This window comes from Drosophila grimshawi, unplaced genomic scaffold, assembly GCF_018153295.1.
Source record: "Drosophila grimshawi isolate 15287-2541.00 unplaced genomic scaffold, ASM1815329v1 contig_1377, whole genome shotgun sequence".
Taxonomy (NCBI): domain Eukaryota; kingdom Metazoa; phylum Arthropoda; class Insecta; order Diptera; family Drosophilidae; genus Drosophila; species Drosophila grimshawi.
Genome location: NW_025062900.1, coordinates 24,708,820 through 24,997,177, shown reverse-complemented (window position 1 = coordinate 24,997,177; position 288,358 = coordinate 24,708,820). Strand labels below are relative to the sequence as shown.

General features: G+C 38.3%; 24 protein-coding genes and 2 long non-coding RNA genes across 30 annotated transcripts in view; 14 read left to right on the top strand and 12 right to left on the bottom strand.

The window, feature by feature from the left end:
- The window catches only part of LOC6566919 (tyrosine-protein phosphatase Lar), a 99,754-nt gene extending 94,031 nt beyond the window's left edge, over window positions 1-5,723 (bottom strand). Inside the window, exon 1 of the mRNA XM_043214650.1 lies at window positions 5,621-5,723. Coding sequence (XP_043070585.1) covers window positions 5,621-5,711 — 91 coding nt within the window. The 5' untranslated portion in view covers window positions 5,712-5,723. The remainder of the gene's footprint in view (window positions 1-5,620) is intronic.
- Window positions 5,724-15,215: 9,492 nt separating this feature from the next.
- LOC116805737 lies at window positions 15,216-21,244 on the top strand. The gene is made up of 3 exons (XR_004365366.2): window positions 15,216-15,588; window positions 17,017-17,125; window positions 21,142-21,244. It is a non-coding gene; the product is annotated as an uncharacterized LOC116805737 (long non-coding RNA).
- Window positions 21,245-39,498: 18,254 nt separating this feature from the next.
- LOC6566899 (zinc finger protein weckle) lies at window positions 39,499-43,090 on the bottom strand. Its single transcript, XM_032739609.2, has 3 exons — window positions 42,713-43,090; window positions 41,308-42,647; window positions 39,499-40,670 (listed from the first exon to the last, which is right to left on the bottom strand). Exons 1-3 carry the CDS (start codon window positions 42,977-42,979, stop codon window positions 40,361-40,363), a joined length of 1,917 nt encoding a protein of 638 aa, XP_032595500.1. The 5' UTR covers window positions 42,980-43,090; the 3' UTR covers window positions 39,499-40,360.
- A 107-nt stretch (window positions 43,091-43,197) lies between these two features.
- Window positions 43,198-44,469, top strand: LOC6566898 (proliferating cell nuclear antigen 2). The gene is made up of 2 exons (XM_001993431.3): window positions 43,198-43,514; window positions 43,571-44,469. The coding sequence occupies exons 1-2, from the start codon at window positions 43,407-43,409 to the stop codon at window positions 44,225-44,227; spliced, it is 765 nt and encodes a 254-aa protein (XP_001993467.2). The 5' UTR covers window positions 43,198-43,406; the 3' UTR covers window positions 44,228-44,469.
- A 166-nt stretch (window positions 44,470-44,635) lies between these two features.
- LOC6566897 (MTRF1L release factor glutamine methyltransferase) lies at window positions 44,636-46,659 on the top strand. The gene is made up of 3 exons (XM_001993430.3): window positions 44,636-44,972; window positions 45,029-45,549; window positions 45,773-46,659. Exons 1-3 carry the CDS (start codon window positions 44,748-44,750, stop codon window positions 46,011-46,013), a joined length of 987 nt encoding a protein of 328 aa, XP_001993466.1. The 5' UTR covers window positions 44,636-44,747; the 3' UTR covers window positions 46,014-46,659.
- A 19,724-nt stretch (window positions 46,660-66,383) lies between these two features.
- On the top strand, window positions 66,384-149,021 carry LOC6566896 (neuronal acetylcholine receptor subunit alpha-7). 2 transcript variants are annotated; one of them, XM_043214558.1, is made up of 13 exons: window positions 66,384-66,778; window positions 116,009-116,148; window positions 116,705-116,749; window positions 126,372-126,481; window positions 134,565-134,745; window positions 136,001-136,076; window positions 136,450-136,644; window positions 137,379-137,465; window positions 145,175-145,261; window positions 147,462-147,571; window positions 147,741-147,955; window positions 148,027-148,200; window positions 148,869-149,021. In XM_043214558.1, the coding sequence occupies exons 1-13, from the start codon at window positions 66,718-66,720 to the stop codon at window positions 148,951-148,953; spliced, it is 1,566 nt and encodes a 521-aa protein (XP_043070493.1). In that variant the 5' UTR covers window positions 66,384-66,717; the 3' UTR covers window positions 148,954-149,021. The 2 variants fall into 2 exon arrangements, with proteins under 2 accessions (XP_043070493.1, XP_032595320.1); XM_032739429.1 differs by lacking the exons at window positions 116,705-116,749; window positions 136,001-136,076; window positions 137,379-137,465; ... (3 more) ...; window positions 148,027-148,200; window positions 148,869-149,021 and adding an exon at window positions 123,180-123,224 and having other exon boundaries at window positions 136,450-136,531.
- Window positions 149,022-153,048: 4,027 nt separating this feature from the next.
- Window positions 153,049-154,214, top strand: LOC6566895 (zinc finger protein 236). Its single transcript, XM_001993428.2, has 2 exons — window positions 153,049-153,293; window positions 153,359-154,214. Exons 1-2 carry the CDS (start codon window positions 153,057-153,059, stop codon window positions 154,190-154,192), a joined length of 1,071 nt encoding a protein of 356 aa, XP_001993464.2. The 5' UTR covers window positions 153,049-153,056; the 3' UTR covers window positions 154,193-154,214.
- LOC6566894 (alpha-ketoglutarate-dependent dioxygenase alkB homolog 4) lies at window positions 154,190-155,324 on the bottom strand. The gene is made up of 2 exons (XM_001993427.2): window positions 154,503-155,324; window positions 154,190-154,412 (listed from the first exon to the last, which is right to left on the bottom strand). Exons 1-2 carry the CDS (start codon window positions 155,228-155,230, stop codon window positions 154,217-154,219), a joined length of 924 nt encoding a protein of 307 aa, XP_001993463.1. The 5' UTR covers window positions 155,231-155,324; the 3' UTR covers window positions 154,190-154,216.
- A 264-nt stretch (window positions 155,325-155,588) lies between these two features.
- LOC6566893 (replication protein A 32 kDa subunit) lies at window positions 155,589-156,681 on the top strand. The gene is made up of 4 exons (XM_001993426.2): window positions 155,589-155,696; window positions 155,759-155,820; window positions 155,889-156,457; window positions 156,526-156,681. Exons 1-4 carry the CDS (start codon window positions 155,684-155,686, stop codon window positions 156,602-156,604), a joined length of 723 nt encoding a protein of 240 aa, XP_001993462.1. The 5' UTR covers window positions 155,589-155,683; the 3' UTR covers window positions 156,605-156,681.
- Window positions 156,682-158,331: 1,650 nt separating this feature from the next.
- On the bottom strand, window positions 158,332-166,156 carry LOC6566892 (inositol-trisphosphate 3-kinase homolog). 2 transcript variants are annotated; one of them, XM_001993425.3, is made up of 4 exons: window positions 165,488-166,156; window positions 160,430-160,567; window positions 159,582-159,691; window positions 158,332-159,511 (listed from the first exon to the last, which is right to left on the bottom strand). In XM_001993425.3, the coding sequence occupies exons 1-4, from the start codon at window positions 165,794-165,796 to the stop codon at window positions 158,692-158,694; spliced, it is 1,377 nt and encodes a 458-aa protein (XP_001993461.2). In that variant the 5' UTR covers window positions 165,797-166,156; the 3' UTR covers window positions 158,332-158,691. The 2 variants fall into 2 exon arrangements, with proteins under 2 accessions (XP_001993461.2, XP_032595381.1); XM_032739490.2 differs by lacking the exon at window positions 160,430-160,567 and having other exon boundaries at window positions 158,333-159,511.
- Window positions 166,157-175,336: 9,180 nt separating this feature from the next.
- LOC6566713 (lactosylceramide 4-alpha-galactosyltransferase) lies at window positions 175,337-178,151 on the top strand. The gene is made up of 3 exons (XM_001993424.3): window positions 175,337-175,459; window positions 175,552-176,164; window positions 176,238-178,151. Exons 2-3 carry the CDS (start codon window positions 175,563-175,565, stop codon window positions 176,818-176,820), a joined length of 1,185 nt encoding a protein of 394 aa, XP_001993460.1. The 5' UTR covers window positions 175,337-175,459; window positions 175,552-175,562; the 3' UTR covers window positions 176,821-178,151.
- Window positions 178,152-179,127: 976 nt separating this feature from the next.
- On the top strand, window positions 179,128-180,639 carry LOC6566712 (lactosylceramide 4-alpha-galactosyltransferase). 3 transcript variants are annotated; one of them, XM_032739336.2, is made up of 4 exons: window positions 179,132-179,198; window positions 179,279-179,725; window positions 179,807-179,943; window positions 180,005-180,639. In XM_032739336.2, exons 2-4 carry the CDS (start codon window positions 179,411-179,413, stop codon window positions 180,585-180,587), a joined length of 1,035 nt encoding a protein of 344 aa, XP_032595227.1. In that variant the 5' UTR covers window positions 179,132-179,198; window positions 179,279-179,410; the 3' UTR covers window positions 180,588-180,639. The 3 variants fall into 3 exon arrangements, with proteins under 3 accessions (XP_001993459.1, XP_032595227.1, XP_032595226.1); XM_001993423.3 differs by having other exon boundaries at window positions 179,128-179,198; window positions 179,279-179,943; XM_032739335.2 differs by having other exon boundaries at window positions 179,134-179,202; window positions 179,279-179,943.
- Window positions 180,640-180,659: 20 nt separating this feature from the next.
- Window positions 180,660-183,807, bottom strand: LOC6566711. The gene is made up of 3 exons (XM_001993422.2): window positions 183,330-183,807; window positions 182,437-182,856; window positions 180,660-181,973 (listed from the first exon to the last, which is right to left on the bottom strand). Exons 1-3 carry the CDS (start codon window positions 183,805-183,807, stop codon window positions 180,712-180,714), a joined length of 2,160 nt encoding a protein of 719 aa, XP_001993458.1. The 3' UTR covers window positions 180,660-180,711.
- A 1,907-nt stretch (window positions 183,808-185,714) lies between these two features.
- On the bottom strand, window positions 185,715-188,202 carry LOC6570914 (putative uncharacterized protein DDB_G0271606; the record flags this gene model as incomplete). Its single annotated transcript, XM_001997088.2, has 4 exons — window positions 185,715-186,407; window positions 186,478-186,720; window positions 186,785-186,973; window positions 187,291-188,202. Coding segments are annotated over 4 exons (1,851 nt in total), but the record flags the coding sequence as incomplete, so codon positions are not given.
- A 14,975-nt stretch (window positions 188,203-203,177) lies between these two features.
- Window positions 203,178-204,502, top strand: LOC6566709 (nucleoporin AMO1). Its single transcript, XM_001993420.2, has 2 exons — window positions 203,178-203,323; window positions 203,375-204,502. The coding sequence occupies exons 1-2, from the start codon at window positions 203,247-203,249 to the stop codon at window positions 204,408-204,410; spliced, it is 1,113 nt and encodes a 370-aa protein (XP_001993456.1). The 5' UTR covers window positions 203,178-203,246; the 3' UTR covers window positions 204,411-204,502.
- Window positions 204,431-205,624, bottom strand: LOC6566708 (transcriptional adapter 1). The gene is made up of 2 exons (XM_001993419.3): window positions 204,698-205,624; window positions 204,431-204,640 (listed from the first exon to the last, which is right to left on the bottom strand). Exons 1-2 carry the CDS (start codon window positions 205,534-205,536, stop codon window positions 204,514-204,516), a joined length of 966 nt encoding a protein of 321 aa, XP_001993455.1. The 5' UTR covers window positions 205,537-205,624; the 3' UTR covers window positions 204,431-204,513.
- Window positions 205,625-205,741: 117 nt separating this feature from the next.
- LOC116805699 lies at window positions 205,742-206,216 on the top strand. Its single transcript, XM_032739380.2, has 2 exons — window positions 205,742-205,818; window positions 205,881-206,216. Exons 1-2 carry the CDS (start codon window positions 205,813-205,815, stop codon window positions 206,121-206,123), a joined length of 249 nt encoding a protein of 82 aa, XP_032595271.1. The 5' UTR covers window positions 205,742-205,812; the 3' UTR covers window positions 206,124-206,216.
- On the bottom strand, window positions 206,142-207,033 carry LOC6566707 (mitochondrial cardiolipin hydrolase). The gene is made up of 2 exons (XM_001993418.2): window positions 206,960-207,033; window positions 206,142-206,909 (listed from the first exon to the last, which is right to left on the bottom strand). Exons 1-2 carry the CDS (start codon window positions 206,997-206,999, stop codon window positions 206,185-206,187), a joined length of 765 nt encoding a protein of 254 aa, XP_001993454.2. The 5' UTR covers window positions 207,000-207,033; the 3' UTR covers window positions 206,142-206,184.
- LOC6566706 (augmin complex subunit dgt2) lies at window positions 206,885-207,974 on the top strand. The gene is made up of 2 exons (XM_001993417.3): window positions 206,885-207,405; window positions 207,470-207,974. The coding sequence occupies exons 1-2, from the start codon at window positions 207,183-207,185 to the stop codon at window positions 207,943-207,945; spliced, it is 699 nt and encodes a 232-aa protein (XP_001993453.2). The 5' UTR covers window positions 206,885-207,182; the 3' UTR covers window positions 207,946-207,974.
- A 131-nt stretch (window positions 207,975-208,105) lies between these two features.
- LOC6566705 (polycomb protein esc) lies at window positions 208,106-209,804 on the top strand. Its single transcript, XM_001993416.2, has 3 exons — window positions 208,106-208,410; window positions 208,520-208,721; window positions 208,787-209,804. Exons 1-3 carry the CDS (start codon window positions 208,121-208,123, stop codon window positions 209,681-209,683), a joined length of 1,389 nt encoding a protein of 462 aa, XP_001993452.1. The 5' UTR covers window positions 208,106-208,120; the 3' UTR covers window positions 209,684-209,804.
- A 115-nt stretch (window positions 209,805-209,919) lies between these two features.
- Window positions 209,920-213,860, top strand: LOC6566704 (U4/U6.U5 tri-snRNP-associated protein 1). The gene is made up of 6 exons (XM_032739179.1): window positions 209,920-210,231; window positions 210,535-211,481; window positions 211,541-212,088; window positions 212,153-212,929; window positions 212,999-213,224; window positions 213,293-213,860. The coding sequence occupies exons 1-6, from the start codon at window positions 209,985-209,987 to the stop codon at window positions 213,446-213,448; spliced, it is 2,901 nt and encodes a 966-aa protein (XP_032595070.1). The 5' UTR covers window positions 209,920-209,984; the 3' UTR covers window positions 213,449-213,860.
- A 75-nt stretch (window positions 213,861-213,935) lies between these two features.
- On the bottom strand, window positions 213,936-217,253 carry LOC6566703 (protein-glucosylgalactosylhydroxylysine glucosidase). Its single transcript, XM_001993414.2, has 6 exons — window positions 217,119-217,253; window positions 216,545-216,903; window positions 215,365-216,055; window positions 214,787-215,308; window positions 214,244-214,734; window positions 213,936-214,181 (listed from the first exon to the last, which is right to left on the bottom strand). The coding sequence occupies exons 1-6, from the start codon at window positions 217,205-217,207 to the stop codon at window positions 214,117-214,119; spliced, it is 2,217 nt and encodes a 738-aa protein (XP_001993450.2). The 5' UTR covers window positions 217,208-217,253; the 3' UTR covers window positions 213,936-214,116.
- Window positions 217,254-228,870: 11,617 nt separating this feature from the next.
- Window positions 228,871-241,185, top strand: LOC116805741. Its single transcript, XR_004365369.1, has 3 exons — window positions 228,871-228,973; window positions 237,173-237,281; window positions 240,702-241,185. It is a non-coding gene; the product is annotated as an uncharacterized LOC116805741 (long non-coding RNA).
- Window positions 241,186-251,375: 10,190 nt separating this feature from the next.
- Window positions 251,376-253,207, bottom strand: LOC6566701 (axoneme-associated protein mst101(2)). The gene is made up of 2 exons (XM_001993413.3): window positions 253,183-253,207; window positions 251,376-252,783 (listed from the first exon to the last, which is right to left on the bottom strand). The coding sequence occupies exons 1-2, from the start codon at window positions 253,205-253,207 to the stop codon at window positions 251,576-251,578; spliced, it is 1,233 nt and encodes a 410-aa protein (XP_001993449.3). The 3' UTR covers window positions 251,376-251,575.
- A 1,499-nt stretch (window positions 253,208-254,706) lies between these two features.
- LOC6566700 (putative uncharacterized protein DDB_G0271606) lies at window positions 254,707-256,767 on the bottom strand. The gene is made up of 2 exons (XM_032739440.2): window positions 256,759-256,767; window positions 254,707-256,071 (listed from the first exon to the last, which is right to left on the bottom strand). Exons 1-2 carry the CDS (start codon window positions 256,765-256,767, stop codon window positions 254,707-254,709), a joined length of 1,374 nt encoding a protein of 457 aa, XP_032595331.2.
- A 5,339-nt stretch (window positions 256,768-262,106) lies between these two features.
- LOC6566699 (odorant receptor 33c) lies at window positions 262,107-263,779 on the bottom strand. The gene is made up of 2 exons (XM_001993411.1): window positions 263,052-263,779; window positions 262,107-262,524 (listed from the first exon to the last, which is right to left on the bottom strand). Exons 1-2 carry the CDS (start codon window positions 263,777-263,779, stop codon window positions 262,107-262,109), a joined length of 1,146 nt encoding a protein of 381 aa, XP_001993447.1.
- Between the last annotated feature and the right edge of the window lie 24,579 nt (window positions 263,780-288,358).

Sequence of the window (288,358 nt, the reverse complement as noted above, 5' to 3'; positions counted from 1 at the left end):
CGAACCAGCGAAGCATTAAATTAACACTTTTTCTAATTAAACTGGCAGCAAGTGGCTTTAACGCAAAATGTGTGCAGCTCACTGCGTTGCCACAATTTGTAGCACTTAAAAGACAAGCAGTCAATATTTGCATAATGTCATTCGGTATTCGGTGACTTTTCACTCAGATTAGTGAATCATTCAACTTAAAGCATCAGTTGAAGTTTTATAAGTGAATCAGTATTAATTTCTGTAGAGCATATTTAAGGAAGGATTTAATATATTCTTCACTTCACTTCACATATTGAAACATACATATTGATATTTTACCAGAATGGCCTGCGTATGTATGACAGGAGCTATGCGCACCTGCCCTACAATGGCCCTTGAAGCCTTAATGGAGCTCACACCACTCCACCATATCATAAGGCTCAAGCAGAAAGCTACGCTTCTCAGGATATCAGCAGAAGGAGTTGGGGGCAACCATATCCTAAGCCACAAGGATGCCCAACTCCTTTTAAACGAACTACCCCTACTGACGCAACCTAGGGACGAAATGGCAGCCGAATACATATTCGAGCGAAATTTCACAGTTCGTATGAGTAGTAAAAGGGAATGGACAACTCTGGATGAAGTCCATCCCATGAAACCGCACACCATAAAATGGTACACCGATGGATCACTCACGAATCAGGGCACCGGCCTTGGAGTGGTGGGTCCTCGGGTATTTTACCATGAATCCCTGGGAACGCACACCAGCATATTTCAGGCTGAGGTGTGTGCGATAGGGAGATGTGCGGACATCAACATAGAACGTAACTATCGGAATACGGATATATCCATCCTATCCGATAGTCAAGCAGCATTGAAAGCTATAATGGGGACTAAGATAACATCGAAGGTAGTCCATGAAGTTCGTTCAAAGCTAGACCTGCTCGGGACTCACAACAGGCTCACCCTACGATGGGTCCCGGGTCACAGGGACATAGCGGGAAACGAGGCGGCTGACAAGCAAGCAAGAATGGGGGCAGAAAGGCCCCTAACAGGACCAGAACCGTATTGTGGCATAGGGAGACACACTATACGACTGGAACTTAGAAACGAGGAGAGACAGAGACGGCATCAGAGCTGGTCAGAGGCAGTAGGACTCCGACAAGCCAGATGCCTCCTTGGTGGTTATAATCTTGTACGTTTTAAACAGATTATAACCATGGGAAAGAACAACCTTAGGATACTTACCGGTCTATTGACAGGACACTGTAGACTAAGGAGTCACCTGACAAAATTGGGTATATATAGTAGCGATCTCTGCAGGTTTTGTGAAAGAGAGGAGGAATCCTCGATACACATCCTGGTAGAATGTGTCGCCTTAATTAGAAGAAGAAGCAGCATCCTAGGGGCGCATGTTTTGAATTACAAAGACATAGTAGACCTCAACCCAACAAAGATCCTCACGTTCGTAAGGGAGTTGGGGCTGATGGAAGAGCTATAGGCTCAAAAGGGGGGCACAATAGATCAAATAGGTCGCGGTGCAGCTTCCCCCCTAATAATAATAATAATAATTTTACCAAGTGTTTGTTCTTTTAAACACAACGAACAATTATTTATTGTGAACAGATATTAACTTATTGATGTTTCCACTTATGTATTCAAAAGATATATATTTCTTAAAATGAATATAAAAAAAATAAAATGAGAATCTTTGCATTGTTTTAGACAGTATTTAATACAGTTCACTTTGACAATGCTTAAACGATTGAGAAACTTACAGTATGCCCCATAGTCTCACTTGCTGCCACAAAAATATATTTTAATATGGTTTTATAAGTGTGTTGTCATTAAATCTTTAGCTATATGACGCATATATAAGTTAATAATATCTGCTATGAATATAAATTCGAAATAATCAGTGAGTTGCCGGCGACAGAGCAGTTGCCAATCCGATTTACATATTCAAAGTCAAGGTTTCCAAGTCCCTAGCAAAATGTACAAATAGACATCAGTTTGATTTATAAAGAACTTATATAAGTGGTTGTGAATGATGACTGCTCAACTTTAGAGCAAGATTCAAGGCGACGCCCATCTATATTGGCCCATTCGGGCGTACTGACAGTTAAGCAAATGAGGAGCCCAAATGCGAATGCGTTTTTATTAATGCCGCATATCATTAGATTAGTAAACATGCTCATATAAGAAGTACTTGAACGCACTCTTAACTGCCCCGAATGCTTAACAATAATAATGTTTCGGCATTTATCACACTTTTTTTGTTTGTTTCTTTTTTGTTCTTTTTTTTTTTGTTGCCATGCCAAAGTGACCAAGCAAAGTGGCTCTAAAATTTCAGTGGCATCAACAACAGCAACAACAATAACAGGAGGAGAAAAAACGCAGATAAATAAATGTGGCAACAACAAAGAGCAAAGCGCCATAAATCTAAATAACAAATTTTTACGAGAAACGAGACCATAAATAAGATGTTACTGCGACCGGCCTAGCCTGAGAGCAAATAATAGTGGAAACAGGCCGCATTCCCAGGACCATTTGCAGGGAGCAAAACACCGCAGCCCCTTCCCCGCCACTATCTGGACCAAACTGGATACAATTCCTGAGAGTTCTGTTAATTTAATATTATTACTTTTCATTACAACTGCTCCAGTCTGTCTACTGATGGCTACAGCAAAAAGCTGTTAGTTTTTCGGCGCTCATTCCCTCCGAAATGTCAACACATTAATGTCCCAGGACCTCCGGGGCCGGGGTCATATAAATCAACATTTATCTGCGCGCATCGCTGACAATTGAAAATGACAGCAGTAGCAACCAAAATGACCGCATAAATAAATACTTTCGCCTTCTCATTCGCTTATTACGCAACGCCCTGAACACTGAAAGATGTGAATTCTGAAAAGTGTACGCAATTTATGTTGAAATTGGGGAAATAACACTCCATCTTATAAACATTGCGCTTATCATCGCGAAACAAGCCAAGTGAAGTGCGGTCCAAATGCACATCATTTTTGAAAAGCATTATAGTATTTCTAAATTTCTATATCCATATATATATATATATATCTAATTCTATATCCTTCCAAAAATTTCGACAATAGAAAAGTGAGCGAGAATATTTTTGCTATTTTAATTATCGTTAATGTTAATTAATTAAGTCTAATTAAAAAGAAAATGAATTTTGTAAAAATAGTTATTTATTATAAAGCCAAAGCTTTACGAAAAAGTTGACACTATTTTTTTTAACATATCAATATTTTGAACATAAATAAAAAATGTTAGATTATATTTTTAGCTTAAGAGCAATTATTTTAAAACAGAACCAAGCTTTGAAAGTGGAGTCAATCTAGCGATATTTTGCATATCGGAAGCTTTTGCTGTTATCGTTGCTGTTGGTGGAGTTGTTGAAGTTGTTGCTGCTGCTGGTCGCACCTTTTAGACGGCTGCTTCATTGCATTGGGCTAATAAACAAGCGGCTGGACATTGGACACAAAAACGAAACAGCAGCAACGGCAAAAAGCAAACATTGCACATCCTGTCGGACGGCAGCGAAGTGTTTTTCTTTATTCTTTTTTGTTTATTTTTTTTTGTTCAGTTTTGTCGTACCTCTTTTTGTACTCTACATGTACATTCATGCATGAGTGTCTGCATTTGTGTGTGTGTGTGTGTGTGTGTGTGCTCGGACTTGTATGAACCATTAAATTGAAATTTATGCGGCACTTTGCCGCGTGAAATGTTTGTACAACTCGTTGCGGGCTGCGGCTTTCAAGCCCCACCCCCCTCCTCAGCCAACCCTTCTTCGATTGGCTCTCGGCGTTGACAGAGCGACAAACCGTTAGACAACATCATTTGGAGGGGTTTGGAGTTACAGCTGCAAAACATATGCAAAACTGCCGTGTGCATTCCATGTAAATGCTTTTTTGACACCGCCCTCCCACCACCCCAACCACCCTCGTCGGAAACATTTGCCGCCTAATTTGTCGTTTGTTGAAATTATGACACAAAAGCAGCTCAACGCCTGGCAATTGGCCCGCTTAAAATGAAGCCTTAACCACTTCGCACCCCCCCTTAATATCACCGCAACTATTGTTTTATTGCGAAACGCAACTCAAATATCAGCAACTCATTTTGGTTTTACTTCTATTACCTTCTTTTGGCATTTTTTTTTTTTTTTGCAACAAGTTTTAATTAATTTGCCGCAACTCCAGCCAAATCTCAAACAGCATGTATCCCACCAAATATTTCATCGCTCTCTTTCTCTCTCTATCCCTCTCTCTCTGTCTCACTTTCTCGATGACGAGAAGGGCGCAGAAAAAGTTGATGCTACGATAATTTGAAAAGTTTTCGCTTAGACAGCGACAGTAAAGTAGGTACCTATTGCTACATCCAAACCAAAAACGCTCCTTACTACCAGCTCCGCACTCCGCACCCCGCACAGCGGACAAATCGCTGGCAAGCTAAAAACCTCAGCCCCAAACCAGAACTGGTAACTGGCAACTGGCAAACTATACGAATACGACATGCTATATTAAGCCTCAAATAAATGCAGCGCCATAATTAACATATAGCAAAAGTTTTGCGCCCCTTTAAGCCATAAGCTGACGAAAAACTAGTACACCCCAACCACCACCCACCCTGCAACAGCCAGCAGACACCCACCAAACACATACATTCGCTGACTGATGAAATATGACTCCAAAAAGTTGTTTCAATCTCACTTACTCTCCACACACACACACACACACAAACACACGCATACACACACTATTACAAATGTGTTTTTGCTAGTAGGGGGAGGCTTTGGAAAAGCAATTTGAATTTACAACTTTCGGTTGATTGAGCCAAAAAGTCAGGTATTTGAATGGCTGATAAAGCTGCCTCAATTGCCAATTAATTGGTCGAACATAAGTTTCACATTAATTGCCGACATGTGCCGGCGGTGCATACAAGCCTACATCATTTTAAGATAAGTCTCCGCCTCCTTTTAAACACACACTCACAGACTCACACACACATGCAAGTACGGCAAGTAATTATAGAATTAAATATGTTACAACAACGATGATTGTCGCTTGTGTAATTGGCAAATATTAAATTTCGAATATTGCGAACTGGAATGTGGATTATTACTTTGAGCTTGGCAACAACTTAAAGTTCCTGGAATGTTGCATGTTGACTTAAGCCACACATTTTCTGCCACGTAATGCTTTCAAATTATTATACTTAAGATCTGGAAGCGGTGTGGCATCAATAATTTGGCTTCACTTGATTAAGTTTGCGATAGTTTGGGTCTTTACTAATTGAATTCGTGTCTCAAGATAAACTATAGTTTTAATTAAAACGTCCACAGTTTAAGGTGTCCTGATTTAAGTTGTCCTAACTAATTGGAATGGCCACAAACTGTTTCAACTCAACTTAACTGAAAGTCTCGACAAGTTAATCAACTCAAGTGTCATGACTTAATCGAAACTTAATTAAACTTAACTTAGTAACACCCAGTGGACTTCAAACTTAGCATAAGTTGCCAAGTGCAACGCGTCGCAAGTTGCACACAATAAAAAATGCGCATATTTATCAGATGGAAATTACATAATGGTATTATATTTTGTAATCTAGTTTCATGTTTCTTGGTACTCACGGACTGCATCGACGGGCGCTGGTGTCCAGATAAGCAACAACGTTACAAGGAAGTTGGCTGCAACAAAAGTGGCTGCCATCTGCAAACCCATTATTTTTTTAATATGTATGTATATAGAGCGAGGAGAGAGTCGTGGGTCGTGATTGGTGTTCGAGTTTTGGTGTTGGGGGAGAAATGATGATGTTTTTAGCTGGATGCCAATTGAGAGACAACAATCCAATCTAATATGCAATTGCGTGCGCGCTCTCTCTCTCTCTTTCTCTGTCTCCCTCTGCGCTGGATCAGACTTACTCTCTTTGCTGATGCTCTCGAGCGCTCTCTCGCTCTCTCTCTCTCTCTGTCGCTCTGTCTATCTTAAGAGTGGCGATCGACGTATACGCAACGCTGCACGCGCTGTGTATGTGTGTTAGAGGAGAGGCAAAGAGTTTCGTTTGGGTAAAGTGTTGTAGCAGAAAGTGGTCGTGTGTGTATGTGTGTGTGTGTTTGTGTGTGTGTGTTTGTGTGTGTGTGTGTGTGTGAGTGTGTAAGTGAGTGTATTGTATGTTTGTTTGTTTGTATATATTTTTATAGCATTTAGTTTTATGAACGTTTTCGTTGATAACGCGTTGAAAATGGTTGATTCAATCGTTTGTTAAATACATTTTCGCAAGCCGAAAATCATCGGATATAACAAGATGTGTTAGCAAATGCGATGTCATCATCATTATTATTGGCATGATATGGCGTCAATTGATTAGTAAGTAATACAACATATTTGATGCGTTCAGTGCATGTGTCACGCCCATCGTTTCATTTGTTGTTCGCGTTGTTTACGCATTGTTGGCGTTGTCGTTGTTGTTTTTGTTGTTATAGCATTTGTTGACATTGTGGTTCCAGTTGATGTTGTTGGTGTTGTTGTTGTTGTTTCGGATATGACATCAGGATCATCGTTAACGTTGTTGCCATGTGGAGGGAATCTGTTGTTACTATACGACAGAATTTACCTGCTTACAAGTTGAACTTAATACTTAAAAATGAGCTCTTAACCAATATAAATATATGTATATATAAAGATATGCAGTTTTATATTCTTTGTTTTTTTTTTCTATTTGTTTATTTTTATTGATTTATATTTGATATATTTTTCTTTTTGCTTCTGTTGTCATTTAATACGTTTGCCTGTCGCCTGCAAAAAGAGAGAGTGAAATGTTGTGTGGCAAATATATCCGTTATCCTTTCACAGTCAAAGGACATGCAGTCAATACAAAAGAACAGACCTTTGTGTGTTTATTTTATTTATTTTTTATTTTTTTCTTTATTTTTTCTGCGGTTTGGTGCAAATTCAAATCTATGAAACATTTTAATCCGAAAACCAAAAGATGTTCGAGGCCAAACTATAAATATTATTATGCTTAAAGCATTTGAAAAAGTTGTACAAAAAATAATTGTGCTCTGGGGAGAGAGTTAAAATATACAGAAATTTGACGGCTAAAACGACTTGTTAAAATGCAAGAACTAGCAAAGGTAAGCTAGATTGGCTAAAACTTAGCATATTTTATGCTTAAAGCATTTGAAAAAGTTATAAAACACTAATTGTTGTTGTGCCTTGTGGGTGAGAGAGTTAAAAGTTACCGCAATTTCGTTTAATGGCGGCGAAAATAAACATTTAAATATAGTTAGTGTCTAGAAGTGTAAAAGAACTGGAACTCGTACTGCATATATAAGCCAGATATGTGAATGTGAGCAGACCAATTTGCTGCACTCAATTTAGTTAATCACACGAAAATCACGCAAAACTAGCAAAGAGCACCATGAAAGCAATGTGAAAGGTAAGTCAAAAGCCAATCATTAAATCACCTCAGCCGGGGTGGCCTGAACTATGGGAAGAGGAAGAAGAGGCACAGCCAACAAACGAGAAGAACAAGAACAAGTCTTTTTAACAACTGCTGGCAATTAAATTCAGCTAAAAATGCCTCCAAGTTGGCAACTCGAAACTGCAACTTCTCCAACTGCTTGGAAATCTTTTTTTTTGGTTTTTTTTTGTTTTCCATTTGCTCCTCTTTTTAACTCACACAAATTGAACGGACGTAGGGACGGGGGGTGGGGGACAGACAGACAGGTTGGCAGCCCTGCCAAAAGGTAAATACAAAGTCACTGCGCAATTGCATGAGCTTTGTTACTTTTGATTTCGCTTTTTACGGTTACTTCTTTTTTTCTTAATTTTTTACTGTTGTTTTTAGCTCGGCACCCGCTTTGTTTACATCGGCTTGTAGGCAGCGCCAGAGACGGAGAACGGGAGGGAGAGCGAGAGAGAGAGAGAGAGAGAGAGAGAGAAGGGGCTATAGGGATTGGAGCTGCCCACTTAGCGGCATAAAAACAAGTTAGCTGCAGTCGGAAAACAGGCCGTAGCCGCAGGTGGGCGTGTCCAAGTCCACATATAACAATACATATACACATACACATGTATGTAAGCTTTATGCTCTATATGCACTTGTAAAAATCAATTAAACTTTTCAAGTGAAGTTATAATGGTTGGCAACTCGTTTTTTGTATTTTTGCTTTTTGTTTTTTGCTTTTCTTATTGTTTTCATAGCGTTTGCTTTGTTGCCCGCTTGAGTTCTTGCTGTTGTTGCTGCTCTTGTTGTTGTTGCAGTTGTCAAAAGTTTTAAAATAATTGGATTTTTTTTTATTTGTTGCCTTGGCACTTTTGATGTAAGCACAGGCACGAACAAGCTATGCAGCAAGAACGAGCCCCAAAAAAGAGGGGGAGAGAGAGAGCGAGAGTGAGAAAGAAAGAGAGAGGAAAACATTTAATGCTTACTGCAGTCGTCGTCAATGTTGAGCGTATTACCCAATTTTCACTGAAGTTTTCAACACCAATTGCAAAACGTCAACAAAAACAACATCAGAGAAGAAGCAGAAAAAACCGCTACTATGGGGGCGTGGCCGATCAGCCGCCCACAATGACTCGTGCAAAAGAGCCGGCAGCAGCTTGAAGTGCCTCTGGTTGAGCCGGCTGGTCGCGTTCCCCGTTGATTTAATGGCTTTTATGCCACACAGCTTGTCATTATCGAGCGCAGATAAAAATAAAGGCCACAAATTGCAAATGCAGCACATAAATATACACATACATATATATATATATATATATATACATACTTATATATAAACAAAGGCGCTTGCATAATAGGTGCTTTCAACACAAGTCAAAGCGGTAGATCAACGATTGCCTTGAGGCAAAACACAAAGCTGCTAATCATTGGCAGTCGATAATTGACAGCGTTTGATGAGAGATATGCACAATTTATGGAGTGTCTACTGTACCATTTCGATATCGACAGCCAGACAGAGTAGTAAATTGCAAATTGAATCAAATTTTGCTAGTGAAATACTACCTTATGAGTAAAACTTATCTCAGCGAAGAATGTGCTGTTCGCAAGAGAACGACTACGAAATACCCTGTGCCCAAGTCTTGATTTTGTTCTATATTTTGATATATAAATAGAGTGAGGAAAATTAATTTATTGTGCAACAAAAAAAGTGGCTTTCTGCATCGCTGATATATGCACTGATCGATCAATAAGAACATTGCATGACAAATGCACCATTTAATAATTAAAAATCGATATTTGCACGATTTGAATTGTTTGCCAGATAATAAATCATAAATCCGGAAATGCAGAAATTTCACATTTGACTTGAAATTTGTTTCATAGGTGTGCGGATTACTCAATTCTGTAAGTTTCTCAATCGCATCAGCGAAGTGAGCAGTGCATTTAAGCAATGTGGCAACGCTGCTTAAATACACTGCCTCAAATCAGTCAAAGGAATTAATGGTCCAAAGTCTTGAAGCAAAAATAAGAATTCTAGAAAACCAAATTGAACTAATCAATGAAGACAGATAGAGTCGTAATTGTGATAATTGCAGAAAAGTACCCATGCCAATCAGGAAGATGTTAACACAAAACAGACACAAATATCGCGCTTAAATTCTCTAGCTAAAATCAATACTAAAGATTTGTATAATCAGAAAAAAAAAAGACTAAGACAGAAAAGCTTTTAATCGAATCCCAGGAAATCTTATATTAAGAGCAACTTGATTTGTATATTAGTTAAAAAGCGTTAGTTAATATTTGTTTTGAATCTTTAGAAATGGATATGATATGGGAAACAAAGCTGCCTCGATACCTTTAAGAGAACACTTATTATTTTAGTATGTCTGATTGGAGGCGACCATCTTTTCCCTGCGACCTCAAAATGCTTAACAGCTTTAATGAATTCAAAGAAGATCGTAAGCATATATTAAGTAAACTGCATTAATTTAAGAACATAACAAGATATTTCTTAACTTTTCTCATTGCTCTTATTTTAGTTTGCCCACTGACATTTGTACAATTGGTCAAAAGAGAACTGTTTGGTAAAACTTGCTAACGTTTTCTATCTTTTGTTTCTGTCAATTAGGCTAATGACATCTGATAAAGCAACCGCTCGCTATATATGTATAATAAATAGCATTAACAGGACAATAAAACAAATGTCACCAATGGTTAAGGTTGACAAGCAGTAAAGCTTAAGCTGCCACACAGGGCGTATGCGTGTTATGAGTGTCTCTAGAAGAAAATATGGCATCAAAGGTTCATTTAAATTTTGTTTTCATAGAGCGAACCAAAGAAGCAAAAGCAACAGCTTTTATGAAAGAAAGCACACACACAAATACATATATATGTATATATATAGTCAAAATAGGCGAGCGTTTCTAGGAGGGGAGAGGGAGGAGTGTTGGTTAAGGAGTTTGAGCCAGCAGTCGTTGATGCTGCTTTTCCCAGCTGTCGACTCAATGGCTGCAATTTTTTCACTTTATTTTTTCGCCGTTTTTTCTATATTTTCTTTGGTATTTTTGCGTTATTTTTTTTTTGTGTTGCTCTTTGGGTCTAATAAAAACACTTGACACCGAAACGAGGAAAGTTCCTTAAACAAAGTGTTTGGGCGAGACTGGGAGAATGCCCGAAATGAGACGAAGAATGTTGAAAATGAATGTAGTGAAGCAGAGAATGGCACAATAAGTGAGATTCAGGCAACGTTGTGAGTGTGTCACACTCTGTGTGTGTGTGTGTGTAAGTGTCTTCAATTTTTTAAAGCCAGCAGCAGCAAATAAGCTGAAAAATGTTAGACATGTCAAAAGAGTCGGCTGTCGACAACTGTAAGAACTACTACTTCATCAGTTGCTTACAGTTGAGATGCAGTAAGATGGAAGGAAGAAAGGAAGGAATAAAGTCCTTTGGGTCTTTAATCTGGTTGCTAATACGACAAACTGAAACTGAAACTGAAACGACATAACTGAGCTGCTTTTGCTTGGCTTAACTGCAAATTATCTCTATTGCAAACAATCAATGCTGCAAAAAGTAGTAGTAGCTACAGCTACAAAAATAAGGGGCAGTCGTTGGCCAAAGGATGTGAAAGGATGCCACTGGATGCCTAACAATAAAAAACGCCAGCACAAAATAATAGCAGCAACGGCAGCTGTCAAAGAACATGAAAAAGGACAAAGACAAAAGTATTTGCAGTTTTAATGCGGCAACTAAAGGTTTTTACCTACCCACGCCCGCATCCCCCCATCCTCCATCCCTAATCCTGGCCCCTTCTTAACCCAGATTTGTAATCAAAAATCCATTGCATACTTTTTTTGTGTTGCGTGCGAGTTTTGCTGGCTTTGAAGCGTTTCACGGAGATCGAATACAAAGTGAAAGCAAACTTTTGGGCGGTTTTTGTGAGAACTTTGATGAATAATTGAAATGAGTCAACTAAAATGACTATTGCGTAACAAAAATAATGCAAATTCGATGGGAAAACACAGAAAAGTGTCATTTATGCAGGTTTCAATTTAAGCCTAAGTAACACACAGCATTAAATCGACAACAAATGAATCCATTAACAAATGACAGCAATAAAATTATATTCATTTACTGTTGAGACAAAAATAATTGAATAATCATATCTAAACATATTTATATATTATTTACGCTCAGCTAATGTGCTCTGCCAACTCTTTTATAGATAATCAGAACTGTTAAAATCTAACGAGTTTATTTTATGTCCAATTAAAACAGCATTTTTTTGTTGAATGACAAAAACGGAAAAAACAACTTTGGCTGCGATAAGGAGTATATCTGTATCTATATATATATATTCTATGTATGTATATGAATTGAACCATTTGAAATGCACTCAGCGAAGAAATTTAAGTTACATCAATCATCGCAAGTTTGATTTTGCACTTGGTTTTTGTTTGCCAAGTTCTCGTTTCGAGTTACACACACAAACACAATTCACAGCCGGGAAATTCACGTTTTGGCATTTTCACAGCATCTTGTGCTGTCTGCACATCCAAACTGTGTCAATCTATAGCGCATCCCTTTGGCCGAGCACAAAACTTAAGCCCAATGTCCAGCGCAAACAATTCAAGGACCAGCAAAAAAAAAAAAAATATCTATATAAAAAAGAGGCAAGAATTTGGAATCAACAGAAAAAGGCAGCCCAAAAAATCACAGCTCATAGCGCAGCGCCAAAAGCGATTTGGGCCGCAACACAGAAACACACACACACACACACACAGAGAGAGGCAGGCAGGCACACGTATAAAGTGGACAGTTGAAGTTTGCCGCAAACGTGCTGCTAGATTCGCTGTCCACAAAACAAAAGCAGGAAATTTCGGGCGTCAATCGCTGCGACACGCCTCCTCCCGCCTCCCTCTCCCTCTCCTCGTCACTCAACTCTCTACCACTTGCCTAACTACAAACTGCCAAAGCTGTTAACCGTCGCTTTAAGCCAAAAGCCCGGCGAACAGCTCAAAATTGTTGTGCCGCTCGTAAAAGCCAAAATGAAAATAGATAAAAAAAAAAGGAATAAACACTCACACACACACAAAATACGCACACACACACGCACATTCACGCATAGAAAAGCAACTTCATTTTGTAAATCAATTGAATTTTCAATTGTGTGCGTCGAGAGCAACAGCAACAGCAACAACAATATAGCAAAAGAAAAAAAAAGGAGAAGGTAACATAAAAGTCAATGGGGGCACAAATAAAGGAAACGACACTATTACCCAGGACCAACAGCAGCAGGACAATGACACAGGACAACAGGACAACAGGACACAAGCAACACCAGCAACAACAACAAAAAATACAGAAGCGATTTTGATTTTGGGTTAGTTTCCCTCCCCCTCCACCCCCCTCCTTTGCACCCTTTGCCAATTGCTGTGAAAATCGCTTCGTTTTGTTGAGCCACTTTTTTGTCGAGGGGATTTGCCACAAGAAATACTCTCAGTTTGAGCATTGCATAAGCAAATGAAGCGGAAACTCTAAGAAATTATGTCCCATTTAATTGCATATATACATATATATACATAATAATATATATATCTATATATCTAAATGAACCACACACAAAAATCTGTTCTTGTTTTAATTAATCAATCAATTTTTTTACCAGTTTTTTGTTTGTTTTTAGGCCTTTACTTAAATTAGTTGTTGCGGCATTTTGGGCCAAAATAAAAGTGTAACCAAATTAAACCCGTTAACCGGCACGCGGTAAACAACGAGGCGACGCGTGGCATGCGTTGCCGGATGGGGCGGGGCGGGGCGCGGCGGTTGCGCGATTTGTGTGGCAAGTTTGTACCGAACAATAACCGAGGCAAGCCGAAGATGTTTTGACGGCTTCAGAATTCAACTATTAAGCGAAAAAAGAACAACTAAATTTTACTACACTTGACATGGATTTCCCGTTATTATATTTGGTATATAATTTTTTAGCTATATTTATTTTTTTTAATTTTTTGTAACTTATATTTTCTTGCTGTATTTTGTTGTTGTTGTTGTTGTTGATTTTGTCACACACAGCGCGCTCAGTTTCTTACAGGCTCGTTACATCCTGCCAAATCCCGAAATTGTACTAAATACGTACAAAACTTTTACGATTGGCCAAGGCTCAATGCCAGCCGCTGCGAACAGCTCGCGCTTGTGTGTGTGTCTGTGTGTCAGCGTGTGTGGCGGCCGAACAGAAACGACGAGCGTCATTTGGCGCTCGTGAGCGCTTAACGACGAGTGGCTGAGTGGTGAGTTTCGTGCGAACAACGAAGTCCAAATGGCACGAAGCCAAATCAGCTCAATAAAGCTAACTAACAGCAAAGAGCGAGCGACAGTAAGACAAGAGTTCAAATAAAGCTACTCAGTGAATGCAGAGATAGCACTCAACTGATGCAAAGAGCAGCATTTAATGGAGCCAACTAAGCAGCTCAAAGCAGCAGGACAGTAAGCACTGAAGAGAGCGGACAGCACAGCGGTTGAGTGGAAAATGAGTTGAGTTCAAGATTAAGTGTAACTCAATGCCTGAGTGACTCAAGGAAACTCAAAAATCAGATTCCTCAGACACTCAAATGTGAGAGTAATACGAAATTAGAATAATTTTATGAATATGATAAAATACAACAATATGTAACAAAATTATTTATAAAGGACAATTTTATATTATCAAAAAAATATATATTTATATATACATAAATAATTATAATATTCAAAGTATACTCAAAGAGCATAACTTGCAGCTAAAGTAAGCCCAAAAATGTTGCTCCAAATTAAGTTATTTGACATAACTTAGTTCATATATAAACTCACTGCATCAAAAGAGCAATTCAAACTAAACTCAAGAACAGCTAACTACACCAAACTCAACTCAATTGCAAGCAGAGTAAATTGCATGCTCAACATCTCTTTGAGCGGACTGTGTAAGAGTGAAAGAGTAGCGCTCAAGTTATTGCAGATGGCAAATAACTCAAAGCTGAACTCAAATGCGGCTAAGAGCACTAAACTGCACCTGACAGACAATGGCTCCAAACTCAACTCACTGGTAAGCAGCGTAAATATAAAGCACAATTTCTCTTTGAGCTGACTGTGCAAGAGTGGCAGAGTGTAGAACTCAGTTGGCAGGCAGCTCAAACCTGAGCTCAACTTGGTATCTCTTTTTGGACAGGCGAGTGAAAGTAAATGCTAACTCAACACACAATAGAAAGCAAATCAAAACTCAACTTGAGCCAACGCCGCGTAAAAGCTTTCGGCAAACGAAGTGCGCACATTCGGCTCGTCGTTCATTTGCTGACGTTCGTGCGTGGGTGAATTTGCGAATCGTTTCAATTCACACGGTGCCGTAGCCAAGCGTCGTCAGTCTTCAGTGGAGCACCGTGCTGTGTGCTAAAAGCGGCAGGTGCAAAATACAGGCGAGCCACGCTGCCCACGCTGTTGTTGCCATTGCTGCTGCTGCGCCAGCTAATTGTGTTGCATACTTTTTGGCGCGCGCGTTGAGCTGAATGTGAATGTGAAATGTGACAGAAACAGTGACAGTTGAACAGTTGCAAACAACAGCAGCAGCAAGAGGAAAGCCAAAACAGACGCTACAATTCAGTGTTGTAGTTGCGGTCCTTGGCAGTGTGTGTGTGTGTGTGTGTGTGTGTTCGTCCTGCTCGCTTGGCCCCAGGAGACATTTAACATAATAAAAACGAACGTGTGCGGCATTCTGTTGCTGTTTTTGCCAAGTTTTTGTAGCTTTGTTGGTTTTGTTTAATGCTAATAACACACAGATACAACAAAACATATACAGATATATGGGATAGGACGCACAGTTAGTAGAAACAATATTGCAAATGTGTGTGCGGCACAAGGCGAAAGCAGTTGGCAAAAGTGTCGTAAATCGTTTAGACGGCAAACGTGGCAAGCGCCCAGGACACGGACACAGGACACACTCACAGATCCCTTGCCAGGACGATATGTAAACGACAATGCCAGCGTGGGAAAAAAACACACAAACACACACACACACACTCACACGCATACATACAAACAAATACATATATAAATGAAAGAAACTGCGAACGGAGCAACGCCACAGGATGCTGCTTTCTGATAGCGAATGCTCCTTTGCACACAGTTCATGTGAGTATAAATATCCTGTGACCCCAACCCAAGCCCATTCTCCCCATGAATGAACTTCATAACGATTTCTGGTTTTCTTTTTTTTTTTTTGCGCGCATTTTTATGAGGTTTTAACGTAAATTCGAATGTTTGAATTAGGCAGTCAGAGAGTGCTGAGACCTGAGTCCCTCAGTTCTTGCCACAGTTGGAGGCGTGATAAATTTTTATGTGTATGTGCGCACCCAAATAAACACACACAGACACACAGAGTGAGATTGTCGGGGTGTGCCGACCTATAAAGCCAACGGCCATAAGGCCAATTAAAGTGCGAGTGCAGAAATCAAACTGATTAATTCGCCAGTTTGAATGTTATACATGAACTATACATGTACATATATATATATATATATATATAATGGCATTTTTAGTGTCCTTCGCTGTTGGACAAATGATTTGGTGGCTTTTATTTTTGATTTATCGCTGACATTAAAGTGACAGAAAATGCATGTTAAATCAGCCAGTAAAAACAAGTAAGAGTTCAAGTCCAGCACATTCCCAGCACATTTTTTTCTTAACATTTTGTAATGTGTTTCACAAATATTTCATGGGAAAAATTTAATGTTTTTAACAGAATAGTTTTGTTTGGTTAATTTCAAGTGCAGCAAACTGAATTTAATTAATGTTGTCACTAGTCACTAAGCTAATAAATTGTGAATTGTTTTTTGACCTCTTTTCCATAATTAAAATATTTTAATTGTAAACTTAATAAATATAAATTAATTTTATGATATAATTATGTCAGTTTAAGATGTAGAAATTTAGCAAATAATTAAAAAATAGGCATTCAGATTGATCAGCATTTCTATTCAAGTTTTAATAAAGCTACAACTTCAAGTCATTTTTATACCAATTACTTTACTTTACGATTGTGTTTCCAGAAAAATATTAAATTAAACAAAACAGTCAACAAAAGGGATTGTCAGTTTCTAAATCATATTTTTTTTCTGCTTTTGGCAACGCTTTTGCATTCCCATTTATGGTTGTTCATTACTACAGGGTAAATTGAGTTTCCATTCGATTTGCAAAAAATAAATATAATTTTTTATTTTGCATGTATATATAAATGTAGATTCCCATGCATTTCTAGCCGTTCACAGGCAGAGAAACGAAACAGATACGTTTTCATATTTTCGGCTCTATTTAGAAGTCAAAAATGCAAATTTGCGGATTTGCCACATGAATTCCGCTGGAATTTGCAGAAATAACTCTAATATTGTGTGAAAAAAGGAAATATAATTGGATAATATGTTTATATTCATAATGCAATTGAAAAGGCAGCAAAATCTGCATGATGAAAACTAAATTTCCGCACTGAAAACCAGTTTGCAGCGAATATTCATCGCAGACAAATCTAATAAATGTTTATATTTTATTTTATTTGTCTTTTAGATGCACAAAGTGCAGAAGATGCAGTTAAGAAAATCAACAATGAAAATTTAATATAAATGCTGAAAGGCCGATAGGATCCTGGCAATATTAATTTACATCAAATATAAAGGTAAGTTTCTCCAAGCTTTAAGATATGCATAAGTTTGATATACATTTTGCAGAGCATTCCAATTTTGTTTGTGTGTTGAAATTGGAATAGGAAAATTTATTAAACGATTTCTTTCATTTTCTTTTTTTTTTATTTTATTGTTATATTTTTGCTTTTATCACGATATGAGAAAATGATTTAGATATTATAAGAAATTTATCTTAATGTAATTATTTTTTCTGAACAGGTGACAAGGGTTTTTCTTTTAGGTTTCTATTGTATTATATCATTTATTTTATATATTTACTTTTCTTTCACTTTCATTTTAAGTTTTTAATTTATATTTTTCAAAATTTTCATTTTTATTTATTGCTGTCAGTCAAATAAATAATTCAATAAAATTCATTATATTCATTAATGAGGTTGTACAAAACCAAGCCAAATTTTTGTTTCGAAAAACTCTTTTTTTTTTCGTTTGCATATACATAATGTGTTCAAGCGAAGCACTTTTAAGAATTTGAGTACATCATAAAGACAACTGCTAACCATATCTATCCATCATGGTTAGTACTCATAAAATGCCCAAGCTAAGCACCTTTTAAACCAAACCAGCAGGTTCTTACAGTTGGCCAAACTGCTTCCGGTATACGCAAAAACAAAAAGCAAAAAGCTAAGAAGGGAGAGATGGAAATAGCTTTTTACGATTTTGTTGTTCCATTAAATATGGCCGCATTATGTCTGCATTTTTATGCGCTTAATCCTTTTTAACTGGCCCGCTATAACGCTCTTTGTTTCTGTAACTGAACAAACTGTCACTTTGTGACAATAATGAAAACTTTAGCACAACAACAAAAAAGCCACCAGAAGGGAAACAAATATAAATTCGCCGAGTTAAGTCGTAAAAATCTGTAAACTGCGTAGTCAACGCAACAAGCAAATGCACTCAAAATACAAAAAACAAAAAAAAAAAAAAAACAAGATCGTTGCAAGCAAACAAATCTATAAAAGAAATGAGACAGCTAAACGTGTCAAAAAAGATAAGCAGCAAAAAGAAAAAAAGAAATAACAGGAACAACAAATGCTGCCACCAAATGTGTCCCTTGCATTTTGCAGCTGCAACTTTACGAGCTGAATGGAGTTTACAAGAGGGCGGCTGGGCGTAGTTGCAGTGTCATAAAAGCATGTGGCACGTTGCTTTGGCCATTTGATGTTAGTATTAATTTGCTGAGGTAACTTGCCCGCATGCCAACAGAATAAAGACAGAGCCAAAGAAAAGGGGGCCAGGGGCGAGGGGCGAGGGGCGAGTGGCGAGAGGCAGGGAAACAGCAGCTCCTGCAGGCTCATTATGCATGCTCGTCCGCACGTTGTGCTTTGAGGCACACACACACACACACACGAACAAGGACCTGCTCGGCAAGTTCTAGCAATTTCATTTTCAATTGACTGCCGACCAGAACACGCAGCCAGTGTTGGCTAACCATCGGCAATTGAGCGCATGAATCGCCTCAAGAAAGCAGCCAACACAAAAACCGCTCAAACATGCAGTTCCGAGCTCAACTAGTCAATCGAATGTGAGAACTACCAGTAGTAGTTTAAACTAAGCAAAACTCACGTTCAATACTAAGTATATCAAATCTGTACAAATACACTTTTTTCTTCTACGCTTATAAAATTGGAGCTTAGAAATCAATTTTATATTATGCAAAACAAAAAACAAAATATATATTACCCATAAATATATTTATACTTTTTATGGTTATAAAGTTAGTTTAAGTCTAGCAAAAATTACAATCATAACACTAATATAAAATATTAATATTGATAAACCTTATTTCTTCAATGGTTTTAAAATTGGAGCCGTTTGTTGTAAGACATTGCATGATATTATATTATGTGACACTAATTTTTAGTTTTTTTTTGTACTTGCTTACAATTCCAAAATGGTAATTGTAATTTTGAATTAATATATATATATATATATATATATATACTATACGCATATTAGAATTAGCTCATTTGCTAGAGTACACTGTAGTTCAAGACACGAATCCTTTACTTTCATTGCGTTTCCTTTTTGCTGAAGCTACTTATTCGATTTCAAGTGTGTGTGAATGTGTGTGCCTTGCGTATATATTGGGTTATCCCCAACATTTTGCAACATATCAGGGAGATAAAGAGATGGTTAGGTGGAGGTTGTGGTGAATGGGGGGCCGATTGCAAAGTTTTCTGCGAAATTACGCAGCACAGACACGCACAATTCATTTGCAAATAGAACAGTTTAATTTGTTGCCTTTTGTGCTCAGCTGATATCCTTCTTTGGCACATGTCCGGGTCCCAAAGAAAAGTTACAAATGAAAAAGGAAAAGGAGCGGCTAGTAGGGGTCTGCCCGCATATAACTAACATACTCGCACAAAGGCAACGACGAGATTATTTTATGAACGAGCAGAGAGGATTGCATTACAGCTGCCGAAATAAAGGCACTGCCCATAAAACAGAAAACCATTCAGTAGTCACACACACACACACACACTCACTCAGTAATTACGAGTTGCAGGCCCTCCCTGTCCAACGGTGCCCAAGAACTGTTTGCTAAGCAATTCCAATTCCATCCAAGTCTAGACACTTGAAAGCCTGCCTCAATTCTGCATTGGCAAGTAAACTTCCTCCGTTCGCATAATGGCCAAATCATACTTTCAGCAGAGCTTAGATTTGTGGCCAAAAGAACTGGCAGCACTTGACAAATGAGCCAAAGAGATCGGAATCGGAAACTGGAAAGGGAACGGGAACGGGAACGGGAACGGGAAAGGGTTGACCCACAATGGCGGAATGGCGGAAATGCGATATACGATATGCGAAATGTGCTTAACGCCATTTTGCTGTGGCTTATTGCCCACAACTTTCGAAAGCATTTTGATTTATCGAGGAATCGAAGAGCATAGGGAACATATTTTTGAGTGTATATATAAACATAATAGCATATGACATATGTCGATGACTTAAGTTCAACTTAAAAAGTTTAAATGATTGAGCTCTCAACTTGGCTTTGGCATTTTAGCCCAGCGCTTACTTTAAGAACCGTGAAATTCTCTTGACTAAAAATATCTGTCACGCAACTTTTGAATAGCTTTAAGCAAAGGTTTAAAGACTAGTCATATTTGAATAAAAAGGAATAAAGGAAAGAGGACACCTTGTAAAACTAGGTAGCTAAAACAGCAACGGAATCTACCGATTTTGTGACAACGAGGAGGAATCCACAAAACACATCACAGCAGATGGCGTCGTCTTGGCCAAAAAAAGATGCAAACACGGCTTAAGCTCGACAAGCATAGAAAAAGTTAAATTCTTGAATTGTCTGAAGTCCTACAATAATAATAATAAGTGTACAGAGAATAGAAGAAGATGCTTTATTTAATATATTTGTCAGAAACGACCTTTTAGCTTCTCAGTTGTATAGGAGTTTTTTATTATTCAATTTGATGTCATAATTAATTCGATTTGGGTCCAAAACCTTTTTAACACACAATCAAACACAGGCAACTCAACATGTACCTGAATATATAGATTTTATTTTATGATATTATTTAGCTAAACAAAAAGAAGCAGAAGACTACAGCAGAGCCTTTCTTATTGTTCTTTTTGCATCGGGTTATCATCATTTTCATCGCATAAACGTTTTTATGGTTATAGCCCGCATATTATTTATATACCTGCAACTTTATTGTTTTAAGCATTCAGCTTGATTTATAAAGCCACTGCATATCTTTATATACTACATTATCAAGTTAAGACTTTTTTAAGTAATAAGTCAAGCGATAAGTGCACACTACTCACGTTATTAAATGTCGCCATAATTGCCCAGCTCTGTAGTTGTTCTTGTTGTCATCAAAGTCTGCTGCAGATTATGCGATTCGAACGGCGCTCGTGAAGCTGTAAGAGAAACACAAAAATAAATATATTTGATTAGACTTAAGCCTTGCTCAATAAAAATATAAACATTTGGCTAACAATAAATTTCGTTTTTATTCTTATTTTGCAGAAAATGACTGTGGACCTTGGAATCTCTCTCTGACGTTGCAAAAGCCTCCCAAACATATTGTAATTTATTTCGTTTAAAAATAATAAATAAATTTTGTATGAGCCGCAACAATAAATATAAAAATATTGCTATAAATAAACCAATTTTCGATCAAAACTGTCAGTCAATAAAAAAAAAAGAGGGCGGGCAGTTTAGAGAACAGAGTATGCCTGTGGTCGGGGCATGCTGCGGCATTTATGGGCACAAAATGATTGTTATTATACCTTCTTATTATTATTATTGTTATCAAAGCCAATGTCAAGAACCGCCGGAGTCGAAAGGCCCACAGCGGGCAACGGCAAAAGCCAGCAGCCGGAAACGGCGACAGCCAAGAAACGTGCCAAGCATAAGGACACCCAATCACCCAAACGCCCACCCCCTCATTGCCACCCCCGCTAAGTTGCCTACACCTACACTCGACTTTGTCTGTGCCGTTGTGCTGTGTGTCGTGTACAAAAATTTATGTTTTGTTTGCTTATGCAGTGCTTTGTGAACTGTTCTTTCCCCTGCCACATGCCACATTGCTTTCTTTTCGTCGTATTTCTGCACCACCTGCACATACGTAGCGCAGTAGCTCATGCAAATTTATACACCTGCCCGGACGCCATAATAAATATTCACCAAAAATATCTCATTTCAGCGCCTTTTGCCTACCCGCTTTTCGCTGGCTTGTCACGTGTCGGCATCATTACCGCACGTAGCGACGTTATTTATACAAAATGTATACCGTTTATAGCGAAAACCAACCCCCCCAAAACTCTTCGCATCTCCATTGCCAATTCAACAGCCCCGCAATAAGAAAACAACAAAATACATAAATAAAGAATAAATGTATGTTTATTGCATGCACTACAATTATTTATGTAGCAGCGAACATTATATACACTTCTAAACATAATTCCTAAATTCATTAGAAGACAGCATCAAAATCAAATCAACATAGACATTTTTAAATAAAATAAAAATCGAATTGAAAGGACATGAATAAAAATAAGAAACATAAGAAATAAATAATAACTAAAGCAGAAGGAATCACCAGTTCATGATTAATCAAACTCAGCTCTATCAATAATAGACGAATAAATGCTTAAATACCTATCTCTATCAAAGCGTTACGCATTTTGCGACAAAGTTAGAGTACCCATTGTAAGGGTATTAAAATAAAAAAGGAAATAAGAAAATGTAAATCATTTGGCTGTTTATTATACTTCCTTCTTCTTTTTTTTTTGTTTTTTTTTTTTTGGTCAGAGCAATTTTGCTAATTGTTCAATACCATATGCGGAGCTGTTGTCGCTTGAAAGCTTTGTCGCTTTCCGAGCAACTCCTTTGGGGCATGCAATTTACGACACATGTGCACGGCCGAGTAAACCCAGAAACTAGGCAACCAAACATGGCTAAAATGTCGGAGTAGAAGCAGCAGTTCAGAGCGTTCCAGTTAATTTGTTGACAACTTAGTTACCCAACACTGAATGAAACACACAACCGTACCAAACTCCTGAGGGGCTACAAGACAGAGTCCATACACAGCAGCATCCAGCAGAGGAGAAGCAATTGACCAATGTGGACAACTTAAGGCCCAGACAGCGCGCAATTGTAATTAGTGACTATGGTAATAGTTTCAGGGGAGGGTAGAGCATAGAGGGATTCGGTAGCAGACTCGTTCCACAGTTGTTGCGCAATTGGTATGGTATTTAATACGTATTCTATGAATTTCCAAAGACAATTGGGAGAAGTTGAAAGATTCTAAAGATAGAAAATAAGCAAATAATGTTTGAAGTTTGTGTTTAAAGTTCTAATGAATTCAAGTGAATTGATTTATTTAAAAATAGTTCTAAATTAGACCTCAGCTAAGTGACATGTGATAAACAAGTATAAATGATTTGGTGGACTGGGACTGACTCGACTGGGAGAATCCAGTTGTTATTTCTTCTCCTGATGAAGAATATATATACCTTATGCGGTCGGAGATGCTTCCTTTTGCTTGGGTATATAAGTATATAATTTTTGTGCATATATATATATATATATATATATATATAAATACATATGTATACATCAACCTCAAGCTCCTGACTATAACACTACCTACATTTTATCTATATCCATTCAATCGCTCAATATTTCTTTATGTCATATCTGTATCTTCTGCGGCAGCATCCATTTACGCAACTTCCGGTTTGTAACAAGCACCTCATTATGTTGACAACAAATCTGACGTCAAGCTGCCATCTTGCAACTCATCATTTGGCAGAAATTTCGTGGCATGTCCTCAGGCCTCCGCAATCTGAAACACACACATAACTTAAGATCCCGACAACCGCATTTCCCAGTGATTTGATTATCAATTGTCCAGCACGAGCAAACCCCCCAGATAAAGAAAATAATATTGATGTTCACCATTTCGTTTGTTATAAATACAATTTAGTCTTCAATTTTCAGTTGGTTTCGCTGCTGCTTCTGCTGCTGCTGCTGCCACTTTCGCTGCCGAGATGTCAAATTTCAGCGTCAACTAATTGGGTTTCGACGCTCGTCAAAGGAAGCAAACAACCAACAGAAAAAAAAGAAGAAATACAGAAAAACGAATATTGCCAGCAGGTGGGGATAAATATGGAAGAGAAAAAGATTAAATTTCCTTGTTACGGCTTATAGCTGAGAAGAAAATGAGGAAAGCGACAAAAATGAAAATAAATATTGAATTATTGAAATACAATACATATTTAATACATAAGAATATCTGTGTCTGTGTCTGTGGATGTGTGTGTGTGTGCACATTATATATACATGCGCTAAGAATATATCTCTGTATAGAGATGACAGAATGGAATTCCATATGTATATTTGTATTTACTTATCAAAGGGTTTCTTTTGCTTTTTTGGTAAAAGCCTCATTTAAAATGCAGCTGACAATTTGCGTTCGGCAGCTCAAATCATAAATTTTTCATAAAAGCCGCTCAAAATGCGTTGATGTATTGAAAAAACAGACAGCAGCAGCCGCTTTGTGCCTTTCTACGCGCTCCACAGCGTCTTGGCTTGTTGCAGAGCGCTCTGCGTTTGAATATCGCCTTTGTTTTGACAACTTTTGAGAGTTGCAATATTCAGGATACAAATACAAATATTATTTATTTTATTTAACATTCATATTACTAAATTATGTCCTTGTGAATTTTCATTTATTAAAGTATTTGATTTATTATCAAAAACATAATTTTTTTTCAATTTATTACTGCAATTTTTCTTAGCTGTCAAATTGCAAGCGAAATCGTTTTCGAGAACAACCGTGTACTGTATTTAATTCCCTTATTTTCGCGCTCCGCTCAGCGTATTGTCAGCGCAAATATTTGTTTGTTTGTCTTTTGACGTAAGACGCAGGCACCCCAACCACACAAGATACACAGTAACAGGCCCCGCCCCAACTCCCCACAAGTCACTGTTACCAGGGCCGGCTCAGCGGGGGGCGGGCGGCTTAGGACTAGGGCTTATTTCGTTTTACGAGAACGCGCTCTGGACCCGGTCTGAGCGCAGGCAATATTTTGCATGTTTGCATACAAAATATCATATTTGCTGAGATTGTTTCATTAAAAAAAAAAATACACGCAGTCAGGCAGGTGGTGCAGGTGGTGTTGCCTAGACCCAGCAACAACTACCTTTGGCTATGCTAGTACGTGTTTAGCTTTAGCACCTACACACACACACACACACACACACACATAAGCACACACGCATACCACATATTACCAAACAGAACGGTAAGTGGCGCACTGAGAAAATTGGTTTTGCCACGCACCATGCCAACCGAAAATATAATATCTGTAAGCGCAGAAAGAGAATCCCCTCCCCTCATGAGGAGGAAACTGTTTTCGGCTAGTTGTGTATGCCAAACAGGTGGACCGCTGTTGTGCCCATAAAAGTGTACTCACTTCCCACATTCCGTATTGAAAAGACATAAAGCCTAAAAGCAGCCAAAAGAGTTTTTTCATAACAAAAAAAGGCAATCTCAACAGCAAGCAAAGCTATAAAACTTTGGGCTATATATAATATAATATAAATTCTACACAACCACATCTCTATATATATATATAAATATGTAAGTTTTCGTCATTTCTTCTGTATGTTATTTATTTGTCAAGTCCTTTTGATTTTTTACTATTTAAAAATAAATATATATTTCATTCATACATTCTACCAAAGAATATATTTTCACATGTCGACTCCAGTCTAAAAATAAATACAAACAAAAAAATGCTCCACTCTAGTATTAATATTATCTGTTAAGAAGTTGATTCAATTTGTTTATTTTACATTTTGTTCTGCTCGCTGTTGAATTCAAATCAAAAGCATCTGCTTGCAACTTGTTAGCTTTTATCCAAAACTTATGCCATCAAAATATAGATAGCGATTTACAACTTTTACCTTACGTCCGCCCACACTGGCACATAAAACACGGAATAAACATTAACTTTCCATTTCAGTCAAGCTGTCAACAGTCCAGTTGCTGGCCAAAAACCATTCCCTCCAAACACCCCTACCTATCCCTAATTCACTATTCATGGACTTCGACTGCACTTTGTTTCCTTTCCCCTTTCCAACTCACACACACCACAGAGTTACTCAATTATTTCGTTGACATTAAGCACATAAAAATACAAATAGATGACACCCAGCTATGGCTACAGCAGCAACACAAACAACAACGAAAAAAGGGACCACAACGAGTTCTTATAATGGTCCCCACTCTACCCCCATTGCCAACGAACAGGCAGCGATTTGTCTGCAGATACCTTTTTTGCCTAGGCCAAAAGGACACTCGTTTTTATCGCAGATTAAGTGCGACATCGTCATCTAACGTCTACCTTCTACCCTTTACCTTCTGCTTCTGCCGCCCATCGTCCAGTGGTCCCATAGTATGCCTTAGTTAGACCGAGTATTGTGCTGAAATGTGCTTACAGCACATTAATTTCTTGCACCTGGCATTAAGATAATTGTCGGCCTTTGTTTAGGATACAAGATACAAGATAATCGACTCAGTTCCTCTGCCACCCCAAAACACTAGAAGGGGAATGACAACACAACCTATCGAAATTAAATGAATGCTACGTGCTGCTCTTTAAGACTTCTAAGTTAGTTAGTTGCACAGGAATTCAACCTTTTCTAAATTTTTACTTGAGATGCCCGAAATACTTAGAAATAGACCAGCTCAGATTGTGTCTTCGAAATAATTGCATTATATCTATACCATACATTTAGTATAGATTGTATACTTTTAAATTTAATGAATATTCCATTACGATTAAAAGGATAATATTGTGTTTTATAAATTTAGCATTTAAACGATTAACAAACATTTGCTAGCTTCACTTCTTCAAATCAAAAACCACTTGTAAATACGCTTTAAGCAAGCAGAACTACGTGCTCCAAGTGAAAATTAATCTTTCTAAGAACGATAAGGCCACAAAGCACTTGGCGAAGTAACTTTGCAGCACTTAATCTCGTTGTAAGCCAACCTTAAACGGCTTCCAAGTATTATAAATCAAAACACAAAAATTACACACGCTGTCAACAGCTTAAATGCATTGCGTAGAAATTAATCAAAAAATCAGAAGAGCACAGAAAAAAATGAAGAGAAAAAACGCGCAAATTCCATAAAATTAAATCAACTTTTAATGGCATTGAGTTGGCTGGTGGAGGAGCCCAAGGGGCGGGGGGTGTAGCTAAAGGGCAGGCAGTCACTTTGAACTCGACTAAAGTCATAAAAATCATCCCCACACACACACACACTCGCACATACACATACTCACAAGTCAAAGGCAATTGCGTGTAATTTAATAACAAAATAATAGGAAGCAATGACTTAAAAAAGAGGAGCGTAAAAAAAGCAAACAGGAAAAGCAAGGTAGAAAACAAAGGCAGAGGACAGGCAACGAGTGTAGTCATAAAATGTAATCATAAATTATATGCCCGGCCATTTGGCATTTGTGCTCAAGTGCAGTTCACTTTCCTCCAGCTAGAGCAAAGTGCGTTCGGCGCAAACGTCTTTCTTTTTTGTGGGCGTGGCTGCGTTGTCAACACACTGCCAATTTTTCTTCTTCTAGTACTGGTTGAAAAATACTCAACGCCTAAAAGCCGCTTAGTAATTGCTTATGAAATATGCAAAGGCGTAACCGCCGCCTTGGACCAACCTACACTCTCCTGTTCAGTTAAACAACCTCCGCTTCGCAAAACCCCGCAACTCTGCCTTTAGCTTAGAAGCACGCACCCTTTTAGCCGGAAATCTTCATTGGCTTTTGCGGTTGGCCTGCACAGTGGGCCTAGCCTAGCATGACATTGCCACTTAGCGGCTACATTAATGGCAGCGCCAAATGGCTCTGACTCTCTCTCTCTCTCTCTCTCCTCTCTTCCTCCAGTTGTTCCCTCCTCCCCAGCCCACTCCACCTACCATCCAATTCCATGCCACCCACTCCCACGCATACTTGCTTGCAAACTGAGCGTGTAACGGCAAATAAACTAATACAAACGAAGCGGCATAAAAAGCGTAGCATACTTTTCTGCTGCGCTTGAAGATGTAGCATTATGTCTGCATATGTACACTCCACCTCCACCTCCGACCACCTCCATCCAATCCTCTAACTGTAACATGAATATTTAATGCTGACATGTACAAAGTATACAATATATGAAGATGTGTGTACAGTTAGACATGTGCATGTCTGTATATTTGTTCATGCATATATACATATATATTATACAAGTTCCGAAAAAACATCTGAGTTAGACAAATGACAAGAAATATTGCATATGTAACCTGAAAGTTGCCCGTTTCATATATAATTTGTTGCCTTGGCCTTGGCTGGCAAAGAAACTGAAGTTCAACACCATTTTTCTAAGTATCTATTGTGGCTACATTTTCATTTGGATACGTTCAAAGTATATTTGCAGGCAATATGCATGTATAAATTATATTTAGAGTAAAGTTATTTTTTTTCTTTTTGCCATAGCAATGTAATTTTCTCCCAAGAGAATTCTAAATCAATTTACTTGTTTTGCATGTGAATGTATAATAAAAATAAAAATAAAAACGATTGTTTGAACATAATAAATATTTAATTGCACAAATAATAAAAATAAACTATGTTTGTATGCAAGTAAAAAACAAAATTGATCCAGAGCAAAATTAATTGTTTTCATACAGTTCAATTCGCTCTTACAATATTCAAAATTGTTTAAAGTGAAAAGCTAAGACAAGGCTAATTTTAGTTTATTTATAAACTTTTTGACATGGAAAAAGCAAAAAAAAAAAAAAATGGACCAATTTTATTTTCATAGTAAATTATTTGAATATAATACTATTTTATATTTAACCAAGTTATTATTGCTTAGAAAATCCAATAGTATTTTTGGGCAAAAAGCTGTGTAGTCTTAAAAGACTAACCAGTTTTGGACATCTTCAATATTAGTTAATGGCAGAGCAATCAAATAATGACTAAAACCATTTCAATCGAAAACTTCAACCAGCTAATCAACTTCAAATACACTTGTCATTACCAGTAAACACCTCTGATATTTCATAATACTCCCAAAAGAATGAAAAAATGGAGGAAATACAAATACTACTACAGCGAGCTACCAACATTAAGCTCTGTGTGAAATCCCTTGACACTCGATTATGAGTCCAAAGCCAACCGAAAACTGCAATACCTTAATGTTCAAATCATTTAAACGTGTAACCCACCCACTGAGCCACCCACACAATCACCCACCCGCGCAGCAGGAAGCAGGTGCCCTCATCTTTTCGACTCACACACACACACACACACACACACACACACAAATATACATGTACAGAGCGAAAATAACAAAACAATTTAACGCTTTAATGATAATGATGTATGAACAACTAAAGACAACAAACAAAAGTTGTTGCACGTGTGTTGTTGTAGCGGCTGTTAGGCAGAAGTTTTGCTGTTGTTGTAGTTGTTCCTGCTTCTGTTATTGTTGTTGATGGTAGCTTACAGACTGGGGGGGTGGAGCGGGGGGCACGTCGCGGCCCATCAACAATGGCAAACGCTTAACAAGCTAATGTGCTTTTAATGGTCCCTGTGTCCAGCTGATTATATCGTATAGCACAAGGGTAGACCGGGTGTACAGGCGGAGTAGGTAAAAGGCAAGCCGAAGTAAAATACACAAATAATTAAAATTAATTATCTTGCAATTAGTTTACGATTTACTCATTAGGCAAGGCAGCGCGCCCAAAAGTATGCAATACACATGTGCCAGAGCCCATGGCCCAAACCCAATGATCAGCTTAATCATCATCAGGAAGTTTGGAGGTGGTTCTATGACAATATAATTATGATATTATTGCGTCTAGCATTTCAATTGAGTTGTTTGTTTGATTTATGTGCAATTTTACAAGGCAAATACGGACACACAACCACACACAAACACACACACACGCACACGCACACGCACACTCACACCAATGAAACAAACACTGTCCCCCCGACAATAACACACATGCGGGATAATTTGTCATTTATTACGCATACGCCGTGTGGACTTTGACATTTAAACAGCGTGAAGTTTTTGGGTCAGCGTTCGTTTTATTGACATTTAACACAGTCGTGAATATTTTCAGACCCACAATGATTTATGCGGCCCCTCTCGATAAGGAGCCGCCCCAGCATTGGTTTCACAACGTTCAGCATTTCATTGCTTAATTGCCAAAGTTTCAACTTGCTCAGTTTTTAATTTGCATGGCAAATTCCGAACAGTATTAAGAAAATCCTCAAAGTGTGAATATTAAACTGGCAAATACTCTGTAAAGTTAATTAATATTTGATACAAATGGGGGTAACTACAACAAATCAAAGCCGTTTTAGCTATACAAGAGTTTGTATACCCAACTCTGGAAGCTTCTGAGAATTAGTAACGTTTTTTTTTAAATGCGTATCTATTATTTAGTCAGATACCCTTTTTTAAGCACTTGCCTGCCTACAGGGTGCTAAATATTATAAAATTGTGAAAATTATATGAAAACTGCTTCCCCACAAGCCACTCCACTCCCCTCGCAGTGCGCCCTGCGCCTGTGCGAATGTTGCCAGGCAAAGTACTTAACTGTCTGCTTATTATTAAAAGCCAGCTTAAGTGGCAGAGTCAAGCTAATTGAATTAACTTTTCAACCCCGTTGCGTGGTGCGTGAAAAAGGCTAAAATAACATACAAACAACAACGGCAAGCAAAATGCGAAACAAGTTGCGCTAATGTTGATAAAGTGCCGCCTCAACTCAAAGAGATTTTAAAATACTTTTTTTCTTTTATTTTTTTGCTTTACAGTTTTGGGGCATAAAGCTTAAATACAAAAAAGAATTGAGCAAAATTTTAATAAGTTTCAGTTTGCAAAGACTTGGCAAATTACCTTCAAAAAGGTAATTAAGTAATTAACCGCCTTTAGACCAGCCCAAGTTGATTTCGTGCTTATTCGATTGCAAAGTGAATAAATTATTGGTTAATCAAGAACTTGCTGCACCATTTTAATTACTGCCGCATTTGTAATACAATAATTGCAATTCTTTGTACTTAAATTCATTTAATTACCAGAAGTATTTCGGACATTTTACTAACTCCCTCAGAATTAAAACTTTTTGAGCCTACGAAAACATTATTTTAATTACTACAGTACTTCCAGGCAAGGCAATAATTACCACAGTAACTGCAATTTAATGCATTTAATTTACAAAAATGTTGAAGACATTAGAGATAAACAACCAATGCATCTAAATTTTTATAGCTCCATCTGTTTGAAAACTTGTAATCCTAGAAAGCTTGCTAAATGACCTGTGCATAGCTAAATAAGGACCTTTTCTCTAATCCTACCCACCAATATTGTTTCATCAAAGGTGGTTTTTTAGTGGTTTAACATTCGCTAACCAAGTGGCTAATAATATCCACAATGCTCAGAGTCGTGTAGCGCTGAAAGGGTTTCCGTTGCTGGCCTGTTCCTGTTTCGTGTGCTGGCCAACAGAATGCTGGCTATCGGTTTACGCGCTATGCTTCGTTAAGTGCATTTTGAATATTTAATGTTGTGCGCTCTTCACAACTTGCACAAAGCGTTGGGCGTTTGGCGTTTGGCGTGGGGAGGGTGTCGATCTAAAAGGGGTATCAGCCAGTGTGGCAAGGTGACTCCCGAGCACTCGACTTAGCGCGAAACGCTGCCAGATTAATTCGCTATATTAAAAAACCATACAGTTACAAAATGAGCACAAGTTTGCTTTTTTCTTTTTTATTTTTGACTGGCACAGCTGCTGCTGCAAACAGAAATAATCAACACAAATTACGCGCAACGCATAAATATGGCAGGTTACGAGTTCCTTTCCTGAAACCTTTTTCCCAAGCCAGATTCGCAGGGCAATTAATTTTTAATCTTCGCTAAGCATTGCAACAAATTGTAAACTAACCAAGCAAAAGCGAGCAAAGCGTTTTGCGTATGTTTCACACCCACATATTTATCTTAATTTTATGTATGTTTTATTTTTTTCTACATACCCTGTAAGTTGTAAAAAGAGCTAAAAATGTGTGTAGCATTACGTTATGGCAATTTATGAGCCAACAAGCCATCAACAATTTGTTAATCAACTTGTCAGTTCCTCCAAATGTATTTCTAAATTATCCGAAAGATATCACAAACTTAAATAGTGAGTTTAACGCATTACAATCCTTGGCTTGTATCTTTAAAATTTAACAGCGATCGCATAACAAACACAACTAAAAACTGCATTGCAGTTCAATAGTTTTACAGGGTATGCTCTTAGTTGAGCTTTCTGGAGAAGTTATGATTCTTTTTTCTCAGCTTCAGCTTGTTGTGTTTCTTTTTCATGATTTGCAAAAGTGCCAACAGCAGTGTAAAGGATCTTAGCCCAAGCCAAGGGGATTAATAAAAGGATTACGCAGCGGAAAATGCCAGCTGCGATGTTGTCGGCTTCAACTTGGCAGTGGAGCTGCCAATGCGGATGCGGATGCGAATGCTGCTGAGGATGTAGATGTAGATGCTGCTAATGGCAATTTGTAGCACCAGCCAGATGGAGAGAGAGAGGCAGAGAGACAGAGAGAGAGAGAGAGAGTGATAGGGGGCGAGGGGCATACACGAGACTGCTGCGTGGGCGGGGGCACTTGCAGCAAAGGGCTAATTGCGTTTCGACTTGGCAGGCATCGGCTCCACGCCCGCAATCTGCCAGGCTGCAGTTTTTTGGTGGGGATAAGAGAGAGGGGGAGGGGGGCAGCACTGGCAGCACTTTGTACGTATGGTCATATATTAAAAATAATCCATTCGATATCTGTTTTAATACTTCAAATTTATTGCAGACGTTTACAGCAGCAACAACTGAAACAAAACCAGCAACAGAAACAACAACAACTCACTGTCATTTTGAAGGGCTTTTAGCTTGATATTTTATTGCTTAAAGGACAACAACAGCGAGGGTGTTCCGAAAAGTAAATCAAATGTGGCTAACACTTGTATTTACAGAATCACTTAAATCAATTTGATTTTCAAACGTATCGACCATTTAAATTGCATTGGTAAATATGCTTTAATAATCTGCACAAATGTTCAATATTGAGTTCACAGCCAATTGCGAAACAGAAAACCAATATTTGTTTATTGTTTGGTGATTTGCTTTTCGCCGGATCAAGTATCTTTAATTTATTTTTTATACTCCAATATTTTATTTTCAATAAAAAAAACATTTGACCAGCCAGCGAAAGATAAATAAAAATATTTCAAACTGCTGGAGCCAGCGTAAAAATAATTAAGAAAATAAAAAGAATCAAAATAAAAATAATTGAAAAAAGCAACGCTACTAGAATATAATATATATATATATATTTATGTAGTTCAATTTCGACCCTCGCATAACTCGTTTCTGCCATTGCTTTTTATATACATTGGCCATTTTAATAATAACATTTGTCTTCGGCTCCGGTTTTTTTTATGGGTTACCGCGCTGATTTGCTTACAATTGAGACAACGTTGGGGATCATATGAGTTATGTTATAACTCTGAGTGGGCTTTGCGAGCGGATTGGCCCAGTGGAATGTTCTCTGGCAGAGATAAGCCGCACTCAATCAGCATAAAAGTGCGCTATGCAAAGCAAGGGGGACGAGCCAAAGGATGGTGGCAGGGCAGATAAAGCCAAAGGCAAAGCTAAAGCAGCTGCCGTTAATCAGAAACTGCAACAGCAGTAAAAATAAAAATAGAAACAGCAGCAACAAGAACAATAACAACAACTAGCGAGAACATCAGAGAACTCTTAATTTGGACTTTCTTTCACACGCACGCATTTAATTAAAGTAAAAGCTTTGCTTCCTCTTTCTATTTAGCAGCTCATTTTTTACCTACCAGCTTGATACAAAAAAAAAAGAAACTTGGTTGAAAAATGTGGTCATCAAGGGATGCGTCCGTCCGTCTGTTGCAATGATAACAACGTGCAATTTATATGCGTAAAATTTGTATATGCCACAGGCAAAGCTTCAACTTTCAGCGGTTGCATGCGGTGGCATGTGGTATGTGGTTTGTGGGCATGTGGCATGGCCAAGATGCATTTAACTCATTAGTTTATGCTGTAAGGCAAAACCTAAACATGCACACAACATCTGAGGATATATTAAAATTATTGCTGTGAGTTTTTTCCACAAAATAGGGGTGGATATTATGTCAATGTGAGTGGAAATTGTATTTGCCAGGGGTTGTGTAATTCTAGGGGTAGTTGTTATGGCAATTTGAGTGGAAATAGTATTTTCTAAAGGGTGCTAGTCTCATACAAGGGGCACAGGCTGTGCGATTTTATAACAAAAGTGGAGAGTCCATAAATAGTTATAAACAAGAAGCGTAGAACAAACAAGCTAAGGATTGAAATTATGGATAGGCTGTTATATAAGAGGGTAGCATGCAGGGTCGTCATATGCCAGTATACTTTATATTAGATGCTGTAGTATATTGTTGCATACCAGGGCACTTCATATACCAGTATACTTTATAATAATAATAGACCAACAGATATAACAATTATAACTCAATACACTTCATATAAGACCCGCTTGTATAACAGTGTAATACGGTCTGCGCGTAAATTGAATATAACAAAAAATGGTTTTAAAATTTGGAAAATCTATAAGCACTAAACGAAGTTCTTATAAGCAATCAAGGTAGAACATAAAAGCTAAGGATTGAAACTATACTTCAAGAGGATAACATACAAAATCGTTATAACAGTAATATAACACTGTAAATCGTTATATTAGACACAGCAATACATCGTTATAAAAGTTATATACCAGTACATTTCATATAACAACACACTTAATATAACAGTACTCTGCAAAAACCAGTACACTTTATAACATAAAATACCAGAGAATATTGATATAACTGATATATTCCAAGTACACTGCGAAATAGTATACCCGATAGTATAACACTGTAATATCGTCTACGCACAACTTAAATAGGACAACAAATGGTTTTGGGATTTGGAAAGCATAGGCAAAAAATTATGAGAGTCTATAAGCTGGTAGAACAAAAAGCTAAAGGTTGAAACTATCCATTCAACTGTTATATTAAGCGGCTAGTATACGGAATCGTTATGACAGTAATAGACCAGTACGCTCCATAATATAAGACACTATAGTATATCACCTTAATATGGTCTACGCGCAACTTTAAAAAAAAAATAAATGGGTTTAGGCTTGGAAAAATATAAACACAAAAACAAAGATTGGAATAAATTGTTATACAACAAGTAAAATGTGTCATATGAGAGTCAGAGCAAACATCCATCGCTTTTAGGCAGTTGTATAACAATATTAAACTGATATAAGCTTTTTTAATATAACACAAAATAGCCAAGATACAACTCGAATATAACCAACTGTTTACTGACTGAAAAGTTTGAGCACCAAATTTCAGCAGTAGAGATACTTGAGTACCAATGTGCTGTGGATATTAACTTTTACTTAAATTATAACAGATAAGTTTATTATACATATGTGAAACTTTTGCTAGTACTCTTACATTCTTGCCTAAGGGTTGCGATATCACAGAATTCTCAAAGCTTTTGTATAAGGAAAGGCTTTGGTATAATAAATACAGCTTTTCGGCTACAAAAAAAACTCTACAGAGCTCTTACAAGCTTTTATAAATTTATTCAAATCGAAGAAGCTATAAAAAGAAGGTTTAGTGTCGCATTCAGTTATGGTAGCTGTAAAAACATAGAATTGCCTTGCTATAAATATAAGTAGAATTTCTAGCTGATAAGACAGCGCTGAAAGTAGGCCGTAAATGTGATAATAAAATACAGTAAATAAAAACTAAAACAAATATTATCTAAACAAATCTATGTTACGCAAAAATGACTGGACCTTGTAGACTAAGAAGTCACCTATCTAAACTAGGTATTTTTAGTAGCGAACTGTGCCGCTTCTGTGAAAACGAGGAAGGGTCCTCAACGCACATCCTAGCAGATTGTGTCGCAATAGCTACGAAAATAAATTATATGGTTGGAATGAATGTTCTGATCTTGGAAGACATAGAAACCCTCAACTCGACAAAGATTTTTGCATTCGTGCAGGAGCTGGAATTGATGGAAGAGCTATATGCTCTCTCTCTGTAGGGGACACAATAGATCTGGTGCATGAATCATGAATAATAATAATAATAATGTTACACAATATTAATTATCGATTAGATGCCTCGCAAATGTATTCCTTGATAGGCACAATATTAATTTGCATTTTATTTCTGCAATTTATGTCAACTAAACCATGTAAATATAATTTATTTACCAATTCTCTTTGAAGATTAGTGGACAATTAGAGTCAACCTGAACTGATAGAAAAAATGAGTAGCCAAACAAGTGAAGAAGAGGGCCAGGGCCGATTGCCAAGAGGAAAAGCCAGCAAAAACTTGGCCAAAGCTTATCAATATGATGTGCCATAAGTATGCGTATGTCGAATGGGCTTATATTTGGGCTTAGTCGTAGGCGCTGGTAAAAGGCCAAGTAAGCCAAACGATTAAAGCGCATTGATAACAAATTAACTAGTCTTGGCCAAGTTAAGTTAAGAGTGTGTGTCATGCTTACGCAGCGTGGGATTTGCATGGCATTTTGAATTATAACAGAAATGATAGGCAGCCACACAGTGACTATGACAATAAAAGCAGTGTTGGACGCGGAGCTAAGTTTTTTGTACATAAACTAAACAAACTAAGCCAAACCAAAGTGATAAGCATTCAAAATAACTGTGAGTTAGTTGTGGGTGTTAGAGAAGTTCGCTGATGAAGTGATAAAGATTAAGGCCATTTAAAGTTGAAAGAACTTGTAAGAGATAAGCTTGAGCAAAGAGAAAGCTGAAATGTCTTTGAAAAAACGAGTCAATCAAAGATTCTGTATATGCTCAAACTTGAGGCATAAAATACATGATTTACATAAAACATTATCATAAGCCGATCTGTTTACACTTTCAACACTTATAATATTTAATTAAAAAAATATATAAATAATTACTTAGCGTCTAAAACATAAGCATATCATACAAATGTTCAATATTGACGCATTTAGCCTATAATATTTCATATTTGGTTGCAATCGAAGATATGGTTAGGGATATCTCAAGGGAAGCCATATTTAAATACAAATATTTAACAAAAATCCATAGCCTGACACAATAAATACTAAGAATGAATAGACAAGCCAAGGGAGAATGCCAGCAAATATTTTCAAAGGAGAATATTCACTTTGACGTTAAAATCAAAAGGTTTCTCGTTATTTCAAACGCTCCATCCCATGAAAACATTTCGATTAATTTCCCAACTGCTTTGACACACTTATTTATAAATGGAAACTCCCATTCCTTGGGCATTTTAAATATAGACTGAGGATTCGATGAAGGCAACACCCACGCACGACATGACAATAAAAATGGGAGCGTAGCTGACCCTAGTCAAGGGCTGACTGAGTGACTGACTGCAACCCTTATTATATGGACTAAATGCATCCATATGTGACTCAAAGGAGCTGTTCAAAACCTCGAAAATTGTCTCCAAAATTGCTAGACCACCCGAGCAACGAGGCAAATAATTAAAAGCCACCCCCTCCTGCACCCTGCTCCACACCCTCTCTCACTCTGAGACTTTGACATTGTGGAAAAGCGAATAGTCATTTTTGGAAGGAAATGAGGAAATAAGGAACGCTGGCAACAACCTTATTATTGATTTCGGCTCCGACTTGAGGCAATTTCCATAAGGAAATATCTGACTTTTGACAGGCCCATTTTGCACTGACAGTCTCCTCCATTATAATTGCCAACTAATGAGACAGCCGGAGGGTGGTGTTTCTTGAACGAATTTTAATTTTCACCAGCAGCGGTGGTAGGGCTAACAAAACGCTTTTAAAAACTTTCAACTGATAAAATAGTTTAAGGCGACAGTTTTCTAAAGTTTTGCTCCTTATTCTTCTTGTTCTATTCTACTTTCGGGATGGAGGCAATTAACTGGCCGCACATAAAAATGATAACAACAAAGGGAAGAATGAGAGGCATGAGCCGGGGGGAAGTTTAGGTGTTAGTTGGACACCCAATAAAGTTCAGACAAAAGAAAGCAACAGCAGCAAAAACAAAAGAAAGTACACTGGTCGCTCGATAAGTAGAACACTTTGGTCTTAGATGTGGCTTCAATTCTCGAATAATTAAATATATTTTTTCTAAGGATGCTCAATACAACAAAAAAGAAATTAAAATTTGTGATTTTAAAAACATTTTTATAGACTTTCTACGAATCATATATGGGAAGGATATTTTTAAGTTTCATGATTTAACGTAAACAATTTTCAAATGATCTAAATTAAACTATAATCAATAAATAGTAAGTTTAATGATTTAAGGTAAACAATTTTCAAATGATCTAAATTAAACTATACTCAATAAAAAGCTGCTTAATAAGAATTCTAGATATAGTAAAGTACACACTTTAATAACTAATTTCAATTGAATTATTTGTCAAAGGTTTTCAATAAATCCATATTCAATTGTTTTAAAATGTAAGAGAATAAAAGAATTATAAATTCAAAATGTTGTTTAGTTTAAACAAATAGAGAGAGAGAGAGAGAGAGAGCAAACTACAAATGATTTCAGTTGAAATATAATTAATGATTCAAATTTGTGGAAAAGTCTCTTCTCTGAACATTTAAATTACAATTTTAAATTTCATACGTTTTCAATAAATACAAATTCAATTCGAAGAGAATATGTAAAAATCAGCTAAATATGAATTTCAGCTGCATTCAAGTAACTAATTAATATTTGTGGACAGGTCTAATATCTGGGAATCTTAATTACCAAACGACGACTGTAGAACTAAGCTTTTAAGGGCATTGCAATTTGGGTCAAGCCAAGAGGATAATGCGGTTCGCGGCTTACACAAAGATGAAAACACAAACACAAATGCAAAACACACACACACACACATAGAGAGATAGCAAGTACCGCTAAGTTATAAAACTTTTGTTTGCAGCGTTGTTTGTGCTTCTTCTTCTTCGTCAGCTGCCGCTGCCGTTGCTGCTGATGCTGCTGCACTTTTCGGTTATTGTGGTTATTGTGGCGGTAGAGTAGGGGCGGGGCGGGGAGAGGTAATCGCGTTGAGAGGACAGAGTCCAATTAGAATGCACTGTTGCTTCAACTTTCGACTAGCGCGCGCTGTTAACATTTTGTTGTTGTTGTCGGCGTTGTTGTTTTTGTTGCTGTAAAACATAAACTGGCTGCCTTCAGGCCCGCCTACGCAGCCGCTGGACCCGTTCAACGACAGCAGCAACAACAACAACAACAACAGAAATGGCAATTGGTCGGCCACACATGTTAAACTGCGCTGCTGGCGCTGACGCTGACGTTACCAGAGCGACGCTGCCTAATTGTTAAAGTGCACAATTGGAGTCGAAAATAATTACGAGCAAATCGATTTTTTTTAATTCACATCACATCACATTACACACACACGCACACACCAACGCACACACAGAGCGTAAAATAAAACAAGTGAAAAATGCCGACTGCTGTAGTCGCAACACAACACATATCAATGGACAGCACATTTGCTGATTTTCTTTATGATTGTGCAAATATTTAAAGTTAACTTACTTGCACATAAAATTGACGCAGAAATCTCGCACTTTTTACTATTTTCGCAGCAGCGCGAACACGACGCGTTGTTGTTGCCGTTTTGTCTTTGGCGATATATGTTATGTTAGTTTATTATCAGCACATCGACTCAAGATGGCACTGTTAAGCGCTGTGTATCACTCGAAATGGTACTGTTAAGTGCTAGAACCAGGGCTGGCGCATCAGCCAGCTGCTGCTAAATATTGTTTAAAATAAAATTTAAATTGCTTTAGTTCGGTTTCTTTAAGTTAAAGAGTGCTTCACTCCAGTTTTTATTGGATTAGCTGCTTTAAATTGTTGCGCAGCTGCTTGTCCGCTTTGGTTGCTGTATGTGCGGCTTTTTGATTGACTTGCTTGCTACTCGCTTGAGTTTTGATTTTGGCTATTTGATTCAGTTGCCAATTTGTTTGTTTTTATTTTGTTTATAACTTTTGAGCACTTGAGCACTTGTAGCCCGGCTTTATTTTGTAAAGCCACTCGACATTTGTACTCACTGCATGTGCGTTAATTACGCTCTCTTCAATGCACTTTGTTTTCATTGGCAAGAAATCGATTTTTTTTTTTACTTTTTTTTTTGGCTTTTTGATTTGCTGCTCGCAATTAAAGAGATTTAAATTTGTTTCGGTTTTTTTATGTTTAATGTTTTAAACACTTTATTGAATGCACAATGGCGCACGAAGCACATCGCAATTTGCATAGTTTTTAGCCATGCATCGTTTTGCCGTTTTTAGTTAGTGTTTTAATGCATTTACTCAGAAATCTAGGCAAACAAATTCTTCCCCACTCGGAGCAGACACGAGGAGAAGCGCACGCTGTCAACTGAACTAAATTCCTCCATAAAGGATATATTGGCCATTTACGCGCAACCCCCAACAAACAACCACACACAATACACAAGAGGGTGACTCCAACCAGCCCGCACATGCGCCCTGCTCAAGCTCCCCCAAATATTCGAAAAATATGCACGCCCAACAAAAAAACGGCATTTAGTACGAAAAGATCTGTGGAGCACTCGCAGTTTCCGCCTGCTCCTCCGGCTGTCGGGTTGCGAGAATTGTTGCACTGCCATCGGTGGCAAGCAGCTGCTGCTGTGCTGCCATCGGCGGCTTCATAATGTGATTGTAGATGTTGTCGATGGTGGGAATAATGCCAACTGCTGCTGCTGCGCTGGGCACCGACGACGATTGCAACGAGCTGCTGGCATCGGATTTGATTATCGCTTTGGGCTTCTTGCCAAAGGCGAAGCAGCCACTCTGCTTGGTGGCCACCGGCGACAAGTTGTCCTTGTTCTTTGTGCTGCAAAAGGGAAATCAATAAAATATATATATTGAGGTGTCCAACAGAGAAAAGGCAGATTTGCTTTAAATACCCTTGCAGAGATACAAATTTAAAAAAATATATAAAAGAAATTAAATTAAATTAACCTTTACGATAAAATGTTTCAGCTTAAAAACTCCCACAAATGAAAATCTCAATTTTCCAGTTAAAGATTCAAAAACAATCATTGAACATAGAATTCTTAAAATATATTGATATAACATATTGCTTCAATGAAACCAATGTAAAGGAATTTTGAATATCTAAACAAGTTTCTGATGATTTTATTTTTCGAAAGTACTGATTCCCATTTCTTAATACTGTTCAGAATTAACGGTTTTGAAAAAGATATCTCTATTTGAAATATAATGCTAAAGTGTTGAAGTACTCTATTTGAAATCTAATACTTTAATTAAAGCAATTTGCAATAACTTTTCAAATATTAAAAAGTAAAACGGAAATGTCTGAAATATCTAAATTGAAAAAGTGCTGATGCCAATTTCTATATACTATTTGGTATTCAAAGGATTAAGAGAAGACTACTCCACTACTCGTGACCAACTTATAAAGATCTCTGCAAGGCAGTAAATTTAAATGTCTCATAATAAATACGCACAATGCTTTTAACGCCTCCAGTTTGGGTATATTGCGATTGTAGGTTTTGGCGCCACCGGCTGCTTCCTGGGCGGCTAGCTCCTCGGGATGCGACTTCTTTTTGTGTGTGCGACAATTGGAGCCGTTGGCAAAGGTGCGATCACAAAAGTCGCAGGAGTACGGCTTCAGTCCGGTGTGCAGGATGAGATGATTCTTGAGGGCTTTCGCCCGCTTGAATTCCCTGCCGCAATAGTCGCACTTGTGCTGCATCTGGTCCGTGTGCACCAGCCGATGGCGATTCAGAGTGGGTCGCGAGTTCAGTTGCATGCCGCACTCGGGACAGATGTACTTGTGCGGATCGTGCGTCTCCTTGTGATGCTTGAGACGGCTCAAGCTCTTGAAGCACTTCTTGCACACATCGCACTCGTACGGCGCGTAATCCGTGTGGCTCAACAGGTGCTCCTTGAGTGCATTCAGCGAATGCACCCCGACGCCGCACTGCTCACAGATGACCGGACGCGGTCGCTCCTCCTGGTGCATATACTGGGCATGCGACTGCGCTGAGGCATTCGTTGTGAACTTCTTGCTGCAACTGGTGCAGGGATACATCTTCCGCTTGGGCATAGGCAGATGCTGTTGCATGTGCCGCTGCAGCTGGTAGCGGGAGCGAAACTGTTTCTCGCACTGCTCGCAGCACAGTAGCTTCATGTCCGCTGTGCTCTTCTTGTCATGGTACTGACGCATGTGCCGCTGCAGCGTCTGGGGCAGAGCGTAGGCACGTGGACACTCGTTGCACTGATGCGCTTTGCCACGCTCCTTGGATTTGGGCTTCGGGCTGGAGGAGTTGCTGTCCTCATTGCTGTCCGCGTTGCTGTATGCATCGCATAGATTCAGAAGCAGCTCAGTGCCCGCATCTTCGTATTCCAGCTGCTCATCTGCAGCTTCTGCTGCTGCTTCCTCCTCCTCCTCCTCATCCTCCTGCACTTGTTCCTCCTCAACTTCTGCTTCAGCTGTCACCGATTCAGTTGTAGGCTTCTCTTCGATTTTGCTAGCCGGCGTGAGCGGATTTTCCAGCTCCAACACCGTCTCGTCCAATTCATTCAGCTTGGGCTTCTCTTCCACATAATGCACCTCGGTAAGCGTCTCGGGCTCTGACTGCTCCGGCAGCTGCTGCTCCTCCTCGATCAGCCCAAATCTGCCGCGCAACTCCTGCACGCTAATCGCATCCTGCTTGGGTGTGCTTTGCAATATGCAATAGAGTTTCTGCACCCGCGTTATTCGCTCTGAGAAGTTCACCAGCGAGGTGACGAGTGTCAGGCATTCGCTGCATATCATCTCGGGCAGCTCCTCGCCGCGTGTTATCTGCAAAACAAGGCATATAATGGACGCACAACGGATGCAATTAATTCACATCAGCATCCACTTACATTCACCCAAAAATATTTGCCAATGGCTGTGGCCAGAGCCATGTCGGCAATTGGTGCAATTGCAGCAACTTCCTGAGCATCGCCATCCCGCTCGCCGCCTGGCGCTGAGTGTTCGTTTTTCAGGAACACATTGATGTTGCCCTGAAGATCATCCTTGGCGCAGAGGCGACACCAAAGATGCCAATCGCTGGCGCATTCATTCTCGTTCTCATTCTCAATTGGCGCAGCCATTGCAGTTTGTGGCAAGTTATGTGAGTGCAGCACCATTTACATATTTAATTGAGGTCTTAAGCATTATACACTGATATTTAAACAATTTTCTAGTTGGGAAAATGCCAACAATAATAACTTTGTGATTATTTTAACAGCTGTTGGCCTGCAATGTGCATATCGATAGCATGCTCAAATCGATAAGCGGATGTAGAGTTAGATATCGATAGTAGTTGTAACGATACAACTCACGATGTGAACTCATTTAGATATACAGTGTCTCACAGCTCATCTATAACAGTGTAAAACCAAATAAATACATTTGGTATTCTGATAAAATAGTACACATTTTTAACTATTTTTTCCCACTAACTGTCAATGTTGAACACCAAACTGACAATCATTCTCTTTCCATACAGGGTATATTATTCTCCAATTGTGAAATTGTGTTTAGTTGCGTTTAGTTGATAAGGCTGTTGCAATCATGTTGGAGGCACGCTTGGGCAGCACAACGCTGCTAAAGAAGATTGTGGATGCCTTAAAGGAGATACTCAGCCAGAGCACCCTCGATTGCAGTGCTTCCGGAATACAGGCAAGCAGCAGAATCCATTTCCCATTCGAGATAATCCCAAAGCGATTTAATTGCAGCTGCAAGCGATGGACAATTCACATGTGTCCCTGGTGGCAATGTCGCTGAGTAGGGAGTGCTTTGAGCGGTATCGCTGTGACCGGAACGTGGCGCTGGGACTGGATCTGAAGTCGCTTATGAAGGTGCTGAAGTGCGCCAGTGGCGATGATGCGGTCACAATCAGTGCCGCCGACAAGGCGGACAAGCTGCAGCTGAGATTCGAGTCGGCGGGCAATGAGCGTACCGCCGACTACGAGCTGCGTCTGCTCAATCTGGAGCAGGATCATCTTGCCATCCCCGAGACAGATTACGCCTGCGTCGTCCACATGCCGTCCACGGAATTCGCGCGCATCTGTCGCGATTTGGCCACGTTCAGTGAGTCCGTTGTCATCGCCTGCAGCAAGGATGGCATCAAGTTCTCCGCCAGCGGAGAACTGGGCTCCGCCAACATTACGCTGAGCGAAACTAGCAAAGGAGATGTCAGCCTGCAGGTGGAGGAGCCCGTCACGCTCTGCTTTGCCGGGCGCTACTTGAACAGTTTTACCCGGGCAACGTCCCTCGCGGATAAGGTAAAGATTGGCCTAGCGGCCGATGTTCCGCTCCTGGTGGAATACCCCATCGAGGATCACGGCTATATTCGCTACTATCTCGCGCCCAAAGTAGATGACCCGGATTGAGTACAATTTGTAACGATATGTGCAATATTTGTTTTATTTATCTATATTCTTAACCCTCAATTATTTTAAAAGGAAATATGAGATTTAAAAAAAAATTGTGACGGATAGCTGTTAGCGAGCACTAGGCCGAAACACTGTGGTGGTCGTCGATAGGTCGATCAAGTCAGCTGTGCCACAACAAAATTGTAATAAATAATTATTACGCAATAAGTTTAATTAAACAATGATGAAATATCTCAGACGACCGTTACTGATTTATTTATTTATAATAATATCGTAAGTTAATGGAAAATGAGCATTACTCTAATTTATTACAAAATAAATTATGACTATTTTATAATTTCAAAACTTGTGAATGATTGCGCACATCACTAACTGTTATCGAGTGCCAGTTGCCATGCCTATAAACTGTGGCGGTCGTCGATAGGACGGTCAAGTCAGCTGTTCGCCACAACTTTTGGCCCGCAAATCAGTACAAAATTGTAATCAATAATTGTTAGGTAATAAGTTGAATTAAACAATGCTGAAATATCTGAAACGACCACTGCTAACGCTGCGCCAGAGTGCCACACGTGCGCTCAGCAACAGCACTAAAACAACCGCAACAACCACTGCTACTGGCGGCAGATTGATTGAGGTCAACAAAGCGCTAAATGGCTGGGAGGCCAAGCTGAAGGACGCCGGAGTCCAGGATACGGATTTCAATCTCAAGTGCATTGTGTCGCATGTGCTGAAGCGCAAATTCGTGAGTAATAAAAATAAGCTACATTTAGTAAATTTAATTAAATGGGATTTCTTTAGAACACTGTGCCGGATGATTTTTCCCAGCTGAAATTTAACTCAGCCCAGTTGGCTGACTTTGAGAGGTTTCTGGAGGCACGCTGCGCCCGCATGCCGCTACAGCATATCATTGGCGAATGGGACTTCATGGATATAACGCTGAAGACGGCGCCTACAGTGTTCATACCGCGCCCCGAAACCGAGGAATTTGTGCGCCTCGTCATCGACAATTACAAGCGGGCGGAGCACGTGAATATGCTGGAGGTTGGCTGCGGCTCGGGCGCCATGTCGCTGTCAATGCTGCACGCCTTGCCCCAAGTGCAGGCGACGGCCATTGAGCGCAGCAAGGCGGCCACCGCTTTGGCCTGGGAGAACGCCAAGCTGCTGGGACTGCAGCAGCGCTTCGAGGTCCACAATCACACCATGGAGACGGACAAATATATGCCGGAATCGCTGCACGACAAGCGGTACGATTTAATCATCTCAAATCCGCCCTATGTGAAGACGGATGAGTTTCAGTATCTGCATCCCGAAGTCGTCGTGTAAGTATAGTCATAATACAGTAGTCATTCGCTAACTAGAACGGTTCGAGAATAAGAATCTTAATTTATAATTTATTTACGTCTCGAATCAGAATGGAAAACTTGGTAAATTAAAATCAGTAAATAGAAATAGAAATGAAAACAAAACCGTTCCAGTTTCTGAGCGATTACTGTACCAGGAATATTGTATATCTTCCATATTCATAACTCTCTCCCTTTATAGCTATGAGAACCTTAATGCTCTGGATGGGGGATCGGATGGTTTGCGTGTGGCTCGATTGGTCTTCGATTTGGCCTGCGTCCATTTGCGACCTGGTGGCAAACTGTGGCTTGAACTGGGCAATGAGCATCCGCCGCTGGTAAAGACCATAATGCATCTGCAGTACGAAGGACGACTCAAGTTTGTCCAGAGCTATCAGGATCAGTATAAACGTGAACGTTTTGTTCAATTGGAGAAGGTATAAGCTGAAAGGGAGTTGACCCATTTCATCAATCGACTCATGACATGATTGAGGCAATTATAATTAGTCGCAAAATGCATTTATCTGTGATTTGACCTGCCCCACACACTCCCACTTATAACTGCCACAGAAGCTTATATCCACAGGCATCGTAAACTATCCCAATATATATATATGAATCATTTACTTATTGCAATCGAGTATTTCGCTCCCGGCGAATGCAAATGCTAATTCCACAGCCACAAAAGGAATTCCGAATTAATGCACTTAATTTCATTGGCTGCCATAAATCATGTTAATAGCTACGAAATAAATCCGTAATAGTCACTATAATAACAATAACTAATATTAAATCCGTGGTTTACGCTCTGTGCACAGTGGGTCGAGAGCGCTTCAAAATGTAATAGCAAGATGTATGAATTATAATTTCAAAATTTAATTGGAAGATCCTTTGAACGTAAAGTTAAGGAGCTAAAGAGTGTTATAAATTGATTTATAATTAATAGTTTGAATCGGACCAAAATCTTAACAAGTGCTTTATTTATACATGATTAATTCTTTGGCAACTAGATAAATGGTTATTTTATTCTGTTGAAAACTTCAGAGGCATTAACAATAATGCAAAATAGTTTAAATATTAAATATATCAAGAATAATTTTTTTAACAGCTTGAATTTTAAATTAAGCTTTATTGAAAGTGCTAAAAAAAATTGTGTGATTATTGCTAATAAGCATTGATAGTAAACAAAATAAATGGCATATATAAAATATCTTATTAAATATGAAAAATATAATTAAATGCTATCCAGAACTTGTTTATTAATAGTAAACCATATATTACTTGCAAAAATAAAATCAACTTGACTCTCATTATTTATACAGTTTCATTAGCATGAACAGTTGTATACAACTCGTTCCACTGTGCAATACTCTTGGGTATCGCATTGGTTAGTTATTTTTTTCTTTCGTTATTTTACCGTTATCAATCGGGACAGCTGTTGGTCTGCTCTAAAATATTCGACAATCATTAACAAGCGACGCATTTAACACGAGAGCAATGTCACAACTGACAGTGGGTGGTACCGGGTGGCGGGGCGAAATGTGGCCAAACACTTTTTGTTCATTTTAGTAGAGCGAGAGAGTGAGAGAGAGAAAGATAGAGAGAGAGAGGTGTGCGAGTGTGGGTGGGAGGGGGAACGTGCGCACATGTTGAGCGTGCTGCTGCAGTAGTCTGGGCACACTTGTCGCTCATTAATAAAAGTTTGCCAAGCAGCCAAGCAACATTATATTTGCAGGTATAGAGACATTGACCAGCAGCAGCAGCAGCAGCCAAAGCTGAAGCTGAAGCCGAAGCTCAAGCAGCAGCCGTGGCATCCCACGCTGCTGGCAACGCTGCTCTGCTCAACTGTAAACATTCCAGTGAGCATAGCTTTCACTCAAATCAATCTTGAGCCACAGCATACACATGAGATGAGACTAAATGGGAAAGAGAGAGAGAACGAGAGTGAGAGCGAGATTGAGAGACTGAGAGAGATGCGATGCGAAGCGCTGTGCGCCGAGTGAGTTTTGTTTTCGGGATTGGAAGCTTCGCCTCTGTGGCTGGCTGGCTGCATGGCTTTTCCTGCCTCTGCTCCGGTCCATGGTCGTGTGAAAAGCTGCGTTGAGCGCATTAAGTCGTTAGGGTACAACCAGACAGGACGCACTTTCTCGCAGCTGACGCGTTTGCCTTGGCGTTCGTCAAGCGTCCCAACTGCGCCCAACAGTTTGTGCAAAAACTAACACAATAAAAATAAATAAATAAATTTTGTTTAATACAAATCTATTTATTCATTTCAAATATAATCACAATTTAAGAGACGCGCGAGACAAAAGGTGTTCAGATTTTACAAAAGAAAAATACGTGCGTGCTCCGCGACCAACAACAGCAAAAGTAACAGCAACAGCAAAAGTAACAGCAACAGCAAAAGTAACAGCAACAGCAACAACAGAGCAACAACAATAAACTTCTCTATTGCCTTTTTGGCGTCTCCCGCGCGAGTGTGTGTCCATGTGTGTGTGTGTGTGTGCATGTGTATGCGTATTTCTGTCTGCGAGTGCCTGCGTCTGCATGTCAATGTATGTGTAGCAAAACTTCATCTCAAGTGTGTTCACACCAACAACAACAACAACCACAACAGCAACAACAAATGCAAGCATTCTTTTTAATTGCTGCTAAAAGCATGCGATCAATAAATTTAAACAATTTGCTTGCGTGCGTGCATCCAATCAACGTTTAAGTCTTTACTTAACAATTTCAAGGTAAACAACAACTGCAAATTACTGTTAGCAATTTTCACAAACATTCCCGCCCCCCTCTCCCAATCCACATTCACTCTATTTGCCATGCTGCACTTTTCATTTTGGTGCAACAGCTGAAAAGTATGCTATGATTTTCTCTCTCTCACAGAAATACATAATTGTTGCGCCTTGCTTAAACTGAGTGTGGAGTGAAAATGGTACACATTTTGTATTATTCACAAAGTGAGCAAGCAAAATAATAATCGGAATTTCACAAGAAAGAAAAAAATACACAACGAAAATATCTCATGAATATAATAAATAATATAAATACTTATTTATTTGCAATTTAAACAGTCAAGTATATTTTGTACAATTTTATTGACAAACAGCTCCAAATTCTATTTGGTCTTTTATTAACTTTTGTTTGCAGCACAACACGAATAATTTTCGCTGTGGTTTTAATTTCAAGAATTTTGACATTTGTGGCAAAACAAAATCTGTGTCGTTGTTTTAGAAATGAGAATTAAATTAAAATCTTGTTTGTAGCTAGGCTGGACCACATTTAATAACTTTCAATTGGGACGAATTTATAGCGGGAGAGAGAGAGAGAGAAAGAGAGAGAGGGAGAGAGAGAGACGGTTTGTGTTTATATGGTTTACAATTTATGAGGCATACTAAGTTTTGTCAACAATTTTATGTTATTTTATTATTGCTTATTTGGATTGCCATATTGATTTTAATTAAAACTTCGCTTATAGTTCGTCAAATAAATATATTTGAACTCTGTTTTTGCCTGTAGTATTAATATATAATTACAAATATGTTCTGGCTCCAGGTCAAATTTTGTACTTAATTTTATTCAATATTATTTTCAGTCTTTTGGATATCTGTTATTTCCAACTTAAATTGATCTATAAATTTGTTATTTAATTTTTATTCAATATTCTTTTCAGTCTTTTGGATATCTGTTATCACCAAGTTAATTCGATATATATCGATATAAATTAATATATTATGTCAGTTATTTGTGTTATAACTGTTGCGTCTGTCAGTTGGCACAGTTGGCACAGTTGTCACTGACTCAAACGAACTGGCAAAGTGACAAAAAAAGTGCTTGGCATTTTCTAGCTGTTGCTGTTCACACAATATTTTATTTATGGTCAGCTATAAAAGCAGCCAAGTGCAGCCAATTATTTAATTTATATAATATTTCGGACACAATTAACTTAGTTTATTGTGATAAATTAAATGTTAAATTTCAATTCATTTTGTGTAGAAATAAATATTGCGAACCGATTTCTATTTAAATATTGCGTTTTTCGTTGCTTGCCAGTTGCAGCAGAAACTGCTGCGATAATTAAAGTTTAATTATAAATTGCAGTTTCATTGTGTCGAGATTTCGATGTTCACACATAAAATGCACTTCCGTAAAGTCTTTTTTGGCAAACCGATTGGGTTTGAGTGTGTTAAATTGGTTTGGGTTTTGTTTCGTTGCGGGTCCACATGCAATTAACTTTTGAACTGCTATCAATCAGTTCGAGATTCATGTGAGAAACTTTCACACTGGCACCGAAAACACCCTTCCCCACCCACACCTGCCACCTTCCCATTCGATTTGTCCAAGAATGGCAAGGAAAACTTTTGCGCCAACTAACAAATGGCTAAATCGTTGCCAAGTGGGCGTAATGTGTAAGTGTGTGTGTGTGAGTGTGTTCATATTTTCTATAGTATGTTGAGTGCCAAATTGTGTACACAACCAAGCACACATGCACACACACACACACACACTTGATGAATTTCCATCAATCATTTAGCCTGACTTTGGCCCAGTTTAAAGACCGCCCATCGGCACCTCGAACTGAGCTGAGAATTTGTTGAAGCTGTCATTTAATTGGATTTATTGGCATCGAACACTATAAATAAACTATTTAAAAAAAAAAACCCTCTCAAGACGTAATAATTCATTTTTGAAGCTGTCAATTAACATGGACATTAATTAAATTTTTTTTATTTTGAGTGTTGCAAAAAAGCACAACTAAGTTCGCTATTGTGTAAGCAATTGAAATTAATTAAATAATTTAACTTCCAAATATATTTTCTTTATTGTTACAGTAGCTTAAATTGATTGTACATATTTTTGAGCAGTTTTATAGTATTTAAATTTAACACTCAATAACAATATCAAGAAAATACTTTTATAAATAAATATTTAAATTGAAATTAAATTGTAAATCCATTTGACAATTAATGTTTAATTCATTTATGTATATATCAAATCAAGAGTAGTTTAGTTTCAAAAAATGCACAATCATTGTTCAATTCTTTGTATTCGCACTGAAAAGCAGCCAGTTTCCATGGCCAAAAAGAGAGCTTATAACAATTTCTTGGAAACGACTCGAAGGATTTGTTTTACTTAACTGGCTCTTGCTGAAGTAGTTATGTATCATTGGATTATATAAGAAAAGGAGCTCAATGCATGTTTTTGCTGTGAGTCTCATTCGAATCGTTTAAATAAATGTGTCTTTAGTTTAGCAGAACAATTTTTATTACGTAATTTTTTCTTGTATGACAAATTAACCATTGTAAGAAATTGTGCCATTCTTAGAAGAAAGGATATAAATTATAACTAAACAAGTAAGATTATAGAAGTCGAATTAGACCGACTACGAGGTACCCTGAACCCAGCTGTTAAATATATTATTTTATTCTAGTTTTATTGCCAATTTGCCATTTGCACACTCAAATGATATTATATATATTATATACAATATTGATATTAGCGAAACTGGCTCAGATATCGATAAAAAGAAATAGACTCGATCTGCACGGGATATACAACAATATATATTCCAATATGTATATTTAATATCTGAGATCCGCGTGTAAATACAGATATACAGACAGGCGGACATTTCTATTTCTATTTCGACTCGGCTGTTGATCATGATCAAGAATATATATACTTATATTCTTTTCTTCTTTTGCCTGTTTCATACATTTACACAAAACAATTCTACCTTTTTTTTCTCCCATTTTTAATGGGATTCGAAATATACAGGAGTATACGGAAAATACTTGAACTGGAGCCAACGAAAAACATATTTAAAGTAGAATATTTAGCTAGCTGCTCAGTGCTTCTTAATACAGACAATTCTGGAACTAATAAGATAGTAGTTTTTATTTTATCATTCTCTATTTTTATAATTGATTATGTCACCTAATCTAGTTTTGTACAACTGATTGCCTTCAGCAGATTGCAGCTGCTGTGTAGGGTTGCCATTGGACTCCATCTAAGTTTGCTGATGCTGCTGCTGATGATGATTCTTCAACATCTTGTTCAACTATTCCTTGTCACTGTCATCTATCAGTGTCCAGTGTTTAGTGTTCAGCCCGGTGGCATTCACCTGCTGCCTAACAAACATGTATATATATATATATATATATATATATATATATATGGATAGACCTAAGAGAAGTCCGTAGACCTGCCCCAGTCGTCATTCTGCTTAACCTATCTGCATTGAAATCAGCCCGGTACGAAGTTATTACCAACATTGCTCACTGTTTGGGGCTAGAGCATTGTTGTTGGTCTTATTGTTGTTGTTGTCTGCCTGGCTGATAAGCGACAGTGTAGACATCATAAAAACTTTTATACACATACATGCACATCTATGTCTGTGTATGTGTGCGTGTGCGTGTGTGTGGGTGTGTGTGTGGGTGTGTGTCTGTAGCTAAATGCTAAAACACAAATTGAAAGCACAAAACACCAATACACATGAAGTCGTCTAAATTGCTCCCCTTTATATATACACACACACACTCACATGTATATGTATTTATTTTTGTGTGTGTGTGTGTGGGTGGGTGTGTGTCTGGGAGAGAGTTGTGCGACTGCCATCACAACCTTCAAAAGCCGCCCTCATATTGAACGCGCGTTCTGCGTTCTGTGTATCCAAAACACTTAAACATAAACACGTTGTCTGTGCGACTGACTGAGCGTGCGTGTGTTTCATTGTGTATGTATATATATGTGTGTGTGTGTGTGTGTGTGTGTGCGTTCTGTCTTGTTCGTCCTTTTTCTTGCGTCTACGCACAATATGTTTCGTCTTTAACCCAGCCAAAAGCTTTGCCACCCAACCCACTAAAAACCAAAAAAAAAAAATAAAATAAAACACACAAACAAAAATACAAAAAAAAAAAAAAACAGAAAACAGAAAACAGCAAAAAAAAAAAGAATAAAATTCGTTGAGGACTCGGCAAAGTCTCGGGCTGTTTCTGATTCTGCTGCTGCTCCGGGTGGAAGTTTTAATGTGATTTCTCGTATTAATTTCGACATCGTCATCGTTCCTTTTTGTGGAGCTGTGCTCAGCTCTGCTCAGAGCTCTGCTTCGTCTCGCTCTTAGCCTTTTCTATTTTCCTTACGCACTTTTATTGCGCTCCTCTTCTATTTGATTTTAACAACGTCGCCGGCATCGAATTTTTGTTGAGCTCGGCGTTTTCCTTTTATGCCACCCACCCAGCCTTAACCTTTTTCTCTGCTCTGTCTTTGCCCACCTCGTTTGCCCTTTCTCACCCAACCTTCAACTCTCTCTCCCCCTCTCTCTCTCTCTCTCTCTCTCTCTCACTCTCAGTTTGTGTTTCTGTTTCTCTCCCACTTTAGTGCTCAAGTTTGTGCTTACTCGTTTATGTTCATCATATGAAACGCGACTTTGTTGCACTAAACGTAAGTTGACGATTTACAACTTTTTGGTTACCCACAACATCAGTAGGACTAAAAGCGGGGTTAAGCGGGGGGGAGCCTGCTAGATTCAAGACTTGATAGCAGTCACGCACACACACACACACACACACACATCATTGAGCTATATAGATAGTTACAACCTTTACTTCACATAGCTTGTCTCGAAGGTGTAACAAAAAAGTATTTCAACAGAGAAACTGATGGGATTTTAAGCCAAACAGCAAAAAGGATTTGCTCACACTGTGCACCTGTTACTGGCGGGCTCCTCGAAGGACTCACTTTGTGCTGCACTTTCTCTCGTTGGCCAAAAATTTCGAACTTCTAAGATTGAGTAACTTTCGCCAATATTTATTTATGACCCAGCCAGTGTTCTCTGACAGAGATTCTGCGTGCAATACAAAATATCAAAGGAATCACGTTTCGTTGGCATAAAAATAAAGAAAGAGAAAATAAAATATTGCAAAATAAATCATTTTCGTTCTCTTGCAGGCTTCAATTAATTTGAACTGTCACATTTTAATTTCTTTAAAAAATAATTCATATATTTATATTTATTTCAATTGTCATACTTTAATTCTCAATGTTTTTTTTAAGGTCTCAAATTCATACAAATGATTAAAGTTTAAAATTTATTTTTGTTAATTTCGTTTTCAACTCCCCAACTTTATTTTTTAAATCATATTTTTTTATGAAATGAACGAAAACTAAACATTTCTGAGAGCGGCTTAAGCTACTTTTTATAACTTTCATAAGTGTTTTTATTTCATTTAATATTCCTTATTCAAAAACTTGGCAATGGTAAAAGTTCTGCACCAAATGTGCCATCATCAATGGTTGCTGCATGCTCATGTCGAAAAGCAGCAGGCGAAGCAGCAACAGCAACAGCTGCAGTGGCTGTGGAAGTGGTTGCTGCAACATGTGGCAATATACAGCCAAAGAAACCATACAGCTCGGGCAGCTCAAGCTCGCCTCATTGTTGTTGCCAATGTTGCCCCAGTCGACGCCTGCCACAGAACAGTTGTTGTTGTTGTTGTTGTTGCTGCTGCTGTTTATTTATTATGGCCAAAATGGCCAACGAGGAGGCTGTTTGCTCGTTACATGTCACACGATTGTAATTTTGAAGAAAAACTTTTTAATTGCTCATTATGTTTGATTAGCATGCCGCAAAGCGATGCACGCTTGGTTAACTGATTTTCATCATAGATCAAAAGCGTTTTCTAATCAGCATCCAAGGAAAAAACAAGCAAACAAGTTGCAAATATTGTTTTTTCTTTTCAATTGTTTTTTTTTCCCTATTAGTGTGTGTGTGTGTGTGTGTAAGTGAGTGCTGGAATTGGAGCACACAACATACACACATACACACAGCTACAAGAACAACAAGAAAATAAGGTTGCCTCACTCATTTTTCGATATCATGCGCCAGCCATAAAACACTTAAAGGACAATTTTTGCAGGCGTGCGCAGATTTATGACAATTGCCAGCCAAGGGTTAATTAAATAGAATTCCTAAACTGAGGCTGAATGAATGTTTTTGAAGCGAATGCTGCTCAAAATTGCTTATACTTAAATATTTCTAGTAGGTGTCGCAGACAAATTTTGTTTAAGCTTTTTGTGGCATGGGACTAGCCCCCCGCCCCCCACACTCCTCCACAACTCGCCTTCTCTTCGTTCCTCAGAAAAAGGCACACAGGACTTAGATGACTGGTTGGTTGTTATCCTGACTGGCTACCGTTTGCAACAATTGGCAGTCTCAGTTCTCGTTGTTGCCGTCGCGCTGTCGTTCGCTTCCAAGTGTAAACAGTTCGGTTCGTCGGCTGAGAGCGGGGCACTGACTACTGAGAGCTGCGAGAGCTGCTGAGCTTGCCGTTCCAAGCGCTCCAAATAAATTTTTCACTCAAACTCAAGCTGCAAAAAATGATAAAAACAACTCAGCTCTCGCCATAGCACTCAAATTTTCCATCAATGGACGCTGAGTTTTCTGAACTGATAACAGACAGAAAAACTCACACACATAACCCACGCAACACACATAAATACTGAGTCATACACAGATTGAGCTGTTTAAAAAACTGTTCAAATCAGGATGAGTAAACACGAAGGAAAAAACACCAGACACAAGTGATAACATGAATTGAGTTTAAGGCAAGAGTCTTGAGACACCCTCTTAGCACTTCTTAAGTTGCAATCTAGTCCAAGACTTATAAAAGGAAAACGAAGGCATACAAAAATCTTTCTTAAAATGTAATTTACGTAGGACTAAAAAAGACATAGAATACTTCAAAATTTCCTCACATACCTATCAATATAATAAGTTAAATATTTTTTTAATTGCTAAGAAGAGTGATAAAATATGCTATTTTAACACAATCTTCATCACAAAGGTGGCTAGCTAAGTGTTCTAAAAGATTGAAGGTATTTTACAATACATTTTTTGCAACGAAATATAAATAAAACAAAACTTCATTCGAATATAATCAGGCTAAAGTAAATTGCTTTGAAAATTTCGGCAATGATCCTCGGCAGCATTCAATACCATAGAAACTGGGCAGATCATGGGTTTGTTGGGAGGAACGAAACTTGGAACAATGCCTAAGCATATCGAATTTCTTGTTCGATATACCCTTTCCACTGGCAGTGAAGGGTATCAATAAGCGTAACAGCGCGGAAAACGTTTGATAACGCCGCTCACATAAAAGTATACTAGACAAAAGCAAAGCCAGAACTGGCAATGCGCCCTGAGTGTATTTTTGTGTGCTGCGTGTCCTGTGTCCTGTGTGTCCTGCGTGTCCTGTGTGGCCTGTGTCGCGTTGTTGAACCATAAGCAAAGCATAAGCAAAAGGCAAAGGCAAAGACGGAAACAGAAAAGGCAGTCGAGTAGACAAGACAATGAAATTGTCATAAATAACAACGCTCTTTATCAACACCAACAACACCAACAACACCAACAAAACCAACAACAACAATAATAATAATAGCAACCACAACGAGCACAAAAATGACCAACCAGCCGCATAATTCTTTTCTTTTCTTTTCGTCTTTTATTTTTTTTCTTTTCTGTTACCTCTTTTTATGTTTTTGGTCAGTGGCTCAACTCTTGTATTTTGTGCGTCATTTTTATGTCTTAAGGGGTATAAGAAGTTTTTCTGCCGAGGTATAGGGAACATTGTTCATTGGGCACTTGTTCTAGTTCTAGAGTAAGCCCATTAATTTGCTTCTCGATTATCCTTAGAGCTCTTTCAATTTTATTTATCAGCTTTCAATACTAAACATAAAATTTCTCTGTTGTCTTGGCAGATATATAAAATCAGTATTGTATATCTCAAAGAGACTAAACTTATGCATCATCGTAAATCGGATCTAATACTAAAAAATCCGTCATACAGAGTTGCCAAAAGATTCGTATTTTTTACAGGGTATTCCCTGGTCAGCTACTAAATTCCCCTCTCAGTTACGACTTTTGTTATCCTTTTTTGTTCTTTTTTTCTCTTGGTTTGTGGCTTGTTCTTATAACGGAAATTTCAAATGGCTGCTGCTTAAAATGACTTTTGTTCAACTTTCTGTTCAACTATCAAAACGGGCGTGTACTTTTAGTACTTATAGTTATCAATGTGGGGGGAGGCGAGGGGTCGAACATTAAACTAATGTTTAGTTGCTTTCGTTACAGTTTTTGAGTGTCAACCCTCGAAAACTTAGCCAGTAAATCGTGGCACGTGGTGGCCAAGAGTTTTGGGCGTGACAATCCAAATTGCTTTTTTTGTATTGAATTGAATTTAATGGGCTGTGACAGTTTGTGACCGCCACAACTGCAAATGTTTCTAGATGTATCCAGTTTTCTTGTCTGTCTTGTCTGAACTTGAATTTCCTATGGGAAAAGTTGAGTGCCATGATGAATTAGAGTGCATTTTTATCAAAGCTGCAACCTGTGCGCTAATTAGTTTTTCAACGCCCATAATATTAAAGTTTAGGTGTTTTTTTTTTAATTGACATATATATGGTTCCCAAGTAGCCTGTGCTTACTGTAATGTCTGCAATTAACCCCATTGTCTGCTCAATTTAAATTGACTTTGTATCGTAGACAATGCAGCTGGACTCAACCAAAGATGTTTAGTTGCAGTGCCGCAAATTGCGTGCTGTGTTGCACAGCAACAGTAGTTTTATTTGCGGTCAGCTCCTTTGTTCATCAGCAAATTGGCAAGCAATCAATTTCCACAGCTATTATGTTGAGGAAACAAATATTATCGCATTAGTCGGAAAAGAGCTGTTAATGGAGATGTTTGATTTCATATCAGCAATATAGGAATGGGATACCCAAAAACTATGACATATCATATTGTTATTATCGCGAATAGTATAATAATATGTTAAAGCAACAATGTTTACATAGTTCTGTATGCACAATGTACATAGAGTTACCATAACATCCTGTATGCGAGTCTCTTAACAGATCACTGTAAAGACGAGCAGAACATCGATTAGCGTAATTTAGTCGTTCCATTCCATTAAGCAGAAAAGGTCGCGCAGCGCTCGACGAAAAGTTATTAAAACGTTTATATGAACATAACCTCTATAGAAAACTCCTCGTGTTATTAATGGTCATGGGCCCGGTGTTTCGATCAGTAAGCCTGCACCCATAACCCCAAATTTCCAACATATCAATAGCTCTTAAACTTAATTCCAAATCTAGAGGGACTTTAAGCATTCGTTGAACATCAAACTGTAAAATGATCTCGCAGCAAATACAAATGTATATAAAAAAATGTCAAACCGTGAGAAAATAGCTGTAACATTATAGCATACTTTGAGCACATTAATGCCATGCATATTTATTTATACATATATGCTTTAAAATTGCTGGCAGTATTATATATATATATATATATAAACATGCATATAAATACATGTAGCACTTGACATTTCATTACGAATCACGATTTCACTTTTAATTCATGATATTTGAATAAATTTGCCTGCTTTACGATTAATAATTATAAAATACTATACATAAAATACGTCAATACTCATGCGAATTTCTCTTTAAATCTCTTCTTTTAATCGCACAGCTGAAATGCAATTATGCGTACAGATTAAATAAGGGTTTTTTTATATATATAAAAATTCACACATATAAATGCAATATGCAAATATTTAAATACATAGCTCTATATAAAAAAGAATCAATAATAAATTAACATAAAGTAAATCGCAAAAAAAAATACAAACAATAAAAACAAAAATATAAAAAAAAGGCCCAAACCATAACAAAGTGTTCATAACTATTAAAGCAAATGTAGTTAAATCGCAAAACGAAAAATTAGAATGTTAAATACAGCTTAAATTGCATCTGAATCTTTGCATCTTTATCTCTCTGTATCTACACACTAAACTTCGCTAATAAGCAAAAATGCAAGATAAATTTCGCCCCAGCTTAAAATCAAAAATACTAAATCAATCCAATCAATCAGCCAACCAACCAGCCAGTCAAGCGCCCAATCATCAATTGCAACTGCCATTCAATCATCCAGCATTAACAACAACTAAAACTACAACATGAGCAACTACAACTACAACAACTACAACAACAACAGCAACAAAAACAGCACACACAATAAACGCAACCAAAAATGGCAACAATAAATCAATTTTTAAATGCTTAACGCTAAAAGCACGCCATTAAATTTGCAAATAAAACGAGTTTAAAAAAAAACTTAAAACAAAATATATATATAAAAAAAAAAAAACAAATAAAATACACACAAGCTATATAAACTAAATAAACTTTAAATAAATTCTTAATTAATTATGGAACATTCCTCAACATTTTTGTTGTGTTTGTTCCATTGTCAAAACGATAAGGCCGCCGCTTGCTTGCAGCTGCAGCCACAACAACAACGACGACGACCACTTGGCAAGTCAAAATTGCAACAACAACAGAAGCAGCATCTGCAACGACAACAGCAACAGCAACAACACAAAGCACTGCAGCAACAACCGTCACCAACTAAACACATTTGCTGGGTAAGTAAAAAGCATTTCCCGAAAATGCTTATAACTTAATTTGAACTAAATTTAAAATTAAATTCCCACACACTCTTCATTGAAGTTAACTTCAAATTTCAAATCAAAAGCCACAACGAAAAGCTAAAGTTCTTGCCACAGCGTACTTTGAATACTCTTTTTATTTATTTTTTGATTAAAAATAATAAATGCTGTTGCTGCGATGCATAGATTATACGATTGCAACTACAAGTCAACTCAGCTTTTCTTTTTCTTTGTATTAAGTTCATTTTCTGCAAATCTGCTTGCATAGACTTGATGACAAATGCTGAATGCCCAATTTGTGTCGGGTAGAGTGGTGTGTGTAGAAAACAACTTGTCAGACCCACTGTCGACCACCAATCAAAAAACCAAAAACGTTGAAACGGCAGCCAGCAGTCGGCACTGAAAATAAACTTTAAATGTTGTTAAAGCAACTGCAAAACTGTGCAAAGCTAGCAGTCGACAGCAGCCGTCGCAATTGCAGTTTTGGCTGTTATGAATTTCATATTAGGTACATACGAAAATCTAATAAAAATCACCGAAAGCAATTTTCGTTAGCAGGACACAAAAAAAGAAGAAAAAAAATAGCAAAAAAAAAACATGAGATTGGTTTGATGGCGGCCGTTGAGTTTTCACACTTGTCAAACGCAATGCATAACCTTTTCCACAAAATGCTCGGCCAGTCCATATTTTCACTTACGAAGCCATATGCTGGATTTGTTGGATTTGTTCGTAATGGTTTTGAATGGGGCAAACGCGTGCATCGAAATGTATTTTTTTGTTGCAGTCTGCAAATTCAAATTCAAATTTCCCGAGAGTTGCTTAATTTGCTTTTAATTCACTGTGTTCGCCAAAAAAACGCGACAATCATTTGGATCCGTAGCCGCTTTTTGCACTTCTTTGGAGAGTTTGCGTTTTATTGCTAAAATTAATTGCTTCACTTTTTTGCTTGCCCACAGTTAAGGTTCTATTTTACTAGGGGCAATCGAATAAAAAATTACTTTTTTTTTACTCAATAACTTATATTTGCATAAGCTCATAACCCTTAAACCTTATACAAATATTATTTTCGAAATTAATGAATTAAACTTGATTATTATTACAAGGTTTTCTCTTTGGACTTTCATGTTATTTGTATTTATTTGCATACGCATACGGTTAAGCTATTTCCGTTACTCAGATTTCAAAAAAAGAAATAATCTAGCTTAAAAGCTGGTCGTTTTTTGTATTAGTCAGTCTGTCAAGTCGGCATTTCGGACGTTTGTCATTTTGGCTGAAAAGTTCATTTCCCCAGTTGTCAACAGTTTATAATAGTTTTTGCCTTTGTGCGCTTGGTCCGACCGAGTGAACCGAAACCGAACCGCTCAAAACTAACCCGAACTGCAGCTTCAGTTCAGTTAGTGGGGATTGTCATTTGTTTGATGTTGCTCGCTTGTCAGACCGTTTGTGTGTGTGTGTCTGTGTGTGTGTGCTTAGTTAACTATTTCTCCATGTCTGGGCCTGTCTCGGGGTCTATCTTTCAATTCCAGCTGGTTTATTTCATTGCAGCACAGCAACTGTCCCATGCAAATCTGCTTTGCTGATTAAACCTAAATAATGTTCCTTTGCTGTGGCTGCTGACCCTCCCAGCTAGCCCGCCAGCCCCTGTTCATCTACATCTCCGGCTTCTTTTGTTTGTCTGGCGCTTTAAGAGTCCGGCAGCCGGTGTTTTATAGCCAAATACCACAGTGTATAATGGCTATGTGATTAGGCTTGCACAGGGCTTATCCCACGAGGGAAATCACTGTAGGTCACTGCAAAGTTAATACTTTACCCGTTCAGCATGCCGAATTTGCTTGTATTAAAAATGCACTTTAATAAATTATTGAAATAAACCAAGGCTTTTTGTTTTTAATAGTTTTTATTCATTCATGTCCCCAGACGCATTAATTTTAGATAAAGATTTTATTTCGAATATTAACTTTATTTAATTTGGATGTATTGTAATATTATGTAATTACTTCATATGTCTTTTTTATGGACAATTTTTACTTATATATTATATAATTTATTATTAATTATATATTATACATTTTTTTAATAAATTTGATTTGGATCCAATATAGTTAAGTTAAAGAAAGTATCAAGTGACTGATTACATACAACATTTTAATCTTCACATGCTTCACATGCCACAAACTCAAACAAAATACTAATCAACATGTTGTCTTTAGTCTTAGTCTTTGTGGCAAGCGCATTCAATGTTCGTCAATGCACCTTTGTTGCTTCTTTCATTTTTGCCTTATGCGAAATCTGAGACAATTTTCAACTTATAAGAGGACCGCCTGCATTTGTGTAATAACATAGTTGAGCTGCCGGTTGCAACCGGCAGCTTCCGTTGCCGTTGCCGTTGCCATTGCCAGTGTACTGTGTACTGTGTACTGTGCTTTGCCATCCTGCCCCCGCCTGCCACTGGCCACTTGTTGTTGGACATTTTTTTTATAGCCCTGGCGTGTGCTTTATTTCCTTTTAGCCCGCCCTGATGCTGCACGTAGCACATTTTCAATTTAATTTCTGTCTGCGTGACTCTCTCTCTGTCTCTGTCGCTCTCTCTCTCTCTTCTTTCATGCCTGCCCCGCAGGCAATGCAGACGCGCGTTTCCAGCCTGGCCATTGTCTTTGGCTTTGTTTGCAGTGTTATTTCCGGTGCGCCTACGTGAAATTAACTTGTGCATTCGCAAATGCATATATGATACTGGTTGCAACAGTTGTCGCAGCTACATGAAATAGGGTGCACAGGCTGCATATAATCTATAAAGAAATTCCTTTGCTTTTTGGTCGCCACTTTAATTAAAGTGTGCCAGAAGTGGTTAATAGATAGACAGCATTCAAACCACCAATGACTGACCCAGTTAAGAGGGCGTGCAACAGGAAAGTGGTGGCATGGGGCATGAGTAGTCGAAGCTCAAAAATAAAAGCATTGCCAGTCAATGCACAGTGGTACCAAACGAATTATCAAATAATTATGAAATATTCGTATGGAAATGTTCTGATCAGATTTTGACTGGGACCTGCTTAATAGAAGCGCAATAATTGTCGCGATTGCTTAGTCAAGATGTTCTAAAAAACATACTGGTTTTCGTATGCAAACTCAATTTTTAACCAAGATGGGCTATAACATGTTCCACCTGTCAGGATTATCATTGTTATCATTAAGATAACATTAGAACTAGTTTGCATATAAACAGACACTAGGCTATTCATATCAATCACTGATATAAATGTATATATATATTATTGAATCTGATTTGATCTTCGAATTCCTATCGCTTTCCGATGTTATGTGTACAAACCTAAGTTGGAATTTTCGAAATTGCCTGCAGTGGATTTTTGGCTTGTTGTTGCTGCGGCTGTTGTAATTACAAAGCACTTGTTGTTTAGGCGTTAAGCTAACAAAATGCAGAACTGCCGACAGTCGGATACCCACAGCCCATATGACAGTCCCCCCCCACTCCACCTCTTTTGACAGCACAGAATTTTGAGAGCGCAGCAATAACCGAACTTGAAAGCGAGTGCACAAAAGTACGCAGCACTATTAGGCCAAATGACTTTTGACGCTCGACGCCCGACGCTGGGGTGTATTGCAATATTTGCATGCGGTCTGCCAATGTGCCATTTGCATGTGTGTGTAAGTGTGTGCGCTTATGAGTGTGTGTGTGTGTGTGTGTGTGTGTAAGGGGGAGTGTTTATCGGCATGTTGACTGCATTGCCAGCTGCAGCCAATTGATGCCAAAGGCCAGCATCGAGGGCATTTCAAATGAATACTGCTGCAATAGAGAGAAAGAAAGAACGCATTTTTCCCATCGAAAATTTACTATAAGTTTTTTCAAGTGCATTTTTGTTCGCTTTTCCCGCACTTTTCCCGCAAATGCGAACAATTTTTTTTGATTAGTTCTGCGAGTGTGTTTTAGAGCTTTGTTTGAGCTTGCGATTTACAAAAATTTCCGTGATGCACCATATGGATTGTCTATATCCTGTATTTGTATTGGTTTAAAGCCCACTAAAGCATTTTTTAGCTTAAAAAATGCAACTTAGTTCCTCCAACTTAGGTATGCTTTCTATAAATAATGCAAATATTTGCAATAGTATTAATATTAAGGAAATTTGAAAATCAATTTAATAGTAATTGCTGAAAATAATCATTGATTTTCATATACTAAATTTATAATCAGCAAATTTTGTGCATAACTGCCACCAAATATTATGCAAATATATTTATGCTGCTTAATATTTACCGACCTGAAAGTCTTTTATTATGTAAACTAACTTTTCACACACAAAATGCATCAGAAAATGCAATTCAGGCAAACAAAATGGCCGAAAAACTCTTCGGTTTGCGACTTTTGTGCTCTCTAAAGCAGAAATTCAAACAAATTTGTGAGTGTTTGTGTGTGCCAAAGGGTTCAATTACGAACAGAGCCCTTCAGGTGACAGAAAATAACGAGCATGCAAGGAGGAAGAGGAAGTCAACTAAAAGCCGATCCCCTGGCTGGGACGAGCTATGCAACAAAGCTAAACTGCTTGACAACTGTGCAACATGGTGGCACTGAAACTCTAATAGATGAAACATATAGCCTCCGTCGCATAAAGCCTGTCAACGGGGAGCAAAATTGCACTTAACTTTTGGTCCACCTGGGCTTCTCTGTGTGTGTTTTTTGTCGCGCCTAAGCGGCTGCCACTTTTGTTGGCCAAAGTGGTTTGCGGTCAGGTGGTCGCAGGTGACAAGACGAGTGGCTAGCATGAGCCGGTCTTTCAATTTCAAGGCTCATTGTGTTTGACTCAGGTATTGGCGAAGCATTAAATTAACCTTAAAACTTTCCACAAGCCGACAAAAAAAAACAACGAAAACTAAATGTTTGGTCAAACTAATTCAAACACAGCTGATCACTCAATATCAGCTGTCAATTTATCGCGGCTTTGCATAACACTGGTGGAACTTATTCACTCATGTTAACAATACTTGTAATTATAGTAAATATCGATAGTTCACAATCGAATTAGTCCAAGTTGTAATAAGAACAAGATCAAGTAATATGCGCACCTTTGTGTCAAAAAATAAAGCTGTTAATTAAAATAGTTTAAATACCGCCCAGACTTGAAGTCTCTTGTTTGCATAAAAAACGCTTTGTGCAACGAACACTAAACTTGAAATTAATTAACCACGACAAGGTTTAGGCAAAACAATAAAAACCAAATATATGCAGCAAAAATCAGGAGAAAGTACTCGAAAACACCAGAGAGTCGCGGTAATTTAAACTTTCCACCCATTCTGTTTCATTTCCTGCTAGATAACTCGTAAAGCCCCTAATTACGGAAACAGCTGACGCAGCCATAGACAAAAAAAAAATAAAATAAAATAAAAAACAACCAAACAGCTGCTAAAAAAGGAAGGGAAAGGTGCGGAAAAGTGTGGGGAGTAGAGCCGAATAACACACCTACACCATATTTTATGTGAAATAAGTAATTTTATGTACGACTGAAATTAAATAAAATGTACAGCTTTAAATGAATTACAAATAGTCAAGCCGAAAGTGAAATACGCTGATTTTAATGAAACCGAATAACAAACGAAGCACAAAACTTATAATATTTATTTCAAATTATTATTATATATTAATATAATATTTGCGTCTGTCGACCAATCATGATACCCTTAACGTGTTTGTCGGAAAATAAAAAGCGATTTCGCTGTGCGACGCACGTGTAAATTATTGTGGCCTGGCTTGGATGGGCGACGCCTGAAAGCATGCGGCGGTATTTTCCATCCTTCTCGGCCTTCTCGGCACAGGCAACGTTACACGCAGCCTCGCCGCATGTATTTCAATTACTGCATTTCTCAGTTAACCGCCACATCTCCGCCTCGCCCCGCCACGCCACGCCCCTCCACCGAACACAAGCGCTGTTGAAGCGTCAGTAACGCGTTCGGTCGCCGCTCCCTCCCCTCGGTACACGCCCTCGACAGCATTTTTTTATGGATTTTTAATTTGCACCCGGCACACATTTTTTGTTATTTTTTTATTCTTATTTCTGTTATTTTGTTACTCGAGCACTTTTACGCAAATTCATTGTTTTAATTTACTCAAGTTTGTTGACCGAAAACAAAAACTAATCAATGCGGAGCAGCATCGGAGCAGTGGATGATGGGAGAGATTAGGGATGGGTGTGTGGGAGTTCACCCAAGGTGACAATGCTGGGGCGTTGGTCAGTAATGAGGTCAAAGCCTAAAATAGGGTTAAACAGTATACACTTTTTTAATTAAACATTAAGTCTGGCAAACTTTTTTGTTGTGGTTTTCTATCTGGCATGGCTCAAAGAACTTCGCCCTCTTTTTTGGCGCTTGCTTTTTGGGAGTTTTTTCTGTAAGCAACCGCAGTCCGCTAAGTTGTGGCCAGAAATATGAACTTCAAAAGGCAAAGCTTCAACTTGTGGATACAGCGAAAAATAAATAAGAAAAAAAGCGCAAAGCCAAAGGGATAATAGTTAATGAGATACAGTTAAAAGAAGAGTTCATCTTTTTTTGAGGTATTTTGAGCCTATTCCTCAAGTACGAATATGAAATATGTGTGCAGTAGTGTACTACAAAAAAAAGTATAGAAAATATAAATGTGGCAATAAATTATAATTATACAGAATCATTTTTGATCAAAAACTTACAAATAGTTATACTAAATATACAACGAAATATTGACCGTTTACAACAAAATATTGACCGTTTCTATTCTTTTCTCTTTTCAGGCAACATTTCACAACTGAACAAAACAACGATATAAAACTGAACAAGCAAAACCAAATTAATAAATTTAACAACAACTGCTACTTACGGTTTCTCAAGCTCTTTTACACAAAAAAAAAAGTAGTATTCAAGTGCGAATTATGTAAATTTAAAAGAAAAAACAAAAACTCTGCCAACAAACAAAGAGCGTGCTAAAAATGCGTGACCAGAAAACCGGAAATTAAATTTGCAACAGCCATAACCTCAAAATAAAATATAAAAAAGTAGTGCAAAAGCGAAAATCTGAGAGCAAGCTAAAAAAAAAATTAACGAAATGCTTGTCAGCAAATCCAGTTAAAAGGAAAAGAAAAATAAAAAATATCACAGAAAGAATATTAAGAAATTCCGCTGGCAAATAGATGTACAGATTAACAAAGGTCACTGCGCAGGATCTAAATCAAAAACAAGATAAATAAAAGCTGAAAACTTAAGCGATAATTACACTAAATTAGGAAGTACGCTGCAGTAAGATAAATATAGAGGCAGAGAGAGAGAAACAGAAGGAGAAGGAGAGAGAGAGAGAGAGAAAAGAAAAGATCACAGAGCTGACCTTCAGTGCATAAGCCATTGTGTGAGCTGCAGCTGCGCTGAACTTTGACCCACACGACGCGTTCGTCTTTTGGCTCAAGTGTTAGTCACGGCAACGTGCCAGGACGGGCGCAGCCTACTTAAAAGCAGGCGACAGGCAACTGGCAGGCACCCAATTGTTGCAGCCACAGGCACAGACAGTTGCCCTCTCACAACACCAACAACAACAAGTGGACAACAATAGCAACAGCAACAGCAACGACGGTCCAAGCAATTCAACCTAAAAACAACGCAAACAACAAAACCAAGGACATGGACTCGTCGTCGTCGTGCACGCTGTTTGCCGTGTTTATCTTCCTTGTGATAATTAAAGGTGAGTGCTCCCCTTTTGACCCTCTTCCCTCTAGCCATTTTATCACACTCTTACTCAACACATATTTCCATTTTCCATTTTGCCTCATTCTGCAAATGTGTGCGCTAAATGAAAAGCCACGCAAACGTTTCAGCCACCACCTTAAGTAAATAATTGTAACCATTAATTAATTAATGGAATTAGCTTTCCATAAATTTAAAATTGAATTTCAAATGCAGCTCTTTAACTTAAAGTCCAAGTACACATTATGACAAATCTCTGTGAATTAGAAATTCCTTTGATGTCCAGTGTAGTAATAATAATGAACTAAAACTAGAAAATTATTGTAATTCATTTTGAATTTGAATGTGGAGATTAAAATGACAATTCGGCTAAACGATATTAAATTAAATTTGAGCAAGAATAATTTATAACTCGCCTTATTTCATTGTGGTTTAACCTTATATTATTATATAGTAATAAAAACGACTACGCCAGTGTTGACAGCAGCAGCAAAGAACTTTAATTGATTATGAATTGTTAACATGTTTGAATTTGCGTGGCTTAACATAGCTCATTGCTTAGCTTATTGTTAGTCTTAATTACATATCCACACTATGTTAAGTGCAGTTTGAGCTCCAGCAGCCATCGTTAACAGCGCTCTCATTGTGCAGCGCTCTCCCTCTCTCTCTCTCTCTCTTGATAAAGGGCGTTCGCTGATCGGCGGAGGCTTCCCGCCTTCACTTCGGTAATCGATCGTTAGTTACTCTTGTTGTGAAGAGGTTTAGCAATTGGATTCAAGCCTTTAATAAACATAAAGTGTTGATAGAAAAGACTAAGCGTTTGGCTTCTAGTCTAAGTATATTTGAACAAAATTTACAACGAGGAAATAACTTCGTGTTATTAATTGGAAAATAAAGCTATCAAAAAGCTGATAGCGCAAACAGCCAGTTTCTACCAATATTTAAGTGCTCAATTTAAGTATGTGCATAAGATATATATTTAAGTACTGGAAAGCACACGCAATAATCTCAATTTAAGTATTATCTTGGGTTAGGTTAGACACAAATAGGCCATGTTTGGTTCGTTCTCCGGCACTCGTGCGAATTTGGCAGTATTGTCTTAAAACTAACTAAACTTTATAAAATTCTTTGTCTTTTGTTGAGCTAACTTTTTGCTGCATAAACTTGTCTGCAGAGCAACTGTTGTACAAATCCTCCTCGTGTCACTATCAATTCGAGATGCACAACTCTCAGAACTGTGCATAAATCTTCATGTCACTTTACTAACATGCTACAAAACGCGACTCGAACTGCTGCTCTCGCACTCCCAAGCGCCCTCACTCCCTTTCGCGGACCACGATGTTATTCAATTTCGCATTTCACATTGAGTTTTTCAATTTTCTTTGCCCACATTTTCACGGCGCTTTAAGCAGTCCAAACAGAAAACCCACCGACTAAACGAAGCGCAAAATCTAAAAAGCCACACATGTATGTATCATGTGAAATACGTATACGTATCTATTACATATATACTGAGCTATCCATTATGTGTATATGGTAGTTATATGGCTGTATTCCCACGTAACTCGCCATAAATTCACATTGTGGCACAAGAGATCGCCCAGAGCCAAAACTTGGCCATATTTTTTAGTTTGCTCAGCTCAGCTCAGCTCGGCAATTGCCAAAGTAGAAAAAATAATGCGCGGCAATGAGACAATATTCAAGTTGAAAAAAAAAAATAGCGAAAACGAGAATAAACTCGTACAATTGTCAGAGTGAGCCCCAGGAGGGCCTACTTCAAATCTACAGCTGCTCCCCAGTGTGAAAGCATCGCACACGCAAAAACAAACACACAGAGACACACACACACACACACACACACACACACACACGCGCGTTCGTTAAAGTATTTTTTCGAACTTGCATTCAGTCGAGATGTTTGTTTTTTCTGGTTCGTTGAGTTGGGCTGAAGGGAGTAGGGTGTGGTATGGCTGCGTTCTAACCGAAATCTCATGTTAGCGACTGTTGTCAAAAATAACAAGCAGCGAAGCACGGTTCTCAATTCTCAATACTGTGTGCTCCACTTTTATTGATTCCACCAGTCTGCAACGAAATGCATTTCCAGTAAGTGGCGTCTAAATGAAACTGTGAAAACATCTTACAGATCAAATCGGAATTGAATCAGAATTGCTGGAACTTGTGACAATTACTTACATGCTTACATTAAAACCTAACAACTAACTTCGATTTTAGGTACAAGTAAGTCAGGTCATTTCAATGTTTGATTTCAAGAAAGTATAACAGATCTATTATATCTGTTAAATCTGTCAGACATTGCATATATATTGCATGTCATTTCGAACTTTTTATAATAATAGAATATATATATTGTGTATTACTTGAAGATCTTATATAAATGTGGCAGGGATTTAGCTTATTAACCCCTTCGCACACATTTTCGAAACGCTTTCGCTAATCTTATTGACTGCGTTCAAAGTTTTCTTTACTGTCTTGACGACTTTGAATCACTGTCCAACCGTAACAGTTTTTACACAGTTGGAGAGGGTATAGTAAATTTATCGTGAGGTTTGTATCGCATTGACACGACTTAATAATTTATATATATTCTTAAAAAGTATCACTAGTCGAGTCGATGTAGCCATGTATGTCTGTGCTTTCGACCATCTGATTCTATGCAAATTAGTTCCTCAGTCTTAAAGCTATCCCAAAGGAATCCCGATCGCAAAATAAGTTCTAGAAGGAGCAACTTTTTTGTTTAGCAAGTTGTCCAGACAAAACTGACTATTTAGGACTATTGAAGCATATAGGACAAATCAATTGATTTTTTTTCAAATTTCTTATGAAATTATCATATGAGAAGATTGACTATGTTCTGCAAGGGTATGTAATCTTCGAGATGCATGAGGTAGCCATTCGCTTTTGCTTCAGTTACTTTCGCATTTCGATCTTCTTTTAGTTGCAAGAGCAATGACTTGCAACAAGTTACTGGTAACCAACACAGCTGCTGTGCAGTGTAAGCGCTCACTCAAAAGCTCCTCTTTTTATATGGCTCTTATTGTTTATTACAGTTGCGTGTTTTCTTTTTCACCCTAGACAAGTTTTAGCTTAAGCATCACTGTGGGAGCTAACTGGTAAATCTTTGAGAGTCCTCCATCGTTTTACCCTGACTCTGTCTTTGTCTCTCTATCTCTCTCCATTTCTCTGTATACATGTTTTTGCCCTCTGCCTCTGACAAAGACAAAGACTAATGAAGATGGCGTCGCATTCGAATTCACATTCTCATTCAAGTTCGTGGCAGGACAAATATTTTCAATAAGCTTGGCGTAGCTGTAACAAACTGCGCACTGATTGGAAAATCAGCAGTTGAAAATTGCCAAAAGTGAAGAAGCAGAGGGCAGCAGGGTACGATAAAGGAGAGTTCGCCGCAGGGCAACAGCAGAGGAAAATACAATATTTCAGAGATTCAGCCGAATGTTGTCAACTTGTTGTTGCCAGCCAGTTGGCAAGCGCATAAATTTCATGGCAATTCGAGCGGCTCTGCGCACCTTGAAGTTGTCCCTCCACCAACTGTCAGCTACCCCATCCCTTTTGGGGCTTTTGGACTATATATTGCTGGCCATATATTTTGTTTTTAAGGCATTTTATGTATTGCGAAAAATTTAAATGACATAAATTTCTATTGGATTTTCGGTACTGACGCCAAAGCCAGGACATTCAAAATGTCCTCAACATATTTTGGGCTTTCACTTAAGTATGAAATGCTTTTAAGCTACGGCCTTCACTTATTCAGAGGCGTCCTCTGGGCTTGGTCAACTGATAAGCACACGTAGTTGGCTGAACTGTTAACGGCAAAGTTTGCCAATTCATTGTAATGAGTTTGGCAACAATTAAATTCGATTAAAGTTAAAATAAATTTAAATGAATTATAGAAGAAAAAATAATTTAAATGAAACACAAATTGTAGTGTATATAATTGTTCTCATTATTTTGTAACTCAAAACTCGCTTGTCAAATTTTATTTTCATTCAGTTTTTATTAATATAAATATAAAGCCAAAATGAAAATTAGTCATATTATTCTGCCACAATGGCAGTCAAAATTAAAATATCTTTCTCTTTCTCAAACACTTCTACTCACTTTTTTTATTCGCCACGACTCTTTCTTCTTCTTCAATTTGGCGATCACATCGTTGAATCGATCGATATCGATATCAATGTTAAGTACTAATTGCATTTTAGGTTACAGTCTTAGAACTATAACATTAGTAGCCTGTTACCTACATTAAAAGAGGCGTGTTACATTACATATCTAAATTGAATTTGAAATTTGAAATGTAGGTGACAAACTACTAGTGACGTAGTTAAAAGACTGTAAAATAACATCTGTACATAACATTAAAATCGACATCGATCGATATCAATTGTGTGATACCCACTTTAAGAAGAAGAAGAGTGCAATCGTTGTGAATAAAGTAAAATGGGCATACATGTTGGTAAATTATTATAATATATAACAATATCATGGAATTACATGCTTTTGGTGTATAAAAATAATAACTATCTATCTAAATTTATGTTCAGAAAATTAAAACTTCATATAAATAAAAAGTACATAAAAGAAATATTCTTGAATATATTGTTACTTTGTTTGCCTTAGCTTGCAATTGATTTCTAGAACTCAACCATTTGTCTGTACATAATAATTCTGTACATTTCAAACCACACAGAAACTTTCTTATCTGGTTGTCTTTGGGGTAGCGTTAGTTGTTTTTGGCCGAACATTTTGGAAGGCACTGTGCCTGTCAGTGCTAAGTATTCCGCTGCGGCAACTCGAGCAACTTGCCACCCACTTCCAGCGAAAAGTTTTACCCCCACGTGGGAGACGCCTCTGACGCCTGCAGGTAAAGCGGATAATCCTCGCTGGTGGGACGAACGAGAGCAACAACGACTTCAGCTTCCGCTCGGCGACGCCATCATGTTGCTGTTGCCATAGTCTAAGCGGCAACTGCACGCACAACTTTCAAGGCCGTCAGCGGGCAACCACCCAACTAAACCAAACCCCCATCAGTGTCAGTCGTAAAGCAAGCTGCACTGTAAGAAAAACAAGTTTTAGTTACATGCTCTGCACTTCCGTGGCGCCAACTCAATTTTGGCGAGGAGCTTTTTCGTTTTGGATTTCGAGTTAGTCGTAACCTTGCTCCAGTCTCTCTAAAGCCGCCGTCTGCCTTTTAAATCGATGGGGAAACGGGAACGGGGGCACCTGTAGGGCGTCGTATGAGTCAGCGCTGCCGCCACTAAACTTTACAAATAAGCATTTTTTTATACGGCCAATTCCCGACTTCGGCATGCAACCCACACCCCCACGTTTATCGCTCTCTGCGCTTGTCGCTAGATCGTAAAAAAAAAACTTAGTGCCTGCGCCTAAATAACCGTAAACGGCACTCGTGGGTCGCCCCATATCAACAACAGCATGAAAGCCAAACTTGATAGGCATAAATTTGCTGTAATTTAACGCATTCAATTACAAAACACAACAAAAAGAAATGAGAACTCGCGAGCGTCTTGCGACTTACTTAAAAATGTCATAAAATGAGAACAAGTAAGAGGCCCATAAATGCCAGTACTCGACAATGAGATCCTGCCCACCAGTTATCAATCCCCACTGAGTGTGGAGCATAGTCGACTAGTCGACCACCTTCCAAACATATTTATTAAAACGAACTAGTTAAAAAATGTTGTATTATTTTGACACACTGTTGAGTTTGCGTTAATAGCATGCACTTCAAATTTGCGCTGTTATCTTACGTCTCAATTTTTAGTTCATTTATGTTTCGGTTAAGTCACGGCGCCAATGTCGCTTTAGAGAGAAATTCAAAGATTACATTGCTAAGACTGTAAAATAACATCTGTAACATAAAATGCAACTATGTACATAACATATAATATCGATATCATTACTGTGATCACCAGCCTGAAGAGGAAGGATTCAATCCCTGTGTATAAAGTAAAATAGATATAATTTAGTTTTGAGTACAGTATATATGTATATAATCTTAAATGCTCGAATACACTAAGGAAAATAGTCTACTGAGGAGTCTACTGCAAATAGAGGTCGCATAAAAGCGGCATACATTAAATACTAAATTGCGAAGCAGACACAATTCGCAGCTGTTTGCCAGCCACTCGATGGATGCGCTAAAAGCTCTGCAAAGCGTTTAAAAATGAAGAGTTGCCGCTGAGGTAAAAAAAACACATACAGACACAAAAAGGAGGAGTGAAAAAAGCAAATAATTGCGCCCAAGGTGACTACAAAGCGAATTACAAACAGAGCCCAGCGGCGCGCTCGAACTCGCTTCCCGCTCTCTTCCTCTCCCTCTTTCGCTCCCTCTCTCGCTCGCGCTGACAGCCAGGCGGCGCCAGGGCGCCTTAATGTATGCAATGCCAGCCTAAATGAATGTAAATGTGTATGTGTGTTTGTGTGCTTGTGTGTGTGTGTGTGTGTATGTATGTATGTGTGTGTGTGGGTGTGTGTAGACAACCCAATTGACTTACAAGCTTCGTTTTCCACCTGCCCGACAAAAAAAAACCAAAAAATAAAAAAAAACAGAAAAAAATGTAAAAAAAACATGCAAATTTCAAGGCACAGTGCGAGTTTATGCCTTTGTGTTGTTTTTGTTGTGCGGCGATTTGCATAGGCTCGACGTGGGGGACAAGAGATGCGGGTGGGTGTGTTACAGCGCCCAGGCAACAACTCGGCAACTGATATACAGCTATTCAGTCCCTATGGCGACATTAACAGCGTGGCGGGTAGATTTTTAGTCGGTCAGGTGAGCGTCGACGAGCCGGCTCGACCCAATGACTGAGTTTGGCATTGAGTTATATTTTCAAAAAAAAAAAAAAAAAAATAACTGGAATGGAATGAGTTAAATGTGAGCGCGCTCCAGACGCATCCAGGCATTAAGGTACACCATTTTCAAGGATATGCGGGGATGCGCATGTTTATTCCCGTTTTTCTGGCCACACACATTTTTACGCTCATTTCCAGTGAGTACCTTACAGAGAGCAACAGCAGCCAGCAGTCTCTTTCACTCAAAGCTGCGTGGGTTCATTCAATAGATTTTCGTATTTACATGCATATATATATATATATGTATATATATACAACAAATATATATATTTATCTCTCCCTCTATATATATATATATATATATATATATATAACTGTAGTATATAGATATGGCTGTGCGTATATGTGCAGCATCAAGTGTGTATTTTGCAGCTGTGTTGAGCTTCTAATTGACAGACAGCTGAATTTTTTATGTGCTTGCTGTCTGCGTAGGCTACTCGAACTCTCCCTTTGATTTGAATTTAGATTCGAATTCGGGCCTTGGCCACAACATCAGTTTTGGACAGTCTGAAAAGTGAAGTGACCAAGTGCGTTCGAGCTTTTTGGCCAGTCTGACCACTTTAATTGGGGCTGCGATTTAATTACGAAATATGCAGAGAGCCAGAGAAGATGCAGCCAAGCCACACAGTGGCAGACAGCTCCAACAGTCCATCTGTCCATCAGTCTAAATCCAAGCACAGGCACAATTGTCACGGCGCTCCACAAGCATGTCAAGGATGCTGTCGCCAGCACGCAAGGAGTGCTGCAGAGGGTCACACATATATGTGTGCTGGGAGGGGAGGTGTAAAGGGGTCGTTCATGGCATGCACCGGCCTCATGTGAGTGTGTGTGTGCCCCACTAACTAAAAGCCAAATGGCGTTTTCTCATATCAGCTGCTCGTTAGCCATGTGAAGAGCCAGGCAACACCTGTGCGGTTGTCTAGTAGATGAACGGCCACAAGGGGGAAAAGGGGTTACGGCCAGTACAGGTGACTGTTCGTCTAATCGACATAACTGCGGCGACGCTGTCGTCGTCGTCTGACTAAGTGCCAAACAATGATGAGCACAAAATGTTGTCGGCTTCAATCCTCTCGAGTGCAATATGTTAAGACGAGATGCAGATAACTAAAAGGCACAAAATGATGATCTGTGCTGTGTGCTGTTTATTATACTTTCCTTATATTCAAATTAAATCATGGCTGAAACACTACAAAAATGCTACATTAAATGCTATAGCCTATCCACAACTTCATACATAACTATGATATAAATTCAACAATTAAGATATTTCAATCGGAATCAATTGCATAAATGTATAAATTACTGCTGCAACTGTCATACTGTCAAAAGTATATTTTATTAAAAAATAATATTTATGTGTATATTTGATTAATAATATGAATATTTTTTTTTTATGTAAAGCTATGCCTGAATATCTTGCAACTGTACGGATAATATTGAAAAAAATAAACGTTTACGAGTATTGTATATATGTGTATATTTAAGCGTGTTTGCTTAACGGCATATATCAGGCTTTGTTTCATTATTTATGGTGATATTTCTCACTTTCGCTAGCTTATTTTTCAGCTTTGCTCGCCTTTCCCTCTTGCTCTGTCTGCTCTGCTAGCTAAAGCGAAAATGTCCATTATCCAAATAGACACACCACACACACATTCCCTTAGGTGTTGTTTCAAGTGGTTATCTGTGTGAGTGTGTGTGTGTGTGAGAGAGAGAGAGAGAGTGCGTGTACGATACTTTGCGGCACACCTCGGCCCCTTAATGTATGCAATAAAGCTCAAGTGTAGCGCTGAGCTTGTGCTGCCACCAGCATACAGCAGACAACAGACAACAGGCAGCAGGCAGCAGGCAGCAGTAGTTACCTGGTTAACACAACGCAGTTTGGTAGCTAACCTTCACTTTCACTGCCTGCTACACACATGCATCTGTACGTGCACCAGCAACATTGTAGCAGAACAATCGCATTGGTGCTGTTGCTGACTCCACGTCCCCGTTGAAGAGTCCTTGTTGTAATTACATTTTGCTTTACGCGTGTGTTGAAGTTGTTTTTGCTGGCCTCACTTGTTCATACACTGGCAGAGACTGTATCTACATTTTGTCACAAAACGTGCAACGCATTTAAATAGACATCCACCGATTACTTTGACTATATACGTATATAATCTTGTCTAAGAATGGGAGATGAGCCGATATAGCCATGGCCACACATCAACCACAGCTCTTAAGCAAGGGTATGCAATAGTCGACGTGCCGCAATATAGCTGTTGTTTCTTTTTCCCCACTTTTTTGTTGTACAGAGAGTCCACGATTTTCCCCAGCATCTAGTCGTAGTTGTTTATGCAAGTGGCACTGTGTGGCATGTTGCTGCGCTTGTGAAATGAAATTCATGCGTGATTTTTATTGTCGTGTTGTGTGTGCACATAAAATAATGCTTATGCATCTCTCTCTCTCTCTCATTTGCTTTTTGTGGCAGCAACAAGTTATACATATTGCAAGTGTTATTCAGTATAACACGCCCAGCCACCTCCCCCTGTCCACCACACACACACACACACACACACACACATACACACGCCCATCATCTCCGCCTATTAAAATTGTATACTTTATTGAATTCCTAGCGCTTTATTGTGTGGAAAATTTATCGTTTCAATTATTCAGCTACAGCAGCAAAAACAATATGTGTATATGTACTTTTTTTTTTCAACACGCATGCGATTTTCATCTGATATTCTCTGCGTCGTATTTTATGTGGCACCCACACCCAATGCAGGACCTTGACTCGAGCTCCAGCCCGAGCTGGCTGAGATCTATACTAACTGCATTGACTTTGACATTTATGGACAAAAGTTGAAGCTCCCACACACAGTCACAGACAGACACGCACACACACTCACACACACACACTCACACACACACGTACATACAAATGCCCAGCGGCGGCCCTGGAATACTCAATGCGAATCCAAATCCGAATCCGAATGCGAATTTGTATGTCCCCAGGGCTGACTGGGCGTTTGCTGTTGGCACGTTGCGTATACGAAATTTGCGTGCAACAAATAGCAAGCAGGTGAATGATTTAAGCAGATGCCAAGTATCGGCAAACGTAATGCCAATATGCATATGAGATAACCAACAGCAACTAAAGGTTGCGCCATAAACTATCAAACTACTTATAGCGATTGCCCATAATCGGACCAAGTTAAGCTGAGTAGTAAATTAATTGAAATGCCAAACTATTGCCATAAAGATAAAGATCAATGTTTATATACAGAATATGAGTGCAAATTGCGAAACGTATATTTACGGCATAGTTTAGTCTTCTGGACCGAAGCCGATAGGGCTTAAGGTGTTATTTTTGCAGAAAGAGGTTAAACAAATGTATTTTGTGCAGATACTAAAGTATTTAAATTATTTATTATACGTAAAAGCTAAGCAGGCTTGTCTTTAAAATATTATTATTGTATAATCTGATAAATTTCATGAAAGTCAAATCAAAGTTAGTTCAATCACGTGAAATTCTTTAAGATTTCAAAGCATTTTTAGATTTACATTAAAATATTACTTTCTTGCAAAGAATTTCTGTTATTTCTTGGCTCTAATTTCAATTGTATTAATTAGTCGCTTGATTTAATATACAATCCTTGGGCAAAGCATTAATTGGAATTCCACGATTCAACATAGCAGAAATGTTTAGCTTGGAAATGGGTCAAGGTTAAATTAGGTCAACTAGCGAGCAACTTGTCGAGTTGAATGCCGTGTTTCCGAGTTGCCTTCTCGACTCTGTCAGCTCAACTCACCTCTCCCTCTTTAACCTTCAGCGGGAGCACTGACACCTACATTGTTGCTTACTCTGGCCCTGTAATAAGTAAATTCATTCTTAAAATAATAAAACAACGCGCTCAGCGAGTGCAAAGCATAAGCGAAAAAGGGCAAAACATTTTTACAAGCGAATAAAAGTTGGGCAAATGCTTACAAGCAAATGTCAGTTAATTTTAAACAATGTTCTTGGCTTATCGATTCAGGCATTGCTTTAAGGGATTTTTGTAACCTTTTAACGTCTAGAAACGACATGTGAAAGTACATATTTTAATTTTTAATAGAAAAAGCCATGCTTTCAACGATTTCAATTTTTAATTTCATGCTCCATCGATTTTTATTTAAGTATCTCTTGGGTATCGAATACAATCTGCATTTTAAATAGGTACTAATTGCATGGGCTAACTTCATCTTTTAAAATGCTTTCAATTAAACGATATCTGCACGGCTCATTGACAACCATTTAATCCCCGCCGTGTACCACGAGAGAAACATACACCATAATAAAGGTGGTATACAACCCCACATTACTGTACACAATCCCCCTTTTCTCGTAACGACAATACAATTCTGATTGAGCCAAGCAATAAGCCAACCCAAAAAAAAATAAAATAAAGAAAAAAATAAAAATAAACAACTGAAGGAAGAAGGATTGTCTGCCGAAAACACTCGTATGCTCATTCGTAGAATTCATCTTCTTTTGGGTGTTGTCATTGTCATTGTTGTTGTTGTTGATGGTCTGACCTGCAGCAATTTGTTGTCTGTGTGGTTGGCGATAACGGATAGCAAAAGGTTTTTCCACCCCATCCACGATTGTTTGTCATATAGTACGAACGAATGTTACACATATATTTATATATATATATATATATAATAAAAACGAACTAAATTATGCTCACCCTGCCTCCACTTCCTCCCTTTCTGTCTCTCTCACTCTCTCTCTCTCTCTCAGTCGACCGCCAACCGAACTGAGGTCAAATGGTTGCAATCAAAAAATACGCTTGATTTTTTACATCCTTGCCAAAAGCGCACTATCAATATTATGAGATTTCGCGCCAGACCACGCAACAACCCAGCCTCTTTTGCCCCAACGCTTGCTGATGACTTACATATGAGAGCTGCGAGTGAGGGAAATATTGTAAATGTAATATGCTTGTTGGAGCAGGAATTGGTGGGAGGTGGGAGGTGGGTGGGTCGATGGGATTGCAACGTGTGCGGTCGCTCCACTTGGACTCGGCGCAGCATTTCAACAATTTTGCCACACTCAAGTAGACTCTCGACGGGTTGCGCCATAAAAAAAAGCAAGTGCGCTTCAGCTCGCCACTGCTTGACTAGAACATCTCCTGTAGTCTATTCAAATCTGAAAAAGTATTGCAAGTAAAAAAAATACTAATTCGTTTGTAGATACATTCTCTTATTTTAATTCGTATTACATTTGAGCGGAATCAATTATTTTAATGACTTCAGAGCAATTATTGACAATTATTAATAACTGCTGTATAATTATTCAAGTAAAATATATTACAAATGTGAAAAGCTAAAAGTGATATATATATACACAACAAGTTGCCAATTATATTAAAATAAAATGTATATTATTTATCCACTGGGTAACTTGGAGCTAGCCATGGATTGCGGGGTATTCGTGGCGCTGCCTGTGGTATCTACAAGCATTTTAAAAATTGATTGTAAATACCAAAGGCAAAGGCGGCGTGTGCGAAAATATTTCGCGCACGTTGAACCGTCAAGCAAGCAGCCAACTGGCTGACTGACACACTGACAAAATGACGGAGTGGCAGAGGAGTGTCTGGGTGCATGTGTGCCAATGTATACTGGTCTCTCTGTGTGTGTGTGTGTGTGTGTGTGTGTGTTTGTTGGCAATTTCCGCTCCTACATATCCGTTCGTTTTGTCACGTAGTTTATGAATGAATTTAACTGCTGTCGGTTGGACGACGACAGCGACTGCGACAGCGACTGCGACGCCGGCGTCGATGTTGATTTTGATGCTGCTATAAAGCTTGTTGATATGTTTTAATGAGCACTTTTACATGCACACATTTGAGTATTTGTATCTGTCTCTGCCTGTGTGTGTGTGAGTGTGTGTGTGTGTGTGTGTGTGGCACATATAAAACTAAAAAGGAAGAGATTGAAAGCTGTCGTCGCAACTGAATGTCACACGGCTCTCACATTTAAAAGGCACCACAAATTGTTCACTTGGTTTTATTATTTTTTTTTTCCTGTTTCGACCCCACCGGAGACTTTTCCATTGAACAAAAGAAACTTTTTTAATTACATTTTTCATTTCCTGCACACATTACACATACAACACTGCCACACTTCCACACTGCCAACCGGCGAGAACTTAGACAGTTCTCTGTATCCAATAAAATTGACCAAAAATTGCTTATTGCCTGCCATAGTCAGTCTATGGGCCTAATGTCCTTTAATATACGTCAGACAGACAATTTGGCTGCGTGCATTTTGTGGCCTGTCAGGCCCGAGAACTTCTTCTTCTGCTCCTCACAGCTATCCTTTGTGGCTGGGTGACTAGCTGTGCGACTGGTCGACAGATTTTCTCGATTCTTAAATCGAACCAATGGCCAATCATATAGAAAAAACTAATCGAAAGCAAAACTCTGAGCAACAATGCTGTCAATAACAAGCCAATATGAAACTGTCCACTCAAAGCGTGGGCTATACAAACGGTGCGACGGTCGCTTCAATAGTTACTGAATTCTGCAATATGGAAAACATATAAAACAAATATAATGTGAGATATACAGAGAAATTCTCGCACATCAGCTTAACATACAAATTATAACAAAAATCGTAATCGTTGTCTATTTGTAATTAATTATACATTTGCATAATTGTGCATTTAATTTCTTTATGCAATATCAGTATCTCAGTTGATGAGCGATTGTGGACAATTTTAAATAAACTTTTTGAACTTCACCATCGATGTCGCAAACCCTTCAGATTCAACTGCTTGTCGTGGATTGTAGTTAGCCAAAAAGAGAAAATAAAGAAAAAGAATCGATGGACAACTTGTTAGATGCATGGCAGGACTTAGGGGATGAGCGGAAGTCAACGTTGCCTGCGGGCCAAGCAGCTTGTTGCCAAGACAGCAGCCACACAGCGATTTATGTGCTGCCAAGTTGTTGCTGTTATTGTCGTTGTCTTGTTAGAGCTGCTGGAGCTGTCCAGCTGTCCAGCTGAAGCTAAACTAAGCTCACAGACGCGTTCAGCTTGATTTTGGGATTGTAGTTGCCGGACAGCACAGCACAGCACAGAGCAAAGCTGGAGGCATTTTACTTATGACTGTCATGCGTTCACAAATCTGTGCACATCTTCGTCAGATAGCGAATACTATTTTTGTTTGCAGCCCACACAATAAACTGGGATATAAATGGAATGCTCAATGCATGTCAATTTGTGGTCTTGCCTCGTCTTCTGCACTCCTCCCACGCGTATATTTGTAGTCTGTTTATGGGCAGCGGTGCTTTAGATTGAGCCTTGTATCGTATTTATGTGATGTAAATGCGGGCGCTGTCTGTCGTTGTTGTCCGCACACTGTAAGCAGTCAGTGTTTTCCATGCGGGCTTTAGCCGCTTTTGTAACATGCACTTTGAACCAAATTTGCGCCCAAGACAAAGTGCAACAGCAGTAAACGACCAAGTTGCCAAATTTATTTGCGTTTATCTTTGTGCCAAAAGTTTTCGGTTAACGTGTTTGGCATTGTCAACAACTTTGTTGTGGGGTGCCACAACTGACACGCCACCATCCACCATCCACCCCTACCCTGCCACAACCCACAATCCGCCCACGCCCATTTCTCTTGTGCTGATGCAATTGCAATTGCTTTTTGTTGAGTTTTGCGTTCGTTGCATCTACAAAATTGTTTGTTTTGTTTGGCGCGTGCTGCTTTTGAGCAACTTGTGCCCTGCACTTCTTCGTACTTTTCCAACTCGTTTTTTTATTTGTCATGCCTTTTTCATTGGTTTTTGTGTCAGACACACAATACCACGCCCACTAGTCAACCTGTCGCCCCGTATGTGTTTGTTTGTATCCGTGTATCAATATTTGACTTGCTGTATTGCAATACTCTTTAGCTTTAAAATTCAAGCCGACGCTTAACCTTAAATACCCTATGAAAAAGTTCTTTAATATTCAAGATTTGATAAACATATTCGCAAATAAAAAGATAATACACTTGCTTGATTGTTATTTGGTACTTATTGTATAAGGGATTTAGAGACTGATTTTTGATTTATAATATTAAATAACGTCCACGTCAAATCCAGAATCTGTATTCATAACTTATAATATTTATTTTAGTAGAGGGTATTTTATAGTCAAGCCTTGATTTGACTGCAGCATTCCAGATTTGTATCTCTGCTTTTCTTTTTTGTTATGTACAGCGTTAACTCACTATTCAAGTCATGCATTAAATGCGTTTCCAATTTCTGTGGGTTCCACGCCCAGCCCTTATCCTTCTGTCCTGCTCAATAAAGTTTTGTATTTATTGTATTGAGTCTTTGTTGCCTTTCATTGAGCAAACAAAATCCAATTGCATTTAAATGGCATATTTTTGGGATATATTTGCATTTTGTCACTGGATAAATATGCCTGATTCGCAAGACATATGTATACATATACATATATATATATACATATATAATATATGTATCACAAGTAATTTAATTGATTGCAATTGGTTTTTAGTATGGAAAGCAAAATGCAAATTAGACTTTTGGGCACTTTGGTAGCTCTGCCAAGAATTGAAAGGCAAACAAACAAAATTAATTCCATTCCAAAAGCAAGCCAGATATTGACTTAACTAATGTGCAAATTTCAAATGGGACTCGGAGCATTCTCCAAGAAATTTAATCAGCTAGATTAGAAAGGTATTTGGCAGTAGAGTAGACAGATTGGGTGGTTGCCAAGCAGCAAGTAGCCATGTCCTTGAGATATGCAGCCCCAGCATATAATTGGTAAATTAATAATGGTAGCAGATTGGGGAAAATCCTGTTAAGAGCCATTTTATTTGATTGCTATCAAACCAATGTTGAATGTAGTTTGAATATATTTCAAAACTCATGAATTATTTTTCAAATTTCTGCAAAGTCAATATTTGCATAATTCTATTTAAATATTCTTAGACAAAAACTCGATAGTCCAGCTCTACTTTAACGTACTTGAAATATCTGATGACTAATAAAGAACTTCTCGAGCGCATGTGCCCATTTCAAAAGAAAAAAATAGACAAAAATGTTTAATAAAAATCTTTAACAAGAGGACCATTGGCGCAATCAGGCAGAGTGGTTGTGTGTGTGTGTGTGTGTGTGTGTGTGTGTGTGTGTGTGTGTGTGTGTGCGAGTGCGAGTGTCACACACATAAATTGGAATTTGGAGGTGACCAAAGCTGACGGCCATTACGAAAGCTTAGAGCTATCAACATTCTGCGATAATAGAGCATTTACCATTAGGTAGTGAGGCATGAGCAATCCAACCTATGCTATTGCCAATAAATGTTCTGAATATTATCCTTGCCACACACACACCTATAAGCTACGCTAGCTCACACTCACACACCCACACGCACATATATACTATAAACATTCACTGTACTCGTTTTTAATCAGCTTTTCTTTGAATTTTGCTTGCTTACAGGTAAGTACGCACATCCGGCTGCCGTCAACTTAAAACTGCTCTTCGTGTCCCATAAAAATTCCAGAGGACAACAAATATAAAGAAACAACAAGCTCGAAATTTCGCAAGTATAAGCTCTACAAGTGCAAGTATAAAAAATATAATAAATATACATGTATACTAAAAAAAAAAAGAGACGAGAAGAAAAAATAACGCAACACTGAATGGCATATCAAAGTAATAAAAACCCTGACATAAACCTTAGAGATATGAGTAAAAAGTATGCGCATATAACGCATAAGAGTCTAACAATAACAGACACAGTGGGGACAAGCTGAAGGGGAATCGAGGGGGCGAGCCAATCTGCCAAAACTTTGGTAACAAGTTTTTGTTATTGTTTTCAGGGTGTGCGTGTGTGTGTGCAAGTGTGTGTGACGTTTGCTGTTGTGCCCGCCTAGGCAGCTGTCAAAAATCAACGCAAACGTCAACGCTCAAAAGCGACAAAAACACACACACGTACACGCCCACACACACACACACACACACACACACACACACAGGCATTGGACACATGTTGAAAATGTCAAAAAGTAGGCAACATGTTGTGTGCCAGGCTCCCTATTTCAATCTCCCCGCCTAAACCCAACTCTGACGCTGCCCCTCGTTGTATATACATAATATATATATATATAAGTTTACGCACACACACACACAAAGATTAGAAGGTCGCTAGGGCCACAAAAAAAAAAAAACAATACAAAATACGAACCTTTAAAAATCTTTGTCTCATTTTCAAGCCTCTTGCCAGCTGCCAACTATTTTGGCCAAGTCGTTCATTGATTTTTATGGCCAACGCCTTTCAAACGACAGCGTCCCACGTTTCAGTTTTCATTAAAGAGTTGCCAGAGCCCAAATAACAATCCTGGAAGTTAACAAATTTTCTCCTTGTATCTTTGAGAGTTGCATTATGTCACACAAAGCAGCTCACAAATAATGGGAGACAAAGTTAAGAACCTTGAGATTAAAAAACTATTGAAAATTGTGTTTCTACATGTAAAACGTCTACAATTTGAACAAAATGAAATTATTTATAATCCAATCATTTTTGACAGCTTGATTAATTCTGCAGATAAATTAAAAAAACAAAAATTAAAGCAGTCGCAACTAGTTAATTTCAAATCACAATCTAAAGAATAGAAATCCATTAAAAAATACTCTGCGTAGAATATAATAAAGATCGAAATGGAATCTTTTCATTTCAAAAATGTATTTAACATTTAGAAATTGAATGGAGAATTACAATTAATTATAATATTTGCAAGGGCATGCAAAATTCGTTACGAAATATTGAAGCGTTCCCTTCTGGTATGGTATTGTGTTGACTTTTAGATTATTTGGCTTTTAGTTGATTATGAAAAGGAAAGCAGACACATACAAGAGTTCACATGTGTGGCTCGGGAGCTGGACTACAATGGACTTCATTCCCATACACATACACACACACACACACACACACACACACACACACAAACAAACAAAAGAGGCAAGGCAAAAGGAACCGATGAGGCCAAAAGGAACTCTGACAAAGGCTCCAGTGAAAAGCAACTCCTTTCAGTAGCCTCCATTCTTTTTAACATTATTTGTTCTTCTCTTTCTCTCTCTCTGTCTTTCTCTCATTCTCTCATTCTCTCTGCTTAAGCTTTAAGTTGCCCCTGGCTTTAGTCCAGTGTTCATTTAAAACTCTAAAAGAAAAACTCATAAAACTTGAGAGCAGTGGGCATCACAACTGTTCAATTTTACGCACGCACGAGTTTTGCCAGTGAAATCATAAAGAAAATTACATTGCAAAACTATCGAGCAACGAGCCATGGCATTCCGGCTGTTTCATCGTGCTCCCTTCTGGGCCCGTTGTGCTTTAAACTTGGCGTAGTCACATGGCCATGGCCAGGGGAAAGTTAATCATAGCACAAAACTTTGATTTCATTTAGGCAACTTGTGAAACAAGAGCAACATCTACAACAGGCGCACTTCAATTGTTTGCTTAGGCGAGAGTTTTCCACGGGTTGCCGAATGAGTTGCCTACGATAAGCATAATCATCATCCTCCTGTTCATGATGATGGTGCAATTGACAGCGGGTGTGCCGGTTGTTGAGTGAATGACGAGTCCTGGATGAGACAGCAAATAATGAGTGTACAAAACTCAAAAGATGCTAATTTGAACGAATGAAACTCACAGAATTGTTTTCAAGAGCTTTCTGGGAATAGAACAAAGGGGAGACCAATAAATTGAAAATAGGCAGAGCGAGAGAGAGAGAGCAGTTCGAACAGAATCTTGGTAATATGTCAGAAATAAAGCTCAAAATATTTATTGCTCATTGAGAATAACTGAGAAGGCAAAAAAAACATTTGTTTTTTTTATTTAGTAAGCCATGGTTAAATTGTATATAAAAGACTGATGTTAACCCTAAAATTGAGTCTTTCTTCAGTTGCTGTGACGTGTTTTAGTTGCACGTCAAGTAAACTTTATTATCATGCCAAAAATGTAAAATTTATTGGCTAATGAGGCTGTTATTACTACACTACACTACATTTTACAGGAAGTAATGAAAAAAATGTAATTTCTTACAAATGCCAGAGTGAGAAATTATGCTGTTAAAACTTAACGAGCAAGGCTAGCATAGTAAGTATATTTTTAACGACAGGTGCCCGTTAATTGCAATTAATTAAAATTCAGCGCACAATTGTTTGCTTTTGAAAACTTCTCACACAACTCTCGCTAAGTTGCCAAAAACAAAATGTTCAAAATCATTTTCCCGCAAATGCTTAGGCAAAAGTGAAAAGCTGCCATTCGCACGCAGGCACCTCTCGCTCGCACTCAATGACACACTCAACGGCTGCTGCTTGCCTGCAGTCGAAAACAAAACAAGCAGCAACAACAACAAAAACAGTAGTATATATAGTAAAAGGGAACGCTGACGTCGACGTTGACATTCTCTGCTGCTTCGCTGTCTGAGACACTTACGTTTTGGGAAGCAGCAGCAGCAGCAGCAGCAGTAGCAACAGCGACAGCAGCAGCGACAGCAGCAGCGACAGCAGCAGCGACAGTAGCAGCGACAGCGAATTGGGTTAAGCAGCGCGCTGCGTGTCTTTGTATGTGTGTGGGTGTCCGTGTGGTGGTGTGTGCTTACCCCGGCTAACTCAAATTCAATTGTAGCATGTAGCTTTGTGCCCTTGCCAAGTTAAACGATGAAATGAGCATTTGTGCCAAAGTATGTACAACAACAACAAGAACAACAACAGCAACAACCACAAGAAGAAGAACAACAGCAACAGCAGCAACAACAACAAGAACAACGGGACATAACAAAATACACATAAATTATACTTTTGCCTTCCACAGCCGTTACGTTGCGCTACGTTACGTTTGGCGTTGTGTTTTACGGAATGCTCAAGCGGCTTTTGTTTCAGCTTTCATCATGCTTCTCTCTCTCTCTCTTCCTTTTTCTTTTTTCTGATTTTTGCCGCTTTTTTTTGCATTTAAATTAAGTCTAAATGCCGACAAGCGGTCGTTGTTGTAACATTGTAGTTGTTATTGTCCTTGTTGCTGTTGTTGCTGTTGTTGCTACTACTACGACATTAAGCAGCAGGGTTGCCAGAGACTAAACAGAAATGTCACTTTAAAATGAGTATTTGTAAATGAATGAATTAATTTAAATGTCATGCTCCATGGATATCATATATATATATACTGGTTCTAAATATTATTACTTTAGCATATTTAAAGTTTTCTAATTACCTGAGTAAAAAGTAGCAATAAAAATTGTGAGCGACTATTGTTATTGTATTGTGAAAACCACTTAAAAATAATTGTAGATTCGAACTTGACTTAATTACTGATAATAGCGGCTGTAACGATAGATAATCCTCACAATCCATTTATTGAATATTTAAAGTGTCATTTAATTGGCAATAAAAATTCACTTTATTTTGTAGGCAATTAATCCAATAACTTTGCTTGCTGGCATTTTTCCTCAATAAGTTTTTTTTATTTATTTATATATTTTTTTTTTGCAATTTTTGTGGACTATTTAATAAAATATGTTGTTTGTAATGACATTTTCACGAGCCACCGGCCACATTGACCATATTTATTTTTAATTTAAGCAAAATTCTCGCAATTCTCATTGTAAAGTCGGAGCCAAGTACGTGGATACGCGATTCGCTACAGTTTTTGTTGCATGCCACGCGCAATATGCCAAATCGTAATTTATGGCCCCAGCAGCGGTAGTATAGTTAATGCGCCCTCCAACAGCACGGTTCTGGCTCACGCTGAGCTGCATGTTGTAAAAAAAAAGTCTTTGGAAACTGACCCTCATCATAATTGAAATGCGCCAAAAACAAAACGATGCAAATATTCTTGTTTCATGAAAACTGACAGAAAAATTGTACAACACAATACACAGAAAGTTGCCGCATCGCCTGGCTGCCATTTGGGGCATGCACTTGGTCAGTATGTATTCCATTCAAATCTGAACTAAGCCAATAGATTTGAATTGTATCTGCACTATTGAAATGTGTTTTAGACAAAATATTTTATGGCGAACAACGGGTCGGAGTTTCAAGCCTTTGTTTTTATCCAACTCTTGCTGATCTTTTAAGTTACATTTCAAAGAGACAAAAGGGACTCCTGAACTAAAAATTATGCAATTTGATAACGATTTTATATTAAATTCTCTATACGATATTCGTATACCAAATTTAAGCATGCTTCCGAGTTATAACTATGAAAAAGTTATGAAAGGACTATTCATCTTGGTCAAACTTAATAAAAATAAATACCATCCCTTTATTTACAAATATGCAGTATAGATTATTTTTCAATTAAGCAAATGTTTAAAATGAATGTGATTTGCTTTCCTCAATAATTTAAAGTCTTTCAGGTAATTTTAAACTAGTTCTAACTTATGACTTGGCGCTATTTTCAAACTATTTAAAATTGTTGTCCTTTTATTACAAACAGAAAATAAAGGGTAAATGTATATATAAAAGACGCTGCAACAGCTGCATAAAATTATTGTAGTTCTCATAGCTTAGACTGAAATTAAGCTCATGAATTTGCTATGTATACAAAATGAGCGTCCCTTGCCAAGAAGTACTTAGGAAGGAGTACGCAACGTGCAAAGTACGTGAAATTAAGCTAATTGCCTGCTGAGCTGAGCTGGCTAAAAGTGGGCAACATAAAAGGCAACGGCAAAGGCAGAAGTAAAAGCAAAAGTGAAATGCAGCAATTTTGTTTGCTTATAATGCCAACAATTATTTAACAGTAAATAATTCATAAATATTTTATGACATCCATGTCACAATTTGTAAGCACGAAACATTTTCGGGCCGCCCCACCAGCCAGTCCGGCAGCCGAAAACTGTTCATTTAAATTTTAATTGCTTTATGAATGCTAAAAAGTCCTTGAACTTTTGCGTAAGAGTGAAAGTGCTAGCCAACCTTCTATATCTCGCTGCATCCTCCCATCTGCCACCCGCCTCTTCTACAAAAAGTGTTCATAAAGCAAATGGTCGAGCTGCCCTTGCAGCAGCTAGTTTAAAGTATTTTCATATAAAAAGACAAGCAACTAAAAAAAATATAATAATAAAATTTTCACGCGCAACTTTTCTGAAAAAAAAAATACAACAAAAAACAACGAAGAGGCAGAAAAGACAAACAGCAACAACAATGAGCTACAGCAGGCTATTTAGTTACAGCTGTAGCCAGCGGCCATTGCACAGAAAGGACGTCGCCCAATCCCCTGTTGCTGCCCTCGGACAAACAATGGATATATTTGTTTCATACAGAACGGCCGAGCCTCTGTGTGTGTGTGTGTGTGTGTGTGTGTGTGTATACACATACAATAGCTTATACGGTATGAAGTCCGGTAGGTATACTTGAGTATACCTTTTTAAGTGTGTGCAACACTTTCACTCCTTCACCTACCAAATGGGCAACGGCAGCCAACATCGAGGGCAACGTTAACGTTGCAAGAAACAATGTATCTCTCGTGCTGTGCCGACGCCATTTCCGCTCCACAGAGTTGTACAGAGTTGTACAGAGTTGCAGAGTTGCCATGCCTATAACGTAAACAGGGCATCTGACTGAAGTCCTTCGGTACGTCGCACTCTCAATATTAATAAAATATTATAATATGAAAAATACAATTGGATCAAGTCAGCCATTCCATCAAATTGCTTAATAGACTTTTACGTGTTTTAATTGTTAAAGTATTTATTGTGGTAATTGAATGATTAACACATTTATCTAACATTGCAAGTCGACCTTATTATTGCCAAATTTGTATTTTAATAATCAACTTCATAGAACTTTCGGGTAGTCAAGCACAAGCTGTCTGTATGGCCTTAACAAACAATGAGCATTTTAACAATTCTGCCATTTGCGTGAGTGTGTGTCGCTTGCGTGTGTGTTTGTTTTTTTTCAGTGTCTTTTTCTGTTGCCAGGCCGTTTGTTTTTATTGTTGCCGTTGGAGGCTGCCCTGGCTGCTCTGGCTGCTCCTTAGCCTGCCGGCAGTTTTCTTTAATGAATGAACAGTCGACACACACACACACACACACGCACACACACGCACACACAGAGACACCCACATACATGTATTAGCATGCTTGAAAAATATGTTAGTTGCTATAGCTAAAGTGGCAATTAGAAAGTTGTTAAAAAACGAAAACAGCTCGGCTACTTAGACAATCCCAGAGCCAAAAACACAGTCTAGCCTTCAAGCTGATTTATGTGGCAAATGCATGCTCCTACACAAAAATTAGCCTTGGCGTTGCATTCCTCAGTTGTGTCAATATTAATTATGTATACCGCACGCTCTAAGCGAACAAACCCAATGCCACAAGCCACAAACACTTCGAAAAAGGTCAGTGCGACCACAAAATGGAGTTGGAAAGTCGCACGGAGAGTGCTTTAAGAAAGTGCTGAACAGTTCTACTTATTGCAAGCGGTTTAGCTCTTCTATCAAAACGCAAAAAAAAAAACACAACGACAACAACAAGAACAACAACAAAAATAAAGCAAAATGTGTGAAACTGAGGGCAACAACAAGACGACTCGATTACTGGCGCCATTTGCTTAAGAATCTTGTGCTGTTTTTATTGTGTGTGCTTCTACTAACTCCCCATCCCCATGCCCATCCCCATCCCCACCTCACCCCACTCCAAGCAGCTGAGCAGCTCTTTTATTATGTGTGCTTTTTATTGTATTACGCTTTTGTTGGTTTGGCATTGGTTTTTCAACTTCGTTTTACGCTTCAACGGCATAAATATATAAATTATTAACTATCCACAACTCGGGTATTGTTATTCATATTGGTATTGGTTTTGGTATTGGTATGCGTGTATATAAGTGGTTGTGTGTGTGTGTGTGTGTGTGTGTTGTGTGTGTGTGTGTGTGTGTGTGTGTGTGTGTGTGTGAGTGCCTGTACAGTAAAGTGTGTGGCATTAGCCCTTTTTACCTTCAACGCATTGTTCTTGCTGGCACGTGCCCCTTTTCCTTTCACACTACCTTCTCTCCCACAGTGTATATATGCACAGAAATTCGAGAATACGGAATACTGTAATTATTTGTAAAATAATTTAATATCTATATTATTAGCAACTAAAATGTACTCTGAATTGAAATGGAGCAAATTTAAGCTATATAAAGCAGAAGTTTGTGGGAAGCAGAAACGGCTAAAGGCAATAAATACTTTTGACAGGGTATCCCTAAGGCGCATTATACTTCGCCAGAATACATCGACTTGTTTTTACCGTTTTTATTGTTTATTGCTTTATATTATTTTTAGTTATTTGTGTGCGTTGCGTCCATGTGTGTATATGATTTATGATCACACATTTATAGAGCTGACAATTGAATGATATTTTGACGCTGGCAGCAAGTGCGTTTCCCCGTCCATCGACCAAAGACCAAAGACTGCCATGATGGATGAGCTGAGGGTGGGCAGCGGTTAGCTGGCATTTTTGACATTGTTTATAGCTGCTGAGTGGAGTCGTTGGCCACAGCACATAGGGTTATAAATGTGCATTTTTGTGCCTGTGTGCAAAATATTTTAATATCAATTTAAATTCTGCACAACGCTATTTTCGATTGTCCACAAATTCATGGACAATTTTTGTGGCATATAATAAAGTTATTTTACATGATAGTTACATAAAGAATCTGCTTAACAGACATTAAAAAAAACCCTTAAATCTGCATTCTTTTAAGTTTGTAAAGTTTTAGATTAGCATAAGAATAGACCAATATTCCTAAATATAACTTCGTTCATTTGCTAAATTTAAGAGTAGCTTTACAGCTCGATATGTGTCTTTTCACGTTTTAAACACATTTTCCGTTTTTTGTAGTACAAATGAATAGAGAGAGAGAGAGGGAGAGAGAAAGAGAGAGAGAGAGAAAGAGGGAGTGTAGAAAACGCACAGACTTATGAAAATATCATTAAAAATTCACTTTGTCTGTCTCTGGCATAGGAGTACTTAAGTGTGGAAATTTTCCACATTAAAGCTCAAAGCAAAGTCACATGAAGACAGAGAGAGAGAGAGAGAGAGAGAGAGAGGGGAGTGAGAAAGAGAGACAATTTCAGTTTCAGATATAAAATGTAACAATTGGGAAACATAAATGTCATTTAAGATAAACATAAAAATTGCCATTTGATGTTGTCTGCTCTAAAATTACAGCCTGGCCAAAAACAAAATAGAAAAGGAAAAATAAAATATTTAGGACAAAAATTACTGCCTAAAAGGTATGAGGCGAAGCAAAGCACTCACCTGACGGCGTTGAAAATTAATTGACTTTACTTGTAAATTGCTTGAAATGAATGACAACAAGAAGCAGGAGCAGCTGAAACATTTATTTCGTGGTTATTTTGAGTAAGTGAATTAGCTGCAAGAGAGTTATGTTTGTGTTAATAATATTTGAGCTTAATTTTTGGCTAACCAAAACCTCAAAGCATTACAATTATGTAAAATAATGTGTGAATTCAAAATGAAGAATCTCATTTCTACGGAAAAGCAAAATATTTAAAGCTTGTAACATTTTTGATTGCTACAAGGAAAGGTAAAAATATTTAAAAACTTAAACGCAAAAACATATTTGGTATTAATAATACTTTAGATTTTAAAATGCATGTTAAAGGACTTAATTTTGTTTAAAAATCGAAATTCTTGAATCAAACAAAGCATGCATGAAATTTAATTTAGAAATGTTAAATTCGTAATCAATCAATCAAACAATTGTAAATGAATAATATATATATATATATGAGAATTCTTAGAGTCATGACTTAGTGAAACTTGAAGTTCTCACGCTGCCAGTTGATTAACACATGTTCCAGAACTGACTGCTGGCTCCACCCACTGGCGCTCAGATTCCGACTCCGCAGTCTGACTTGATGCTTATCCACTACAAAGTCATCATGGGCATCAGCAGGCGTTATCGTTATTATGTTGCGGAACTATATGAAAAATGCTTTATTACTACACGTTGTACATTTACAGCTACAAATGAGACACACTGGAAAGAGGCTGGCCAACAAACAGTCGTGCGTGTCTGTTTGCCGCTATTCACAACTACAAAAACACACACACACACAGATACACACACACACGCACACGCATACATGCAGAGTCACACACACCCATGCTGGGAATGGGGCGCGTTGTGTTGGCCATGCACAAACAGGAAGATTCGTCCGCTGAGCGGACAGACAAATTCACAGCGAGGTGGGGACCAGTCGAGTAGGCATACAAAGTGAGTTATGAAATGTTGACAAGACATTTTATTGTACGCACAGACAGACACACACACACACACACACACACACACATACACACAAGCAAATAAATCACATGAGTGCGCCCAGTAGTAATCTAGTACTGTAGTTGCACGCGCCCCACTCAACGACAGCAGTAAAGTTGTCTTATTATTGCATCAGGGGACCGCAGCAGCCAGGGCAACAACAATGACGCCAGTTGCAAAGGGTTTAATAAATTAATGTGTCTCTGTTGCTGTTTGACGGAGAACTACAGCTGTTGTTGTTCATATTGTGTGTAGCTCATAATGGTCGTGGCCTATGTGACGTATGATTAATGTACATTAGTAATGTACATTGCGTATACGCAACATGAGTTTCTTAAATAATTGGAGATTTGAATTAGGGCCGAACAGGACCCCCCACGACCACACACACAGCTATAAGCACTATCACTTGTTAACTGAGCATATCCCGAAGCGTTCAACTAATTAAATTGTTCCATGAGGATTTGGACAGTAGAATAGAATTTAAATGATAAAAATATATAATTTAGGAATATTACAAAAATATAATTCGCAAAAACAATATTTTCTTGAATCAATTTTGATTTACCACTGTTTGCTTAATAAATTGATATTTTACAAATTAATCAAAATTCACACGAATAGAATTTTTGCTGAAATTTTAACAGAATTTTCCCTTTTCAATAATTAGAATTTCTTACACATGAAAATCTCAAATTAAGTATGTTAGGGATGAATATTTGATTAACAGATTAGTGCTGGAAGCGTTGAGCGCAAATCAATTGAAATTATTTAGCAGCTATTTGAATAAGAAAGTTTTAGATTCGGTGTTTCTGAGTGGCGAAAAGCAATGAATGACACTTGGAACAAATGAACAGCGAAATGGTCGCCTTTCTGGGTCCTACGATTTTTATTTATCTTAAGCGCACTGTGCGCTTTGATCTCGTTAAAAGACTGCAGCAGCTTTCTCGCTCAGTTTAATTTTGTATGGAACTAAATTAATGGGCGTCCGCCCATTGCAGTTCTCGCGAACCGAGACAAGTTCTCATTTGTTGCCTGTCCTTTTTTTATTTTGCTTTCCATGAGTGTCGAACGATGCTTGAGTCAGGCTTCAGTTCGTCAGGGCCAGGGGCGAACTCCGACGCTGAGTTAACCCCTGGATAAGAGCGTTGCGCTTGGCGCTCTTACAAATTCAAATCCTCGCGCTCGTTTCTCCCCAAAACCTTGACATATTTAAAGCATCCGCATTTTTTGCCAGCCATTTTATTTCTCGTTTTGGTTTCGTTTTGCAATGTTTTCTCATCTGCACTTTGTTTTGTGCTGTTTGCGCTGCTTTCAGCGGCTTTGCATAGGCAGCTTCTTTTAATTTTACTTGCTTATAAACAACTTGGGATTGTTGCCTGTCAAAAAGGGCTTTAAACGGATCCCTTTCCTGCAAACTGTAAATGGAAATGACCTTCGGCTCCGGCCAAAAAACACGCGCCAAGTGCCGACACAAAACCTCAGCACGTGCGCGCCTGCAAATATGCAGCAGAAAAGTACGCTCTCTCTCTTTCTCTCTCTCTCTCTCTCTCTCTCTCTCTCTCTCTTCTGTGTGTGTATGTGTGACCCTTGGCTGCCGAGTGCCATCAAAGTGTCGACGTTGACAGTGCCTGTAGGCACTTAAGACATTTGTGGCATCTTGCATGCAACACATACTACACTCTCCAGGGACCACACCACATTCATTCTACACATAATTGAAGGCGAGCAAAATTAGAGAGTGCAAAAAATGTAGTTGAAAAGTGTTACAAATGACAGCAAAATGTCTATGCGCAAGAGTTGAGTTTTTCCTTTTTCTTTTTTCCTTTTTAGGGTTAGTAGGTGTTGTAGCAAGCGTTGCCAGTAGGCATTAAAATCATTGTCAGGTTGAAGGACTCGCAGCTGCCATGTTATATGCATTATGGCCATCAATTAACAGCCAGGCCAAAATTATGTTGACACTAAGGCAACGCTAATGTTAAGTGGCAGCCGGCGGCAGACAAGCAGCCAAGCAGACAAGCAGTCAGGCAATATGGCAATATGGCAGTCAAGCAGCCAAGCAGCCAACTGAATTCAGCTTTAAGAACTGCGCTCGACTGAAAATCGCTTAAACCGTGAACACATCAAAATATTTACGAGCCATAAGAAAGCGAGAAATATGAAAGCAATAAACAGTGGCTGCGAATCGAGGAGCGCCATCTCCTTTCGTCCAGGTGTGTGTCCAAAAATAATCTCGTACATATAGACGACATATCTTTATATATATATATATTCGGCTATAAAAACTAACACAGAGTCTTCCGGGCAAACAACGCAATAAACGCACAGATCAATTTCTAATGCTCAATCAACTAAAAATGAAAGCCATAGCACTCGAGAGCTTTTCCAAGCAAAAAATTGTGATAAAATAAGCTGATTGAAAGCAGCTGCAATGGCGAAACAGTCCACCCCCAATGTATATGAAAGTTGGGAGTGTGATTCATGCGAACAAACTGCCAATGAAAATAATTATTATATATATATATACATATATTTCAAGTAATGCACGTGTGCATTAGCAGGGGACTTGGGATAGGAATAAATATAGCTACTAAAAATAGAAAAATTGTACAGATTCTTATTAAAAATAGATACAAATATTCAGACTGAATAATATTATCTGAATAAACACAAATATATTGACTTTTCAGTGAATATATAAATGTAAATGAGGCCAGTTGCAATTCCGCATATATATTAAGTTTGCTCTTCAGCTGGCATTTCAAACAGTTGCCATGCTGAATGGTCAGGTAGAAGTGAAAACTTTGATTTTATGGCAAAATCAAGGGAAGGGAATGGAGAAAAAGGATGAACATTAAAGACGCATCCGTTCCCTTGCGTACTTATGCCAAACTTCTTCTTGTGCTTGGGAACTCTGTGCACATTTGCGGCAAAAGCAAAACTTTTACCAGGGTCAAAGTTTGTCTAATTATGCGCAAAAATGCTCAGAAGTGACCATAAAGGGGTTCCAGTGGCCAACACATAAAAAAGTAAAAGGTTCTGCGGTGGTTGCGACAGCTTTGAGCCATTAGGCGACGCTGATGCTGACTGGGCAGCATTTGCTAGCTGCCAACCAGAGGTGGCTCGAACAATTTTTGCAACACGTTAACAAATGCGTGTGGAGCTAACTTTTTAATTACGCTTAATTAAGGTCGAAAGACAATAAAAGCAACCTTAAGTAAATATAAGTATATACATATATAGTAAACGCAGCTGCTAATATGCAATAGGCAGAGCGCAGAAATGTATGCGAAAAGTATTGGCTTTTTACTGCTGAAAAGAAGTGAACGGATGTATTGAGAGGCGGTTGATGTGGCAACTGTAGCTGCAGCTGTCGGCTCAATGGTTGCTCTGACACAACACACACACACAACGATCGAGCCTTGACAGTATCATGAAGGCGTCTGCCGCAACATCCTTAAATTGTTTCCCTAGCTGCATGCAACTATAGACACAGACTGGCAACAACAACAACGATACCATCAATTGAAAACTCACAACTCGTCTGTGGTTTTCGCTTCATGCATCCTCTGTTCAACATGAGTGTGTGTCTATATATGCATGTATTCCTCTTTAACTCGCTTAATGTTATTTTGCTCACGAAATTTGTTATTGAATGCAACTTGAAACTGCCACACGCCACATGGTCGATGTCACTCGTGTGTGCCGCTGTGTACATGCGTTTGACATTCTAAGTAGAGCAAATGGCATTCAAAAGCTGTCAAAATGCAGAAAGTTTTTGTGGCTAAGATACAATTGGATCGTACGACTGAATCCATAGTTAATAGAATGAAATAAAGCGGATTGGATTTGGGAAATTTATGTAATTTTAAAGCAGCATACAAATATTTCCATTTTCTTTCAAAGTTTGTGATGAAAATATGAAATAAATTTGTATTCATGAAAATCGAAATTAAAATTGCAAATTTAAACAGCTTTTTCATTGCAAAGGCCGACAGTCAAAAAAGTAAATAAACACATCGTGGTGACCTAATTTTAAATAATAAAGATTTTCTTTGCTTTTCATTTTCTGATCACTGATTTTAAAGACTATCAAACGGAAAAAAAACAATTACAATTTATTGTGGTCAAGCGGACATAAATTTAGCATTCTGAATACATACATTGTTTATATATATTTTAGTTTAATTTATTGTGATTCTTTTATATACTGGAGAAAAACACCAAGATGCAATACGTATATGTGTTCTTCGAGCTATGCGAATGCATCCACTGCCGCCTTGGTTGTGGGCTGTGCGCCTTCCTTCATTCAGCTTCTGTTTCTGCTCCGGCTGTTGCTGCTGTTCCTTTGTTCTTGTTTGTTGTTATTTCCGTTGTTGGATGCTCAATGGAGCGCATAGTCAGGCAATCGCATTTTCATGACTTGTCAAATGCAATAGCTGCATTTTTCAGTGTCTCAGTGCCTCTCAATATCTAAGTAACTCCGTGTCTCAATGCATTATTGTCAATTGTGCAATTAAATCGCTGAGTGGCGCTACAATTGCGGTCAGCGCAGTGAAGGTCGTTGCTTTTTCTTTTATTAGAAAAAGTAATATTGGAGGCTCGCGTGCAGGGTAGTTAATAGTTATAATCGATAAATGCACACGCTCTCCAACCTTTGCGTATTCGTGGGCAGCAGTCGAAAAGGGCACTTCAACAGCGTTCAGTCAATGGCGACTGCCATTGAAAAATATATAATAAAAATTCCGTTGCATAGAACGATCCCTTCTGTGTGTCGCTATGCCAATCGATAAGCCACCTTTGCATAGATGAGCAACCGAATGAGGCAAGGGAAATATCCCACCTTTCAAAACTTTAAATGAAAAACTTTAATTGCTGTGTTGAGGCATTCGCGTGTGTGTCTGTGTGTGTGCGAGTTTGCTTGCTATAAACGTTGCACATTGGTTGAAATTAATTTGAGATTCCTATGTTTTACATGCGTGAACTCAACCTAAAATAGTATGTTAAAAATTCGTGTGATTTTAATTAGAAATTTGGCATATAAAGTTAATGTATTATAACTTGGGGTTTATATTTATTCAGAGCTTTGTATTTAATACAGAATATATGTCCGCTTCATGCGAACTACGCGATTCAAGCGACCAAAAGCGACTGACTCTTACTTCATGAAAATAGCTTAAACATAGCATCGAAGAAGGTCTTGATCATAAGGAACTTACAATTACCGTTGCTCGCAGGCAACAACAGACTAAGACTACAAAACGGGAATGCAAGACAAGCTGCGGTGTACATAGGCAAATACAGTTATTTCCAACATAATGTAGCTGAAAACTAGTCCAACACAGTCTTAGTAAGGATTTGGTGTATGAGATCCATGCGGAGGTGATGATTTAATAAGCATTCTTTTCTTGCTATTTTTTCTTAGAAGTGAAACCATTTTTAAGCTATTCAAAATAACGAGAAAATGAATATCGTTAAACTGCCAGCTTTTCGCGTACAGAGCTATTGACATCTTCCAAAAGAAGTTCAGTTAATAGTATATGCAAATTTGGATTGCGTTAAGTGGCCACTGTACAATGCCCGAAGGCCTCACACACACACACACACACACACATGCACATGCACACACGCAGACATATACACTTCACTAGTCACAGCAGAATACGTGTTGTAGACGTTGCTGTGGCAAGTGACATGCTGCGAGCTGTTTATCAATGCAAATATTTTGCATACGCCACGTTGCACGCAAATTCCAAATGCACAACCTGTCGACATCGTCTTCTGTGTGGTCTTTCTGAGTCACCTGGTGTTCAGAAACTAAATACACACGCGGCTGCCGCTAAAAGGCCTAAAACACTGTATGTACTATGAGTGGTGTGTGTGTGTGTGTGTGTGTGTGTGTGTGTGTGTAGCGTATCACATGCATAATGAAAAACCTGGCATGCAGACAGGCTCTGGCAAAGTTTCACACTCTACCAAGCGCTCAGCGCTCCCCTCGTGCACTACCCTCACACGTAGTTAACCTTGTTTGCGTTGGGCATTTTAAATGAAAAGCAAAAGTTTAAAAGGTAAAGACAAACCCTGAATCGGGCCTTCTGCGTCTGAGTGTTCTCTCTGGCATCAAGAAAATATGCTTAAGTAAAATGAGCAATTAAGGATTATTGCTCGGTTTGCCCATTTAAATTATGAGGCAATAACGGAAAGGTGAAAGCCAACCCAAAAGTAAACACAGCAAAAACTTCAAATCGCGCCCGACAGCTGCTAAGCCACTGGATATATGTAGTTAGGGGCCATGTGTTAAAATAACTATGAAGTGGAAATGACTGAGCATGAAGAGCGCCAACTTTCAAGTGTGTCTATGTTATTATTTTACTGTAAAGTGGCTTTGAATAAAGACTGAGTTAAGATTGATGGACTTTCAAGACTTAATACAATAAGTTATGTTAAGAGCAGAGTTTAGCAAAGTTCAATCAAATTATTCACGGAATTTAGGCAACAAAACAAATAGGATTCAAGTTTTGAATTGAATGAGTTTTCAAACTTAATAACCATATCAAAGAGTAAATGTAAACTGTACAGTTAACACATCTTCCAAACATTTTTATTGACATAGTAAGCATTGATTTTGTACACTCTTTGTAACCCCATTCACTTCGAACTCGATGTAGGACTCGTGCTTGGCTTCCACCCATCTCCGAATGCATTTAACGCCTCATATTATTTTTTGAGTAGCTCTCCTTTGCCGCACTTAACTCTTAATCGTGCCTCTTACCAGCTACTCGGCTCATTACCATGGCTTTGGCAATGGGTTTGTGATTGCGATTGGAATTGGGATTGAGCGGCGTAATGGATATGGCAGTCCTAATTACAAGTAGTGCGATTCTTGGCCGCTGTGCACTTGAAATTATATGAATACGTATTTCGCATAACGTTTTCCCAGTTATATTTCTTAATTAAGTTAAGTGCACTCGGGTCGTTTTGCTGCGATTCACGCACTTTTACACATTTTAATTAAAGTTTATTATTGTGAAGTACTCGCAACCAACACAACTATCAAAAATCGAATTGACAAAAAACCGGAGAAAGTTTGTGTCGGAAATGCATCTGATTTATTGTTCTTATGCAGCCAAGGAAAGGCGTGACACAAAGTTGAACTTGTGTTAATGAAATAAAATGCAATTGCAATGAAAGCAACAAAAATGCAGCGACAAGCAGAGCAGCAACAATGACAGCAACTGTGAATGCAGCTCATGTGTGAACGTGTTTGCGGTTTACCGGAACTGAACTGAACTGCAACTCAGTCAGCAAGGAGAAAAGTCCAAAAACTTTTGCGGCTTCCCGCAAACTTATCCCGCTTTGGCGCCGCTGTCAGTCTCCTCGTGAGACTCCTCGACGTTTGTTAAATGCAATTAAGCGAGGCGGAAGTAATTTTGCCAGCAGCAGCCGGTTTGACTGGCTGACTGGCTGGCTGACTGGCTGGCTGACTGGCTGGCTGACAGAATGCTTGAATGGATGGATTCGTGGATGCTGAATGGTGAGCAACTTGCTCGCATCCAACTCAGTTATTCGCTGAACCACCTCCTGTGCCGTCTGAAAAGCCGGCGAATGAATCATTGCACTTGCCGCGACGCGTTAGTCAAAGCCGACAATGGGCAACAGATAAACAAAGGAAACAGCTAAGCAAAAGTTGCAAAATAAAATCGTTTTTAAGATACCCTGTAACAAGCAGCAGATATAAAAAGAATTACTAAAGTTTTTCATTTCACGTGTATTGTTAAGCCATACACAGAAGCTACTCACGCAAATATAATATAATTAAATAGATTATTCTAATTTTGTAGTATAACGAATGCGATTCCCTGTAGTCTATTCAATGTGTCTGATAACCTCTGTTTATATTTTCATAAGATTAATACACTTTTTGAGCACCTTTAGATTACGAGGTATTGAAAAAGTTTTGCCTTTTGCGGCTGGGTATATTTTTTATTTAACATCGCCCAAGTTTTAATTTCTTTTTCTTGTCCTGTGCATTGTTTCCGCCTCTTGGTAGCGAATAAGGTAACCAAGTTGCAAACTGCATCCCGGCTAAGGCCCAGACTGGGACTGAGAACGGGGAACGGAGAGCTGAGGCCCACTTGCCCACTTGGCTCAAGTTGTTGTAGCGGTTTTGTTGCCATTTTCCTTTGTTTGGCTTTGGTTTTTTTGCGGTTCATGTTAAAGTGGCTTCAGTCAGCTGCAGCTTTTCAATTCGCAGCTGGCACTTCTTCGCTCTCAGTGATTTGTTATGCAGACGCCGCAGCTGTGAATTTGATTACCGAGTAGCTGTTATAATAGTGCAAACCATAATTATTGTCAGACCGTGGCACTTTTTACGTGGCCCACACAAGATTGCACTTTGTTGCGAGTACATAAAGTAGCTGGCAACAAGAAACAAACAAACAAACAAAGAAAACAAAGAGCAACAAACTGCAACGGCAACTTGGCAAGCAGCAGCTGACAAGCAGCGCGTCAACTGTGGCCATATGTTAGCCAAGTTTATGCCACTTTGCGATGTTACGGGCCAAACCTATATAAAAGCAGGGCAGCTGCATATGAGATGAAACTGAAGTTTATGCCACCTCAGACTGCAAATGGCATCCTGCCACGCCCCCTCTGTACAGCTTCTGTTTAAGCTGGAGCTAGTGCGACAGGCAAGCAGGTGAAACCGTTGTAAGCTATGGCAGTGAAACGCTATCCGGAGTGCCACTAAAGTAAAGCCAATGACAAGCTCCAAAATGGGCGCATGCCTCAAGAATCGATAGATACATAAACTGAAAGCTTAACAGGCTAACAACGAGATAAGCCACATGCATATGGAAAGGGGTCAGAGTTGTGACAGAAACTGGTTAAGGAATTATCGGAAGATAAAAACCCAATCTGGGCGGAGTAAAAAAATATTCAGGTAAATGTACAGACTTAAAAGTGAATACACTTTTTACTTCGCTTGCTCTTAGCTCCAATTTGCATTATTATATGTTTTAGAATGAGTTTTAGAAACTTATGATTATCAACGTTTTATCTCGAGCTTATTTCAACACTTATTGTTCAGACAAACCTCATTTCATATATATATATTTGCAAAATAAACATTCTGAGTGACGTTAATTTAATTATTATTTAATTCAAAATATCATTATATAGCTGCAGATGAATGGAAGATTTAATTGCCACTGCCGACAATTGCTTCGTCGCTTTAAGGGTACAACTTTTGCTGAAAGTGAAAAACTAAATCCGGGTTCGAATTTCCCTTGGGAAACAAAAGTTTATCTGACAAATACGTTTCAATTGTTATGCGAGCATTAAAACAATGCGTCAGCTACCACGTCGTCCTTTGCCCCTTGTCGCCCAGATTCGCGTCCCATGCTGCATGACAAATGAAACTCGAAAGTTTAATGAACCGCAGCAACAGTCGCAAAACGAAATTTAGCTAAACATAATGAGCCGGACGAGAGAAGTTTGGCGATGGCTGTAACGGATTTTTGGGGCGTGATGGCGTCAATTAAATGTTACCCACAAAATGTACAGCTCAATGCGCTGCCTGCACAGCAATAACGCTCATAGTCCGCGTAGCAGTTGTCAAAATTAAGTAAATGCGGCACTTCTCATTAATCTCTGTCTCCCTGCAGCAGCAGGACCAGCAGCAGCAGCAGAAACAACAGCGAGGACAGCTTCCATTGCCAGAGGCAGCTGAATGAATGACCAGCCAGCCAGCCAGCCAGCCAGCTAGCCAACCAGCAAGCAAACCAACCAGTCAAGAACACAATGAGAATTTTCGTAATAATAACTGCCAATGTTCTACGACTGAGAGTCGTTGACTAAGCAATACCCTGTACTTCTTTCATCTATTTGCACAAAAATAATTAGAAGGTGATTGGAAAATAAATTTTAAGATGAGATATCAATATTCAGCTGAATGCGCTAAATATTCGACTTATATATTCGATTTTGGCCTTAGACTATTTTTCTTCTGAATTCTATGAAAATTGGCTTTCATTTTGCATACCCCATTGAGTACTTTTAAGGGCTGCATGCATAAGAATGAAAAATATACTCAAAATGACAGCAAAAAGTTGCTCTTATTTTTGTTAATTCCAAAGCTACTTCTGATTCTGTTTCATATCTTGGTGAAAATAAAAAAAAAACTGGAAGCCTTAGAACCAAGTGCCATTAGACTGGATGCATCATGTGCTAATGCGTGTGGCGAGCAGCTCCTGAGAGTTAATCATGTTGTTTTAGTAATTTGTGTGATATATGTTTTCTGCTTACTATATAAATGCCATTGCGCCCAATTTAATTAACACAGAAATATACAAGTCATCTGTATGGCATACACAGATGAAGATCAATACATTTAAATTTGCAGTATAACTTAAATTTCTATAACACTTTTTCTAGACAAAATGTAATATTAAAACGTGTTTTCGAATGGGATAATATTACAGCTTAAGATTCCAATATCAGTATCATGTGAGCTTATATACATAAAATGCAATTTATAGTAGAAAAGTGTATTTTTAAAAATTAAAAATGCAGTACATGTTTTGAGTAGAACAATGTCTCTCGAAATGTGTCTACTATCCGAATACATATAGGTATGTGTAACCATTGTGTATTTCTAATAAATTGAAGATTATGTTGTCAGCAAATTGCGTATTCAGTTCATTTCTCAATTATGTAATGCGTTTTACAGAAGATAATTCGTGTATTACAAATCGTAAATAGCTTTTGGTCCCCTTTGCATTTAATTATTGTCGTGTTGCGCAAAAGCAAAGATTAGCATAACATGAAGCTTATCAAATGTCAATCGGTTGCATATCAATTTGTTAAATGCAAAGCAATGCAAAGTTTATTTTGATGTTATGCGGCACGTTTGCTATTTTTGTCCGGACTCCCGAAAATAAACGGAAATTTAAGCTCAATTATTTAGACAGCTGTTGAATAAAAAAAGTGCTTAGATGCAGCATCTCAAATAAATAAATAATGCGCCAGAAGCCCAAAAGGCGTCAAAAACAATCGAGTATTCCCACACGTGGCGGCAATTGAAACTCAATTTACTCAACAGGGCACAAAACAGCAGCAGGCGACACAGAAACACAACAAAGCCGGATACAAACATATATATATATATATATATATATATATATAGTGAGTACACTCAACTAAGGCCGACAAAAATGCATTTGCAATTTTCACGCCAATTGCCGTAAGTGAAATACATACTCAAGTGCAACGAAACAAGACTCCAACAACAACTCAGATGCTGAGGGTGACTGTGAATCCTTTGCCTGTGTCCTTTGGCATTTGGCACTGATTCAGTGCATGTTTTTGGTCCTTACATTCGACTCACGTTTAGCCAATGTGTCGCCAGAGCGTTACAACGACAATCAACCAGCCGCGACGTTGTTATTACATTTGTTGTTGTTGGGGCTGCTGTTGTTTTGGCCTGGCCAACAGCAGCTTGCCCACATTCATAGGCCCCATGTGCGGTTGGCGGGTGGCTGTGTAAATCGCCTGAATGCGCAATTAAATGTGAGTGGCGGGCTTTGGCTAAAACTTTAAAACAAATGGCCCAAACAACAACAATTAATGTGAATTTATTTTCAAACTCATTTCGCTGTAATTGCTGTGGATAGGCAAAAAAAAAAAAAAAACATGCGAACGCTTTAAGGCTTTCGCAAAACGAGGGGCAATCAAAATAAAATGTTTAGCATTCAAATCGATCTTTAGGTATGTATAAACAGAGAAAGTATTATAAAATAAAATTGTAAATTTGTAAACCTAAAGCCTAAATTTGTAAACCTTCTCTGGTCATTTATTGACATAGCTTGTGAGCTTTGTTTTTTAATATTTTCATATTAAGAAAGTTCGCTTGCGTCAACTTTTACGGCCAACTTTGAAGTCAACCCATTTGTAGCCTGCAATTTTCATGGCATTTTCGGGTAGCTCATTTACAATAAATTTTTGGACTGCCTACACAGTGAAAGGCTTAACACGCCAGTGACCCCGCCCCACCTCTCCCACCCACCCTCCACATTGCTCTTATTGTAGGAACATTTCAGCTGCTTTATGAGCGACAATTGTGGCCTGTTGTTTCCCCTTTTCCCCTTGTTGCGTTGCGTCGCGTCCTGTTGCCGACAGGCAACTGCCAACTGTAAATAACTTTGCTTATTTGAACATTTATTGGTGACGTAAACGGCTTGTAGCATTGTTACCAGCCATTTGGCAGGGGCTATAAGAGATGTGGTATAGAAGAAGGATATGCAGTAGGCTCGTTGCCGATTTTTACTCGCGTTAATTTCCTGTAACTTGGCATTTGTGAAATAACAACCAGGACCAGACTGAAGATGAAACTGAAGCTGAAGCTCAAAGGCTTCGCTTCGAAACTCGGAGGCTCAAGGCCCAGTCACGAGGTTCAAGTTGAATTTACGAGTACTCGTATTTGGTACTCAAACGAGTATGTGTCAGGTTAATGCCACCGGCTGTGAATTGGTATTCTAAAGCTCGTAAAACTCAGTTCGGGGCCGCCTCATGCCATGTTGCATGCTACATAAAATATGATGAAGGGCACTTTAGCAGGCCGCTGCCGTCACCTCGTCTCGTCTCGCCTCGCCTCGCCTCGCCTCGTGTGTTGACAGCTATCAAATGTGTGCACAACATGCATACATGAATGAAACACTCTCACACTCATCCACTGAGTGGGTGGTGCTGATGGTGCTAGGTGGTGCTTGGCGGTTCTTTGTTTTCATAAATATTAAAGCAACCCCAAACCTTTGGCCAGCAAAATCAACGCGATTCAAGTTGCCAATTTATGAGCAGTCAAAAAAAAAACTTTGCTGCATTTGTTTACCTAGTTGAGGCCAAACCTTGATCTATGTATATTTCAATTTAATAAAATGATGAATAGAATTTATATAATTGCAGTTGCTGCCATGTGGTAACATACCCTGGCAATAGCTCAGGTCAACTTTGGTAGTTTGGAAGGCGTTAAATAAATTAAAAGGACAAACTTAACTGAGAGCAAATAAATATGATTTTACATTTTTTTTTTAAATTAATCCATTCGTGAAGTGAAGCATGTAAATGTTAAATGTTAAATGTTAAAGTTAAATGTTAAATTTATATATATATATATATATATATAAGTGCAATATGCATTTTCATTGCTCGTAAGGCGATAATAATATTTGATTAAAATAAGATGATTTAGCTTTTGTTCTCTGTAACAACTAAAAGTTGCAACACGGCATCTTGTCTTGAATGTCGTATAAAATTAATAAAGAAACAATTTTGAAATAAATCTGCTTGACCAAAAACCGTATTGACTATTTTTTACATTGATAAATGTTGTGGCAAATGAGAAGACTGTGCAACAGTTCTGGTTTGTACTATAACAAATTGAAAACAACGACAGAGGAATGCATCGCTCAATCTTACTCTGTCTCTCTCTCTCTCTCTCTCTCACTCCTTATCGATTTCTCTGTCACTCTTTTGCAGTGTGACCAGTTGAAAGCATATAAAATCGTATTGCAACCGTCATTAATCAAGCTGCAACTTTGCAACAAAACCGCACTGAGAGCTGCATTGAATTGTGGCGATCAACTCGGTCGAAGCAAAGAAATCGAGAAGAAATATGATTCGCCCGGTGTTAAGCTGTCAATATCTAGAGGCAATTCCCCAACAGGCTCAAGCTGCAGTCAGCATTTGTTGAAGTACGCCAAGCAACAACAGCTTAAAGAATAGGCGAGTTATGTGCACAATTTGTGCGGCTTAGATCAGTGTATAAAAATGTCAAATTAATTTCAAGTGCTTAGATGCACACACAGCAGAGAGGAATAGAGAATTTAGTGCGAGCATTTTCCCGTTGGGAGCACATAAGCTTGGGCGGCAACTAAACTGGCAACATGTGGCATGCTCGAGTGACCCCCAAAAATATGGTACATAATTGTTAACAAGCCCAAGGCTCGACAGCAAGTGTATATATCTGTGTGTGTGTGTGTATGTATGTGTGTGTGTGTGTGTGTGTGTGCGACGGAAACGATTTCATTCATGAAAATTTTTACACAAAATTACATTTGCCAGCTTTGCCCATTTACAACCTCTCTCTTCTTGGGCTAACTACAGAACACTGTGCGGCAGCCATTTTCTCTAAATTACTCACACACACATACACAACCCTGTTGAAATGTAGATGTGTGTGTCTGTGTATAATTTGCGTTGCCTTTTCATAAATAATGAAATGCTCTAGTCGCAGTAGCCTAGTCGCTGTACCTCCGTGCATCTGCGTGTGCGACTCTTATTTTTCACATCTGGAAAGCTTTATGAGCAAGTCACACCAATGCAAACAAACTCACTCAACATGCAAACATACATACATATGTACATATATGTGCCTCTGGGAGGCAAAGCCAAACTCACTTTACAGACATGCCACACGTCCGTTTATATAAGTGGAATACAAATTTAATCTGTCGGTTTTCTGGGATTTCCTCATTTGTAGCAGATTTGAATCTACCCAACGCCGCTCCAGACACATTCCCTACAACGGCATAGGGTCACTTCGCTATCAATGGGCGCACATTTGGTTTCTTTGACCAAAAGCCTGACACAAAAGTTAATGAGTTGCTAAGTGTTGGTCGTGGTGGCTCAATGGGTGAAGGGTTTGTGGGGTCAGTTCGGCAAAGGAGTGAGATGCATTTGAGCTGCGTATGTTTGCTGAAATAGCATACGAGCTGGGGCTTAATTGATTGTCCCAGCACAAATTTTCGCTTAGTATTTCTCAGCATCTACAATTTCCAAAACAAACTTATCCTTTCTTTTGGTTAACAAATTTGATGGACTTATATACATTTTGTCTTAAAAAAAATGTTGAATGAAATATTAATATATATAGATTTTGAATCCTTCAGATAATGTACATTTTTAAAAATCTCGTTTGGTTTTATTGAGCTGTTAATACACTAAATACATGAATTTTAAACCTCACATACCAATTATACAGAACAATTTGAGTTTTTTAAGTGTAGTACTACTCCTTTGATGTTTTATATATATTTGTATTCTTCTATCTAGTCAATTCCCCAGTTATAAATACCAGCTTCATCAACTAATCAATCAAGATTACAATTGTAATAATTACTTTTGCTCTTTTTGCAGGCATTATTTTCTTAAATTCGCTTGACTCCGACTCCGACAGAAGAGCAAAAGCAATTCTCGACATTGTTCGCATTCCTTGTCGGCAAGTTTCAGGACAATCCACTTAGAGTGGAGCTCTGCTACAATTTATAGACCTGCCCGTTGACTTCTAACATATGCATAATTTTTCAAGAGTTTCTGTGGCATAGAAATCATATCATAAAATAAAATCACAAGTGCTTTTAATTTGTCGTAGTAAATGCACAGCCCACAACGTGGAACTTATTCCTCCCGCCCTCTGTGTTCCCCTCTCTACCTATCCAGCCACATTCCTGCACACACATACACACACACTCAAAGAGGCACCCACATGCCGCTCGTTACTTAGCGCACATTTAATTTTGTTGCCAATACTCAAGCACACTCTTGGTTCAAACACACACTCACATATACACATGATTAGAGGTGGTGGCTGGGTGAATTTCCTGATGTTTTTCCGTTGAGTTTTCCGAGACTTCGGCACAAGTTTTTGGCGCGCCATAAAACTATGCGGCAATTTATATGTTGCCATGCTTCAGCGCTTGCCGTTCTCACGCTCATGAATAAGGGGGCACGACAGAAAGAGTGAGACGGACAGAGAATGAGAAAGAGCGAGGCAGAGAAGGGGCAACAGCATTGTAGTTATTCACAATGTTAATGATAATCAGCCTCCTTTAACCCCATTTACGAGTGTTTTAGCCACATTCGAATCAGAAGGATTCAAAGAGCAGTACGTGCAAAAATTAAATCCAGCGCACTTTATAGGATTAGTCAAAATTTGTTGTCTGCTTGTTTTTCGAATTTGATGGCCTCGCTTAAAATAACTAATTTTATACGAACTTCTTAAGCAATGAGCATAAAGTGATAGATAAATGAGGAAAATTGTAACATTTTTATGCCATGCTGGAAACAACTAATAACTAATTTTTTCTAGTTTCTAATTCATTGCTAGTTTTATTTTGTATCCACTCAAAGCCTTACACGTTCTTAGACAATTTAAATATTGCTTTTATGAAGGTAAACTAATTTTAGTTGGAAATTTGTATATCGGCGAGACGGCTTCCCCACCAACACCACGTGTGCGCTTTAAAAGCATTTTGAGCATTTATTTTGTGGCTAGAGCGCAGGGAAAAATAATCGCTTTCATTGGTGCTGGAAATTGAATTTGCGAATGTTGTGCCACAAGCGCAATAACCGCGAACAAAATCTATGCACGCACACACAGCAAACACACAAGCCAACACGTCTTGCTTTCGCACACACACAGCACACTAGTTCAAAAACGTGTGTAAGCCACAACACATTTGAAATGCGTAAAGCGTTTGCGCCAAGGGCATGGAGTCAGTGGAGATGGGGTAGTTCGAGGGGCAGACAGACGCCGCCACCGACGCGAATGCCTAGCTAGTTGTCAGGGTCCTAGTTTGGTTTTAAGCCATATAAATTAGCGGTTAGATTGAGCGTCATAAATCGTGCGATTAATTTTAAAGTGCGCGTGCGTCTGCATGTTTATCTAGGACAACGATTTTTACCCACTTTAAAATCTGGCAAAATTAAAAAAAAAAAAGGTTTTGTGTGTGTCGCCTGCTTAGAACCAGCGCTGTGACAAGGGAACAAAATATGATGTAGGTTCTGCAGGTGGGTACTTGCCAGAAAAAAGGCAAACAGCTGCGGTCGATATTCTGGATTGTGCATGACAGAAACACGACTTGAAATAATAAAGTTCGAAAATAACATTAAAGGGACATCCCAAATATAAGTGGGATTAGTTAGTCGAATAATCCCTTTGTGTTCTTCCCAATGCAACAGAAAAAAAGGCTACAAGAAAATTTAAATAATACCACTAGATAACATATTAAAATAAATTCAACAAATTATTCGTCTCGTTATTTATTTCTAAAAAAAATCTAAACCATAGCTTATGAATATATAAATGTAGTCGGACTAAATAAAATACTTGACAAGGGCAACTAAAATATTATAGTAGCATAATAAATCATATTTTTGGCACATAATTAAATACCGTGTACTGGCATGCAGGCTGTGCTTGCTGCATTCTCCGAGGCAGTGACAATAATTTGTCTAAGCGATGTCCCCCAAATTTATGTATCTAATTAAAATGGAGAGGCATAAAAAATGAGCTCATGAATGCGCTACGCTGCCGAGCAGCTGTGTGTTTAGCACTTCGCCAAACTTCATGTCACATAAATTTTACCGACTACTATTCGTACTCCATAGTCCCTGCACTCATGTGTCTGTTGCGTTCGGGGGCGTCTGTTGGCATGGCATGGGAATAGGGATTTTTCTCTCCGGGGCAGGCACAAGCTGTTTGTTTATGCGCCAGAGCTGCATTTTTATGTGTTACTCCTGCCAGTGTGCCGACAACGGCAGCCCACTCCATCAATCGCGCTCTGCACTGCAGAACACAACAGTGGCAAAGCACTGCCCGAGAGTCAACAAGACATATAGATGCGTTGCCCAGATCCACACCTAAGCAAATACACGCCACGCAGTGGCTACAAAAGGATTTAATATATCCGACTCTCGTCGACTTTGTATCTTTTCATTCTTGAAATTGTACAAAAATAAAATATTACAAATGAAAACATGACCAAAGAACAGTTATTCAGGATTGAATTATTTTTAATTATGTTTAATTATGTGGAAAAATTTAACATTAAGTGAACGTATTATTTATGCATCAAACTTCTATATGCTTCGAATAAATACAAATATATAAATTAAAGTTAAAATTGAATCAAATAAAACCAGCTTGCAAAAACAAAGCAAAAAACAGCGATTCAGTTGAAATAATACAACAGATTAGTGGAAACTGAACCAACTAACTAAAAATCATACCATTCAACAAGTTCATTAAAGTTTATCGAGTGCATTTACAGGCACTTTGTTGATTTGCAGATATGCTAATATAATGATTGTATTAATCAGGAAATCTTTGCAACATTTTGGTATATTGAATTTAACAATTCTGATTTACAACTTGGTGTACACTGTACATTGTACGGGATAGCGGGCTGAGACTAAGGAGCGTGCCAGCATTCGCTATTTGGCGTTGGCGTTGCTTTTTAATAAAATTAGCTCTAACATTGGGTGCTTGTTTATGCAGGCAACAGTCGAGCGACCCCCAAGAGCAGCTCTCATGTTGCACAGACCTTTTGGTTGATGTACGCCTGACTGTGTGTGTGTGTCGATGTGTGTATATCTCTTAGTTTGTGTGTGTTGTGTGTGCGTGTGTACTTGGCTGCTTATTATGCATGAATTTCAAATGAAGTCGCGAACGTGACACAAACTCATGACCGCCCCCAAGCCCCCACTTCAACGGCCTGAACCGACCGCACCCCCTCCTCCCGGTCGAGTAAGAGTTTTTGTATAAAGTATGAGTAGAGCGTACGCTGCCTTTTCGCTGTCTGCTAAAACAAAATTTACACATTCGCATTACGATATGCATTTAATATGACCGGAATTGTGTAAGCTGGCAGGTCGCAGGACTCTACTTGAATATCTGCCAAACGAAATTCTTACCAAAAAATTGAAAAACACATAAAACTCTTTGCACGAAATGAGAATTGAGAATAGTAATGGGACTGAAAGTCGTCACATTATGCGTATGTGTAGTTAAAGTCATAATGAAATTTGTGCGAATGGGCGTTGATTGTTTATAGCTCTTAAGTGGCTTTACTTAGTGTATGAGTAAGGTCAGATCTGACTTGAGAGAGGATAAAACGCGAACTGACCTACGAAACTGGCAGTTGAGTTGGCTGTGAATATTATGCAAATGACTGCGGTAAGAATAGCATATTGGATTACTTTCCTTTCTGTTGTGGCTCCCATAGAAGTTATGAAATTATCATATGAGATTGCTAGATTTCAAACTGGCGTGAAAATACCAAAATTCCCATCTGAATTATAAAATAAATAAATTGTTTCTTGGTACCAAAGAAAAAGTTCGAAGCTAAAATAATTCAGCATTAGTATTAATTTAATATACCAATTTAAGCATTAGTAAAAATTTAAGAACTTAAAAAATATATATCAAAACTTATTGTCATATTGAACAAACTAATATCAGCAAACCTCCTATGTTATAGGCACCAAAACAAACTACTCACAAAATATACCTATACTATTTTAATTTTCTAATTATGAATACAAAAATCAGTTGAGTTTTGATAGTCAGTTGTGAAGTTTAGACTACATAGGCAATGCAAATTATTAAACTAATAACTTAAGCATGTGAAAATGAGGCGCAAGAAAAACACACAAACACAAATAAAAATAATCTAACACACTCTCAAGGCGGGAAGCACTTAAGCTCAAGCAGCGCATAAGGCAGCTCGAGGAGAAGGAACTTCGAGGAGAAGCAGGAGCTTAGACGGGGGAGGGGGAACGCGAGAAGCTTGAAAACCGGGCGTACTCAAGTAGCGGCGCACACTTCAAGGAGATATTTTCAACACGCTCTCGGTTCGACAGCAGCGGCGGCGACAGCGACAACAAAATAGCAACAAGGACAATGGGCGCTAAGCATTTGCAACTTAATTGCAATGTGTGTGTGAGTGTGTGTGCGTGTGTGTGTGGGGGCGTGGCATGTCCTTTGCATTATGCATGAGTCGACGACACACGGGCTCGTCATAATCATTTTGTGAGCTGACTGCTTCGCGCTAATTGCAATTAAACAATAATAAGAGACAGCAACAGACTATATGTGTGTGTGTGTGTGTGTGTGTGTGAGTGAGAGAGATAGAAAGTTAGATACTCTTGTAGAAATTCGTGAAAAATTTGCTTAGAAAAGTGAAAGCGGCGCGCAATTACGAGGACTATAAGCAAGGCGATGTGCATGTCGCGCTTCACGCAGCAAAAGGCGTTTAATTAAATGTTAACAGCAACAAGCAACAACAACAACAACAACAGCAACAACAACAGTAACAACTACAAAGGCTACAAGACAATCTACAACGCCTTATTGTTATTGTTAATTCGAGTCGCGTTTGTTGTCTTTGCCATTGTCTGCATGTATTTGCATATCATTAAGCAAAGCAATAATAAAAATTGCGCTCTTTCTCTCCATCTCATTCACTTTGAGTGCATTATCAACACTCGTGGCAAATGAGCGAAAGGCTGAGGCAAGAGGATATATTTAATTGCCAACTGGAATCTCCCTTAAATAGCACTCACAGCTCACACGAGAGCAAAAGCCAATTTTCAGTGATAAATACTATAGATAGGCTTGTGACAATGCACGGGAGTATATATGTATATGTTTATATTTTTCTTTGCTGCAATAATATGTGTATCTATAATATATATCTATAATCCGATTGCCTTGACTCGATTGCGTAAATATTTTGCTATGGCACAACTTTGTCGGAAATAAACGCATATTATATAAACTTAATTTATAAATCGAAACGAGGATCAAATTGTAAAAAAAAATCTTAATCGCATTTTACATCACAGTCCCAATAGAATTATGTAATCAATTTAATTTTAAAACGTTACAAAAGTATTCAAATTCTTTTACTAATCATTCTCATAGCATAAAGTTGCTTTAATACACGGCTAACAATGGTTTAGATCGCTCAACAGTTTCAGGAAGCGGCCCTTAGCCACAGGACGCAAATGTGTCTCTGGTTTGGGATTCTATTGACGTTGGTCGTTGTCATTTAAAAAGCAGTGTCGTATAACAGCCAGTAAAACGGCCACGCCAAATATTTGTGCTGAACACAAAAAAAGCAGTAAAACCCAGTAGAAAATATACGATCTGGGGTAAGGTGAGAATGAGAATAAGAAAGGATAGCGTGCCACATTCACCTAGACACAGGACAGGTCGGAAAATTGACAACTCAATTGCGAAAACTATTTACACGCAATTAGGCAAAATGACAGCACAGAGGTGACAGCTCCCGGCAAAATTGTGAAACTGAAATGGGTCTGGGCATAAAAAGTGAGGTATAACAAAGGACAGTCAACGGTTGCCCGCTCCGCTGCGTCTACAGTGTAAATATTGACCAGACCTGAACAAACTGTGGCACCAACCGGGGCAGCAGTTTGGGTAGCAGACGCTCAGAAAACAGCATCTCATTCATAAATGCATTAGGTTGCTGTCAGGTAGTGCAATCGAAGTCATGTTGGTATTAACTGTAAATTATGCAGGCCATGAATTTGACATGGCTGAGCAAACCACTTGAAACGGACCAACAAACCACATACGTACAACGTACGAGTACTTGTCAAGGTGATTGTAAACGGATTCTGTGTTTATTACATGAGCCGCATTTCAGCATTCGAAGGACTCGACAACTTTGAAGTTGCCTTCATTGTTAGTGACACTAATAAGCATATACACTAATAAATCTTAGTACAGTAGGAGATTGAAAACAGAAACATTTCGCAAAAGAGAGTAGATTTGAATTTAAGTAGTTCACATTTTACAGGGCTTTCAATACGACAAAAAGCTTAAGGCTCGTGACGTTCACTAAAACCTTAAAAATATCGACTAATTGGTTTATGTTTTAATTGGGAAACGACTATTGTAAGTGATGCATCCTTATATAAATATATATATACATATATATGTATATAAATATATATATATCACATTACACTCGACTTATTTGTATTGTGTGGCTTGTGACCCAGTTACTCTGCTCTGCTCAATTTGGCCTTGGGCGACGATTGTACAACTTCTCTAGTCTTGCAGTTGTCCTCGCTTTGCAGTTGACATCTGTTCACAAGCACACATTCTCGTGCACCCACTCACTGTTTGTGTGTGTCACTTGGGTCGCCCTTTTGCATGATTTAAAACTATTTAACTTCTTTTGGTGTTTTGATCTTTCCCTCATGCTGTTTTTTTGTTTTCTTTTCGTTTGTTTTGTTGCGCTTTGTAGCAATTGGCGCTGTGATTTCCCATTTTTTCACCTTTGATTGTGAGTGGGTTTACAAGTACGAATGCTTTCAGCTTACACCCAAGCCCCCTTTTCCCTGTTAAGTCTCCTTCCATTTTCATTTGTTGTTAAAAAATGTATGAGTTTTAACCTTCCTGCAAATGGCAGTTGGTGCATGAACAAAAGGAAAAATTGGCAGACAATCCCAAACGTTCGACGGGCTGTTTCCAGCCCAAATTTGATGAAACTGATGTATGTGTGTGTGTGTGTGTGTGTGTGGCGGTATGTCATGGGTTCTCTGTAAATTGTTAATAATTATTGCGATGCACATTGCATATTTGTGTGCCTACTCACTCGACTGCAGCCGCAATGCGCAAAAGACATGCCGACATGACCTGAGACATGAGGCGTATGAGTAATTTTATTGCTAATTTTGGAACATTTAAAAATGTTTTAAAGTCTTAAAACTAGCAAATACGAATTGTATAAAAAGAAAATGTAAAGAAAATAATATTTTTAATGTACTCACGAATAATGGCACCTTTAATTCATTGGAATGGAAATATGATTTGTTGTAATTTTGTTTGGCCCTCCCCAACTTTGTCCATCGGCAATTCAAAGCATGGAGCTGTACTCATATTTTATGCACAAGTCAGACATTTCGCATACGCCTCGTTTCCTTTATTGGTAGCAACACTTTTGCGCAATTAAGTAACTGCCAAAAATTCAGCACGCCAGCGCGCCGAAAGACTTTTAATAGCTTTCTAATGAGGGCTGTCAATATGTGAGTGTTGGGTATTAGCTGAATTTTTGGTTGGATATGCCATAAACATAAATCAGAGTTGAGCCGCAACTAATTAGCACAAAACCACTGGTTGGCTGTCATTGCAGAAAGCTGTCAGGGACCACACGAGAAGCGCTTACTCAATCACCTGCTTTCCACCTACAACACACTGGAGCGACCCGTTGCCAATGAATCGGAGCCACTGGAGGTGAAATTCGGACTGACGCTACAGCAAATCATCGATGTGGTAAGTTCGATCTATATAGATATAGAATAAAAAGACCACACCCGTCAAAATTATGAAGCAGCTACGGCTGCAGCAATAATCAACTAAAGCAGTCATAAGCACAAATTAATGAGAAGGATTCCAAGGCTGTATGGAGTTTTTTTTTTATGTGTAGCCGTCGCGACGGCTTGGAGATTAACCATATCTCTCAAGAGAAAAAATCAATTGCTGACCACAGAAATTTATGGTTAGCCTTGGTAAGTGACATGTACTCGTCGCTGAGTATAATGCCAGCTATGAGTTTTAATAATATACAAGAAATCAATTAGCAAACAAAATTATTTCTTAAATACCTTTATAATTAACAGTAAACATGAGATTTGACAGTAGCAAAATTCGTTATGAAATGCAAACTCAAAAATATGAAATAAAAACAGAAAGTAAAGTATGGACATGGTTAAGGGAGATTATATATATGCTCATATAGCCGTCGCGACGGTTCCGAGATCTGTGTTATCTCCCTAAACATAAAACTCTCAATAACAGTTAAATTTACGAGTTCTTGCGTTTTTTATAGGACGAAAAGAATCAGATTCTGACCACAAATGCGTGGTTAAATTTGGTAAGTGACATGTACCAGCCGTCAAATTTGTCTAGCACCTGTTTGTCTGTCTTACTTATCCAATGCTAGGGTCTTATTTTCTATTTGCTCTATTCATTTTATATTCCTTTCCATTTCCTATGATTTTTTGCTTACTTTGGCAAATGACAAGTGACCAAATTTTAGATAACAGTAACCACATGCATTTTTTTCCAATTATTATGCTATTCATTTCGAAAACGCCTTTATCAAATATGTGTTGTCTCGATATGTGTGTGAATAAAATTACAAATATTATATTTAAAGTCAATTGAAATTCATTTGCTGTGAAACACTATTACCTATATACAATATCGTTGTCAGTACAAAACTGCAGATGGCAGTCACTTTTATTAAAAGAAATTGCTAAAAAAAAAAACAACACACACACACACTTAAATAGAAAACTAACTAAATAAATAAATTTGATATTAAAAGCTTCTAGACTCAGACATGGTAGTAAATTTCCTGTTAGTCCTCAAATTGGCCTTCATTCTTGTATCTCAGCCCCAAAATTTTTGATTTACGCATTTTCATTTAACCTTAAATTGGACTCTAGCTCGTTAGAGCTGCCTTGCCATCGCTAAATTGGCATAGAGCACTTCAACCATAAGCACAAACAAATAAATCAAAAAAAGTCATTTGGAAAGTAAAGGTGGACTTGCAGATACTCTGTATTCGATGATTACCTCAAACTATAGATTTTTTAATAAGAAACTAGCGGGAACATAATGACTTAAATATTGCTAACGTATTATGTATTAAATTAGCAGTCTCTCACTGATACAGAAATTGTCATAAGACATGATAGATATTTTATACCCTACTTGTGAAGAGGATGAAAACGAAGAGATAAATAAAATTTATGTACAGCAGCAATTTTTACGCTTTGCTTGTGGCACACCTGAAGCTGGTGCGAGTGATCAAAACTCCTTTTCAATAAATTTAATAGCACCTTTCTGACTCGCATTTTCGAGATTTATGACTGCAACAAATAATTTTCAATTTGGCAAACTGTTTTTGGACGTTCAGCACCTAAAACTGAAAGCTAAATAATTGTTGTGAAATGGCCAAACAACAAGATGATCGGACAGCAAAAACTAAAGCTAAAAACATAAATTTAAAATGACACCTGCATCATTGTTGCATAAAGCCCTACAAAAAACTCTAACAATTTTATTAATAAACAATTTTGCGTGCATAGGCGTTTTCGTCGTTGTCTTTGTGTGATTAACATATATAAATTTAAAAAATGTCTACAAAATGTATGATTTAAATAAATGTTTTTTCTCTTCCAACAATGTTTGCCTTTGTTTTTTGTGCCACATGTTTTGTCACACAAATTAAGTAAACACATTAAAAAAAAACTAATTATAATAAATGACAGCTTGAAATAACCACGTGCTACGAAATGCGGTTAAACTGTTGTCAGTTTCTGACATAATGCTAATGCTGACTAAATGCAAAAAATAGATTATGACATATTTAGAATTATATTTTTCGTCTGCTAATTTTCTTTTAAACTTAAATGAAATTTAATTTTAATCAACTTTTGCTAAACATAATTAGAAAGGCTTTTTAAACAGTTCGAACAATAAATTAAATATTTAACCATAAATCGGATAAAAATAATAAACTCGATCAACTAATGATATTTTAATAAAAATTAAATAAAGTCATACATATGAATAGCTTAAAAAATTAATTTTGAGTTATAGCGACTTTAATTTGCCTTAGGAACTCTTAGAATCACAGCAATTCACATTATTTAGTTGATTGCGCACAATTATACAAATGAATAATTAAATGATTGCTAAATATCCTGCCGAGTGCTTACGGTTAGACAAACATCTTGAGTTGAGCGCATTAAACACTGATTAAAGCGAACATTAATAAGCATTTAATAAAAACTAACCTTCATAAATATTATTGCAAACTATGTGTTTATTTACCTCTTGAATTCTAGAAGATTTTTGTGTTTCAACTGCAACCCCTATGTATGTATGTATGTGTGTGTGTGTGTGTGTGTGTGTGTGTGTGTGTGTGTGTGTGCGTATCTCTAATAATACACATACAAGTATCTCTTATCGATAATGTTTTACTTTTGCTGGGTACATGTCATTAAATGTTTCTGAACAATTGAATAATAGCCAAACCAAAACCAAAAACAAAAAAAAACTTAATAATCAAAACCAACCAACTAGAAAAAAACAACAATAAGAAAAGATGGCATGCATGTTGTTTAAAATGAAGCAAATTTAACTAAACAACTGAACTAGGTGTTCTCGTTGTATCTAAACATATACAAACGTCAACACAAATTTTAAAGAATAAGCTTATAAACAGATACTTAAAATTGAACATCATATTTCATCGATTTGGCTTTAATGTGCACGCGGAAATTAAAATGTATTAACTCCTAATGATTCATAAATGGGCGCAGTTCTATGCAACTCATTTGGATAGTCGCAAATTTGATTTATGCTCTGCTCAGGATTGATGCTTGACAGGAAGACCGCAGAGTTTATTGATGTATAAACTACATTAATTATGCAACCCTAGTGCAACATTATGGATTTTTGCCGTGACATTTTCAAATTTGACCGGGCACGTTGTCAATTACACTAATTAGCTTATAAATAATTAATAGATCCCACACATGCTTCTGCTAATATACATGTGCACATGAAATATGTGTATCTCAATTTTCACACCATGAGGATTCTCTAAAATGTTGCGTTCGTCGTATATTTCACCCACATTGATTGCAGATAGCAACATGAGTTTTACATTTTTTGCACAAATTCATAGTATAATTGTTACTAAATGAAAGCTATTTTTGCATTACCCATAATACCCTGCCACTACCATGTATTAAATTGTTCACAGTTGAACAAAAAGAGCTATAGGAAGCAAGCATAACAATTGTCCAAACTGTTGCAACGCTTTCAGTAGCTGTCAACGATTTTCTCTTTAATTTTTTGCTGTTGAATTTTTTGTTTATCGTGTTGTTGTTGATGATGATGATGGTGGTCTCTTTAGCATTGATGGCGTCGTCATGTCAGTCAGTCAGCTGTGGAAATGCAACCAGACCCCAGCACATGCCAAAGTGTCATTGGCAAAATTACCAGGCGTACGTTCAGAGGTGTACGTGAGGCGGTCGTCAACTTAGAGGCAACCAACCAACCAACCAACCTCCTTAGCACACCATTAAAATGCACATTGTGTGGCCCAGAACCAGGCAGCAGCTGCAGTTTAAGAAATAAAGTCATTAGCATTTTTCGGCTAACACCAGGATTTGATCCTACACCCGCTCCCCACTCCCTACTGCTCTATGTGTCGTAATGACTTCACAGGTTGCAGCTGCCTCTCAGCCGTACACAAAGCCAGCCAAATGACTGGCTATAGAAAATTGTCAAAAGGAAACGGCTAAAGGTTTTTGGGCATGAAGAACAATGCGACATGCACTTTGAGTGTGCTTATGCTGCTAATAGCAGATGGTCAGATTTCAGCCAAATAGTAAGGCCAGAACAATAAGCTACATCAGTTAATTGAACTCATCAGAAACATACAAAGCTACTTTTAATGAATATTCTGACATTTTTACAGATTTAATTTGGTTTTGCTTGTCCTTATCGAAACTCAATTAATTTTCTGCAGATTATTAATAAAATAAATAAAATTTTAGACTTGTTCATTTTTATTGTATTACGTTAGGTTACTACAAATATATTTCTTACAATTTTATTACAATTATATTATTGTTCATTGTGGTATTTAATTCAAACATAATCTTAGGGATATTTCTTTTAAATTTTTTACATTTATAAAATATGTATGCTTAGGTGATTGTTATGAAAAAATGTTTGATGCATTAAAAATAATCAGGACGATTAACGTATACCACTTATTACACAAAGCTTTTAGCCTAATTCCAATTTCATTACTGCTGCCAAAAGCACGTGCAACAATTTTGGCACACAACCAAACTGTGCGTACTTATCACACACTTATTTGTCGCGACATTAACAACAGATGGGGTTAGGGGGCCAAAAGGGACACAGATGACAAGGCTAACAAACTTTGTCCTTGAACAAAGCGTATAACCAGACAAGTTTACTAAAACATTTATCATAAAAGTCGGCGGCTTATATATATATATATTTCTGTATACATGTTTGGCGGGATCTGGATTCTGACTACAGACGACAACAAAAACAACAACAGCAATTGTTGGCTCATTAGAAACTCATTTAAAAACAATTTGGCACGTTAATGCAAAATAAATCTATAAGCTTATGCAGGCAATGACAACGTGCTCGACGACTCCACGACAACTTTCACTATAGCTTTGCGTAATGTCAGATATGCACATACTACATATGTATTATGTACATAAAAGTATGTACACGTATATAAGTACACGATTAAGCGTAGCAGTTACAAAGTGCGGGCATTTAATGCAAATGTCATTTGGTACAAATGACGGATTTAACTTTATAAAATTGTTGGCCAGAAGTAAGAAAAAACAAAAGCTATAAGTAAATGGCTGAAAATTAAGTAAGCTGGAAAATATTTCGATTAAATTTCAGTCAGCTCCGCTAAGTAAATATACTTAAGTTACAGTTTTTCAATGCTCTTTGATGAAATTTATTTTACAAAAATCATTCAAAAGATAAATAGAATTTTAATTTAAATAAATACATACTAACATAAAATCCTATCTAAATAGATTCTGTATTTCATACTGATCAAGTCATAAATTATCCACTGCAAAATGCCAAATGCAATGTTTTGCATATTTTCTGACAAAATACATATACTTTTTGTAAAAGTAGTCAACAAGAAGGGCACCCCCGAAAAAAAATTGGAAAGAATATCATTAGTATGCGTCGTTGGCATCGTTGACATTTCGAAGACGCTTTAGGACGTTGGCTCCTCTAGCTACTTCTGACTGTGTGTATGTTGATGTGGATGTGATGGGTGGATAGGGTGGCATTCCGTTACACTCTTGCGGAAGTGCGCTTAGCAAACTGCCTGTCATAAACATGAAATTTGCACAAAACCGCCATTTTTATAAGGTGTCAACAGCAAATATCACATATCACAAACTCGTGCATATATAGACGTTATGGCATTTGATGTCGAAAGAAAGTGTTCCGCATATTGGCTTACCCAAAACGTTAAGTGGCCCACTTCCAACCCCCTGCATATCATTACAGAAGCCAGTGCTGAAATATCCTGAATGGAACGGCTGCTTCTTACCCACCTTCCATGTATATTTTAATGGCTCAAGTCGTTACTGCAGCTGCTGTCAGGCACTAACTGGGCCAAAATGTTGTTGTTTTGGTTACTGTTTTGGGCCACAACGATTTTCCAAATTTTTTTTTTCGTTTTGTTTTTGTTTTTGTTTCACTGCCAAGTTATTAATGACAGGAGTCAACTGAAGGCTTCAGCTTTCATATGCTGATGTCAGTTCGAGAGAGATAGAGAGGCAGAGTAGGGAGTACATGAAAATGGCAGGGAAAAAGGTGGGGCATTTAACTTCATCTGCATTACAAACGACAATTGCCGTTACCACCTTGAACTACATATTAAATTTCCATTTCAATTTGTTAGGTCCGGCGGTCTGTCAGTTTGGCTAACAATAGGCCAGCATGAAATATCTTTAATTAAAATTTGTATAAAGATAAATGGGTTTTGATATCTACAACGACTAGTTCAAAAGTTTTTATTGCAAAGACATTGCCCACATCTGATAAAGTGCTAAACAAATTGGCACAATGGAGACACACTCAAAGTACATCCGCATTGCATGTCCTTTTGAGCCATTCTTTTACCTACCAGCAGCTTAAAATTGAGTATTGGATTTTGTTGGACGGCCAATGCCAAGCTTTGTGTGAGCGAACTAAGTTTTGATAGCATTCCTATTCATTTTGGTTTATTTGATTAAGTCTTTTGCCAGCGACAAGCTTATTACAACAGCAGCTACTCAATTTATATAGGAACACCATAAAATGCAACTCAAAACTTGTAACTTGAACTAACCTGTCATGTCAAATCTAACCCCATACGCAGAAGACAACAATAAAAAATGCTTAGCACCAAGTCCATTAAAGCCAAATCGAGCCAAGAGAAGAGCAAAGGCTTTTTAAAAATGCAAAAACAAAGTCTTACAAAAAACGCCATTAATACAGACGCTATAAATATAAAAGAAAAATACAAACAAAAAAAATCTCTTGTAAACTCATAAAACAAATATATATAAAAACTTTCTATTATCACGCTCTGCTCTTTTTAACTTTTGCCCTTAATTCACTTTTATTTTTTGTTGTATATTACTTTGTTTTTTTGTTTCATAAATAATTTTTTTTTGTTGGATGTAAACAAATTTTTTAAAATGCGTTTGTAGGACGAGAAAAATCAACTACTTATAACGAATCTTTGGCTTTCGTTGGTAAGTTTCAACTTAAACTAAACAGTCATCTAAATATAAAAACATTAAATATAGAAATATTATATTAAATAAATCCTAAGCTTTAAATTCCATATCATAAATAGTACAAACAAACTTTTTGTTAGCTATGCTGAGCAGTTGTTAAGATACATCTATTTTTACCACGTATAGTTCTGTAGTTAGTCGGACTGCTGGGCATAGCTAATGAAAGGTTTTGCCTGCTCATAATTTATACACATACACACGGCCAAAACCTATGCTAAGAGTTGTACAAAGCACTCAATGTTTATAGACCCAACTTCTGTATACCCAGCTAACTACTGTAATGTACTGTGAACTATGGGTTACGCTAATATTCAACTTTCCTATGAAGCCAACTCTCTAATATACAATTACTATACTCTCCATACTTACTGTTAAGTACGCTTCAATTTATCTCTTTCAACTCTGCCTCTCTGTCTATCTCTGGCTCTTGCTCTCTAAAATATTTCAAATGATACCGAGACAACTTATTAGCTTGATTGTGTGGCTCAGTACGTGTGTGATAAATTATTTAAAACTCATGCCTTAAATACAAAATAAATTAAATATACATATTTAAATCATTGCGCTTTATTAAATATCTACATTTTTACACATAACATAACTGAAACAAAAAAGAACATATTTTAAACTCTTTAGCTAGCTAAAGCATAATGCAGTTTGATTTCCTATTTTATTCTTCTACTATTTAGTTTTAAAATACATTTTTAAGTAGCAACTGCTTTCAAATACTTTATTACATTTATCAGTTTTAGCTTAATTGGGAGAAATACGATATTTATTTATAGTTTCTACTATATTTTTTGGCATTTATTAAGAGCAACTAAATACCAACACCTAAACAATGTTCGAAACAACAAACAAATCTCTTAACAGCAAAAAAAAATAAGTGAACAACATATTTGCATGATATAAACATGTATTTTGGAAATTGCATCGTGAAATAGTCTCAAAAACGTAAAGTGTAGTGCATGTCTCGAACATCATTTCATATTATTTTATTTTGAATATATACTATACATGTGAGGTGTGTGTGTGTGAGAATTGAACGTAAACGATGGAAAAAAAAATGTCCATGATTTTTTCATGTGATCATCAATGCTTATATCCGGCATTGGACTTTGGTCATCGGACTGGTTGAAACTCTCGTCAAGCTCTGTCAATTTGCGAAATTAATTAAATTATTTATTTAACAAATCGATTGGAATATGCAAACATCCCCCGTACACCCTTTATAATTTGCCGGCACAGCAGCGATTAAGGTAAAAGCGCCGTGGAATACGGCAGCCATTACGGCCTGTAATTCGTAATTTTCGGTTCTGGCCATGGCCAAAAACCTCAACACAGTATAAAAACATTTGGTTGCTGTTGCAAGCATTCCAAATGCCAATTTGATTGATGGCTTATGAGCCATTTATTAACTGACAGTTCGAAATATAAAATGTTTGTCAATTCGCCGCAACACTTGTAATTTGAATGTTACACAATGAAGAACAGCCAGCTAATTTACATGCCGATTGCAATTGCTGTGATGGTTCTAGGAATGGAATACTAGTAATAAACTTTGGATTTTGACAGAATGCATTGTGAGTTAACACAACCTAGAATCAGGTCAAGAGAAGAGTGATTTAGCAGTGGAGAATGTTTTCATAGCGGCGACATAAGCGAAATAGAAACAATATTACATGGATGACACATAGAAATAATAATAATGGAAAACAAATAACCATTTGAGTTAATAATGTAGTCCAACCGATATAAAGGAAATGATGAAAGCTGAAGCCAAGATAAAAGATGTAAAAGCAAGTCCAAGTCGAAAAACCGATGCCTGTGTTTTAGAAATTCAAATATTTTGTCGACGGAATTTATCAGTGTATTTTTTTTGTAATATAATTGTTTTATTATACAAACTTTACTGTTTCGCTTTAATTGTAAATGTCAAAAATAAATTTGTCCGTGACTAGACTGCCTGCAACCAAAGTCTATGGGCCCGAGCGTTACATTATTTCTGAAACTAATTGCCAATGCGAATGCCATGAAAATCTCGCCCGGCTACGCCACAGAATTGCTTAATGTTGGTCCATTTGGCATTTGAGAAGATCGAGGTGGGAAGTTTCGGTCATATTTCTGTAGTAGTATCGCCATCTGTTTTTACAGCTCTCATAAAACCGCACACAAAAACAGTACTAAAGTAGAAAGTTTTGAAAACCAAGCGCCGCCACCGTTGTCCGTATGAGTACAAATATAATTTAATGCAATGTCATGGCATGTAATTAAATTTTTTATTTATTTTTTCTTGTGATTTAAAAAGGGATTTGTTGCACAGACGCAGGAAAACAATTGCTTGGTCTAAAAATGCCACAAATGTGTGTGTGTAAATTATAAAGCACAGTAGTTGTAGAAGCAGCAGCAGCAGCGACAATAAGGGGACAACTAGAGGGAAACTTGCCGCTTTTATGACACGAACTTCTTGGAGGCGAGGACGCAAAGCGCAAGCTGCGAGCTGTGTCTGTGTCGCAGCAACAGAGAATAGCAAACAGTCAACCGCAAAATGACACAAAAGTACTGTGCCGCAGCCTGCTGTTATAGTCCTCGTCCTGGGGCAAAAGATAGAGCGACACAAGACAGGACAGTAGAGCAAGGCCCAGGATCAAGCATTCACATGACAATAGCAAAAACAGCCAGCAAAATGTTGATAAAACTTGTCAAGTGTCTGTGTATGCGAGTGTCCGTGTGTATATGTGTGTCTTTTGGGGGAGCAACTGCAAGAACGTAGGTTCAATTTTGCCGTCAACTTGATGTATATTATGTATATTACGACTGTATTCTGTATACTGTTATGTTAATGTAATCGCAACAGCCTGCCGTTTGACTATTAACAGAGCCTTAACATAGCTCTGTTGTGTACAGTGTGCATGATTTTTGTGCATGTTTAATTTTCATATGCTTAGTTCCTGTATTGCATCCAAAAAAACACACTTATATTTATCACATCACGTCGCTCTATTATTTATATTATAGTCATTTGATTTTTTATTTTTAACTAGACTGTAACTAACTACAAGTATTTTATTGTTACTAAAACCTATTATGTATGCAATACAGGAATGGAACGATTACAATTTGCGCTGGAACGAAACAGAATATGGCGGCGTTAAAGATTTACGCATCACTCCCAATAAACTGTGGAAACCCGATGTGCTTATGTACAATAGGTAAGTGATCCAAGTATCCAGTTGAGGGCCCATGGGTACATGGGCTTCTTCTACAAACTAATTAAACAAATAACGCCCGATAAACCGATAACCGATCAGAAAAACAAAATTATCGATTATGCGCTACATAGAGCTATAACATCTCGCAGTCATCGAAAACTGCTATTTAGGTACTAAAAAAAAAGTCAAACAAATCAGATTTTTTTTACTATATTATAAACTCAATGGTAAGTGTGTATTTAGTATTCTTATCACAATAGCCAAGTCATATGATACTTGAAACTTATGAATCTTGTGATAACCGATTAAATATTTTGAATCTAGCGTTAAAGTTTTTGTTATAAATTATTTAATGCAAATGAAATATATATTATGTAGCGGATTTGTGCACTTTAGTTGTTAGAAAAACATTTTTGCGTTCTTTTTAGTCTTATTAGTCAATAGTCTATAGATTGCTAAGCTATAGACTATATAAGTATTTGTGTTTCTGTAGATTTTACTCACAGGAGCAATGGAGTTGCAAAAATATGTACTAAATTAATCGATTGCTACTTACATTTTGAAACTTTTATTTTAACTTTTTACTTAACAACTATAATATTATTGCTTATTTGAAATTTTGTAATTTATGAAAATAATTTTGTCTCTGTCTCTGGACAGTTAATTTAAATTTCAATTTAAATGTAATTTATTATTATTCAGACAGATTAAAATATGTATTATTATATGTAAAGTATATATAAATCAAAGGTGACTGAATTTCCATTGCTCCTGCACATCGCAAAATTTTGAATGTAATATTTAATTTGTTGTAATTATAGCTAAACAAATAATTTTAATTTATTTTCATTTATTAAATATACCATATAATATATACATAAATATTTCTTCTTATATTATATAAACATATCATTATCCACTCGCTATTGTTTGTGTGAGTGTCTATTATTAAAGGCAAAGCCGAACCCTAACCATAACCGACTATGTTTTCGTATTTGTTTAAGTTAGTTCCTCGAATTTGTATTTCAATGTTACCCACTTTTGATTTGCTTTCAATGTTTATGTTGAAGAAACGACTAAATATTTAACAAAAATACAATATATTTTTTTAAGCTAAACATGTTTAAAAAAAACCAAAAAAAAAAAGAAATTTTGTTTACTTCAAATAAGAGTAGTTTACACGCAGTGGTGTTCTAGTGGGACTGTACATTGTCAGCTTGCCGTTGATGTGGGCCTCACTTTGTAATTGGATTCGTAATGCTAACCGAACGTACATAATCTGTAATATCTAATCTACATATAAAACAATAACAGCTAAACAGCTTATATAAATCTCTAATCGAAAAAGTGAGAAACTAAATAATAACAACTCAGACTAAACTCCATGATCTTAAACACTTTGTTTAACCAGAATATTATGCAAGTAGTTTGTTCGTAACAATCGAAAGATCCTAATTGTCATGCCTCAACAGTTCATAAAACATCATATGGTTTATTCCATATGTACTTTATATATTTCATATATATATACATATATATGTATAGTCTATGCATACGTAGAATATTATTTGCTCTCAGTACTTAGTTCCGAAAAAAAATAGACAATAACCAACATAAGAAATTGTTCAACAATATGCTGGTGTAATATTTCTGGTTAGACGTTCAGTACTTGAATTTATTTGGCCATTAAAACAATACACAAGACTTAAAAGAATCAATAGAACAAACACGAATTGTTATTTGTTATACTCGTATTTGTTGTAGCTTGCAAAAAAAAATATAAAAAACCACACGATATCGATGGCAAAATAGATTTTCAAGTATTGTGCATGAGAAATCAAATCCCTCGTACTAAACAGCAACTAAATAAAAACGCATATATAAATAATACCAATGAAAACAAAAATAATAAGCCTAATACCAAACCATTCCAACTTAATGTTAAATTCCCCAACAAAAATTGGACTTTGTTGGCTTAATAAATACTATTTCCATCATTTCGTTTTTTGCTAACCCACACCCACACAACTACTTACACCACACATAACAAATTAAACTATATATGTATATGTGTACTAACAAAATTATATAAAAATACTTAAACTGATTTCATACATATTTAAGTCATACAACCTCTTAGTTAAACTAAACAAGAATAAACGTATAAGTGTCGCCTAAGCGCATCTTTACATTTCATTTCATTAACTAAAGCGAAAGTGAAACATTGAGCACATTATATCAGTACGATTGCGTGAAAAAATAAAAAAGGGTGAAGCCTTTAAAAAAATCCAAGTACAACTATTTAGCATATCGATGCATTTGTGTGCTTTCCAAAAATTAATAATAAAACTTGTCAAATTTTAACCGCCATTTTCGTCAGTGAATTAAAACTGCACTTATTAGGCTGCACTACCGTAAGACTATTTTTTAAATATAAGGTACATTTAAATGAATGGGTTCTCTTAATTCAATTATCTGTAATTTAATTATCCTATTCGCTTTGCAATTAATTCCTTAGTTTTAATATTCGCTGGGCGTCGAGCCCTGAACTGCATTCTTTTCTCATACTATAATATATATGTAATATATATCATAATACAGTATGAATTTATAATACCGAAAATAATTCTATCCTTTTTTATAAGTGGCGAAAGGGATTTCTAATGCCATCTCCGCCCTACAATATTAAAGTTCGACTCATTTTCTGTTGTTCGTTGCCAAATATTCCTAATTCTGGCCAAAATCCTACATCTACAAATCGAATAATTGAGTAAAACGTGCTCAATTACTCTGCTGCATAGCCTTCTTTCAAACAGTTAGCAATTTCAGCTATTTTTGTTATTTATTTCGATGGTTCCTTTTTCATATATATATTTCGGACAGCTCACCAAAGATTTGTTAGCAAAATGTTTATATTCCAATCACGCTCCAAATGCAGACAAACTTTTGCCTAATTCACGTATCAATCACTCAACAATAAGTACAAATTTTTACGCAAAACTTTATTTCCATTTACTTTCACTTAGTCAATGTGCTAAACATACAAACAGTCCTATATATGTATACCAACTTATAACCAACTGTTCTCATATCTAAATGTATATGTGTGTGTGTATGTGTCTATCGTATGTATGTCTGCGTCTGTGAGTCTAGTTAATATACTTACTTGAAAAATAACCAAAAGCAAAACCGCTAATTACGTATTGCCCATATGCAACAGCATGCATAATATGTCCAACAGTATCCAACTGATTACTGATTTTTATCCGATCGTTGTGAAATTTCAAGAATAGTTTGACTATTTACAATTAATACAGGTTATATCTTTATCAACTTTCTTCAGCAGCTACTGTCAATAATCAGAATTCTTAGAGTCAAGGTTCCCATTTTACCCATTTCAATGCTTACAGGGTATGTTCACAATCATAATCCTTGGCGAGTAGTGTTTAGTTATCAGTATTTCTCATAATTGCCAAAGAGCAATTGAAACACCCAAACAATCCTTACAATTTCATATCATGTTCATTCGCTTCACTGTGTTGACATTAACCCATAAATAGGTTTTTAATGATAATAAAGGAGTTATTCAATGCGAGTGTGTATGTATGAGAGTGTGAGAGTATGTGTGTGTGTGTGTGCTTACCAATTACCCAAGTAATCAATTGTTATGTTGATATATGTGTGCTCTTGTACGTTCTAAATAGCTGTGTTTTACTGTGTCTATTGTTATATATATTTTCATGCTTCTTATGTTAGTCGATATCCAGCTATGTATAGCTAACCCATCTATAACCATACACATATACATATATTTTAATACATATATTTAATATAAATTGCTACTTTATCCATATGTATGTGTCCAAATAACCGTATGTATGTCTATAGACAATTGCACCTAATGATGCAGAAGCACACAGACCACAACTACTATTTACTAGTATAAGCAATCATCCTCAATGGAATTGACAACACAAAAACAACGGTTCCATTAAGGTATAGTAAGTTAGTTTAAGTTTTGTTGTAAGCTCAGCTTAGTTGCATGTCGGATTAATTTAAATTTTCACTTAAACGCAACATAGCCAATACCATATTGGATGTTGGGATATTTACGTGTGTTAAACTAATGAAGTATCTATCACAGCAAAAAAGCTGTGGTTTATGCTCTAAGGCTTATGGCTAGAACAGTTATTTGTTGTTTTTATGTTTGCTGAGAAGTCAATACAGAATTTTTATAAAATATATAATAGCATAAGTATAAATACATAGAATTAAGCTTCTCAAAAGTCTTTCATATGCAGGTACACATTTGTTACGACATAGTAGGTATTACCACAATTTATTTTGTTAGCTTTTTGCACAGTCAGCAAAAAAAAAACTGTTTGGTACAAAGTTTTTAGGCCACACTACTAAAGAAGCCAGATGAACTGAAACATTTTAAGCCATAACTTATATGCAGGCTAAAAGCTACATAAATGTCACAAGTCCCCAGGATCCAGCAAAGTATTAAAAAGCGCGTAGAGCTGCAAGTGAACTTTAGGGGAAATGGACCCAAATGAAGACAAATGTGACAGATGCACAAATTGTGGCTAAAATACTCATGACAGAGTTCTCAAGTTTATAATTTTTTGTTATCTCTAATTGTGCTGCAGTGGAGAGCTTACTTGGTGAAACGCTATTTCACGTCCGATTGACGCCAGGATTACGAAATGCGGCGAACAGCGAGCAGCCAAATGGAATTTAGATGTCCATAGTCAGTCAGGAACAAAAGGGCTTATAAGCGCGAAGCTCAGATTTCGGGCCAGCAGCAAAAACGAAAGTCCACACGTAGTGCCGGGCTTAATTTACACAGCATCCGGTGTTGATTACGCCGATATGGCCATGGAAACCACGAGAACTGCTGCTTGGCAGTTGCGAAGGCCGACGCAAGTTCCGTTCCATTGATAGGCATAAGATTCATATTGATTAGCCAAGTAGTCGGGGTACAGCCATGGGGAAATCAGTGTATAGAGAGAGTACTATAGATAGTGATGCTATCTTGGGGCCGTGGGCGTGGCCCTGCACACGCACACCGAGGCTGTCAACTTTATTTACTAATGAACTGGCACAGGGGCGATGTCAGGGTCGAGGTAGACGGCAGCAGCATAATAAATTTCATAGATATTCTATAAAACAAATTCACGCCAATTTCGCCAAGGCAGTTTTAAGCTTATCAATAGTCAGAGCACGTTTTGGCGTTTTGCTAGAGCAAACGTTTTGTGGAACATATTGCCGAATGACTTTCATTTGGTTTAATTTATTAATTCTCTTTCTTTTCGACTTGCTTCTCTGCTCCTGGCTAGCCTAATTTGTATGCGTCGGCAGCGCTGCTAATGTGCGGCCATCATTTAGATCAATAGCAAGACGACAAGGCTTATATACAGATACAGTTACAGTTGTAAATTCAGATACACACACACACACACACATAGCTACATTAAGTATGCATTGACCTTGTGTGTGTGTGTGTGTGTTGTTATTGTTTGATTTTTTTTCGACCCATCAACGCCTTCTGCACAATAATCTGACCAGCTTTGAATTTTTGTAATTTTATTTATGCTGATTTCAATGCGCCTTGTACGAATCTTAATCTGAAAGATGTTTAATTGAGATACTTCTTTCCTAACTGCTGGAATTAAACCGCTCGATAGCAGCCAGAAAGTCGTCAAGCGAACGTTCAGCTCGCCGAAAATAAAATACCCTTGCAGACATATACCATATCAATATTTATATATTTTCTTTGTTTCCCAAAAGTAAATGTGACAAAAAAAAAAAAAACATTTTTTAAGAATAACAATTCAGATTTAGAATAACAATTTCAGATTTCAGTTCCAAATTTCAGCCTACTCTGGCTACTTAATGAAATCAGAAAGACCTTCTGTGGTGCTTAACGCACTTCGAAATAAATTCATAATAAAGATTTCGAAGGACTTAAGAAGGCAGCGTAAAAAGCTTTCACATTAATTGCAATGTTATCTGGTAACTGCCGTAAACAGATTACAAAGCATGTGCAACTTGATATGTAAGTAAGTAGCAGGGAAAAGCGGCCTTCGCAGGCCTCGCTAAAATGAGATTGACAGCGGTTGTGGTTTAGCCAACCGAAGCGAAGAAATTTCTCTTTTTCTTTCTTTTTTGTCGGGTCAGTTCTGAAACAGACCAACATAAATTTTAATAATGCCTGGCAATGATTTTATTTATTTGTTTCAGGCGCCAAGGCCAAGCGAGAGTCCGTGGCTATAATCCAAAGGCTGCCAAATCTTTCACTTTCAAATATTAAAATGTACGTCGGAATTTAAATGTAAAAAAAAGATTGAGCATGGTGAAGGCTATGCACAAACTGATAACTGAGATCCAATGAAAACTTGCTTTGATTTGATTAGTAAATTGAATATTGATAAATAAAAAAAAGAACCAAAGTCCTTTTCCAAGCGAAATAATTTGTCATTGGTCTTTTGATTGCTGGTATAAATGTTTGGGGTAACGTTTTGAATACAAGCGAACTGAAGTGTTTTTTCCTCAACGCAATTAGAAACTAATTTGGATTCGATTACAATTTCTGGTTTGTGGCTAAGCAGTTACCAATGTCGGGAATGTGGCAACTGTTGCTCCAATTAGTCGAATTGCGGAGGCTTTCATGGTTGTTGCTGTGGCAGCGTTTGCACGTCAGATAGAGCTGGCCACAATCTCTCAAGCCTGAATGCGCACCAGCTGGGCTATGCCCATGGACTTGTCCATGCTTAGCCGACATTACAACGGCCGCTAATCGGAGCACAAATTCCACTTAAATGCCGCAACAATAGCATGTAAGCTGACCACGCCCACACGCTATGAGCACGCCCACGAACAGGTGTAGTGCTCGCCAATTAAATGCACACTTTAACCGCAAAATCACAATCGCCATGATTTAAAGTATGTGTGTTTGTGAGTGTGTGTTTATATATATTCATATATATACATGGATTTGTGTGCTTGTGCCGCACAAATTGCGTATAAGTCACGTTGACCGCAAAAGTACGCCAAATGACTGCAAACAGTTTGTAACTCAAAATATCTATGCAAATAGCGTACAAAATGTTTGTACAACAGTTTTTGAGTACAAAAAATAAAAGTAATTGCATTTTATTGCAATACAAGAGATGGAAATACACAATATATATATATATATATATATATGTATATATATATATATCTGAAGTCCTCTTGTTTCAGGCTTCAAACCACACAATTTTTATGCTGCTGATTTACATATAATGTGTGCGCCAACATGCAAATAGATACAGATATTGTATCCAGCAGATTTCATTTTTGCTGACAGGCAGTGCAGACAGTTGAAATGCCGCTTACACCAAAATATATATGGGGCTAGCCCGTACATTACACAAATATATATGCTATACTTTTTGGTTATTAGTTATTAAAATTAGTCTGACATTTATTGCAAAATCTAAATATGCTATTTTGGCAAACACGAGCAGATAACATATTTCTCATAATTGGGAATTGCTTTGTATAAATCTATATAGCTTGCATATGTAAATAAATAAATATAAGAACATAAAGTCCAATTTAAATATTAAAAGTTAGGATCTGAAATCGAAAAGAAAATTATTATTAGGTTAAGTACCGTGTTGCATAGCTTATAAAAACTTAGAAAATATCCATAAGTAGTAATATATACGTATACATTTACTATTTGAATAACACGGATCCCAACAACACAAACTTAAGACTTGAACCTAGCATATAGAATCCTGAGCTCTTCTATCCTAGCAACACTGAACAAATTACAACTTCCCTAGATCCCAAGTCTTACAGAGCCTGTTCCAAAGAAAAAACCCTTTTTTAACTAGACAACAAAAATCAAAGCGCAAATCAGATGAAACAAAAAAATTATAAAATATTAAATACAAAAAAAAATATTACAAAAAGAAAAACAAAATAATTCGAATAATATAACAAATAAAAGAAACTATACCAATTAAAAAAGTAACAAAAGAAAAAAAAGCGAAGAATAATACATAAACAATATTGTACAATAATTTAGCGCGGATGAGGGATTCGATGGCACGTATCACACCAACATTGTGGTCAAACATAACGGCAGTTGTCTGTACGTGCCCCCTGGTATCTTCAAGAGCACATGCAAGATAGACATCACGTGGTTCCCATTTGATGACCAACATTGCGAAATGAAATTCGGTAGTTGGACTTACGATGGAAATCAGGTAAAGTGTTTAGTACACAGTTACAAGTACAATCAAGTACAGTATACAACCACAAGAGCTAACAGTACTCGGTACAGTGCAGTGCAGCAAACATCACACAGATCACATTCACAGAGGTCACAATCACGCTTATTGCTAACACACACAAAAAAAAACATATACAAACTAACACACGCACAAAACTCGTGCACATGCACAAAAAGCAGTCGGTTATAAATGGGCAGAATATTAAAAGGGAGCTGACTACTAAGGATAGGGATATATAGCGACTGAGGTGCGACCTTAAAAAAAAAGAAAGAAACTCAAGAGTGCGGAAGCTCGTTCTGATTTCGTTTATGCTTTTCCAAAATCTATCTCTATCTCAATCTATCTTCAAGTTTATTTTATATCCCTCACGTCGAACAATTCTTTGCGTTTTTGCGAATTACAAAACCAAACTGTCAAAGAGTGCTCGAGCACTCGAAATGCGGTTCAGTGTGTTGGCTAAAATGTTCAATCAGACATTGAATATTTTAGGCCAAGACTATAGAAACAGTTACTATAACAATATAATATGCCTATTGTGTTCTGCCAGCTGTGCTCGCTTGTAATTGTAAGCGTTAGCCAACACTGGACAGCGCACAATTAAGCTTTTATAGGAACGGAATCATGTGTGAGACCCTTGAAATTTTTCGCCTATATGGCAGCACTGAAAAATTTCAGTTTCAACTATTTTGCATGTTAGCAGGCCAAACCACGCCCAAAAAATATAATATTATCAAATCGAAGAATTTTGGACGTATGTAAAGACTCTTAATGGAAGTCAAACAAAAAAGAAAACAAAAATTTTCAGTAAAGTTTAATTTTATTTCCACGTTTCTTTGCACTAAAAACGCAATTTCAGTACTTAATAACTAAGTATATAACGAAAAAAAAAAAACACAAATCAAAAATACAAAATAAAGATCTTTCTTTTGCTCGCTATCTCTTTCGCTCGTACACCTGAAACACATGCTCTTTATGTACATAAATGTTGTTTCAACGTGGCTTTAAGTAAATTCTCTAACTTATTATTAAATCAAACTAAAACTGTTACATTTCTTTTTCTCCAAATATTGAAAAAAAAACCGAAAATAAAACTCAAAACAATTACCAACCAAACATTCCAAAATTAAACAATAAAATTCGTTTGTCGACAAAAATGGCTAACTAATTTTTTTCCAAAAAAAAAAAAAAAACACATCGAAATACAAAAAATTGTTGAAAAATAAAACAGTTGGATTTGGTTTTGAATTCCGAAGATGGAGGGGATCTTTCCGATTTCATAACAAATGGCGAGTGGTACTTGCTTGGTTAGTAAAAATCATCATAAACCTAATGTTTATTTCACTAACTGTTTTTTTAACGTTGTCACGTGTAAATGTCTATTTAAATCATTAACCAACCTAATTAACTGTAATTCTAATTACTATCATTTACTCTATAATTTTTGTGTAAATATGGAATATTTTGTAGAAAATGTTTAGCTTGTCGCTTTATCAAAATTGCTTCATAGATCTTTTCATTTGCTGCCTCTTCAAATAAATTATAATTTTCGTACAATATATGTAGATTATTTAAATATATGATGAAAAAACCAAATGATTTGTACATATGTGTCTATTGTGTCAGTGTCATTCAACATTGTTCGTTCATATTGTACTAATCGTGAATTTTATCGTTCAGCCATGCCCGGAAAGAAGAATACCATAGTCTACCAGTGCTGCCCAGAACCATATGTCGATATCACCTTTACTATACAAATACGTCGACGTACTTTATATTATTTTTTCAATTTAATTGTGCCATGCGTGCTAATATCATCAATGGCCCTGCTGGGCTTCACATTGCCGCCGGATTCGGGCGAAAAATTAACACTGGGTGAGTATGCAAGTTGCACAAAATCGAGATGTAAAGGAAAAAAAAAACCAAAGAAAAACTTAACAACACTGATTGCCCCCCAATGACCAGATATATTTGATAAAAACCAATTTTTGCAAGTTTTTCAGCGTGCGGTAAATGTGCTACAAATCAAATTCGATATCATTCACTTAGTTAGGGCATAAATATATATTTTTGTGAGGTAAAGCAGCGGTAGCGAAATGAGGCTTAGCTGGATTTAACCATATAATTACCTATATAATAAAACTCTTAAACTAAATTTAAAATATATATATTGTACGCTGCTTTTAAAGATAGTTTAGACTAAAAAAAATGCATGTTTTCTTTCTCCAGTATTTCTAAAAATGAAGTAGACTTAAAATAAAATTGAACGAGTGTTGCTTTTTGCTAAAGTTGATCCTAAATACTATAATCAAATATGCAACTGCCCCAACAGGCAACACTCTTAACATGCTAACTAAAAGTTGTAGACCAACAACAAAAATTGTAAAGCTCCCTTAAAAGTAAAGACCTATAAAAAGAAATACAAAAACCCAACCAATCCAAAAAAAAAGAAAAAGCTTTAAACTAAAGACTTAAATGAGTTAACGAACAATTTGCCACAAATATATATTTTTAATAATATTTCTTACTTTTTATCTTTAAATTTTCAGTCATTTAGTTTTTTATTTAAATATTTTTTATATACGTATTTATTGTATCTCTTGTTCCAGGCGTAACTATACTACTATCATTAACAGTATTTCTAAACCTTGTTGCTGAGTCAATGCCGACAACGTCGGATGCTGTTCCTCTTATAGGTACACACACACGCTATTTATTTAAATAATTGTTTACAAAAAAAAAACGTTACCCAAAAATAACAAAAAATAATACAAGAAAAGAAGCTACCATATCCTAACAAATGCAGTACGAATCGAAAGATGTGCTGTGCCTAAATGCTGTTTTAGTTATCATTAGTTTTACTACAGTAGTGCAATGAAAACAATACGATAACAAGAAAACCAAACCAAAAAAAAAACTAACTTGAAAACAAATCCGAAACAAAAAAAAATACCAATTATTTAGATCTTAAATTCTACTACACTTCAAAACTCACACACACACATTGAATGGTACGGAGAATGAAATCTGCTATATACCATCTTATTCTATACGTATGTTTGCAAATAGATAATACTTTATCTTCCGGACTTTTAACTGTGCCACATAACAAATATTTCAGTTTCAGCCAGCTAAAACTTCTCTTCCTGCCGGAACTTTTGGATAGACCTTTGCAATAGCCAATACCAAAACTGAACACAAGCAACACACCTAAAAAAAACACATCCAAATTAAAAACGAAACCTTCACTGAACTGTCTAACTATCTCGCTCGCTCACTCTCTGTCTATATCTGTCTAACAAATGTAAAGTAACAAAATGCAGCTGCAGCAAGTTTTCTTCATCTTCTTCTCACTCTTTAACTAGCTAGCTGAAAACTTTCCAAATATGTTTACTGTTCTTATCTCGTACTTTGATCTTAACCCTAATTTTATTTCTTATCACAATCCTTTGCTCAGCTGATCGATGTAGTCTAGAAACATATGCGCGGCAAAAGCTCTGACATAATTGGTATTTGACAACACTGAAATACGCACCGAAAACACTCACGAGTCACGAGTCACGAGTCACAAATCACGAACCACGATACACGAACCACAAAACGCCAACCTGAACCAGACATGTACCACATTTCACAATCGAATCGCAACAAGTTTTTTATTTTCCATTTGCTGTTTATACAAAAACAAAAAACGTATGTTAATCCTGTTGCCCACTTAGTTTTATCAGTTCGTGTTGTTTCTGTCGGTTTGTATGTTTTCTAAACGTGTTTGCCGCTTTAGCTGATATTTGTTTTATATACGACATCATTTGTTAAACTCTTCAGTTCCTTCTATGTTTTTTAGCCTGATGAAATTTAATTTGGAAATAAAATAAATACCTTAATTAACTAAATCAAAGCCAAACCGCTCATCATGTATATAAGCTTCTCTAAATGAGTAGTGTATCATACATATTATCATATTGTGCAGATCGCATTTATTGCCTGAACAATTGAATCATCAACTAAATATAAAGCCTAGCAGCCTATAAAAGTAGACGAAACGCAACTAAACGCAATATTCATATATACTCGTTAAATGTTTACTAAATATAAAGCTAAATTGTATATAGACAAACTATGAAAAATCCAACGAACAACCTTTTTTCGCTACCAAATATAAAACTAACCAACAAAACTGCCCACAAATAAGCCAAACAGTCAGATCAAATCAATAACAAAATAATAAATCGAACAAATTTTTGTTTCATTTTGACAAAGTCTACAGCTAAGGTCAAGAAAAAAGAACACTATCCGATGGATTACGGAGAAAAACAAAATAATAAAAAAATATATATATTTTCAAAATTTCAAATATCTATCTTGAATTTTGGATAATTTTTTTAATCTTCACAGCATGTGTAATTTCGATATAAAGAATTAAAAGTAATCCAACAAACTTTTGTGAAACACAAATTTGCTACCCAGAGCATCTAACTACAAATAGAATATAGTGTTCCTATTTTAATGGCCTGCTCTGTGACAGTCGAACCAAAAATTAGAAAATAGAACATAGCACTCGCATTTGCCTGACGGCAATAACTAAATACAACAAAAACAAGTACAAATAGTAGCTCAGTTAATTTGATAAAGTTCACCAGTTCCATTGACAATATGTAAAAATAGTCATATTGATATTTTATGATTTTGTATGCATAAAACAATAACGCATATCAATTATTAAAGCAACAACACGCAAAGTATACATTGGTAAAGGTTTGTATTTGAAGGCAAAATATGAAAAACGAGAAAAATCGTAGCCAAATGTCATTTTGATACTTGGTAAAGTAGAGAGGAACAAAAACAGCTAGGCAAATAACAAAACATATATATGTATCTATGACAAATACAAACATACAAACATCTATATTAATATTTAGCCTAAGAAATAAAAACAACATTTGTATGCATTGTAGATTTTTGGTAGGTATACGAGTATTATATTTAAATTGAAATACTTATAAGCAGTAAACAGCCAGTATACAAATTTGCCGAAACGAAAGAAAAAAAGATACATACACACACACACACACAACAACAACAACTACTGTAAATAAAACACACTCTTTTGAACTGACGTAAGTACAAGCACACACCAACAGCAATCACAGCCACAAGAATATAGCAGAACTATAAACGCCAAAAAACGACAAGAATAAACTGAAAGCGCATGCAAAACAAACCAGAGGTTAAGAGGCCAAAAAATCATTGCTCAACTGAGTCTTAGCCAACAACCACAAGACACTAACTTACTCATTCACTCAATCTCTCACTCTTTCGCTCTCTCTCTCTCTCTCTCTCCCTCTATTTCGCAACCTGTCTCGTTTTGGCAAGAACTCTTCGTACTTGCACCATAAGAAAACAATATTTTCACCACACCCCAAAACTAACCACAAAACACCTCCTAAAAAAAATTAACTAAGTAAAAATATTTCTCTCTTAAAAAACACTATAAAAAAAACAATAGAAAATATATATGCCCTAAAAAAGCTCATACTTATGCATCCGTAAATTCCCGACTTATAAACAGAAGCCCGCAACCCGCTAAATGAACTCAACTAAACTGAAACTAAAAAATTTAAAAAAAAATAGACTCAGCGCAACATTTGAACTTGCATTTATGCAGATCCATTTGACCAGATGGTAGACTTGCAACTCCACATAATATCGTATCGCCAATCATGCGTTCATATTATGTCATGTATACGAAATATAACTATATATACATACATATATAACCCTATCAACCCTCAACTTCCAACAACGACCCAAACAGCGCTAACGAACAAATCCAGATAATTTGCATGCAGTGCGCAACAATTTTTCAAGTATTTCCCACTTGTCCGACATTTAACCGGGTTCGCACGTAGAAAATTAAATGAGCCGCATGTTGGGCACTGCGTGCTTTCGTGAGCGTGGCAAATTGGCACGAAACGCTCAACACATTGCCAAGACTTGCGCCCTAGTTCGAAGTGCAGTTCAATTTACAAATTCTGCTCATTTAAGTAACGACAAAAACTTGCCACTTGTCACTTGGTAACTTCACTTCTTTGCCTCTCTCTCTTGACGCAATTTAATGGGTAAAAGTTGTTAGGATGTGCACCTTACACCACCATTAAGCTTTTGAAAAGTTGAACAAACCACAAAAAAGAATGAAAAATGAAAGCATTAGTTTACTCAGAATGTTGTGAGAATTTGTGCCAAAATGTTTAGTGCTGGTATCAGCGTACAAAAGTCGATGAACTCCTAAGAACGGGGTAACTATAATTGAAAATCTGTAATAAACACTGCTTCTGGGCACACATATTTACAAAGGAAAGAAGTTAAAAAGAATCATAGAAAATACTTTAGTTTTTGATCGAAATATTTGTTAATTAGATTGTGTAATAGTCTCATCCTGTTAAGATTGGCTATTTATTACTAATATACTAAATCCGACTTATGATCGTAAGTTCAGTCTGTATGTCGTCTGATAAAAGTATATTTATATTAATTAATTTTATTAAAAAATTAATTGTCGATCATCTGTAACAACAAACGTCCGGATGAGTTAAGGCTTAGCAAATACAAGCGAAGCTAATCTCTATGAAAGTAGTAATTTCTACTAAATTCTGTACAATTTAGTTGCATTTTGTCTTTCCAAATTTTCACAACATTTAACTTTGAGAAAGCTTACCACCCCAATTTGGCATTATTTATATATTGTGCGTATTGTTATACATATAACCCCAGACAAACATTTCCACAGATTACGAAATGCTTGAGTTCAGACCTAGCTCCTTTAATATACCGACCACGGCCCCACCCTGATTTTGAGTTTCATGTTGACTTCAAAGCATAAACAAAGCATATACTCATTTACTTGCAAGCACACATCGTTGAGATTCAGGTTGAAATCAAAGCAACCCACTAAGAGTACATACAAATAGCGCAAATTTGGTCAGTCAAAATAAAAACAATAGCAACCACAACGAGTACAACACTAAATACTATACAAACGCAGCTGCGCATCGAAAAACATAACTACAATATTCAGAAAACTTTCGCTATCTCAACAACTTGAACACGAATTACTACAACAACCACAAGAGCAACAACAAACACTACAACTACAACTACAACAACTTATGAAATGCCCTTGAATATGTCTGCTTTTAAGTTTCATTTATGTCACAACAACTACACACATACGTTTTCTAATTTATAATTTCTTGTGTCATTATTTCAATTGTATTTTATCAAACGAAATTCTTTTGTTTCAGGAGTTACAATTCTTCTATCGCTCACAGTGTTTCTCAACCTTGTAGCTGAGACATTGCCCCAAGTATCTGATGCAATCCCCTTGTTAGGTAGCGATTGCATTTAAAAAAAAACATAAAAATGCAAATATATATTCAAATTTGTCAAAAAAAAAAAAAAAAAAAAAACCAAAAAAAAAAACATTAATTAACAAATTACTTAATATGATTTATATATACGTACATATATATATATATATCTATATATATTCATAAATATTATTGTTATTGTTGTTATATATATATATCTATTATGATTACTCACACACATTGCTAAATTGTTCGCATATATAATCCTTAATTAAAACCAAAACCAAAAAAAAAAAAATCAAATCTTAACTTAAATAAAGTATTAGCCTAACAAAAAACCAAAGTCAACAGAAAGTGCCAAAAGTTGTTAAATGTTAATTGTGTACTTCGTACTATGTTTACTAATTACAACAAGTTTTAAACTACTAACTAAACTAAACCAACTTAACTATCTCTCTCTCTCTCTCTCTCTCGTTCTAAAATTGAGCTTTAAATACTCTATATATATATGATAATGACGTCGTTTCTTAGTTGATCATATTATTATGTTGCTATCTCTCTCTCTCTCTCTCTCTTTTATAAAACACTCCGTCTCTTTCTCTCTCGCTCTTCTCTTCTTCAATATTATCCATTCGTCAAAATTCTCGGTAGACATACCAAAGATCAGTGCAACGGCACTGCCTTCCCTTTGCAATAACAAAACAATTAGCAACGTCAAACAGAACCAGAAATCTTTTAAATGCTATCGTTATCTACTTACCCACACTTCTGATCTATAAAATCCTAACTCAACTTTCTCTTTAACTTCTTCACTTGTCATTGGTACGCGGCTGACATACTATTAACCAATACTCTTCTATATATAGTAGCTATTAATCAGCACATAACTAATCAAATACATGCGCCAATGATTCCAATTCACTTCAATATACATTATACTCAAATTTCCTGAATCAAGTTGGTGTTGTTTTCACTTTTAATGATGCAATAGAACTATCGCAATAAGAATTAACTTATCTAAAGTTATTCTAGTTATTCTAATCAAAATATTAATTTTCAACCAATTCTGTCCGATTTTTACTAATTTGAATTATGAAAAAGTATATTTCAGTCCGTTTCAGATATTTTTTAAAGTATTATAAATATATATATTTTATCTTACCTTTATCATGACTTATAAAAAAAAATAAAGAATCAGTGAAAAAAAAATAATAATATTATGAATCAAGTTTTTCAGATTTACAAATAATGACATTAAGTATATTTATAAAACGATTCCCTGAAACACGTTTAAAAGAAGTTCCCAACAAATTTTAAAAGTAATCATTTAATTACTCACTTTGAACACTTAATAAAAACCCTGTGCAATTTATAAAATATCTCAAAAAAATGTATTTTCCAATATATCTGAAACCCCCTTTTCAACAGGTTATATTGCATTACAAAAATAAACACACCACATAAAAAAAGCTTCGTATCGTAAATGTTCTACAAATATATATTCCAACTTCTTGATAAACAAACTCTAAATATATTTAATTGAGTACACACTTATGTACTTATTTCCACTTCACAATTATGTAACTCCTCTTAGCCAAAAAAAAAATGTAATTACAAAAGATACTTATGAGACAGATTTCAATGCAAGTTAGTTTGGGAAAATACTTGTGAAATATTGTGAAATGTGTTTTTACAAATAAATGCCGACAATTATCGTCGCTAACGTCGCCGATCGATGAAGATGAAAGAAAGAAAGATATATTATTCCTTATGGTATTATTTAACTATTTTTGCTAATAGCTTTGATTTGTACTTATTTCATATTTGATTTGTCTCACTCGCTCTCACTCACTCATGCCACCTCACCTTGTTTTAATAGCATCACCATATGATATATATATATATGTACACCCACTGCTCCACCGTTCCACCTAATTCCACTCGATTCAAAGAGAATGAGCTACAAAAAGTTTCACCGCAACAAATACACAGAAAACCCAAACTCGAACAAAATCCATTCGCTAATTTTTGAACTAGATTCCATACAAGTTGATTATATTTTTTTTGATGCTATACTTGCTTTATTTGTCCTTACACCTTTTTGACCCATTTCTCGGAATGATATTTTTTGCTCGAGAACCTTTTTGACCAATTTTAAATAATAAGACTTTACACACAAGAACAGGCTGAAAAAAATATCATTTCGTTAAAAAATCAAGAGTTCCGTTTGGTTTGTGCAGAATGGGTCAAAAATTTGTAACTCTGCATTCGCTTGCTGTTCCCTTTTTTTGATTGCTAACCCATAAGATTGACGCAGGCTTAGAGACCTGCTCAAACTGAATGCACTGCCATAACAAAACGCTATAATAACAAATAAACAATAAACAATCAACAAAACTTAACTTAAAAAAAACACTGTATGTAATTATAGTATATATACTATGTACTTACATATTATCACTTGAGCCTAGCAAATGCACCCACAAGGCATTGTTTACAAATACAAAAGCATTCCATTACAGAAGCAAGAAACTAAAAAGGTTCAGCCAAAAAATATCATTTAGTAAATAGAAGTGTTGCCTGACACGAGCTGTAAATAGATCAAAGAGGATCTTTAAAGTTGCTAAAAATTTCTTTCTCTTTGAAAAGAACGAAACCTCGGTTTCACAATATCCAATATATAATTGTAATATCTCAGGTAATTTCCATAGCATTCTGATTATTTTTTATACAAATAGATCTAGAGTTAATGGATGATCTATAAGTGTTATACACAGCTCCTGTCAGCAGACCTCTCAATCTTTTCTCTGTCTCCCCTCTCTGTCTTTCTATCTCTCTCCTACTGCTATACCTATAAAATCGCTTGATAAGTAACCTACACACAACTTTTTGGCAGCTAATCCAACGTATAAACCCATAACTACAAAACATATAGTACCGCATAGATCGGTCTTCAAACTCCCAAATCTGTGGTGTCCTCTGATTTTTCCAATTTTGCTATAAATACCAAAAATTGTTTTCGAACCGAATATTTGCAGGTGTTACAATTCTGCTGTCGCAAACAGTTTTCTCTTTACTGGTCGGCAATGTCATAACAAAGACGAGCGAGGCCGTACCGCTGCTAGGTACTAGTACAAACACACTCTTAATTAATTTAACTGTTATGCTTTATCATTTGAAAAAAAAAACATACAATAAAAAAATACAACTTCGACAAATTCTTAGAGTTCTTTACAAAAAAAAATACAAACTCTCTCTCTCTTTTAGCTGCTAACAAAATATAAAAAAAAAAAAACGAATGTAGCAAACGAAAAGTTATCATATTTAAAAAATCAGCTGGCTAAAATTAAAAATCAAAAATTATTATATCTTGTACAAAATTTAAAAATTAGTACGACTGCAGTCCGCTCTGCAGGGCGTTAAAAGTAGGTAAAAAAAAAACTGAGCATAAGCTCAAATTAATGAGCATGAAGTACAACTCCAAAGGATAACAGATACAAATGCAAAATGTTTCTGGCTGCCGTAGCTTAACCCAAACAAACTACCTCCCCAAAAACATCCATATCAAATGCTTCTTTAGACTTTGGCTGAACCTCTTTTTACTATATATTCTCTTGTTAAGTGGAATGCTCAGCAAAAAATAAGAGTAAACAAAAAAGCAACTACAGCGTTCCCACGGAAAACCGTAACTATCAAACACATATGTAGTTGGATTCGGCACGCCGAATAGTAAATATCCTTGCAGACTAATTTAATCTTAACTTAACCTACGAACAACTAAGCACATGAAAAATATTTAAATTATGAGTTTTTGATTTTTATTTTCAATAGATTAAAAAGAATGTGATGTTATACCTTTAATACAAAATAACTCAAATAACTAATCTGATTAATTCTGACTTACATACTTATGCAAAAATAATTTGTCTAACATCACTTGAATTATTAATAAAAGATCATAAATGTTTTTTTTCGTACTGTTACAAATATTGGGAAACTTTCATAGAACCACTGCAAGGATATTTTCCACTCTATAATATTCTCTTTAATTCCAAACCAGCTAACTACTCCATATAAGACGCTTCTGAGGGTGCTTTGCTTTAGTTGCTTGCCACAACCTACATTTGAAATCTCCTTCTGAAAACTAAATACATATACAGCACACGTATGCAAGCTATGCTTTAAGTAATACTAAATATATATCTACATACAAATATGTTGTATAAATCGAAACGTTCGAAATTCCTCACATCCAAGTATCAAAAGCTGACTAAGTTATTGACTAAATTGTTGTAAATCGTAAGCCGTAAAGCGCCTTAAACCAAATATTACAATTTTTACTTAAAAACCAAATATTAAATAAATACAGTAAGCATACCATAAACAACCTTCCTTCGATAATCCAATGACAAACATACAAATAAAACTTAAAACATTAATACAAAAATAAATATAAAAAAAACTACAACTTGTTTACCAGAGCAATTAAATCAACATAAACTCAGATCTTACTTGTAAAAATAAAAGAATGGCTTCAATTTTATTTGTGCATGAATTTTCTTTTGAAATAACCTTGTAATATATATATATATATTTTTTTTTTAAGGACAGTCAAGCAGTCAAAATTAATAAATGGGTTTGGATTTGTGAATCATAAATCTAATAATAATTTAAACAGCTTATTACACTTGTAAATTTACACTTTCGGATAGCAATGAATTTTCATATTTTTCTAAAAATATATAATCTACAAAAGAATAGTAAAATATAACATAAGAATTTTTGAAAATCATATCTGAAAAATCATTTACATTTTAAAATATTATAAAATCATGTTTCTATAATAAACATACTATTTTTATGCATACGTTATCGTTTTGACTACTTGACTGACTTTTATATCCACAACTTATTCAATTTAATTAAATTATGCATGGTTACCACATAAAATATAAACCGACATAAATGCATGTTAAAGCATGTTGTAAACGTGAAACATTTAAAATAGGAAATCGAGCGCATGTGTGAATACCCAGTAAAATCATGTAGTATCGGGTGCATGCGATAAATCACAGCAATTGATTACCATGAATTAAACACAGTAAACTTGATCACTCTCGAATTCTCAAACCTACTATTTATCATGATTTCAAACTAACTAACGTAATGTTAATGCTATTTTTACTGTACATTATCATTTCTAAAGCTTCTGTTCTTAGTGTTGCGTATACTTGCTTGGGCCAATTGAACTAAAAACTAATATCGAGAACATTTTTCTCTTTTTGTTTGTTATTCGCCGATACAAAAAATATCAACAAATTTTAGGTACATATTTCAATTGTATCATGTTCATGGTTGCATCGTCTGTGGTGCTCACGGTTGTGGTGCTTAACTATCATCATCGCACAGCGGATATACATGAGATGCCACCGTGGGTAAGTGCCAAGAAATCCTACAGAAAATTTTGACGTAACGACTTTGGTTTTGATTTTGTCTCTAATGGTATAATATAATACAATATATGCTGACACATAGTTTTGAATTAATTTTGAATCCCAAAATTAAACACTTAAATACATATCTGGATGTTTTATTATTTTTTAGATTAAATCCGTTTTTCTACAATGGCTGCCCTGGATACTGCGCATGGGTCGACCTGGTCGCAAGATCACGCGCAAATCAATATTATTAAGCAATCGCATGAAAGAGCTGGAATTGAAGGAACGTTCCTCCAAATCCTTATTAGCCAATGTCCTCGATATCGATGACGATTTCCGTCATACAATATCAGGGTCACAAACCGCCATCGGTTCGTCAGCGTAAGTATTCAGCTTATAAGGAAACACTTTATTCTTTTTTAAAATTGAACATTTTCTTATCGATATTGCAGTAGCTTTGGCCGACCCACAACGGTGGAGGAGCATCATACTGCAATCGGCTGCAATCACAAAGATTTACACTTAATTCTTAAAGAATTGCAATTTATTACGGCGCGCATGCGCAAAGCAGACGACGAAGCGGAATTAATAAGTGATTGGAAGTTCGCTGCAATGGTTGTGGATAGGTGAGTTACAGAATAAAACGAATATCTGATTACAAAAACTTGAATATAACCCTAAAATGTATTATTCAAAAAACATTAACTTAGAATAAATTGCATATATATCGACTTTAATTTGACATTAACCAACTTGTAGATAACTTCACTCCCACAAAATCAGATATACGTTTTTCAAATATATCGATACCAATCTTGTTTTGTGCTTAATACCTATTCTAGAAATTAAAGCCAATAATTTGGTGCTTTCATTAAAAAATGTAAAGTGGAATATTTTGAAAAAAAAAAAACACAAATTAATATTTATATGACATATTTACATTAGAAATTATTGCTGCTGGCTCAACGATGGGAATCTTCATGCAACGCGCTGCCACATATTAAACAGACACATATGTCTAGTCACCAACTAACTAGCACAGTGCCTGCAAACAGTGTGGTTACTAAGCGCACCTCACGCTGTACCAAATCAAACAATTAAGCCAACAGTCGCATGGCCACACAACTTCCGGTTGTTTGCATAGCATAATAACACTCGCACACATATGCACTACATGTGGCATTAATATATAAAAATGGCGGCATGTGACGCCATTTTGTCTTATATGTATATGGCGTATAACAATGTTAGTACAACTAATACTATATCGAATTTCTCTATTTCTACTTCACAGATTTTGTTTAATTGTTTTTACCCTCTTTACGATTATTGCAACGGTAACCGTGCTGCTCTCAGCTCCGCACATAATCGTGCAATAAGGCCGCTCAATTTAGACACGTTAAGCTTCACACAAACAAACATCCACACACACACACACATACACACACACATATATATATATATGTATACCTGAGTATATTGTATATGAAGACATGCCTAGTTTAAGTTCTTTTTTCAAAACAAAAACTAGCGAAACTGCTTCAAAGGAAGAAAAAAAATAAAAGGAATGAAATTGTTAATTACATTTTTAAGTCAAAGTATAAGAAGAAAATGAAGCAAATATTAAAATAGACAAAAGAAAAATCGATACACAACAGCATTTCACATGTGAAATGGAAAATTTAAATTACACAATTCGTAAGTGTACCAAAATAAATATTTTATGAAAGTAAAAGTTAAAAAAAAACAAAGCAAAAATTACTGCCGTACAACAAAAAACCGAATAAATAAGAAGTAAAACCAAATTGTCTAAGTCAAAAGATAAGAAACAAAAAAATATTAATAAAAAAACAAAATGAAAGTTACCAAGTAAAGAACAAGACACAAAACAAATATACAACATTTGCATAGTAATAGCAATAAAAATACAGAAAGACGTTTCAAAAAAGGACAAAAAGGATTTTGCAATTATGTACATGCATATATGCAAATTTGTGTGTATATGTATTCGTATGTACAATGACGAAACTTATCAGTTAATCATGCTCTGTTGTTTTAATTTATGTATGTAAGCACACACACACACACAGACACACACATAGAGGGAAGCGAATACATTATATGTATGTATATAAGAGAGATTGTTCCTATGAGACATTAGATATGTATTTAAAAAGCGCACACACGCACACACACACACACACGAAGCCACTCAATTGAGAAATGCAAATAACAAGGGACAGGAACCATTTTATTCATAGGCCAGTATTGCAGATTCTGAAATGGATTTTACCAACCTTTTTTCATACATTTTGTATGAGTTTAAGTTAGTTTTCAACTTGTGTTTACATCACGTGGACCAAAGGAATATTTCTTAAGTACAATTTTTATATTTTCATGGCTTTAACATTTAAAAAGTATTTTATTTATAATTTAATAAAATTTCCTAATTCTGATTTTTATATTTCGTCTCTATTTATAAAGTAGTTTATCTATAATTTAACAATAGTTATTTAAATATAAAACCATACTAAATATAATTGAAAAGAGTTTCATAGTTTTTATTTCAATAATTTTAATTTATTTTAGTATAATGAAATATGTAAGTATTTCCCTTAAATGTCATCTATTCTGTTATTACTTGAAAATGTATCCAAATGTGTTATTAAAATATTACAGTTTGATGTTTAACAACTTATTGTTTAAAACAAATGTAAGTTAGAACGTTTTATATGAATTGTTATATTTAAAAGACTTTACAGCTCATTTTATTTAGTTTATTAAAACAATATTAGTTTTTGCTGAGCGTGTGCAACATTTGGTGTGGTAGGATAGCATTCTAGGTGGGCATAAATGGTAACAAACTGACACATAATAATGGATATAATTATATATACATATTAATATATAGTACCATATAACTAATTTTTAAAACGCGCATACAAACAAATGAAAAAAGAAAACAAACAGAAGAAATACTTTGAGAATACGTTCATTGAACAAGCTGTTTTTAGAAAATTTATTGTTGAAATATTGTAGCAAATTGAGGGAATACTAAAAACCGAAAACCAAATGCAAGTTATAGTCACCAATTAAATGAAATACAAAATTAGTCAAATAAAAAGAAAACCAAACTAGTAATATGAAAAATTGAAAACCAAATAAAAATAAATAAAAAAACAGGTGTATATATATTTTATGACACATATATCACCGCATATACTCGTAAACATACAGATATATTTTTAATAAAACGGGAAACAAGCAACAACTAAGAAAATTAGCAAATTCAGCCAAAAATCACAAAAACAAAGAAAGTCAAAACAACCAACCCAATAACTACAAGAACAACACAATTTTGTTGGAAATTTTCACAACCTACGTATGATTTCAATTCGAATTTTCATTTACACTTCCGATTTGTATCCTATAATGAGCCGACAAAATTTTGAATTCTATTGCAAAAGCGAAACAGTGATATTTACGGTAAAACGCTCCCAGATTGTATAACTTTTCAAAGACCCACCTATGAAACCTTTTAGCGTACATCTTTTCTACACACAAAACCAAACAAAAACAATGAAAAACCTACCTCCTACCTTGTTATAACAAAGCACATAATAAAATTATCTCGTGAACACTGCCGTGTAACTCGCACATACTCGCTAAATCCCACAATACTATCTCCTGTCAGTTTTTCTCTATTTCCCATGTCTGTCTTTGAAATTTCTAACAGAATTGTGCCAGCATCCCATTTGAATGCCAGACACACACCTACCTCTCCTATTAAATAGTGCTTCAAGTATCAGCTAGTTAATATCACACAAAAACCAAAATTCTTTGAAATATCCATAAGAGTGCTAAACTAATTCTCTGAAAAAAAAAATCTAAAGCTTATACGACTATCTCTACAGGGCCCTCATTTTTGGATGTTTAATTGGATTTGATATAATGTAATTTATTGCTTACGCTAATTACGCGTAATCCTACCGATAACTGGTCTGTCCCCCTAAAGGTTGTTTAGAGAACTATTTGAAAACCTATTTTTATTTCTAATTAGACATATTAGTTTTGTTTATGCAATTCGCGCAATTAGCAATGATATTCAATTGGAATCGGAAGCGTATGGCCTAGTTTGTGGCTATTTGAGATCGTATTTGATTTTTTACATAATTAATTTAGTGCTTTTCTTCGAGCAACTAGACGCATAATTAGAACTACTATGTACTTATACGTGTATGAATGTCTTTTTGATAAAAAGAAGCTATTTTAAAAAGCAAAACCATTTTCTACACTCTTTAAAAGAATGAAGTCTACATGTATGTATTATAATACTATAGCATTAAATAGGCGATTTAACAAAAAAAAAAAAAAAAGAAAAGAAAAGAAAAAGCAAAAAGAATCTATATCATAAGCGTCCTACATTAGGAGAGGGCAACTAAAAAAAAACGAATTTAACATTACAGCAAAAGAAAGTAATACGTTTAAACGTTTAAACAACACAAAGAAAAATAAAATCGTCTCACAGTGGCAAATTGTCATAAAACAATATTTTATCATTTGCTAAACAAAAAATAAAAACTCTACTTACTAATCCTTCTGATCAGAGTTACACTAAATGCTAAAGTTAATTAAACAAAATGTTGGCACACACACACATACACAATACAAAAACACACAGATTCGTCTTATTCAATAAAAATCAGCTCGAAAAATTTAAGAAACAGCCATTTCCGTTTTACTTTGGTTTTCTTGCATGTCTATGCAGCTGAAAGCATACAAAATAAAAACTAAAGTCTCAATAGTGCTTAACAAACAATGATCGGTTCACATTTTAAAAGATATATTGAATATTAGCATTTAAATAAATACAAAAACTAGGCTAAAAACTGCAAATGTTGAGCACCAAAACTCACCAAAACCAAACCAAACCAAACGAAAACCGTTAAATAAATCCCAACGCCCATCAAAAGTATCCCTGAAAAAAAAAAAAACCAAAACCAAAAACTACCAATTCAATTTAAATAGCTATTTGCATAATTAATAATAAATCGTTACTGCAAATTGTGTAAACTTCACAATGAAAAGAAACCCAATTTATGCATGTAAAGATTAAAAAAGACGCAAAATTAGAAAAAAAATTAATAAAAAGTCTGTTGTCAATAAGTATTATTGACAGACAAATAACTTTCGTCACATTGACGATAATAATTAATTATAAGCGAAATCGGAATTAAATGATTTAAATAATAAATTAACTTTAAAAATCGAGAGAAATGATTGCGACAAAAATAAAATACAAAAAAAAACTGAATAAAATTTATTTTGAAAAGAGAAAAAAAAAGAGTTTTTAATGTTGTTATTCATATAACTTTGGGATATCTTAAAATGCAATTTGAATTCTGGCAATCTGTTCGATTTTGGTATCGATATTTTTTCTAAGGAAGCTCGACTCATTCTGCGATATCGTAATCAAACATTGATGCAGCCCTGGTACAACAGCTGTTCAATCAAAGCCAAGAACCCAAACAATATTTTTAAATTAGCGACAATTATTGAAAATAAAATGAACATAGATTTGCGGAAATTATGCCGCATTTGTTTCGTGGATAATGCCGAAATAGACATTACCCATCACAAGGTGCTGGCTGCCGGACAAACAAACGACGCCGACATCGAGGAGGAGCACACAATATGCGAAATAATGCAGGCCATGCTTGTAAGTAAAAATATGGCCAATATTTAAATGAATATACTCTCATCTCACACGATTTTGGGCCACAGCACATCTCGATGGATCTGACATCGGAGCTGCCCATGATATGCCATGCCTGTCTGGACGAGTGCCTCACACACTATTCGTACTTCAGCAAGTTGATGATTGCCAATCGCCAACTGCGCCAGTTGTACAACGAGGCTCAATTGGAGAGGGAACAGGTTGTAGAGGAGGAGCAACGAGAGGTAGAGCAAGATGTGGAGGAGGAGGAGATGCTCGACATTCACCTGATAGAAGTAGCTGGTGACGAATTGCAGCAGCCGCAGCAACAGTTTGTGGATCTGTGCACAGAGGAGCAGCCAGCGCGTCCCTCACAGCGATTAGCCAACGAAGATTCACTGATCGTATCTGAATTTCTGCCAGCCACTGAGCTAGACGAGCACGAGCAATCCGAAATGGATCAAAATCTGATGCAATTTCCCAGCTACGAGCTGCGCACTTTGGATTATGCCGCCGTTGAGCTGAAGCACGACAATCTGGACGAGTACAACGAAACGAACCGTTTGCTGAACACCGAGCCCAGCGGCAGTCAGGCCATCTACAAGTGCAAATACTGTCCACTTGCCTATGCCTCCCAGCAGTTCCTCAAGACGCACGTGCGCCGCTCGCACGTGTGCAAGTATTGCACCACGGCCTTTGTCAAGGCGAAGGATCTTAATGCCCACATTCGGGACAAGCATGCGAATAGCCATCAGTGTGTCGTCTGCCAAAACAGCTTCAGCACCAGCAGTAATCTGCGCGCCCATCTCAAACGCATGCATGGTGTCCAGCTGCCCGCTCAAGTAGCCCTCCTCGACTATCGGCCCGCACGGCGAGAGGATTGCGAAAATGCGCCCAAGTAAATTTAGTTTTTAGTAAACTCGACTTTAATGTGTTTTAATTGGCCAGAACAAATGGGATTTGTCTCTTACTAGTTCGCCCTGCTGCCTGTCCACGCCATCAATATACATGGGCGTGAACTCTCTGTATGCAATGCAGACGCGTCTCTCCGACACATCCTCGCGCAGCACAGCATGCTCGAACTGAAAGCGTGCGGGTCCATAAAGCACTATCAGCGAGAGGCTAAAAATAATACATAATAATCTTTAGCTAATTGCTCCAATAACATAACATTGTAGTCATTACATCCCCATTTGGAGGCATTTTACTTACTTTGGCATGGGAATACGCAGCACTTTACCCTCGTAAGTCGCCAGCTGCTGGGGATTTAAGAGCGGCTCCAGCAGTTTCTCTTCGTATTGCGGCACCAGATCTAGATTATATTTGCCCGACTGCTGCTGCTGCTCGTATAGATTCAAGGTGAGCACCGCATCACCCAGACAGTTGACCGTAACAACGCGTTCGCCCCAAATCCAGCAGTCGTCGACATGCGGATCTATGCTGGCACCTTTACTGGGATCGTACTCCAGCGAGCACTGTTCGATTGTCTGGAAATTGTGCAGCAGCGGCACCGATTCAAAGCGCTCCTGCACATACTGTGTGCTAATGGGGAATCCTTCGAAGGCGCCCACTTGCAGGCGGCGCTTCTTAAAGTTCGTCTTGGGGCCGTAGTTTTGTTTGCGGCGACCGCTTTGTGAAATGACCCAGGGCAAATTATCCAGGTCGGACATAAGCTGTACCCCCTCGGTACTTGATAGAAATTTCTCCTGCACCAATATACCAGGCAGGGGCAGACTTTCAGCCCCATTGTGCGCTGGATGCGCCGCTTGCACCGCCTTCGTATCCCATCCGGCGAAGAGTCTTTTGCATTGTGTGCAATATGACCAGGCGTCTAGTTGTTGAAATTGCTGTTGGAGCGATGGTTTCTCAATTTCATAGTCCTTCTCACAGGTCAGGCAAGTACGGACGCCTTTGCAGCCACAAGGCCGCAACGTATTCATTATAAAAACAGCAACTCAAAAAATTTGTATTTTAAGTTAGACTCAGGCAAAATCTTCAGGCGCTGTAATTTGTACACATTGAAAATCAGCTGCTCCTTTACTCAAGTTGGCAGCTCTGTCATGTGTCCCATACACGTTACGACTGCTTGTTGCGGTTCTGTCATATCTGTTAACAACTCAGTTGCACTTGTGACGTCAAACATTGCGTCCTTGTATGGAAAATATATTAGTTTATGTGCAATCACTAAAATTAGATAAAGTTGATTAGCATTTGTTATTATTAGTTTACATACTGATTTGTATGTTGGTATGTCACTCAACGATGCTATCGCTCGCACGTCCAACTGGATTGTATCGTGAGTGTGACCAGCGTTATTGTTTTGGCGCGTTTTGATGCTTGCACATCTTGTGAAATTTGTTTAATAAATATTGAATATTTCCACGCACCGCAAAATGAATGATTCTTGTAAGTTGTTGATATATAGAGCTTTAAGGCTTGTGTAATAATGTGATTTTCTCTCTTCAAAGTTGGTGATTTCAATGCCACACAAACGGCCACAGCCGGCGCCACAAAGGAATCCTCTGGCGAGGTAAACTAAATTTTAAATACGATTTTTTCGGTCCCCAAAGCAATATTTTCATTTGTTTCGTTGTGCAGGGCATTATTTCATTGCTGGTCAAACAGATTCTTGATTCGCCCGAGGGCAATTTCAAGATGTTCGATGTCGCCTACGCTTTGGTCTGCGCCGTTGGAATTGTGCGCAATATTGAGACGTCATCGACGAAGATTACTTATTCTATAGAGGATCACAGTGGTCGCATCGATGCACACTACTGGCTGGAAGAGGGCGATGCCATCAAGTCACCCGATGTTATGCTCAATAACTATGTGAAAATCTATGGTTCCGTGCGTTCGCAGGCGGGTCAAAAAGTTCTGATGGTCTTCAAGCTGTTAAATGTGCTCGATCCCAACGAGGTGTGCACCCACGTGCTGGAAGCGCTCCATTCGCGCTACAAGGCTGAGGAGTACAATCACAAAGGTGACGGAGGTCCGAGCAACCAACTGATGCCCAATGTGACGGCCAGTCAAAGTAATGCCATTGTCGCCGGTCTGGACAGCAAGCAGCTGGCTGTCTTCCAGGCCATCAAGAGCAACTGCTCTGAGGAGGGCATTCATCGGCGCGAACTGAGCGCAAAGTTCTCGCACATCAGCCAGTCCGAGATGACGTGAGTTCTCTTAAGGGATCTATATACAATTTTCTATTGAATTGTGTTTAATGCTTTATATTTTGCAGAAATATTTTGGACTTTATGATATCCGAGGGGCATATTTATTCCAGTATCGATCCGGATCATTTCATATGCACCATGTAGTTATTAAATATTCTATTCTATGTCTTGGATATAAATATACGTAAGAGATAATGAAGTATTTTATTCACGCTGCACTATATTTATTCTATACATTTTGAAATCAAATGGAAAACGATTTGAATTGAATTATTAGATTTATAAAGTATGTATTTTCTTTTTTGCATAACCGTGAAAAAATATAGAACTGCTCAGCTCATAAGGACAACTCAATCTTCCTCCTCCCAGTCTAGCATAAACTATACCTTCTGTAAGTTCAACAAGAGAGAACTTTGCAGTTTGGCGTAACCGACTGCGAAATACTTTGATACCATAAGTCAGCCCAGCACATAACAACTAGCAAAGACAGGGTGGGTGTAGAAATACTGTCCAAGTTTGCATTTCAAATTGCGATCGATATAAGCTAGTAACGTTTCTTCAAAGTTTGATGACTGTAGCTCTTAAACTGCGGGAGATATGCGATTTTGAAAATGTTGGGAGAGGGAGTGGGCGTGGCCGAAAAAATTATAAGAGAAGTTTCCTAGTAATCTTCCTTCCAAGTTTGGTAAATTCAGCTCTTAAATTACTTGGCTTTTGAAAAGTTTGGAGTTCGATCTTAGTAATCTACATTCCAAGTTAAGTAACTGTAGCTCGTAAAGTGCGGAAGATATGGGCTTTTATCGTTTTTAGGGGCGGAAGTGATCCAAAATTGTTTTCCCGTATTTTGGAAGGGTGCTACTACTCAAATTTGGTGACTAGCTTACAAATTGTGTGCGAAATATGGTCTTATCGATTTACACTAACAGGTGTATCGGTTCAGGGAGGCGGAGTGGGCGTGGACATCCAATTTTTTATCGATCCCTTAGGAGAGTTACCAGTAAGATACTTTTAAAATTTGGTGATTACCAGCAAATCACCTTACAAGTTTGGTCACTCTATCTTCAAAATTGTGGGAGATATGCAGATTTATCGAATTACACTTCCCGAAATATCGACTTTGGCGATTATGGGCGCAGCTGTGAGCGGGGCCATGCAAATTTGTTATCGGTTCTTAAAGCCGGTTACCAATAATATAAATACCAAATTTACTCTAACTCAACAACTGCGGAAGATATAACCATTTCAAATTTGTAGGGATGGGAGCCTGGGGACGGTGGAAGTGGGCGTGCCGATCTTTGAAGGACATCACCAACAACCCACCAACCAAATTTGGTGGCGTTGGCCTTAAAATTGTGAGAGATATGTGGCTTTATCGATGAATATCGATTATTTCGATTTCCTAGCCCCCTGGTGAACATAACACTCACATTTGTAGACTTTGTCTGACGCAGGCACAGACCATAGTTTCAGTTTATACTGACGGACAGACAGGGCATTGGACAAAACGAATATAATATGACATCTTCGGTATCAAAGTATAAAAAATGAACTATTCGGCAACAAGGGCATCCTTCAAAATGTACTTCGTTATTTGATTAGATATATGTTTTTTATATTTGCAGTCCAATTGGAAACTATTATATTGAATTCAATGCGCATTTCAAGCTATTTTGAAAATGGAAACACGTAGACAGCCCCAGCAAATAGAGCTTAATTCAAATTCCGGAATCGTTAAACATAAGCGGAACTCAAAAGTGGTTCCGCAATACGTTAAAGTATTATTTTGTATATAATACCTATTTTGGATATAGTAAGTATAAATAGAAAAACTTTAATTTTTTTAAATTTTCAACTTATTTCTCTTGAGATTTTTATTACTTGCGTCCAAAAATGCACAATGTGTAATTTTGTTGATTATTTTTTCTTAAACTTAATACTTATTCAAGTTAAACCTGTTTTCAATCAAACAAATGCTGCTTGGTGCTCAATACTAATCGTTCTTTATATAAATATATATATCTGAATATATATATATATATTTATATATATAAGTGTAGATGTATTATCTACAAGTCCAGGTCTGGCGCTTGGTGGTTGCTTCCAATATGGAATATAGTCAAAGCGCCGCATGGTGTGGATGATGAATTTCAATTCTCAATTAAATGGGACGTGGTGCAAATCAGTCTTATATGCCTATATAGGTGGGCGGGGCAAAAGTTGGAGCGTCCAGCTTAGATCTTGAGGCAGCCGCGATGACTGCCACTGCGGGCGTAGACCTCCTCGAAAGCATGAATTAGCTCATCCATACCATGGAGCAGACCCTCCTCCCGATTGCCGGGTGTCCAGGGACTGCGATGATTGATGCTCAGTTGTGGCGGCAGTTGGCGCGATTTGGCAAAATCTATTAGCCAGGCGCCCACGCGCTGATCATCATAGACAATGAACATGCTCGAGCCGATAATCTCGTGGCGATTGAAGAATGGCGACTGCTCAATCACCAGACGCATCTGCTTGAGCCGCTTGAGCAGCTCCTTCTGCACGGACCGGCGTGCGGCGAGGAACTGTTCGATGGTCTGAGAGATTTGCTCACTGCTGCGGCAAGTCTTAAGATCCTTGAGTGGCGGACGGCCACGCAGACGCAGGGCCTCAATGCGGAATCCTTTGCTCTGCGACGAGGACAACGATTCACGGAAGAGCATATAACGCAACTTGGTAATCGCTTGTGCCTCGTGTTCCGCCTGCGTCGGTGCGCTGGCATCCACGGCAATCATCTTCTGATAGAGATCGGGACGCAGCGTCTGGTTGCTGACCTCGGACTCAAGAAATGTGCGACTGCCGAGTTTGATGTCCATCACACAGGGATCCTTGAAGCCGGACAACAGATCCTGCAACTCAATAAAATGCTGTGAGTGCATCTCGCGCAGTCCATAAAAGGCGGGCACAATCTGCGAGGTCTTTGGCTCCTGCGAGATCTGACGATAGGCAAGCACCTCGCTGTCCTCGATGCCAACAATGCGCTTACGCACAATGCCCGCTGTGGTTGGCACAATACTATAAACAATAGAAGAAAACAGATTAGCAAAGGGTGCACATTGATATTCGTTGAGTGTGAGTTGCTCACCTTTCGGGATGCCCGGAGAGCTGCATCCAGCCGTTTGGCTTAGATTGCGTCTGTTGTTGTTGTTGCTGCAACAGCAACGGTGTGGCAGGTGCACTCAGTTCCAGAGCATTCTGCAAGAGAGGATAGAGAATAGAAGAGATGATTAATAAAATATTATTTGCAAAAAAGAGCAACCCCAAGATGTTTATATTTTATGCCTGCTTAAGTTCACGCCGGATAAGTCCAAGCACAAAGGAGTAAAATGAAGGGAAGTGACCATGTGGCTATGCATTGCTTCTCATTAAATTCAGTGTTAATGGATTAATCGCTATTAGAGATCGCGTCAACTGTGTTGCTAAATATATATTCATGGCTATTTATTATTCTAGTCACAAGCTACAATTAATCCACCGATTGAATTGAAATGAATTTCACAAAGCCATAGCTCAAGTTCATGCGCCGATTGTGTATATCACAAGGGTGCAAAAAAACATGCTGATAAAGAAATTATTATATTTCACACATGCGGCGATATCACGTCCCAAAAAAGATGGTTTGGCGGTGCTGTGGCAACTCGATTTAGCAAACACACATTCAACGACATTTCTTATTGATTTTCTATAGCGAGTGGCGCTTTCTGTTTGGGGGCAGATCGAAATTATTATCGTCTGGTTGCGATTAAAAATAATTGAGTGCAAAACGTTTTAAATGCCCGATCATCGTTTACATGCATGTTCGTAATGTGAAATTAATGCAGGCAGCACGCCAATTGTTCGCTTATTGTCTGAGGCAGCAAGCAGGAAGCGCTTAAGCGTGTTTCGTCTTATGACCACTTAATCCCGACCCGTTCATCGTAAACTGGTACTTACAATGGCTAAGAACTTGAGCAGCGACATTCGCTGCTGTGTCGTCGGCATTGACGGCTCCTGCATTCGCGCCTGCTCGACCCTTTGCAGGTTCAAATAGGCGGCCAAGTTGTCGCAGTTATCGTAGGGTATCGCTAGGCCCTGTAGATTAGAGCATAGTTAGATTGAAGTCAGTGGTCTGCGTGAACCCAAGAAAAACAGGCAAGCAAACAAACGAAGGCAAAATAAAAAACAACCGGATGTCCTCTAATGAAAAGTACTTGACTCGCAAATACCCTTTAGCTTATCTACATATTTAACCAATTCTATGTGCTTGTTAAGGGAGTTGGAGACATGCATGCAAAACTTAAAGATACCTTATCAGTTCTCAGCAAACAGGGCCCAAAATATGCGATCGCTTCTCAATCTTATAATTGAATACCCCCAATTACTAATTTCACTTGGTATTTGAGCACAATAAAAAGCTGTGACTCATTCGAAGTCAAAAAGTAACATATGCAAAAGAAAAAAAAACCCTATTAATTATACAATCAGAATGCAACAGCAAAGTGCAAAAAGTTATATTTTGTTTACGCTGCTGCCATCGGATCGTATATGGCTTGTGAAGCGTCTAGTTGTTTTATGAGGCTCTCTGTCCTATTCCAATTTGATCGATGTGTGTGGCTCTTCAACGTGCTCCCTAATGAGCCACTTAGTATGCAAAGTTGAATGTATTGAACAACCCGATGCCGATGCCGATGCCGCTGTTGCTATTGGCGTTGTTGTTGTTGCTGTTGCTGTCCATAAATTGAGTTATATGCTTATAAGCTGTTTGTAGCGCCTTGGCTATAACAAATTACGAACCCGAACTCAAAAATGTTTTAATTAATTGAACTAACTGTGGAGCCAGTTGTTTATCCTCAGCATCTTTATATACTAGTTGACTGGCCGTAGCTGCTGGGCTTTATTTCTTATCAGTGTTAACTTCCTCTCTTATCTCTTATCAGTTGCGATAGCACTGCGTCTTTTCATTTAAAGTCAAGCGTCAACTTTGGGGCAATAACATGGCAAGAGTTGCGTTTATTTATTGTTGTTTTGCTTGCTTTTTTTTTTTACGTAAGTTGATAAATTTGCATATGTGGCACAATTTCGTCACGCCTGTCCCCCTTAGTAGGCACAGTGTGCCAGCTGTCATTTGTAAATGTTTGAGCTTTATATGATATACAAAAAAGGCATTAACTGGCAACTAGATATCGGTAAATATACATATATATATATATATATATTTATATGGGAGTATAAGTACTTAGATGTTGTCATAAAGATAACGTCTGTGGGATAGCTTTAGATACCGCCGATTATGCCAAGGTTGTTATGTGCACAGAGCACAGTGGTACAACAGTTTCGAATTCGCTGTTTAAATAAACAATACCCATACCCATAGGTTCTCATGACTGACTCATAATTAAATTCGTATTAAAATAAATTAATTGTTTAAGGGATTTGGCACCACTAAATTTGTTAAGTTGGCTGCGGCTAAGCAGACAAATTGGTTCCATTAGTCAGACTGCTTGTTAAGTTACCGCAAGCTGTGGAATGCTCTAGTTAAGTTGGCTGCGGATGCCGGCTTAAGCTGTGGATTGCGCTTGTTAAGTTGGCTGCGCGCGTTTGTGCATAATATTAAATAAAACGAAATTTATTCAAATGCTATGCAAATTTGGACTTGCCCCAGTTTATGCTACATTTGTAATAGTCGCACATAATTAAAAGACTGGTCTGTATACTTAAACCGGCAGTGACTACATAAAATTCCGTTAATGGATGCTTATTCCGAGCCAATAATATTAAATAATGAAGTAATTAAGCGCTAATCAATCAACGCACGATGTGTGTGTGTCCATTGTCAAATCGCATGCATATCGAATGATATTAATATCAAATGATATATTCGTGCGTCAAGAAAAAAAAACAAATGTATTATTTTATTATCGAGTTGAATCTGTATGTCGTCAGCGTTGACCTTTTACAACAAATAGGAGCCACTGTCAATAGAAAGGCTGAGAGATTGAAATAGTGTAAAACATTTAAATTTAGATTTTTATAGACGTCGCAGACGGTTCCGTTTTTTATTGACAACTGAAACAATTAAATATATTTATATAGCTTATGCAAACGGCAATTTAATGATATAGTATCTGACACAACACTGAAGTTTATGCATTTTAGCACGTACTACACTGCAGGGGTTTAAAAAGGTCTATTTATGTTAAGAGAACAATTAACAAATGGACGAAGCAAAATGTCAGACATATGCAAATGCATAGATAATATTTAATTTTGATACCTTTGTTATGTAATTTGTTTGTTTTGCACTTGCGTGCGCTTGAAAATCCTCAACGAAAAACAGCAACAGTTGAAAAACTTAATTCTAATAAAATGAAATTAAAGGCAACCGCAGACGATAATTAGCTCTGACATTTGCTCGAATGCATAATAGTACTGTAACAACAATAATAATAACACAAAATTGTGACCTGAAATTACAGCATTTTTCATAACTCACTTTTTCTCTATTTTTTGTTTTCATTTTTTTTATTATTTTTTTTTTTGTTTTTTGTTATGCTTCAGCGCGCACCGATTCGCACGCGTTTTGAGCGCGCTTTAAAACGCGTCCGTTTTATTTTTAGAATCGAGTCTATTTAACTAAGCTGCAGTTCAGTTGTGTTTATTTATGACTACTTAAGATTTTGTATTGCCCCCAGACGACCGTGTTAACTCAAAAGCAACCCAATAAAAAAAAATACGAAAAAAAACAGTTTCTGTGGATAAATTTATGCAGGTGACGTCAAAGCGTTGAGCTGTTAATTAAACAAATTCAACTCACCGAATTTGGCAAATTTAAACATTCAGCTTATATTTTTTGTCTTTCCCCACCCCGCAGGCGAACCAATACGCACTTGACTTTTGTTTTGCTTCTTTTTTTTGTGGCAAAGAGGAATCAACAGGTCCCAGTGGAAACTAGTTTTTTCGTTGTCTGTGCAATGGCCGTGGGCCTGTAGTTGTAGGTGACTCAGTTACAGCCTCCTTTTTATGTTTTGTAGAACACAACCCTGACATTCAAAAACCGGGATAACAACCGGGTCGAGAAGATTGCCAGCCCTCCAAGACACTGAGTCTGCATAGAGATCAGAGAGAGAAAGGAATAGAGAGAGACAGAGAGAGAGAGAGAGAGAGAGAGAGAGAGAGAGAGAGAGAGAGAGACTGAGACTGGAGGGTGATGAGGCAGAATTTACAAATCACTTGATTTGCATTGACGTCAATGCATTAACCACACCACGAGGGGGCGGAGTCAACAAGGGAAGGGAGTTAGGGTTGAATAGCCCAGACTAAAAAAAAATATGAAATAAGAAACCAGTTATGAGTTAAAAAACATAACGCATTGTAGTTACGATATGTGAAACGAAGCGAAAGAAGATGAGCGCAGGTCCAGCGGGCTCAGTGGCGGAATTGGCCATAATAAACCGCATATATCATTAAGCATCATTATCAACTGCCGGAGAAATGTTAAAAATTTAACAGTTAGAGTGAATAAACTCCAAGCAAATTGCTGTAAGGCATACGAAAGCCAAAAATAACCATATAAATAAATAACAAAAAATTTATTTTCCCCAAATAGTAATCTTAAATTATAGACCCCCTTCCTGTAAATCTATGATTAACTTTTTTCGCTTTAAATAAAAATGATTCACGAATGATTTCCAAAAATTCAAACGATGGGCTGTGACTAAGTTAAGAAAAAAAAACAACAAAAGAGAGGGTATTCACTGTGCTAAGGCACTATGAGCAGTACAATGGAGAATTCCCCAGAGATGCCGCCATGAACTTTACTCCACATTTCGGTTGACAGGCAAGACAGACAGCCTTCGTTGAAAACAAAATCACAATAAATCAAAAGCCCAAGTACACTTATCAAAAGCCTTGATCCAAGCCGAATTATATAACTGAAATGTGAATGAAATGAATGTTCCATAGTCTGGAACTGATAATAGTTTAACAAATGATGACAGCGTGGGCTGCTGCACTTGACAGTTAAACATGAAATTCATATGTTTAAGTACTCAACAGTGCACTGTAAGAAATGATGTGGTAACTTGAAAGACTCGACAGAAAAAAATTACATAGTACTTCGGCACTTGTGTTGACTGAACCAAGGCCAAATGTCAATAAACGGACAGCTGTCATAAATGTTATGAAAGGATGTTAAGATATTGTTCGAAAACAACACAAGTGACAAATTGTTTCATTGTAAATATATAAAGAAAATATAAAGTGTCAAGAAGAATTAAATAAAAGCCTTTCAATTGTTTTCAATAAAATGAATTGATTTGTTTTCACACACGGCATGTGCCTAAATAGAGGAGTCCAACACATAGCCTTCTGCACAGTAGAGGCTCGAAAGCAATATCTATCAAAAATTGAAATTTCTATGTAATTACGAAGTTTATCTTTAATATTTATAAAACCAATTGAATTGGTCTACTTAAATTTAACATTTCCCAATATTCGATAAATATAATTTTCACATATTGAAAAACGAATATTTTGTTGTTGGCAGTCAGTTTCGAATAACCACTGTACAGCACCATGCTTAAGAGCGACTGTTGCTTGTCTTAATTAGCGTTTTTATTTATTTTTTTTGCCATATGCAAATTGACGTTACGTGGGTTACTGGAATTCCAATGCAGATACTTGGAACTTGACGCTTGTTTACATGCCGCATAGCTGTTGGGCGCTGAGAAACCCAAAAAAAAAAAAAAGAAAACAGTTGTTTCAACACACAGACGATTTTTTGCCAGAGATAAAGTTTAAAAATATTTGACTGGATGTGAAGGTTTAGTCATGAGAAGAGCTGGAGGAAATTGTAGGGTGTCTTTGGGTCACTTTCTCTGCTCGCGTTTGCTTTCTACACGGATGTGTCTGCGCTATTGGCTCTCAATTGACGTCAGAGCCGTCTTATTATTATTTTTTTGTTGTTTTGTTTTGCCTCCCCTTGTAAGCTTTCTTTTTGGCCAGGTTACTTACCTCAGTATTGTTGTTATTATTGTTGTTGCTGTTGGTGTTGCTGTCGCTGCTGTTGGTTTTCGGCTGCTCCACATTGGAAGACTTGTTGTTGTTGCTGTTGCTGTTTGCTGAAGTTGCCGTATCCAATGCAATCAGTTTCCATAGCTGCTTCAGGCCAATGTTGTCGATGCATGAGAAACGCAATTTCTCATGCGACCAGGCCATTCTGCTTGTTGTTGTTGTTCTTGTTGCTTTCGTAGCTTGTTTTTCAACTGTTGTCGTTTTTGTTGTTGCTGTTGGACGCTGCAACACGGTTGAAGTCATAGTCATTTGGTTTTTTTTTTTTTTTGCAAGTTAACGTCACTTGGCTGTTGTTGTTTGTGGGAGGGGGGATGTTTGGAGTAGTTCAACTGGCTCTCGTTTATTAATGTTGCCTTATGCTCAACAGATTTGCATATTTTATTATTATATTCTTTTTAGACCTATTTGTGTTTCCTTATCCGTTTAATTAGCACATTGCATTTGCGTTTTATCTTTCTTTCTTTCTGTATGTTTCGCACTGCACTGCTTACAACTTTATTTTGGTCTTGTATTTCTGCGCCTTGTGTTCTTGTGCCCGTTGCGAAGTTTTCACATGGAAAAAATGTTTGATAATTAATTGATTTTTCTAACGCACACGAAACGTCGTTCAACTGATCACGCGTGCTGCTCTGTGAGGCGACTAACTGGTTTGGCCATATGGCGGTCAGTTTTGTGCTGTAGCTAAAGAGCGCTCGTTTGCCCGAAGCAGCGGAACGAGCCGAGCACGAACCGAGCACGATCGCACGCTCAGAGCGCAACGAAATGAAGCTAGTGTGGGAGAGGGCAGCTGCTAGCGGGCGCAGTGGAGAGAACTTTTATTTCACTGGGTGCACAGAGAGTAAAAGAAAGAGAGAGAGAGAGATAAGTAGTGAACGCATGTGTTCCGCAAGCGTCCGTAACGCGAGAGTGGTAATAATGAGCGGACGCAGTGAGGATGGCACCGAACAACTAGTGGAGCGGGCAGAGAGAGAGAGAGAGAAGGAGCGCTATGATAAGCAAGGGCGGGCGTATTGCAGTCGATTGATTGTTTTGATTCCTATTGGGGATTATCGAAAACATGCAAACTATTTCTCACCTCTCCCAACATGTTTATAGATGAGAAAGGTGGGACGCGTTCAGCCAGAAATAAACCAGATATATTATTGCATAAAATTATTCTGGAAAATTATGTATGTATAGAAATATGAATAAACTGCGTTCTAAAGAATTTGTTAAGACATATAATGCAAGAGCTGACACTTAATATTATTATTAAATATGAGGAATAGTTTATTTCGCTTTGAAATTGTACAAAAAAGAAAATGACAACAAAAACAAAACAACAAAAAACTGTTGTAATCACATAATAGTACTATGACTTCAACTGAAAGGGTTGCATAATAAAGATTACTTTTCACTATCTGCGTAGTTGAGTAACGTCGCAATTAGATAAGAGATTTCTTGGATCAGATCCCGCGGCGTCGCATGGCGCCATCTAAGGTCGGAGTCAGGCATTGAACTGTCTGGGAGTTGTTTTTTTCCAAATTGTTGAACTTCTCTTGGGATTCTTGAAACACATCTGGTGATGATTCTCCGCCATCTGCATTGCTAATAGACATATATGTCATTTATATACACAGATATACATATATCATACACATACATATATATATATATATATACATATATATATATATATATATATATACATATATGTCTATGTATATGTATATATGGTATTAGTGCGCTGCTTCTTTGAGGGATTATGCAAACAGAACAGCCAAGATCTGCGCCAGTTTCTTGAGCTCTTTCTCTGCACTCTCCACTTGGTTCATGGCCACAAGCGGCACAAGCGAGAGTGCAAAATGCGCATATTTATGGGCTGGAGTCGGGGCCGCAACGTGCGTCAATCCAGTCCCATGTTGAGTGACATACAAACCCCCAACTTGAGTTTCTCTGCCACCGTCTCTGTCTCCATCAGAACGCCTGCAGTTGCATGCTCCACATGGCAACCACATACGTCAGACGGCGACAGACCCATTGTTATGCGAAGCCAATGGCAATGCTAATTTTTACTTCGGCCCAGACTCAAGAACCCTCTCCGAATGCATTGAACTTCACGAATGGACTGCAACGTGGCGTATGAGTAACGCAATTAAAAACAATCCTCAACAGCTACACGTGACCGAAACTAAGTACGTATAATAATTATTACTCAATGCCCAACACAGCATTAACAAATCTAATTACCGAGCAGCGTGAACTATAAGATATTGATTAGGCTATGCCCAGTAAATGGGCCCTGTAATATGGGCATTTCCACGATCACAAACGTGACGCGCAAAAAAAAATAAAAATAAAACATGTAAAAATTTTTGTCCAGTTTTACATATATACAATTTGAAAAAAAAAACTCTAATTTAAAATACGTAACACGTAGGTATTAGTTTAAAATCTGCCCCTTTGCACAGATTTCAAATTGGAAACCCAACTGCGTAGAACTGTGAAAATTAAAATTAAACATAAGAATTTGAAATAAAATTATTGAAAATTGAAACCAGCAGATTAATATTGTCAACAACATATGAAGCTGTAAAATAGAATATTTCAAAAGATCTTTATGCAAGTCATCCAAAGCTAAATTTACTATATAAAAGCGTGACATACAAATTTGTTAGTTTTAAATCCACAGATTTACGGCTATTTTGGAAATGTACATTTAATTAACTCGTTTAATTAGCCACAAATACGAATGACTGATCGTTAAATATGAAGCTGTTAATCAAGAGAGATGAAACTATGACTAAACAAGAAACTGAAAACTTGTCCAGTTGAAACAACAGCGTAAAATGTACTTAATAAACGACACTGAAATGCCCGCTTCACTTCGAATGAACGATTAAGCAATTAATTGAATAAGTATTCAATGTGCTATTTTGTGAGGTATTCGTCATAGAAAAACGCAGAAAATTCATTCATAACACTCACGGCCAAAGGCCCGCATGCAACTTAGCAAGTGCCTTGTTATGGCTGCATTTTAATATTGTATCACAGCTCTATCAATGGCTCGGATCTCATGATTGAATGGCGTTCCCAGCTGCAGCTCACAAATCATTATCGCGCTTTGTGAGACCTGGTGAGAAAAGCCCAAGCCTCAAGCGCGCTGACGTCAAACGTAAATTTTGTTTGACTTGCGGAGAGGGGCGGGTCGACAATTACTGACATTTCTTTGTCATGATTGTGCTGCAGCAGCTGAGGGTTGGGATGTCACATTTGAAGTGGCTTTCTGTGCGCTTCACTGGCCATCTCCAGACAAAGACACAAACGCACAAGCAGATAAAGACAAAGAAACAGGCCCATACGCAGATAGCTCCAAGCTCCAAGCTCCAGCTTCGGCTCCCACTTTTTGCCTCAAGCTGTGACGTTTGTAAATACTCTAGCGTGGGGTATGATAAGTGAGTCGCCATATATGTGGCATCAAATGGTGGATCCCCTTCTGAATATACGCTTATAGACAAATGTGCATAATGTAAGCACAAATTTGTGAAAGTTAGCAAAAAGTATTATTAATTAACAGACGAGTAGAGGGAATAAATTTTTTTTAGATTATAGCTAAGCAGAAAATATGAAAACAGTATTCAAATATTTTGTTCCTAAAAGAGGTTATCGTCAAATTAGCTTTTGAATCTATAAGCATTTAATGACTTATAAAATTAATATTTTACAACTACAAAAAATGTATATATAAATAGAAATATACTGTGACTCAAATTAATGTTTATAATTAATTGTATACTAATTAGATTTAAGCATTAAGGCATATGCCATGGTAAAATGATATTTAAACAAATTATACTTAATATATAATAACTTATAAGTATTAAACTGGTTGCGCTAGGAAAAACAAATAAATATTAAATTTATAAGAGTATTAATTATTCTTCATGACGACTCTAACAGTTCTTTGTGCTCTTTAATTTTTTTGTTTTATTTTATTTTTTTTAATTTCATATAAATTTGCGATTTCGATTGACGCATTTGCGTGTCACTTGACTTTTTTAATCTCGCGGCTTTATCGTGGCTCACGGACTTGCAATCGCAATCGCAATCGGACTCCGACTCCGAATCCGATTTCGACTCGAAATTTAAATTGGACGACGACGACGACTGAGCTGCTGCAAATACGGGTTCCTCATTTAATTGTAACTTAATAGTTTGCTCAGGTAGCGACTCACCTCGTTGACTCTTCCGCCCCGCAGTCTTAACCGTTTTTTAGTTGGCTTGGCAAAAACTATTTTTCATTTTAGCTGTTGTTGTTGCTGTTGTTGTTGCTGTTGTTGATGTTGGTAATACGCACAGCTCAGCAAAATGTTTGTTATAATTTTGACATGGGCTTGTTATTAATTTATAATTCAATGACTTTACTGACGTCATAGTATTAAGCTTTGCGTATAGCTACAAATACAAAAACAGCAATAACAATAGCGCCACCTCATTAACATGTTTGCTTTGTTGTGCGAGTATGTGTGTGTGTGTGTGTGTGTGTGTACTTGTGGGTGGGTGGGAGTGTATGCATAGCTGATCTCTATCTAGAGGAATATGCAAACAAATATATATGTGGTGTATAACATGCATATACTTTGAGTACTGGCGCCACACACAGTTAGGCATAGGTCTTTGGGAAACACTCGCTCGAAAGCTTTAACAAATATATACACAATATGTGTAAATAATTCATGATGGCAAAACATATCAACCATATGCTTGTCTGTTATACTTACGACATATGTTTAAATTTAATATAAAAAGATTATTTTATCAAATTGAGTTTTTAGGCCACATTTTTTCCTTTATTCTAAATAAACTGAGTAGTTTTTAAATTTGAAAAAAATTTGACTGCACGGTCGCTGTGCATCTCTATCTGAAAACGAATTATGACCAGATACGAAATACATGTAAGTAAACACATTTGACCTGTATTCCGTGAAAGACATGTTTTGAAATCATCGTTAAAAAAAAGATACAGATGGTCTCAAAAGTATATTAACAGATTATATATATATATATTTTTTTTTCTCTTGTTTGCTCATTTTATTTAACTTAATTTAATCTAAACCCAAGCTAGGCATTCCCGTTGATTATAATAATTGTCGCAACATCAATTGACCTAAGCGCGCTCTAGTCTAGTCCTCTATAATTGGCATTCTGTGTTTTTTCCCCTAAATCTGCCACTCAAATTCAAATTTGTGTCCCATGAGTAAGAAACGGGATTGACATATTGGATTGGCTGTTACATACGCATTTTGAACAGCAAAATACGCAAATCGCAGGTCGCTGGAAAGTTTCTCTGAATTGAACATATAAATTTGACGCGATAAGTGACGAAGTATGCTGCGTCATCTTTGACGATCAGGAAAAGTATACCATTAATTTAATAAGAATAAAGATTCCGTTATAAGATTATTGACAAACTTTAAGAAATTTTTTTAAAAATGGGCTGACCCATAACGTCATTGATCAGTGAAGAAAATAAATATTTTATTCCGGTGAAGCATCTGTGGTAAATGAGCTGACCAATTGCGTCAGAATTTGCGGGTTGGTAAAAGCAACTCGCACATTAACAAAACAGGGACTGGTAAAAAGAAAACAAATTATTTGAATGGGTACATTTTACCACAGAAGTTAAGGTTCAAATAATAAAAAACATTATTTTTTGTTGTTCAGGCTATTTAAAATTAAAAGATCAACAAATAGTTTGAACCATCAAATTCTTTATAAGTACATCGTGCCCCTGGTAACAACAATTGCTAATAAAAAATAGATTTGTTTTTTCCTGCTCAGAGGCTATCAGCCTGCTAAATACACTCCGTATTCAGCAAAACGTGAAAAAGAGCATATTACTTGCATAGCTAATATAGAAACATATTCATTCGCATTATTGATCAGCATCAACCACCATCGTTCATCAACGTCAACTTAGTTGCTATAAGAACTGAACCCAAAAATTGTATGTAACACAACCGAAATTCATAGGGAATCTATTAGTACGACCGTTTTTGTGTCACATTTCACCATTCAACATTAATTATACTCCTATAATTATGCGAGTGCTAAGTGTGCATTAAAAATAGCGTAGTAACATGTGAATGGCGCGAGCAATATTGATAAGGCCCATCAACAAAATTGACACTCTATATATAAATCTTTATGTCTCAGTTTATATACATATATATATATACTGAATATATATACTGAATGACGATGTGCTAATCTAGGGGTCACGCCCAAAATGAAATGCTCAATTTTAATGCCAGAGCTAAAAACAGTTGCAAAATAAAAAAACGAAAAAAAACACGCAATTCAAATGTGCAAAAATATGCTCGTAAAATAAAAATAAATAAGAAAGCGAAATGGAAACTTAGAGAACAACAAAATGATTTTATTTAAGTGGATGTAAACATTGTGATGGATCTAAATAGAATGGCCACAAAAACAAAACAAAGTTTGGTTTGCATCGTAACTCACAATTCGTAAAATAAATTTGCAAATTTCGTTGCTTTGTGTTCAGAATCATTTCAACAAATCAAAAATTGTTTTAGCTGCACTTAAACAGCTCTCATACGATTGTTTATATCCAGAAAAAAGATCAGTGTGGGCTGCTTTATATGTTTATCTCCGGAAATTGATAGACCAATCGTAAAAGATTTGAATCGTTTTATTGTCATATTTATCAGACATTTATTTATTTAAAGTGAGGCCTTAAGCGCTGAAAATGTACAAATATTTACCATTATACTTTCTTAAATTAAACAACGAATTTTTATTTTATTGCGTAAGCAAAAAAATATCAAAGAAATTCAAAAATCTGAAGATCTGAAGAAAAGAAACCTTGCAGCGAATATTTTTCATATTTCAATGAGACAGCGAATTTTTATTCCTTTATTAAGCAAATAATTAAAAATTATTCTTTATAGAGAAAGTTGAAAAATTTGTAAACTTTACTTTTACTATCGCTAGTCACACAACAATTTACATTTTTCTTTGAGGGAATAAAATTTAACAAAAAAAAGGCTTTGTCAGAAAAAAGTCTGGGTAATATAAGGTAATTTAAGCATAGGTAAGCTTTGTTCTGTAACAAAATGTGGAAAAAAACTAAAGCTGAAGCTGAAGTAAACAAGCCTTGGATTGAAAACAAACTTCGTTGTAAAAAGTAATCGTATTCTCAAGTTTCAACATCCAAAGTTTTTTGTAGCAAGCGCAGTTGGAAAGTAAAGGGGTAGAAAAGAATACAAAGGAATAGTATTAGAAAAATCAAGGAAAAAACAGACTTTATTATAAATTGATATGTGTGTGTAATTGACGCCAGTCATTAAAAAAAAACTACTTAGCGTGCACATAGCGTACTCATCACCCCATTCACCAAAACAAACCTATCCTCACATGGAGATGTGAATCGACACTCAACAGTGAAATCAATGATTCGAGTGGATGTCACGTTTCCTTACATACTCGTTGACCCGGGGAACAGATGACTTAGCGGGAGTTCACATGCTGTTAGCCGATGTGTCAAAATCAATAACAAGCAGCAAAAAACAGAAATCGACTCATTTTCAATTTACGTCAATTACACGAAAAGATTAGCCTCGCTCTAGTTTTGCTTAATGAGGCGCTACGTCTATATAAATCAGCACCTGATAACACAAACAAAATACGCTGCTGGGGGGAGCAACTGAAAATCGAGAAGGAAAAAAAAAAGAAAGTCGCTGAACACCGACGATGATGGAGACGCAGACGCAGGCGCAGAGAGCTGCCCATGTGAAGCTGATACTGGTGACTTATGATGACTGGCTTATCACACGTTAAATTTACAGAGTCGCGCTTCCAAAAATAGCACCTGAGACATCAGTCGGTCAGTTATGGAATGGCGGTTTTACAGTTGCGTGACGCAATGTGTTCAATCGGGCTTGCACATATTAAGAAAGCTTGGTCAAGGCTTATTTTGGGCTGGCGAACATGTCAGTTTAGTCAAGTGCAAAAGCACTCGGTGTTTCCAGTTCGAACACGCTGAGCTGAGATGAGCTGTCTCGGGGCCTTATCAATACACGACATCGGCCGCATTTTTCTGTAATATACATGTATATAATAATGTATGTCATAGACCTATCTATAAATGTACATATATGTATGTATATATTTTTGTATGTACATATGTATGCATATCAGCTAGATGCCAGTAGACAAACAGTTGCTGTGGCACGTGGCTACCAAATGAATTAATTGAAATGTTCACAGAATATTATAATATCATTAGGGGCACAGCTCGTGTACTTATTTGGACACGGCTTGTGCAAACCAAAAAGCCAAAAATAACAATGATAAAGTGTAGACAGACAAACAAATCCAGTTAATTAAAGCCATGCGAACGTTGATTCGGCGAAAATTTATGGCTTTCAATTTTTCAGAGAACCCAAATATTTGTCCCAGTCGAAAGCAAACTTTTTCGTATGCAAATATTGTGAACTCAAATATTTGCACGCTACTTTGAAACAATTTTCACAGCGCTTAAAAGTATTCAACGATTTTTTTAAACCTAATTTATGAAAATACGAGAATAAAGTAAAAAATTGCAATAATAATAAATTATAAAAATGTAATAGTTTTTCAGAAATCAGATTGTATAAAGGAAACACATAATTCCTAACAAACTATTTAACTTAGGTATATAATAAAGATATTATATTGTAGACCATGACATTATATATTATATATATAATGTTTATATTTTTTTGTAAAAAAAGCGTCAATTGTAATTAATCACAAGTGAGAACTTTGGAATATACCATTGAGCAATACCAGTGTAATATCCTCCATTAAAAGGTGGCAATTAATCTCTTGTGTGGGTGACTGGGAGCAGGAGGGCAGCAGTAATTGGTTGTGCCTCGACCATTGAAGACTTACTAATGTTGCAACTCAATTTGTTAACTAACGCTCCACAAGAATTAGAGGCCTTTCATATAGGCTGATAAAATAAAAATATAAAATGCACCAAGAGATATTTTTAAATAAAAAAATCGCAACATTATTTATTTCATGCTGTTATTCTCGTAATTTTGTAGCATCAATACCATCAGTGGTAAAAAGAAGAATTTAATATTTGATGTTATAAAATGCAAATAAATAATTTGACGGACGAGAACCGTTTTATTCAGCTTTTATTCGTTGGCAAATGCCACTTCATCTTGCTACATTCGCACGAGAGATCCAAAAAACACAAGCTGATCAACTGGTTATTGCTAACTATGCTTTACAGTGTATGTTTATGTAATTTTTAGATTTAATACAATGCTAATTGAATTTATTTTGGGAAGTGCTGTGTACACACTTTATGTTTTTTAAATGCAGTCGATTTGCTTATCCGATAGCCAATAACTGTCATTTCAAAGAGTTATCGATTCATCGTTACTCGTTGGCAGTGTGTCCACAAGATATATTTTCCCAATATTTAATGTTCTGCTTAAAATTCTTTTTCCCGATATGTGAATTTGAATTCTCGCTCAAGGGGCAAATATCGAAATCATGGCGCATTTTGTTCTTTTTTTTCCCATACTAACAACAATAGGTTGTATTGCAAGTAGCTGTTTTTAAATTGTTATTTGAGTAGCTTCCGGTCAATATAATATAGTGACCGGTCATTTAACTACTACTTAGGAGTTTATTAAATAATAAGTTGGTAATGTGTAAATAAAAAAATGTTGCTCGCTGTTAATAACAGCTGTACGAAATGTTAAATTCCTAAAACTGTTCAGCCGTGTTTGTGAGTGGGAGTGTGTGTGCGTGTTTGGACTGTAAATGTTTATTTAAGGCATTTATATATTTTGTTTATACAGCCGTCTTATTTTGATAATCTAATGCAATCGCTACGATAAATACAGAGTGAGCAGCAACAATACACAATTATTACAAATAGTACATTCTCTCTGCATATGTTCAATATGTGCAAATATTTGTGTTTTTTCCACATTCAGACTGCATCGCAATGCTTCTGCGTGTGCCGCTTTTGCTGGCGCGTTTCTTGCACAATAGCAGACTGCGGCTGATCTTTCTGGCACTGATTGTGCTCCTCGTGGGCGGCATACTACTCAGCTACAGATGGCAAACGGATGTGCAGCTCTGTTTCATGGACAGCAACCAAACGGACACCACACTGGCGACAGCATCGGCAATGTCAGTGTTGCAATTACCACGAATACTGGATAATGTTCTATTGACGGATCCCAAGCCAATACCCGGACGAAGCATATTCTTTCACGAGACCAGCTGTCACCGGCCGAAGCGCAGAAGGCAGCGTCCGGGCCAAAGGCCCAACACACAATACAACATGCTGCAGTTGACGGCTCGCCAAGCGTGCGCCATTGAATCCGCCGCCTTGCATAATCCGAATTTTCAAGTGTTCGTTTTGTTCGCTGGACCCACCTATCGTTACCACGGCAACAGCAGTATTGGCCAACGCCATCAGCCGATCATCGATGCCATTCTCAGCTACAAGAATATACAGCTGCGTCAGTTAAATCTTTGGAGCTATGCGGCCGGCACACCCATCGAGGAGTGGCTTAAGGATGGCCAACTGTTTCGCTCAAGGTGAGGCAATAACTCTGGGTAACAACAGTTTGCCATCTGCATCGTCCGCATCTCATATTATTTTGCTTTTCAGCTATCTTTTCTCGCACATATCGGATTTTCTGAGATTCCTAACGCTGTATCGCTATGGCGGCATCTATCTGGACATGGATGTGGTAATGTTGCGCAGCATGGAGGATGTGCCGCCCAACTTTACAGGCGCCGAGTCCAATACACATTTGGCCGCTGGTGTCATGAGTTTGGCGCCCACTGGCTTTGGTCACGAGATTGCCGAGGCCTGTCTGCGTGACTTTCAGCAAAATTTCGATGGCAGCGATTGGGGCAACAATGGACCGGGTGTCATTACGCGTGTCGCACAACATATATGTGGCACCAAGGACATCTCACTGATGCTGGAGGATCGCAAACGTTGCCTCGGCTTCAAGGTGTTCGAACGCAATGCATTCTATGCCGTGCCGTGGAAGCATTGGCGGCACTTCTTTGAGCCACAACTGTTGGAGCAGACGCTGGCCCACACGAAGGACTCGTATTTGGTGCACGTGTGGAACAAGCATTCCAAGCAGTTGGCCATCAAGGTGGGCTCGAGCACCGCCTATGGCAAGTATGCGGAACAGCATTGCCCCAAATCGTATGCGGCTGCTGGTGAATATTTTTAGCAAGTAATTTTTCACTCTTGAACATACCAAAGATTAAGAGCGACCCTAGGGAGAATTTACTCACATCAATTTAATTCGCTATTATTGTTATTATTTGTTTGTAAGTAACATTGCCCTCATTCCGAAATCAATACAATTTATCCGCATTTAACACTAAAAATAAGTGAGTTGTTGGCAGGAGCAGCAACAAAGTTACAATCCCATTATTTAAATATTTATATTTAATTTGTCGCCTCTGTGGCTTAACATAAATGGTTGTTGTTGCATATGCAACATTTTTGCTGTTTAGTTTAGCTGCAGTAGCCAGCGTTTAGCCAGCTCTCTTTGTGCAGCGCTCACTCTCTCGAAAATGGGCGCTCGCTAGGACGCCGGCTTCTGCAGCTTGTTATTATTCCTTGTTTGCTTATCTAGCTTATCGATCGTGAGTTACAATTGTGTTGAAAGTTTAGCTATTCGCTTCGAATAGACAAAAACAAAGTGTTGTTAAAAAAGAGTAAGCTCTGGCTTCTAGTCTTGTGTTATTGGATAACAAAGCTGTCAAAAAGCTGATAGAGCAAACATGAGTAATTATTGCAATATTTTCACATTTCTTCAAACGCTTTCACTGTATTCTCTGTTTATTTTATTTTTATTTGTAACAATTGTCAAGTGTTATAAACATATTCACGTTTGGGCAAACGAACGATCTAACTTTAATTAACTGTGTGTGTGTTACGAATATTTACATATGTAAAAACGAATAATATCGATTAGCATATTTGTATGCGCATAGAAATAAGAAATCTATATCTTCGGCTCACCAAAGATTCAATACCTTTGCAGACAATTCGATCCGATCTGAATCTAGAAAAAATCGATTTTGCCAGGGCAAATTTGAAATCATTTTCTGCCCGCGAGATACAATTTAATCAATTCAGTAAAAATGTAGCTTTTATTTGCTACACAATTTGAAGATTGTATAAAATGTTCCATTCCCACCACTTTGTGTAGCTTTAACATTATATCGTATACTCCATATCACGTGCACTTCGTATCGAAATTATCATAACTTTTTGCAAGGGTATTTAAATTGAAACATGTTTGTGACTGTCCCATTTAATGGTATTTTAATAGCTTATACATATTAAAATAACACGAAATGTGTACACGAATAACCTAAATGTATACAAAATTCAAATCTCGCTACTAAAATGAATGGCCAGCACATGTCTTAGGCCATATATTAATTATTTTTCTGTATCCATGTCTAAAATAGTTTTCTATGGATGTATACAAACATTTATATATGTACAACATTACAAATATATCATTGGAAATCTGTGAAACTGAAATATATTTATCTTATTCCTATCTGTCTCCACTTTGAGAGTAATCAAAAAGAAAAAATTCAGATTCGTTGCGCATAACGAACAGTAAATGCCACCATTACAAGAGTAGTGGGAGTGCATCTGGTGGCATCAACATGGGAGTGCGTCCAATTCCAATTCCAGTTTGGTAAACAGATGCTCAACATTGTTTTTAATAGTTCCAATGAATTAGGAGCGAACTGAGCATAATCAGCTGAGCTGCATAATCGCAGTCTTCAAGGGTTTGCTCTACTAGCAGCTCCACCAATTCAATTTGCGGAGGTTTTCTTATGGCACTCTTAAGGAGGATCGCTTGTTCCAGTCAAGGTGAGTGGCATTTGAGTTCCCACTTAACGTAACCTCCTTAATGTATTTTCTCTGTCTGCTTAGGTTACCTGTTGAATCACATGTCCGACTTACTGCGCCTGTTAAGACTGTATCGCTAGGACAGTATCTGGACTTGGACCTGGACGTGCTGATATTGCGCAGGCTGGGGGATGTGTCCATAAACTATGCGGGAATTTAATCGATTATAAACGTAGCTAATGGTTCCATGAGCATGACACCGACTGGTTTAGACATGCGATTGCCAAGTCTTCTAAGAACTTCAATGTTAAGCACAGAGGCAGCAATGGAGCTGGTATGATAAAACGCGTTGTCTAAGGTTTTGTGGCAGCACGAACATCTCACTGATGCTGGAAGATCGGAAACATTGTCAGGGCCTCAATGGATGAATTCACATTATTTCTTCTTTTTGGAGCAGATGTGGTTTCTAGCTGGAATTCATACTTGGTTCATATGTGGAAAAAGAGTCAGCTGGCATATATTTCTTCGCCAAATGTCGCAGTAGATCCATAAACAATTCATTTCCATCCATAGCATTATCAATTATGTATGTGTAATTACAATTAACAACGGGAGCCATACATTTAAAATCGCTGCACCAAACATTTCTTGCATTCAATATAAGTTGCATTAAGTGCTAAACAGTTCGGGGTTCTTCATTAAGTACAGCTGAAATTCAAAAATGATGTAGGTAATATAAAGCAACGATAAGCTAAGATAAAGTTATAATTCTTAAAGCTATTTGCATCTGTCGATTGCATTAATAGGCGGACAGCCTAAAACGTGGCACTCGCCCATTTCCTGGTTGAGGGGTAATTAGACAAATAAACCACAATTCGACACGCATATCGCAAAGGAGAATAAATTGCCATTCTTTGTACACAACTGGTTTCATCAACATGGCATTTCGTCTAACACTCCTGCCATCCAAGTATCTAATGCTCCTTGCTCTGCTTTTGGGTGGAACAATCATATCCTATAAATGTCACAAGGATATGCAGCAGGCAATCAGATTTGTCATGCAATACAATGTGATGGTGTTGCAGTCCACAGCCTCAACGGACCGTAAGAATGTGCCAAGTCCTCTGGGTGATGTGCTAACAATGGAACCCCTGCCAGTTGCCGGACGCAGTATATTCTTCATCGAGACGAGCGGCGTTCTAAAGCCTAGAAAAGAGGTTGTAAAAAACCTGCTGCAGTTGACAGCTCGACAGGCATGTGCCATTGAATCAGCCGCTAGGCATAATCCCAATCTTATGGTTTTCGTACTATTTGCCACACCCACCTATCGACAGAAAGAAGAGAAGCTGCCCCTAATCGATGCCATACGAAGCTATGGCAACGTTCAGCTGCGTCAATTAAATATTAGACGCTATGCTTTGCGCACACCAATTAATGAATGGGTCAAACATGGTGAGCTCTTTAGCTCGAGGTGAGATGCACTTTAAATCTGACCAATTTAGTATATGAATTTATCTATTTATTCGGATCAGATATCTGGTCAGTCACATATCGGATCTACTACGTTTTGTAACCCTTTATCGCTTTGGCGGCATCTATCTGGACATGGACGTGGTGGTGCTGCGCAGCCTGGAGGATGTGTCGCTTAACTATGCAGGACCGGAATCCGAAACGCATTTAGCTGCTGGAGTAATGGGTATGGCTCCTTTCGGATTTGGTCACGAAATTGCCGAGGCCTGTCTGCGTGACTTTCAGCAGAATTTCGATGGTCAGAAGTGGGGCAACAATGGACCGGGTGTCATCACACGTGTGGCACAAAAGATATGTGCCACCAAGAACATCTCGCTGATGCTGGCGGACCGCAAACGTTGCCTCGGCTTTAGGGTGTTCGAGCGCAATGCATTCTATGCTGTGCCCCGGAAGCATTGGCGGCACTTCTTTGAGCCGAAATATTTGGAAGAGACTCTGGAACTCACAAGGGACTCGTATTTGGTGCATATGTGGAACAAGCATTCCAAGCAGCTGCCCATTAAGGTGGGATCGAGCACAGCCTATGGGAAATATGCGGAGCAGCATTGCCCCAAAACGTATGCGGCAGCTGGTCAATATTTCTAGGGTGCAATTAAATATTTTAAGGGAATTTGATTCACCATCCATCCATAGCTAATTTAAAGTTTAGTATGCATTTATAAATAACAAATGGAAAGAAAAGCTGGGGGCTACATTTAAGTTTCGATGCTTAGATGCACTGCACCTGGTTGTATCGCAGGCAGGCGCCAATGTTATCCTCTGCGCTGCCCTTGCCCGGGGCGGCTCCATCACCGAAATGCACTCCAATGTAGAATGGTGTGACGGTGCTCTCAATGCGGCAGGGCCAGACGCCTGAGGAGCAAAACTGGGCGCCACAATGCACCGGCTCACAGCCCGGCAAGGGGCCCAATCCCGTGCCAATGAAATCTTCAATGATGCAGGGCATCGTAATGCGATCTCTACAGTTGCTAAAGAATTGACGCGCCTGTCGTCGACTTCGCTGCTGCCTCAGGCGCATATCAAAGGCGCTGCGCAAAAATCCAAACAGATCGAAGCCACCGGATGGACGGACGCCGCCGCCACCGCCGCCCACTGGACGCGGACGCCGTGAGACGCCGGGCAGCGCAGTGGTGCCAAAGAAACCTAAGATCTTATTGTCATCTTCCCAGCCAGAGCCCTCTGCATCATCGTTGGCTGGTGGCGATTGTGTAGTCGATGTTGAAGCTTCATCAGCAGCAGGCCAGTTCTCCTCCTCGTCGGCAGGCCAGGTCTCCTCCTCAACAGCAGGTGTTGGTGTTGTTGTCGTCGTTGCCTCCGTACTGCTGCTTCGAGCTGTTGTTGTTGTGGCTCTTGTTGTTGTGGTGGTTGTTGTAGTTGTGGCTGTTGTTGTTGTTGGTGGAGCTGTTGTTGTTGTAATTGTTGTTGCTGCTGTGCTCGCATCAGTGCTGACGAATTGCATGAGTTGTTGTGTCATCGTCGTCATTGTGGAACCACTTGTGGCAGCCGTCAGTGTCGATTGCTGTGCCTGCCCAGCATTCGGTGAGCTGCCGCCATTGCTGCTCATTGTGTTGGAATTCATGAAGCCAGCGCCACCAATTCGAAAGGATTGCTCATCGCAGGGCTGATACATAATGGAGCACATGTCGGTCTCCTGGCGCACACAGATGCGATAATGCTGATTGGCCAAATGCCGTCCATTGTCCGCAAAATTGAACGTCTGCATTATGCCCTCGACTCCAGAATGGTATTGCAAGCAACCCGTTGGCGCGCGCTGACTAAAGGGTATCTGCGACAATCGAATCTCCCACAGTCGTATGGGCAAAAAGCGTGTCGATAGATTTATATTAATATTAATTAGCTGATCAACGAAATTGCCATTCGTGCTGCTCGTATTGCTGGAAATTGGCGGTCGCAAGCTTCCATACAAGACGGATTGACGTGGCAGCGGTCGTACTCCGACATCATAGTACACTAACAAGACAGAAAGAGAGAATATATGCATATATATATAAGATATATTCAAATATTGCATAGATTTTAAAACTTTAATCAACTACACTCAAATTTAAATGGAAATGAAATGGAAAATATAACAACAATTTTGTTAACAACGGTGAGCAAGCGATGAATATATTAGCATTGATTCTTTCAAAAAATATTTGTATTTCTTATGATATTAACTTGCACTGGATCAGCTGCGTCTCATCATTCTATCTACTTTCATTTTCTTTACAAGCTCCACCACTTAATTTCAAACTTGCCGCGCAATCTACAACAGTCTGGCAACTTTTGCGGACCGGGCTGTCAACTTATCGGCAAGGTGTTGCCACTAATAAACAACATTTACTTCCCATTTCCATAAGGATATGTAAATAATTAATGCAATAAGTGGAAATCAAAAACTCATAGATACTCTGTCGTATTGTATACTCACAGTGCTGTCCATTGTTTTGGCCACAGAGCGTAAAGTTGCCACTAGGCCCGCCACTGATATTGAAGATGTCCCCATCGCAAACGCCGGTTCGCCGATTGGGCTGACCAAGGGAAAAGTGATTAAAATCGAGACGCAGCTGACTTATTTCCTCGCTCATTAGCTTCACCCTGAGCTGGCAGCCGGTGAAGTTGCTGGGCATGAAACTGGGAAATGCCGGCGACACAATGTATGTGAGATTGTTGCTTATGGTCCCATTGCAGGTGGCCACAAAGACACAGCATACGCCAAAGCCCATGGCACACTCCCCCTTCGCCTGCCCTCCCTTCTTCCGGCACTCATACGCATTGAAACAGTTGCCCAAGCGGCGGCCATCATCCGATAAACACTCTCCATCCACCGGTACGGGGAATATATGCAGTACTGGAATAAGAGGGAGACATTTTTTGTATTATGAAGTTAAGGGGAGCGTTAGCAGTCTGTGCAATAATAAAATAATATGTGGAATAAACTTTCTTAAGGACAGCTCGAGATCTGCCTATATTTCGTATGTGGAGTTGCTTTGTCCCAGATCGTATGCAGAATCGGGTGATTATTTCTAATAAGGATCAAAAGTCTCACTAGAAGCCGGTCAATAATTAATGTACTTATTTCGTGTACTGAATTAATTTATTAATTGAAAATAATTTGATTAAAAATTTTCTCACAAGTAACTGATTAACTTAAATAACTGTCAATCATTATAAACTGACTTTACTAATTGAAATTAAGATAGCAACTAACTGAATTACATAATTTATGGCACACTTAAGTAATTTTTTTAAAGCACATTTTTGCTAATTAAGTAATTCCTTACATTTTAGTGAAATTGCAGCGATAATGTAATTGGGACTTACCTTTGGAACGACGACGGTTGCTGCTCGTTTGATGGCTATTCCAATCGCTGCTGTTGCTGCTCTGCCCCAGGTTGGTGCTATAGCTGTTGGCATCCTGCAGCAGCAATTGCTCTTGCCCTGGCTTCTCCTCTTCCTCGAATAGCTCGAGCTGTTGCTCGGCCGTTGGCGTTTTCCAATCTGCGCTCCAGATATCATAATGATGCATGGGTGGCCAGGCGGTTTCATTGGCTGCTGCTGCTGCTGTTGTGTTTGCCGTGTCAATTGTTGCTGAAGGCGCTGCCTGGCACAGCTGTGCATTGAGCCACACGGCGCATATGCAAATAGCGGCCAGCAGGTTCCAAAAATAAGCCGCACTGCAACAACCGGCTGAGCCGCCAGCGATAATAACTTTCTTTTTAGTCGCACCTCGCAATAAGATCAAGATTTTATTGTTGCACTTGCTCAGCGAATGCAGCCGCAACACTTTAATGCCAATCATGTCCAGCTCTACAATGTCAATGCTAATTTTCCATGTGCCATGTGCAACTATTGCTCCACTCTCTGCTCTCGTCTCCACTCTGCTCCTTTTACAGCGTTTCGCTTTTGCGCGTGCGATCCGCTGCGTTGTTAAACGTTAAATGTGCGTCCGTCTCCAACTTCGAACACACAACTTCGACTCCAGCTGCGGCCAGCAAACGTTGTTTGGATGCTGTGCGTTGTTGGCCCGATCAGCTTTTCTCTCTCTCTGCGCTGCTTTGGTTCCAGCACACATTGTGGTTTGACATTGATCTGTGTTTATTTATTTGCTATGCTTCGGAATCGTGCTCCATTTCTTTTTCTATTTTAATGTTGTTTGTGCTTCGAAGACATTTGCATCGCATTTGAGAAGCTTAATCAAATGAAAGCACAAAGAGAGCCAAGGATGGAGTGTTATTCTCAATTCAAAGCAAGCCATTAATTATCTGCTCTCTTAAACCCAATCCGAAATTAATCACTTAAACTGGTACAAACAATACTTGGCACTTTTCACCAAAAAGTACAAATTGGATTTCCTTTCAAAGCGTATTAAGTTTCGGGCCTTATAAGCTTCATATATCTATTATTACTATTTCTGTTTGTTTCTAAGCAAGCAAGTGCAAAAACATGAAGTATATAAAAATATTCGCAATCAAAAGCATAAAAAGCGGAGTTATTCTAGCCATGTCCGTCTGTCAGAGGGAGATCATTATAACTTGTTTCAAATAATCTCAATCTCATTCAAGTGATCGAAAGTTATGTTCTCGTATAAAAAGCATTTCTTTGCAAACTAATTAATCATTGTCATCACATCAGTTATGTTCATTTTGAACAAAATATAAGCTCGTACTAGTGTAGCTTCCCCAAGCTGTCCAAAACTAGGTTCTTGATTTAAAAAAGCCTTGCTTGTTCGCCAAATTCCATACGATATAAGCCCAAACTATCTCGTGTTCTCGTTCCTAAAATGAGATGTTCAAGTTCCAACGAACACTGAAAGGAATCTGCCACATGTGGTAATCGTATTTGTAGTGCTGCAAATGTATGTACGTTTGTATGTATGTATGTTTATATGTATATATGTATGTCAGGGCTTCCCTGGTGCTTCTTTGCACTGCTGCTCATTCTTTTCACACGCGACCGTCTCTGATGCTTATCCAATTTCCAGCAGTCGACCGCGCAAAGCTTGCATATATAATGACAGTAAATTAGCTGATATGTTCACACTTTGGAGTCTCGGCAAGAACCTGTGACTGGACAATACGTGAATTAGTTGAAATTGGGTTGGCCTCGGACTGCGTTTGTGCTGCATCATGGCAGCCACAGTTGTTGTTGTTGTGGTTGTTGTTGTTGTTGCCGCTGCCAGTTTTGTGAATGAATGGTATACACGGAGGCTACGAAATTGGCAAAGAAAATCAGGTTAAACAGCTCTGTTGTAATTTACTTTTGTCCCGCAACAACAACTGCAACAGCAGCCGCAGCAGCCGCAGCAGCAGCAGCAAAAAAACAAGTCTGCAAGCAGTGGCCAGCAAAGCGTAGAAAGCTGACAACAACAGCCGACAAAACAGTGTAATTAATTGTATGGCTAGTGACTAAACTAGAACATCTGTAAGCAGACATAGTTGCCAAATTACATTTATATCTTTATCTCTATCATTCAACAGCTAAATTGTTCATCATAATAATATGCAGCATTTAAGAAAAAGAAAAACTCCATTTGTTGTATACATATTTGTTGTTGCATTGTATTTTTGAGGACAGCTCCTGGTGCTCCTTAAGCGGCTCTGTTAATGTTTGCTTATTGAAATATGATAACATTAGCAGTGCACTCCAAATCAAAAATGATAACAGTCAAGGATTAAGGATTAATAAAAAAAAATATATATAGATGTTTTGAGTATTTCTTATTTCTTGCGATTTGTTTTTTTTCATTTTTAAATAAAGCGCTTAAGCTTAAGTCATAGTTTGAACTTTGTACAATGTGTTTTAGTAAATAGTGTGTGTATGTGTGTGTGTTGTGTTAGCCAGGTTCGTTAGTTGTTTGTTGCATAGTTGGTGGTAGGTGGTAAGTTGAAATGCTTAGAGCGGCTCGAGGGCAGTGGGCCCGTGTGGACTGCCTTCCAGCTTGCGCCAGACAACGTTGCACATCTCGCGCACCAGCGCCTTCTCGCCATCGTCCATCTGGTCGAGAGCACTGCCCGCCAGATTGCCGAGGCGATCTCGTTCCAGCTGCTCCCTAACCTCCAGCACTTGTAGTGCACGCACAACGGCCTCGGGACGCCCCGATATTGGTTCGGGCAGTGCAGCAGCTGCCGCTGCAGCAGCGGCCACCGCCTGACTGATGTCCTGCTGTGTGTGTGTGTGTGGCGAGGGCGCTGATTTGGGTGATGCTGCTACAGATGCTGGCTGTTGTGCCTGTGGCTGCGATTGGTGCTGCTGTTGCTGTTGCTGCTGCTGCTGCTGCGACTGCTGTTGCAGATTAGCCGTGGGCGTGGTACGTTCCTCTTCTAGCTGCTGTATGCGCCGCTCCAGCGAGCGCACATATTGCAGCGTCTGATCATTGAGCGTGTGAGCGTTGCGCAAATCCTGCCATCATACAGAAGAATTTGCTGCATTTAGTATTGTGGCATTCAGATTGAGCATATTTGCCACTTACCGGCAATTGTCTCTGTTCCGCATAGTTGCGCAGCGCTGTGATCGTCTCATCCGCGTTGGTGCTCGAACTGGAGCCGTCTCCATCATCGCGCAGTGCGTTGCGCGTGGCCGCACCGCAGCCCGCGCATAGAGCATTTGCCGCCATATGGGCGCGTTCCTCATCCAGATACAGGCACAGCTCCTTCAGCTCCAGATTATCGGTGATTAGCTCCTGCTGCTTATCATCCAGCTGGCGTAGTTTGTTCTGCAAATCAAAATAGAGGTTTCTTTAACATTTTCTCCAGTTTAGTTAGTTGTAGCCCACTCACCTGATACGCTGCCACCTCCTGACGCATTACACTGGCCGTGTATCGTCCAAAACGCTGCCATTCGCGTGCCAGCTTGCGACCCTTTTGGCGATCATCGTCCAGAAAGCAACACAAATCGCGCAGTTCCTGATTGTCATCCAGCAGACGCTGATTTTGTTCCTTCAGCGAGCGGAGCTCATTTACCAAGGACTGTCAAAGAAAGAAATATTGTAAACAGATTGCAGACAATGCTTAAGAGGCATCTAAAGATATGATTATGTATTGTCAATGATTATAGAGACATGTTCTCTTTGATATTTAATAATCGGAAAGGAACAGAGTGTGGGTGAACTACTTATGCATAGCTGAAGATAAGTCCTTGAGGCCAACATAATGATTCAAATCATGGCTCAAGTGGGTTGTTGGGTGAATCTTCTTCCCTATCAATTATAGACATCATTTGTTACCAATACTCAATCTAGGCAAGCTGATTTCTTTGAGCTTACCAAGTTTTTTGTTGAGCTTACCTGCAATTGGCGATTCTGTTCGACTGTTAAACGTCCGCCATTGGCTGTTGGTATGCCGGTGGCCACGCTGGACGTGACCGAAGCATTTGGCGACGGATGTTCCTGTTCCGGTTTGCGCACAAACTTCAGCATATCCTGTTGTGCCTTGCTGGACTGCTGATGCTGTTGCTGCTGCTGGTGCAGATAGCGAGCCTGCTGTTGCTGCTGCTGCTGCCGCTGTTGTTGCTGCTGCTGCTGCTGTTGTTGCTTAACCGAATCGGGTATATAGATGCTTGTTAGCTGCGGTATATCCGGCGGATATTTGAGCGGCAAATGTGGCTTTAGAATGCCGCTGCCTGGCCCCGGCTGCGGCGGTGGCTGATAGCGAGGGGGTATCGAGTGGGCGGGCGCTTTTAAATGTGCGGCCTTGAGCGTTGCCTGCTGCTGTTGCTGCTGTTGCAATTGATAGAAGCTGCGACGCGTGTGCGGCAGATGTGAGTGGGCGGCCAACTCTTTAGGGTTGCCAGCAAGCAATTGTTGCTGTTGTTGTATGGGCAGACGCGATGCTGTTGCTTGCGTTTGTTGCTGTTGTTGCGTTGAGTGTGGCTGATGTATTGTTGCCACTGTTTGCAGCTGATGCGACTGCGCTGCTGCTGCTGCTGCTGCTTGTAATGGCGCTGCTGCTGTTACGCTCTGCTGCGCTGCTGCTGTTGTTGTTACCGTTGCTGGCAGCAATGAGCGCCTTTGCTGAAATTGTTGCTGCTGTTGTTGCTTGCTAATTGCTGTCGTCGTTGCTGTTGCTGTTGCCGTTGCTGTCGTCGTTTTATGTACACTTTTGTCAACGCTATTAATGTGTACTAAATTATTGCCCAAAATGTTCGCTGCTGCTACTGTCGATGTTGTTGTCAATGTTTTTTGTTGCTGCTGTTGTTGTTTTTGTGGTAGTTGTTGCTGTTGTTGTGGTTGTTGGTGCTGCTGCTGCTGCTTTTGATTGCCGGACATTTTTGTGTTGATTCCTTATTATCTGTCTTTGTTGTAGTGTTTTCTTTTCGTCTCTATAACCTCGACGCCATGTTGCCAAACTGATAAATAGACAAAAAAATGCCAGAAACATTAGCAAAATAAAAAACGACACACAAGTAAACAGCAAAAGATAATGGTGTAATGTACACATAATGGCAAGAAATGGTATAACCCAAAGTTTCAATAAATCAGCGCATTGTAAAATGTGGCTTATGCGACAGTTGAGGCCATGACGACAATAATTAAACTGCCATTAGGCGGCGGCGCCTGATAAAAAGTGAAATGCGCATTTATTTATGTTAAAAAAAAAGGAAAAACAAAACAAAAACACAACACAACAGTTGCCCAGACGATTTTGTCTGAGTGCACAACTAAATGCAACGAAGCGTCGTAAACTTACTTGACTTCCAGCAATGCCTATAGATATGTATGTATATATATATATAAATATATATGTATATAGTCTTTGCTTCCAGCTGATGACAACTTCACTGTCATTGTTATGTGACTGCTACGCTTAATGTTGTCTGCTGTCACTAAACGACGAGTCGCTCAATGCATTAACCTCGCTGGGCGTTGAGACTACTTGCTGCATACATACATACACTCAGAAAAAAATATTACCCAGAAGTGCTGAAGTTCGCCCTGAAGAAAATACATTTTTTCTGGTTTCCAATTATATACTAAAAACATATTCAAAATTGGAAAGGCTGGGTTATACCATATTCTGCCTTCCGTAGAATATATATATTTTGTATATTTTGTTGTGTAATTCTAAGTCCCTAAACAAATAAAAGGCTAAGCAACCCCTAGCGATTCCACTAAAATTCAGATCAATCTTTTTTCTCAGTGTATGTATATGACTGTTCGCTTCCGTTTCTAGTTTGAAAACTGAAAGGCGAACAAGCAAACAGCTTGACTTTGTTTGGCATATATTTCGCGTCTGGATGACTATCGCGTCTAACTTACCTTCATCTCTTCATCAACTCCTCGATCTTGAAAGTGAAAAAAATGCTGTATACGGTTTGATGAATAGCTGTTGCAGTTGCCTACAGTCAATTGAAATGTACCCTCTGGGGGGGAAATGCGTGACACGAGCTTGTCAATGCAGATCTGCTGGTCTAACAGATCTTTAACCTAATTTTCACTGTGATCTATTTGTGTGTTTGCCTCATAATTGTTTTTTTTTTTTCTGTAATGCTTTTACACTTGCTCAACTTTTTCGGTTGGATTGGCCTTTATATATTGTTGAACAAGAATCATAAAGTATTGAAAAACAAGTTAAATTCTCCAGTTGAGATAGCTTGAATTGTATATGAAACCCTGAATCCATAATAATTTATTTTATTTGAAAATGCGCTTTCGTTAATAAAATCTGGGTTTCTTATTCGATCTTTTCATAGTCGATAAATAATATTATTTGGCAGATGGAAAAACATATATTTACAATCGATTTGTATCGATATTCGAGAAACATGGGCAGTGATGGATAAACTGATCTGCCTGCGGTATGCGGGAACTTATATTCCAAACTTGAAGTCTTAAGTTCTAATATATTCTCAGATGGGCCTATCCTTACTCAACTCGCCTTTCTTCTGCCAGTATGCATACTTCTCACACAACCTCATTATGCCCTATTTCCCATTTGTAATGAGTTCAGGTTTAATTAGAAGTGATCTAGTTTAGCTAGCAAATTGTTTTTCCCACTTTTAAAGCCTTTTGGTTGCTTTTGACTTTATTAATATGCCTCCCATTAACACTCGCTTGTAATAAGCCAACTCTACTTAGCTTTGACAGCAGCATATCTATAATAAGAACCTAATATTAAGTAATTTCGTGCTTTCCGCATAAAATACGTCAGACTTTTTGCCACTCTTCTTTTATTACCCCATTGTCAGAGATGTTGAGTACAGCATTGTATTATTCCCACAATTTGGACTGTGAAGCCACCCACCAAGCATGGGAAATGAGCTCTGGCCATTTTGCGGCTAAGCACATCCCTAATATTGCATCAAGATTCTAGATAGTTGCCAACCATAGCTTGTTGGCCCTTGTCAGGCTGATGTGTTATTATTACATACTGAACATTGCATTCAACTTGTACCTGATTACATATATTTATGATTTGCAACAAAACTGAGCTAATGATTCACAAGTAGCTAGGAGCAGGTGCCTGCAATCGATCCGCCCCGAACAAGGAGACGCTGGCAATAATTACACAGTTCAAGTGGGGTGGCAGACAGTCGGACATAACCGACTGTTTAATACTGTGCTCTGAAACAGGTAAAGAATGCACTGTAAGAAATATCGTTTTTTTGGTCTTGAGCTGAGATAGAGATCATAACTAAAAATTAAAATGTAGTTTAGCATGACTTCGATCAAGCTTATTTCATATATCGATATTTTTTCCGCTCAAAATTATTAATAAATATTCATATTCGTTTCTTAGCTGTGAGAAATATAATTTTTGACCTTTAATAAAGATCATTCATTGGACGAATTTGAAATTTAGCTTATGACAAGCTAAACTTATATAAATTTTATTCACATTTTTCATTTCAAAATACATTTTTCTCAATCAAAGTTATCAATTAAAATCGATATACCCTCGATATGTGAAGAAAATCGTTTTTGACTTTTAATGAAGATGAGCCGAAAAATTTCAAATTTAGCTTAATGCAAGCCAAATATCAAGATCAAGTTTATTTCACTACATGAATCAATTTTTCTCGAGCGAAAAGATCTAGGAATTCAGGAAATCCCTATTCTTCCAAAGTTTCTATTTATTATTATCATTTAATTTAATTTAAAGCTGGCCAAAACTATTAATATACAGGTTAGTTGATAGATAAAACGCCCGACTATAACATTCATTTTATTCACAAATTTCGTTGCCAGCCATAAAATGATGTGAAAAGTTTTATTTTACATTTACGTAGTCATTCAGTCAGATTTGCCGTTTTATTTTTTTGCGCTGTTTGTTTAAGTTGTTGCTTAACTTTCTGGAGGCGGGCAAGGAGTGCGTAGTTGTGAAACTTGGACGGCTGGCGTACCGCACAATATATATGCGTAGTATATATGGATATTGGCGTTTTCGTCCGTAGATGATCCCAGTGTCGTCTTAATTGAAATCGAACCCAGGTAGGTGCCCAGGTGCCCAGGCAGGCCTAAGCAAAAACTCAGACTCACGGCAAGCCAGCCAGCCACCCGAAAGCAGCAAATCTACAGCAACAATGAGAGCAATATTTGTGCTCATTAAGCGTAACTGACACACACAGTTTTTTCTTCTTTAGTTTTTTTTTTGGAGGGTTTCTTAATTTCGCAAGTCGTCAGAAACTATGTATGTATGTGTGTAGTTTCCTACGTTGCACGTTGCCTGATCGTAGCGGAGTCTGTGTGAGTTAAGCAAGTACATACACATGTACATATATATATATATAAATGTTTGTATGTATGTATGTATATAAATCTGCCGCTGCTGCTGCCGCTGCCGCCCCCTCCTTGTGGCTTCGCGACTGAGAAGTTAAAGTTGTTGGCTTCTCGCATCGTTTTTTTTTTTTTTTTTTGCTCTTTTGCTTGAAGCAATTTTGTAGTTTCGTCTGTCGACTGTAGCAAAAAGACAACAACAACAACAACAATAAAAAGTTTAACTCTCTTTGCAGAGTTGTTGTTTTTGCGATTGCCATTATTTTGAGGTAATTCGATGATTTACAACTGTTGCCTGCCTTTGGGTTTTGTAAGTTTTCCTTCAGAATACACTCGACTCTCGAATCTGGACCCTCTCGAATCGTTGTGTGTGGGGCAACAATACGACAACAGTAATAAAAGGGCTAGTCACTCAGCCTTCCAGGCTGCCTTTACAGGCAGTAGGCCTTGCCTACCGCATTCCATTGTTATTTCGTTGTCGTTTGCTTCTTTACCGTATCTCTTTGCATACCCAGCAATTCAGGGGAAGTGGTTAGCAGTGGGTTACCCCACGCTAGTTGCTCTCCCTCTCTCGTTTACTCCCTCCCGCTCCGCTCTGTCTCTGCCTGTTGTCCGCTGTAAGTTCTGGTATTTTATTTCGCACCTGTTGTTATTTTGTGGCCCAACTTCTCGCGCTCTCACTTATTCGCAGCTGCTGTTGCCGGCTTAAGGAACTTTTTTGTTTTTATTTGCGAACTCTTTTTTTCCAGCTGACAAGTTGACAGCTTAAATAGCGTCGTGTAAGAAAGGGGTAGGGTGTGTTGGAGACAGCCGCCCTACTATATATCTATGATATGCCAGGTGTTGAATTTATTGCTCCACAATTTACAGCATATGTTAAACTATTTTTGGCTTATGTAAAAAGAGGCGGGCAAAAAACTGAACTTGTGCGCAGCACTTTCAATAACATTCTCTCCAACTTGCTGTTTTGCCGTGAAACAATTTGTTTAGCCAAACAACGTGTACAACAGGCGTACAGGCGGACAACAGGCTAAAGCTTTCACCTTTCTAATGCCATCAATCACTGCACAAGAAATATACACACTTCTTTCTACATATGTACAAAATTGAAGAGAACGCTTTGAGCGTTTTCTGCTTTAGCGGATATTCTCAAATAATTAACGGTATAAATTCTTAGCTTTCAATTATCAAGTTAGCTTTTAAACTTACTTAAATTATGAATAATTTATATTCATTTAGAAATTTTAAAGATTTATAATTTTATAATCTAAAAATAGTTTCCATCTTTTGCATGAAGTAAAAGGGTAAATGGCTTCCACTCAGCCGACACATGCGCAGCGCACGCACAGCGCACGCGTATCGCCTTGCATATGCTCAAGGACTCTGTCCTACGATTTCCTGACCCTTTGGCCCTGAGTATAACTATTAAGACGTACATGTTTTATTCTCTTCTTTTTTTTTTGTTGCCAATTTTCGCAATGAATAATTCCATTTTTGTTTAGTTTGGAGATTTTAAACAGCCGGCTTATTTGCTGACGGTTTGTTTTTCTTATAGCATTGCTCAACGAAGCTTGAAACAAGTGTTTAATTAAGGAAATGAATGTAGACCCCAAATAAATAAACACACACACTAAGAAAGCAGCACACGCACATGAACAGGCAAGAATTTTGTTGATAGCGAAGACTAAATACCCTTGCAGAAATTTGATATATATTGGATGCATTTGTATACATATTTTCCTAGGGGATACATAATTAAATAAAATTAATAATGGGATAAGGGATTGACGCTGATGGGATCTTTTTCAGTACATTGCACATGCCTTAAATGACATATTACAGGGTATACACATAATAAGCAAAAAAAAAAATTGATTAACAAATAAAACGAGAAACGAAGAAAAAATGCGTACGTTTTTTTTGTACGCGTGTGTGTGTACGAACATATGCTGAAAAGGTACTCAAGGTTAAGAAATCGTTTTAACAGTACACGCACTGGCCGCAAGATCGACAGCTTTTTGGAAGTGATGACAGGCGGGCCAACAACAGAAATAAAAATAAAAAATAAAAACAACATCAGCAACGACGGCCACGACGACGAGAAAACCACAAGTCATGTGGGTTAAGTACACTTACTTAACAACACAATTCAAAACTGGCCGCGCGCACAGACAATGAAATTTGTAATGAAAGGTAAAGCTCAGCTCACGACAGCAACAGCAACAGCGACAGCGACAGCGACAGTGACAACCAACAGCAAGAAAGGCGATTGACAGAGTATGCGCGCGCGCATGTGTGTGTCAATAGGATCAACCAGGGATTTCAAGTATCACGCACTTTTTTTAAGCGGAGCTATTTATCAAAATTACGTTTTATTCGTCTATTCGACTGAATTAATATAAATATTATTTCTCGCACTTCTCCATTCTCTATAAATAGAATTGCCTAACTTATGCTCCCTTTTCGCAGCAGCCCGGACTTAAGCTGACTAAAAGAAGCCACCCACAACAAGAGGCAAGAAGCAGAAAGTATACAACAAACAACCCGCACAGAAAGCAGACAAGTCAAAGAAAAGACAAAGACGAACGTAACGCCCACATATCCCCCCCCCCCCCCCCCCACACACACACACTCCACACTCCGATATACAGACAGGCCAGACAGACAGACAAGCAGTCACCGATCTACATGCTCCATTGCATTTGCACTGCACGCACCAAAAACGCGTGGTAGATGTTTGCATATGTATGTGTGTGTGTGTGTGTGGTGTGTGTATGCATATATCGTTTTTCAAATGTTGATCAAAAACGCCTTCGTCGTTTGTATCGAATGACAAACGACAAACAACAACGCAGTCGCTGTCGCTGTCGCAGTTTCTGTCGCAGTCGCAGTCGCCAAAGACAGATGACCTGAGAAGACAGCAAAGACAACCAGCGAAATTTTCATGAATGAAGTCAAACAAAAGGAAGCAAGAGAAAGACAGAGTAAAGAAGCTCGCGAGCCAAAAACAGCTCAGCGAGAGGCTCATTTATCAACTGTGCGGAAGGGGAATGGGAAGTGGAATGGAAAGGGGAAGGGGGGAGGGGAGGGCAGACTATTGAATCATAAGACGATTAAATTGCACGTGACACCGTGACTGAGAAAAAGCCGCTAAATTTATCAATCACTGAGCCGTGAGCATTGAGCATTCAGCATTCAACATAATTCAAAGAAGGACGGAACTATAGTGGAAAAACGATAGTCTTGAAATGGATGCCCACGATTGTAACCCAAATCAAATATCTTACCATCCATCCACTTAATTAAACATTAAAAATGTCGCCTTAAACAAGCATCTGTCAAAGGCCCACCCACGTTTGCAGGGCATTCTAATATTCTGTTTCGTTCTTCCATTCTGTTTTTGTTGTTAGTATTTTTCTTTTTTTTAATGTCCATAAATGCCATCATGATAATAAGAGACGTATGTGTATATATGTATGTGTTTGTGTGTGTGTATTACAGTTAGCCATGCACGAAACTTACAACAACCGCGCAAAAAGCGAGCGCCGACAAACAAACGTATTAAAAGCTCTTGTCAGGCCATGGGTTAAGCCGTTAACACGATCAGCATGTGTAGCCGTCCGGGGGCGGCGAGAGAGAGAGAGAGAAATGTAACCGCGTGGAATGGAATAATAAAATGGAATAAAAATGGAGCGAAGCGTAGACAGAAGCTTGAAGTAGATTTCAAGCAAAGCTCTTAAATGGCGAACTGAGCAAAGAGTTGAGCTAAAATAGAAATAGAATTGAAATATTTCTTGACTTTAAACTTATATATGGAATCTAAGAAAGCACTTTAGCCACAAGCAAATTACAAATTTACAGCTTACATAATAGACGAGCAAACAAACATAATGTTGGCATATCCACCTACGATTCCAGCTATGCTCTTATGCCGCATGCGGAGACTTCAAAAATCCCCTATATCACACCACTAAAAAAAAGCAGGCGCTTCAAGCCTTCAAGTGCTGCCCACGTCAGCGCCACAATTAATCACAGATGGTACTGGGCGTTGTGTGTGTGAGTGTGTGTGTGTGTGTATCTAAAGCCATAAACAGAAATCGACAAAATCGAAAGTAGCCGGCAAAGCTAGAAAAGAAATTCAACGGCAGCAAATTAATGAAACGCCTGACCAACCACCAAACAACAAGTTGAAGCCGGCTGGCTTCAGAGCAACAAAGGCAACTTCTACGACAACATTAGCATAATCAAAAATTTTATGTTTTGCCTTTTTTGGAAATTTCTCCAATTCACTTATGAGCAAGATTATTAAAAAATATAGAGAAACCGAAAGAATTCCAATTTACGTCTTATCAAGAAAAAACAGTTAACTGCGGGGTGCCGAGCATTAAATACCCTTGCAGGCAAATAGTCGGCCAGTTTATAATCTGTTTGCCAATTAATTCTGGTAACTGGAAATAGAGTTTGGCAAAGATTGCAGTTGGAGAAACATAGAACTCTTTTGATGAATTGGCCTCGTGATCAAGAAAGTTTCGACTTAATGGATTCGAAAAGACCTTTCTCAATCAATACGCTACAGAAATATAACACCCTCTTCTAATGTAGTGAAAGGGTATCAATTAAGAAGGCCTGCCACATGTTGTAAATATTTGTACTTTAGAGCTTTTCTGGGTTACGAGGCCAGCACTTATATTGGCTTTTATACTCTGCGACCGCATGATAACAATTTTTGTTGACTGTATTAAATATTGAGATAAAAACACAAAAATCTCTAGGCTATAGTCAACAAATTTGAAACTTGGTTTAGTGAGTTCTTTAAAATATTTATAAATATAAAGAAAAGATTAATTTAAAATAAAAATAGATCGAGAATAGATGCAATCGATCTGGATTCTCAACGTATATCTATGGATATATATCTAATCGGAACTAAGAATAATGAGCTCTTTAAAATATCTGTAAATTTTTGATACAGCTTTAGGATTTTGGTTTCTTAAAATTTTTTTTTGTGAATATTGAGAATAGAATATAATAGAATAATATATTCTCAATCTATATCTATGGCAATTCCTTAAAGCTAGTGTCATAATTTTATTTTAACTTGGACTAGTAAACTCTTTAAATAGTTTCTAACTAATTTAATATTTTTTTAAAAATCAAGAACGATCTCAAGAAAATAGATAGGATACATTGCATATAAGGAAATAAGTTCAACTACTCTCTACAACCGAGCAACAGAGTATCACGCAGTCGCTGCAAGGCTTTTACGTGCTGTTGTTTTGTCTGTTGGTTTTGGCAAGACTTAGTTTACAAGTTCTTGATGCTGGCACTAAGATTAATGCTAGGTTGTACTACAGACTCTTTTTTAGCGTCTAGCTAGTTGTATTTGCATATTTAGACAATTTGTACAGCAAAGTGACGGACCCGCCCAGCGTTGAGGGCGTGGTAATGAGTTTGGCCCAACAGATTCTCATTAACCGATTACTTCGAAAGCTACAACAATAATATATATATTTTTTAAAATAAAATTTTTAACATGTCGCTTCGTCTTTTTTTTCTTGTTTGCCTGCATACATAAGTAAATTGATGCCAGTATTTTTTTATTATAGTTTTGTTGTTGTGAATCTCGGTGTGGCAATTTTTCGGCATGAAAACGAGATGTTTATTGGCTAAGACTTCACTTTGTCAGTCGTTAAAAATCAAATGATGCCCATAAACCATGAGGCACAGTTTTGAAATGGAGATTTGTTTATTAGTAATGCGCAGCAGAAATCAGTTTCTCGAGCTGGGGGATTGGTTCTTTGTAATTATATACAGCTTGGAGGGAGCTGAGAACTGAGATTTCGAGATTTGGGGAGTGTCTCCCATAGTCGTTCACATTATGCCAAGCGACAAATCGTTAGCTGTATATAGATATATATGCATATATGTAAATGACATAAAATCGCAGTAATGTTAACTGGACTAGAAACAAGCAAAGGTATGATTGATCTGTGATCAGTGAGCAGAAAATCGATATGAAAAATATGTTCATGTTTGCAATTGCAAATAGTCGTATAATAAATCACAGATAGATAAGTTTATAGAAAATACAGCCAGTTCAAACTGGCTCAAGTAAATAACCAATAGGTACTTGTATAATGTGGTAAACTTATCTTACTGCTATCTTTATTTTGTCTTTATTTTCTCACTAACTCTTTATCTATTTCTCTTTCTATCCGTCTTTAGCAATTTTTGGTCTGATTAGTTTTTGTTTTCAAATCGTAAACCGTATTCTTGCAATTATAGTTGGACCATTATTGATCATATAATTTTTACATTTCATTTATTTTATTTTCACTTAAAATTTGTAATTTAATTACTTCCTTTTAATATTATAAAAATTAAATTTGTAACTTTAATTTCACACCAATTAAAACCCGTAAATGGTTTATAATAAACACACAAATCATTGCGTAAGCATTAACACACTTTGATACCCAGTAGAATGTGTGATCGTTTTCCCCATTCCCCCTCCTTGAACTAATCATAAAAATAACAACAACAACAATAACAACAAACATATAACATGACCGGCTATAAATGCCACAGGCGATGGGCAGTAGTCAATAGCAATGCAGACCTATTATTTTCTCTTATTTCTTTTCTTATTTCCTAATACGTAGTAGGCAATTCCATAAAAGCGGAAACCATTAAAATGGTTTTACAAATTGCGTGTGTGTGAGTGTGTGTGTGATTGAGTGTGTGTGCAGCACGTTATTCTACTTCCTTTCTTGAACAAAAGCCGCTTAGGCGTTTCTTTGATTTAATAATGCGATGCGACAGAAACTTCCGGATCCAATGATCATGTTTAAAATCAAAGGACTTGTGTAGTATATATGAATATATATAAATAGCTATATACTAATATATACATTCGATGTATAAATAATTGATTTTTTATGGGGTGCCTCATGCATTTGTCACAAGTCAAAGAGGGTATTTGACCTTCATCATTGATTTAACTTTGCATACATGAACTAATTAAGCGGCTGTTCGTGTTGCTGGCCAAATAACAAAAAATAAGAGCAATACATAAAATAAAATAAGTGTACGAAATCTGGGGAGCAGGTAACTCAATACGCACGTTGCAACATGGAGCCACAAGCCACTGAACCATGGCAGATTGAAGATGAAAGAGGCAACTGTTGCTGCGTCTTTCAACATGGTAAAATTGCGGGGCAAGATGAAAAGTTGGTTCTTGTTGTTGTTGTCGGATGCTGGTGCTAGTTTATAAATCAAGTCACATTAAGTGTAATAATAAACGCAGATTGTTGCAGCCGTAGCCGGTTTTCAACAGCAACGGTGTGAGAATTGAATAAGTCATAAAAATAAAGGGAGGCAAGCGAATTTATTAAAGCGCTGAAAGCTCGAACGATACGATATATATTTATACTTATGAGGTTGCACGCAATTATGGAGGGCAGTCTAATGGCTCGACCACTTGCACAAATGACCAAAATGTACTACAAACAGCTAACAACGCTTATAGCCAACGCTTCAGAGGCAGAGAGAGAGAGAGAGAGAGAGAGAGAGAAAGAGGGGGAAAAACCGGCAGTATCTCTGACAATTTTGACAGTGACGGTGCAACAGCAGCGACAGTAGCAGCAGCCGTGTGGCAGTGGAAAGTAGGCAAGAAAGTCTTAGTCTGACTCCGAGTCTAAGCCAGTCAGTCGAGCCGAGGCTGTGGAGACCCACAATTTCCGCCATTTATGACAATCACAAATCGAGTTATACTCACACCGTACTTTCTAATTTCTAACGTAATTTTTTTTTGTGATGCTGACGTTTTGGCTTTTTTAATACCCTGTATGAGCAACAGGCAACAGGTAAAACATGTATAGTTGTTAGTTGCATTTAAAAGTATAATTTTGCTACACACATGTGTCCAATTATGTAAATACAACTAATTAAAGACACATTAATTAATTAACATGACTCAGCAAAGTTATTCGTGTTTAGTGCCCTTCTCTTCCCTTTACAGGGCATTTGAAAGTCGTGAATGCTTACATAATTTCTCGACATGATTTCTTGCCTTCTAACAAAACCAAAAAAAAGGGAAAATTTAGTTCTTGCTTGAACCACTTTTGTTTAGATAAATTTAGTTATTCTATGTTGCTTTTGGGAAGAACAGCAAAATATATTGAATATATTTTAGATCTGCAAAGAGTATTGAGTGTGCGGCACAGCGATGTTAACTGTTCTTTCTTGTTTCAAAGGATTTATGGCAGAACAGAATTAACTTGTTTCTAACGGGACAAACAAAGTGTGAATGATCATTTGTGCATGCTTTAATATTCCATTTACCCAAATAGAAAACAGCAAGCAAATGAATATAATTACGTCTTCTTCCAATATTGGTTGGAAATTTCTGCAGCTTTTATCGCGCACATTGTGCGCTAAACAGCAGCAGCAGCAGCAATGACGTTAAAAGCGACATTCCCCCTGCACTCACACACACATACACACAGTGGAAAAAGCTTCGGAGGCGGGAACATCTGGGGTCAGATTGAATGGCTGTGCTGTGTGGAATAACTGTAACGAAAGCATGGCTAAAGTTGCCAACAGGAAATTGATCTTGTTACTGGTCTTGTTGCTCGTTGCTTGTCAGCAGCCAACAAGATTTCCATTATTATGCATAGTCTTATAGGATTTTACATTCTTAATTTGTCACATATAGTTAAAAAAAATATATGTTTATTATTATGCTTCTTCTTCCTCTGCCTCTGCTGGTGATATGCCGTTGTCGTTTCCAAGGCGCGCCAATGCAAAAGCTGCTTTGTGAGAAAATTGTGCCCCAACCAACGGTAATAGGGAAGGCGCAGCAGTTGCAGTTGCCACCGCATCACTAACAGCAGCAGCATAAAGAAAGAAAGAGGTAAGCAAGAAAGTTGCAGTTGCACTTGCTGCATAGCCGACTATTCAATTATCTTTTGTCCATTTAAGTTGACTGATTCTAAAACTATAAAATTGCTTTCCGTTACTGGAAATTCGACATCGAACTAAATTCGAATTCGAGTTCAAGAGAAATGTTGCCAATTCCAGCTGCACAAAAAGCTCGCATACTTCACATACTCTATTTCCAGTTTCCAGTGTATAATAACTGAAAGTCCAAAGGAAAAGTGCGTGTTGCAATGCAACAAAGTAGCAGTGGCAAAGTGGTGTTGGCTGGACAGGAAAGTTTAAACTAGTTCTAGTTGCTGCCAACTGACGCCATAAACTGGGACACTTGTTGCGGCAAGTTGAACGTTCGTTCAATTGGATGGCATCGAAGATGACAGCAACAGCAATGCATACACCAACACGCATATACATTCAGTGGCAAATTCCAAGCTTCCCACGCAGCCACTTGGGAGTGGCAACCTAAATTGTCTTAATGGACCATAAAGCTGATATGCAGCAGCCGCGTTAAACTAAAATGCATTACAATTATAAGACACAACAACAACAACAACAGCAACAACAACAAGAAAAAAGCAACACACCGACGACGCATTCAGCGATGCTGCGTGATAAGCCCAAAAGGAAAAGAAAGTTTTCTTGCCCAGCAAATCGGTTTCATTGACAAACAAAACAAAAAACAGAAAAAAGCTCGTACAACGAACTTTACATAACTGTTGTTGTTGTTATTGCTGTGCTGGTTGCCTGCTGTTTTTAGCATTAGTCACACATTATCGATATACGCAAAGGACACTTAACATATATCTAACAGCAGCAACAACAACAGCAGCTGCAGTCGACACAACAGGTTAACAGGCTCTCTCCCTCTCGCTCCCTCTTTCTCTTTCTGTTTCTGTTTCTCCTTCTGCTTCGCTCGTATTGATTTGCTGCACATTTCGAAATGCTGCACTGATTGTTGTTGTTGTTTTACCTGTTGCAACAGCGTCGGCAGCGACTGCACTTTTTTGTTTGATCTTTTCTCTTATTGTAGTCGTGCATCTTCTTTTTTTCTGATGCTGCTGCTGCTGTTGCTGTTGTTGTAGTCCCTTGTTTCACTGTGAAATTTATTGGCGCATATAAATGCCTCAAAATTGATGTTATTGTCATTTTAAGTTTGACCCTTTTCTGGCTGTTAAAATTCTTGCTCATCTTCTTCTGTTCTGTTTTCAGTTGTTGTCCTGCTTTGCTTGTTTTGAAAATTAATTTTTACTTAGATTTTATTGTTTTGTCAAGTTAAGTGGAAAATGACTTTGATACCATTGACTCTTTATTGTCAAAGAAAATGGGCGAGAACAACAAAAAAAAACAGTGGGCGCAGCCAAGTAGGCGTCACAGAATAGAGCAATTTTGTGATGAGAGTGGGAATAAGGGAGGGGAGGGGGCACTACGCTGTTATTCCAATATATGTTAATTTTGCTTGAAGAGGCGTTTAGTAGAAGGGGGGATTAATGCATGCATGTATGTGTGTGTACTTACCTATATATGTAAGCGTGTGTTTCTTCCTCTTATGTATGAATTGCACAATTTTTGGTGCTGTGCTTATGAAAATGTTGGAAAGGCAGCAATGATCACTGGAAGAATCACTGGAATCACACAGGCACAGACCCACACACACACAGACGGACACAATTCAAATGCAGCCGAGGGAAATTTGCGTGTTAAATTGCGGAATGTTCTACGGTCGCGAGAACAGCAACAGCAACAACAACAACAACAAATATTTGTAGACGCATGCGCGTCGCTGCTGCTGCCGCATTCCGATGCAAGGAAGCAAATTAAAAAAAACAACAAGTAAACACACTGCGCGTATCCGCGACTAATTGTTTAAATAACACAGCATTTTCACACAATTTGATGGCAACAAGTTTTGTTTGTTTATTGCAAGACACTAACACAGACACACAGACACACAGCACAAGCAACAATTTTCGCGCACTTCAGCTTTTTTTGTATGTATCTTTTATTGGCTTGAATTTTCCTGCCTGCCCTTTTCGAGAGACAAACGCAGGCGCAAAACGGGCAGCGACCTGTTGCTTCTTTTTTTTTTATCTTTTTCGCACAAACAACTGGCTTATAGTGCGGTGTCTAAAACTAGTTAAAGGAGCGCGTGTGTTAAAAATCTTTGCAATATTATTCAATCGTCAACATTCCGTTTTATCCGCGAACCGACGCGACCGAACCGCTCAAATTCCAACAACAAATTAACTGTTAATACAATTTAACAGCTGTTAACAACAACATCTTGCAGTTCACAACAGCCTCAACGGCGCATAACATAATGTATCGATCGTGGTGTGAGTATCGATAAGTTCACAGTTTGCAGAGTAAATGCATGTGGAATAGTTTAGGCTTAATTTGCGATACATTAAGTCCTATTGTATTAGAAGCATTAATAATAATATTTTCAATAATAATCAGCAGGCTATCTATAACTTTGGCACAAGTTGGCAGCTTCGCAACGATATCGTAAACATAAACAGCTGTTTACGCAAACGGTCACACTGACCAGAAGCAAATTTAATTTTATTGCCATTTAGAAAGCTAGAATAACAATGGGAGTTTGCCGCTTTTTTCAACAAGGTTCCTGCCGCTTTGGCTCCAAGTGCCACAACGAACACTTCGATGTTAGGTAGGTGGAATAAAGTGTCCCATTGAATTTATATAGACTCTGGTTTTTCAGGCATTACCTAAAAACGGATATTGAATCCGGTCTCAATGGCAAAATGTGGCCATTTTCGGTTTATGGACCTTTTAAGGACAAACCCAATTTACCCAACTTCATTGAGGATCAGTCCTTCGAAGAGGTGCGTTTGCAAGCGTACGAAAGTCGTCGCCAGAACTGCTTCGAACAGTTCCACATGCAGTTCTCCAAGGAGGTGCATGAGGCAACCAACAAAATGAAGCTGCTGCTGCAGACAACGCCACAAACCATCGACGTGATGATCAAGCTCTACGAATTGCCCGAATCCGCCAACCAGCCAGCAGCCAATGTCAATAGCAATCCATTTGGCTACGTTGCCAACGCTTCCGCTCCCGGCTCCGCTGCTGCTGTTCAGACGCCTGTCTCTATTTTCAGCAAGCCCACGTTGAGCGCCAGTGGTGGCAATATTTTTGGTGGCGCTGCTGCAACCAACACCACCAACACCAGTGGCGGTACCAATAGTTTCTTTGGCGGCAACACGGCAACAAATACAAATCTCTTTGGAGGTGCAACAAACACAAATATTTTCGCCCAACAACAGCAGCAACCACAACAAATATTTGGACAGCAGCAGCATGCGCAGCAGGTGCAACCTGGTGGCATCTTTGGACAGCAGTTGCAACAGCAGTCGCAGCAGCAGCAGTCAAATCTGTTTACATCTGCACAACCAGCAACGAATCCATCGCCCTTCGCCTTTGCACCACAACAACAACAGCCACAAGTTGGCAACATTTTTGGCCAAGCTGCTATGGCGCCACCAACAAATACGAGCAGCATATGGCCTAATGGATTCTTTGAGCAGGCAACGTTAGGGTCAGCGCAGCAACAACAGCAAATGCAATCGGAGGCGCCACAACAGATGCAACAGCAACAACAACAAAAACCAGATGCAAGCACTTCCTGTGTATATAGTCGCCTGGAGGATCTAACGCCCGAGGAGATTGCGGCATTTAAAGCCGAACAATTTTCACCTGGTCAGGTGCCATTTAAGCCACCTCCTCGCGAGCTGTGCTGAGCCACATAAATCCTTACAAATTACAGATAAAACGAACTAATATTTTAATTGCAAACTTAAACTACAAATATAAGAAATTAAAGTAAATTAAATTAACTGAATATTAGTGCATCATCATGTTTAGGCGCTCCATATTTATGGAGTAGACGGCATGGGAGCCGATAAGATTGCGATCGCGAAACGTGTGCTGGCAATCCTTGAGCGTAATCACAGTTCGCTCGCAGGAGGCACTGAAATATATATAAGTATAGATGTAGATATAGAGATCGATTGCATGATCAACTTACACTTGTTCGCAGGCGGAGAGGAAGACAATGTCATCGTTTTGTCGCCGCATAAAGTTGGCCGTGTTTAGCTCCTTGTCGTGCTCCAGCGGCGTATCGTCCACCTTCTGGCGGGTGACCGTGTTGCGCAGCGAAGGATCTCGCAGCTGGGCGCCCACATCATAGAAAAAGTTACCCTCACCGCTCGTTTTGTAATGTTTACGTTTCATAATGATCGCTGCGAGCAGATCCTTGAGCAGCACCTGCACAGCCATCGCCACATACTCGGCCACACTGTCATCCACTGAGATTAGACCGATTTCCCAGGCGCCAATGAGAAAACGACCCATAATGAAGCCAGCGTCGGGCAGAAATAATTCCTGAGCGCAATAGCGTTGCATGGGCAGCTGCTGTTGCTGCTGCTGCTGTTGCAGTCCCTGATCCGCACCGGCCAGCGTGGGCGGGCGTATCAGCTGCATATTGTCCTCCTTGACGAACTCGAGCACATCACACAGCTCAAAGTGATTGCGATAGGCAAAGGTGCGCGAGCTGCGCTTCCGCTTGCGGCTGGTGCTGCCGCCACTGCCACTTACATTGCCCGTGGGGCACGTTGACTGCAGACTGACAATGGTTTCGGGAGGCGCAAACGCATCGATTTTGTTGAGCAACGCCAGCAGGAATTGATTGTGCAGATGCAGTTTGTCTGGCGTCATAATTTTTCGAGATTCGCAATCGAATTCCTCTTTGGTCCAGCGGTTGCGGAACCAGTTTTTCATATTCGCCCGGTAGCGCTCCCAGTTATCACCCAGGGCCAACGCTAGCGCCTCCTTGGTCAACAGAACTTTATCGGTGAGCGTATTCATCTTAAAAATCTTTGCTTTTTGGCTGTTTTTATTTTTATTTTTCTGTGTTCATCAAAAGCCGTTATCGATTATTTCGCACTCCCTAAGCTGACTATCGTGTCAATGGTCACCCTTAAACGATTAGCATATTATCCGTTAGTGCGCTCGTAGCTGTTGTTATTTTATGTGACTATCGACTATTTTATGCGGTTGTTGATTATTGCTCACTCGATAAGGGGGCTATTATGGTCACCCAGCACATATGCTCACGATACCAAACAATAACACGCTACAATAATGGAGGTAAATATACACATTATTCTTATTATTTACTCTTTGCATATCAACAAAAATGTCATTTGTAGAAATCAAAGAAGTCAAAGACACCCAAGAAATCAAAGGAGAAGGCACTAGTTGTGAAACTAATTAAAACACAGAGCAAACACAAAGAAGTCAGCCGCGTGCTGAAACTGAAGCATGAAATTCTGCTCAAATCGGAAGTCTCCTATTTAGAATATATTGAAATGCGCTCGGAACTGGAGCGCCTTAATGCACTCAAGGAGACATTTGCGCGCCGCCTGGAAAAATTAAAACAATTGGCTAAATAGTTAATTCAATCAATTCAACAAATTTATATTTTTAAGCTTAACTAGATTTAAAAATAAAATTTTACGCCGTCAGCTTGACGTTAGATAAAGAATCTTCGAAAGCTTTCCACATGCGCTCAAATTCCATTTGGAATTTGCTGCCTAAATAGCTGTCAGATGTAATAACGCAATTCTCCCAATTCCCGCTGAATCCCTGCATCGTCCAGTTAATTGAACCAAAAACTAACACACTTCGGTAGGTAGACTTTCTCTTGCCATCTCGAGTTCGCAGGATTTCCTTCACCCGCGTTGAATTATCGATGACCATGAATTTGTGATGCATCATGGCCGTTGTATCCGGGGCACGGATCTCAATCCCCAATTTGCTTAGTTGCGAAATGCGTGCGCCGGATGAACAATTCATTTCGTGATCGCTGATCAGGCGCACAAGGACACCACGGATCAGTGCCCGATCAATGCTCTCCATCAGATCGTGCAGGGTAAATATGTACATGGCTATATCGATTGAATATTGCGCCCGATCGATTTCATCGACGATAGATTGCAGCTGCCGCTTTGAGCAATAATCGTTTTGACACTTGAAAGACGCATCCTGAAGATGACTCGATTTGCATAATTCACTGGATTCATTGAGAATGAGAACGTTGATTTGATTGATTTGATTTCGCAGTCGATAATTTTCCATCTGGTTGCACAAATATTTTGTGGCGATCATCATTAATTTGGCAAACGCTGCACCGGCAGCCGCTGAGCCGGCACAAATTGCGAAGGCGGACGAACTGTAATCTGAATTTCGTTTCAATTAAATCCATTTTGCAGTTATTTTAATTACTCACTATTTGGCCCAAATATGTCTTTTAAGCTGTCAACTCCCATCTTTTTTTTTGGTATTATGGTTTTGTGACGTACCAATGTGAATCTTACATACTACTGTAAATCACTTTCGGTTCGAAAGCATTATCGATATCGATAATGCTGTAATATCAACGCTTAACAGCGGCTCAAATTGGCATTCTAACAAGCATTCGAAAGAATTTAGAGTAATATTATTTGTTTGCAATGGAAATGGATGATGCGACTAAGCTAATTCAGTGTACTGAGACGAAAAAGTTGCTGGAGGCGCGTGAAGCGGCGTTGACTAATGTCCTGAAGCTAAAAGTGGTACTGAATGAGGTGCGCAGCTTAAAAATTGGAGCAGAGAACCCAGAAATCGAGCGCGCTCTCAAATTTGTGTCCGTCACCGATCACATTCGCCTAGGCGAAAATCAGAATCACTTGCTTGGTAAGCCGCAAGTAGATGCTGCATTTATCAATTATGTATATTTCCTATTTACGTTCACTTCTAGGCTTGCAGGAGTGCAGCAGTGGACCGCCACTCAGTTACACTGACAGAAAAGTTGTGCGTGATAAACTGGTGGCAAATCTGCGTGCTATTCTCCCTCCAATCGCTCAGTTGGGCGACAAGATACGAACGGAGTTGCCAGATGCATTACGAAAGGGAGACGATTTGCAGCTGACAACACAACAGGAGGAAATAATTCGTTTGCAGAAGGAGCAGCGTGCTTGCTTAGAGAAATTGTCGGCGTTACTGCATCAGAAGTGTGTGCTGATGATGAAGGCGGCAGATTTGAAGATGGGTCCACAACTGGCCAGTGAGCTGAAGCTGCGGCAGGCGCAAGCGCAATTAAAACAAACAAAGGCGGAATTGCTGCGCAGCTTTATGATCGATCAAGTATTCTCGCAAACGGATAACAGTCTGAAAGCCCACCAGGAAGTCGACAAATATCTCAATGAATTGATATCACAAAAAATAAGAAAATAAATAATATACACAATTAACTTAATTAAATATACATATAGGCATAATAAACTAATTAAATAAATAGTTTTTGCGACGCGGTATTTTATTCAAACTTGCGATTTTGGTATTAATTGAACGAGGTGGCAACACTGCCTGTCACCACAAACAAAAAATAAGGCAGACGGCGTCTGGCGCCATGGCGGAAAACAGTTCCAGCGATAGCAAAGAGGAGCAGTCGACGCAGCAAGATGCATTCCCGCTGGAGGAGACAACACCGGAAATAGCCAGCACGGCTGCACTACTGGGCAGCAGCATTGATTTCGAGGACACTTTGTCCGTCGACTCGGCGAGCGTTTTTAGCACAACGACTACGACAACAACAACAACAACGCGCAGCAAAAGCAAATCGCCAAACACACGAAAGCTGCGCAAATTGTGCCGGCGGGTGAAGGCGCCCAAAATGGTGCAGCCGCTGTTCAAGTACAGGTAGGAGTAGACTTATATATATATATATATATATATATATATATATATATAATATATATATATATATATATATATATAATAATAATAATTGATTAAATCTCTTGTGCAGCTATCATGTACGTGAGGATCACAATCACCAAATCTTTGGTGTGCAATTTAATCCCTTTCTGGATAGAAGTCAAGCGGTATTTGCAACGGTTGGCAAGGATCGCGTCTCCATCTATGAGTGCCTCAAACGAAATACTTTGGATGCCGAGTCGGAGGAAGGAGAAGTCGGCATACGTCTGCTGCAGGTCTATGCGGATCCGGATGTAAGTTGAATCCATAGAACAGCTAAAGAGTTTCTCTATTTAAGATCAACTCTGATCTTTTGCAGACCGATGAGAGTTTTTATAGTTGTGCCTGGTCCTATGATACGATTACGGGTGATCCAGTGTTGGCGGCAGCTGGATATCGTGGCGTCATTCGTATCTTTAACATAATTAAGCATCAGTGTGCCAAGAACTACATTGGACATGGGCATGCAATCAATGAGCTGAAGTTCCATCCGGTGCTGCCGCAACTGCTGCTCTCCGGCAGCAAGGATCACTCGCTGCGCCTGTGGAACATACAGACGGATGTTTGCGTGGCCGTCTTTGGCGGCGTCGAGGGTCATCGAGATGAGGTGCTGTCGATTGACTTTGATTTGCGCGGAGATCGCATCATGTCCAGCGGCATGGATCATTCGCTTAAGTTGTGGCGCCTCAACAAACCGGACATTAAGGAGGCCATCGAGCTGAGCTCGAGCTTCAATGCCAGCAAAAATACAGCCCCCTTTCCCACCATCAAGGAGCATTTCCCGGACTTCTCCACGCGCGACATTCATCGCAATTATGTGGATTGTGTTCAGTGGTTTGGCGACTTTGTCTTCTCGAAGTCGTGCGAAAACTCAATAGTCTGTTGGAAGCCTGGCAAATTGTCCGCTAAGGTGCATGAGATCAAGCCTCAGGACTCCACGACCGTCCTGCATCATTTTGACTACAAAATGTGCGAAATTTGGTTTGTGCGCTTCGCATTTAATGCGTGGCAAAAGGTGCTGGCACTTGGCAACCAGCTGGGCACAACGTTCGTCTGGGAGCTGGACTCCAATGATCCGAACCTGACCAAGTGCAGCCAACTGATGCATCCCAAGTGCACATCGACAATCCGACAAACTTCCTTCTCCAAGGATGGCTCCATTTTGATTTGCGTCTGCGATGACAGTACCGTTTGGCGTTGGGATCGTATCAATTAAACAGCATTTTCTACAATATTTCATATACATTAACACTGATATTTATACAACTATTTATATTTATCCACCAGTAATGTTCTAAACATGCATTTTATAAATACAATTTCCTTGATTTCCACGATTTTTAAACTTGTTAATATACTCGATATTTTGTGGAGGTTTTCCGATTGGTCACTGATAAATACATGGCATTGCTTCGCAACTCTTCTCGTACAGTGTTGCAAAAACCTTAAAGCATAACAAAAAAGAAGGCGAAAACGTTTATGAATTGTAATTGATAAAAGGTTTTCTTGGCTGCAAAATGGGCTCATCATCGGGTAAAAAACACAAAAAGGATAAGAAACACAGCCATCGCTCGCGCTCCCAGGAGCGACCAAATCGCAGCCTGGACGAAGAGGTCACACTGGATTTGACAGACGACTTGTCGTCAACGCGACAAAAACACCACAAACACAAAAAGCACAAGGAGCATCGCCACAAGCATCACAAGCACAAGGAGCGCGAACGGCCCAGCGAGGTCATCTCCCTCGAGGAATCGGACTCGGACAGTAAGTGCTTAACTTGGTGTAGCCCAATCCTGAAGGGTAAATTGAGTGCCGGGACTGGGAAAGCAAAAAACGATAATTGATTTTCCCAGCTGCAATTTATACCCTGCAATTGCCTTGTCGCTGCACTGATTTGTGTTTGTGAACGCACTAAAGCATTGTTGTTCTCTGCTCTCCATTTCTTGTTATTGCAGGTGGCCAAACTGTGAGTGTGAGAGAAGAGTGTAACAGAGCAATAAATGCAATAATAAAAGTCGATTTTCCGTGTCTGTGTGCGTTTGTACTAAGTTCATAAATCTCTTGCAGGTTCCGACTGTGTCGAGGTGCCCGTGGAGCAAGAAGCCAGAGCAAAGGCACGTGAGCATCCGGTACGAGAAACTGAAACTGCTCGGGAACGAGAGCGCGAGCCATCTATTCGGGAGAGGGAGCGAGAGCGAGAGCCGCCTATTCGAGAGCGGGAGCGAGAGCGGGAGCCATCTATTCGGGAGCGAGAGCCACCTGCTCGGGATCAGGAGCCACCTCCTCGGGAGCGAGATCCACCGGCTCGGGAGCGTGATCTAGAGTTATCAGCTCCGCCACCACCGCAAATCTCAAAGCATGTGGACTACGAGCGCGAGCGACGCCGCGAGCGTGAAACAGATCGCGAACGCGAGGCACGCAAGCGAGCGGCGAGAGACAGGGAGCGCGTGCGAGGACGATCCCGATCACAGTCACCGCCAGCACCAGCTGCGGGCAGTCATCAGCAGCGCTCGCAGCGTGGCAACAGGGAACGGGAACAGCGCGAGCAAGGACGGGAAAGGGAACGGGAGCGAGAACGTGTGCGTTCCCGCAGCCATTCGCCCATACCGGATAATGGAGCTGGGGATGTGCTCTCCATTGCCGAGACTAATAAATTGCGTGCCAAGCTGGGGCTGAAGCCATTGGAAATGGATACGGGTCCCAGTAAGGCAACGTCAACCAGCAGCAGCAGCAATCAGCAAGAAAGCAAAAAATCCGGAATGGAAAAGGATCTCTCGTCGTACAAGGATGAGTGGGGCGAGTTTCTGCACAAGCCAGCGGATAACATCAAGGAGAAGAAGCAGGCCGAGAAGTTGCGCGAGAAGCTCAAGCAGAGCAAGGAGAAACGTTTCCTCGAGGAGCGTTTGGCACGCATTCGGACCCTGGGCGAGTCCGACGAAGAAACGGACAATGTGTCCAAGTGGGTCGATCGCAACAAGCGTGTCGTCAATGAGCGCGAGGAGGCGCTGCGCAAGGTAAGCTCAAGCAACATATCTTGAACTGGGGCAACTAATTCTTGTGTTTCATTTTGCAGGCCAAAGAGCTGGAGGAATTGGATGAGGCGTTTGGTGTCACGGAGCTAATCGAGCAGGAGACGAAAAAGGCTCGCCAATTGGCCTACGCCGATCGGAATTTGAAGGGTCTGCGCGTTGAGCATGATATGGATGATTTTGGTGAGGGTCGCACGGTTATATTAACGCTCAAGGATCAGGATGTGCTCAATGAGGAGGACGGCGACACTCTGGTCAATGTCAACATGCTCGACGACGAGCGCTATAAGAAGAATGTGGCGAACAAGAAGCTCAATCCGCTAAGCTATGGCTACAACGTCTATGAGGAACAATACGATGAGCTTGGCAATCCCATTGAGCGTTCCATACTCGAGAAATACGATGAGGATGTCGAAGGACAGCCCCAGAAGCGCAAGAACTTTGTGATTGGCGAGAATTTGAATGAGGAACGCGAGCACAGACGTAAACTGCTCGAAATCAAGACGAAATTGGCTGGCAAACACTTGGAAACGCTGCAGGATTCGAATGTGAAACTGGCATCAGATGTTTTCAGTGCTGAGGAGCTGGCAACGTAAGCCTTAAATCTAATTAATAATTATTAATAATAATTAATTTCTTGTTTATTTGACACACAGTTTTAAGAAGCCAAAGAAGAAGGTTAAGAAACTGCGCCAGAAGCTAAAGGCCGAGGATCTGGAACCAATTGCTGAATTGCCGAGCTCCTCAAATCTGGGCAGTCGCCATGGACGTTATCGCGAAGCAGACGACGAGGACGTTGACATGAAAGATGATTCAAAGTCGCCTCAAATTAAGCTGGAGGAGGATGATTATGATTTGGAACGTGTGCTCTGCAAGGCACGCAGGCTGAAGCAGAAAGAGAACATCATCAAGAAACCGATGCCCATCGATGTGGCAGCCATCAAGCGTGACATTAAGCCCGAGCCCTCGGACGAAGCTAGGAACTCCGATGGAGTGGAGCTCACCGGCATCGACACTAATATTGTGCTGAATGCGACGGCGGAGTTTTGTCGGACATTGGGCGATATACCTACTTACGGCATGGCTGGCAATCGCAACGAGGACTCCAGTGATATGCTGGACTTTGATAAGAACGAAGCGTTGGATGAGCATATGGATACAAATCTGGAGGAGCCAACATTGAATCACGGCACATGGAATTCGGTTAATCCAGACGAAGTTATGCAGCCAGCCGATTTAGATAATCTGGGTGATGACATCGAGGAACGTGCGATTTTGGATGAGGAGCCCGATGTGGGTGCGGGCGTGGCGAATGCTCTGCGCCTCGCCCTCTCCAAGGGCTATTTGGAGAAGGAGGAAAAGAATCGACCGAGTAACACAAAAATGGCTCATCTGCAGGCCAAGAACTATTCCATCGAAGACAAAGCTGCTGGGTAAGTCAATTAACTCTACTCACATGTGTTGACTCAAATTTCAAATGGACTTTTTTTGCGTTTCCTTAGTGAGGACGACAAAATCGGACGTCGCGATCGTTTTCATGCTGGTCCCATTATGGACTTTAAGGACAAGGAAACGTTTAAGCCCAATGTCAAACTAGATTATATCGATGACAATGGTCGCATCCTCAATCTTAAAGAGGCTTTCCGTTATCTTTCGCACAAGTTTCACGGCAAAGGACCGGGCAAAAACAAGATTGAAAAGCGTCTCAAGAAAATGGAACAGGATGGCGTAAGTTAATACCATATCAAATTGAAGAACCTTAATGTTATATGTTTTCATATCTTTTTGAATGGCAGCTAATGAAAACGATGAGCTCTACGGACACTCCATTGTGCACACTGACCATGTTGCAGCAGAAGCAAAAGGAAACCAAAACGCCATATGTGGTGCTCAGTGGCAGCAACAAGAACAACGCTGGCGTTAGCGGCGCCTCAATTTCAAAGTTTAAGTAGAGCAAAAGCGCTGAACACAACCAAATGCAATAGTTACTTCCAAAATTACAAACTAAATGCTTATCGTAGTTGATATACACATAAGTTTAGAATTCAGAACCATACAAACCGCTAATATTTAAATCGCATATTTATTGCAACTTAACAATATACAATATATACTAATTATCCAATCCAAACAGCAGCCAGATAGTCCTTAGAATACTTTTGTTGAAAATGATGAATATTTTTCTAAAAAAGATTATAATTAAGGTTTTTAAATTTGATTTCGCAAATTCAATTAAAATTTGTGTTTTAAATATTGCTCAGTCGACTAAACTGGTTATCAAGAGTTGTATAAACATTAGAAACTCTCCTAAACGAAATCATGCATTTGCTTTGGATAAATAAACAATAAATATTTTAATTCTTATGCACAATTAATAACTTTCTTATGTATTAAATAAGACATCTTAAAAGAGATGGGAACGAAAGATATAAGCAACAATCTGGAAGTGTCTTCAGAACGTCAGGAAAGAAATAATATAATATAGACAAAAATTGGAACAGCTTTTACGAAAGATCTGTCATCTACATTTGCAGGCAGATTAAAAAAATATCTAAATATTATTGTTATTACAATCAGTAAATTCTATAGCTGGATATTTGGTCATCTTTCCAAGGGAGTGTTAAATTCCTGATCCAGAAATCAGCGTAGTTATGTAGATCGGTGCGTCGCCTCTGTTAAGTGTCACTATAAAGATAAGTTGAGTGTTTTTAAAGCTTTCCCAGCTTGAGCAAAGAACATAGTTTTACCATTAAAGTTGCTGTCCAAGATTGTGTGACGATCTCCCTGGATTAACTCAAAGCGCTGATCCGCCGTACTCGTACAGTTCAAGCTGGAGCTGTTGTACTGAAAACGCCAGCTGCATTCGCTGTGTGCAAATCGCATAAACTGGATCTGCACCTGGTCCACCTGGGGCGGCACATTGGCAACTTTGAGCTGCAACTGGGATGCGTCTCCGACACGGACAAAGTTGAGGCCACCATAGCCAAAGATGAGGGCTTGCAGAAAGCCACCGATGCCAGTCAGAAAATTCGCTGAGCCCTCAAAGCCAATCGTTGCCTCGCTCCACACCTTGAACTCGGGATGCACATAGTTCTGGTAGCCACGCGTAAAGAATTCATGGGCACGTTCATTCTCACTGGTGGCCAAATAATTGGCAGCAAACATCGACCAGGTCATTGCCGGACCAGTTTCCCGCGTTACATTCTCATAATAGTGTAAATCATTCAGATGAGTGGAACTAAACAGATCTCATTGAATAACATTTATTTGAATGCAATAAGGATACACACCTGGTGTCGAACTGCAATGGATAACCAAGTAGGATTGTATCCGCTTGCTTCACCGTCTCATTTACCTTGTAGCCCAAATGCTGTGGATGGTAATCCAGATCTACATCATGTAGAATTACAAGTTGATCCTTAAGCTTGCGCCATTCCTTGATCAGCTCTGTGCTGCTGCTGTTGCCACACTTGCCGCCCAGCCATGCGGCAAAGTCTAAGGCTATCTTGGCCACAGCATTGGTGTACACGTTGTCATCTACATTGGCATGATCCTCATCCGGTCCCATGATGTTGAGGAAGTGACACAATTGCTTCGTTGACTCACAGCTTGACCGGCTGACCAGGAACTCGGCCACCTCGGCAGCAATGGGCCAGGCACGTTCACATGCCCAGGCATGGTCATTGGTCTGAGCAAAGAACTGCTGCAGCGCAAATGATATGTCCGGCGAGATGTGGATCTCCTGTTCAGCGATTTCGGGGCAACAGGGATGGGTTACCTCAGCCCCAGTGTAGGCGCTTTCCCATGGAAATCTATCAGGGAAAATAGTTATGAATGTTTTTGCGACTGGTGGAGAACTGAAACTCACCTGGCACCTTTGTTGCCTCTCACCTGGGCATTGATTCTGGCGCCCTCCAGATGTCTGAAGCGATAGTCAAACAGCTGTTTGCCGTACTCATAACCTAATTGGGTGGCTACTGGCAGCATCCAAATCTCCGTGTCCCAAAAGTTATGTCCCTGGTAGTCCGCCGGCAGATTGCCGCGTGCCAAGCCCGTGGGACTTAGGCCGTAGTAGGGTTCATTCGCCTGATTGCTGCTCAGTGTTGGCAAGGAGCTGGCCAAATAAAAGATGCCTGCGTTCACAATGCGCGACAGTTCCAATGCATCCTTGCCCATCAGTTCAATGGAGAACTGCTTATCCCAGAAATCATTCCAAACCTGTCGATGACTTTGCAGAACTGCCACGTCCTTCAGCTGGAGCACATCCTGCAGTTCCTTGAGTGCCACACCTTGCTGGCGATCCATGCAAATTATGATGCGATGTTGCAACTCTGCTTGCCACGTGGGCCAATTCAAATGACGTGGCTGCTCCAGCGACTCACTGAACAACACGTAAATCTCATGAGGCTTTGGTTGTAGCTGCTCAAATTCCAGTACCTTTGTGCGTCCGTGCAGCACGCGATAATCTCCAGGAGCATCGCTTCCATTGTTGAGCACCACAAAGTCAAAGGCATCGCTGGCGCTGCCCGGCTGCTGTGTTATCTTTAAGTACAAGGGCGCTATAAGTAAGTATAACTTATTAATAAATAATAATTCCTCAAATTGAAAATTTAGTAATGTTACTAAAATAAGTAGAAAACATTTTGTTATTTAAATATTTTTTTAAGACTAATAAATAATATTGCCTAATAATAAAAACAACAAATTGTATTTAACTATGTGCAAATAATTTTGATTAAATTTGTTGTTGTTTTTTAATTTTTAATTTTTTGCAAAAATAGAAAATGAAAATTTATATTTAGTTTTTAAATATGTTTTCTAAATATTATGGTACATTCCTAGCTAAGAAATATATGAATATTTTTCAAAATGCTTCTTACATATTATCGTTTTTAATTTTCGACAACATGCCTTATTAATTATATATTCGTATTTCCTTTTCAAAGAAAAGTGTTAAAAGCTCAACATTTTCTACAATAGATTTACAAACTTCATCAGTGGTGCATAGCACATTTCCTACTTTTTATTTGCATTTTTTTAGCACTCACAGTCAATTCGTAGAACTGTTGTATGCCTGAAGGCCAAAAGTTCATAGACCAGCGCTCGATTGTAATATCGATGTGGATATGTGCGCTGTTCCAGCGTGATTCCCTTGGATGCATAATTTGTTCTATACCGGAAGTAGCCATCGCGCAGATCCATCTCATAGCTGATATCATTGCTGGTCATACAGCCAAAGCGATCACATAGCTCGGCACTTGTATTAATCCAGTTTGGTATTCGTGCTCGTTTGCTATTCCCAGCAGCTCCATTATAGACACCATTCATAAAGATGGCATCCCCAAAAATGGTGTAACCCAGATGACCGTTGGATAGACTCGGCATAAAGTTGAGATCTTTGGGCAGGCTGAAAGGTTAAGAATGGAATGGATATTTTGTTAATTTAATTTCCAAATATGTATAGTCTATGCTAGATTATTACACTTCCAAGAACCACACTCTTTGAAGCTTCGGCGAAAGTTTTTATTTTCCATCATCATAATATACATAACTTTGTCGCTAAAAATGTATTTCTTATTGTGTATAATGTATAATATTTGTACTATTATTTATATATAATACCTGTGTGTCTTTAGAAAGTAACTTTCTGGTGTATCTGCTCCGCAGCTCCAGATGAATCCAATAAACAGAACTAAGTACAGCTTCAACATTTTTTCTGCACATTAATCCAATGCACGAGAATGTCCGAGCAATACTGAATTGTGTTCAGCTGGCTCTTTCAAGTATTGCTGATTAAATTCATTTGATAAGTCTGAGCTCGCACATAGTTTTGTTTTTGTTTCGATTGCTTTCTCTCAGCTCAAGAGCTTTCTTATCAACTATAAGTTGTAATCTCCTTCAATAATAATTATATGTCAATATTAAGAAAAGTTTACAATCTTAATTTGAGAAGTTATTATTATAGCTTTTTCAACTCAAACAATTGAGATAAACTCACGCAATTTAAATGAGTTGAGGCAATGGCTTTGAAACTGTGGACTTTGTAGAGATTTGCGGAATGATTGATTGATGTTTGAAGTTGATCATCAGAAACCCATCAGAAATCTTTTTTCCCTTTGGGAGTAAAGCACAAAAAGAAAAACCCTTTTCGCACATTGTTTGTTATTAGCCATTACCAAAGCCAGTTGCATTCTTGTAATGTCAATAAAAACAACGGTAGTTTGAGTTTTTGTTGCACAGAGGATAGAGAAAGAACGACAGATAGGCAGAAAGAGATAGACTGAGAGAGTGATGGGAAGTTGTAGGATAATTAAAGCAAAAATTAGGCGTGATGCGCAGCGTAAGATGTGCTAATGAATGAAGACAATTATGGGAAAATTCTAATGGCATCAAAAGAAATGTCATTAAACGGTTAACAGACAAGCGCGTTCATTAGATGCTTTTTCCACTGTTACTGTTGCCACTATTGTTTTTGAGCTATGAGGTGGCCCAGGTACCCAGTGAGTACCTGCGTATTTTATTCAATAACACATTTCTTCATCTTTCAAATGCTCCACTTTTGTTTTGGATTTTTTTATACTGTGCATAATTTGTAGCAAAGTATTCTTTTGCAGCTGGGCTAATTATATGGTAGAATTATTGTTGTTGGCGTTAATTACGTGAGAATCTCCACATGCAGCTAAGCTTTGAGACATGCACAAGTGGAAACCATAGAGCCGTAGAGAGGCCGGCCACATACATATACACAGTACGTACGTACTGTGAGTATCTGGAATCAAATTCGACATCGCCCCGATACCATCACCATTACCATTACCATCACCGTACCCATAACCATTCCTTGCTGCGACAGCGAAGCGTAACCAATAGAACAGCTAAGGCAGCACGCCCGTAAGCTGCCCGACTAACTATAACCGATATGGGCTCATGATTTGGCCGCCAGTTGCGTGTGCTCAAGTAGGGGGTCTGCCGGCACCGGGAACCCTTACATCTTAACTTGGCTTACTATCTCAACCTAATTTTAATGACGTTACGCCGCGATAGGTTTTCTGCTCAAGATCCATAAAGAAATGCACAGGTGTTCAGGCTATATGGGCACAGCACCAGGTACAGTCATCATCATCATCATCATCGTTGTTGTTTGTTACTGTTGCTGTTGCTGTTGCTGTTACTGTTGTTGTCGGTTGTCTTCTGCCGCTTTGTGGTTGCTTGGCACGAGATCCGAATCTGGCTCAGATCTATGGGGGTCTGTGATTTACCCTTTGTTTTGCGGCTTTACTTCCTCCCCCCCACAGACGCATTGTCTCTGTCTAGCACGCACCGGTTGTCTCGCTCTACCAATTTGAAATGCTCATGTTGTTCCGACTGTTGTTGCTTTTATTTTTGTTGTTGTTATATGTCAAGAAGTCTATGCAGAGCCTGCCTATCGCGATGTCGTAGCTTACCGAAGCGTAACTGAAATATTAAAACATTTTTTCTTTTTTTTTGTTAATTTTTTTTGCCATTTTGCGCTTGTTGTTGTTGCCGTAGTCGCTGGCCATTTTGTTGGCGGTTTTGGCGTCAGATTTTGTTTTTTTTTTGTGCTCATTTCTGTTTTTTTTTTTTTTTTTGTTAACCTGTTGCCAGAAAAGTCGCGTCGAGAAATTTACGCAACGAAGCGTTGCCAATGAGTTTCCGCTTTTGAGGCATTGGGCATGGGCTTAGTCGTCGTCGCCGCACCACGCAACACTCGCAACACCAACAACCCTGCCACAACAATAACTTTGGCAATGCTTATAACAACAATCATAGTTTCGAGGGGTGCTTGCAATTTTTTTACGGCAGCACAGGAAGAGTTTTGCAGATCAACATACATGTTTTTTTCTTCTTTTATTGCTATTTGTATTCTTTTGGTCAACACTATGAGAATTAATATTTAAAAATAATGCTCTCAGTTTCCTGGTAGCGAAAGCAAGCTTGGATTGGTTGGATGAGTGCGGGATACTCCATGGGAATTTGAAAGCTTGGAGGAAACCCACTCATAAAAAGCTGCACACACTGCTTGGCAAAAATGTTCTCCAGAATAGCTGAGCAGGGATGATGATGTTCCAAAGCATTATTCGAGCTTATCATCTTGCATTATTAATTTTCTTCTCAGCTTACTGATTTTTTTGTAATGATTCTTAAGGATACATCCCGTATACAACATCGAACTCCATTTTTTGAATAACTAAAAGTCAGAACTAATGCAGTTGTTATCCTCATTTTTTATTGTTGAAAATTAATCTAGGATGATGGAGCAAGCATACTTTATTATTAAATCAGAAATTATAGCAACGAACTAAATTTCGACATGTGGGACAGTGTCCTGTAGTAGTGCGAACCGTTTGTAAAACTTATTTTAGAAGAGAAAAGAAATTTAAAACATAATACAATATTTATGACATAATTTTCATATGAAGCATATCTGAAACAGCCCTCGCACAAAAAGAAAAAAAAAATAAATTGAGCGCAAGCATTTGCTCGCTTTTTTTTTTGGCTCTGTGGGTCTCTGAGTGTTTTTCTGCCTAATTTGTGTGTGTGCGCCCCGAAAATGAAACGCGTGTGAAAATTATGTTTATTGTGTAGTAAGATAGTATAATGTACAATGTTAAATTTACAATACATAAATATGTATGGATGTATATACATACATTGTGTGTACTAAAAAGTTGCCAGAAATGATGTACTTTCCCTGGCTTAGGATTGGGTGTTGTCCAACTGCGTTGCGGGCTCCCAACTTTATCTAATTGTTGTAATTTGCTTAGAAATATAATCTTAGTATTTTATTTATTGTGGCAAGATAATTATGATGATTATCTGTGAAAGGGCGTATTTAAATTTGTGTTGTTGCTTTTAAATGGCATTAGGCACTGCAAATGTGCTTCAGCCAGTAGCCTGGGAACCAAGCCCAAGACGACGGCCAGACCACGAGTCCAAGTCCGAGAGCGACAGAGAAACCAAAGCCATCGAGATCGACTTCCAGCAGCGGCGCATTTGCAACTCAATTATGAGCCGAGGCATCTACACAACTACATGCAGCTGACTATTCGTGCAACTCTAGCCGATAATTTGCATTATTTGTGTGCAGCTCACACACAGGTGGCTCTAGTGGAGTGGCCACCTGATCTCACGCGTCGCGTGGTCTCGTAAATTACACTATGCAACAAGTTGTCGACAGGTCGCCAGTTGAGATCAGTATTCAACACAAAATGCATAATAATATTGGTGGTTGGAGACAGTTACAGCGGCTGTAAAGAAAGAAAATTCAAAATATTTAATCTATGTTCAAAATCTAAAAATATTAAATAGATGTCATTTTTAGGAACAAAATTTGGCACAGGAAGATGCATTCTTCATGTGGATCGTAGATTTGACGTATTTAACAAGAAAGAACGGCAATTTATGAAACGTCTTCTTCAAGTTATTACGCATCTTACAACAAAATTATAATACCCTCTAGAAAGGCATAAAAATAATTACTAAGAGGTCGTCAAAACATTAAATACTGCTGACATTTAATTTTTTATATTTAACACTTTAAAAACAGTTAAGAAATAAGCTATTTGCAGTATCTCATAAGCAATATTTAACAATTGGCAAATACAAACAAATAAAAAATAGCTCGCGACTTTATCTTTATCCATATCTGAACTACGTGCAGGACATATATCATATTATATGATGTATAGTAATGCCATTGTAAGTGTCCTTAAAGCTCATATTATATTATTTGTTAGCTCGATTATTAAGCAGACTTGGTTGCATAGTGTTGCAAGCGCACCTTTGCTAGAATTTATATTTGTGCAACATGTGTGCAACGTCTGTGACCTCTGTGGAAGCGCTCTTCAATTCAATTACAAACACAATATGCTCGGCACCGATCTGGGTGGACTTGTCTACTCGGGACGGGCAGACAACACTCACACTCGCCATAGATAATTATCAGGATGAGGCGCGGCTTTTGGTCAATTGATATGTAAATTTCGCTTGCAGCACTTGAAATGCGTAAGTCATTCGGCAAGCAACCACCAAAAAAAGAAAGAAAAAAAAGGAATAGGTGGCAACTGCAGCCAGTACACAGGTGCGACAAGTGGCAATGCTTGACTGCTTGCCAATTAAGGTAGGTCAGCAGCAGGAGCGTGAGAAAGTTGACAAGAGCAGGACTCAGAGAACGAACAAAAAATGAGAAGGCTCTTTTTGGTTTTTTGCTATTGTTGCTGTTGTTGTTTTTTCACACAGTTAGTGCGTACAATGCGGTGTATGAGTTATATATTTGATGATGAGGGCACATGCTACTAGCAGCCATTGCTGTAATTTTACAGCTGCTGCCTCAAGTAATGCTAAAGTGCTGAGCACTGGCCAAGCGTAACCGCATAGACTTTAGAATGTATCTGGATTGTATCATAATTTGCTTGAGAGTGGAGAGAGCTAGCGTGATTAGCATTTTCCATGCGGCGGTTTCAATTATTACACCTGTTGCTTGGCCAAGCAACCATAGCAACTATCTCGGGACCCCTTTGGAAGAATTGCGTTGTTCTTGCTGCTGTTGGTTGATGGTTGTTTACTCTTATTTTAATGCATTTTCATAATATAGTTCTGCAGTTTACAAAGCGTGCTTCCTGCTAAGCAAGTTATCAATCATCAGCAACAGTTGTGGCGTGGCCTATGCCTTTGAAAATATCAATACCCAGTGGCCATAGTTAAGGCCGGGGGACAGCGATAAAATCGCTACAGTTTCCATTCACAGCAACAGCAGCAGCAGCAGCATCCTCGTCAATGATTGCGCGATCAGCCTAGATCAGTTCATAAATATTTCTCGCTTCTTCGTCCAGATAATCACAGGCTCTCCGATTTATCGAGTTTGTCAGCAGCAATAGCAGCAATAGCAGCAGCAGCAACAGCAACATTGGCCAGGCCACCATTTAAGGTGTGAGCCTGCACCGAGAACGGTCCAAGAATCGGTAGCAGCAATAACAACTTCAACCTCAACACGTTCACGCATCATTGCAACGCGCTGCGAGCCTTTGCAAGCGTTGCAAGTTGACGCTGTGGCACTTTGTGGAAAATTGATTTCAGCTTTTATTGTTTTTAAAGCGTTTCATATCTCACGTCATCTTTGGATGCTGCTCATCGCAGCTGGCAACTCGATGACGTTTATTGATACTGGCTTATTGGACAATAATAGAGTTGTTAGTGCATCTTAATTGAAATGACTGCGCTGATGGCCAGCCAGCTTTGGAGCAGCCGCTGTTTGTTCGACTATATTTTACGTACTCCTCCGGTGGAGCAGTTGTCCTAGTGACAAGTTATTGTAGTCAATATTTAAAGGCCGGGCTCGGTTCGTAATTTATTACTATGTAACACACTTCAATGAACTAGTCTTGATATATGCGATATTTAAAGTCTTAACTGTATATGACCGATGGATTTAGTAGAATAATTCTGTAAGCTAACATCCAATATTCAATCAATATTTCAGCTCCTCCTCAATTTTTATATATTTTCGACATTCCGAAGGGGGAAATCTATGAAAAGCGGAAATTGCAGAACGGAAATATTTCATTGTGTTAATTTGTGCTGTAACTGTTTGAGAATTATAAATCAATTTCTACGGTTTTCAATTGATTTGTCCTCCAATACCATATAATATAGAATCTAATCTGAATGCTTGGGATCCCCTCTCTCTCTCTCTCTCTCTCTTTCTCTCTCTCTCGGTAATTTTCTTGTTGCACAGCGCAGCAAAAGTATTAGCCAGCAATGCACTCAAGTCTTTTGCACTAACTGTACCACAGCCGTTGCATGCAGCATGCTTAGCACATAATTTTCCACAATTTTCCATTCGCAGGCAGCGAAAAGTGTTTACACATTCGTAAATGCTGCGGCTGCTCCATCATTGAGGCAGCCACCCGTTCAGCTTATTGCATGTTTGAGAGATAAGCGTCTGAATTATTATCATACTCATATAGGGCCCTGGGTAACCGGTGAACCTCTGTATGAATCGCATGGAGACCTGTTGCTGTTGCTCGTTTTGCCATTGTACCTTTCGATTTTCTGCTCCGTTGAGTTTTTCGAGTTGCATGAATGTGTTAGCCACAAAAAAGTCGACTTTGATGTGCATTTGCACCGTCTAAAAGGTGAAAACCGCGTCGTCCTTACAACTTGCCACACTGCATATAAAATTTAGCGCTTTTCCCAAAACTGTTTTGGGTGATATTTTGTGGATTCGTTGTCGACCAAAGTCGCTGCACATGCGCAGCATTTAAAAAGAAATTTATTTCGCTATCGCAGATCTGTTGAGGCAGCCAGCTGTAACGTTGGCCGCATAACTAGAGTTTGTCATAAAACTAAAACAAAAAACCAAAAACAAGCAAGCCAGAGTGTGCTAGCTGAAAGTGATCGACTGGGAAGTACCCTTCAGGTCTTTAATCAAATATAATCATTGTCGACAGATAAGAGAGTTGAACTGCAAATATAGGTTGGGAATACAAATATATTCATCTCATAGCAACTTATATAGCTTTTCTGAGATTGCTTTTATTGATACACAGAAAGCTATCGATTGAGTAAACAACTATAACTAAAAGGTTATCGATACACTTTAACTTAGACTTTAAATTTTACGTTTTCGAATTATGAAATTAAATTGCTCAGCAAAAAACCTCATTTTGATTGTAACAAACACTGTCCCAACTGCATTACACCCATTTCAAACATTTTCGATGGGTATAGAGTATTAAAAAGGCTAGAACCCATTTTGGGCTCACTGAAATATTTTTGTTGTTGTTCGAATTTTCAGTTAGGTCGTAAAATAATTGTCGGCTCATATAATAGGAGAGAGGAACAGTCGGAGACAGTGAGCTGGCAATAGAGCGGGACATATCACATTGGCCTCCCGGCTTACGGAGCAAGAACTGCCCTGTAATTATGATGAGGCCAATAGTACAACAAGAAACTGACCCTAAACGCAGTTTTTTTTTTTTTGCGGCCCCTAGTAATTAAGAAATCCTCTTTCGGTTTTTTTTAATACATTTATTTTATATGCCGGGTTTTATGTCGGGCAGCGGCAAAAGTTTCACAGAATTCTGTTTTGATGACTTCACTTAAAAGTCAAAATGGTCATACATGTGGATTATTATTATTATTGTTTCTAGTATTTTTTTTTTTTGGTTCTTGTTTTTTTTAAGTACAAATGTCAACTTGTTTTGGTTGTGTTTGCTTTAGCTTGTTCTTGGGATTGCGGCAACTACTGTTGTTGCCGTGCTAACTTCACATTAGGTAGAGGCCCTTTTTTGGGGGGCCTGCTGGGCGGTCAATTGCTTTTGACCCGAGTGCCCGGTGCCCGGTGCCCGGTGCCCAACAATTCGTGTGGCTGTCTGTCTGTTGTTTGGCTGGGCGGACACATCCGTTAGGTTAGCAGAGTTCGGGAAGTTCTGGAAATGATTTTCCTGTTTTGGTGAAAGCTCATTAGTTGTGTAATTGAGCGCTGAGAACACAATCGCTGCAGGATTGAAACAGCAGATGTTGATGTTGTTGCTGTTATTGTTGCTGATGTTGCACCATATGTTGCAACTTTCACCGAAAATAAATGCTTTGAAATACTCGCTGCTTTCCAAAATGCAATTTGCAATGGTTTTGGCCAATAATTGCAACTAATGCAACGAAACAATAGCAAAAGCAAGCAAACAAATTGCACAATTTGGTCGAAAGACATCGTCGCGTCTCTGTGAGCCCCACTCTGAGTCATGGTATAACCAGAAACCTATCATACGTACATATAAACATATATATACATATATATACAACATACAAACACACATATATCATGCATCTGTGTGTTAAATTGGGGCACAAAATGCTGAGATGACAGAAAAATGCTTTTGCAATGAGCGTACAACTGTTTAGAAATATTCTATAGATAGTTTTGTTGCCGCGTCATTTCCTTATCGAGACAACACCAAATGTCACCAGCAGCACCCACGGCATAATTAATTATCCCTAAGCTTCCCCACCGGATCCGGCTTCTGTGCGCCTTTTTCTAGGTTTTCGAATTTTCTTCGTTGTATTTTTTTATTTTTTTTATTTTGTGAGTTTTGTTGGGTATGTCATGCAGGTGCTGATAGCGCATGGCTGTGCACCCCTATAAAGCGAGTAGCAGAGCCATAAAACATTATCGCATGTTCCACACTTAGATCATCAAACGGGGGTTAGACTCTAGGCACAGGTTCATCACATAGTACAGCCCACAATAACAACGCGTCGTCACGGTTCGATGACAATGTAAAAAAAAATAAAAAAATGGATTTATATATATACATATATTACCAGAAAGAACAGTACACGTAGACAAAATACCCTTGCAGTTTAGAGTCCAACTGATCAGTTATCAATTTTTAAACTTGTTTGAAAATATCTTTCAAATAAATAAATTTATGTAACAAGGTTTGCAAATTTAACTGATTACTTAAACTGAAATTTAACATGACTTTCCTCAATAAATGTACAGTATATATGCGTTACACGTTTCTTCAAAAAATCCATATGCTTTTGGGAGAGGGAGTAAAAAATGAGCTCCGAATACTCCATGTATAAAGCCTGTGCTAAATGACTTTGTGTATTATTGTAAACGTATATATGTACATTTATATATTATATATAAAATGCGCACAAATTGCCAGTTGCCTGGCCAAAATGCTAGTTATACAAATTTTGTTTTTGCATATTACACTTAGCTAACTATATTGTTTTTAGCTGTTGCGACAACAATAGATAGATTAGAGTTGTTCAAGTTGAAAATATACAACTAAAATGCTTTGAAGAAGTAAGTTTGATAAAATTGTAAGCTTGCACTTCTGAAGAAGAACTTTTTTAAGTAGGTAAGAGAAAAATGTAAAAAGAAATAAAATGGAGGAAATATGTAGAGCTTGGTAATATAATAACGAATAACTTGACATTTAAAAAAGTGCATTCATATTGGTAGAAAAGTTAATTACCCTAGAAGTTTGAAATTCGGGGAAAAGCCATGATTGCAATTATGACAATGTTATTAATAGATAGCGTTCGGTCGTATGTATTTTGGTAAGATAAATGTTTCTGGTGCAAATAGATAAATATTTTGCCTGGTTAATTTTCAGTTCCTCAGCTGCTGCAGCTGCTCCTAAGCCAAATGGAAAGCCAAGCGATAAAAAAAGCTTAGCATTAGCAGCAGCAGCAGCAGCAGCAGCAGCAGCAGCAGCAGTTGGAGTCGCAGCGGTAACAGCTGCAGTTTGTTGCTGCAACTAATTGCATTTAGTCACCGGTCACCGGGAACAGATCGTCTAACGGTTGCTTCCGTTAAGCAGACGTTGCATAGCTATGAAAAAAAAATAATAAAAACGGCGAATGATTTTCCAACCAAATCAAAGCATAGAGCACCTAGTAACAATCTAAGTAACAGTAGCGAAAACAGTTTCCACATGAATGCACCTGCTGCCAGCACGAGCCTGAGATGTGGCCACGGCGGAAGTAGCGGTCATCGAAAAGGTTCAATCGAGGCCTAGTCCAAGTACTACTATATGATGCTGATGCTGATGCTGCTGAACGACGATTCCAATTGCTGATCATGACTACGATCGAGCCAAGAGCATCGTAATGAACAATTAGAGCCTGAGGTGCCGACACGTGGCTGGCAACAAGCGCAAACATCCGATTGCAATTGTCAATCGCTATGCGTATCTGTAGTATTCATATTATCTTTGCCATATAGGGAGATAGTTCCGGCGGCTCTTTAATAAGGGAGCTGTTAAGAAGATTGCTCTAAACGATCGACGCTTGTATATTAAAATTACAGCTCGCTGTAATGGTTGTAGTAGTTGCTTATAGCGGAAGTGGTGTACCTCGTCAGCAGGTTCACATGGAACGGGTCAAGTCGAGAGGCGACCGAAGTAATACCTACACACACACACACACACACACACACACACACACACACATACCAGCAATGACTTTAAATTCTGGCGAAATGTCGGAAGCGCAGCTCTTAAGCAATATCTGGCTTAATTAGCGGCAGGAGGGGGGCAGTGTGGGATGGGGTTGGGGGTTGGGGAGCTCCACATGGCGATGATTTGGCCAACGAAACTGGAGTCAGAAGCAGAGCGCGCTTCAGCTAATGATCATTGCAATGAGCTGAGCTGAGAGAGCGAGAGAGAGTGCGAGCGCTAAAGAGAAAGACAAAGAGGGAACGTGAACGTGAGAGCGACTGTGTAAGCGAGATGGCATATGCTGCACTATACGAACAGGTAATTACACCTGTGCTAATACGCTTCACTGAGCGCGCCATGTGCGAGCGAGACGAGCATAGTTGCTGCCGACACTGGTCTATTGGAGAGTAGCGCAGCCAGCGCCGCGGCGAGGTTACAAAAACCCTGTGCCATCACCGAACCCAGACAAGTCGCAAATTGGAACGCAAGCGAGCGACGTCGCGTTCTGCTACAAAATCGCTAACAGTGTGACCAGAGAAAAAAGAGTTGCTACAGAGAGAGAGAGAGAGAGAGAGAGAGCGAGCGAGAGAGTTGGCCTTGTGACTCAGTAGTCAGAGAGTTGGCCAGTCTTACCTTGTTGCTGTTATTGCTGCTGCTGCTGCTGCTTCTGGTGTTGGTGGCGCGTTTTTTTTTGTGTACGTCGCTTTTGGGTTACCTGTCGTGTTGGCCACGTTTGTGACGATCCGATCAGTGCACCGTCAGCGAGCGGCGCGCGCAGTTCGGGGCCCCAGCAACAGTCGCACAGCAACAACAAGCAACAACAACAACAGGAGCTATCGCTGAGAGAGCGAAAGATAGCACAGCAAAGTGTTAGATAAACTGATAATACAATAGAAAATAGAAATAGACACAGAAACGTGGCGCAAAAAATATACATGCATATACACAACACACAACCAAATCAAATGAACTACAAAAAAAAAGAAAAAAAAAAGAAAAGAAAAGAAAAACCCCAAAAGAAAAACAAAAACTACAAAGCAACAACAACATCAAAAACAACAGCAACAGCAACAACAACAACGTAAATGCTCAACGTCAACGGCAAACGGCACAGTGTCAATAAAACTCTCGAATTCATTAACACAACACAAAACGTTCTATTAGTAAGCACTTGCAAATTTGTACGAAATGAAATGGAGACTGAGACGGAGACGGAGACGAGTCGAGACAAGCAACAAATTAGCGTGGAGAGACCCTATCGAATGGCAAAGAGGAGCAACGCAACAGTTGAGAAGCGATTCAAAAGTCAAAGCTATCAAATAGAGGAGAGCGGTGCAAACACACATATTTCACAAGCTCAGAACTCAACACACAGAACACAGAACACAGAACTTAGACACCCGACCCGGACACAAACACAGACAGACACAGATCTTAAAGTGTTAAAGTCATAATAATAAAAACAAAGCTGCGATCGTGTCCTTGGCCTCTAAAGGGCAGGTGAGTTCAATATTATATTTCTGTTTCCTCATTCGCATACGGTTTTTATTTTATTTTATTTCATGTTTTTTTTCTGTTTCTGTTCTGCATCATTAATCACTGAACTGTAATAGATCTTTTTGTATGCCTATGTTAGATATAAGAGTCAAATATACATATACATTTTCAGTTTTGGAGATTTTTGTTTAAAATGGTAATGAACAGAAATTATGTTAGCATCATTTAAAATGGGGATTTACTTGTGTTCGATTAGCACCGGTTCATAGAAAAATATCGAAAATGGCATAATCTATTCCATATTTAATTTTGGGATCATTTAAATGGGCACTCAAAAGGGTTAGAGTGGTAAAAATTCATAGAGAAAATATTGAAATTTATTATCTATTTAATTGTAATTTGTATGGAATTAAAACGAAACTTACTTTCATGTCTAGTCAAAAGCAGATCACTTTTTTCGTTTTTTAAGAAATTTTACTATAAAAATTTAAAAAAAAATTGCTGAACTGAATTTTATATCAAAAAACCATCAGATATACCTTAAGTGGAAGCAAATATGTTGAAACTTGAATATTTGTTTAATACTTTATTATGTCATATTATGTGTATATTTTTCATTATTTAAAGGACCTTATGCTCTATTGCAAAAGAACATGTAAAACAGCAGCTCATTATTATTCAAGGACTTTGTGGTCTATTAAAGAACAACTTCTCAAACAGTATCTCAATATTACTCTAAAGCTGTGATTATTACTGAATTCTATACAAGGCTCATTTATAGCCAGCTTACAATTAGAAGCCTCCAGCGAGAAGACTAATAGATACAATCCAAAACTGTCTCTCTTTTCATAGACTTTGTGCTCCATCATTTCACATAATTTGTAACATAATGGCCCAAAAGACTCTGGCATAAGCATTTAGCGGCGCTTTAAACAAGTCAATAAACGATTAAAATAATGATTTTTCAAAAAAAATGTTCAATGCCCACACAAAAGGCAACAGGCCCAAAAAAAAACAGAAAAACAGAAATACTACAGACAAAAGGCAAAACCAAAAAAAAAAATTAAGATGAAGAAAAGGGGTAAAATTGAAATAATAAAAGGCAACTTTGGAGCAGCTCAACAGTGCTCGGCACTGAGCGCGTTTGTGGCTATAATTGCGAGCCAACTTGGCAAGTGACATCATTTTAGGCAACTTTTTGAATTTGGCAAACAAGTTGTTTGTTGCTGTTGCTGCTGCTGTGTAGTCACAGGTTCTTTGGGTTTAATTGCTATAACTTTATTAGGTTATCAGTGCTGCGTGTGTGTCTGCGAGTGTGTGTGTGTGTGCTGATTTGGATGTTTAGGTTGATGTTGAGCTATGTCTCATTAGCAACACGTGTGTGCCTGAAACTTGAACTGAGTTCACAGCTCAGCTTAATACACACATACACACATTAAACCAAATATATGTATATATATGTATATACATATATATATTTATACACATACACACACATACACACATACAGTTGCAATATCAATTACAGCATGCCACAGGAGCAGTCAGTGGAGCCAGTAACTGGTTTTTGTGTAGTCAGTACAGCAACGAGAATAAATAAAAAGAAGGAAGGAAAAAAAACTCATTGCTGTTTGGGACACCTCCTGCACATTGCATACACTCACACACAGAAACACACTCACACACAGAAACACACACACACACACACACACAAATACAGACACAGAGCTCCTGCAGGTTTCAAGTTGCATTTGCCTTGACTCGAGCTCTCCTAAAATGACCCAGAGCTATCGCCACAGTTGTTGCTGCTACAGCTTGCCACAGCCATAAAGTTGCAGCAGGAAACCCGAACAGCAACAGCAACAACAACAACAATTTGCAAACTCATGCCAGGCAGCCTTAAAAGGCCGCCTCATCCGCTCAACTCCGCTCCGGTACGGTCCGTTCTGACTCTGGCAAATAAATGTGCGTGATTTGTGTCTTGAGCGCAAGTGATGTGCCCACCACCAGCACGAGAGACAGGTGAGAGACACGGAGAGCGTCGTCTTCAGGCTCAAGCCTCTGACAATCCATCAGGCAAAAAGATACATAAAACACAACTAAACACTGAACACTGCGTTCTGTTGACCTCTCCAAAGAGTTAAAGAGCTACAGAATCCAACAGCCCATGAGCCTAAGTGCTCAGCTCAGAGTCAGGCTCAGCAATTTGCTGCCTCTGTTGGTGGCAGTTGCGCATGTCTAATTGCAGTCAAAGTCACTACACTTAACCAGGCAACGAGTCGTGTGAATCTGCCACCAGTGCAGCTCCTCTCAACTGTGATAATTGCTTGCGGGTCAAGCAGATGCAGGAGCACCAGCAGCAGCAGCGGCAGCGGCAGCAGCTGCCGCATCAGCCGCATCAGCTAAGTTGCAACTTAAACTTAAAGTTTAAGTAAAAGTTAAAAGTTCCTTTATCAGGCACTCTTGCAGACGTCAACAATTTTGAGAGCGCTTCGTTTCGTGCACGATCGCTACTTGAGAATGTTAACTTGCCACCGACAATGAGCTGAATTACAAGAAAAGAATCCAAGAAATGAAAAAAATATCTTTAAGCGGTAATGAACTAACTACAAAATGATTAGGCGGAAATTACGAGTAGGTAAAGGGTTCTCAGTGAAAAAATATGTTAAAAGCTGCGGCAATTTTTGGTTTAAAAAAAAGGGTTTACAGGGTATATGTAAATACTTCTATATATTTTAGTTGAGGAACTAACAGTAGGGATACGGTTAGATAAAATGACCCTTTTGAAAGTTGGATTTTATATTTTATCAAAATTATGGTTGACATTAATAAGAAATAAGAGCTACAAATTGTACATGCTCTAATAGAGGGAATTAAATTATGCCAGCAATTGGAATGAAATGGACGTCTCCAATCTACACATTCATGTCGCCCATGCTGATATATCTACATGATATGATATAATGATACTACAGAAATGTGGAATATTCAGATCACAAAAACGTAATATTTATATCTCCGAACTAAAATTTAGATGTCAGCAGATACCTCTGGTTTTCCAGGGTGTGTAATCTGTGGCGTGCCTAAAGGAACCATTTTTTCTTAACATTATAAAATTGTTAGAAATATAAAAAAATTGGTAATTTTCAGTCAGTCAAAAATAGTTCAGTTTTTTAGTAATTTGTTGTTTTTCTTTTTGTTTGAGCCAAATGTAGTTGGTGCCAAAGTGACTTGTCAGTTGGATGTGTTCTTTATTTTTATTTTTATTATTTTATTTTATTTCGATTTTTTTTTTTAATGTCGAGCACTTCTGAAAAGTTGCTGCGTTTCCTGGAATGGACCAGGGCAGGGCCTGCCAGGCCACACAATCTCTTTCTCATTCACTTTTTCTGTTGTATTTATTTTAGTTTTTTTCTTATACAAATGTTTGTTTTCACATTTTTTAATGCGTACAGTAGCGCTCACCTTTATGTTTAATGTGTGTTTTGTCTGTGTTGTGTTTGATTACTCTTAGTTTTCGGACAGAAGTTGAGAAATGTGTCCGAAAGTGCCTCTAACTGTTGGCGTTAATGATCGCCGTTGGCAACAAGGCCGGACGAGTTTTGGCGAATTTCTAATAGCCAATCAATTGCGAAAGGGCTGTCCGGCTACTGGTTGCATTCACGCAAATAACAAATGGCATCATTTAAAAACACATTTCGCCTGCTCATCATCATGCATGCAGTCAAAGTCAAAGTCAGAGTCCTAGTTGGAGACGAGGTCTCCATCTCCATCTTAAGTTGCTGTCGCAGTCGCAGTTGCAGTCGCAGTTGCAGTCGCAGTTGCAGTTGTAGTCGCTGCCTTATGCGCAGGTGCACAGCGGGCAGTAGTCACAACATAGCACTGCTCATATATCTTGGGGCAGGTGGGGTGGTGGTGGCGGTGTTGTCGGTGTCGGTGGTGCGACGGGTTGCCGGCTGCTTCAATTGATGCTGACAGCGAATGAAAGGCGCTGGCTGGTGACTGCAGAGGTCGCAGCACTAAAGACCGCTGGCTGGTCATGCTGCTGCTGTTGCTGCTATTGCAGCTCGTACTTCCTCTCCAGATGTGTAAACCAGTTTCGAGCCACGACTACGACGACGACTCCCCAGATCAATTCTAGCAGATTTCACTTTTTTTCCTGCTCGCCAACTCGACTCTCGACTGGGCCCTGTCAGTTTTTTTTTTGTTTTTTTTTTTGTTTTGCTGTTGTTGTTGTACGTTTTAAAGGTGCAGCTCGAACGGTTGCAACTGTTGCCTGTTGGCTGCTTGTCGTCGTTTTGTTCCTGCTACGTTCACCAGCTTCCAGCTACCATCCATTGGCTGAACTGTGGCAGCAACGTCTGCATTGCAATTTTTATCTGAATGAGTCGCGCAAACATGTTGTCGTTGTTTGGCTGTTGCATGCCACAAATGTGCGATTGGCATGTCAAAAGAATTATGTATTGATTTTGATTTTACGGAAGTATTCACGACGATCTTTGAACCAATTCCCTCCTCCCCACGAACAACATCACCAGCAACGCAACCATTGACAGCTACTCAAAAAAAAGAAAAAATAAATAAAGAGCAACCCCACCAAAAAGATCCACTTAAGCGCAACAAATTCAAACTAAATACGTGCAACATGGTGTAAAGGATAAACGAAAAAAAAGAAGAAAAGAAAACAAGTTTCAAGTGGTTGCAAGTGGGCGCCGTTTGGTCGCAAAATGAATGACACTAAATGCTCCTGACAGCGAACATTTGTCGGTGCCTATCGCAGCGGGGCAGTTAATTACATTTGCACGAAATTATGTTAGTTAATTGATTAAGCGTCGAATATTTTGAGCGCTTTTGATTAACCGAAGGCGCCCCTAACCACCTAACCACCTAACCACCAAGTGGGCAGTTCCCACTGCATACTTTTCTTAAAAGCCAAAGCCACACAAATTGCTGTATTTTCCTTTTTGGCTTCGGAGGCTCGCAAGTTGAGGCACCAGCTGAGGCCGTGTCTGTATCTGAAGAGCGTGGGTGGGTGCAGCCTCAGCTTCGGCCTCAGATACAGGCGCACGCTGCACAAGACAGAAATTTCTGTTGTAGAGGCGGCTGCTGTCTAAATATGTACATGGCCGTCGTTTTCGGGGGTAGTAGTAGTAGTAACATCAAATAACCCGAATCGAATCGTAGAGTTCGATTTGATAGCTAAACAGCGTTTGCCGTAGTAGCAATCAACAACGCATCGGCCAACTTTAAGTTAAAACGAAACAGTTTAAACCGATCAAGTCAGGCTTAATATGAACAAAAGTTATGAGCAGTTTTTCAATTTTCTATAATCATGTGATGAAATATTCTATAGGTGTCATTGTTTTTCAAATCCGAGAATTTTGTAAACAAAATTATGACAAGTATTATTTATTAATGAAGTTTTGTTAACTGCAGGCAATGGCTTGTGAAATGAGGAAGTGAATCACGTTTTGGCTTAATTGTCAATAAAAATAACGGACTTTATGAATCAAAGTAAGCAGTTTAAAAGTCAGACTAATCAGGCATTATTTTCGGTTACAACGTACATAATGTGATTTCCGTTTCGAGTACACGCCAGATTTAGATCGACGAGACGTAATAAAGATATAAGGAAAAGCGTTTAGTGGCATGTTAAGGGCTAAAACGAGCTACTTGTGAAATACAAAAAATATAATATTGCTGTCAGCTAAGACAACGAGCGAGATAGAGCAGAGGGAGAGAAAGACAGAGAGAGAAAGAGAGAGAGAGAGAGGCTGTTCATATCGCCATTGTTAATGCTTATTATTATTATTCCCAGTTGGGGATTTGTGTGTGTGTATGCCTGTTTGCCTTTTTATTCGTATAGTTATTAACCAACAGATACTCAGAATTAGTCAAAGGCAAACAATAGAACGAGTCGTTCTCATTGTCATTTAAAGCTTTGCCAACGCATTGTTCTCTTAAACCATTTTAATATTATTTTGTTGTTGTTAAAGCAATTGTTGCTGTTATTGTCGAGCGCCTCTTTTAATACACACACACGCAAATAAAATTATATACACGTCTTTTTTTCGTTTTTTTTTTTTTGTTAGAGTCACGTTTTTATTTTTGGGTTTTTAATGTTTGCCACATTTTATTCTGTTTGCTGACGAGTAAAAAGTCAAATATATATAAGTATATATTGTAACGAAACCAGAAATCATAACAACAAATACCGAAAAAAGGCATGAAAATCTTTCAAATCAGATTAGAAACGAAAGGCAGCCACAAATAAAGAGCAACAGCGACAACAACAGCAACAACAACAAAAGAGTTAGTTTCATCAGCTTTGCTTACGCAGCACAAAATAGCTCACAAGAGCTGTAAGAGCTTCAGATACATACATGGTGTACATCTCTGCAGATACAGAAACATATACAGATGCAGAAACAGAAACAGATACAGATACAGATACAGATACAGATACAGAGATACAATACTCGATGTGTAACAGTGTAAGCTGCTGCTGGCGGGGATTATGATGTTGCCACGTTTGGTCAAGCATTGCATTGGCACTCACACGTCGCCGGGTTGCCAACTTAATGACAGCTTCAAGTTTCTTCGCGCTCCCAAGATACAGATACAGCTACAGCTACAGTTTTAGCCGCTATTGCGGCTTTGACTTTGACTTTGTGGCAATTAGTTAAGGCAGCGCGCCGTACGTGGCGTATACACAATACGACTATATATCATCTCCTGTGAGCTTGTGTGTGTGTGTGAATGATGAGTGTTGAGTGCTGGCTTGGCAAATAATTGCTACTGTTCATCAGCGTCGTGAGCTGCCAACATATAATTAAGATCAGGCATTCTCCAGCACCACATACAGGTCACTCTCTCCCTCTCTTCCTCTCTTCCTCTCTCCCTCTCTCCCTCTCTCTCTCTCTCTCTCTATCTCTCTCTCTCTTTGTGTGTGCGTGCGCTTTGCTTCCGCTGTACCTTCCGTTCTCATTGCAACATTTAAAACGCAATAACTTACTAAATAAGGCAGCCAAAAAAAAGAAAAAGAAACACAAAACAACAACAACAAAGTTGTGCATTTGTGCATAACTTGGCACAATTATTAAATACTTGAAAGGCTTCACGCAAACCGGTTGATAACTCTACAGAAACTTCATAAATAATAATGAAGGATAATGATGATGATGTTGCAAGCAGTCCCCAGGCAGGGACAAGGGGCAGGGCATGCGTACAAGTAACATACCACGCCAAGCTGGCTAGCAGACAGCCATAGCTCTCTCTCCCTCTCTCGCTTATGATCTCTCTCTCTCTCTGTCTATTCCCCCGCAGACATATGCGTAGAACTTGAGCCTGAAAGTGCCGCCAAGATTTATGTATGTAAAAACTGTGCAGGAAGATAAATACAAAGTCTTGTGGCAGGGCATTAAAAGTTAACTCCTTTAAAAAAAAAACACGTCAGACGTAATGAGCAAGGGGATACCGGGTGTGGCAGCGGACAGCGAGTGTTGCGGGAGAGGCAAATGGCACCGCAGGCCGCTTTATTTGTCAAGATTAATTACAAAATTTGCGTTAAATCATAATTTTCAATGTTTTACGACGAGGCCTGGTGCACGGGGATAGGTGTAGAGTCATCCATTGATTTACGGCTGCTTGTTGGTGGTGAGTTGTTATTGTTGTTACTGTAGATTTTGCTGTTGTAGTTGTCCATTGCTGTTGACAAGCCCACGCTGACTGTTGCCAGTAAAACCAGAAAAAGAAAAGAGTGTTGGCCATGTTGCGAGTATATCTTTTGCCATTTGCCATGGGAATGACATTTATGGCCCGTACCGAAACGTATTTTTTGTCGACTATTATTTTGTGGCTTTTATTGATAAGCTGACTCTAATGCTGACCGAATAATTTGATTGGAAAACCCTATTGTACATGATTTATATGAATAAACAGTTTGTTGCCAGACGATGCATAAATAACATTTTTCTCAAGTAGGCTTACGTAATATATATGATATAGATTATATTATTTAATTTCAATAGTTATAGTTTGTTAGTTTTTCGCATTCATATTTTTGTTCTTCACGAACATCTAATTTATTATTATATTGTTTTATTTAAATTCAATGCCATTTTCATATTTACTTCGTTTTGTTGCTCTGGCTTGTGCTTTACACATTGATTAACGAAGAACAATTTGTTATTTCCATTGCAGTTGCGACTATGGCAAGATCATCAGAGAGGCAACTTAGCTTGGAATTGGCATTTCCCAGGAGTGTTTTATTTCGCCATTCAACAAGTGGAGCCATGGCACACCAACTTAGGTAAACGAGAGTTCTGCTTATGGTTGTAATTAAGGAATGCTTACTGAGGGTGGTGGCAGGGGGAGCGGATTGCAACATTGGTGCCTCTCATTAGTAGAAAATTTGTTGCTGCATGCCGTCAAAGCTTAAATCGTTTTTCAACAGAAAGCACACGCGACCAAACCAAAGCACATACATATATGTATATATATATATAAATATATATATAGATCGATCATATTCGAGCCAGCTACTAACTGCTTGCATGCGTGTGCTGTTAACTTACTAATTATGCATGTGGTACGGTTTTTAAAGGCGTTATCAAAGCGAATGGCAATCTAAATCGTAAAATTCAAAGTGACGTGTGGTATCACAATCAGTGAAAGCGTGTGAACTGAACTTGAGACATTGCCACACAAAAGAAATAAGTAAAAAATAAAAAAAAAAACAGACAACAAAAAAACCGCAGGTAAACATGAGGTAAACAGAGTGCCAGTCTCGCAGTTACTTATGCATATGCAAAGGCACTTTGAGCGACAGGGGCAACGGTCGCAGAGGGATGGGGTGGGGTTGGTAAACGGTAAGGTAGCCAACACATAAATCTACACATGTTAAACACATAGGCCAAAGGCACTTTGAATGTTGTATGTTGCTGTTGCTGTTGTTGCTGTTGCTTCTGCTGTTGCCTGTTGTCTGTCTGCCAAGTGCTACCAAGCTACACACAACATTTCCCATATCAGTTAACAATTTGTCAACTGGCTGCGACTTGAATGGCATTTTCTATACAGCAAACAATGGGCAACAACGACAACAACAATTTCTGATTTCAATTCATGAAATGCACAATTGTTGTCGCTGCCTGCCTTCAATTGGCAACAAGAACAGCAACAACAACAACAACCACATTCGCTAAAAGAGAGAACAAAAACAAGTGTAATTACCCAACAGACTACTCCAAATAAGTGATAAGTTGAAGTCAGTTCTGTTACACAAGCGGCCTTATCACACACTGCAACACGTCAATGTTATACGCATATAAATATAAATATACTCGTAAATATATATGTACAAATTTTAGCTTCAGCCAGTCAGTCGGCATAAAACCTTTTGTGTTTCTATGGTGAAGGTTTTAGATTGTTTGAGCTGTGAGTCAAACAAAAGTAGCTGTTAACAATAAATCATTTACTTGGATTAGAATTGACTCATGGCGATTTAATCAATTTAACTAACATTGCGTAGTTTTCATGATTTCGCTTACAATTCTCAAACAGTTATGACGGCCAAATAGTTCTTAATAATGTTCGAGAATAATTTTAAGCCTTGTTGAAAAATAATAAGTATAAATTAGTGTCTTGTTTATGCGGAAAGTAAGCTCAAACTGCTCAACAGAGCTGAGAGCAGTTCTGTCTTTGCCAGCCTTTTCAATGACATATGGGTTAGAAAGGAGTTTGTAATACTTTTAACCTTGGCAAGTTACTCAAGCTCTAAACATTTAAGACACAACATTGGATGCAGCTACAAAAAACCAGTCTGGGTTGTTTTATACATTTTATCAGTCACAGGCAAATGCTAAGTCTGATGAAGTGAAGCATAGCCTCAACAATATTTACGGGTATTTTATGGCCGGAGGAATGGCCATAGGTACTAGTTGGTTCCAGCTGTTACTGGCTTATCTGGGCCTGTACAAGCTTCTATTGCTTTGGCTATAAATCCGCAACTATTACCTATCGACTGTTGGAATCTGCAGCTCCTGTGGCTGTGTTATTGAGCCTACTGCCGCTGGAGATAAATGTGCCCGCGAAAGCTTTGACAAGCGATTAACTTTACAATTTATCGCTCGGTCGCCAAAAAGCGCTCAATTGAAGGCAGCTCCAGAGCACCGGCTGCCAATTGTCGTAAATCTTTTGCAGCCCAGTTGCAACTGAGAGTGCTCAGCTTATGCCACTCGTAGTTGGTTGGCTGTCTTATGTTGCATTATTAATTTAACTAGTTGTGCAACAAGTGCCTGGGTCAGCGCCTTTAAAATCCACGCCCTGATTAAAACATCAGCGCAAGCAACCAAGTTGTCTACAGACGGGCAGGTAGGTTGTAGCAGGTTGCTAGCAGGTTGAAGACAACTTAACTGCCTGCCTCAGTCTGCTTCACATATTTATTTATGCATGTTTAAACATATTTAATGTCAATACGGGGGCAGCCAGGACCAACACGCATTTAATTATGCCCAGCGCATTAAATTAATGAACATTTTTATCAGCGTGCCGCGACCAGTGTCGAGAGGCGACTCCAGCATCGAGAGACTCGACACAGTCCAGTGGTTTTAAAAACAGAATCCGGTAGCTGTTCCAATATATTTATTGCAACGTCTCTTCTTCAGCTGCTGCTGTTGCTGTCGTTGTCTTCGTCGCCAGCGTCAGCGCCGGGTTTTAATCGCATTTAATATATCATTTTATTAAGCCAATCGTTGACTGGGTGCTGGATGCTCTCTCGGTTGCCACTCGATTTGTTGCAAGCCTGCCAGCCTTCATCGTCTGCTTAGCGTCTGGGTTGGTAATTTGCGTAATGCCGTCATAAGCTTGTCAGTTTATCATTCGCAACACTTCTCGCCTTATATTAATTTCTTGAATGACTTTAAGCGGCGCCTGTGGCGACATGTGATGACACCTAACCAAAATGCACCAGCTAATGTACAATTTGCTAGTTTTTGTTGGTTTGTCGGCTTGACAGCTAGTTGAAACTGAGTTATGCATGGCATTTCATTTCCGAGTAAACTGCTGTACGCAAGTGTTGCAGCTGCAAGCACATTGCAAACGGCATTCCGCAACTCAAGTCAAGCAGCCAAGCAACCCAACAACCCAAAGCAACAAGCAAACCAATCCAACTAACCAGGCCAATTGTCAAATGCTTTGGCCAACCAGCCACCCTACGAGTTCTCCTTAATGCCCGTGAATGCGCCTCTGGCTAAAGCTGACTCGGACTCTGACTCCGAGCTCTCGAACTGGCCACATACATAAGAAACTGGCAGGCAGAGCCTCGGCTGAACCTGGCGATTTCTTTGCGGCTTTATACTTATTGTGGCAGCTACCTTTTTTTGTTGCCTTGCCCTGCCTTTAATACTGTGGCCATTATGTAGAGTTGCGCGCTAGTTAGCAGATGTCCAAGGAAACTTGATACAGATTAGATAAACCTAAAGGAAGACTTACTCTCACACAATCCGATGTCTTAGTTTCATTGCAAAACTAATTATATACGAGATATAAATGTTAAATGACTTAAAATTACTTTGGTTTTTTTTTTAAACTTAATGTGTTGTATGCTGAAATATATGTATGTTATATGGCTGCTGTTTGAGGTAGCCTCTCGTAAAGTAGCCCTCGCACAATTGACAATAACATGCATTTTATTAATACGTATGCTCGTATATTATGCTCTGTTATTCTGCAGAAATGCGCCTGGACAGCAATTGACTGCAGCCCGAACTTGTCAATCATGGAGCAGAGCAGAGCTGGATTTGTAGAATGGCTAGCGTACGCTTCCTGTTGGGTAAGCTGATACATGCAATGGCAGGCAAATTGATCTTCACTCACAACAAAAACAATGGCGAGTCTGTGACAAAGACACACACATTCACTGACACACACACACACACACAGACTTAGTTGACCCCGACAACGAAACACAAACTGTATGCCTTGACCTCTACCGCCTGTCGAGACTAATTTATCAAATGGTTCATAAAAGCCAAACTGAGCACATGAGACGACGCATAATTAAGGCAAAAGTAGAGAAAGAACACAAATGCGTTTTTAAACCATTGAGCAACGCCTCTTTCTAACAGTTTTTTTTTGTTACTATTTTGAATTCCATTCGAAATTTTTTTTGTCTATCTGTATTTTGTTTGATTTTCGTTAATTGCCGCTTATTAATCTTTGGGCCATTTGCTGGCCACGAAGAGTCGAGCCAGTTTAATGGTCTTACAAAATACAAATTCTAATTAATGAAATATTTAAAAGTCGAAGATGGAAAGGAAAAACAGTTTGTAAAAACAAAAAACTATTTTGGCTATTGTTTGGACGCCTAAGCAATTAATAATAAAAAAAAGTTAGAAACAGGCTCAGTGATAGAATGTGAAGAATCTCTACACTTCAGCTGTTAACAAAGCCTATTCTTTGTGTTTCTTTTATGGACTGCTCGCAGTGCTGAGTTTTTGAAACAGCTCTCATCACACATGACAAATTCCACATTAATCTGCAGCTGCTTCCATAGAGCGTATAATTTTTGAACAATTTTTGGACAGAGAAATTAAGTAATCAATCATTTGGCTTCGCACAGATATCAAAGATACCGCTTTTAAAAAAATACAAATTAGTTGTAGATAAAACCTAAATGTTAACATGAAACAGGCGACAAAAATAATCTAGTGACTTCAGCTTAATAAAGAGAGAGGCAGAGAGTGAGAGAGTGTGAGAGAGAGAGAGAGAGAGAGCCATATCTGGAGAGAGAGAGAGAGAGAGAGAGAGAGAGAGAGAGAGAGAGACATATCTGGAGAGAGAGAGAGAGAGAGTGAGAGAGAAATATGTCAATATGGTGTACCTACTTTTTGTATAGCTAAAAAGCTTAAAAAAAGACTAGAGTTGAAAGTGGATGGAGCCAGAAATCGCATGTGATTGAAATGAAATATAAAATTACATTAAATGACCGGATGTAATTGCGGTGGTCGTGCCAGTCGCTCAACTCGCTCAGTAGCTGCCGCACAGCTCTTACGCTGGCCCAATGAATCATGGCTAAAACGAAATACGTCGCAATTGTAGTCAGGCAGTGGCAAAACAAAAGACTCAGGCAACGAACTTGAATCACTTGATGTGGGCGCACGCTCACATAACCAAAAACAAAAAGGAATCTCTAAAGCCCACGCTGCACTTAATAAAAAAATTGTTATAGTGGGCCCAAGTCAATGATTCGTTTCGAGTATCTTATCAGAGTCGAACGATTTTGTCAACTGACAATTGCGGCACATTAAATGCGTCTTTTTCACGCCACACGGCATTTTCAATGCGCATTTACTTGTCAATTATTTTTTGATAGCATGATAAGAACACATGCAAGCCGGTTGAAGCTGAGGCTTGAACGCAAAACGGCAGTCGACCAGCAGCATCTCGGGACTTGCTGGCCAACTCTTAGTTGGTTGTTTGCTATGTGGCAGCCATTTGCATATTAAGCGCTTGTTAGTCTTGGCGTTGAGTTTTAGTTATGGCCAAAAACATTTGAGTACTTGTATTAGACCATTTTGGGTAGTGACTTTCTATGGCACACAGACAACAGGCAATTGCCAACTGGCGACTGGCATCACAGATCTTGGTCAATGACACAAATAGTTGACATTTGTTGCTTTCAGTAACTTAATTTATGAGTGAAAGATGTGGTCAATGATATCAGCTGAAACATTCATCACGAATTCACAATAGTTAAACTTTAACAAATAAATATCCAAGTGAACGAAAAAACTATTATGGTCTCTAATTTTTGAGCATAAATCAAAAATCAACTTTACTTGTACTTGTCAGTTAATTGAGAAGCTAAACAACGCAAAGGCTTGCTCTAACAAAAATAAATTAAGTTTAACTTGTAATATCTTGATGAATGAGAGATATTGGAAATGCTTGCTTTTATTAAGAGCCAGCTGACCTACTTACATATAAGATCTGTCTTAGCAGACAGCATGTTCATATTGCCGTGCGTGCAACAATTTTCGTTGAAAACAATTTGCGAAACAAAAATGGAAAAAAGTTGTAGCAGAAAATTAAAAAAAAAGAAAATTGTTGCTGTGCATATGCCACGCACGTAGCAACAACAATAACAATAACAACGACAACAACAACAATCAGACAATCATGCACATAATCATGCTATCAATATATGGCAATTATCAATGAAATTTATAACAATCCACGAAATGTAACGAAAACATAACCGACCAATAAAAATTTCATTTTCATAAGGAATCAGAAATCGGGACAGAGCAGGGGTATACAGGATTGCAGCAGCTGCATTTAATGTGGATGCCGCGTGCTGTGTCCAGCTCGTTATACTCAAGATATTGCTGTTGTTATTATTGCTGTTGGTGATATTGTTGTTTCTGGTTTTGCCTGCCTGTGATCTGCATCATAAAAACGTGCCAGATTGATGCGTGATTGAAATGCCAATTGGCTTCAAGTCTCAGAGTCTCAGAGCCTCAGAGCTGAAACTCAAGCTGCCTCGTTATTGTTGTTGTTGTTTTGTGAATTGTCTTGGAAATACATTTGAGGCACGTTGCTTGGACTCGGACAGCGCGTGTGCTTACCGTTAAGGCTGCGTAAGAGGCCTTCAATCGTATCTTCAATCTTCCCTCCGGTTTTTCTCCATCTCATTCTCATACTCTCCGTTCTGTAGATCTCTGTTTGCATTGTCATTGCAGACAATTAGAACTGGCTCTGATTCCGAGTAGCATTTGACTACAATTTGCTTAAAAAGGCCGCTAGATAAACGATAAACAGTTGTTACGGTTACCTTTGGCCATATACGATCGCAGCATGTTGTAGCAAGCAATTTCCGCCGCTAACCGTTCGGTTCTTGTCCATGACATGGTCAAGACCATGACTAGTTTCTTTTCTCTTCTTTGGTGTACTCTTTGCTGGTGGGTAAGTCCACATTGTTATAAAATCCGAAATGCATACAACTGGTTAGAAATTATTTGATTTCTGTTGTTTAAAATCAATAAAAGTATTAAACTGTAAACGGTATGGATTGATATCATAAGTATCATAAAATCAAATATAACTTTAGTTAAAGCACTAACCATTTAGCTTGAAAATAAAATATAAAAATATTTTGCTAGCTTTCTCTTAAGAAAATATACTATAGGAACATTGATTATATAATTTATTTCAGTGTATATTATCTTCGTTCTTGAATATCGGTTTTCCTTGTAGCATTTCTATTAATATTTATGGGCTTGTCGTTGACGCTTTGCCTGGCCGTGATGAATGAGTGTATTGAGGCAGCTGCAGATCTTCGAGCAGCAACTGGCGCCAGTGAACGGCGACAGGCACTGAAGTGCCTGCCATGTAGGGCAACTGGACAACTTAGACAACTGGACCCACTGTGAGGGAGAGAGAGTGAGATCGAGAGTGAGAGAGACAGAGAACAGCGAGTAAGTTGGTTAACTTAGTCGTAGATATCAATGAGTGGCAGCAGACTGCAAATGACTCTTATCTCTTGCTGGCAACAAATTGACCATTTCAATTAATGAAAAACGCACTTAAACATTAAAGAGATGCTCGGACTGTCGGTGTTGGCGCTAATGATGCGATGAGATGCGCGTGGATGCGAAAACCAAAACAGAGTTTCGAGTTGTAGTAGTTATTGGAGCAGGAGACGGTGGTGGCGGCACAGGTTGAGGCAGAGGCAAAGGTAGATGCAGATGCAAAGATGTAAGGACGGACACCGCTCCCATTTGCATATTTTGTTGTCGGTTTTGCTGACGACGATGATTATTGCCGGGGCCAAGAGATTAAGCGCGTAAATTTGTCGTTAAAAATCATGTTGAGATCGCGCTGTGAGCTGCGAGTGTCTCGAAGAGAGAGCGGGGGCAAAACAGACGTTGTTGACAGAGACACGCGATTAAGTTGCGGGCAGGCCAAAACAGCAGCTGTTGAGATTTAACAGTGTTTATCCACTGCTCTTAAAAAAAGAGATAAAAAAATATATAGCCGTCGGGATATTTGGTTAGAATAGCTAGAGACTTTAAGCTAGAAATATGTACTCGTTAGTATCTGTTTGCTTGCAGTCTTAAATCATAAAAATGTCCTTGGTTGGATAACTGAATTAGATTGTGGCTAAATTCAAACACATATCTGTCCTTTCTCGCTTATATCATACTTTACAGTGCTCAACTTTGAAAATCATTTACATTTGTTGCCACAATACGAGCAGAGTATGGCATAGTCGTTTCTATTACATTTTCCATATTCTTATTTGGTTTTTTTTAAATTTTTTTTATTTGCTTGACTGGTGCTTTGATTACGGCGCTTTTTGATTGATGGCTGTCGCCTCACGGCGCATGCTCTGCATATCTATGAGGCTGACTACCTAACTGAATGACTGAATGAATGACTGACGTACCGATTTACTGTTGCCTGATAAGCAGCGTGCACAAGCTAAAAAAGAAACAAAAAGAAGTGGCAATTACATGAAGTGGAGCAGCAGCATTCGGCATTTCGGCATTTCGGCATTTCGACATTTGCATAAATTGACCGCAACGAAATGAAACGAAACGAGAGACTTAGGCAACAAACTTGATTACAATTTGCACACTCGTCTCGTCTTGCCTCGTTTCGTTTCCCGTTTCGTCTCATTGCTTTCTTCGTGACTAATTTGAGGCGACGTTTTCCCAGTCTCAGAGCCAAAGTCAGAGGCCACAGGTCATTTGTAATTCGGTTTCTGCCAAAGCAATTTTCGATGTTACAATTTCGCTGCAGCAACCCAATTTGCCTCCAACTCAAACGTCGCTCACAGCCACTTGCCCCCAATTTCCGCCCCCTTCAGGCCTGCTTCCTTTCCTCAATTATGTTCTGAATCAGCGCATGAAATACTTTAAATGCGCATCTTAATTAGTTTTGCCAGCATTATAATCTTTTTAATTGGCCGCTTGGCTTCCTTTTCGGATTTCGTCATATATATTTATACCCATTAAAAATGGCTACAATGGGCACAATAAAGTTGTTTAAAATTCAAAGAATTTTCAATCTTTAGATATCCGCAGAGAATTGAAGAATCTAAAATAGATAGGAAAATGCCATAAAAATATGAATAATAAAGAAAGAGCAACTATAAATATCTACGAATATATTTCAGAGCATTCCGGAGCTGAATAGAGGGTATCTACAGGTTGCCAACTAATTTACGTTTACATTTTTACTGACTTCTTTGCTTTTTAACCCAAATTGAATTGTAATTTTATGCAGCACGCAGCAAGCACAGCCACAAAAATATTTTCACAGCGAATTATGCGGCCAACCGCAGCGCCCCAGACGCCTTCAACTCCAGCTCCAGCTCCAGCTCCAGAGATACTTACATGTGAGCATGCCGTGTATATAGTATGCAATGGCTAGGTGGGAACTTGTATTTCCCACGCATGTTGCCGCTCCCCCTCCCTTTCCTGCCTTCAATGGAAATCAACAACTTCCGCGAGCAACGCAAAAGCAACTGGAATAAAAAAAATTTGCGTTTTTGATTAAATCGTGGGATATATCAAAGCGACGTTCACCTTATCAGACGACGGCAGCACAGGTGAACAGTTAGCAGCTATAACGTGGGATAGATGTTTGAATCTAACAAAGAAGATGCAACTTTCAGTCCTGGCTGAGACCATCAACAAGTTCGTTTTTTTTCCTACCGGTAAGTTTTCCAAGATTTCAAGTGTTACCATATCTGGCAAAGACGTGAGCTAGATCTTTCAATTGCCAATAAAAAATGAAGTTGCTACCTGAATTTCTGCTGGGTAAGTTATTTTTTTCAAGTGATTTTTCTTGTTGTTCTGCATCTCGGCACAGTTAATGGCACTGGAAGAATTCACGGGGTTATTTTAACACGCCCGTGATCTCTTAGTGGCATCTATGGTGCGGGATATTACGTGCAGAAACCGAAAGCTTTTCTCGCTCCGTATTCCAAGCATGCTTCTTAATTGTGTTAATTGAGCCGTAAAAAACTTGATAACGGGCTTAGACATATTCAATTTATTTCTATGTGTTGTGCGTGATTTGGACAGAAAATGTAGCCAGTTTTTTGTCAGTTGGCAACAGGCGTAAACTGCAATAAATTGGTTAGCTACTTTGTCGTGATAAGCCCCACAAATAGTATTGTGGGAACTTTATTATTGTTGTCATTGTTCTTTGCGTGCGCTCATTAGCACCCAAGCTCAACAATCTAATTCATAAATACTGGTTGTAAAAAAAATGAAAATAAAACTTTCAAAAAAATAAAATCAAACCTAATACCTTTAAGAACTTTAAAACATTTGCTGGGGTCTGGGGTCTGGGGTCTTGGGAACACCTGAGCGCCGGACGTGGCAGCCTTGAAAAATCACCTTTCACACTGTCCGCAGTTGGACACAGGCATTGCTACAATTAACAGTTCAATGAACTTCAACCATAGCGAGCGGATGGAACGGTGGCTACTACAACAACAATAATAACAACAATAACACCAACAACCACTGAACAAAAAAGTAGCGGCGAACGCTTGGAGTGAGAAAAAACACAAAGTACCACTGCTAGGCCAGAACCATGGATAATAGCCCAGCGGAGCTGTTGGGCATGGTAACACAAAAAAAAAAAAAAAAACACAGACAAAGAGAAAAGACCAACGAAGAGCGGGAGAAAAAAAGATAATTAACTTTTTTTCTATCGTGTTAAGTATGCCAACTGAAAGAGACGCAGTTCGTCAACAAGTTGGAAACCGACCAACAAATTACAGCACATTACTAAAAAGCCCGCATATGTGTGTGAGAGTGCCATGGGAGTACCAGTTGTTCAGTTGGCCAGTTGCAGGGTTGCCCTTGTTCTAACCGCAGAAGTGCCTAGCACAAGGGTGTCTCTAGCGAATTTCTCTGGGGTTTAAGTCTCTTCCGACTTGTCCACTGAACGCTTCAATGATTTCATGCATAAATTGTTGTTGCATCACGAATGCAGGAAAATTCCTGCACGCGCACTTTGATGACGAGAACTCTGCACTTGTCCACCAACAGCACCAGAGACTTCCACGTTCCACTTGGCTGGCCTCGGAAGTGGTACAGGCAGCGATGTTTCCTGTTTGCCAGCAGATTGCAATAATTTATGAGATACCTTCGACAATGAGCCAGCTAACATATCAATTGTCTGCATATGAAACAACCTTCACAAATTATATATAGTAATTCTGTAGCAGTTAAGGTTGAGAGAAATATTTGCATAGTTATTAGCTTAAGTAAAAACAAATACCAAAACCTATGTAAGGTACAGGGCATCTTCTGGTCAGACACTCTCAACAAGAGTTTTCATTACTAATATTAAAAAGCCCAAAATGTATTTTTATTTATTGTTAATTATGTATGTCATAAGGCTCTATTTCATTGATGAAGAGCTCTTGAGTGCCCTAAAAGATATAAAGCTTTTTTTTTTGGAAAACAGAATGTTGCAATAAAGCATTTTAAAATAAATAAATAAAGGAAAAATAGTTCTCATCTTGGTTAAGTTATTGGCTTCGCCAAAAAAAAAAACTCAAGTGAAATCCAAGCAAGAAAACATTTAAACTGAGGCTAGATAAATGCAGTTTAATTCAAAGCACACGCTTTGCAATTCAACAATTTTCCACTTTTCAGGCCAACTGGCAATACAGCTGCTTAGAGGGCCTAAACCAGGGTCATGTTTATGTCTGCCTGCTATCAAATGACGACAGGCCAAATTGCAATTCAAATGCTGTCTGCTGCTCTTGCTCGTTTTGTTGTTGTTAGTGTCACAGAGCGCTGGAAAATTTGGAAAATTACTTTTAATCAGTGCGAAAATTAGTTACATAATTTGAATGGCCAATGGCCTAGCCCCTCGAAAGCCAAATCAAAAACTCGTAGTCGCGTCTAAAAGCTGAGCTCAAGTCTGTGGGAATTGTGGCAGTTTCCAAGCTGTTGGCCGTTTGAAATAGCGCTCCAGATTTGTGCATTTGCTGTCCGTCACTGAATACTTGGTGGATTGAAAGTGTGGGAGGTAATTTTGGTGGAGACGCAGCTGTGCGTTGAGAGTCTTTTTCCTTTGCTGGAATGCGGCGCCATTTGCCATGAGAATTGCGGCAGTTCACACAGTCCCGAGCCGGTCGCATTCTGATTGACTTCCTAGCTAAATTATGCAAATTAAAGCGGGACATAAAAGGGAGAAAGAAATAAAGAGCGAGACAGAGGGAGACAGAGAATAGCACGCTTCGTTTTCGATATATGAGCTGCGATTACGAGGCGGCAAATAACAAATAAAAGCTTAAAAAACAACTCAGCTAAACTGCTGCTTTAGATGTACATGTTGATGATGTTGCATCAATTGCAGTTGAAGCTGTGCTGCCACACTTGGCATCAGCCGCCAGCAGTTCAACTTTTGCAAATGATGATGAGGCTCAATCATAGCAACAACATCATCAACAAAAACATGGCCAAAGGCCTGCATAATCCACGACAAGCGACAAGTTGTCGTTAGTCCAAAAATTAAAGGCACTTACAAGATCAAGAGAGATAAATAGAAAGAGAGAGAGAGAGAGAGAGAGAGAGGGGCCAACGGCTATGTACTGTGTGCAAACATTTTAAGTTTACATTTTTGACGCATCAATGCAGATGGCCAAGATCTGCATTGGCTACGTCTCCGAGACTGAGGCTGTGCAAATATTTTATTAGCAATTTTCAGCTTAAATGCCTCCAAAACGAGGCGCGTCGCATTGACCAACCGGGGGATTGTTGTTGGTTAAGTGCACTTTAGTTAACCCATTGTCTATGAGGTATGCCAACGATAGCATATTTTAGAGCTCAATCTGTAGGTTTAGCCATGCTTAAAAGAGCAATCGTAATTCAAATCATTTAAGAACGACAATCACAGGCAAGCACAAGAAATAATACCCTTGCTGACCGAAGGCATACTGCCCATAACTAAACTCCATTATAAATAAATTAAATGTTAAAAATAGAGAAGTCGAAGGTCTTCAACATTCTCTTGGTAATATGCAAGTATACGATAAATGGTTTCACACGCGGCATAATGTGAAAATTAATAAAAACAAAACATTTTAATTAATTTATTTGGATTAAACGAAATAAACTCCAAACTTTAAGTTGCTTTTTTTTTTTGTTTTTGATCTAACTTAAAATGTTGACTGTTTCACGTTTCCTTCGAGCTCTAAATTTTATTTACTGCTGAATTTTAATAGAATTACCTTCATTAAGAGTATAATTAATATAAAAGTCATTGCTCTTAATCATATTCCTGTGCCATAACATTTGTTGATAATATTTTCAAGTTATGGTGTCATTATATTTTATATATTTAATATACTTAATAAGAACACCATTTTACAAATGCTATGGATTAGATCAGCATTAGAAACCACAACTCGACGAAGGCTACTAATAAATCTAATTAAAAATGACGGAGTGTAAAGAGAAACTAGTAACCTCGTTTCAGTTGGTTGCAGTGTGGCTCCGTTTTAAAAATATTTGTTATTGGTATAATATAACTTAATTAGTAGATTAATAAGAATACCGTGGAAAGAAACATTATATTTAGAAACTTTTGTGTTGTTTCTTTGTCAGTGCCCTTATGTAATTTTGGGGTTTCATCTATGCACGTATTTTATCACATTGCCAATGATTTTGAGAAAAAAAATGTTCGGAAACTCTTAACGGAATAGAAATGCCAGATGGTCAGATTTGGCTGCTGCTACAAGTTCCGGTTAAACCTGACATATCTGGCAATTTTTTAGCATTGTGTTCTATAAGTTCAACTGCTCAATACATCTTACCGGCAAGTCCAAAATAAAATCAACTAAATTACTAACATCAAGTAGTTCCAGACTTTTGGTACGCCAACTAATATATGTACATAAAACATATAAATAAAACAATGCCATCCACACATTAAGCTGAGCAAAATATAAAACTAATGTTAACTGGCTCTCTATATTTCGCTCTCTCTCTGTCTCTTGCTGCTTCGGGGGATTTCCAAATAATTAGCGTGCTAAAAACACGTGATGAGTCTCACTATCGGTTCAGTGGGATCAATGCAGCAACAACGTTCACAAACTTATTGCATGTGAAATGAACGACCTCAAAACGCTGATGCCTATACTTATGTCTATACCTAGATATACCCACATATGCATACAAATATATATGTACCTATGTGTATATGTAGGTATGACTTTCGTTTTGTTTGTTTCATTTGACGACTTGTCCCTGAAATTGTGCAGCAACCCCGTAGCGGGTTTCTTTTGTAGCGTTTCAATTGATTAAATGCGAAACTCTACTATGAATTTATTAACAATTCAAATTGCAATTCAAAGAACACAACAAAAACAAAACAACAAAAGACAAACGGAAATACAATTTGTATGTGAGAGGCAAAGTTTGAGAGCAACTGCTTGTATATGGCGATGGTTTGTGACGCCGCTAAGTAAGCATAGCAAAGACGCCCATCATGTTGTCAAGTTGAGTTCTTCTGTGGTAGGTGAATATCTTGGCTTGGCTGTGGTCTTGGCTAAAAAGTACAATTATATTTTTACTTTTTGTCATCTTTGGGACATTGTTCTGGCTTTTTGTTAGTTTCATCTTTTTTAAGTTCTTCACACATCTGCGACTCTTTGGCAGTTTCAATTTTCTTAGGTTCTTCACATATCTCCGCCTTTTTGTTGGTTTCCTTTTCTTTGGGTTCTTCACATATCTCCGTCTTTTTGTCACATTTCCCCGTATTTTTGTCAGCCTCCTTATCTTTAGGTTTTTTACATTTCTCTATGGATTCTTTTGGCTTAGCGTTTTTCATTGCCGCTTTGTCATCTTTGTTTTCTAGTTTTTCTTTACATGACACTTCCTGAGTCGCCTCGTTTTTTCCTTTGGCTGTGAGCACTTGAGCCATGAGTTCATCTGTGACTTCTTTGACCATTTCCTTACATTCGGCTAATACCTTGTCCTGTTCCGTCTTTTCAGTCTTTAGTCCAGTTGTGCAACCGGCTAAAATTTCCTTGACTTTCTTACCAATTTGTTTTTTCATTTTCTGTTTTTCCTGTCTTTGTTTTTCAATTGCTCGCTTCTTAATTTGCAACAGTTGTGATTTGTCTAGCTTTTTTTTCTCCAAGTCTGCACACAATTCCATTTGCTCATCAGGTGATTTATTAGATATCTGCAGTTTGGCTATCTCCTGCTGCTTCTTCTCTATGGAATCACACCAAGCTTGAAGTTTTTCATTTTCAATATCCTTCGCCTGAGCCGTGAGCTGCTCATCACATTCTGCTTGCCGATCCCTCATGGCCTCCAAGCTGTTATCAGCGAAGTCGTCCTCGTCCGCGTCGACCTCGATTATCACCTGAACACCGCCACTGATGCGCCGTTCGTCACGTAGCTCCAATGATTGATTCTGCAGCTCAACAAAACTGAAGCGATGATACGCAAAGTAGTGGGCATTTTTATAGTCATATTTCTTGCCAGCACCGGGACCGAGGCACTCATCTGGTCCGCTAAATTGTCGATAAGCTTCCGGTCTTACAAAGTCCGCCACCTCGATGCCCTCGTGATTAACACTATCTGGCGCATAGCCCTCATCGGCCGGATCCTTTGGGGGTCGTGGCGTATTTGACAGTTTGCTAGATAACTTGGGCTTAGGCGGCTCCTTCGGTTTCGTCGAGGTCTTAACCTTATTAGTCTTATCGCTCAGGAAACGCATAGAAATAGGTCGTAGGAGTAACTTAAACATCTTGTTTTTCGAGAAAATCTCTAGCTATTACCTTTAAGATGAACAGTAAGGATATGTCAAAGTGATATTTGAAATACAAGCATTTTAAATGTGACGAATTAAAGCATGCTTAGATTAACTGAGAGCCTAACTGATAGAATTTCGGCTTGAAAAGGCATTATTTAGTCTTCCTCTCGGAAATAGGAACGTTTAATCTTTGTACATTTAAATGTTATGCTCGCTCTGTGCGTGTTGCTTTCCATACGATATTTGTTAAAGCAGCCGATTGCTGGCATTTCCTATACGGCTTTTTCTCTCTTTGGAAAGTCAGAAACTGTGCGGGCCATTTGCAACTAAGCAGCTTTCTGAAACAACGCAGCAAGGTCAACATTCACTTGCCGAGAGCACAGGAAATCAAAATGTCACAATGGAATCTTAACCGTTTGCATTGCTCTTGCAATCCATTGGGTTTTGTGTACTTTCGGCTGTGTGTGTGTGTGTATGTGTGTGTGCGTATATATGTTTTGCTCCGCCAGATTTGACAATGCCGTTTGGAGCTCGCTGGCAAAATTGTTTTCTTCATTTTGCCAATAGAGCCTAGTGAACTGATAGCGCCCAAGGGAGATTCGTACAGGCAACTGCAGTTCTGAACTTTCAAGTGATTCCTCTTAAGGCGACTGCCGACTGTCTAACAATCTGATGCCGTGCATCTTAGCTTTGAGCTACTCCTGATTCACACCAAAGAGCGTTTCTCTTTAAAGTGACTTTGTAAATAGTTAAGTGGAATTTTTTGTATTAAATGTTACGCTGCAGCGTTTAACGGAATCTCTCCGGCTTTGTGCTCGACTTTGAACTGCGTCAGAAAAATGGGGCTGTTATAAGTTTCGCGAATGTTAAGTCAAAGTCATAGAATTCAAATGATAGGAAGCTATTTATTTTTTGAATTAGACAACAATGTTCTTTTCTATACAATTTTTTAAATAAAAAAATACTTTCACCAACAAAATAATATAAAGACTGATAAGATAAACAGTACAAGCTCAACTGACTACTTTTAATCTTCTCTCCAAAAATTGCACATTTTTTACAATCAATTGAATCTACCCTCTTGCTACCTGAAGAGAATATCCATTGTTTTTATAGTGTTACCGTTAAAACCATCGTTTCCCCCGCCCCTTGCATGTATTCATGCGAGTGCAAGTTTATTTTTAAGTGTATTGCGTAAAGTTTATGTGTTGGTGTAGGATCAACTTTGCTACCACTTATTCGTATGCTCTGGACTGGCTGGTGTGCTCGTTTATTATTAAAAAAATTTGTTGCCATTTGCTGCCCTAAAGAAAGTTGGTCCAAGGTTTATGGTCAACTTGCGTGCACACATGTGCGTCATCGGCAGGAGAGCTGGGGAGGAGTTCAAGAGTTTGCTCATGTGCAGCAGCCATGACCAAGTGTCAGAGCCCATGAAAAGAGATTAGGGTCAACTGGGTAGTTGGCCATAAGGCGCACACTATAAACCACCTGTTGTTATCCAATCTGAACTAAATTAAGTTTCAAATTCTTTTTGTGCTTGAACTATTCACACGCTGTTCGTTGGCGTTTATTGATGTAGTTGACTCTGTTTTATACTTTTTTTTTGGTAAGTTTAATAATGCAGTTGAGCTAACTAAGAAAGTTATACAAAAAACAATTAAACTTAAGGCTAGAGTTAGGAAGAGCTTGAGCTTGATTGGGTTAGTTCATGATTTAGTTTGCATGTTAAGAGAGGCAAAGCAAATAGTTAAAGTAACCGTATCCCACATAAAATTAAAAAAATAACACATTCGCTTAGATATAAAAATTGAGTGTTGTGTATGTGTGTGTGTGTGTGTGTGTGTGTGTGTGTGTGTACTTAAGTTCTAGACATAATCAGGTTTCCATTGCATATGATCGTTGAGGTCAGTTGAAGTTGAGGCTTTTGCAGTTTCTCTTTACCATTGAGCATGACGATTGTTATTATTGTTGATGGACTGCAGTTCCTCGCTCTCGCGACGCTGCTCCTCGGCACGGCGATTGTCCGCACGACGGCTCCCTTGATCGTCCAGGCGGTCGAGTTGCCAAAGCTCGTTGTCCAACAGCCGCTGACCCTGGGACCAACTAATGGCCGCATTACCATTGAGTCGTGTCGAGATCAAGCCATTCAAATTACCAGAGTTTAGCAGGAGTGGTGAACTAATCAGTTGTGCCTGCACCGAAGCACTCGAGGGTTGTGACAGGATCAGGGGCTGATTTGTGCGCTCAATGCTGAGGCGAGCATTGGGCAGTTGACGCCATGCTTCCAGATCCAAATCACTCAGACGCGATGTCGAGATCAATGTGGGCGGATGTGAGACAACGCTGGCCTGGACACGCTGATTGGAGCTGGGCAACAGCAGCGTTTGGTCGAGGAGACGTTGCTGACTTTGGCTTTGACTCTGGCGACGTTCCTGTTCACGACGCAGCTGCTCTCGATCACGCTGCTCACGATCACGTTGCTCACGGTCCTGCTGCTCCCGATCACGCTGCTCACGCTCGCGTTGCTCACGATCACGCTGTTCACGATCACGCTGGTCACGATCCCGCTGCTCCTGCAGCAGTTGCAGCTCGCGCAGTTGTTGCTCCTGCTCCTGGCGTTGTTGCTCCTGCTGTTGACGCAGTTGGGCAGTTTGCTGCACCTGCTGTTGGAATTGCTCCATCAGCTGTTGAGCCTGTTGACGCGCCTGGTTTTCAGCTTCGCGGCGTGCTTGGGCCTCCAGCTGCAAATGCGACTGCTGCTGTGCATCGACTATGGCTTGGGCCTCGGCCATGGCTTGGGCTGTGAGACGGGACTGCAGCTCCTCAATACTATTGTAACGAGACGAGGAACTGGATGCAGATTGGGATTGAGATTGAGATACACTGCGATGTTCATCCAGACGCTGTTTGGAAACAATGGCATTAAAGCCGCTTGCATCATCCGCCGTGTAGTCCACAATACGCCGTGTGCCATCCGGTTCAACGAGAGAGTATTGACCCTTCACCAAATCACCATCGCGCTTCTCCTCCTGGCGCTTTTCATCGCCAGTCAGCGTGTCGTGCACATCATAGGCAAATGTGTATTGGGGCCGGCTATCGTAATCTTCACTAGAGCTCGGCAAAATGGTAGTATCCTCATCCAAATTGGAGTCATCGTTGTTTAGCTCGCCACGCAGCTGTTGCTGCTGTTTTTGCAGACTGGATGTTTTGCTTAACTGGCTGAGTTCAAGAGATCTCAAATAGGATGCATAAGCCACATTGCTGGTCAGCATGCACAGGCACAGGCACAGCAACAAGCAAGACTATAAATACGTACATATATATATATATATATAAATATATATAAAAGGTATATAAATATATTTAAGGCAAAACAGTTTAATATGGATTAGCAAGTTTTTTTCTTCTTAAATTTAGCCGCATGCTTCAAAATATGCCAGCAAAAACAAATATATCAATTTTGACAATTGCTATTGGCATCATAAATTTTGCCATTGACTTTTTACAGGCCTCATAATTGAATGAGTTTCGTACCCAACTCTTGAATCCCTCACAACTCTAACCAATTTATTTTGACAGCATGTTGCTTGAAACTTTTCTTATACCTTACGTTTTGGCAAAGGCTACATTCAATTTTCGATTAAGCTCCCAGGAAAATCTAAAAATTACTGATTTTCTTATTGTTTGAATTTTTGGAATAGAAGACATAATTGAATGACATTAAGGAGAGTAATTAGAATGAAAACAATATTAATTTGCATATTCAGAAAATATTGAAATCTTGCAACATCTGCACAAAATGAGTGAGTGAGTTTAAGATTCGGTGTGACTCTGTTAGTCTAAGTCAGTCCATATAAATTTTCCTAATACGTTGAAGAGTTTTATCGTTTCAATTTTTGATTATCCTGATTTATTGCATGCCTCGGCTACGATGCCTTTTGCATGACACCGTCGGCAAACATTTATTACCAGAACTGTTTCGGACTTACCCGTTTCATGGCTAGAGATATCAGGTATGCGACTAGTTGGCTTCTTGCTTGTAATTTGTTTTAGCTGCTGCTCTTTGCTTATTGTGGCACGTTGTGCTACTGATGCTTACCCCAACAGCCATCGACTATTTTATACATAGCTGGACAGTTGGTACTTGGCCCAAAAGGGCCATCGCAAGAACCAGCCCACACTTGATATGCGTAGAGCCTTTCAAATTTGTTTAGTTAAAGTTACAAATGACCTTCCATGTCGGTGATATGCTTGCCTGACCAACAAAGCTGCAATACAGCATTCACTTCTCAGCCATTCGCTACTGTTCGAAAATTGTCACCCATTCGCCCACAAAACATGTCCAAGTGGCTTTGGAAATTGGCAACCAAATGTGTACGGAAATTGGTCAAGAATTTTCTTGTTTGCCAAACGAATTTTGCCTACACTCCAATTACAAATAGGCCAAAACTGATGACACAGCAAGAGAGACAGGGACAGACAGACAGCAAAAAGCAAAACTGAAACTTTATATGCCCAAAGCAATGTGAGCTGCAACTGCAACGAAGCAGATATCAAATAGTTTGACAAATATTATCGATTACCAAAGTGAGTTCAATACTTAAACTCAAACAGGAAAGTGTTTCAACTCCCGATTGCCAAAAGGAAAACATTATTATTCGACAAAATCAAAATTTAAATGTTGCATTAATCTACAGGTCAATCCATGATCCAAAAGCATTTAGTTTTAACAAAGTTATTATAATTTCAAGTTTGGACCAATCCCTAAATACCATCTTTTATGGTATTTTGAAGAATTGTTTAAGATGTTCAAATTGTTCGATTGTCTTCAAATCTTACCCGCAAGCATGTAAACAAATGCGTCATTTGATGATTCATTTGATGCGGGGATGCGTCGGAGCACAAATGAACTTGACTCCAACAATTTCGCAGAGATTTCAACCGACATCAACATTGGACTCGTCCAGATTGAAATACAAATGCAATTTTAATCGCTTACACTGGCAGTGAACAGTATGTGACCACAGCAAAGCCAACATGACTAAGATGTGAAACCAAAAGCCTGAAGCTGTCCGGCTTTAAGAATAGAAAGTACAACACACAGACATAAAAACACACACAAACAAACAGGAAACACCAATGTCAACATCTGCAGAAGCAATGCGTAGAAAAAAATAAACGAAAACAGTAAATGAATCTCCAGCAACACCAAAAAGGGAGAAACAAGAAGTAAAGCTTTAGTCGACAGAGCTCGACTAGGAGATACCCTGAACTCAAGTTATCGAAAAAAATAACTTGATGTGGGTGTGTTATGCAAGAAATCACATTCAAAACTAGAAGTTCTATCTCTGCGATCGGCAAGTATGGCTAATATGACTCGGCTGTTGATAAAATAAGCATGAATATAAATACTTTACGTACTTTTGCATACCATCAATATACTCATTGTTGATAGACAATAGAAAACAAGGGAGAGAAAAACAAGCAAGTGGCCGCCAACTGGCTGGAAAGTAAAAAATTTCATGCATGAGTGAAATACAAGAGGCAGACAAACAGGCAATGCGGCCCTGCGCCCTTGTTATTCTAGCTGGTGCATAGTTTTAGGGACCAAGCACACACGACAGAGCAGCAGGAACAGGAACAGTAGCAGTATGTCACCGTAGTTGAGGAGGACACAGTCCGTTGGCCTGAACATTTTGCTCGATGCGCGCTTTTGCCGGTTTAATTTTTTTCGCTGTGGAAATTGAGTTACCCGCCACGAGGTAATTGAGTTCCGTATGGAATGCCGGTTCTGCAACGAATTTCACTGCACTCACAACACACAAATCTCTGCAGCTATTTTCAGCTCAGTGCGAAAGTTCGTTAGTTAATTAATTTTCAACAAATTTGTAATAATTTCACACAATTGCACAATTGTAAGTCAAAAGGTCAATTAAGCTTTTACATGCGCACAGAATTAAAATCCATTAAATAATTAATTACAATTATCTGGTATTCTATAGAAGAATTGTACTTAAATACCCTGTACACAATTTAAAAGCGTTAGAGGGGCACTTGATTATTTTTAAAGTAACTGCGAGGGTATTTTAGGGTAAACCTGCTAGTCGTGCACTCTCGACTCTTGTTTTATTTGTTTTTATTAGCGTCGAACAAATAAAGTAATCAAATATTTCTGACCTGTTAGCGTGCAATTAAAATCGCTTCATGAGTAATTATGCGCAATTGGAATTTTCATTTTAATCTGGTGCGCTTGCTGAGTTTAACAAAACAGTATATTCCCAGAAATAAGAGGGCGAATTGCATAGGGACCTCCGGCGCTCTAATCCACTAGTAATTTGAGCTTGAAGCTTGAAATAATTTATAAGTTATGCTTCAAAGATAATAACAACATACTTCTGGATGTCAATGGTAGTATTTTAAAGTATTAAATTCAACATATATACAATATACCAATTTTCTGAATATAAACATACAGCACTGTTTACCATAGTAAATAATGGCAAACAAGCAAAAGTTTCAAATAATGCTAGAATTCTATGATTTTGATTAGATTTTTGTCTGCTTGCCCATGAGGCCATTAACGTTTTACAATTTCGTAAAGCACTTCAGACCAAAGTGAGAGCAATTGAATCTGTAGCTAGTTGTGTTGGGTGGTGCCACAATTTCTTGCTGCACTGATTGAGTTTGACTGTGTTGTGTTTTGACAGATACAGATATAGGGCCAGAGATAGCGATAGCGGCTATGATAGACAACTTTTAGTCCGGTTGACTGTTTCAATTTCTTTTTCATATTTCATATTTTTGTGTGTTTTGATGTTTTTGTTTTAGTTTGCTATTTTGCTGTGAAATTCCCCCGGCTCGCGCACCAAATGCCAAAAGTTAAAATAAACACACAAACTCATAAGCACACAAACACACAAACCGAGTCAGGACATGCGACAGGAAGCACTTTCAAAGTAGGCCAACAATATTTTTGCCATCTATGTGCTTTGTTCTATTGAAATGGAACTGAATGAAAGGCAGGCAGAAAAGTTAAAACACCTCGAGCGCCGTCGCGTTCATGTTGGGCGCAGCAGCCTCTGAATATTTTGAACGACCCACCGAATCACTGGTCGTATACGCAATATTCTCATTTAATAATGTGAAAGCCAGTTGCTGAGCTCCGTCCTTTGGTTTGGACTCAAAACTCGTGACAATTTCAATTTCAATTATTTGGTTTTGCTATTCATTTCTTCATTTGTTGCTCCCTAAATGCCTATTACAAATGCCAGGAAATTATTGTCAGCCATTTTGAATGGGTCTAAATAAGAAATACCCATTTTATAAAGTTAACATTATATAAATATATATATACATATATATGAATGCATATCTAAGCCCGTTTGAGCATCCCTGTGCTCAACTGTGCTTAACTAAGAGAGTTCAACCAGAAGATAATCGTACAAGTAAAGTTTGACTGCACTTGGATTATTTTTAGACATAATTATAATAATTATTGGGATACAAATAATTTTTTTAAATTTTTGTTAATACAACATTTTTAAGTGCGGCCAGCTGTCTAGAGTCTCCTGCCTATTACCTTCCTACTACTTCCACTCGCCACCTTTTCTGTCGTAAATTATACACATTTTATGCATACAGACAACGCAATCAACATTTTTGCATCTTGTGCAGACAAATTTTAGCACTGTGAAGTTCCAAAAGTGGCACTTTTTACTCAAATTTTTCTTTTTTGCGCTTTCTGTAGTTTGTGATTAATTACAGCTTTAAGCTGCGGACATAACTTTTGGTAAACCATCACATATTTAAAGCAATAATAAATATTTTGGGGGTGATACAAAAAAAATTTATTGAAATATTTTGTTTTTTTTATGGATTTTGTTGATTACAGTTACAGTTTAATCAATTATCTAAATTATTCAATTAGTTCTCTTTGAACATTGACGCATAAGTATATTATTATTATTGATATGTGCTTTTATATTAATTGTGTTCATTTTAAAGTGATCATAGCTTGATTTATGTTTGAAAATTAATTGCATAAGTATATTATTACTATTGATATGTACTTTTATATTAATTGTGTTCATTTTAAAGTGATCATAGCTTGATTTATGTTTGAAAATTAAGTGAAAACCAACAGACGAATTGCCAATCATACTTTAATTAATTTGCAAATGTGTTATCCATAAGCAAAGTAAAAAAGAAACAAAACACATTTTTGAAAAAAAAATGTTTTAAAGATTTTTTAATAAAGTATTATACTGCCTTTTGGCGAGACAGAATATATTAAGTTGGGGAAAAAAAAACAGAAGGAAAAGAAACAGAATTCTGTAGGCAATCGGCGCTGCCAGCAATAACAGTCAAACACGTTTAAGTGGTAGAAAATAAATAAAAAAGAAAACCATTGACGCATATTGTGCAGCAATTGTTGATAAATACGCTGTAAAATTGAAGAGCATCAGGCTATTTCTGATTTGTAGGGCAACGCTTTATAATATTTTCGCTTCTCGTTTTAATTACAATAACAATCGCTTGAGCAAAGTGCATGAGCGTAAAGGAAACACAAGAAATTCAAGTTGAAACACGTAAACATTTAATTTGCTTTAATGTGCCGAGGTAAATTGTAAGAATCGAAAAAGATCGAAATAAAAGAAAACAAAATTAAGCCGAATAAGCAAAACAAATGTTTGCGCACTGAGACGGACAATTAATTAGTTTCATTTGTTATAGCGCCCTGTGCGGGGTTGATTGCCTCACTTTTATTTTTTTTGTGAGGTAAATTAGTGTGAAAACGCGGAAATGAGTAAATGAAAACGTATGAATTTTACTTATTTAAATTTGATTGAACATAGTGAATAAACTTTAAAAAGTTTTTAAATATATACAAATTACAATATTAATATTGAGTAAATTAATATTAACATTACAATTAAATTTACTTAAGAAAAAATTAATAATGAAATTAAAATGGAAAATGTAAATTTAAGCTAGTGCATCGTTTATTGGGGTAGAACAGAAAATATATCAAAAAATGTTAATGATTAGACCAATACAAATTAAGTAAAACATCTTGAAGAGTGATAGAGAGCCAGAGGGGGAGGTATAGAGAAAAGAGAAAATGTATAAAAAAAGAGATGATGATGAAAATCAGAATATTTGGAGTTAGATGAACTGATAGCGGTCAAAGTAATGATAAAAATAAACATTTTATTGAAGGGAGATTGAGTTCTGCAACGAATATGTGACACTAGGCATCACAAGATTAAGATGGAATTAATAAAAACAAATAATATGAAGTTTTCCAAGCAGGTGAGCAGAGCAATTGCCTTAACTCTTAATTCTTAACTTGCGACACCACAGCGAAGAGCGAATATGCCATTTTCAACGTGGTAAAAAATGTATTCAGATTGAGCTCAAGGAATCCGGCCATCATCCTTTGATTTGCCACTCTTAACGTCAATTGAGTAAAGACGAGTATATTGCGTCGTATATGGGCCGATTGTTCATACCAATTGCTCGAGAAGATGGCATAGGGCAGTTGACACGCTTCCTCAGCAACATCACTGGCAAAATAGCAGCTGGGAAAGAGCTGCAGGCAGATGACGATAAATAAAACGGCATTATACATCAGCGACAGCGTGTCCCTCACAAATAATAGCACATAGGAGACGACTATGCAGAGATTTGTGCCACAGAACACCACTTGTATGAACTGTACACTGCTAATCGTCTCTCTCGTCAGCTGATATAGTCTAAAATATTGAAAACAAATATTGGATTTTAAAAGTTGCATCGAAATTCATGTAAAAAATTATTTAAAACTAAGAGTTAATCTTCAAACTAATTAATCTCATTATTTTGGGAGAAATAAGTATTACAATTTAAAATATTTATGGAGAAGCTACACTATTACAATTTTAGATATATGTGGAGAGGTTTTACCAAGCTTAGGAGACAAATTATATTCGGCAAGAAAGTGGGAAATTCTTCTATTTCTTAGCTTAAAAGATTTCATTCAAAAGTTGTGGATGCTTTAAATATTATAAAAGCATTTAATAATTATTTATGTACGACTTTTAAAACAAGATAAACGTCGAACTTATAGTTATTTTACTAATTTGGATTTGTAACTCTTTTAAATGGTCTTCAAATTCAACCAAGTAACAAAACTTTCCATACTTGTGAGGGGAAAATTGTAATTCCACGTATTCCTATAGCAAATAACTATGCAAACAACTTAATAGCTTTTATTTTCTTTTTTTTACCAAGTAGGTCTTACCTCATTAATAGACTGTAATCCTCGAAACAGGCACGCAATTGCTGACGAGTTTGCCTCTCGCTTTTTTGATAAACTCCTAGACGCGACACACGTATGCCAAGCAGATGAATATGACCGCTCACATAGCACAACGTTAGCGGGGAATAAATATCATTAGCTAGAGCCTGCATACATTCGATCATAATGCTGAGAATCTGATAGCTAAAGGCCAAGCTATAATGCAAGCCACTCTGCCGCCAGTCGAAGGGCAACCAGGCCACATACAATAATTCACGGGGCTCTGCCAAAATAGCCAGAAGGATAGTGGGAATGTACGCTATGTAGACGACGGCGAAACTTGTATAAATGCAGCGAGTGATGCGATTAACATGACACTGCAGCGTCTCCTGGCAATAGTGATGTTCCTCGTCACTCTGGACACTCTTATCCAGTTCATGCAGTAGTTTTTCAATCTCCATCATCTGCGGCAGGTGCCACACGTGCATGATGTGCTTCAAACTGCACGCGGTAGATAATATACTTAACGTTAGGTTCTTCAGCCGTTCGGCTGGTGTCCCCTGCAACATCAGACCCAACAGCAGATGCAATGGAAACATAACAGTTATCAGAAAATGCACTATCACCATGAGTACAAAAACCGTACGTGACCGAGCTCCAAAAAACGTCGGAACCAGTACTCGAAAGCAGATCCACAAGGGACGATAGGCCCGTGTACTGTCGATGACCATTTTGCGACACCTTCTGGTGGATGCATCAGTGGCGAATCTGCCTTTTATGGACTGGTCACTAAGTGACATTTAAACGCTACCAATTAATGCAGAAATTTGCTGCAATTAAGCCAAGCGCATACTAAAATATGACTAATCATAATTTCCACAATATGCACAATGCATTCGAGTTGGTGGAAAATAGGTGAATTTATTTGTATAAATTAAAAATAAAAAAAATTCAAATTAATTAAACCTATGGTTATATATAATGATTAATATACCAATTTAATTTGAATGAAAAATATATTCTCAAAATGATTTATTTTTTGTCCAGACCAGTTTTTAAAATAAAATTATGTACAAAATTGGGGACTAAATGATACTAATTGTTGGCTTGAAATTAATGATTAATTGCTTATTATCACAGGTAAAATTCATAGATTAGTACAATAACGAACATTTTTCATCCCATACTCGGAAGAAATTAAATTGTGTACAACTTAAGTAACTGTTACTGTATCAAGTGCTCGATTTTCACCGACCAACGTCAGTTCATATTTAAGGCTCATTAAATAGTCGACAGCTGTCCGCACCATCAGCTCAAGTTGAGGGCACTGAATAATACATAGACTTAGCGCCATTACTCGCGCCATACAATGTAAATCGGCATCCATTTCAACTTTTCAAAGAGATGACCATAAAAACAAAATGTTTGCAACTTTTTTATTCTTTGACATTGTTTAAAGTTTAAACTGTTTATTGCAATTTCGACTAGGCGGATCTAACAAAGTTGCCATCATCGTGACATCAAGATTCATATCCCACAGTTGCAAGCTGGCAACTAATTGAGATAGAAAGTTTTTGTTGAATCGACTAAAATGCTAGAGTATTTTTGTAATTTATAGAGTGTAATTCTCAAGACTTACAAACTTAGTTTCGCCATAATGATGACTCTTTTTCATCTGAATTCTATATTTCCTTTCTCTTCCATTGTTTGCATCAAGGTCTTATTGTATTGTAGACAAGAGAAGACAGGAACAGCAATTTTCAGATAGGTCTCAACTTGGCAGCAACTTGGCAATACCCTCAAGTGAAAACTGAAAGATGCCACCGTTTTTTTACGCTTACTTAACGTTGGCAGCATGCAGTCAAACATTGCCAGCAGCTGAGTTTTCCCTCTGACAAAGGTTCTTGCTGCGTATACACAATGCCAAAAAGCGCAACCGTGACAAAGTCGAAGATAGAATGTTAAGGGCATTAAACAAGTGAGTTGACAGATAACTATTGCTAAAATAATACCCTGTAATCGCTTCAAGTTATAAATAAGAAGTATACTTGCTTATGAAATTCAAGTTCATATTTGGGTTAAGCCCAAACCAGTTGTGTATAATATTTCAGTATATATTATATCGCATTAAGTTCGAAAGCCCCTCTACAAAACTCAATTAAATGGTATTCAAACACAAGAGCAGTAGCTACTACAAAACATTTCTTTTTTGGCAAACTTTTTTTCTGACTTGTTATTTGTTTGTGGTTTCCGGCATAAAAGTTTGGGCCAGAAAGTTATTTGATTTGGAATTTGGAACTTTTTTGTATACATAGCTTGGTGAATGTATTATATTTACACTAAATTAATGAAAATCACAACTGTGTGCAAAATGTAATTTAATTTTTGTCGCTCGGCGGCGCCAAGGGGCAAGCTACGCGTGGCCAACGACATCAACTTGGCACAAAACAAAACGGCCTAAAAATTACGTTTTATCAGTCAACTGACAGTTTTCAAATGAAAATTTATCAAATGGCAGCTGGAACCAGATCGAAGCTGGAGCTAAAGCTGAGCCTGCACTTGGAGTTGGAGTTGGAGTTGGAGCTGAAGCACATCTGTGAGGTGACACGGTTCACAGCACAGTTGCTGCTATCTCCGTCGCCTTCTCTGCTGGGTGTGGTAGCGATAAGCAAGTTGTGAATTTCTTGTTATTTCGTTTGTCATGTTTGAATTGTAATTTATTAGTATTTCATTTTGCTTGATTCTCGTTCTATATCTGCCTCTCACTCACTCTCTCTCTCTCTCTCTCTGTCTAACTGGCTCTCTCTATGTATCTGTGCAACATTTTTTTTATTACACTTCTTGTATTGAAATTGAACTAATTTCGATTGTACAAATCGCAAACATTGCGCCTGAGTAAACAATTAATATTTCAATTGAATTGCGCTGACATTGTGTGAAAATTTGTATTTACTCTCCTCAAATCAGTGTGGTGGTCCACACCCACTCTCCACTGTGCATACGATTATTCATTCTCTGAATTTGCTTCTAATAAAACGCGCCACTTTTATCGCTACCAGTGCACAAAGGCATTCAAATTGGTTTTGCTCGCTGGTCTGCATTGTGGTTAAGCAAAGCGATAAAACATGCTCAAGTCACAAAAAAAATTGCACAGCTATAAAACGGACTGTTTTGACAGCCGTTGATATATGAAAAAATATTTTACATACGTAACAAAATAAGTCGGTTGAGTTACAGTAGGCAGTCTAAAAAACCACTCTTGAGGAGTTCAACATTTTCTGTTAAAAGCTTATGTATTTTTTTCATAAATTAATTATATTTTTTATCATAATTTAGCTAAATAACTCCAATTAATTAAACAAAATTTGTAAACATTTTTATTATTTTTGAATTAAGGCCGTTTAACTATATTTTAAAGTAAAACCACAAAAACCATTTCCGATGCGGAATCCAAGTCCACGACTGTATTTAATATACAAATAATATATAATAATAATATTTAATATACATATAATATAAAATTAATATATAATAGTGTAAGTATTTGTTCAAATCGGGTCTCAACGAAAATTGTTATGCTAATAAAAGTTGATGGAAGATAACCTTTAAAATATTCATTTCTATGATAAACATTTGCTTAAAAAACAATTGTTCAAAGTTTGTATATGCTTCGGTTTAGCACAAGGCGTCAAGTATTTATTGGTTTTTATCTTTATGCATTCGGATATGTTTTGTTCAACTAATTTCAAACGATTTTTCTCTAAGCAAATATTTTCCAGAGCAGCGCACAGAAAAAACGCAATTTGTTTTGAAAATTTCTTTTTGCCACTCCGCTTCGATAACGTTTTGAGGCAAGTGAGTCAAGTGGACAGAGGGCATGGGGGTATGGGGCAAGCTGAAACTCGCATGGCTCGCCAGCTGTGCTGTTTATTTAGTCTAGCCTCGGTCTGCCACCGAGAGTTTGTGTGAGTGTGTCCGATGTGAGGAAGGGTGGGGGAGTGTTGGGCTATATTGGGTGCGTGTGTGTGTGTTGTGGTCGTTACAGTGGCTAATCGTTTAATTTTATCATGTGGTTATCCGCGTTTAAGTGCTGCCAAGTGTTGAGCGATTTGTATAGTGCCTTTACTCGCCTCGCACTTGCGGTTCACGAGTTCCATATAAACATGGATGTATTTCTGTAAATGCAATACCCATTTGCTAAACTCAAATATCCAAATACCACAGCGCGCATGTAATTCCAATTTACAAAAGTTGTCACTTGCCATTAGCCTAATGGCCGGCCCCACCATGGCGCGAAGTGCAGCCCTTTGGCCTTCACACACACTTGAGTCAGCCAGCCACACTCATTAGCAGCAGCAGCAGCAGCAACAGCAACAGCAACAGCAGCAGCAGCAGTGGCGACCCCAAAAACAAAGCCAATGTCGCAAATAGAATGATGAGAATGTCAACCCTTAAAATGCACAAATTACATACAGAAAGTTCTTAAGAATAAATGTGCTTCAGTAACGATTGTACGACTAGTAGATGCCCTGTACCTAGATCGAAACCAAGATAAATACGTTGATCTAATTTAATAAAGCAGATTATAAAGAGATTATGTATTAGATTACTCTTTGATATATTGTGCAATGTGAAAAGGGATTGAAGTTGTTTCAAAACAGCCTACTTGATTACTTGATTACTTGAATCTGACTCTACGATTGGGGATATATATGTCAAGGGTGTAAAGTTAAGAAACCTTTAAATTCCAAAAAATACTATTTCTATTTTTAAGTCACTTACTCAACATTTTACCTAGAAGCACACGGGAACTGCATTTGGCAGTCGGGCAGGTTTGACTGCAAGGATATTCTGTGTTTCTTTTGGTAAAAGAGATTTTTAGCAGATAAACCTTACAAACACAGTAGTTGCTAGATCTCTGGCTGGGACACACACTTTGTGTACAATAGAGACGGAAAGTGTGCAAAAACACAAAGCAATCATCGCCTTGCTGCACCTGAAAGCGATGTGCTGTAAAAGGATGCAAATTAATTGGTTAGCGGCCCTGACCAGAAACGAATGGATGGGATGAGGATGAGCAGTTCGCTGCTGCTTGCCGGAAAGCAATGGTGGTCACGCGCTCAGCATATTTGTTATGGATCACATTACGCATACGTCACGGCTGCTCGTAGAGCATCGTGTAGCCAACTATATGTATCTGCCACTTTGATAGGCTAAAAGGCAATCAATCAAAATGCTATAATATGACGCAGTACGCCTTGTTTCCCACCCCACACATATATACACATCCTGGCTGAGCGCCACGGATGTTGTCTGCTCGCTGCCTGCTCGTTTTCGTATCCATGTAACGGACATAACGCTTTGTTGTGCTTGTCTTTCTGGTCTGCTCCTGCTGTGCTGTGCTGTGCTGAGCTGTGCTGTGTGCTCTGTTTCCGGTTTCAATTTTACATAAATGTTTTGCAGATAAGGTTCCATCACATTATTTTAGTCATGCCTGTAGTCGGATGGTAAGACGACAATATTTTGCTGGGAATTTAACATTTTGTAGAAAGATTTGCGGAATCTTAATAGAGTATGGTTTGCCCTATTGCGTTTAATTTGTCTACTTTACTAAATATAAGCATACAAATCGGATCACTTTTCGCAAAGTATGGAGTCCAAGAAGTGGTAAAAGTCAGATCACGTTAAAAATAAATGTAGAATTAAGCACTTAACTCTGGAAACAAAAGTGAGAAGATTATCAGAAATATTTATTTAAAAATATCAAAGGTTTCCATTTATTTTTGTGAAATGTCGATATTTTTTTTTATTATAATTTCATATATTGAATAATAAAAGATTTTACTTGGATTAATACCCAAAAGTAGGATTGTCCCTCGTAATCATTGTCATTGTTAATTATAGACCAACGAGTGCTGACATCTAATTGTGCTCGAAAATCAATGTAAATTCCCCGCTGCCAAGTGCCAACTGCCAGTTATTGCATTTGCTGGTTAACCATCAAATTGTTATAGGTCAGGCATTGACGTTGAATATAAGTCTATGTTAATTGTATTTTGAGTCTGACTGACAGAAGTACCAGGATCAGCGTCTTCCCCTTAAGAACTGCTAACACTATAAGCTTAACGCCTGGCCACAAATGCGGTCATTAAGCCACAAGCAACGCACTCTATACTTCTGCCCCCACTCCTCCACGCACCACACAGTTCAGCCTATAAAATATGAACCAATTGACGTAAAATTGATTGTTCTCTGCTGCTGCTGCTGCTACTGCTGCTGCTGTTGTTGCTGCTGGTTTTGCTGCTGGTTTTGCTGCTGTTTGTGGCTCCTGTCATAGCGCTCTGCGGTCTTTTTGCGCTTTATTACCTACAAGAACAACAATAGCAACAACAACACATAAAGTGCAGACGTTCTGGTGGCGTACTTCATGCTTCCATTCGATGTGGCAAGTAGGTTAGCTGAATCCGCTCGCTTATCGCTTATTTTACACACAGCCAGCTATGCCAGCAATGTCACATAATTCCATTTAGCTGGCATATTTTAGTGTCAGCCAAGAATGGCGGCTCTCTGGCTAGGAAAGGATTTGGAATTTGCTCATGTCCTGTTCCAGTTAGGTTCAATTGAATGCAGCATTTCTGTTAACCCGCTGCTTTAATTAATGTATTGACTGGGGTCAGACAAAGGTTCGAACATCATCATCAATAGCACTTTGTGAGTCAGCCAGAAACAATCAGTCATTTTATGAAGATGTCTGTAGACTGAGATATGCAGGAGTATGTTCTTAGATAGATAACAATTTTATACACTGCACAAATTTGAAAGAAAACTACTCAAAATCTAAATAAAAACCATATCATATAAAAAATTGCTTTTAGTTGCCTTGTAGCCTATTCATTGACCTGTTGGAGCGTTTGACACTGGAAAACTGGAACGTAATTTGTGCAATATATACAAAAATCCACAATCCAAATTGAAGTTTTTTTAGATCTTATAATATCTGAGGTTCATCATCTATGTTATCTATAGTTTTATATTTAACATATGCATTAGTCTCAGAGAAATACATTTTGCGTTGTAATTTTGGAATAATCACGAACATTTTAAGATACAAGATCTACTGCATCTTTGGTAATAATAAGAAAAGCTGAAGGCTTATTTATTCTTGAATGCATTTATCAATTCTACACCTTCTTCATAAGTAGCATACTTTATTTTCACTTGTAAGCAATTTTTCAATATTTCAAACGTAACACACATTTCTCACCTATCACATACAGACACATATAAAAATACAGCAGGCAAAGGCCTCAGTCAAATGGGCTATTTGTATTCGTTGCAGTCTCAGAGTGAAGGCAATGCTGAGTTATATTACGCATACGCCGCATGGGCCCATCGAACCAAAACACAACAGAATAATCTCTTGCAACATGTTCGAAGCACATGGTCCAACCGAAAGTTGAAAATGCCCCAGAGTCGGCAAAAGTTGCGTTTCAGTTTCAGTTGTATGGATGCCAGCGCAGCTAACGGTACAAACAGCGCATGCAACTGATTTAAGAAGCATAGAAACGTGTTAGGCACAATAACAATATCAACACAAAAGTGTTCTCTCTGTGTGTGTTTGTGTGTGTTAGTGAGTGCGTGTGTGAGTGTGACACAACAGAAGAGTCCTCGTTCAATCTAGTAAAAAAAAAAACAAAAACAAAAAAAGAAACAAAACATGTACTGAAAGTGTAGAGTAAAAAATTACAACAACAACAACAAGGAAATGCAAGAAAGCAAACAAATGACTAGGCTAGTGGAAGTGGCGTTGATTTGAATTTACTTTGGCAAATGAATTTCAATTGAGAACGAAGAGCATTAGCCAATTCAATTACAACAAAATAAAAGTAAAATAAAAAGCGGAAAACACACGAGACTTTTTGTCTTTTGTTTTATTCGACCGTTGTTTGGGCATTTGCCCTGCAGCAATGCTTGGCGTTTATACGGCTTCAAAAATAACCATAACTTGTCCTTGGCAACGCCTGCTATTTTTAAACCAACTGCCAACAACCCCGCCTAAAGGTTATTCTGACACATCGAATAAAAAAAAAATAGAAAGTGAAAGCCAATTGCAATAACTACAGCAAGAACGAATCAAAATAAATACATTAAATTTCGATAATATAAAATACATTTTGAACAGTTGTTACCTGAGCGCCAAAGTTGAGCTCTGCTGATTGACAGGACGCAAGTGTCCTAGACTGTGATGGATTGCATACAGTGTGTACTTAGTGTCCTACTCTGACACCTCCCATAGTTTTTTTTGTTTTACTTTGGAGCATTTTGATATGTCGAACCCAACAAATCAATGCAGCGCACACAGCTAATTTGATGCGTTCGTTTGCTGACTGGCTGTCAAAGCTGTCGACAACGCTGCCAAATGAGGCGTTGACAGATTTGTTTTTCATTAGAGATTGCAGAGTGATAGCAGAGATACGATTTGAGAAATCAATATGAAACAAATACCCGTAGATAGAAAGAAATATTTGGTATCAGTTCATACAAAATTGACGTTAGTTTTGAACATCTTCCTTATGTAACTAATGTAATTTGTTTGGTAATTTCAATAAACTTTACTCAATTGAAATTTATTCATTTTACTATTTCGCATACAGGAACATAATTTTTCAAATACAACTTGGTCTTTAAAATGCTTGCTTTTATTTTATTTTTAAATAAAATAAAAAAATATAAAAAACACAACTTTTAGAGTGCTATTCTAAATGAAACAAAATTAGTTTAAGAAAATCTTGTGAATCACAAATATATCTACATCTATATGGGACAGTTTTATGAACAGTTATAAGAACTTTGTAGCTGCTAGTGCAACTCTTGAAAAAGTCTACCATTTAATCATTAACGTGGAATTCTTCTTTACAGTTGCCAGCTTTGAAAATTAAATTACATGTGACAACAACCCTTACAACAAGCTATCCTATTTATGCTCATGTTATTAATTGCATGCTCTCATATACGTATGAACACACATTTACACAAACACACACACAAATATATATACACACACACGCAGGCCTGTTCAATGTATTAGTTAAATCAAGAAGTAGGAGGTCACATTACGTATACGCAGCGTGTATGGCCTACTGCTGCCTATTGCTGCCTCCTGCTGCCAGTGTTTTGTGGCACGTGCTCAATTATTTGTCGCCGTCATCGTCGTCGTGGCAAGGATATAGACTTTACATCCTGTGAGCCTGTCTGCCTGTTTGCCAGTTTGCCAGTTTGCCTGAATGCCTGACTGCCTAACTGCACGTTCTGGTCCTGTACTCGTAATTAATTTATGCAATAATTTTTCATTGCCGACATAACTTGACAATATTTCGAGCTGGAAATATATTTTCAATTTAGAGTGCGCTTTTTTTACCTTCTGCTCGTAACTAATAAAAAAGACAACTAGCACCACTAGGTGGCTGGCGTGTCCAAGCTCCTCAGTGGCCACGTCCATTTAGCTTTAGCGTTGAACAATTGAAACATTATCTTTGTGGCACCCCAAGTAATGATGAATGACAAAAGGCGCTGTCCATGCAAGGGACATAAAAAGAAAAAGTCGAGATAGTCGTCGAAACCACGAACAGTACATTCCGTTACAGCCGAACTGAGCATAGGAGCTTTGAAGGATATAAACGTGGCCATGAATGCCGGTCATTAGGTTAACTGACTGGACAGGAAGTTCTCGAGCGCGTTTAGTCGCGCTATTGTGCCTGGTTTCTTTTTTTTTCTGGACATTTTACTTCCATTGATTGGCGGCGGCACTTGAGCCAAGCTCTGCGTACCCTATTGGGCCCAGCTGCTGTTTTCGCACGATATCATCCAATTGGCGTGAGCGGTGGGGGAGGAAACGAATCCTGACTCGCACTTGACAATTGCCATCAAGGACAAGGAAATAACATTATAGGCACGCAACGAGAAAATGCACAGTGGGTGCAAAAATCTTCCAGTTCCATATTCAAAGGGAATTTTTTTAAAGTTTGTGAAAGTAGGCCGTTATTCTTGTTTCAAAAGATAAGATTGCCACCATTTTTAAATTTAAACATATGCATTTTATATATTTTATTGAAAGCTCTTAATGTGCATAATTTAGACCACTGTGCTACTGATATGGTTTGCCTGACACCTTGAATTTGAAACCGTTTCTACAACGTCATTGATTGCTAGCTGTTTTGAATTTTTATGAATTTTTCGATGTCCTCTGAATTTGAGTGTGGGATGTGGTTGCTGTTTTTGTTTTCTTATTTTATTTTTTGGCTCTTCAACTTGTCACACTAAATGTCAAGTGAACGTGCTGTGCGCCACCCTGCCCCTTATCCTTAGCGTGTGTGGATATGTGGCATCTGTCGATGAACTGAGCAAATTGGCAACGCGACGTATGAGTAATATATATTATCTTGAGTGAACTCCTTATTAAATATTGCGCATTCGCCGTTGTTGTAAGCGCAAATTACGTTTGCTCTTTTTACGAGCATTGTGCAACGAAAACGTTTTGCAAACGCTAAGAATTAAATCACTGTCGGCAAAACTGAAGTTCACGGATCACAGAGCGTTAATGTTGTTGCAGGCTATAACCCAGAAGCAATACAAGTCACAATAATTTACAAGAAAAAAAAAAACAACCAAGTGCGAAAGTTACAACTCAACAATAAAAACTCAATTCACAGCCAAAACTCCAAAGAACATCTGCAGTCAAATTTGAAAAGTTGGGTAAGTATTAAAGCCTTAAAGGTACTTTAATACCCTGTTGTTAAATGTAAGTAGTGTATATTAGATTTGGAGAACTTGCGGTTGATTGTCTGTCTGCTTGTATTATTATACGGCCGTCAGGGAAAAGTTTTAAAATAAAGAGATTTTGCTCTTAGTAAAATGTGTTTAGATGTCCCCATACTACGAACAGGGTATTGCGCTGTGTTTATGGCTGACTGCAATATGGGCATGCAGCATGCAGGCAGCTCTGCTACCGAAAACTAAGCCAAATTCATGCATAATGCAAACACAAGCCAAGGATACTTTCGGTCAGTATTGTGCAGTGTCCGGGAAATGAAATTCGTAACGGCATTGACTTTAGTTCGAGTAACAAATGTACCTGGCATTTACTGACTTTAAAAGTTACGCTCTTCCTAAATTGAGTAGCTTTCAGATGCTGAAAATCGTTGAATTTAATATAGAAATTAAAAATATATTTTTATTTCTGCCAAAATTATATACTGACAGCAATCTTCTTATTATAATTAGCATTTTTTTATATTTAAACAATATTCTAAATGAGTCAATCAACCAAATTAAGCTACAAAATAAATAAATATTAAATGACCACCGAAATAAAAAGAATATAAGCCTGCAAAATTAAAAGAGTATTTGCAATTCAACCTGTTTGCGGATAAAGCATGCAATTTGTTATTTGATTTGTTGCTGCTGGCAAACTAAAGAATAGGCGGACTGCATAGAGCAAAAGAGTGAAATAATTTTCTCAGGTGTTGTTTGTTTTATTGCGTTTTAGTTGCTGCGGTTTTTGGTTGCGTATTTTTGCGCAATGCTCCAATTAAAATTGTGCGGCTTATTTTTCACAAGAAAAGTACATTTTTGTTTGGCTCATTATTCAATTTCAATGAACGTTGCAGCTAACAAGCAGAATAAGGGCCGTGAAAACTTTTTCAATGGGCTAAGATAATTATCAAAAATTAATTAGTAGTGTTGAACCATATTTCAATGTGGCCCACTCACCGGGCGGTGGTAATTAATGGTAGCTGCCTGGGATGCTGGTCTTTGGCATTTGGCAGATTTGTGTTAATCACCTACAGGTTGAGGACCAGTTCCAGCCACACTCTTAGCCAACTATGTGTGCCATTCGCAGTCCTTCTGCTAGCCTTGGGAGCACTCGAACAATAGTCAGAGAATGTATTGTGTGAGAGTCAAAACGTTCGCTTCAGTTGTGCTTCTTCAATTATGTATATGTGCCAGATCCTTGAGCATCCCGCTGCTGCCGAAAGTTATAGTTTTTCATTGTGCTTATTTTAAAATAGTTTGCTCGCAGTTTTTGGATGTCGTACAAAAGTTTGCACCCACTATGAGTTACGGGTAAATCCCCCATCGAATGCCATTTCTTAGAATCATGAAAGGAAAACTTGACTTGAGTGAAATGTATTTAAGAATTTGTAGCCGTAAAATATACATTTTGATTTCCATTCATTCGAAAAATGTTCAGTTCACTGAATTTCTATATATTTAAAAACACCTGTGTGGACTAGTTAGAAAAGTTATTTTAGTTGTAGGAAGTAGTTAAGCTTAGGTTCAATTCCATGAACGCAAAGCACATCAAAATATATGTAGTTTCTTCGAGCAGCTGTCAGGAAATACATCTTATCAGCATTTCAATAAATCAGCGCAAAATATGATTACATTTCCAACAGGAAATGCTCCATGGCATAATTCCTACGCCGCATAGCCTTTCAAAAATGGCTGTTGACGAGAGCACGTGGCCGCCTGTCGCCATGCCATCCACACCGTAATTACACATTTAAGCCGTGTGTCATGCATATTGAGAGGCTCATTAAAGTGAGTAATGCTTCGGGGAACTATTTGCGCCTGCGCCCAGAGGCATCCATAGCTCCACAGCTACTCACGTAGTCGTTAAGTTATGTGCCACAATATCTATTCGGCACTAAGTAGGGGTTTTGGAATATTACATACTTAATTTGTGGAAAACTTATGTTGGAAACTTTTTCCTTTTATTTTTAAATGATTTTTCCACTTTATTTTGAAAATGACAACACTCAGTCATCGGTTTTCATCTGCTACGCTGATAACTAAAAGGCAATAAGACCTAAAATTTAAACCAAACAATAATTGCGTAACATCCTTGCGTCACACAATTGTGATGAAATTAATTTTCCCTTTCTTCATTGTGGCATGTTTTTATCAATTAGACAGCCAATTAGTGTAGCTGCTGCCAGGCAACAAATCCAAAAATTGTAAAAATATTTATATATATACACACACAGAATGCAGAGTTGTCATTTCCTTCATTTGTATTGGCAGGTGATTAAATTGCAGCCCAGGGATATGTTCCCAGCTGTCTTATGCTGGCCAAGGCCGAGTGGGGTTTTTTTCTTGTGGAAAACGTTCAATTGGCAAAAAAACAAAGCATTCTCTTATGTGGCAGATTTCACGAGTTGTTAATTTCCAGGCCGGGAAAGCTGTCAAAAAACAAAAGCCCTCTGTGTGAATGGGAAAAAGTGTTTTAATTGAAAATTCATGTGGGCGTTGCCAACAGGGTTGAATGGCAGGCATGTTTTGGGGTGTGAGACTCACACTTGTCTGGCAAGCGGAATGCTCAGCTCAAAATATTTTGCTTTCGTTGTTTCCGACGGCGACGCCAGAATGTGGAGAGCAGTTAAAGAGGCGTTGATTGTCCGTGTAACGCAGCCCCATGAAAAGGAGGTTAACAAGTTGAGGCTGCTGCTGCTGCTGCTGCTGCTACCTCTTGCCCCGCTTGCCACTCTCTGCGCTGACGTCCTGTCGTCCCTTGGCCTGCAACAAATATCGTGCGAAAAATATGCTTCAAGTGCCTGGGCAAACTGCATACGCGTGTATGTTTACATGCTACATCAAGTGGGCTAAAGTGGGCTTAGTGCCGAAGACGAATCGCTAAGCCTTTCGTACATTTGTGCACGGTACACATATCTCTCAAGTGGAAAGTAAGCAACACACACTGGCACACCTACTTATACAGCCATATATTTCCATTGCCTGGCTGGGTAGCTAGCTAGTAGCTACTCAGATCAAAGTTGCAGCTAAATACGTCACTTGTCATTTGCGTCCAAAAGTGCACAGCAACTTGAGTGTGTCGGGGGAGGTGAAACTTATCCTTGTTGCAATGTATATATACTATATATATTCGAGTGCAGAAATTAGACTTATAAGTTTTTTGTTATACAATTCGACAAAGGCAGCAAAAGTTTCCACAAAATAATGAAAGGTAAGCACTGAATATATTAAATGTCTTTATTTTGAAACTATGCGAAGTGAGAACTTACTCAGAAAAAATATACTGGATGCAAGAAAAAAATATAAATATTATGCATGCACTTTAAGTAAACATATCATGAAGGGAATAACAAATGTGAGCGCAATTAATACTCATGGCTAGTTTCTGCAGGAAAACAAGAAAATGGTAAAAGATGACAAATGGTTCCACAAATATAAACGAAAATAGGGGAAAAACCATTAGGTGTAGGGAAAGGAAAGAGGAATGATTGTTGAAGGTTGCTGAGACAACAGCAGAAACGAGCAATTGTTCAAGTATCTTAAAGCAATAATCTTTGGCTGCGGTCAGCAGCTGATTTGATATTATCAACTCAGCGGTTTCAACAATTGCTTATTATTCATTTTGATTTGAATACAAGAATAAAAACGATTTCAATATATTCCTTCATAAATAGTCTTACATATATCAATATTCTGCAGCCAATATAAAGAGTTCGTAACCTGCACTGACATCATGTTGGAGAATAGTATTCTTGATATTCAACGACCTTAAGATTTTGTCTAAACAAATATTAGAGAAAGAGCAAAAGGGATTGTGTCTGGACGAGTTAAGAACTGCATATCTTATTATAAATGAATTCATGTTAAAACAGTAAATGACAGGCACTGATTTTGTCGTAATTCTTAGAGAAAATATATATCTAAGTTGTCTAGCATGTTTTTACTTTCTTTTCTATAAGTTTCCCAGATTCGGGGTCATCAAAGTACGGCTTATGACCGCATGATAAATTGCACAAGTATATGGGTATAGCTGATTATCTCTCTAGCTCATAACCAGTAATCATATCCAAGAACTACTTTGAACTACGTTGAACTACGCTTATAATTCAATATTTTTGTTACGAAATTAAACAAGAAAGTCCCAAGACTGGTATGTTTGTGTGGCCAAGCATTGTATTGCACATCTAAGCTGGGCAGGGAGGAGTCTCCAGAGTCGCTGAGTGCTCTGCTGTTAGAGTTGCTGTCACCGTTGTCGCCATTAATTGCCCGGCTGCCATTTGGGCTGCCATGATGTCCATAACCAGTCGTCGTATCCGTTGCCCGTTGGCGTCAACTGTTTCACGGCATTGCTCGAATGTCTTCTAGCTAAACAAATCAGCGCTTTTCATGGCCGCAAAGCAATCAAGCCGCAATAATTTTGCACTCATCGCACCAGCAATTTATCATTAGCCGCTGCATACTTCGGATAGGAGCTGGAGGGGCTGGTTGCATGATGCTCGCTGTGGCAGCAAAAACAGTCGCCTGTCGCCTGTCGCTGCTTTGGCATTTAATTTCCATTTTTATGCGCTTCTCATTCTGGACGGGGAACTTAAGTGCTGCCATTTGCAGCGAGCGCCTTAGAAATGAGATAAACACTCACACATGCTTACAAAGGACGACACATACACACACACACACACATACACACACACACACACACACATACATTTTAGTTGAGATGCTTTTTAGTTGATGGGATTGCTTTAGTTTCAGGTTCACCATCGCCATTGCACAGCACTTAAATGGCAAAAAGGTTGCAGATTTACACATTACCTGCGTGTTCAATGACAAAGTATATATCTTGATATAAATACATACATATCTATAGAGTACATTAAAAAAGATATATGGATTACAGTTGACTGTGTCTTACATAATGCAAATACCCGACTCAATGGGTCTGCAATTATGCGAGTATAAAAAGGCAGAACCCAAAAAAAATCAATTCAATTCCCAAAGATGGCATTTTAGCTTCCTTCTGTTTGGTTTGAGTTGCTCGTCCTTTCTAACGTTTGGTCAGCCAACTGTTCAATAGATAAGACCACATTCACGCACATTCAGGCTTTCACATAACGACTTTCACACACACACACACACACATACACACACACACACACTTAACATCCATTAAACACTTCATAAAATGGCCATTTATTGTCCCTTGCCTGTGGACTGAGACTCCACGGAATTTGTTCTGTGACGTTTGTTGACTCATTTTACTGGCGCACACTTTTTGGGAGGTTCTTGCTGTATTTACTTCTACTCATTTACTTTGGCATTTGGTGTTTGTATTCTTATTCCGGTACAATGTGAATTAGTCAATAAATCGATAGTCTGCATTATTTATAATGACCGAGACACGCAGTCGGCCAAAACTTAGCTAGAGCCAACAACTACCCATTAGGGTCAACCCATTCTCCAATAATCTCTGCACATGGCGTTGCCATCTTCAGCCCATTCTATTTTATGTGGCCATTGTATTTTTATTAATTGCCTTTGCCTCGACTGATTGCTGTCAATTTTTTTATTGATTGCCACACAACTGACACAGGCAGAAACCAATCAAAACGCTTGGTGCGTTCAGAAAACGGTAATTTGCCGCTTCAAATTATCAATAATACATGTGTATTTCCATTAACAGTCTGATTGTAATTTTAGCTTCTTGTAGTTAAACGTAAAATTATTCATTTAATAGAAGAAACAAGCTGACTACATTATTAATTTTAAAATTGTAGAAATTTAACATGATTTTCAACCTGAGATCAATTTTAAAAATGGAAATACAATTGTAATCATTGCTTATGAAAATCTCTTCAATGGGACAAACTTATGAGCAAAGAATAATTCATTAGAATTAAGCAAACATTTCAAAATACTTCGATAGTTAAAAGTTAAGTCACACTGTTACAAGATCCTGTCATATTTGATACCACTAACTAGCAGTTAAGTTATATTTCGCAGCCAGTTTAAAAATGTAAACACTTTCAACTAAATCTCAATTTGCGCTTGTTATTATTTAATTTTGCCAACCGAAAATTATGATTTCCTTTTTGACTGGTTTCTCGAGGGGTTTCGCTCCGCTCCAATTTTCGGCTAACGGGAAAAGTTTTCGACTGGTCTCTCGAGTTGTGAAATTGTTTTGGTGTTAACTGAAAAGTGCGCAAAAATTTTTAATTGGCCAAGCAATATGTACCATTATATTAAGGGTGGGGGCACGCCCACTGTTGGACAATGAACTGACAATTTGCCCGGAGCCTTACATTTAAACTCCGTAGACAGATGCCACCCCGAAGACAACCCCCCTCCCTGCTCAAGTCATGCATTATGTATAACTTGATTGGCGCATTTGCGGCGGCATCAAGTGGGATTATGGCCTTGAACTTTCTGTTTAGTAGGCGTAGCCAAGGGCCGCAGTGTGTGTCATTGATTTATTGGCTTTCAGCCCCTAAGTCTAACTCACCCCACTCAACATGCCTGCGAGTAACCTTGTGTGTGACGGAGGGGGAGGGGTAGGATGGTGGTATAAATTTCATTTAAAGTTGTGCGCCAGAATTCTGCATATATTACTAAAATACACACATGTATGTACAAGTAAGCTGAAACCATCCTCCCCAAAGTTGGCGGGGCGCACAAAGTTGCTTGCGAGCCGAAACCGCTCGCATAAAATATAAGAAAAGTTTTTCCACACTGCATAATTAAACAGGTGACAAGCGATAAGATGCGAAAATTAAAAAAGAGAGAATAGAAAATCGTTGCAGTGGCACAGTGTTCTTTGGACATTTCATAGACCAAAAAAGGTCAAATCCTCCTCATTAAATATAAACAAAATTGTCCTTAGACATGTCCAATCATTCATGACAACTGCTCTAGATTAAGGGCACACTGGGACACACCAAAATTGATCGATGGCCAAAAGTGAAATTTGTCAGCTTTAGTCATCTTCATTTTACAGAAAGCCGATAGGTCTTAACACTTATTGGGTTTCAGTTTTTGCTTTCAGTCAGCTTTCATTGCAACGAAATTAAAAGTGTAACTTAAGAATTAAAATTTTCCTACGATTTCTGATCGACTCGTTTACACCTTGTGATTTTACGACTATTGAATGACTTGTTCTCGTTGCATTATGGTTAGTGCATAATTTTTGAGGTCCTGTTGTTATATTTTCAATTTGCTTGCATTGTCTTCCAGGATTTCATTGCCGTCCTTTTGTGTCATTTCGTTACTTTGTGATCGTTCATTCTAAAATCTTATAGTTCGTTCAAGCCAAACTATCGTAACATTGTCGGAGGGAGTAGAATCGTTAAAAGTGTCAGTCGAGGCTGCACAGGAATGACACCAAATGAAATAAATGAAGAAGGTTGCCTCGGCACACGCTCGTCAGCTCTTCTCCTTCTCTGTTCGCCTTGTCATCGTTCATCAGCCATCATCAGGCATCAGTGGGTGAATCCAAGTGAAGTGCCACGCCCACACGCTTAAAGCAATGAACTTAAAGTAATTTGCTTTTACTGCCTGACGAGTGACGAACAAAGTGCGCCGCTTAGTTTGTTTTCCTCTTTTGTATATATTTTTTATATTTTTTTTTTGTGTTGCAGGACAGCAAGGGGCGACATGTTATCAAAATTAATTTGCGGGGCTTGTGCAGAAGCTTGAGTTGGGGTTTTTTCAGTTTGTAGCCTATTTTGGCGCTCTATTTTTGAGTTTGCAACGTGTTGGTGTTATATCTGCTGCTGGTGCTGCTGGTGCTGTTGTTGTTGCTGTTGCTGTGTCATATAATTGTGCAATGTTCCGGAAGGGTGCTTTGTTTCAGCAAAATGCCCCATAAACAAGAGCACATAAAAAATCGTTCACTTCTCGGCGAGCTATCTTGAAAATGCTATACAATGTTTGTCAGATGATTACGCCGGTTGGTTACTTATCCAGTGCGTCAGTGCGAAAAGTTCAATGCAATCTCAACATAGCATTACATTGTTGACTTGGTTATTTTAGGTTCGACTTTTAGTACAAGAATAACAGAAGTCACAAAGGTTTACCATGAGATTTTAAGGCACAGAAACAGCAATATAATGAACAAATATTTAACAATTTGTTTACAAATATTATAAAAATACTCTTCAATTGAAAATATATAAACTATGCAACAACGAAAAAAAAAATATACTATAGTTATATATGATATACATCAAAGTCCAAATGAAAAGAACTATCTTAAAAAAGTTATTTTAAATTTCTAAAATATTAGACCATAAGATATAGATCAATTGATCAAATACTTGCAGATTTGGATAAAATGCCATTCACGATTTTGTTGCCTCACCTTTGTTTATAATAATATATTTTTGGTTATCATGAATATGAATTTTTCCATGATGACATATATTTTATTTACTTAATATTGCTAGAGAATTGAATTTCTGTCTGTATGGAATGAGCTAAATAGCAAATATTTTTGTGTCAAATAAAAGCTGTCTAACGTTCGTGATGTGTGCTCCACAATTCTCGAATTTGTACAAGCTTAGAGCCACACACACACACACATATACACTCACACACACACACACACACATATATATATACACAAATACAGAACCTCTGTGCACATTGTTTAAAATAAAAAATGTCAGGCAGGCACCTTATTTAGGTCGAAAAGCACTCAGGATAGGCAAGAGCCGAGAAATTCCGCACTCGGCACTCGGTACGTCTCAAGCAACTGGCTGTGTGTGTGTTGGTTTATGTGTGTGTGTGTGTGTGTTGGTGTGTCGGTGTATCTGAGTGTCAGTCAGGTGACAGTGTAAGCGCCTTAAGCTGCTTGAAAGCACACGAACACACACACAAACACACACCCACACAAAACAAAATGCAGGACAGCCGCCATATGGAAGGGTTTTAGGGTCTGATGGCCAAGCTATCTATAAAACACAAGCCAGCTACACTTTATTGTGTTTCGAGGGCTGCCATTCATATTGAGCTGCTTGTCCATTTTGAGTGTTATTTAAAAATTTTATACAAAGTGTTTAACAAAAAGTTTTACATTTTATAGCCCACGCGTAGAATAATAATTTTGATGCAGAGTATCTTGAAAATTCAAATAGTCTAAATAATTTAATATATTAGACACAATTTGCGTTTGGTTAGTCGGGAAATAAGAGGAAACACTGCAAATGTAGAGTCTCTAGCTTAGTTCGCGTTAAAAATGACTTTGTTTATTAATTTCATTTAAGAGGCAACCCTCGCGGTTACATCGGACTCATTCTTGACACTTTTGGCTTCATCTCGCTTAAGGGCTAAAGTTGTGCTCTAAAACAGAATTTAGCTGGCTCTAACCATGACATGGAATAGTAAGCTCGAATTTTCCATGTATTTTAGTTGCTTTCCATAGTTAGATTGTGTTATAATATGCGTAACTTAAATAAAGTGGCGTTCAAATGACAAATGACTGACAGTTCACGTACAAGCGTCAAGTAGACAACAATGATGCAAGTGAGGCAGCATGTCAACACAGATGCTGCAGCTGTAGATACCGATAAATTTTGCGCTGGCACAAACGAGTTGTTCAATTTGGATGGCTAACGAAGCAGCCTTTCGCTGCTGGCGGCTAGCGTCAGCACCACAATTTGTATCTCACAGATACAATATGTACATAGCAGCATCCCTGTGCGGCCGCGCTGACGGGACAAGCAAAATGTAAAGGAGGCACAAAACAGCTTAATAATAAAAAAATGTTACGGCAAAGTTGTGTGTATGCTTCCTGCTTCTGCTCATCAAAATTTCATGTCCTGAAAAATATTTTGCCTGTTGTTCGTGTTGCTCTTCGTGTTCGTGCTTCATCTCTTTTCCCATTTGCCATTTTGCATTTTTATTTTTGTTTATTGCCTCGCCCTGTCCATTTACGCGCATAATTTATGTATAAATTTCAATTACCTGACACCCTCAAGTATGCAACATATTCATGGGGCTCTTGCTCTCCATGTGAAGGTGGCTGGACCCCCGGCTGTACCCAATCTTGACTGCCTTTAATTCACTTTGGCAAGCAGCCAGCAAGGAAATGTCCTTTCCCTATGTCACATCAGCTTAGATAGAGCATAATTTAATTATTGAGCTTGCATTGAGCTTCATTTCGAGCTTGAGTGCAGAGTATTTATAACATATGTGCTCTTCGAAATTACTGACTGACCTATCTTTAAACTGAAACTGAAAATTCAACATCTATATTTATTTATCAATATATACATATATTTATATTTTTAAAGTAATCTAGATTTGCATCGCTGTTCCAGTGACTGACATTTAAGAACAACGTTTTGTTTTTCTGCTCGAATTTGAAATTCAAAGCACGTAAAGCCCGACACACGTTCGCGTCATTGCTCATAGATATGCGAGTAATTTATATGGGCAAATATTTGTGCTTGGTCGATGAGAGCGTGGGGCCAGCTCTAGTTAGCCACGCCCCGTGGCGCTTCTCCGGCGCTTTAAGTGTGTACACGCCCCATTTAGCTTGGGGTTTGCGGGCATTGCCGCATTACAACTTCATTAAAATGTTGGGCTGCAAAAATTCGCATATGTCCCATATTGTCCACAGGGACAATGCACATTAAGCCGAATTGCAAGATACTGGAGCAGTTCGGTTCGAATCAGTCGAGTCCTGGGACCATCTGGCGATTGTCTTTAAAGTTTAATTGATGACCACAGACTGAGGCAAAAGTTAATGAAAATGCCGGCCAATGGCGAGGCGTGAAAATATGCAAAGTGACTGGGATCTGGTCGACAGTCCTGGAGCAAGGCCAACGCTGATGGATAATTAATTTTACTGAGCCGTGGGCTTGTCCCTTAGCTTCAACCGTGTCTGTCTCTCTGCCTGAATATCTCTCACTTGGCCTTAATGAATTTGCCCCACAATAATTGGATTGTGCCGGGTAAGAGCTTTAGTAAAAATAAAATCCACTCACAAATAGAAACAAGAAATAAGAATGTTGTGCTTGTGGTAATTGAACTTCTAAGTATCCTGTAATAAATCATAGCTTAAAGTATTTGCTTAAGAAGAAAACTGTTTGCAATTCCACTCAGCAATCTCAACAACGAGCTGTTGTACGAGATACTTTTATTTTTCAAACTATCTTAAACAGACTAGCTTGTTATATGCAAAAAATATTAAAATTAAAATTATTTTCTTTAATATTAAAATTAAGAAGTGAGCAGGTGATTCTCATTCTTGTTTATGTATAATCCAAGCCATTCAAAGGACAGTGAAGGATATATTAATCAAAACTCTACTTCAATCTGTACAGCTTTCCACGCAAGTTGGTATACCCATTTCTCGCTAAAGTCTACAGGACATTGAAACGCAAGCGTCGCCTTAAATTATGCAAACGCTGCGAAAGTAAAGCGTAAAGGCAAATACCGATTAGCACAAGGAGTGCGAAAGCCAGTGGCACTGGCCACCACCTACGTAGTGTGGGTTGGTGCCCTGGTGCCCTGGTGGGAGCTGTAGTTTGAGCTACGTAAATGGATGTCATTACCCGTCGACCAGAAACATTTTTTTTCCCCTAACTCCAGTATTTGTGCGTGGTCTTTACTTCATGTGCTCATTAGCTTGATTTGACCTCCAGCCGCACTGTTGTTGTCCTTTGGCAAGGATTGCGCATATTTTTGTCTGCGATTATTTTTCACACTCAATTTATGTGTGCTTGTCGTTAATGTTTTTTTTTCGGGTCTATAAAAGTTGCCAAGGCGTGAAAATGTCGGGACAATTAAATGCAGGTGTTTGCAACAATATAAGGATTTGGCATGTGCCATTCTGGTTTATTTCAGTGTTTTGGCCATCAATGCCGCAATTCATCAGCAGAACTCGAAAGTTGCTCCGAGTGAGTGTGCAAATAAATCAGGCCAAGCATTGACCGCAAATCTGCTGCTGCTAATGACTAATGGAGATAATCACACAGCAGGCGGGCCAAGGGAAGTTGGGAGTCCGGCTCATAAGTCCATTGAGCCGTAACATAATATTTATGCGGCAAATATGCCCCAAATATGTGAAGCGAAAGACACTTCAAGCCAAGAAAGTTCATCGCTTAAGTAACTTAATCTGTCAAAAGTGAATATGTGTATACTTGTGGTGTGTGTGTGTGTGTGTGTGTGTGTGTATACGGCATCATCATAAATATAAACAGCTCATCACTTGAGCAGTTTGTCTACTCGTCTCCCAACTTATGTTCCATGTGTAAGCTTTAAGCCTCCATAATTTGATATTCATATATGTATGTCCAAGTCATCAAAGTGAATTTTGTTAATGCATACAGCATTAAATCAATGCCTTATACTAACTAATGCTTTCATATATATATACATATGTATTTTCAGAGCACAATCAACCGCAAGCAGCAGCAGCAGCAGCAGCTGTAGAAAGGTAAGCAAATCAAGGATAAGTCACTCAACTATCACACATACGTAAGTCAGGCAAACCAATGGAGAAACAATATAAATAAGAACAACATTTGCATATTTAGCGTGGAAACCAAATATTTATTTACATATTCAATCCACAGCCCAAATAGCGGCAATCATTTTTCAATGTCAGTCAGCATTTTGCTGTGGGCAAAATACACACTTTTCTTATTCCTCGATATATAAATCAGCAAGGATCAATTTATTGAATCAGAGCTGCACTTAAGTTAATTTTATTAAAGTTAAGTGCTTGACAGCTAAACTTTTCAGGAACTTATCGAATAACTTAAACGAAAATTCAAGCTAATAAACGGTAAAAACAGTTAGATACTTCTCTTATAAAAATTTAATATGCTTGATAGAAATCATATTTATATAAAAGTCTTCACCAATTGTCCGCTCCGAATCAAATTTCCATCGTGTTACTCTTGAGGAGTAGATTGAGCAATTAAAATAATGCAATTTAGCAGATTTAATAATTAAATTAAGTATGTGTGTGTGTGGTTTGATTGATGTTTTATCAATATTTATGAAGCTGTTGTGTAGTCAATTATGATTTATGAGCAGGTGCGTTCTTAATTCGTTGATTTCTACCATCCGAAAAATATGCTCATTAATCAGGCCTGGCAGCAATGCTTATTGATTGCAAAATTGACTATGAAATTGTAATTAATGCTAATTTCACGCGGGCTTTAGCAAATTGACTGTGATGCAAATAAATGTTAATTGCCATACCTTTTCACATGCTCACATTATCATGCAGATGCCAGCTTTTGGCAGTTTATTGCAGCTTTATTCACGCCAATTTCACTTTACAAAATTAATTTCACTGTACTTGCAGCCAGATTTAAGAGCCATGATTTTGAGTGCTTGAATCTCGATAGTCGGAATATCAATTCGATTGCGAAAGATTTTAGTAGGAAAGTAATAAGTGTCAGCTTATGTATAAAATCTGTTTATTTAAGTACATTAAAATCAAGATTACCCATTAAAATCGAATAAAAAATATTTATCTCTATAAATCTAGTTGATATTCGAACGATATTCTACGATGTTAAAAATAACATTTCATAATTAAGCTTGACGCTGCTCGACTTTTATTATAGAATTTTGTTCAGTCTGCCAGAAATATTCATTGGTTGTCAATTTAATGATTAGATTTTAAGCTTTAAACTCATAAAAAGGCACACGCAAATTTACAGCATACCCAAGAACATTGAAGACGACTGGAGACTGGCTGCATGGGTAGTCATTGACTTCTGTTGCTGGGAATGGCTCAGAGTCCCGGCTCTTGACTGTGAGACTCTTAATTTACACGCTGGCAGCGGGAGGAGAACTCAGTGGCTGTGGGGCACATTTAATTTGACTGTGTTGCCGTAGAAATTTAATAAAGCAGCGCCAAAAATTATTAGCATATTTAAAGGCGAATCCGGCACATAAACTCAAGGCTCAAGCTCAATGACATCAAAGAGCAATGGAAGCTATGGAGCTGAGCCAGCAAGGAGCCGCTGGCTCATGTGGAGAAGACATCATACAACAACAGTAACTCCAGAAGTTCATAAAACGAGACGGCTGAGAATGGTCTTAAAATATGCGCAGGCATTGGGAAGAGAATGGAATTGACATTTGGCAAAGTACCATTGACAATTGCTGGTCATGAATAGCTGAGGAAAGAGACAGACTAAATCGATGGACCAATGGCCTTGAAATAGATTTGCATGGACATATAGTTTAATACATATTTATTGCATAATATTCGACAGTGGACTTGAACTAAACGGAGTCAATTTGAATTATTATTAGAATTATTGGAATTAGGAACTCAAAAGTTAATTTCAGATATTAATATTATTATTAATATACATTATTATAATAACTCAATCTGTGTCTCATTATCAGCAGATATATAATATTATTTAAAACTAGCCAGCGATTGCTTATCAAAGTAATAAATAAATGATTTAGCTTTCATTGCAAATTAACTTGCGCATGCACCACATCGAACACAGCCTTAGCCACAGGTA

Bases quoted from the DNA above. Each gene is read 5' to 3' on its own strand.
- LOC6566899 (XM_032739609.2), bottom strand. From the start codon at position 42,979: ATGGTGCTGCACTCACATAACTTGCCACAAACTGCAATGGCTGCGCCA. The intron at 42,648-42,712 runs GTAAGTGGATGC...CTTGTTTTGCAG, and splicing joins GCAAATATTTTTGGGTGAAT to ATAACACGCGGCGAGGAGCT. The intron at 40,671-41,307 runs GTGCGTATTTAT...TCCCTTTTGCAG, and splicing joins CTGGAGGCGTTAAAAGCATT to CACAAAGAACAAGGACAACT.
- LOC6566893 (XM_001993426.2), top strand. The intron at 155,821-155,888 runs GTAAACTAAATT...TTCGTTGTGCAG, and splicing joins CAAAGGAATCCTCTGGCGAG to GGCATTATTTCATTGCTGGT. The intron at 156,458-156,525 runs GTGAGTTCTCTT...TATATTTTGCAG, and splicing joins ATCAGCCAGTCCGAGATGAC to AAATATTTTGGACTTTATGA.
- LOC6566894 (XM_001993427.2), bottom strand. From the start codon at position 155,230: ATGAATACGTTGCGGCCTTGTGGCTGCAAAGGCGTCCGTACTTGCCTG. The intron at 154,413-154,502 runs GTAAGTAAAATG...TATTATTTTTAG, and splicing joins CTGCGTATTCCCATGCCAAA to CCTCTCGCTGATAGTGCTTT.
- LOC6566705 (XM_001993416.2), top strand. From the start codon at position 208,121: ATGGCGGAAAACAGTTCCAGCGATAGCAAAGAGGAGCAGTCGACGCAG. The intron at 208,411-208,519 runs GTAGGAGTAGAC...TCTCTTGTGCAG, and splicing joins CAGCCGCTGTTCAAGTACAG to CTATCATGTACGTGAGGATC. The intron at 208,722-208,786 runs GTAAGTTGAATC...GATCTTTTGCAG, and splicing joins AGGTCTATGCGGATCCGGAT to ACCGATGAGAGTTTTTATAG.
- LOC6566708 (XM_001993419.3), bottom strand. From the start codon at position 205,536: ATGAATACGCTCACCGATAAAGTTCTGTTGACCAAGGAGGCGCTAGCG. The intron at 204,641-204,697 runs GTAAGTTGATCA...TATATATTTCAG, and splicing joins CTCTCCGCCTGCGAACAAGT to TGCCTCCTGCGAGCGAACTG.
- LOC6566896 (XM_043214558.1), top strand. From the start codon at position 66,718: ATGGACTCGTCGTCGTCGTGCACGCTGTTTGCCGTGTTTATCTTCCTT. The intron at 126,482-134,564 runs GTAAGTGATCCA...ACAATAATTTAG, and splicing joins GATGTGCTTATGTACAATAG to CGCGGATGAGGGATTCGATG. The intron at 137,466-145,174 runs GTACACACACAC...GAATATTTGCAG, and splicing joins GGATGCTGTTCCTCTTATAG to GTGTTACAATTCTGCTGTCG.
- LOC6566711 (XM_001993422.2), bottom strand. From the start codon at position 183,807: ATGATTGGCATTAAAGTGTTGCGGCTGCATTCGCTGAGCAAGTGCAAC. The intron at 182,857-183,329 runs GTAAGTCCCAAT...CTCTTATTCCAG, and splicing joins CAACCGTCGTCGTTCCAAAG to TACTGCATATATTCCCCGTA. The intron at 181,974-182,436 runs GTGAGTATACAA...CTGTCTTGTTAG, and splicing joins CCAAAACAATGGACAGCACT to TGTACTATGATGTCGGAGTA.
- LOC6566706 (XM_001993417.3), top strand. From the start codon at position 207,183: ATGGAAATGGATGATGCGACTAAGCTAATTCAGTGTACTGAGACGAAA. The intron at 207,406-207,469 runs GTAAGCCGCAAG...GTTCACTTCTAG, and splicing joins AAATCAGAATCACTTGCTTG to GCTTGCAGGAGTGCAGCAGT.
- LOC6566709 (XM_001993420.2), top strand. From the start codon at position 203,247: ATGGGAGTTTGCCGCTTTTTTCAACAAGGTTCCTGCCGCTTTGGCTCC. The intron at 203,324-203,374 runs GTAGGTGGAATA...CTGGTTTTTCAG, and splicing joins AACGAACACTTCGATGTTAG to GCATTACCTAAAAACGGATA.
- LOC6566712 (XM_001993423.3), top strand. From the start codon at position 179,411: ATGGCATTTCGTCTAACACTCCTGCCATCCAAGTATCTAATGCTCCTT. The intron at 179,944-180,004 runs GTGAGATGCACT...TATTCGGATCAG, and splicing joins GGTGAGCTCTTTAGCTCGAG to ATATCTGGTCAGTCACATAT.
- LOC6566699 (XM_001993411.1), bottom strand. From the start codon at position 263,779: ATGGTCATCGACAGTACACGGGCCTATCGTCCCTTGTGGATCTGCTTT. The intron at 262,525-263,051 runs GTAAGACCTACT...TCAATATTTTAG, and splicing joins GATTACAGTCTATTAATGAG to ACTATATCAGCTGACGAGAG.
- LOC6566707 (XM_001993418.2), bottom strand. From the start codon at position 206,999: ATGGGAGTTGACAGCTTAAAAGACATATTTGGGCCAAATA. The intron at 206,910-206,959 runs GTGAGTAATTAA...AACGAAATTCAG, and splicing joins AGACATATTTGGGCCAAATA to ATTACAGTTCGTCCGCCTTC.
- LOC6566701 (XM_001993413.3), bottom strand. From the start codon at position 253,207: ATGGATTGCAAGAGCAATGCAAACG. The intron at 252,784-253,182 runs GTTAAGATTCCA...GGTAATAGCTAG, and splicing joins TTGCAAGAGCAATGCAAACG to AGATTTTCTCGAAAAACAAG.
- LOC6566895 (XM_001993428.2), top strand. From the start codon at position 153,057: ATGCAGCCCTGGTACAACAGCTGTTCAATCAAAGCCAAGAACCCAAAC. The intron at 153,294-153,358 runs GTAAGTAAAAAT...TTTGGGCCACAG, and splicing joins AAATAATGCAGGCCATGCTT to CACATCTCGATGGATCTGAC.
- LOC6566713 (XM_001993424.3), top strand. From the start codon at position 175,563: ATGCTTCTGCGTGTGCCGCTTTTGCTGGCGCGTTTCTTGCACAATAGC. The intron at 176,165-176,237 runs GTGAGGCAATAA...TTTGCTTTTCAG, and splicing joins GGCCAACTGTTTCGCTCAAG to CTATCTTTTCTCGCACATAT.
- LOC6566703 (XM_001993414.2), bottom strand. From the start codon at position 217,207: ATGTTGAAGCTGTACTTAGTTCTGTTTATTGGATTCATCTGGAGCTGC. The intron at 216,904-217,118 runs GTATTATATATA...TTAACCTTTCAG, and splicing joins TACTTTCTAAAGACACACAG to CCTGCCCAAAGATCTCAACT. The intron at 216,056-216,544 runs GTGAGTGCTAAA...ACTTACTTATAG, and splicing joins AACAGTTCTACGAATTGACT to CGCCCTTGTACTTAAAGATA.
- LOC6566892 (XM_001993425.3), bottom strand. From the start codon at position 165,796: ATGACTATGACTTCAACCGTGTTGCAGCGTCCAACAGCAACAACAAAA. The intron at 160,568-165,487 runs GTAAGTAACCTG...TCTAATCTACAG, and splicing joins ATAATAACAACAATACTGAG to GGCCTAGCGATACCCTACGA. The intron at 159,512-159,581 runs GTGAGCAACTCA...TATTGTTTATAG, and splicing joins CTCTCCGGGCATCCCGAAAG to TATTGTGCCAACCACAGCGG.
- LOC6566897 (XM_001993430.3), top strand. From the start codon at position 44,748: ATGCTGAAATATCTGAAACGACCACTGCTAACGCTGCGCCAGAGTGCC. The intron at 44,973-45,028 runs GTGAGTAATAAA...GGATTTCTTTAG, and splicing joins ATGTGCTGAAGCGCAAATTC to AACACTGTGCCGGATGATTT. The intron at 45,550-45,772 runs GTAAGTATAGTC...CTCCCTTTATAG, and splicing joins CTGCATCCCGAAGTCGTCGT to CTATGAGAACCTTAATGCTC.
- LOC6566898 (XM_001993431.3), top strand. From the start codon at position 43,407: ATGTTGGAGGCACGCTTGGGCAGCACAACGCTGCTAAAGAAGATTGTG. The intron at 43,515-43,570 runs GCAAGCAGCAGA...ATTTAATTGCAG, and splicing joins GCAGTGCTTCCGGAATACAG to CTGCAAGCGATGGACAATTC.
- LOC6566704 (XM_032739179.1), top strand. From the start codon at position 209,985: ATGGGCTCATCATCGGGTAAAAAACACAAAAAGGATAAGAAACACAGC. The intron at 211,482-211,540 runs GTAAGCTCAAGC...TTCATTTTGCAG, and splicing joins GCGAGGAGGCGCTGCGCAAG to GCCAAAGAGCTGGAGGAATT. The intron at 212,930-212,998 runs GTAAGTCAATTA...GCGTTTCCTTAG, and splicing joins ATCGAAGACAAAGCTGCTGG to TGAGGACGACAAAATCGGAC.